The 288,358-nt window shown below is 38.0% G+C and overlaps 1 protein-coding gene across 1 annotated transcript; it reads right to left on the reverse strand.

The window, feature by feature from the left end:
- Positions 1-82,469: 82,469 nt before the first annotated feature.
- SEMA3D (semaphorin 3D) lies at positions 82,470-229,803 on the reverse strand. Its single transcript, XM_009899954.2, has 18 exons — positions 229,610-229,803; positions 175,093-175,280; positions 158,577-158,737; positions 146,113-146,175; positions 144,389-144,508; positions 140,124-140,217; positions 136,692-136,820; positions 130,131-130,273; positions 118,011-118,125; positions 117,657-117,726; positions 115,815-115,959; positions 105,137-105,359; positions 100,267-100,355; positions 98,740-98,781; positions 97,387-97,544; positions 95,217-95,281; positions 92,931-93,070; positions 82,470-82,922 (listed from the first exon to the last, which is right to left on the reverse strand). Exons 2-18 carry the CDS (start codon positions 175,205-175,207, stop codon positions 82,509-82,511), a joined length of 2,286 nt encoding a protein of 761 aa, XP_009898256.1. The 5' UTR covers positions 175,208-175,280; positions 229,610-229,803; the 3' UTR covers positions 82,470-82,508.
- Positions 229,804-288,358: the final 58,555 nt, after the last annotated feature.

The raw sequence follows: 288,358 nt of genomic DNA on the forward strand, positions 1-288,358 counted from the left end.
GTTTGAACTACAGCAGCTACTGTACCATGCATTGCTTTAGGGTAGGTCATAAAGAGTCACAAAATCATTTAAAAATGTGCATATAAAGTTTTGCATGCAGTTTTCTTTCTTGTTAGACAAAACACTTTAACCCCTTACTGACTTTTTTTTTCCCCTCCTCCTCACATATCAACAATGGGTGACTGACTTGGACTACAGTATAAATTACCATAGGGTTTACAAAAATATAACCACAGCAATAATAGAGAAAGAGGTCATTGACCTGACCCCATTCCAGTTACTTTCTCACATGTTTTTTCACAACTTCAAAAGAAGCCATTTCATCAATGTTTTCTTTGTTTTTTGGAGATGCCAAGGGATTCCAAGTTTACTTACAGTAGCCTGTTTCAACTCCACAGATTACATTTTTTGAAGCATATTAAACATATCTCCACTATTTTTTTTTTTAAGAACAGATTGGCTAACCTTTCCTGTCCTCCCTTCAAATGGTTGAAAATGATCAGTCATGACTGAACACAGAGATTCATGAGAAATGATCATAAGGAAGGTACAGACAGTAACATGATCACAGGAAAAGCAGGAGCCTCCCAAGAAAATGTGTGTATTGTTTCCTATTTCCTATATTGTGGCAGCCATGTAAAAGGCTGGGGCACGTAAAACACAGAATATTAGACTGGCTTATATTAGAAGGGACCTTAGAGATTGAATCATAGAATCATAGAATCATAGAATCTGCTCCAACTTCCCTGCCATGGGGAGTGATGACTCACACCTAGACTCACCTGCTCAAGGCCTCATCTAACCTGTCCTTGAACACTCCCAGGGAGAAGGCACCCACAACCTCCCTGGGTATCACAGTATCACAGTATCACCCAAGTTGGAAGAGACCTCAAAGATCATCGAGTCCAACCTGTCACCACAGACCTCATGACTAGACCATGGCACCAAGTGCCACGTTCAGTCCCCTCTTGAACGCCTCCAGAGACAGTGACTCCACCACCTCCCTGGGCAGCCCATTCCAGTGACAAATGACTTTCTCAGTGAAGAACTTTCTCCTCACCTCAAGCCTAAACTTCCCCTGGTGCAGCTTGAAACCTCTTGTTCTGGTGCTGGTTGCTAGAGAGAAGAGACCAACCACTTCCTGGCTACAACCACCTTTCAGGTAGTTGTAGAGAGCAATGGGGTCTCCCCTGAGACTCCTCTTCTCCAGGCTAAACAATCCCAGCTCCCTCAGCCTCTCCTCATAGGGCTTGTGCTCAAGACCTGTCACCAGCCTCGTTGCCCTTCTCTGGACACGTTCAAGTGTCTCGATATCCTTCCTAAACTGAGGGGCCCAGAACTGGACACAGTACTCAAGGTGTGGCCTAACCAATGCAGTAGTATGGTAGTAGTAAGGTAGTGTGGTGCAGAGTCTCACCACTCTCATACCGAAGAAATTTTTCCCTTAGATCCAGTCTAAACCTACTCTCCCTCAGCTTCAAACCATTCCCCCTTGTCCTATTGCTGGACAACCTTATGAATAGTCCCCCTTTGGCCTTCCCATAGGATTCCTTCAAGTATTGAAAGACAGCTATAAGCTTCCCTCAGCGTCTTCATTTCTCCAGGCTGAACAACCTCAGCTGCCTATCCTCATAGCAGAGGTGGTCCAGCCTCTGTTGAAGACTAATCCAGTAAGAATCTTTCTCTAAGAAGGCAATCATCATAATAAATTTCTTTCTGAAGCCCAAGATGGGAGGGCCTTGAAAGGACAAAATGATGTATCCATATCATTACAGAATATGTATGAGAACAAACAGAATAACCAGGTAGGTGATGGAGCTTTTTGATGTCCTGGAAGTGCGCAGGTTTCCCTAACCTCAACAGGAGAAAATCACTTCTTTAGTGGATCAAAAGTTTTTTTTTTTTTTTTTTTTTTTTTTTTTTGTTTTTTTTGTTTTTTTTTTTTTATTCCTGTAGCTCAGATAATTTATATCCATGCAGGTGATTCTTACTGAAGTTACTAGATTCTCAGAACTGTGTATTCAGCAGTGTCGACTGACTGTAAGAATCCTTTACAAAAGGATTCTCTGCTCTTTTTGTGCAGCCACAGAAAGTCTTGTGTGCTTCATAGTTATATAGCCTCCAATAATTTTGCTTTAGAATATAAACAAAATACATCAAACTTTGGGAGATTTAAAAAATATTTTGACAGTGAAGGAATGGAAACTTTAACTGGCCTCTGAATGTAGAATCTAGACCTTATCATGTTGATTTAGTAGTTTGAAATCAAACACTGAAAATAGATTGCATTATGTTCATCCATGTCTTCCCCTCTAAATAGTCTGGCTCTGGGCAAACTCTGACACTAGTCTATAAGAAATTCCAGCTCCTGATTATGCTTGCAAATTCACCAAAGGAATAATTGACATTTCCCCGAATAATCTCAGGAAATAGCCTAACTGTATGGTAATAGAGACATTCAATTGCCTAAGTATGTTCTTGCACGTTACTCTCATTATTGCTCTAAAATAGCAAGGCGGGGGGGGGGGGAGGGGAATAGAAGAGACAACAGTGGAAGGTTAGTTGAGATTAGTTGACCAGACTGTATTTTTCTTTCTTAAGCAACATGCTTTTCCAAGGGTTGGTTGAAATTTATGGACATAGTTCTGTCCTCGAAACCCTAGCAAAGCAGTTCCAAATCTGCACTGATATAGGTTACGGCATGACAGAATCCCAAGTTTCTTAAACATTTTGCACAGTACTTACTTTTATGAGGACCTATAAAAGAAGAAATAAAGTAAACTGTATCATCCCCTTCATCCCTGTGAGCAGATAAGATGAAGTCCACATGGATTTCTGCGGTGAGAATGTGGAGTAAGAGAGTATAAACTTTTGGGGCTGTGTCCCCTAATCCTGAAAAACTAAAACAAAACCAAAAATCCCCAAGCAAGCAAACAACAACAACAAAAACACCACAGAAAGCAAGCAAACAACCCCCCCCCCCCCAAAACATTCTATGTTTCAAGGGTTTGGTAGGATTCACAATCAAGAATGCAGCCTGTGTCCTGCCTGTGCTCCATGACACTGCTGTGCAACTTTGTAACCATATGAGGAAAAAGAAAGAGAACGTATGCATAGCTGAGCTATTGGATCTACATACCATGCAAAAACTCAAATTTAACTGGTTCTGCTGACTCAGAACACAGAAAGGAAACAATATTCTACATTTTAGATAAACACCATAATCAGTAGGCTTCCATACGCAATCTGAACACATCTCCAATAAGAGAAATCAATGCCGAAGTGTTAAAATAAGCTGCAAAAAAATCTAAATACAAATTTAATGTCTATGCTAGAACAGTAATTTGAACTCTTAACTCTCAAGACTCTGCCCTGGGTAACATTTCTAAGATGGTTTTGTCATTTTGTTGGTTTGAAAGGTTTTCCACTCCATGCAGAACATTCAAAAGTTTGCTGAAGCACAAAACAGGACTGTGGGATAATTCATCTCCTGCACACTATTTGGGTTACTTTTCTTAAAGATGTGATATACAGTCTCTGATCTAGAGAGTTTACACAAAAAGAAATAATTTAAACAGCAAAGACCTAAACTCACTCTAACTTGCTTATAAAACTTGAAGATTGAGAATATTCTCAGATTTGAAATTCCTGAAGCAGAGCAGGATGATAAAGCTCTGTTCTTCCACAATCATATGGAAAGGCTATGTATATGTGTTATTTTATGAGATGAAATCCATTGTTATTTTGTAAGTGCTATGTAAAGTCAACAACTATTTTTCTTTTGTTAAATATACTTAAAGATGTTTTATTTTTTTCTCAAAAAATGATATTTTTGTGGCTATGTTTATAATCTAGGCCAAGAGTTGTTTGTTTGGGTCACACTACTTCATTCAAGAAGGATTCCTTTTCAAGTTTTATGGGTGTTCTGGGAAAATAATTAACCCCACAGCTTCGTTGTGAGCAAATATTTGACAATGGTATTCCCCATGTGTAGTGTGTTAAGATTCAAAATATGAACAGCAGAAGCATGCCAGCTTTGTAGTTGTTGACTTTTTATGTAAGAGTGATTACAGCTGGAAGCACACTAAAACTTAGCAACACATAACTACAGAACCTTAGCAGGAACTGCAAAACCAAACTGAGTCTCAATAAAAGCACAGGAATTGATACTGTGGTATTAAGTCTGTAAAACCATACATGTATTTTGTTGAAATATGGTTTGGGTACCTTTTAATGTTTTTATCAACATAGAAAAAATATTTTTAAATGTCTGTTACATTGTGTCTGTTGTATAAATATTTTATCCACATACAGAATTTAATTATGCTTACTGATATGAAGTGATCTATGCACTGGAGATTCAGGCTCCTTTCGTCCAGTGCTTCTGTATATTTCTCAGTCAGTCATGCCATGTCATGCAGAAAGAGGGAGAGGAAATAACAGAGAAAGAGAAATAGAAGTGAGTAAGAGAGAGAGGCGTACAAGGTAACAAAATCACTCTGCTTTGATGTATTAAAGAGGATTTGTGAAACTCATGCACAATTGTGTGGTGTCTAAGTTATCCAATACCCCTCAGCATTTGAAATAACATTGCAAGGGAGTAGAAGAGGAAAACAACAACAGCAGCAGCACAGTAACAACAAAACGAAAACAAAAACACCCCCCACCCCCCAATTATTATGACTACATTTGATCAATCTTCTTGGTAGATTGCTGAATTCTTTTTCTTGCCCAAGTACAACTCTGAGGTACAGGGAACTTAGCAGTCTATTTTGTGGAGACCAAATTCAACACCATATTGAGCTTCTCTTCAGAAAGAGGATAGCAGTTCCCACACAGTCTCAAGGAAAGATGCTAACAAAGCCAGGTGTGGGGAGTTGTGAAAAGTACTTTTTCTGACAGAACTGTATGTAGGATAGGAAGGAACTCATCACCTCAAACTATCTTTCAGTTTCAGTGTAACATCCTCCTTTATAATACATGGTTTTTGACATGTTTTGTAAAGTTATGGGCTTTTGATCAATATCAACCAACTCCTATTAGGACAGAAAGCCAAATACTTTTTGGATGGTCTTTACATTCCTTTCTGCACACCTCTGCCATTCCTTAGTAGTGGTTTAATTTGATGACAAGAGTAATTTATATTCAAGACCATGTCAGATAAACTACTTCACTGAACAATAATGAAGGAGATGACACAGAAGACTTAAGCAATTTTTCGAGAGACAGCTTCTTTGGAAAAAAAAAAATAATCTACATGTACTGGTATTAACATTCTTTCTATTTGCATCATTCCCAGACAGTTATGCTCTCCAGACAAAAGCTCTGCTGTCCAAAATTATATCACAGCACACACTTTTTCAATTTTGGATGGCAGGCATGCTACTGCGAATTTGGGAAAAAAAGACACTTCTTGATATTAATGCTCAATTTTTGTGTGCAAGGGAGCATGAAAGATCAGGCACATGCTTTGTGCTTCTGACGGTATGTATTTTCTTGAATGTCTAAATCAAAAATAATAGTAAATTCAAGTAGTTTTCATCATTATTATAAATCAGTCACATGTGTGACTAGGTTTAGGTGCCACAAATTTACTCCTTTTTTAGCTGTTCATCCGTGAAGAGCTGAAACATTTTAAAATAATACAAAACTTTACAGTGAAATTCTATGTGAAAAAAAATTTAATGAATTAGCTGTTCCTTTAAGCAGTTTAATTTCCTAATTTAGTGCTTCAAACCAACCAAATTCAATCAAGAGTTAAATCTTACAAAAAAATATCTACATAAGGGACTTGTACCAGTTTGAAAGAACTCTTTTAAAAGCTGATCTAGAAAAGTAGGACTCATTTAAATTCTAACACAAAAGTCAGTCCCAGTGAAAGTGAAGATATGAGTGCGTATTTGGAAGTCAGTTGGGGTTTTTTTTGGCTTTGCAAGTTGTTTCCCAGACTGCAGTAGTTAACAACTTGCTGGGAGAGCTGGGCAGAGAATATCCTCATGAAGATCAACAAGGATAAATATAGGAGAAATAACTCCATGTATCAGTACAATCTGGGAGCTGACCTTCTAGAAGGTAGCTCTGTAGAAATAAACCCAGGGCTCTTGGTGGACAACAGGATGACCATGAGCCAGTGCTGTGCCCTTTGGGCCAAGAAGGTCAATAGTCTCCTGGGATGAACAGTGAAGAGTGTGATGAGCAGGTTGAGGGAGGTTCTCCCCCTCTCTACTCTGCCTCTCTGTGATGCCTCATCTGGAGTCCTGTACTGGGCTTCCCAGTTCAAGTAAGACTGGGAACTACATAAGAGGGTACAACAAGAGGCTACAAAGATGATTAGGGGACTAGAACATCCCTCCTCTGGTATCGTCATCATGAGGTTTATGGTGCAGCTGCCACACCAAGAAAACACGACCTTTACAAACATGCCTTCTTGAGTATACAGCTACACTCTCATTTACATTCTCTACACAAGATTTGAAGACCCCAAAATACATAATGATTCCTTATCTATGGAAGAAATTTAAAGTTTCAAATCCTCCAACCTAAATCTTAATTCAAGGAAGACTGGACATTGCAAACCTAGTTTTAGAGGGCATTCTGGAATTGGCTGTATGATTTTATGTCATTAGAGTGCTTAGGTACCTATTCTATCTTTAGCTCATCATCTAATTAAGATGCTAAGCAGGATAGTAATCTGAAAAGCAGACACAGAAATTTATTAGTAAAGGAAAGAAAAAATTGCCAGGCTTTTAACCAGAAAAGCGCCACAGAATCTGCCACTGTTTTTCCAATCTAACTAAAGAGTCCATCAGGGACAGCATTTCAGGCAAACAGCTTATCTGAAAGAACAGTTCTCTGATTCAACCAGCAATGATAAATCATGGAGTAGTCTCTGGTGCAATGCACTGTTTAAGCCATACAAAAATGTTAAAAAAAAAAAAAAAAGGATATGAAATGCTAGGCCTTAGAGAATCTGTATGGTGAAAGGAGGTTTTGATGTCTACAGACTATTATTAGTATGTTAAAATATTTAATTTCTTTCTCTATTTTGTCAATAATCTCAGAGTGGTTTGTAATTTTCATAGTTTTGACCCATTCCCCAAAACTGAATAATGATTCCTGAAGAAAACAACTAAGTGCAAAAATGATTACAACTATACTAACAATTACAACTTACTTTTAATTCCTACATGTAATATGTAAGAACAATGTAAAATTTCAAGTTTAGTACCACTAGTATTTTTAAACTAGGGAATATAAAATTTAAAATGACCAAAATAAGATTATTTTAATTTGATGTGTAAATTCATTTTTTGTTTTGTTTTATTTTTTAATCTCAGTCTTTAACATAAACCATGTTTATCTGAATCATTTTCATATATATTTATGTGCTGACTTTTTCTTTTTCTTTTTACACAGAACACATTTCATTTATTGCTGAGAATAGGCATTGGTTAATTAATAGTTCTTTTTTCCTTGTTAAACTTTTGTCCTTAGGCCTCATTAAAACACACCATTCAAACAAAGTGAGACACTATTTTGAAGTAATATCTTTGTAGAACTTCACCACTGTTGGAAATTGGGGTTTACAAGCAGGAGCAAAGATGTTTTTAAAGGACACAGGAAGGTCTTCAATGATTCAAGGAAAGAAAACACCTGATACTGGTACTTTGTCCTACAAAGAACATAATAAGTATAGTGTGATGAGCAAGTCAGCAAAAGGATGTTGTACTTTCCCCTTGGAGCCAGGACAGAAAATGCAATTACAAGACTGGAATTACTTCAGTTTGTTTTGTGGGTAGTCAGGAAAAGGTCTTGTAGTTCAAAGCGGTCCTAAGAGAATGATCATGGCTATTACTGATAGCACTATATATGACTAATTCTAAAAGACTCTGGAGATCTCTAAGGGGTGCTGAAGAAGAAGAACATTAAAGCATTTCTCAAAGATTCATCCCATGTCATGAGCAAAAGCAGTCAAGGGTCAGAAGAACTTATAACCTTCTTGTACAGAAGAAGAAAGATGTACCCTTGTTAGAGCTTCCTGAAATAAATCTTCCATGAATAGTATGGTTAAAGTAGTCAGAAGGGATAAAGAGGGAAGTGAAAAATATATGCATATACACCTAGCATTAAACCATAAGGTCAGAATCCTGTGCAAGCAAGTCACAGATGGACATGAAGGAGAATATATTTAATTTTCTATATGTTTCTGTGAGAAGTCCAGGTAGGAAACAAATGAAAATGGAATTGCTCATGCCTGAGATGAGGTTGACCTACTTTAGAATTACTAAATTTGAATTGCATTATTTCAGTAATTTCTATACCAGATTGCACTGTAAGATTCACATTACCTGGAATATTTTCATTGATGATTACAAATTATTTAGGAAGAGGTCAGGTTGGGATATGGCAAAATGTGTTAGAAATAACTGTCTAAGTTACAAACATTGTGAAACAAATAACCTTTAGTAATTAGGAGTTTCTGCATTAATAATTAAAACACTGTATGTGGAGTTGCAGATGACTAAATAAAAGGCTGATCAGCCTTTTGAAGACCAATATATCATGGAAAGAAATTAAATATTATCAGGGATTTCAATTCTTACTTCAGGCTTTTTATCTCTACCTGTAAAGAAACTGATTTGAGCAAAAATTGACAACAGATACAGTGAAAGAAATAAAGTCAATTATGTTAGAGTGCAAAGTCACAACCTCCACCATATTTACTGTTCATTTAAATTTTATAGGCTAGCTTCATGAAGTTGATAACAATTACAATCAAAGTCTTCTGGGAAAAAGTAATTAGATGTGAATGATAATTGGGAATTCCTTAATTGGCAAAAAATGTCAAAATTTCTGCTGAGAAAGAAGGCTATGTTAGCTAAACCAGATATAGAAGGAAACTGGAAGCATCAGTTAATTAACTAATAATCCTGACAGAAAAGAGGAGTAGATATTCATAAATATCTAGCAAAAGCTAAGAAATATGAAAGATTCATAGGGAATACAAAGAGAAATATGCATTTTATATATCTATGTGATTGGTTTTGAAATATGTATATTTTGAAAACTATGCTTTTGGAGCACATCTGGTGATTGGATGATAAGCTCCATATTTTCAATGTAAGTACATTTAGAGTTCTACATCTTGATAACGGGTATTACACATTTGAAAGGTTAAAATGAGCAAAATGTATTTTTCAGGAAATTAAAAATTATTGTTCTAAGAGAATGTTTCTAATGTCAGTCCATAGACTTTATTTATTGAAGACATACTATTTAGCCTTTTTAATCAATCACTTGAGAAAACACAATGTAAATACATTGTTATAGAAATTTCTAATGGCAAATATCAAGAGAATCAGCAATAGAAAAAACACCATGTCATGTATGCAGAATTAACTCAATTTTTTGGTAAACATACTGTGGGAAAATGTGTGCTTCAACATTGCCAAGTGGAAAGAACATAATTATGAATGAGGAACGTAAGTCATTCTTCAGGATTGGGAATTCTAAGGAATGAGAGAAATATTGGGTGACTTGAAGGTCAGCATGGATAATTACTTGAACATGAGTTTTCATTGTGGAATAGAAAAGTCCTTGAAAGTTTTAGTAAGAAAATGACAAGTATGAGTGAAGAGGTAATATTACACCTGTGCTGGCACTGAAGTCATCAGTGCTAGATTACCATATCTAATTATCAAAGAAAGATCATTTACAAAAGGTTTGGAGAAGTCCTGGAAAATTATTAGAGGACTGGGGAACACCTCTTCATTTTTTTAGGGGGGTGGGGACTTCTCACCCAGAAAATATAAGGACAATGATTAATTCTTATTATTCTTCTGAAATAATAATAGAAATTCTATGGGATAATTCTGTTTCCCAGTGATACCATTTCAATACCTTCAAATATTTTCCTGAAGGTAATTTCTGATCTCCACATGATTCTAATTGTCAGTCTCAAAATGAGACAGAGCTAGGCAATTTCTACCATAATTATCTATTGAAAGCTTCATCCTGAGGCCTGACAATGAACATTTCATGTAGTTAAAATCAAGCTGCTTTCTAAGCATCTAAGAATGTATGATGCATAATCCTTACCTGAAGTGTCACCTTCAAACTACTTACAAATTTTTGTTTCTGTGGTTTTAATCCATGTGAGCTCACAGAGTGTCTCAAAAGTGGAGCACTACCCTATTCTACATTTTACAACTTAGGTCCTGTGAAAAATTGGGCATTTGCAGCTCACCCAGAGTCACAAATAAAACAGTGGTTATTTATAAGAGTATAAAACCTATCTTCTGTCTTCTGTTGATATTACCACTAGATTTCCTTGCCAATACTGTTTAGTGATAAACAGTTTCTTCATTATATCCACATTATAGTATTTACAGACTCTGACTCCGCAGTCAGGCTCCACAGTCTTCAGTCTATAATTTATTTAGTCAAACAAAACAGGAATAATTAAAAGCAACATTTTAGCACTGTGAGCTATCCAGTTTCTGGGTATCACAGAATCAGAGAATATTCAGATTGGAAGAGACCTTGAAAGATCATTTAGTCCAACCCCCCCTGCCAGAGCAGGATCACCTACACTGGATCACACAGGAATGCATCTAGGTGGGTTTTGAATATCTTCAGAGAGGGAGACTCCATGACCCCCTTGGGCAGCCCGTTCCAGTGTTCCATCACCCTCACAGTGAGAAAAAAATTTTCCACATGTTTCCATCGAACTTCCTATGCCTCAACTTTCACCCATGCCCCTTGTCCTGTCATTTGGCATCACTAAGAAGAACCTGGCTTCATCTTCTTGGAACTCACCCTTTACATATTTATAAGCATTAATGAGGTCACCCCTTAGTCTCCTCCAAACTAAAGACACCCGGCTGCCCCAGTCTCTCCTCAGACAATAGGAGAATTTCAGTGTAAAATAGGAGAATTTCAGTGTAAAAAAAGATCAATTTTTCCTATAAAAGGTAGAGGAGAGACAGGCAATGTCTGAGTGGGGTTTTGAGGTTCCTTGTTCCAAACTTAGAGACTTGAGTCTCCAGCTTTAATCTAAGTACTGGCACTCAGCACATAAGGAAAAGTTTCCATGTACTACAGTTTACGTTCTAATCTAAACAGTACAATATAAACTGGGGCATGTGTTATTTCACAAATGACACCATTTTAAAATTATGACAGTTTAGTAGTGTCCCAGACTCTTGGTTCCCAGACATTCCACAACTCTCTTAGTTTCCAGAACTTTCATCTGAGGCAGCTTCTGACTGCTGTAGGACACTGAGAGAAAAGAGGGAAAAAGATATATAATATATTTAGATAATAAATTGTGATAGATATATGTTATGACATTATCTGTTATTATGATGATAGGTCATGATTTCACTCAGGCAGTTTAGGGCCATTAGTTTAAGAAAACAAAATTGTTCCCAGTAGATTTCTAAAGGCCATTACAAGCAATAGGGAAAATCTCTTTCCTCATCCTCTTCTCCAGAACTCACTCTCTGCCTTCTTCCACAATGAATCAAAATTATATACAGTTTTATTTTTTGTCAAATTAATCTTCTCCGAAATAATTTATCTACCTACCCTAGTGAATATTACACTGATGACAAGGTCCCCTTGTTTTGTGATTGTTTCATGTTTTTCTCGATGGTTTTAGAATCATAAAATTGTTTTATTTGGGAAAGACCTTAAAGATCATTGTCATTATCAAACTCTACCAAGTACGGTACTAAACCATGTCTTGTAGCACCACATCACTGTTTCTTTTAAACATCTCCAGGGATGGTGATTCAACCACCTCCCTGGGGAGCCTGTTCCCTGTTTGAGAACCCTTTCAGTGAAGAATTTCTTCTAATACCCAATCTAAACCTTCCCTGGTGTAACTTGAGGGCATTTCCTTTCATCCTATCACTTGTTGTTAGGGAGAAGATACTGACACCCATCTCACTACAACCTGCTTTCAAGTAGTTGTAGAGAGTGAGAAAGTCACTCCTCAACCTCCTCTTCTCCAGACTAAACAAACTCCAGTCTCTCAGCTGCTCCCTGGAAGTCTTGTTCTCTAGACCTTGCACCAGTTTCGTTGCCCTTCTGAACCCACTCCAGCACCTCAATATTGTTCTTGGAGTGATGGCTCTAAAACTGAACACAGTACTCAAGGTGTGTCCTTGCCAATACTTTGTACAGGGGGACAATCACTTCCCTGGTCTTGCTGGTCACCACGCACTGTTTGTTAAAACATTGACATATTCTGAGGTTTAGAAAAATTGGATACCTTTACATTATCTATTGTAAATCTGCTCTTGTAGATCTACAATGTGTTCAGTAACTTAAAATTAACTGAGATTTTCTGTTCCAGTCATCAACATTAAAGGCCTAACTGTGCTATCTTTCTAAGTTTTGTGGAGTTTAAAAGAATTTTAATAGTAAAATGAGAAAAGTAACTTTTCTTTCTGTCCTGTTCTATGCACTTTTTAAAACTACTTTTTTTTTGTTGTCACAAAGATATGTTTGAAGTACAGCATCTTGTTTCAAAGAACATAAATAACTCAGAGCAAGTTAATGATCCCTTGTTTTGATCATGCATATCTCCTCCTGTACAACTAGCACAGTGAAACCAATAGGCCTTTTCTGTTAGTAAAATTTATCATCTTTGTGCCTAAACTCTTTTGTAATATGAGGCAACAAACACTGCTGCATCTGAACTCTGAGGTTTTGTTTTATATTTATAGGAACAATGATGGTGGAAAAAAGTCTACTGTTTTATTATCCTTGATAATAAGGATACAGTACAAAGGTGTCTGTGTTGCTTTTTATGAGAGATAGGAATGAAGGGGTTTATGTACCTTTTTTATTTTTTTTTTTTTGTCCAAATGAACCAAACCCATTATTCACATATCCTCATCCGAATTCTGCTCAAGTCATTAAGTGAAATCTATGCTTTAAAATTTATAGAACATTTTTATATATTATTATACATTAAAATGTAAGCAAAGCATTTTTTGAGTAAAATTACATTAATATTATTATTTAATCTGAATACAATTGCTCACTGAGGTGTTTTATTGCAGATGGGGAATAACTAATGTCTTTATGGGACTAACTACTTCACAGATTTTTATTAAAGCCAATGTGTATTACCAAATTGAAAGAAAATGAAATTGCAAAAGTATTATTAAATATATTGCTGTGCTATGTGGCTCCAAAGTAAGAAGCTTGAAGAGCAAATACAAAGGCATACCTCTCAATCTCTAGAGTTAACTCTTTTAGGATGCATTACATAGCTTGGCAATTAGAGAAAAATCGTATGCAGGAGAAGTCATGCAAAGCAAGAGGCCTGAAAATAAAGATACTCATTCAGTTCTGGCAGAGTGTAACTCTGCAGTCCAGCCACATTCAGTGATTTGTGGGTTGGACAAACTCCATCAATTCCTATTCCTCCCCTAGGGTCACAAGGAAATTCCTACTTTCCCATTACCACTGAAGCCTGACTATGCAGTTCTTCCCTTCTATATGCACAACTCTCCTCAAGACACTCTTGTCTCTGCCCTTCATCTGAAAACTCCTCGTTTCCTTCACCATTTGTTTGTCCTGTGATTTGACAATACCTACAGGACTTTTCCTGGAGGGCTCAAGAATATTTTTATACTAATCTTAGTTTATCTCTGAGAATAAGCATTCTTTCTCCTTCCAGGGAGCTCCCTTGACCCAGAGGGAAACACATGAGACTGTATTCCCTACTTTCTACTGATGACATTTCCAACAGATCACACACCAAAAAGTGTATACACAATAAAATGAAAAGGGGCATATTAAGTAGATTTATTTGTCATTCTATTAGAAGTCAAATTTGAAAGGAGATCACTTTCATACAGCTGTAAAGTACATGCCTTTTCTTAATGCTGTAATTGGTCAGTTACTTACAAGGTTGATGTCACTTTTTTTTATTTTCCCAAACTCTTACTGCGTTGAGATCTACAGAGAGTTCAAGATGTAGTCCAGTCTGTACAATATAAGCTATAGCACTTAAAGGATTCTGAAAATAGAGCAAATACTACAACATTTACAGGGTTGGGTTGGTTTCTTTTAAATAATAGTAAGCATCTTTTTAATTATCTATATAGATTATTAAAATGTTATTAAATCAGAAAATAACAGCATCAGAAACTAGAATTAAAATCCTCAGAATTCAATCATCTGCTGCTATAATCCTCAATATATTTGTGTTTGACCTTATGTTGATGCCAGCATGCAGAATTTGTGTTATTTCCTTGTGCATTGCTGGGAATAAACTCTCTGCTGGGCAGTGGTGAGGTGCAGATAGGAACTTTCTTAGTTTATCATAAGTCAAACTTTTTAGACAGTTAAGGGTAGATTTGCAAAGAGTATATCCCATCTCTGTCATTCAAAAATATCTCTACAATTACTTCTCCTTTTTGTACCTCAGAAATTGAGTGTCAACTGATTTTGATTGCCAACTTATTTCATCAGTTTTGTTCCTTCTCAAACAACTTATTCTATTTCTCTGCTTCTGTAGCAGCCTAGTATCTAGGGAAAGCACTATTTTCAGCTTCACCACTGAAGTTTCCTTGTAATAGAGTTATACAGCCAGAATGCTAGGAAAGTTCTGTGGCAGCTGCCATTCTGCAAACTACAAGCTGCAAAATTGTTTATGAAGAACAAAATGAAGCATCATATGAGTGCCAAAAGAAACATTCTGCGGAAGCCGGACCTCCAGGTGTGCTGAGACCTCTCTTTATAAGGAATTATTTTTAGTGCTTTACATAGAGGAATATTTTGAGCTTGTGTACAGGGCCAAGTTCTATTGGTTAAGGAGGTTAATGTACAAGATAAGATACTCTGGTATTTTGATATTCTGTTGTGGAACAGCAACAGGGTTCATACTTAATCACTTGTCACAAATGGCCCCTGAACCAGAGTTTTCAACAAGTTGCATCTTGGAAAAACATGTTAGCATTCTTCAATGTGAGTCTACAAACTCACATTCTAAGACTTGCCGCTGAAGCAGCATAAGATAAATTGAGAATATTCCCATTACTTGTGCAAGCTTTAGTTTCTGGTAGAATGACATCTGCCTTTGGAGACGTCAGCCTGTGAATAGAATTCACATAATCTTTGAAAACAAAACCAAACCAACCAACCAACCAACCAAACAAACAAACCAAAACAAACCCAATGAACAAACAAAAGAAGACCAGTAGAGTAAAAGGCATTTCCACAAGGTGTATGGTATGAGCTGTGTTCTGATAAAGCTTTTTGCCAGAAAGATCATCTAATGAATCCACAAAATTATTCAACTACAGTTTGTCATGATTTTTAAAATTCTATTTAAAACAGTTTTTCTCTCTTTCACACTCTTTAAATCAACTAAGCACTAAGATGTAGAGAAGTCATGAAAGATGAAGAGGTTACATGAGGTGGAAAGAATCACTTCTGTCATTTAAAAGACATATACATGGCAAACTAAAAAAAAAAGTATTCATATTACTTTCCTTAATGACACACCATCTCAACTCCTCTCTGCTGTAAACTATGACCAGTGTAAATCATGAATGTTAATGAGACTAGAGCTGAGTGAGGACTAAGAAATTCTGGTGTTTGGGTTCAAAACTGCCATAAGAGGGTCCCAAACTGCAATCAGAAGACAAATTTTAGGTTGCTAAAATAAGTTGAAACTCCCACTGCATACAAAAAGAAGCTGTGTTCATGTATAATTATAGGATTATGACCTATTTTCCTACTGATCTGATGTGTAGGTTTGCTAAGCAGCCTTAGCTTATATTCAGTTCTTGAGAGGGCTTTTTATCATTCTTAAATGAATATAAACCCACAAATCTCCCATTGCATTAATATCAGATATTATTACTGTTCCATTATTCACTATTTTTTCAATTAGTCTAGTATTCATCCCTTAGTATCCTTTCAATGGACAATGCTTGAATAAATATACATATCCTAAAATTCCATTTGATATATTTTGCAGTATTTTTAACACATTTTTTGAGATTGGCAACATCATTTTTTTTCAGCTTCTCATGATTACTCTGTTTCAACTCTTCCAGTCTGCTATTTTACACAGTTTTTGTTTTACATAATTTTTTTGTTATATTTTGAACGCCTATCGATCTTAGACAATAGAAATACGTAATTCATGTAAGAAATTTCTAACTCATTCTTTGGGATCAATGTTTCATAACCTCCTTGTACATAACAATTCCTTCTATAAAAACCTGAAATGACATATATTAAAAAAAAAGAAAGTTCAGCTACTGTCTTTGTGTTACTTTTCCTTTTCAGTTTATCTTCCTATTTGTTTTCCCTGTGATATTCAATCTTGTACTGGTAGCAAATGCTGTCAGCTACCTATCATCCAAACTTAGTAAGCTCATTGCCTCCTGAACAGAATATTGTGTGTCAACATAGCAGTAGCATAGCTAATCTTACATGCTATCCCCACAACTAAGGCTTGAATGAATTATAACTACTTTTTACATAGAAAATAAATAAATAAATAAATTCATTAGTTATTGCTGCTTGCTTTTTCCAAAATACTTTCTATCAATAAAAGTCAGCTACTAATGAGTGAGATAATAAAAAATACTAGGAGATGGCAAGTCCTAAATCTTTCTTTGTATTTTCAAAGCCATTTGAGAAAAAGTACAGTATTTTAACATTAAATTTTGCTAATTAAAAATTATATAAATTATTGTATTTCTGATTTCATATATTTTACCAGGTTTTCCACTGCATGTTTCAGCAGAAGGAGCAGTTAGATGAATATAAGCCAGGGGGGCGGGGAACAACACACCATAAACCTCAAGAAAACCCTACAAATATAATAAAAATTAATTCGTAGGAGTCACAAAATGAAGACAAATTAATTAAAATGTAACTTTCCTCTTGTGAACCCTTACTTGTTTCTAGACATAGTTAAGGAGGAGTTTGATTGTATTAATAGTTGGTGCCTGTTAATAAACCTAGCATCTCCACGGACATTAACAACATCGATGAACTGTTGATTTGTCATACTTAAACTAGGAAAACTGAAGAGAATGAAACACTGTGCACAAGCTTTCTTCTCATGAGCCTCATAATTATTTTTTCTCTTGTGATGATAAAAGGCAGAACATGTTGGGGTCTTCTGGCAGAAGCTATTTTACTGCAGAATGTAGGTCACTGCATATACACTGGGGCAGAAGAAAATTGTGGGCAATTGCAGCAAGATTGGACTTTCTTGAAAGCTCCTACGCACTCAGAATGTAAAACTGAAGCCAAAGTCTATAAACTGTTGGACATTTCATGCAGATTAACCATCATTTTGTTTATGCTAGCTGTAATTAGACCGCATTGCAAGACATCATCAACCAAGCAGATTTTATTATAATTAAACATGACTGTTTAGGAGATTTGTAAACCTATGATAATTATAGGGTGGTTTTACTTCCATGAGATATTTCAGAAATACTGATAGCATCTGCATATTTGGTTTATTGTTATTTTCCTAGAGTTATTTCCATATGATTTTCCAATTGTACTATAAACAAAATTGCTTCATGCCTGAAACACCTCTGTTGTGGAAATGTAAGTGTCAAATGTCTTTCTATTGCTCAGGCCAATGTTAGAATATTTGCCATTAGAGCCAAGCTGTAGTTAGCACAAAACCACTAAACTAAAGCTTTCATTCCTAAAGTGCTTTTCTTTATCTGCAAGAGGGGTGTTTTTAGCTGGCACCATTGTCTTTGGGGAGTGTTTTACAATACATTTTTGTAAATGCTTACTCAAGTTTATTGACCTCACAGTGGAGATTATAGAAGACCACACAATTGGAATGATGATTTTTCTTTCTATTAGCAGAATACATTTAGAGTGGCAGCAACTAACCTTAGGGAAACCTTGACTAATGAATGATGCTTCAGAGAAAACACTTCAACATTTAAGAGGGAGTACTGAGGGAAATATTCAAAAGTGACAGTGAAAGCCAGACAAATGATATTCTTAATTCCCTGTGTTTTGGTTTTGTTCTAATTAGACCTCTATCTTCCTGTTTTCAGTCATTTATAAGCACACTGTAAGGAGAAAATTTCCATGATCTAATAGCTCATGGGTAGAAAATTCTCCATTTAGATGCAGCAAAAGAGAAGGATAAGTTGGGGTTTTTTTTGCTGTACCAGGCTGGCACCCTATAGTATTTGGAAAAACTTATGTTTAAGCAAAGGATACATACACAAACAGTAAGGATTATGGAATTCTAGAAACTCCTTTGGCATTTAAAAGCTTGTTGTCTTCTTTTGAATTGGCATGATCCTTCTTTCTTTATCCTACGAAAGACATGCATGAACAACAAGTATTCCTTGGGTTTAAAAGCTCATCTTTTTTTTGTTTATCTTTTGGCTGCTCAGTTCATAATCACATCATAAAGAATCATTGAAGTAGAGTCAGAAAAACTATTATATCATCTCTTTAATCCTCTTTCAAAGTCAACATATGATACAGTTCTCCCACAGAGACTAGCACAGACAACTGTCTTTTGCAGAAATTATGTGAAAATATAGAAACATGGGTCAATCTCATTCATATTCATTGCATTTCTAGGCACATCTTACACAAGGAATGAATTTGGAGACATAAACAGTAGTTAAAAATAAATGCTTAAAAGCTAGCCCCATATACTGTTTTCATTATGCCTGAGTAATACAAAAATGAGGAATGAAAATGCAAAACATATTGCCATGATCTGTAAGTAGCACTGTTTATTAATACAGTAGTTAAAACAGTTGTCAAATAAACTGTCAGCCAGCCAAAGACGTCTTCTATAAAAGCCTAAAAAACACATACCATATTTTAAAGAAGCAAGGAGTTACTTTATGGGTGTGTTCTGCATGATATGACACCAGAAGAATTAATGAAAGATCAAACCTTAAAGAAGGGAAATCACTGAACTGTATGACTTTGTCACTCTGGAAGACTTAGACACACACACCAAAAAAAATCAGAATCGAGCAGTTCATCAATCCAATGTTCAACCACAAAGAATGCATGATTTCCAGAGTGTGCAAGACTGCTTAATATGTGCTGAAGATTCAGAAAAGCCTCTCAAAAACTTAGATATTTGCTAAATTAAAGTCATTTTTCAGTGTTCAGAATAAACTAACATTTTTTACTAGTAGATCACAAACCTTCCTACTGTGGTCACCTAAAGATAATCTACAGTTTCTGACAAATATCACTAGCTTGCATAAGTCAGTTTGAAGATTTCTGGTAAAGACATCATATTATACACTGAACAATATATGAAGTAGTTCTTTCATCTGTTACACACCTTATTAATTCTTTTTTTGTAGAAGTAATTTCATAATGACTCCAATTTGATCACAGTGAACTGTCAAAATTGCTCTTTTCAAGCAAGGACAGATCATCATTACAGAAGAAACAATACTTCAGTATTTTGACAAATTGTTCTTTGCTCTATACTAAGACTGCAAGATAATCCTAGCTTGCACTTTCATTTACTTCCCTTTGAGAATTAGGAAATGGGATTATAATAGTCATATAGTGTTGATAATAACTTTGAATATTGAGTTCTATTTTTAATATATAAAATCCAAAAACCTGTGAATTCAACATCAGTTCCTTTATCAGTCTTCTTAGGCATAAGAACTAAAGAAATATTTTAAAAACATGTATCCATGGGGTCATCATACTAGTATTTCATCATAAATCCAGCTGGCAAAAATATGAAAAGAAAAAGAAAAAAAGGGCAAAAATATCAAGAAATGCTGAAAGATAAAATAAAAAGACATCTATCCTGTGGTGTTGGTTATGTCCTAAAATATAACATGACAAGAATGTTAGAATCATAGAATCAATAAGGTCGGAAAAGACCTCAAAGATCTTCAAGTCCAACCTGTCACCCAACATCTGATGACTACTAAACCATGGCGACTCCACCACCTCCCTGGGCAGCACATTCCAATGTCCAATAACTCTTTCCATGAAGAACTTTCTCCTCACTTCAAGCCTAAGCTTCCCCTGGTGCAGTTTGAGAACTTATATGACACAATAAATTTTAATTGTCTGTTTCTCATAATTGATAGTAGTTGAATAAATAAATCACTTTGCAGTCATCTTTGATTGGGCATAGCATTAGTTCTGATCAACTTCAGTTTATCAGAAAAATATAGCCAAATAAGAGCTAGTGTAATTACCTTAACTTTAGGATCAAGAGTCATTAATGAATTTGAGATACTGAACAGAAATATTATGTTTACCAATCAGAGTCTTTCCTTTTATTTTAAAAACTTGATTTACTAAACAAATGTATATGGAATTATTTTTGTCCCCAACTACACATACCTAATAAGCTTCCTGTTTATAAACTGAACAAGCCATGAGGAAATCTTCCAGATTTCTCAAACAAACAGTAAATGTATTCATTTAAAAATAAAAATCAAGTTTCCTCTATAGTTGGAAAGCATAGTTAAGCAAAATTTTGGTGTCTTTGCCTTAAGTCCAGGATTATAGCCTGATCTTTTCCCTCATGCAAAATATTAACCTTTGCCAAGTACATAAGACAATAATGAAAACCAGGTCTAAATCCTTTATCAATCAAGATTTCAAAGATGTCACAGCAGACAGATGCTATTTCAAGCTAAGATGAAAGCTTCTCATTATCATGATCACAATTTATGCAGTATAAGGCTCACAGCCATAGTTAAACTGAAGGAAGATTTAAAAATCGTGGCTTTGTTTGAAAAAGGAGAACTAGCTCCCTGCTTGCAATTAGTAGGTGAAAAGCCAGAAGGAAAATTTCAGTGATACATGCTTTGAAAAGGTATCTTACACATGTAGCTGATAGGCTGACTGTGAATCAAAACCTCTCCAGACAGAACAAACAGTGGTGGTACTTGAAAAATGATCATGATACCTCAAGGGAATGAATCTCTTCCAAGCATTAGGCTAGACAATAGACAACAGAATCCAGAAACACAGAGAGGGGGAGGTGTGTGGTTTTGTGTTTTTCCTTATTTCTTTTTTTATCCTGGGCCATATGACCTTCTAATCTAAACCAAAAATAAGGAGATGATGAGGTGTGCCCTTCAACTCCAGAAAGCAGTATAAACAAACTACACTGCATGTAGCTCAGCAGGCTGCTTTATGTCCCTTGAAATTAATGAATATATATTTTTTAACCATTATAAACTATATATCTAAGAAGTAACACTATAGTCAAAGCCAATCCAGCCAAGACATGGTCATTTACTTCTTGGATCCTCTGATTACTTGACTTGGGATCTTAATTGCTCCTCAACTTCCGTGGTGATTGATTGTATGCTTAATACAGTCTTTAAAAAAAATATAAATTTTGAACTAGAATTTTAAAAGGTAGGATAGATTTGTTAAACTGTCATTACATCTTACCATTCAAATGTAAAAACAAGACTCTCATTTGGAACAGTCATTCATCTGCTCAAAAACAAACAAAAAGAAAAAAAAAGAAAAAACAAAGGTGTGGTTGGTTTCAAATTATGAGATAACGAAGTCTTTGCCTAGGTTTTCTGAAAACATCTTAAAGCAAAGTTTAAATGCAGTGTTTTAAATTATCATCTTCTGATGATACTATGAACAAAGCATTTTGCATGTTGTCTCATCTCTTAGTTAATTTCCATGTTAATGATTATTGATTATTATTGGTTTTATTAAATTATTTACTTATTTATTATTTTAAACATAATAAAAAATAATAAAAATAATTTAAAATCTAAAAGAATTCATAAGAATTTAATAATTTAAATTTTTAAAATTAGTTCATAGAATTTTAATTCCAGAAGGAATTTATATAAACACAATCATTACTCAGGATTGTTTTAACATTCAACTCTAATCATTGGTGTTTTCTAAGGAGTGGAAATATTTTTAACATTTACATTCTTAGAGGAATTTGCTTCTTCACCTAAATGGGATAACAATTTATGTGAATATCAAGGCTGCTAAAAACTGATTGATATTATTCTGTATTCAGATAAGGTAACCCATTTATCACATCATTGAACCCTTCGGTCAGTCTAAAGCTGAGCAAATTTCTTTGGCTTGCTTTTCCCAGGATAATTATTCTAGATATATTGCTTTCATGGGAGATGTTAACCAAAAGCACTGCTTACTTTCAGCCTTGCCCTGAAAGTCTCTCTTGGCAAATAAGAAATATGAAACACATTGTTTAGATTTCACCAAGCCTAAATCATCACAAGGAGGAAAGAAGGGGCCACTCAAACATTCACCAGAAAGTTAAATTAGGAAAAGGCAAACCACCCAGGAGGGAGGCTTTTGTAAGATATTTTTTCATAATAAATAAGAAAATGCTCTCTCATCAAAGGCCATCTTTTCCCCTAGCAATGCAACAAAGCAAAAGAATTATATAGTTGGCACTTCAAAACTCATAAAATTTTGGAGTTGCTGAATTCAAACTTTCTAATCCTTTCTATAGCTGCTGTCTTTTTACCCATGAACCTGTTACTGAAAGGAGATCCAGAGGGACCACCCATCCAGAACCTGTATCACCAAGGAGGGAAGTGCCAAGTTTAATCCTTAGGGGAGCTTTTTACCCCCACTGCATATCCAATACTTCCATCAAGCTACAGGGTTGAGTGACAAGAGATTTAATGTTTTGTAATGAGAGGCTAATTTTTCAGGAATTATACTTGGAGGGCAAGGGTTCTCTGTAACAGAGCTGTGTCAATGAAAATGCCACAATGGTGATATCACATCCAGGTTGCTAAGATTACCACCTACTGATGTCCCAAAGGTGGAGACTAAAGAACGAACTTCATAGATTTAGTTATGAGTTCATATTACAGAATACAACCATATGTTGGCACTTAGTTTGTAGAAGCAATGGAAGGAACTGATAAAACAAAGAAAGGGAAAGACAGTCACATATAGATATAACAATACTATTACATTTTCAGAAGATGAGATTTATTGGATTTTTCAGAGTGAAATAATTTTTCACTTTAGTACGTTGAAAGACCCAAATACCAGCTAAAGCAACAAACTAAATTTTTTAATTTATCATTCATTATTCAGCAAAATATTTTAATATGGGTAATAGAGGCTAGAAAATAAACTGTAATTGCCTTAAATTCTTTTAAACATTAAATTTGTTTGTTTAGATTAAGCTTGTTAAAAATTATTTATGATTAAAAATGTGCTGATGATAAGTTAAACGCATGAGTACTCTGCCTCAGGGTGGGAAGAATGACTCTATTCTCACACACAGAAGTACTTGACCCAGAGAATACATTCAGAAATTGGGGTCAAATGTGCACCAGCTGAGTTAATTTATAAAAGCCTTATTTGTCAGAAGAAAAAAATCAAGAAAATGATAGAAAAAAAATAAATAAAAAACCTGATGAGAGCCTAGATTTTTACAATAGCTTCAGGTGTAAACAACAGCTGCTAAAGCAAGACCTTGCACTATATCTCTAACACAACTTCAACAAAGCATAATAAAAATCTACTTTAAATTTCCGCAAGTTCAGTTGATGACTCCAATATGAAATTCATTACCAAAAACAATTTCAAGCTTTTGTTTCAGTCGACTCTCCCCTAAGATTTCTATGGATACCTCTCTGCTTCTGTGCTTAAGTTTAGCTTAAAAAAAACAACAACCAAAAAAACCTCAAGGTTGATAAAAGATAATTAAATCATACAGTTCAAAAAAGTTCAAACATCATCCAGGCCAAGCCCTCTGCACTGGGCAGGGATATCCTCCACCAGACCAGGCTGCTCAGAACCTTGTCAAGCCTCACCTTGGATATTTTCAAGGATGGGGCATCAACTACCTCCTTGGGCAACCTGTTCCAGTATTCCACTACTCTTATGGTAAACAACCTCTTCCTAATATCCAATCTAAATCTCCTCTTCACTAGTTTCAAACCATTGTCCCTCATCCTATCACTACAGGCCTTTGGAAACAGTCCCTCTGCAACCTTCTTGTAGTCTCCCTTCAGGTACCTGAAGGCCTCTATTAGGTCGGTCCAGGGCCTTCTCTCCTCCAGGCTGACCAGAAGAGCAGAAGTGGTTATAGAATACTGAAAATAAACACCAAATGAATAGTCACAGTGGATCTTTCTGTGTCCAGCAAAGTTAGTTAGTCCTTCTACATAATGTAAATAGCAATCACTCCATCATTTTAGACTGGATCTTAGGAAGAAGTTCTTCAGTACGAGTATGGTGAAACTTTGTGGATGTATCTTCGCTGGGGGTGTTCAAGGCCAGGCTGGTTGAGGCTGAGTGTAGTCGTGAGGCATCTGAGGGAATCCTCTCCTGAATGTAAATCACCTTGTGATCGTGATGATTACATTAAAAACTGAGAAGTGCATCAACAAAGATCATCCTGAATGACCTGACTGATGTGCCACCTCTGCCCACCAAGAGAGCAACTACCCAGGGGTGTGGTGGACATTGGACAGCAAAGAAGGGTGGAGGCTGCTTGGCACTGCCCCTTCTAAGCACATGGGAAGACCCCCTGAAAGTCACCCCTGGAATGTGACAAAGGTGTGAGCCAAGTGGACTTATGATGAATGAACCAAGAGTAGTATAAAACTCATGAGTTATAACTGCTTAAGAGAGAAAACATCACTGGAAAAACAACATGCTGGAGCAAAACCTCCCAGTACATCACAAGATGAAGGAACCTGAAGGAACATCAGCTGGAGTGACAGCAGAACACCCTCTTCAGCATCTTGCCCAGGAATGTCTCTCCCCTCCTGCCCCACCAAAGTACCCTGAGGTGGTAATTATCTCTCTCCATCTCCCTCTTCCTCCTTTTTATTTTCCTTCTTTCTCTGTTTTGTGTGCAAGAAATAAATAGTCTCACTTTGATACATGATCTCGTTTGTGTCTTAATTTCATCACAACAATGTTCAAAAGAACCATGTCTCCTTCCCAGCTTCTGGATTGAGATCAGTGTCCCTGCCCATGGCAGGAAGAGTGAAGCAGATGACCTCTAAGGTCTCTTCCAACCTAAGCCATTCTATGATTCTACCTTGCCTTTACTCTATGGGGAAAAAATAAATAAATAATCATTTTGTCTGTTTACATGTGTACTTTAAAATGTGATAGGGTGCACCACACATAGGATTGAGATTTTCTGTGTACTCTTGATCACTCTGGAATTAATTTCTCTTTAGTAAATGTTCTGAAAGACATTGGAAGATTAATACTCATTTTGATTGTGTCCATGTTGTACTTGCTAACCCTCTAAAACTTTAGCCTGCTCTTTGCTCTATTTGGAAAGGCTTCTCAGAGCTCTTGCAAGTTTTGGTTCTTCAGGGTCCTCTCCAAGGCCATTGAGCTAAAGCAGGCATGTGAGAATATTTACAGCAACTCTTCTGTCAATAAAAAGGTATCATTCAACCATAAATTGAAGCGCAATTTACTTCCTTATTAATTACTTTTTATATTTATTGTGTATTAAGATCTAATATATGTTGACATGGGAGGCTTTATTTATATCTGTTCTGAATTTAAATTATTGCAAATGCCAATTTGCTGCAAAATCTATAAAAAAAGCAACACCAAGAAAATTATGAACAATTCAGCTTTGTAAAGTTAGAATTAAAAAATGTGACTTTGGAGTTAGAAATAAGATTTTAATTATTTTAGAATTGCTCTCAAGAAAAGAACAGATTTATTCTTTTTTGCCCTTTCATAAAAAATAAAGTTTACATGATTATTTTACATATTAACTTAGTGTTGTCTATTGAAAAATTGCATTACTAAACTGAAGTCAAAAAACTATGAGCATTATTTGCTGTATAAAATCAACTCTTTCAAAGAATACTTAGATGTTTGTTGAATCCTTCTATGAACTCATTAAGATATTAACTCTTCTAGACAGGTACTGCTATAGCAAAGTGTAAGTTTGCTTGGTTTTTTGGTTTTAGTTGGGGTTTTTTGTTTGCTTTGCTTTTATCTCAATAATATTCACAGTTGATGTTCTACTGTGTACAATTAGATGTAAGAAAAGTTACTCTTCATCTTTCTTTGCAAAAAGAATGAAGAGAAGCAGAATATCACACACAATTATAGCAACTTGTTTTAAGGATACAAGGTAGAATTTTGAAGCCTGGTAAGGTATAAAATGAAGTCCAGTCTTACTGATGAGTTTTGTATCTGACTTCAAACAGGGAAGAATTTAATACCAGATCTTTTACAGATGTCTCTATGCGTCACAAATAAAGAAAAGAAAAAACACAAACACTACATAAAATTTTAATGAAAATACTTTGTGAAGGGATTGCAAAAAGTTTATTTGTTAAGTTCCTTTTAAGTATTTGAATCTGGGCTTTGGAGGACTGTCTAGAAAAAAATGTGATTTTGATCTATAAATGCCTTTTTTTTCTTTTTTACCATAAAATATGTACAATGGTATGAAATATGAACACCTACCTGTTCAGTGATAGGATATAGTTTCAAACAAAACAGATCTTATTTCTAATCTGCAAGAAAACACTTCGAGAGTCATGAAACTGAGGCAAGCACAGAAGAAAGTTTTGATTTAATTGTAGTAGTTGAGATTATGTCTGACAAGGCAGTGAACTGCAGTTAACTGTCATGAAGCACCATATCTAAATACAAATAAGAATAAAAACTTTACTTTTATTCTGAGATTAAATAATAAAATTAACATTTTTAGCACTATTTATCCAAGTTATGCAAATGTGGGTACAGGTGGCATCCAGGGATCTATTTTTACTTCAACATTTACCATGACAGGTTTGTTATGTTTGTACATTGTTGGTCTCAATAATTACAATTGGACTGAATTCTTTTTAAAAGTCCTTTCCAAACTAACTGATTCTATGATTCTAGGCCATGATTCTTTAATCCTGAATTCAAATGATTTGCCTGTTTGAGTGAAATAGGACTCTGACATCTTTTTATGAAGTCAGGCCAAATTCTGATTTTAGTTTTTAGTGGAATCTGTTCTCTGAGATGCAATGATCTGGAGGAAAAACAAGAGACAGTTTCCCATTATCAAGAGAATGCAATTTTTTTCTTTCACACTGAGCAGTATGTATGATGCCATTAATCTAAATTTGTTGTCATTAATTGAATATGGGCAATTCATAATGTGTTACATAAATAAAAAAATATTAATGACTTGGACACAGATCCTTAAAAACACTTAGGAAACTTGGAGTGTTGGGGAAATTAATATTGTTTTTAATAGTGCTGCATACTTGACTGTAAAGTTCAGATTATAAATAGCAATCCCAAATTAAGTTGCTTTTTCTTCAAAATCACAGCTTCTACCCACTCAACTACAGCTCCGTATATGTAGCAATATCAGTGACATGTATCTATACCATCAGATTAATTATTTGCTTTGATGAACTTTGGATTGTTCCATGCTCAGATAAATGGTGTGCATGGAGCTAGTATCTGTGAATCAAAATGAGTGTAATGACTGAATAATATGGAATTTCAGCAGTGGAGTTGACATATGCCTTGTGGGAGGTACGGTGATTAACAAGAGTTCAGATTCTTATGAGCAGCAATTAAACTGAGGCCTTTCAGTCTCGTGAAATGATACCATAGTACTTCCTCAACAGGAATGAAACAAATTGATTTCCAAATACGGTAAAGTAGTTATACATGAATGCATGCTCTGTACTACAATAGTGTGCATTTGCTAGCTAATCAGAACTGAGTTTTTGATCTTGACATTGTCTCTCTAATGTAGGAAATAATGAATCTGTCATATGAACTTGAGTAGACTGGTTAAGCCTCAAGCTTATTCCATGTTAGTTGCATATACCGGAGGGAATTGTGATAAGTAGCTTTTCAGCATATTACAACCAGATTCCATTTCACCTAAGCTAGGTTTCTTTTGTGCTAAAATGAGAAAATCTGCATCTATTTACCCCAGTTGTCTTTAATTTTATCTGCATCTATTTCACTCTCATCATCCTTCTTCAATCAGTGCTCCCAGAGGCCGGTGCATATCAACACTGTAACAGCAGTGTCTTGCAAGGTCTACAATTATCCAATGACTTGATATGGCAGGCTAATTGTGTTAAATTGCAGCTATATCCTTTCAACTGGATTCCCTAGTTCCAAATAATCAGCTTCACAGAGAGTACGGTTCTCAGCTTTAATTCTCTGTGGGCAGTCAGAATGAGTCCTGCATCATTCTCACGGCACAGTATTTAACATAACTCCGTTTTTGAAAACCATTGTATTTTTAAACCAATTATTTTGGATCTTGGGCTCCTCACAAAAACGTTACACACCTCACAGCTTTAAATTGTAAACTACTTACCATGATCATTTGCCTAGGCAACAGAATGCCCATTACAAAAAGGCTACATTAGCCAGTGATGCTTATCAGCAAATCCTTAGGGGGATACAGAGGATAAACAGGGTTCTTCAGCAGCTAAAAAGCTGTTTCTAACTCTTGCATTAGTGTCCACTCTTGATAACTTTCAGAAATTGCAATTACCATATTAAAGGAGGCAGTTAAAGGACATAGAAAGAAAATATCCCAGGTATCGCAAGTGCATAGCTTAGATGCTTCCAGTACAAAATAGAATTGCAATAACTTTGAAAACTTCCTCAGAAAACCCTGGGAAATCTGATACTCAATTTAAAACACACTTTTTTTTTTCAGGAAATATGAAATAAATACATAATACATTACGTTTCTTTACATTTATATAGTAGTCTCAGGCCAGCTGCTTCTAAATATCATGACTCCTATTCAGAACAACCTCTAATTTTATGGGATAAGTATGACAAATGCTCTGGATCCATTATGAGTTAAAATACACATGAAAATTAGAGAAATGAGTAGGCACTTATGAAGAAGATGTTAAAAAGAAAGTTTAACTTCATTTATGCAGACCTGTAATTTTTTAATTTAATTTTTAAGAAATTAAAAATATACTCTAGAACATAGGTGGTGGTGATATTGCATTAAATTTCTAAAACACTGCTACACATTAATAAAAAACATCTTGGAATTCTGTCATGGAAAACTCCCAGGGCACTGTAGAAGTTATGGGTACTACATTAAGCTGGGGATACCCAGAATCATTAGCTTAATGTCACCAGTAAGAAGTTCAATGTTGTCATTGAAATGATCACAAGATTACTGAGTGTACATAAATAATGCTTTCAAAGGTAGCAATTTTTCATGAGAAAAATATTATATTTGAATAATTTAAGAAAAAAACCTCTTTCTTTCCCCAAGAGAAAGAGAAGAGAAGAGAAGAGAAGAGAAGAGAAGAGAAGAGAAGAGAAGAGAAGAGAAGAGAAGAGAAGAGAAGAGAAGAGAAGAGAAGAGAAGAGAAGAGAAGAGAAGAGACGAGACGAGACCAGGTTGGAAGAGACCTTCATGATCATCGCGTCCAACCTATCAACTAAAGTAAGTAAAATCCACACACCTGCATTCTGGAATTGAGTTGTCTGTGAAAAAATGAATGGTTAAAGGATGAAGGAGGCGGACAGCAGCTGTAAAGCAGGAGACCTTCCCTGCAATTACATAATAAATTCAAGGGAAGTGCCAAGTGAATGGCGGGCTACAGTGTTGAGGAGGAAGAAATAAAACAAGAAAACAGAGAAATAAAGACATTAGGGTGACCGTCTAGGTTCAGACATGCTAACACATTGGGAGGAGGAAGGAAGCATTAAGAACCATTCCACCCACTACCATTTGTTCCTCAAATTGCAGGTTTGGTGTTAAAGGAATTTAAAACATCCATTAGCCTTTCACAGGGAAAATAAGCCATGAATTATAGCTACTAGGGAAGCAGTGGAAAAAAAAACACCAAAAAACAAGTCTGGCATATTTTTAGACCTAATTTAAACATTTATGTTATAGTTCAGATCATACAGCATCTTCTTACATTGCAAATGAAATTAAGAATGTAAATTTTTGTTCTTATTATTCAGATGGAATAATAAGACTGAATAATATCTCCTCTTTAAAATCTATAGTGTTACTAAGAGTTGTCATTTATGTTTTCAGAATCAGGCCCATGGAGCTGATACAAAAAACTATATAAAATGGCTGTTTACTCAAGAAGTAGCCACAGAAACTGGTTTTACTACCCAATTTGTTTCAACACAGCAACACTGGGAAAATACACAGAGAATTCACTATTAAAGTGTTGTTTTAAAATTATTTTTTCTCTAAAAAGGAAAATATATCTCAAATGGCTCACTGCAATGAAATAAATAGGCACAAAGTTAGTATTTGACTGAATTCCGTCTTACTGGTTCTAGTTTCTGCTGCAAGAGACACAGTTTAATACATTACATTAATGAATGGTAAAAGTTCTTTTCACTTTTCCTGTTTGGACCTCTTTTGGATTGCTTGTTTTTCTACTTGCAACTTTACATTAATATTTCAGTCTTTCACAACACTATTAGAAGTAGCTGAGCAAGTTCTGCACTACTTCCATTATGCACAGTAGCATTTCGGCAAATAATGATTCAGTATCTGCCTCAAGTTACAGAGCATATTTTTTTCTAATTATTAATGTGATGAATTTGCTACTTTGTCCTGTAGCCATCAAGCAGGTGGGGATTCAGTACTGTAAATCAGGCACAGAGAAGTTAGCAAGTGAGATACTAGCCAGTGGATTATATGAACAGATCTGTAGCATTCCTAAAGTCTTCAAAAGAGATTTTAAATTCAATCCCAGTCATGTGTTATTCCAGTACAGAAGAGTGACTTTCACCCTTAGGGAGCTTATAGTAGCTCATACAGTAGTCTTATTGTGTAAAATTCACTTCAGACTCAATTTACAGTGTTCTCCCTCTCTCTTCTTCTCTGCACTTCCTATCCTCAGGCCAACAAAAGGAAATCTGGTTTATATTTCTCAGCACAGTGTTTGTTTTCACCTCTGACACAAATTGAACAATCTCTACAAGTGCCATGTTACCAGCAGTGCCACACCTCTTACCTTCCAGTCTAATTGCTCATGGTCTGCAGTACCTTCTGCCCAGCTCACAGCCAAATCAGTGACACCTCTTCTGATAAAGGGACACTTTCCCCGATAAAGGGAAATGAGAAAATGTACAGGAGCATAATTGTGACTTAAATGGAAGTTCATCTCCAAAAAATAACATTAGTTTAAGTTTCTATGACTAATCAGTGACTCATTAAAAAAATTAAGAGTAGGGTGACAAACCCTATGAAAAATCAATTTTTAAAGATGCCTTAGCCTGCAGAGGTGTGTTAATGTAAATGCCTTGTGTTTGGATCCTTAAGGCATTTGCCTTAAATTGTATGCTGAAAGTGGTAAATAACATCCCCTTGATGTGTGTTTTAATACCAAGAAAAGTAAACACATATGAAAAACCTCCATATGATATTGTAAAAAAATGAACTTGTGACTTAATAAACATTCATCTCATTAGAAATTCAAGATAGACTTGATTTTTTGACTCTTTAAAAAATAATTTTCATCTTTATTTTGATGTGGAATCAGCTCCCAGATAACCTCAGTACAGCATTCCAAACTTTGGCCATTTTACATTGCCTTTTCAGGCATTTGGAGACTCAAGTGCCATAAATGTTTGTTCTCATGCTTAGCATTCTGCAAACAGAAACAACCTCTCTGTGATCATTCCTATAGTTAAGTCTATTCATCACAATACAGTTGGATTAAATGTCATTGTTCTAAACACTATATACAGACAACTCCTCCTCAAGGCCATATAATCTAAACAGACTGAAAAGGCAAAAGAATTGCAGGGGAATCATAGAATGGGTTGGGTTGGAAGCGACCTTCAAATATCATCTAGTGCAACTCACCTGCAGTGAGCAGGGACATCCTCCGCTAGATCAGGTTGCTCAGAGACTTGTTGAGCCTGACCTTGAATATCTCCAGGAATGGGGCCTCAAATACCTCCGTGGGCAACATATTCCAGTGTTACACCACCCTCATTGTAAAGAACTAAAATCCAGTCTGCTCTTCTCTAATTTAAAACCATTGCCCCTCATAACAACCCATACTTACCTTATATTGCTACATTTCCATGTATGAAATATTTAATTGTTATTTTAAGCATTTTTAAGCATTAGTCTAAAGCAGTTTGACTACCAAATCAGTTTTGAATGAGCAGAAATGTTGAGGACTTTCCCCTATCTAAACTAGCACTTCCCTACCCGGTAACTGAAAACTTGCTAGTAATGTTTTTAGTAAATAAAAGCTGCTGCTGTACATGAGATGAAGACTGTCTAGAATATTTTACAAATTATTTTAGGAAGCTAAAATGGGCATAATAAAGAGGATCTTTCCAAGGTCAAATATGATGCAGTTTTCTTTCAAATATGTTTGAAACAATGGAGTCTTAACATGAAAGCAATCTGCTCCTACATGTGCTGAACTTCACATCATAATTAATTCAAAACATACAAGTTACAATAATGAATTGCTGAAAAATGAGCAGGTCATAAATTCAATGCAATTAAAAATACATCATGACAAAGCTGAAAAGAAATGAAAAACTTCATTTAATTGTTCACATCAATTCAGAGATACCTGAATTTGTATTTCTCTCCAGTAAGGAAACTTGCCCTGATCTGATTGCATACTTCATGAGAGAAATGTATCAAGTTTTCAGAAAAATGCAGGCATTGACAAAAGCCGTCACTAAAAATAGATAGAGGATTTTTGTATGAAGAACAGTGTGTCTTGATTTGCTGATTATATGCACATTCCAGGATTAGGAAAGGAGTTGATGTACTTTCTCCAAACCCTAGAACCTTGATCTTTCCTATTTTTTTTTTTTAAGGATGGCATATATGGTACCTTATATATAGTAGATTATTGGCCATTTGTCTTTTATAAGTAGACTTGAGTAGAATATCAGAAATCTCCTAAGCCTTGATTCTGCTAGGCTAGAGACTAAATTAGTGTTTTCTCAGTTGTTAATTTAAAGCTATCAAAGTTAAAGAAGCTCTGAAGTGCACTGTAAATGTTATTGCAAAAACCACCCTATTTGAATAACACTGTTCATGTCAGAGAAACAATACCATGCCAATTAGAGAAAAGCCCCATTATTTATGATGTTCCCCCCACAAAAAATAATCTTTAAAATATTTTTTTAAAAATTAACTTTAAAAAATTGTTTATAATTATATAATTAATTATTGTTAATGCTTTATATTGTCCATTTATGTGGGAGTAATGGGGAGTGGAGGGGGGATGTAAAAGAGCAGAGATAAATCTGTGAGCAGAGGCAGGTGTGCAGGACTGTTTTTTCCTATGTCAGTGACCTCTTAGCTGTTCTTCTGACATCATGAATCTAATAGTACTTCCTGCAGAGTGCTCCACCCAGCCCAGCGGAATCCCTCTGTTCAAAACAGCCCTTTAAATGTCAGCACATTTTCCAGGGACTTGGTCAGGAGGGCATCTTTTTTCTGTCTCAGTGTTGGATAAGGACACTAAACACCAGATTATTACAGTCTAAAGTGGAGGGTTGATAACGTTTTAAAATAAACATCCTGGCCTACACTTTCAAAACTTAATTGCAATTCCCTTACATCAAGAGAAATTTCTCTACTCCTGTTCCTATAGCCTTCTAGGCTGCATAACAAAGGGGGAGGGAATCAAGGCACATGCATTATGTAGCTGTGGACACATCTGAGCTGGATTTGTGCTGATGCTTTTCTTTCCCACAATGTTCTTCAAAAGACAAATCTGCAAGGATTGCACAGCAAGGTTGCACACCTCTGTGAATTTGAAATTCAGCTTCTGCATCTAACCATGAAGGTAGTTTTCCCCAAATTCACAAGGATGCTTGCTTAATTCCTATTAAAAAAATTATTGCTTTATTCCTATTTTAAATGACAATAAGATGATTGAATCCTTCTGTGGATTTTGAACCCCAGGTCTTCAACAGGCCTCAGATGAAACTTTGGTTGATTTTACAGTTAGAATCATAGACTACATTGGGCTGGAAGGAACCTTTAAAGGTCGTCTAGTCCAACCTCCGTGCACTAAGCAGGGACATCCCCAGATAGATCAGGTTGCTCAGAGCCCCATCAAGCCTGACTTTGAACATCTTCTCTACCACCTCCTTGGTCAACCTGTTCCAGTATTCCACCACCATCACAGTAAAGAACTTCTTCCCAAGGTCCAACCTAAATCTACCCTGCTCTGGTTTAAAACCATTGCTACTTATCCTATTGCTACATGCCCTTGTAAACAGTCATTCCCTAGATTTCTTGTAGGTCACCTTCAGGTATTGGAAGGTCTCTATAATGTCACCCCAAAGCCTTCTCCTGAGGTTAAACAGCCCCTACTCTCATCCTGTCTTCACAGGAGAGGCGTTCCAGACCTCTGGTGATTTTTGTGACTCTCCTCTAGAATCGTTCTATCAGGTCCATGTTCTTCTTGTGTTGGGAGCTGCAGAGCTTGACTCAGGACTTCAGCTGAAGTCTCATGAGAGCAGAGTAGAGAGGCAGAATCACCTCTTTCAATCTGATGAGCATGCTTCTTTTGATGCAGCCTAGGATGTGATTTGCCCTCTGAGCTGCAAGTGTGCACTGTTGGCTCATGTCCAGCTTTTCATCCATGATCACCCCCAAGTCCTTTTCCATTTGGTTGCTCTCAATTTCATAATTTCCCAGCCTTTATTTATAATGAGGATTGCCCCAACCCAGGTGTAGAACTTTACACTGGGCCTTGTTGAACCTCATGAGGTTCACCTGTGCCCACTTCTCCAGATCCTCATGATGAAATCCTGTTCCTCTGATATAAAAATAACACCACTCATCTTGGTGTCATCTGCATACTTACTGAGGGTGCACTCAATCTCACCATGGTGAGACCACAGAAACATGCTGCTATCATTGTACAAACAGTATCTTCAGTAGGTTTCTAACTTCTTTTATACAGCACAAAATTATTTTTAGATAGCAGAGGACCTGTGTGTTCATGCAGCATCCAAATTTTCTGAATTTGCAGTATTAAAGGAGACATCTTTCAGCATGTCTTATGCAGTCAGGAAGAAAGTAAAGCTAATGCTTCAACAGAGGGAAAGAACTGGCAAAAGCTCACAGACATGTCAGCAGATTCAAGTCCTCACTTTCTAGGCTGATACAACAACTAAAAACAATATATCCATTTCATCTGTGCTCTATCCTAAAGGTTCAGAAGGTGAGAGGCAGATCTTGCAATGTATAAACAGTCATCTACAGTATATTTGACAAAGGAATTTTATTGTCTTAAAATAGCTTGGCTTCTACCACCCACAGTGTAGAAATGCAACAGTTGAGCTTGTAAACCAGCTTCCATCCTGTTCTAATGATAGTTTAACAACCAGAAGAACTATAATGTTTAAATATAGAATTATTTCTGTTTACATATTTAACTAGCCCTGGTGTTATGGGGACTTTGGCAGTTTACATAGTATTCTCTGAACAATAGATATGTGCAGTCTGCTCTGGGTGACATGATACAGCCACCCTTTAAAGGACTAAAAAGTGTAGCTTTTTTTTTTTTATTTTTCTTTTGCCTAATTGCAACTAATCCTGTCTTTGATATGCAATGTTGGCAGCCTCTTGATACTGACAGCATCTAGTCTCAGGTCAGGAGCCCCAGCTTAAAATTGCTGCTTTATGGAGACTTACAGGCACCAGACACTATGGTGATGTCTCTGTTAGTAAATAAAACAGGATACAACCACCAGCCTGCTGAGCAGCAAGTTATTGAAATAAGAAATGTTAAGGTAAGTCTTGCATCTGAAATAATCTCTTTGCCTCTTCTGGATTTTATGTTCTAAGTGAAAATGCACCTATATGATACAAGTATTCAGAGATGTGAGTCTCTTCTGGTCTTTAAGCACCTTATATCCTGAAGGAGTTTCTTCCTTTAAATGTGACTGGCCATTTACATTTGGCTAAAAATGTTCATATTTCTTTGAAAACTATCAGTGCTCTATTCCATTGCATTACACATAAAATGCAGTCACTGTTACACTGAAATTTGAATTCACACATTATGTTCAACATTCAAAGAATTTGGGGTTGTTTGACTTTTTGAAAGAGGCTTATCAAACAGTTAATCCAAGATTATTTTTTTTTCAATAAACTTTTGCTCAGCTTTTTTACCTCTATATAATTATTTTGCATTGCATTTATTTATAATACTGAATGAAGGACATGCATATTAATGATACTGTTCTCATAGTAGAGGTTTTTTTGTTTTTTATCTCCCCATATTTCATAGTAATGCAGATGCTTCACAAATTTATCCAAAAGTATGATCAGACTATCCCATTGTTAAGCTGTAAAAAAAAAAAAAGGCAAGCAAAAAACCAAACCAAACAACAACAACGACCAACCACCACCACAACAAAAGCCTTTATTTTCTTACTTTTGAGACAACCTATATTAAATAAGTCAAATTCATTATTTCCTTGTAGAAGTATGAACTGCTATACTTAAAATTTGGTCCAAGGTCATGTGAAACACTGCCAAGACTCACAGCCTGAAAGCTTAGAAGGAAGGTACTGAAATCTCTAGCCTGCTCAGCAGAGACCTCAAGACTTCTGGTTAACATTTCTGCTTGAACTAAAACTTTGACATCTTTTTTTGAATCAGGTCCCCAGTGGCTACTATAGAAGTACAGTGAACTAAAGCCCTCTGAGAGTTGGTTTTCCTCTCTTTAACCATCCTTTCTGAACTCCTGTAGTTTTACCTTGTAACACCAGGGATGCAGAGAGTACAGGTTGAGAGCCACTATACTAAAATGCAACTTCCGAAGGAAATAAAATAAAGTAAAATAAAACAAAACACCAATTATTCTGGATTTAAATAATATGATTTCATTTTACAGAAAGAAATCTGAAATCCAGCTGATAGAGTTTGGTTTCATGCTTCATAAGAATTGTTTTACAGAGCTTAAAAAAGAAAATAAAATCTCCAAATATCCCTTTTCTCTAAATGATCTGTGTTTTCTTCAGATTGCTAAAAGGAAGTCATTGTACTTTCACTCCTATCAAATCAAAGGTGACAAAATTCTCTTTGGAAATTAATCAGTGTTCCAAAGCTGGAAGTCTGTTCAGGAGCTATGATGTTACTAGCTAGCATGTATTAAATGTACTAGGGCTATACATGTTCTTCATTTATATTAGCACATGTATTCTTCAGCACTAAACACAGCTGTGAAATAGGGAGTGAAGGAAGAAGGCTGTGTCGTAGTAAGAGCATTTCTCCATTTCATAAACTAAAGCATATGTTTGCACTGAGCACGGCTAACAGGCCACCAGAACTCCACTCCACACTTCTTTTTCCATACTCTTGTTAGCAGTTTTAGAAAAAGCATCAGAGATGCTGCCACTAGGGAAGCAATAAGAATAAAAAAACCCCAAAAAAACACAAAACAAAAATCCCCAACAAACCAAAACAGAAAGGGAAACACATACACACACAAAAACCCCATCCAAACAATTGAGAACTATTACAAAGCTCAGTAAGAAAACACAAGGCTAGATGTCTAAATTTCCATCTCTCTCATGACCTAGTAAACCTTATTACCGCAGGTCAAAGGTGGAGAGACTTTGAATTGTGATTTTGAAAGGTGGTGACAATTCTGTGTCTCTGTGTTTATCACTCATACATCTGGTTCATATCTGGCCATGCTTATAATTTGTTGGCATCTTGAAGTATTTATCTTTTCTTTATTATACTTGACTACAGTGTATCAAGATAGATGTCCTAGCAGTTAATTGACATAATGGAAAGGATTTCAAATATTACCATAACACAAAGAAATATATAGACTAATTTTAGGAATGTAAGGAAGATTGTCAAAGATTGTTAAAATACAACGATAAATAGACCATTGGACATACAAAACCCTTTCATATCATTTTTACATAGGAGCATAGCTTGCTATAGAAATGATACCGCTAGATCTACAACTGAAGATCCAGGGATGGAAGTGTATCTACAACTTTTTTCTTGTAAACAATACTTACCCTCTATAGATACACTGCATGGCTGCTATTAAGTTCAAGGACTGTGAACAGTAAAGAAAGAATCATTTAGGGGTTGCAATAAAGACATGTACATCTAATTCTAGTGAAATCTATGAGTGGACTGCAAACTGCTTTGACAATAAAAACATTCACTATAACTCATTGTTGAGATACAAAGTATATGAAATGTGATCTAGCAACTAAGACATAGAAACCAGGAAAATGGCAAAAGCAGTCTGCCTTTAGTTTGCAAGTATTAAGTCTTGTATCTAAACTTTCTCCTAAAATATTTGGGGCACAGAATATTTCTTAGTGAACTTGTTATGCCTCAGTACCAGAGTTGGAATCTCTCCTCTTTTTTTTTAAGGATACAATGTTATTTGTGTTTATCCCATTCCAAAAGCACAGCAAAACGTATGTACCTCTTTTAATTATTTTTTTCCTTATATATATCTACTGTTTTTGCTGTTAAGACCACCCAGTAACAGTACTGTTTATGACACTATCTCATATATCTTAAATTCAATTAATCTAAACCAGCAAACTGGAGGGGAGGAGGGAATTTACTACTGATAAACCAGATAATATCCTAACAAATTTCACTGTAATGAGTCTAAACTATTTTAAAAGTAGGGGTAAAAAGAAAAAAAAATAAAAGAAAAAAAGTTAAAAATACTGTTGTAACATTTTGAAGCTGGCATGAGGCAGAATGGTTTTGGATAACAGCAGCAAATATTCAACTTAACCCATGACAATTATATAGCAAAGAAAAAAATAAGTAAACCAAAATGTAGCTGACTAGAACAGAATCCTATGAACCAAATTTACTCTGATATACGTAGTCCACTCTTATTTATTCCACGAAAATTAGTTCATCAAGTATAATAATTAAAATGATTTAACAAAAATTTGAACTTATTTTGGGCCATATAGAGTGATTATTGAGTCAATATGTCTTCCCATGGTGTCATGCAGCTGGTCAAAGAAAAGACATATAATTGGTCATTGTTTTAAAACCATACATATACATAGAATATGGTTTTAAAACCATAGGTACTGTATCCACATAAAGGTGTAAGGCAAAAGTTGGAAATCATTAGCTTTCTGGTTAATAATGAAATATGTCCAAGTCCACTGACTCCTCATTAATCTATCCTGAATTCTTCTTTCTCCCACACTTAGAAACATCAGTATTTTCAAATAATACCCTCTGAAGAATTTGTTGCCCTTTATTCAATTCTTATTTCTAGACTGGTATGTGACACAAAATCATAAAATACAGTATATTTTTAAAATATTATAGAAAATTTTTTCCCTTTATCAGAAAGCTGTCTGCATGTTGGGCTTTTTTTAATGTTTGGGTTTTTTTTCCTTTCACTCACCGATACTGTATTGCCAGAAATGATGTCATGCTATTCATATCATATCTCACAATAACACTTTTCTAGAGTAAACCTTCATCTCCTAAATCCAGTGTACAGTGGCTGTCCAAACAGAATAGATCTCTCCCTTTTCTTTCTTTTCCTTGTTTTTTTTTTTTCCCTCCTTTTAATAAAAGCCAGGTGATAGATTAAGTGCTTCTGATAAATGAGAAGCCCACAGTTCTGTGGATCTAATCCTCCCATAGAGAGAAATATTTGAGCAAGCACAATGTGTTTCTTATGAGGAAGGTATCTTTCACAAAGGAAACAAAGCATGGACTTTCTGTAACATTTCTTGCATAAATATTCTTATAAATATATTGCATATGGTAGCCCTATAAATTGTATCTACGTGAAAGCAATTTTCAGAGGTACTGAGAATTTACAGTTCTCACTGATTCCCACATGGATATAGGTACTTTTCTAGACCTTCAGATTTGAAGTTTTTTGGCATGTAATTCAGCTATATAAACTAAGGATTTGTCCCAATAAAAACACAAGCAAGATTTATCATTGCTTCTCCTGATATTTACTGTCTCTATCTAGCTACTTACATGGTCCCATCAGCACAGGTTTTGAGTGCCTCCCAAGATTTAAAAATTAAAACCAATAAATCTCTCTTATTTCCTGTCTTCCCAGTCTGGAGAATATGATTTAATTAATTATTTTTTGATGGGTTTGTTTTTGCTTTTTGCTTTTTTTTTTTTTTTTTTCTTTTCCCCAGCATGTGAGTTTGAGTAAAAGCTCAGGAAAGAAAAAAATCCCTTTGTGATGAATAATATTGAGATACCCCAATCAGCTTATAAAAGAGCAAGGCTGAAGTGCATTTCAGGCTGTTATGCAACTCTGAGAAGAAAACCTCATGCCTCTGTGCGGCACCCAGCTGTGGCCATATTGTCTCATGCATGAATTGGCTCCTTTACAGCTACCTTGGGCTAATCCTACTCTCCAGTGTGGTCTGTAGGATAGACATGCCATAAATTTAATAGGGGAATTTCACTGATTTGTTCCAAAAGTGAGGAGACCTGCAGCCGTGCTCTCTCAGGGGGCGAACTACACACACGTACCTTCTGTCCCAGACTGTTCATGTCTGAGTCAGATCCACTCAGCAGTGAGTCCACTACTTCACAGCTGGCCAGTACCACTTCTTAGCTCTCACCTTGCTAATAGTATTTATAATAGATTAGAATTAACCAGATTGGGAAAGACCTTCTTCACTGAAGTATCTTGAGCTGAGATGGACAGAATTAGAAATTATTCTAGAGATCTGAGGAGCACAAACCCCAAAGGAGTGTCTGGCACTTAGGAAGAATGCTCTGAGATAAAGAAGCACCCCTTGCTAAAAAAAATGTCCTTCCATCCTCAAGCAGTTTTCCTGCACACTTACCCAGTCTGTCTTCTTGCCCCTCTACCTTAAAAGATTATAGCCTCTACTTTGGCAAAAAAAAAAAGTCTGAAAATAATCTTCTATGACTTACAAACAATATACTGCATATGAAAACTATAACAGAGAAGAAAATAGTCATGACTGCTTTAAATATCTACAGTAAAATCTGAAGAGGGAGACCCTAAATCCACCCCTGTGAGCAGTGAGGTCAGATGAGAAAATCATAGTGGCGTGTTTAGGACAGCATGTTGCAAAGAAGGGCCTGCTGTTGTGTTTCAAATAAATGGCTTTCTTGGTTTACAACACTACATTCTTTCATTCCTAGTAATGGGGAATTGCATTAGTCAAGTCTGAGAAGGAAGAATTTCCACACTAGCAGAGGCAGGTGCTTGTTCTGGTAGAAGTGACAGAACTCTGAACCATGCAGATGGAAACTGCTTTTTCAGACACTTGGTAGCACCTCAGGAAAGGATTTCCATTATGTTACTGACTTCATAATGAGGCAATTCTCCAGATAGAACTGGAAAGTTCAGGGAAAACAATTTTTTCCTTCTTTCCTTTCTTTCTTCTGAATTTCTTCCTTCACAATTCCTTCCTTCCAAATTATTTCTTTCCAAATTCCTTTCTTCCTCTTCCTCTCTCTCTTGAAAAGCACTTTATTTTTCTCAGTCTGACTCTGAGAAAAGTGAAGAAGAGGTAGAGATTTTGAGTAGCGCATAGAATGTTAATAATTTCTCCTGAGTATTGACCATGGAACACACAGAATCACAGAATTGTCAGGGTTGGAAGGGAACTCAAGGATCATCCAGTTCCAACCCTTCTGCCACGGGCAGGGACAACTTCCACTAGATCATTCTACCCAGAGCTACATCCAGCCTGGCCTTTAAAACAGCCAGGGATGGGGCTTCCAGCCTTCCATCCTGGGCAACCTGTTCCAGTGTCTCACTGCCCTCATGGTGTAGAACTTCTTCCTAACATCTAATCTAAATCTCCCCTCCTCTAGCCCCGGATATGATTTGCTTTCTGGGCTGCAAGTGTACACTAGCTGCTCATATTGAGCTTCTCATCCACCAGCACCCTCAAGTCCTTTTCTTCAGGGCTGCTCTCAAGCCAGTCATTGCCCAGCTTGTATCAGTGCCTGGGATTGCCCTGACCCAGATGCAAAACCCTGCACTTGGTCTTGTTGAACCTCATGAGGTTGTCATGGGCCCACCTCTCCAGCCTGTCAAGGTCCCTTTGGATGCCATGCCATCCCTTCAGCATGTCTGCTGCACTGCACAGCTTGGTGTCATCAGCAAACCTGCTGTGTGTGCACTCAATGTCACTGTCCATGTTGCCAACAAAGATGTTAAACAAGACTGGTCCCAGTACTGATCCCTGAGGGACTCTGCTTGTCACTGGCCTCCACTTGGACATGGACTCAATAACAGCCACTCTTTGGGTGCAGCCAAAACTCCAGTTCTTTATGCACTGAGTGGTCCATCCATCAAACCCATACTGTACCAACTTTGAGGTCAGGATGTTGTGTGTCAAAGGCTTGGCTCAGGTCCAGGTAAATGATGTCTACTGCTCTCCCTTGTCTATTGATGTTGTGACCTTGTCATAGAAGGTCCCCAGATAATACTTGAGGCAACACCTCAGATAATACCTGAGGGAAAGCAAATAAACCAATACAGGCTTTTGCTATTTAGTTTGCTGATCTCCAATTGTCAAAAAAAAAAAAACCCAACAAAACCCTACTGAAGTACTTAAAAGAAACCAAAATGGAAATTATTATGTTTTTCACATGTGAATGGACTGGAATTTGGTTATGTCTATAACAACAAACCCACACTCTTTAGACATTGATGCAAAACAATAATATTTTAGAAATTACTAACATATATATTTTTATATAGCCATGGTTTGCAGAGGTTTTTCTGGTTGTTTAGCAGCTGTCTTTTATGATGTTTTTCAGTAGTCATAATATGAAGAAAATCCACTATACTGAACTCGTCCCTGAACTGATGTTACACCAACTTTTAGGAACACTGAAAATTTTAGCAACAATATTTAAGTAGGAAACATACCACAATGTACTTTGCAAAACAATGCAGACATCTACTCCATGTCTTTCTAACAAATCGAAAATGAAATATAAATGGGGGGGGTGGGGTGGAGAAACAGGCAGAATATTTTATTCAAATATCGAAAAATTAAATCTAGAGACTGCACCACCAAAGCCATTAAGCATGATCATAACACTGTATTCACTTTCCATCCCATAAGACTACCAAGACAGGAGAACATGACTGCATCTCAGCAGACAGTCAGCACTCCCATACCTGGTTCCCCAGTGTGATACTGCAGTCTTCATGCAGCCACAGTCATGGGCAAATTAGGAATATTAAGAGAACTGCATCAAAAATAGTAACATGGTTCTCCTGATATTCCAAATATCACACATGAAGCTTGAGACAGAGTCAAGAATTTGTGTTTCAGTTCAACAAATCTTCTTCCTAGTTGTTTTTGTTCGTTTGTTTGTGGGTTTTGTTTGTTTTGTAATTGTTTGGTTTTATTGTTGTGGGTTTTGTTTGTGGTGGTGTTTTTTCCCCAGTTAAAATCCATGACTATTTCCGAAATCTAGTGTCTACAGAAAAAGCAACAGACTTTCAGTAGGGTTGTATAGTGTTCTGTGTAAGTACCAAATAGATACTATGTCATAGAATGTTTTGTGTTGCCTGGTATAAGAACTAGGATTTGTACATAGAATGATACATACATAGAATAAACCAGGTTGGAAGAGACCTTCAAGATCATCACGTCCAACCCATCAACCAATCCAACCCACCTAAACAACTAACCCATTGCACCAAGCACCCCATCAAGTCTTCTCCTGAACACCTCCAATGATGGTGACTCCACACCTCCCCGGGCAGCCCATTCCAATGGGCAATCACTCCCTCTGTATAGAACTTCTTCTTAACATCCAACCTAAACCTCCCCTGGCGCAACCTGAGACTTTCCACAATCTATTTTTCTCTTTTCCTATTTATTTATTAATTTTTTAAGCAGATCTGGACATTTAAAATATTTTTCTGTCTATGGGAATGAGGTCAGAGCTGGACAATATTTCATCACAGCAGCAGGATATGAAAAATAATGGTTGCATCAATGCTTGGAAATGGCACACTTGAAAGCGAGGTCATTATTTATCAGAGAGGTGCCCATATACAATGACTTGAGATTTAGGATGTAAACCCTAAATGTGATTATCTCGGATGTGAAGTTCAGAAAGAACATAAGCCTCACATTGAAACCTTCATATTGAATCACTTCATAATAAAATTACACACAGCCAAGATGCTAACCTAAAAAACTTCTCCATTTTACATGCAGTTAGACACTCCATGAGCCATATATTGTCCTAGACTGTCCTGAAAATCTTAGCAATCTAACTGGCAGAGGCTCCTCAATACATTATTCCTGTACCTTCAGACACCTGTATCACTTCAACAAGCTAGAGGAGACAATTTGAATAAATATTTTACTAAAAATGTTCTAAGATAAATAGCTGGGTCTGCACTATTCTTTCTATTTATGGCTTCCTAACAAACATGAAGAATGTGTTGAAAATATTCTAACAGGCAGATCACAAGGAAATTCTGTATGCAATTTACATTAGTGCATCTAAATTTTTCACAGCAAAGCAGAGATTTGAGAAAGTCAAAGTTTTATTTTGGTTGTGGGTTTGGGGTGGGGTTTTTTGGTTTGTTTTTGTGGGGTTTTTTTGTTTGTTTCTTTTGCTTTGTTTTCTTATACTGTCTTGTAGTATTGAGTCAAAACAGTCTTGCCAGTTCTCAGGACTTTGATTCACTCCTTATGATAATTGTTGCTGAAGATGGCAGTTCATAAAACTGGGAAGTATACAGGAATCTCACTTTTTGCTCTGCAGGAAATGAAGAGGTAGTTTTCTCTCATTATTCACAAACAAAAAAAAATACTCAAAAAGAAGACAGCACAATTTTCTCTACCTTGAAAAATTATTTCATAAGTCTTTGTTATATTGCTAAAAATATTAAAAAATGCAGAAAACCTAAGAACATTTCATGGTTGCTAAACATTTTAGAGCATTACAGGTTTGCAGTATCGCAAATAGCAGTTTCTTGTCTTTAGGGAGCCTGAATATATTGCAAGCAGAGGAGACTATACAAAGTCTGTAATGATTGTCTTCTCTGGCAACTCTGAGTTTCCAAAATGCTCCAGTTGTCATTCATTGATGGAGAAATATCCAGCAAATGAGTATGTTGTCAGTCTGTCTGGAAAAAAATAATTTAAAAAAATCACTGAAAGCAGAAAAATAATAAACCAACCACAAACTTAAGTCAAGAAACTCCTAATTGCAACAGGGACACACTGCAATTAGTAGATTTCCCTTAGATATTTTAGTGGCCTAAAGGCAAAAAGGCTGGTTTAATAAATCTCCAAGCAGCATAGTGTGATATCTAAGAAAACTCTAGATACCTAGTGCATTCCCTAAGCATAGACATCCCTGATTTCTTCTTAAAATAGATGTCTAAAATGAGTCAGACGAAATAGTCTCTAAAAGTGCATGTTTCTCTCTCTGGCGTTACCATGACCCCAAAAGGAGTGCCTGAGGAGGAAACATAGATGCCTGCAGTATGTTAGACCATTCCCAGACTGGGTAGTCGAAACAAGTCTGTGCAGGCTACTCAATCCTGGTGATAATGCTGCTTCTGGTATTTGAATTAGCACTGTTAAAACGGAGCTGGTTTACACTGACTGTTTACATAATGGATTGGTTTTTACAATTTCTGTGAGTAACATAGTAGGAAACAGCCTCAATTCCTCATCAGTTGGTATAGTTTTCAAGCAGGATATGGCATCTAAATTCCAGAGGAACCAGGAACTGAGTGTTTTCACATGTAACTCTATATCTTGAAAGTCAGATCATTTTTAATGAGATACCAATATTTTCAAATATCTGTTTTATACCAAACACCTGTTATTTCCATGCTGACCTTAGTTCTTTCAAAGCTGATTGTGGAATGGAGCTGCGGAATAAGTTTCTTGACATTTAAAATGGTTGTTGACATAGAATAACTCAGGAATGTAACTTTGGCCTCTATTTTATAATGTAAATCTGTGATCCATTTTGACAATCTAAGTAATCTCTTTATGTTCTTCTTTTTTTTTTTTTTTTTCATCTTCTCATTTGTTTTGATCAAAAGTCCAAAAGGTATGTAATTTATTTGATTTTGACAGTTTGGCCATCTTCATTAATGGCCTGGGGGTAAAAAAAAAAAAAAAAAAAAAAGAAAAAACTTCATAGTGCAAGGAACTGACAGATGGTTACAGTTTCCTGAGAAATTATTTATTTGAATTCTCAAACATTCAGCTCTTACTCATGACTTTTTCACTTAACTTCTAAGAGTCCATTTATCAACAAGTATGATCACGCATTGACCATACAAGTACTCAAAAGCAAATATATTCCTCAAAAGTAAATGTAGTCATTTGTTCACTATATAGAAATTAGTTAGTGACAAGGGAACTGATTCAGAAAAAATACCCAAAGGCTTGAGTCCAGCATTTGAACTATTACAAAAAGCTTTTCTAAATCCATTTGTTCTGTTTGTTGTGGGTTTTTTTCCCCCTAAACCTTTGTTGTAGGCACCTACTTATTATTACAAGCTCTCATGTAGATCTCTAACTTTTTCCTTTAAGAAAACTGATACAAAAAATACTTTGAAATTATAAAATTGCTGTTGTTTATATTTACACATTATAAGAAGGATCAACATTCATCAGACATATATAATTTTTTAACAGGAAACAGTTTTAAAAAGAAATTATTTTTCATTTAATGAGAATTTTACCATTAGATTTGAGGGGGGGGGGGGGGAGGGAAAAGCTTTTGAACACTGTCTGAAAAGTTTGTAACTTTTTTTTTATAAAAGGAATTGGCTTTTCAAACACAAAAATACATTTAAACTGTTAAAATCAAATGGAAGTTATACATTTTAACTGCTAAAATCAATTTGACATTTTCTGCTCCTTCTCTCTCACTGTGTTAAGCAGCATCCTTTCAGTAGGCAAGTCAAGTAATCCTGACTGGCCTTGCCCTGTCACTCACAATGAGTCAGTATATCAATCAATAGTTAAATATTTCACTTGAAAATTAAAAAAGCTGAACCTTGAAGTAGCTACAGGGTAGGATTTTGCTGGTTTTGGTACAAATCAAATATTTCAGCTTCTTGGTGTGAGTATTTATTTCACAGGTAAAACTGCATATTTGCAATTTTGTCACTCTCAAAAGGGGCTATTTCATTTTGTAATGCAATTCTCAAGTTATGTGTATGTGTGTGTGTATATATGTCTTCACTGGTGTTGTGGGTTGAGATTTCCCCCCAACATTAACTTTGCCAGACTAACTCAGCTGGAAGCAAATGGAAGCTGTATTTACAAACAAAACTATGATCTACAATGAAATGCAGTGAATATGTACAAAATATACAGGATTTTACAATATTTACAGATATTTACAATTAACGAACAACATAAAAATCCCTCTGCTCCATGCCTGCCCCCAGCCCTGTCCAAAAGGGAGAAAGGAGCAGAGAGAATGTAGTTGTTAGACTTAACCAAAATAATGCAGTCAAGGTCAGCAGAAGTGGGTTAATCTCTCCCAAGCAAAGTGAGCAGAGAAGAGAAGCTGCCCAGAGTACAAGCAGTCTTATAGCAGATATTTCTCCAATGAAATTGTTTAGAATTATCTTTAGTTTTCCTTTTTACACCTAATATTTATTTATATTTTTCTACTTTTCTGCTTGAAATCTGTAACAAAATTTTAAAGGCATAGCCTAAAACTACCACAACTGGTATTACAATTTAACCGCTAAACATCCACTTTAAAAATATCACAAAACTGAAATAGTGATTTATCATATATTCTCTAACTGTCTTCTCTTCCAGTACAATGAAGTTTGGCTTTTCAGACATATGGTTGAGTGCTTAATTTATATCTAAGACCCATTCAGACCTTTAGCTTACGTTTTATCTCATTAGACAGTGATTGCATGTAGGCTGAACACTGATGCTGCACAGTTACTGTCTCCTAATGGAAACATTCAGGAGTACAAGCTGGAAGCAATGTCTTCTAAATGAAATATTAGATGAGGGAATGTGTGTGTGTGTGCCTACATGAGAGGCAAGCAAAGATTTTCACTTCACAATAGACACTGTGGAATGGAGGCAACCTGGCATATAGACAGTGTTAACTGCAAACTATTTGATTAATATTGCTTTGACAAACCATGTTACTTGAAGCAGGTATGTGGAAAGCTCCAAGTTTCTGGTTTTCTTGTCCTATTTCACTTTCTATCCTAAGATGTGAGCTATAGCTCTTTTTTTTTCCTCAAAGCCTCTGTGAAATCTGCAGTAGTGTGGAGAAGATGAAAGAGATTTCAGACTAAGGGACAAAAAAAATGTTTTTTTCACTCAAGACTTAATATGTTCATTCTGACTGTGCAGGTATCTTAGAAATTAGGTCTTTCCCAGGAAAATTTATCTCATGTAGTGATCTCCTTAACAATGAAAATAAAAGGTTTATCACAGGCATACAGATCCTATCAGCCTAGTAACCAGAACATCCTCTATTGATTTGATTAACCAACATTTCAGTGACACTGGACTCTAGCTGCAGAATCAATATTTAGGACATGATGAATTGGTGTGAAACTGAGAAAACACACCAATCAGTTCTGAATTTGTAGGCCTTCTCTAATGGGAAAAATAACTAAGTGATGTAAACAGAAAGGGCAAATCAAGTGACAACCTGCAAGACCACCCATCTGGACTAGGCAGCTTATTTCAGGGTTATCTGACTGCTTCCTTTGGGCTGGTTCACACAGTGACTATTGCTCTAAGTTTTGTTGACAGTGACCACAGATTAATTAGATCAGTGATTTTTCAAAATGTAAACATTCCTAAGTTAGAAGTCAGCTCTCCAAGGCTCTGCTAAAAACCCATATCCTCATACATTGCTTAACTGTTGTGTTTCTTCAACACAATCTTCCTTTGGATTTTCACTGTCAGCAGTGTGTGCAATCACAGTTACTTACACTATATTTCTGCATAGTACACTTTAAGAAAATTACTTTTTAAACAATTTTACAATCTCAGCTTTTTGACGAGAATTACAAAAGATGTCCAATGTCAATGCAGGAAAGAAAACTAAGCATAAGTTATATTCAGCTGCTGTAGAAAAGAAATATTACACTATTAACAGAAGTAAACACACTAACAGTATTTGAACTTGAAGAAACTTTGTGAACACTCTTTATGGTACATTGGGCTTTGAAATAGACTGATCAGAGGATTTAGATAGTTTCTTTTTATTGTAAATTCAACTGTATAAGTCAGACTCTTCACAAGAAATACTATTATGCTCTACTAAGAGCCCTCATGATTTTGATGGCCTAGTTTTTGAAGACAAAAATACTCAGTATGCATCACAAGCCCTAAATAATGCAAAGACCTCTTGCATCTCTTGCTTTTAGATATTTGTTCTCTTCCCTAATTTCAAGTGCTGGTTGCTAGTGGCTAATGAACAGCCAAGTTTCCATATCTTATCTATCTGTTCCCAGATAAAGGCCTTGTTCCTTCCTTGAAACTGTTGAATTACTACCTTTACTCCCCTCCTTTGGAATTCAAGCAAAGTGCTATGAGAAAGTGATTGCAAGCTCCAACAACCTATTTAATTATTAAAAAGCACAATAATAAGTGACTTGGGGCAGATATCTGCCCTTCTTTTTCCACGTTGGGGAACTCTCATGGTTTTACAAGCTCTCATACTGTACTGTTACTAAGTATAGAGTTATGACCAACAAATAGTTTTAGATCAGTGGTTGAGGGCTGAACTATAAGTTATTCCAGCTTCACCTGAGGGCTGAGCTATAAGCTATTCCTGCTTTGCCTGAGACATGAACACAAGGAAAGATCTGCAGTACACCAGGAGCCAAAGTAACGCCCTTCTCGTTTTGAGAATGATATCCATCTCCAACAGCAAATATAAAAGCAGTTCAAACAAGATTTCATGGACCTCAATTCTCACAGCTTTTCCTGGGCATCAGGTTTGATCACCATTGTAAAACTTTCTATGTGAGTATCTTGGACATTGTTTAAAAAGAAGAAAAAAAAAGTCCCAAACACTTTCTTTTTGTGTAATTCAGAAAGCAGAATGAATCCATTTTGTGGAAGACATTTTGATGTGAACCAGACTGATTTTAAATCAGTTTTCTACTAAGCAAAGGAAGGATCCTATTGCTCTTTTTTTGAACTGTTGTACAATTCTTTTGATGATAATGATGATGATGATGATGATGATGATGATGATGATGATGATGATGATGATGATGATGATGATGATGCAGCATAATGGATGGCTACCAGATAGTCAAGACTTGTTTTTCTCAGGTCACTGGTAGATGTTTGCATAAAAATTCAACCAGGTTAACCTCACCACATAAAAACAAAACAAACAAACAAAAACCAAAACAAAGCCATTTGGTTTACAAGATATCACAAACCATATTAATTTCAGAGTATATTCCTACATGTATCAAAACAAAAGGGTATGGAGATACATCTAAGGCTCACATATGATTCTGAATAGGTTCCCTGGTACTGAATTGTATGAATTTAATGTCTGAAAAAAGGAGAAAAGTTCTGCAGAAGAAAGGGATGGAACAGAGGCTTTTATATGACAGGCATAGGCAACTACAGAAAAACAAAACTTACACTGAAGAAAGAACTCATAGGTACCTGAGGCAAATGTGCTAACTCAAACAACTCAGACAGGTTTAATATTTTGCTGAGATATATAAGGGTTTGTGTTGTGGTGATACCAACTATCACCCTCTGGTATCCATGGATTTTTTACATCAAGGTCATCTTTCAGCTTGGATAAGATTTGGACTTACTGCAACACTAAACAAGAGGTTCAAGATAAAAGCTTTCCAATCCTTTAATTAGTACTATTTCCTCTTCATATCCATTCAAACATCAGGGATCTTTCTCTAAAGCTGCCCGTGTTACTCTGTTCTACTGACCCATAAGCAGCTGAAATTTGGGCTTACTCCAGTGTGTAATTTAGGGGTTACTCTCACTTACAGAGCTAGCATGTGGTCTGTTTTTTGTTTGTTTGTTTGTTTTGTGGTGTTTTTTTTGTTGTTGCTTTGTTTTGTTTTGTTTTTTTGTGTAGAACTCTCTTAGCAACCCACGCTTCTGTCTTTGCCAGGGTTTCGTTTGTGCATTGTAAAGGCTTGGAAATACATGATGTCCAAAACTTTGGAGGTCAGGACTGGCAAACCGTAGCTTATTGCTGCAATTTTTTATTATTTTTTTCCTGGAATTGGAGAAGGAGAGGAATTTGCATTTTAAATTCCGCAAGATCTGCTCTTCTGTGGAGGGAAGTGTAATTTCTTTATAGTTGGAAAAATATAAACACTTATTTTTCTTTTTGCTTCAGACAAGCCCTGTGTTATTATCTCACTAGTTCTTTAGGAAAATGTTTTAAAATAAAAGGAACATTTTGTTTATTTGATTATGTTGGAAGGTGCTATCATTATATGATTCTATCAGACAATTTGAATTCTGTCCTTAACTAAACTACTAAATTAATATTCGGGTTACCTCTAGACCTCTTTCAAGGCTTTAAAATCATAGAATCATAGAACCATTTTGGTTGGAAAAGACCTTTAAGATTATCACATACAGCCATTATCTCACTCTACGAAGTCTGATGCTAAAACATGTCCCTTAGCTCTACATCTCTGCATCTTTCAAACACCTCCAGGAAATGGTGATTTAACCATCTTCCCGGGGAGCCTGTTGCAGCATTTGATAATGCTTTCAGTGGAAAAGTTCTTCTAACTTCCAATCTAAACCTTCCCTGGTGCATTTTGAGGCCATTTCCTTTCATCCTATCAATTACAAGGGAGAACATACAGACACCTCCTTTCAGGTAGTTGTAGAGAGTGAGAAAATCTCCCCTCAGACTCTTTTTCTCCAGACTAAATAACCCCATTTCCCTTAGCCACACTTCATAAGGCCTATTCTCCATGTTTGTTGACCTGCTCCAGTCCTCAATGTCTTTCTCTTAGACTTTGAGTATCTTATACATGTTTTTGCTAAGATGCCGTCCTTCAAGTGACGCAACACTTCAGTCCTTCAGTGAAGCAACAGCATAGTTTCCGCAGAAAGAACTAACTGACTAGGATGTTCCTAACGCTTGGTAGAATCATACCTAAATATACATAAGAAGATATTTTTATCTGTGTTACACTCACGTGTTTCCAAATTGTCCTGAAGCTTTGGAGGAAGAGTGACAGAAAGCTTCATGGAGAAGTGATGAAGCAACCATCAAGATAACAGTTGCCAAGATGACCTGTCTGCAAAAGCTTAACATTTAACAAACATATTTTTTAAAGTTCTGACACAGAAATGTGTCTATACTCCATTACCCAACTTTTCAGAGTGCACAGAGGGGTTTATTGGCCTATTCCTTTGCCTAGACACAAGGTAGGGAAGAAAAATTGGTATACTCTAACCGGTATGAAGCTGGAATGCAACTGGGCAGACTTCTAGTTGTAGGAACTGGGAACAGCTCCAGCATCTGATGATATTAAGCAGAACATAATCATGTCTGCTCTGCTTCTTTACTGCTTAAGGAAATATAAGTATGGTTTTTAAGCTGTTGCTGTTGTGAGATTATCAAGACCAAAACTTCTCTGAGTTTATCACACTGCTGTATAATGGTGAAACATTTTTTTCATTAGTTTTGTGTATCTGGTGGCTCAGTAGCTGACATTCAGTGGAAAATAAAAGCTATATACATCTGTGCGTCTCTAAAGAGCTGAAGTCCCCATGTGAGAATCGTAGCAACCAGCATCTGCAAAAGTGATTACACTCAGAAATGTTATAAAAACATAATACAGGCTATATAGTTGAGAGATTATTTAAGCCTTCCTTACTATTCAGAGTTCTATTGTCTTTTGTAATCACCTCATAATAGAAAGCCTGGTTTTCTGAAAGCTATCAAATACTGACTTTTTTTTTTACCTGTTTTATTAATACTAGGACATCAAAAACCCAAAGAAAACAAAAAAAACCACAAACAAACAAACAAAAAAAGGTTCCTCCACATACAAGTTAAATCATTCAGGTTAAATCCTGGCACAGCTGAATTCAGTAGCAAATCTCCTGCTGACTTCTGTGTTCATAGATCCTACACAATCTCCATTTTTGAACATTCCTCAGTCTTCAACATATTTAACCTTAAAGGCTCCTGTTAGGCAGAAGGCAGAGAACAGCTGTGATTTTACAGGTGGTAAAGCAAGTCGTGAAAGTTAGCATTAATTTAACTGATTCCACCTCTTGAAAGTTAGGCATTAATGTCTAAACTGATCACTTATGCTTCAACATAAGCATAGTCAACAGTCCTTCTAGAGTAAACCTTCAATTAAAAAAAAAAATTAGGAAAAAGCCACCACCAAAGACAAAAAGAGGTTAAAAATCTAATTTAAGATTTATGGAAGAGGCTGAACCATACCAGAGCTATCTTGAGAAGTCATTCTCCCCCTGGAGTTGCCTGTTAATCTTCATTGATAATGAGAATTCTGGATGACAAGTTTCTAGAAATTCAGTGAGTTCAAATCTGAAACTACAGAGAAACGTAGGGATCAATACATGTACTGGTATGACACTTAATGTGTGTTTGTCCACAGCAGAGTCTATGGTTAGACCTTTTGGATAGAAATTTGAGTTACGTGTATGGAACTCCAAGGTGGAGTGCAGAATACTCTGGGATCAACAACCAAAGACAGTAAGAGATATTCAGAAATAAGCCTCACCAAATTTCCTATTCTTTCTTGAGAGGCTCAGATTTTTTATGTTCACGATCAAGTTCGTGATAATGTTCAGCTAGAAAACAGAGTCAGGATTTGTCTCCCGTGGCCAAGTTGTCAATTTCTAAAAGCACTATGTAATCACTTCTGTATATTGCCTCCCTGTCCAGAGAACTCAGGGAGGACCTAGAAAATCTGGATTCAGATACAATCTTCTCATAAAAAAAGATTAACTCCAAACCCACAATTTTTGCTCCCCCAGGGGAGGACTGTATATGAGCAGTTTCAGATGGAAATACTCACTTTATTCCACTTAGACTGATGGTCCAGTGAACAAGAGTGAGCAGATCAGTTACTGGGTAAACTGAAGATCTGAACTTTGGTCTCTGATCCCTGATTTAGTCATAGTTCAGATCCAGAAGCTAAAATCAGAAACTGAGTTTCCCTGTCAGATACCAGCTTGCTAAATATTCTCTCCAATACCATTTCACATCTAAGGTTAAATTTTCTAGAGTGGACTACAGCTCTCAGAAACACAACACAAATATCCAGTAATATAAAAAGTGTCTTTTGCTTCCTCATAAAGTGTTTTCACTGGAAAATCCTTTGCTGGATCCCTCTCTGCCCATAAACCCTTCCAACAAAGTAAACACTTATAATTTGAATGTGCCAACACAGACAATAGCAACTGTTTCTTCCTAAATTACACGTGGTTGCTTACCTGTGGGTGCAGGCAAATGAATTTGCCCCATCAACAAACCAGTGAAAACTGGCCTGGAGGTTTATTTTCCAAGATGATTGATAACCACAAACACCTGTATTTAAACCAACAGACATCTCAAGAATTATGTGAAGCAATGAAGAAGCAACAAATCTTACCCTTGCTGCTGAACTCCTTGACAATTTAATTGTTTGCATGACATTTTAATCACAGGACTGGAGTAAACATGGTCAGACAAAGAAGAGGGTCATGTTATGTCAGGTATTTTCATCTATAGGGTGCACACCAACATTATGGGCTTGTTTTCACCTCTACAAGTATGCTACCTTCCATATTTCAATTGAAAAATAAGAAAGGAAAATCTAAACCTGATCAATGAGCACCCACAAGTCCTTTTCTGCAGGGCTGTGCTCAATCAACCCATCTCCCAGATTGTGTTTGGAATTGCCGCAGCCCAGGCGCAGAACCTTGCACTCAGCCATGTTAAACTTCATGGGCCCACCTCTCCAGCCTATCAAGGTCCTTCTGGATGGCATCCCTTCCCTCCACCATGGCATCCACACAGCACAGCTTCGTGTCATTGGCAAACTTGGTGATATCTGGTCCCAGTACCTATCTGTGATGTACTCATCACAGGTCTCCATTGGCACATATTGTGCCATTGATCTCAACTCTTTGAGAGCAGCCATGTTGCCAGTTCCTAATCCACCCAGTGGTCCACCCATCAAATCCATGTCCCTCCAAATTGGAGACCAGGATGTCATGCAGGACAGTGCTGAACACTTTATACAAGTCCAGGTAGATGACATCAAGTGTGCTTTCCTCATCCACTGATGCCGTGACCTCATCATGAAAAGCCAACAGATCTGTCAGGAAGGATTGGCCCTTGGTGAAGCCATGTTTGCTGCCACCAAACACCTCTTCATTCTCCATGTGCCCTAGCAGAGTCTTCTAGAGGATAACACTAAGGCAATTCATCACTGGAATTTTCCTAGGATTGTGGTAAAGTTAACAGAAATTTAATTACAAGGTATGATGAGCAAAATATGTGTTTGGGTTGGACATGGAGAGGTTTTCAGAGGAATTAGTAAATAAAATTATGTAGTTTGGGCCACATCTATATAGAACCGCATTATCGTAACTCCTCTTTATGCTCATAGACCATCCTTGTTTGACTTCTCTGAGATGGTCATGATACCTTCACTGTTTAGTGTAAGTGGGGTAGATAGTTTCTAAATATTTTCATATTATTATTATTATTTGTTGTTTTCCTATTTGGGTATCTTAGTATGAAGAAACAGGCAGGGATTTTGCCAAAGGCATTGCCATACAAGCCTTTAAGTAGACACTTGAAGAAGAATTAAAAAATCCACTGCCTGTCACTACTCATTTGGTTTAGAATGGAATTAATCACCCTTTGTATAATTCATTACGTGTCTTAGAATATTAAGTTAATTTAATGCTCTCTTTTCCTGATTAGGATATTTTGTCAATGTCTCCTTCATTTAGGTTTATAGTGTCAGGTATTCCAATCAGTGACATTTAAACATGACTAATTTCAACTTAGAGGTGCAATCAGTGATTTTTCACAAGCAATCACCCCTGTAGAATAAAAAGACTGACTCCCTTTTGGGAAATCATTTTCTTCTCAAGATTTTCTAGGAAAAAGTCCCCTAAGCAGTATTTTGAATAAGACCCAGTAGTCTTGGCCTATGGTATTTAAGTGGATTGTTATAAAAACAGGTGCTAATGTCAAGCACATTATGTACTTGCTCCCCAGCAGTTGTTAAGGTGATAGATAGTGTGGTGCAAAGCACCTCTTGGCAGATGAAATTTCCTGAAATGTCCTTGTATCCCACACCAGCTGTGTAGAACTGGGGTCAACAGTCATGCCCTGTGGCCTGAGATGAACAATCCAGTTGTGAAATTTCTCAGCTACAAAGCCTGGACGACAAAGTAGGAATGTGAGGGAGTGGGTGAAATCCTGGCCCTGGAATAGTCCAGGGAAATGCTGCTAATAGCTTTAGGAAAGACCAGGATTTAATTCAGTGTGGTTTAGTAATTAAAGTCAGGTAAGATATTCCTAAAAAGACAGAAGTTAAATGAACTGTTTTGTTGGTTACAGGACAGTAATGTTTCCACTGAGAACATTCAAAAACCTTGCTGCTGGAAAACTTATGTTTGCGTTTCTTCACAAGTTTATATCTGCTAAAGCTACAAATGACATCAGCCAGGCCATGATTCTTTTAAAAAACATCCAAGACAATAATGACTTCAACATTTCTTCATGATTCAATTACAGAATACAGAATTAACCAGGTTGGAAAAGATCTTCGAGATTATTGAGTCCACCCTATCACCCAACACCATCTAATCAACTAAACCATGGCATTAAGTGCCTCATCCAGTCTCTTTTTAAACACTTCCAGAATTCTAGCATCGAGCTTTCTGCACTGTCAGGACAGGTAAGGAAGGAGCAATGCTGAGAGCAGAAAATACACAGCAGCTTATGAGCTAGATTGCACAGAGCAAACAAGCACTTGAATTGCAAACTTGGTGCCAGGTTGCCTGTCACTCCAAATGAAGCTATGAGGTCAGTTCTCTTGTCTCCAGGCTGTTATCCCTAGTGCAGTCTGCCCTGCAAGCAGTAACAAATAACCCCTATTCTCTGCCACTGGCCTCTCAGGAATATGCAGAGGTGGTGAGGTAAGAGTAGAGCTTCAAACTATCAGACTTTTCTCACCAGCTGCACCATTATAAACCATGGCTGGAGCATGGGCCTTGCATTTTTGTAAAATACACCAAACACTGGTAGAGTTTGTTCAGCAGTGCAACTTTTCTTCACCTACTCTCCAGCCTTTAAAAAGAATTTTTTTTCAAGTATCTGAGGAAGTAGAGGCAGGACAGAGGCTTTAAAAGCTAGAAGGTATTCCTTTACAGGACTGGTTGATTTCTAGAATATTCAGGACACTAAAATCATCTCCCCTGAGCTTTAAATAAGAGAAATCATCTGAACTTTCACAGAGTTTATTTTTACTGAGTGGAAAACTGCTCCAAGAAAGAGCAGAGATTCAGGCTTAGTGTTCACAGGCATGACCCTGATCTGGCTTACATTGTGAGAGGTTCTTCCCTTACATGATCACACCTCTATTCCCTTTAAATAATTTTTAACTGCTTGAACTTGAGAGTTTCTCACTATTCAGTCAAGCCCCATGCCAGCTAACTACAACTGTGCACCATATGAGCAGCTGAGGCTGTTGTTGATTTGCTGGCTGTACCACCAAGACACACTTGCCACTGAGGGTAGCACATGCCCTGCTTATGTACTTAGCCACCTTGTTTTTAAGATGTTTAGGCAGGTGGTGTTGTTATGGCTTGTGAAGCAGATGTGCAGCTATGACTAACAGATCATAAAGTGGAGACGTTAGTAAAGGGAGAAGAGGTGTCATGCTTGCAATATCAGTGGGGAGGTAGGCTCAATGGGAGTCCAAGGTGTAACCATTGTTTAAAAGATATTATGTGATTTGTGAGGCTTATTAAAATGTAATAAATATGTCTCAGTCCTCCTTTACACTTTCTCACATTTCCTGTTGTCTTTACATGAACTACTAATTTTGTTATAATATCTCTTTTCTATAGGTATTTCAAGCAGAAACAACTGAGTTTCTGCATTTACTCCCAAATAGTCTATTTTGAATGGTTACTGTAGCATTTCTGGGTTGCTCTCTTTCTCTTTTCCTTCCTTTTCCTTCTTTTTATGTATTTCAAAAATTGAAAGACCACATAGTACTAAAACCTCATTCAGAGTAACTTAATAAGTATATAAAAAAAATAGGTAAAATTAAACTATTTGGTTAACTTAAATAGCTAAGAGCAACCAAACAAGTTAAAATGCCACATCATTGCACTAAACCTGAATTTCAGAAGTCCTTTCCTGACATTCATTTATGGTGAATCAGTGTTTAATAGAGAGTTAGCAGCACTAAGAGCAGCAGTAGCAACTAGTAATAGCAAATTAGAAAGGAAGAAAAATGTGATTATAATGTGGGGACTGATGGACACTGACACTGTGTACAGTGACAACTGTACACCTTTTAATTAAGTAGATTAAGGGTCAATAGAACTCTCTTGATTTCATTGATTTTGGTTCCAGCATTTTTTTAGCTCTGCTTTTGTGTTTGATTTGCAACCAGTTCTGCAGTAAATTTCATCTTTTAATTTTTCTCTACCTCTGTTCCTTGATTATTTCTAACTGCTGAAACACAGTTAGTTCAGGTAGAAGCTATATATGCTTAAAACCTTAGAGGACATAGAGAAGTTTAGGAAAGCAAATAACTACAACAGTGCTTCAGAATTTGTATGATTTATATAATACATATAATCTATATTCTGTGATTCAAGAGCAAATACATTAAGCATCAAATTTCTTCAGAAATTACTGATTTTTTTTTTTTAATAACCCTCAGTGATAGAATATAGTTATGTCATATGAAGGTGTACTACAAGCAGAATATTGTTAAAATATTTTAGTTGCAGGTTTGCATACTCAGCTTTGAAGTGGACAAACTAGTAAGAGCTTAAAGCACTGTGACTGAAACAGCGAAGGGAGCAGATCTGATCTCAGGTTTTTTTTAATTTAAAGCTCCAACCTTGCAAGTTTTGAATCACAGGGTAGCAATAGGCTCTTAACTGAATTAATATAAAAAGTGTATTGAAATGTCTAACTGAGACTGAAACCAAGTACTTTCTTTTAGCAGAATCAGCAGATACTGCAATAAAATATATACAGCTGGATGTCGGTCTTTGAAGATTTTGTGGAACCATTAATCCAAGTTTACCAATTCATTAAAGTGAAGATCGTAATTCAGGGAGAGGGAGAGGGAGAGGGAGAGGGAGAGGGAGAGGGAGAGGGAGAGGGAGAGGGAGAGGGAGAGGGAGAGGGAGAGGAGAGGAGAGGAGAGGAGAGGAGAGGAGAGGAGAGGAGAGGAGAGGAGAGGAGAGGAGAGGAGAGGAGAGGAGAGGAGAGGAGAGGAGAACCTGGGAACCACTTACTAATAGAACTGAATGAAACTAGGTCATAATCATCCTTCCATTCTTTTGTAAATCTTAGTCACAAAGAACAAAGGAAGGAAGACCTTCAAGTAGGTTGCACCCTTAACTACAACAGATTGATGAATTTTTGGTCCTAGAATCATGAAAAAAGTTAATATTTTACATCCTGATTCCACCCAATAGGTTGAACAGTTTCAGTGACATTTAGCCTTTATTCTTCTTTTTAGTGGAAATGTGCATAAATGTACTTCACGGTGCCACAGTGTCAGTTAAAAAAACATAATTCAAAGCTTAACCTCATTGGTGAATGTAAGTGAAAAGACTAGGAAAAATTTAGCTGATAAGACTTACTTAGTTTTTCTCCATGCTTTTATTTATCCTTTCTGCTTTTAGTTGTTCATTTATTTGTTTGCTTCCTTTAGTTTTATCATTTGCCTTTTTGCATAATAATTTTAGTTATTTGGTTTTGTTTTATTTAATTATTTGTTTTAGTAAAACTGTATCAACTATTTGCTTAAAAATAAACACTTGCTATATCTGGTAGTCAAATGCAAGAGCATTTAGAAATCTGTGTTTTCTGAATCTTGAAAATTGAAGTATTAAGTAGCTAAAATGTGAGTTCAATCATGATATAAATTGATCACCAGATGGGCCAAGGAAGAAATATCCCCTATGGTATAATATCACATACATTAAGTGGGCTTAACACCTTCTCTGAAGTATCCAGAATTGAGAAAATATGCTGGGTAAAATGGATTATTGATCTGTTCTGTTAAAGCATTTCTTCTGCTATTATATTCCTCCCTTGAACCTGATGACTCATTTAATGCAATAGATTCCTGCAGCGCCAGCTTGGTTGTCTGACATATACAACACAGGAAGCTGTGAAAAGGAATCAACGGATTTCCTTGCTTAGTTCATGGCAAATGGAAAACTGTTATTTTATTTGATCATTTTAGAGCAAAGCAACTAACTCTCCAGCCAGTGTTAACAGAAGCAGGTGATGTTCAAGTCCTTCTGCAAATTCATCCTTTGTTTTACAGCATGCATTAAATATTTTGCCAAGTGGATGGAGACAAGAGAAAAGATAAAGCAAAAAGACAAGAAAAAGTGAAAGAAAACATTGACATAGAAAATACTCAAGGATGAGCTCCAGATAGGTATCATAGACAGCTATGAAATCAGAAATGTAGACCCTAATTTACAAGTGTTAAAAAGTATGAGGAGAAGATTCTGGCCTGCATTAGGAATAGTGTGGCCAGCAGGAGCAGGGAAGTCATTGTGCCCCTGTACTCTGCATTGGTTAGGCCGCACCATGAGTACTAGTGAAGGGAATCAGGGAAACTCTGAAGATACAATCCACTGCATGAGAAAAACTTTCTTACTCTTCTCTCAAAAGTTTATCCTTCTACTTCAAAAGTAGAAGTGGTCAGGTTACTTGAATCCTCCATCCATAAGCCACATGCAAAAGGCCATCACTGATCAACAGCGTATCAGTATCAGATGAGATGCTTAATACTTTCACCTTAATACTTTCACCTTAATACTTTCACCTGGTCTAACCGGAGCTAGATTTGCATTTTCCTTACGCCAATTAAATCTGATTGTCAAATTGACCACTGAGATTTTTAAGTTCTGCAGGAACCAGCATCCTAAGCATGGACTGGTGAATCCAGGGACTTCATCCAGTCTTCTGGATGACTTGACACTAATGTGCTCACTGATAAGACTGCACAAAGAGACACTTTCTTGTGTTGGGGAGATAGCAATCCAGTCAACAGATTTGCTGGTGATCTGCAGCCGAGCGTCCTCAACAGCAGGAGGCATAAGAAGAGACATTTTTCTGTTCTGTGCTGAAAAAATAACTAAGACATAACTTCCTCTCTGACAGGCTGATGCTTGAGCAATTTTGTGGTTGATGTTCACAAGCACATCTGGTTTTCAGTGAAATAAGGAACAGATTTTTATTTAATTGACAAAAATTCTATTCTTTTAATGCAAATATTAATAGATGAAGAGAAGAAAAGTAGGAAAGAGAAGTCATCTATCCATGTACTTTCTATGGACTTTTGCAAGTAAAGAAATGACTGTGAGAAAGATTTTCCAGATAGGACAGCTCTCCTGGTTTTCCATGCATTCCCATTCAACTCATGCTTTCCTCTGAATCCCTAAACACAACAAATAATCATGCTTTAGTAAGCACTTGCTTGGCTTAGTTGAAGAATCCTTCTGTGACGGCATTAAATTCTGACCTTTGGCTTTTCCTGTCTGATGCCAAAATGATTATTTCTGCTGATTCTCATTTTGACATCAGGGAGCAATCGCTTAAGCCTCTGATCCTTCACCTTGTTATCTGCCATACTTATATATGTCTGTCATGTTTCTGTACTCCAGAATTATAAAGACAGATTTAATTTTCTAATAACTACAGAAAAAGCTGCCTCATTTTCAACTGATGTTACCTCACCCACATACTAAAAAGAGCAAACCAAACCAACAATACTTTTTCCTCCCCTGTTTTCACACAGGAATTCTGAAAAATGACAAGCAGATAACTCAGTTCATAGAAATCAAACACATAGTCACAAATTTAAACCCTGTAGAGCTCTTGTCAACTCTACAGAACAACCTCTGTTAGTAATGATTCTGCTACTGTTCATCACTTCTAGATTTACATAGAAAAGAAAAACCTCAACAAAGGGATTTTTTGCTTCTTTGGGTTTTTTGTGGTTGTTGTTTTGATTAAATTATATTGCATATTTTTGCTGTTTTAGGTAATGAGAAAAAATAATTTGCATAAAAAATTAAAACCTTAAAAAAAAGGGCATTGATTCAGAAAGAAAACTTTTATAATTCAATAAATCAGTTGATCTCAGATGTACATACTAACAAAAGTCAGGTGAATGTATTTGTCAGGGATACCTTGGAAATTAAGCACTCCTTTTGAATGAAATGCTTGTTTCTGATGAAAACATGATCTATTTTAAGTCTTCAGTAGCAAAAGTGATGACAAACATTCTTCTAAATCATAGGTTAAAAAAAATATATAGTTTCCTATAAGGGGCAAAGGAGCTCTTGTTCATGTTAATTTTTTTTTTTTTAATGCTAGTTTTATCATTGCTAGCAGTTTAAATAACATTAGAAACAACTAGAAATTTGGTTGCTTATAGAAATACAGCTCAGTGGGAACATGTGGTTGATATGTAGGCAAAAGCCTGTGCTAGTTCACATCTGATAAAAGAGGAGACCCAGATCAATAACTCTGACCTCTGTAGTGGAGTAGATAGAGCTGCCACAATCAAGCTGCTAGAACTAATAAACTTGGCCCACCTTGATGTACCAGTCAGATCAGCATGGATCTCTGCTAACTCTAGCAACCCTATTACATGCTCCAGTGATGTGTGAACCATGCTCCAGTGATCTCACATACTAGTGAGATTGCCATGAAAAGGTGATGTTGAGAATGTTTTGGCACTTGTATGCAATGGAAGTTAATAAGCTGAAGTGCTCAAACACACATCAAAGTCAAGAGGCTAATGTCAAACATCAGGAATAACAATGGCAATGTTCTGGGTGAATTCCTTTTGTGGTGCTGTATTCTAAGGTAGATCCATTGTGACAATTTCCTAACACGTTCATTCAGAGAAGAATAGATTGTTGGGAATGTGACATTTTAATTTAAACTGTTCAATCAAATTATGTTAGGTGTATTTTGTTATTGAGTCAGAGCAATTAAGGTTGTTTTTATCGCTGCTGATTTCCTCCAAGTGTAGGTCATGCCATAAGCTGAAATGAATGCAGGAGTTCCATTTTACATTTGCACTATGCCTTTTTTTTTTTTTTTTTTAATAATAGATTAATTCCTTTGTTTTTATATTGATGTTTTCCTCAGTATTACAGTTTCTTCAATAATTTATCTTGCTCTATCCATTCTTTCTTGTAGGCAGATGTTTTATTCTGAATTTGTATATCGTTACTGTGGTTAATCGTACAGTCCACAGAAATAAAGAGTTCCCCACCAAATAAACATTTTTTATTATTATTCTCATTCATGCCCACGATAACAGAAATAAGTAGAATGTATTGGTTTTAATATTTCATTCAACCTGTCCTCCAACACCCACTACTGATATCAGCAGCCAGTACATCTTTGCTGTGCCACTTTGATTGGAGAACAAATTCCTTCTCTCACAAGCAGATGATGGTGCTGGTTTCACTCTCTTTCTCTATTCCATCTTTTATTACTTCAGCTACCTTCCATGACTGACTTTCCATCCTGGATTGCATGTTGTCCCTTATCATTTGGGTTAGCCTTTCATGATTTGATTTTTTTTTCCAACTGCTTCATTCTCTGGCATGTAAACTGTGAATTTTGTTTCCAATGAAATTATTCAGCACTTTGTGAATTCTACTTGCACAGTAGCTATTGGCCTAAGTTTGTTCCTGTCGAGGTCGGTTGGCAGCTTGCCACAGACTTCAGTGGGAAGAGTATCAAAGTGTTATTTTAAGTGCAAATTCAGTCCCAAATCTGCAGTTTGAAGGATGACATTATGTCTCAGCCTTGCTCAGCTTGATTTGTTGATATTTTAGCCTTTCTAACATCTTAGATCATGTTCTTGGCATGTTGCTCTGAAGCTGGACACTTCCCCATTTTTTGTTACCATCATGATTATATTCTCCATGGGTTCTTACAGTCCTCTCATCACTGTTGTAGCTGAGTCCCTTCCAATTATTCATTGAGTGACTAACATCTGTCACATATAATTCATTCCTGATCTCCCAGGAGGAGCTCAGTGGAGAATTTTACCATGGCTTCTTCTTCACCACATCAAACACATGCCTGTCCTACACATCAACTAACAGCTAGCGCTGGTAAAGAACATTCTGACTAACAAAATCCCTTTCTAGCCAAAATCCAAAATGAATGTTTTCAAGGTCAATATGTTGCAGTCTTTCTTATCTAAGGGTACGTTGTTGTTCCAGGATGTATCCAGATACAGATATATGGGTTACCTAACTCTGCAGGAGGGCGTGTACATTCCAGATGTGGATCCCCATTCAGATCATACCTACATTCACACTGTCATTATGTGTTATAATCTTTATTATTTCACAATGTGTTTTGCATAAAACACTTCGATAGATGTGCTGCAGATATGGCTTGCCACACACTGTCAGACAAAATCCCTGTCTGCCCAAGTCCATCCACAGCAGCTTCTATTCAGCATCCCATACACTACCCACTTCTGCCTATTGACTCAGCACAGAGCTGCCACTGCAAAGTAATAGTGACTTGCTTCTACTATGCCGGGTTGTGTATTGTCCAAAGACTGGGAGATGATATAAAGAAACAAAAAATAAAATTATTTAGAACATCAAGTGACATAAAAATTAGAGTATTAGTTAAATTAAGGAAAAACATTGTAGCAAAATACAGTCATGTGTTCTCATCTATCCGGAAACTATTAATTCATTATAAAAATAGCTTAGAGTCACTGAATACGTGAAAACAAAATTTATTCCAATGAAGTAAGAAATTATCAGGATTAGAACTACATGGGGGATTGGAATTGCCTGTCATACTACTTTGCAATTTTTTATTCTTTATGAGAAGAAAAAAAAAAAAATCGTAAAACCCGCAAACCTTAAAATTGTATCAAAAACCCCAAACACTCTGGAAATCAAATCAGCAAGATCTTGTCTCAGAGGATGATTTCAATCATTACAACAGATACAAGTTGGAACACGAAAGGTTCCACCTCAGCACAAGGAGACACTTCCTTACTGTGAGGGTGACAAGAGCTCTGGAACAGGCTGCCAGAGTGGTTGTGGAGTCTCCCTCTCTGGAGACTTTCAAAACCCAGCTGAATGGGCTCCTGTGGCCTGCTCTAGGTCACCCTGCTTTGGCAGCTGGGGCTGGATTCTATGATCTCTGGAGGTCCCTTCCAGCCCTTAACATTCTCTGATCCTGTGATTAGTCTGAAATGAATGTGTATATAGGACATTAACATGGGCTATGGAATACTCAGATTTCCAGCTCTGCAGATATTTAAAATCAGCCTTTCAGAGGTGTATTAAATCTAGATCTCATAGCTATTCAGCACAAAGAGGGTTAAGCAGCCTCCTCTTTCTTTTCCATTTCCACACAAAACCACATTTTATGAAACTACAACTGAAATAGTTTGAAACTGAACAGGATTTTTCTGTCTCAATGAAATATCATATTTTAACAACAACAAAAAAGTAAACAAAACTGTTACCTATCATTTTGTGAGCAATTAGCATATGGATCTAACAATTTATTTTTTTTTAATCACCATACAAAAAAAGAAAACATGTGAAAGCAAAATCTATCACTGCAATTGCTTCATCATTTAGCACATGAATTGTGGAATCGTGACTGTGGCAAATAAAATACTTTGAGATTATTCACTTGTTAGAGGAATGTCCTTCTGGCCCTTGCAGGTGCTGCAATTCACCTAAAACCAGATTGGTAACAGTGTTAATGTAAAATATCCTGATCCCAGACAGTCACCAGATTGATATAGCAATAATAATATTCTTGAAAAAAGACACATCCCAAACCAAACAAAATTCCCTTGAAATTAGAGTAGAGGTTTTGGAAGGCAGATCTAGATAAAGATATAGCTAAAGATATAGATATTTTAAAAGCAGGGGGGGAAAGGCATAAACCAAAATTCTTACTTCACTAAACAGCATGACTTTAAGAAAACATTTGATTTTGTGAATACTATGTGAAACTCTTGACAACCCTACTGGCAAGTAAAGTGGAACAGCTATACTGGGAGTAAATTGGCCTATTTTTGTTAGTGTAAACCATACTGAAACCTCTAAAGGAAAACATGAGTTCCATTAGAAGTCTTTATTTAAAATCCGGACAAGTTTAGGAGTGATATTTGTATAAAACTTTCATATGTTTCTTTTCATTAAACCAGTTGTAACCTTTTTCTGTCCCCTCTGTTTATGCTTTTAATGAGTCCCCTGAAGAAAGCACTCAGATACTATAAATAATCACTTTTGCAATTAGCCTTCCAACTTTCAAGAAAGTTATTGGGTGAATCAAGAATGCAGTACGACCAGTTAGATTATTACAGAATCATTAATAGGCAAATAAATTCTGAGTCAGCATGGGAATGGAAACCTCTCCTCTTTCAGAAGTTGACTTTATTTTTACTTTGTTGTTAAAGTAAATTGTTTTAATGATTCCATTCCACAATAGTCAAATGTCTGCAGGAAAGTATTGCCTTTGAGGGTTATCTAAATAGTTACTCAACTTAGTAGAAGTTCACAGTGGAAGATGGAATCTACATTAATAACAAGAAATATGGAACAAATCCTGTGATCTATAAAAAAAACTGTGAGTGCAATTAATCACCCTCAAGCTTTCCCTTGTTATAAATATCAGCCTGAAAAGCCATACACATATCAGTAAATGAAATGTTTTGCTATTTATAATGGCACTTCAATATAATGAACATTAAATCTGACTCCACTTGGAAAGCAGAATTTTTCATTTCTTCCTCTGAAATGATACATTTTCAAGTACACCAACGCTTGTTCATGTTCTTTCATTCACTTTCTCTCTTACACTTCTCCAAGGTGCATCATACAGGGCAGAAATACAGGGTATCTAAGCATGGCGGAAAAAATCTTGAGTGAAAAAATGTTTTTGTTGTTCTAATAGTTTTTTCCTGTCTCCTCCTTAATATTTTCTTCTGCATTGTTAGTATAGCCAAAGCATAGCCACAGTGCTGGTTTTTGGTAGAGATGGCAGAAGAAATAAGAATTTTTTGGTTTAAGTGTCATTTTAAATTTAACTTTTATACTTAACTACAGAGAGATTTTTATTTTCATAGAAACTGCCATACTGGAGTAGATTGGCCACTCACCCTGATATACTTCACCAGAGCTTGTGGTGTGTCTAATAGAGAAAATGAACAGAAGTGCACTTTACTAAGGGCGTTCTGCTGTCAATCAGCATTTTCCCTGCAAGGTTCATAGGAGATAGTAAATTTTTTCTATATGGAATAAAGAAAGTTCTAATTACCCAATTATTTGGTGGTACTGATGGACTTTTGAAGAAAGTGCACACTAAAGCCTGGTCCTTTTCTATTTATAATATGTACTGATATGTCATCATGCCTGACTTCTGGCTGTACAAGCTGAGAAAATTGCACCACTGACAGCCACATCTTTTGCAAAGAACAGAAATTCTATGCCACAAATCCAGATTCAAGGGTTATAGACCTAAATCTTTCTGTACCATATGCTTAGTCAGAGATCTTGATCTAAGACAGTGACAGTTGGATATGATCTTTATTGATCTTACCTTTGCAGAGGTTAAATGCACAAATGAAACCAGCATGTGTGGGTTTAGCTACATTTTTTAAATTATATGAACAGGGTGGCAAAATGCACACAGAGAAAATACAAGCATCTTTGCTTTGGTGACCTGGGTTTGATCTGATTCAGCACAGAAGCACAGAAAATGTTAAAGGTCTGGGTTATGTTTTTGAAAGAAGACTCCATAGAAAATATGCACACAAATTACTATAATGAAGGACAGTTGGCAAAAATGATAAGAATGATAAGAAAAAAGCATGAGCATATTTTAGTTTTAAATAGTCTTTTGCTATCACATACCATCTGTTTCCACAAAGTGTTGGAATGATGCTTAGCAGTGTTTTCCTAGCTGGAAATAAGAAAATGGAAAGTATTTCTGTCAATTCCTTATGATCATGCTAGCAATTGCTTAATGCCACAGTTCTGAAATTTTTTTCTTTGAAGTCAGACTCTCTGGAAACACTGAATTTAGAGTTAATGGCAATATTGAAGTAAATTGACAAAAAATTCCAAAGGATTCTTATGCTTCAACTCCAAAGGAAATATTCACATCTAATATTAATTTATTGCTTTTAGGAAGAAAAAACAAACAAACAAACAATACAACCACGACCAAGCAACAAAAGAACAAACAAACAAAAAATCCAAACCAAAAGCGACCATGGAAAGGGTATTTCAGAGTAAGTTTCACTTTGAGTTTACATTGGATTTTATTAATTTATTATTTTTTTAATGTTTGTGTTTTGTTTTCTTCTCTGGCTTCTCCCATATAACACAGGTGGTGTTTTTTTCAGACTTGCTGGCATTTAAAAACACTGAGACACCACACTTTTTAAAGTCTTCTATAGAAGGAGCTAAAAAATTAAATGAGTAGCTTAGCAAAACTTTGTATATACTTGGCAGAAAGTCTAGGAGTTTTAAATTTATTTTATGCTTTCTTAGTTCCATTGGAGGCTTTCAGATGAAAATTGGGTGTATCTATAACACTTTTCTGAATAACAGATACCTCTAAGTTTAAGTCTATCTGAGACTTACTTAAGCCTTTTCAAATGCTGGCATAGACAAAAGCTGCTTCGTTTTAATAAATTGAACTATTTTCAGATGCAGATGCTCCTTAGTGAAGAATAATGTTAGACTATGACTTACAACCCATTTCTTCAGCACTGCTTACATCATCTCCTAACTAATCATGGAGAGGTCAAAAGATTTCAGCAAGACAACTCTCATAATAGAGTCCTACTTAGCACAGGTCAGATAGCAAAATGGGATTCTAAAATTATACAGTGCAAGCATGTGTTTGGTCAAGTCCCATGGAATATCTGTGCAGCTTTGGGGATTTTTTTTTTTTCCCCAATTTTCAAACAAAATTAATTTATGACTGTGCCCATGGACTGCATTGTATGTTAATGGATGTATTAAGTAGTAATCTTTCATTAATGAAGAATAATGCTTGCTTTGCCAAAGCAGAAAACAGACTCCAAGTCTTATATTTTGGTATCTCTCTTAATCACCTCAAACAATTTGGAAGGAATTTTGGATAATAAAAGGAGATACCTTTAGCCCTTTAACCTTGGCACATGATTTAGGCAGTTATGGCACGGAATTTGAGAGATCACTGGTTCTGTGCAGTTGATAGGGAATGACAGATAGCAACTCTTGACTACTCTCAGCAGAATAATGTTCACTGGTATCTCATGATTGGGTTCACCAGGAGACGGTTTTCAAGTGAATAAACTTTGAATAAACATTTTGGTTAGGCAGAGGGGAAAAATTAGTATTGATATCAGTCAATAGAATTAAAACTGGAGACAGACATATACAAAATACTCTTCAGCACTCCTTTTAAATTTGGGAGCTTAGGTTATTACAAGGTTGGACAAATGGTTGGAAAGAGGGACAGAGGGTTAATGGATGTAGAATGAGATCCATTTGTGGGACCATCTTTCAGATAATCTATGAGCCACAGCATGATTAGGCAACCACCCTGCTGGCAGTTTGAGTCTTGGCAGCATGTCACCTGAGAGTGTAAAAGACTAGAATTTTGGTTCTGAGTCCATATTTTCAAGTCAGACTCTTTATTTAAAGTGTTCTTATTTAGAAAATGTTATACACAGACCTCTTGAAATTTTAAAATAGCTCAACCTGCCTATAGAGAAATAACATGCTTTTTAATGTCATGACAATTCATTTAGTCTGTAGCCAGGTTCCGTGTAGCTAAGTAATGGACTTGGTCTTTTGTGTGACAGCTGTGGTTTTTCAAACTCTGTGATACACTCGTTTTAAGGTTCAGCAAAGCTGCCTTTACAGCACAGCAGTAAGCTAAAGCATATGGGCTACATTCAAATGTATTAATACAGCAGCAAAATGGGGGACAAATTTAAATATATTATTAGGTAAAAAAAAATAAAGGAGGATGTGATTTTCAGACATGCCCTGGAAATTTTGAGCCTATCAGACTGAGTTTACTGAAGCTGGAATTCAGTCAATATGCTGGAGGCATATCAGCCTGGCCTAAATTAACTATGAATGATTTAAGAGAATGACCAAGGGTTGGGATTACACTCTATCACATTTCTGGTACTTTCAGATATATCATTTATGGTAATCAAGAGGGAATGGTGGCTGTTATCCTGTGATCAGTGAGCAGATGGATCCCATATTTCAATACAAAATAAAGCTACAAATGACATAGCCAAATAATGATGGGTTTTGCCAATAGCCTTTGATAGCCTTTTGCAATAAAATAAGATCCTTCTGTATGTGCTATAAACCAACATTTCAGGAAACACTTTGAAAGATTTTTTTTTTCTCTTTTAAATATTGTGCTCCTATAACAATATCTACAAAGACACAGGGACAAATATGCAACATCTGTGTGTCTTATTTAGTTTTTCAGATAGACACTCTGCATATTCACAGATGTATTTTTCCCTCCAAATTACTGTTTTCATTTCAACATCAGATTTGTTATTCATTCTGCCACCTCTGAAACAATTATGCTTGTAACACTCACTACAACATTGTCTCTGTCACTCAGCTAGTTTAGGATTTACATCATCTTACTATGTTTTAGGACCTGTCATTAAAAGTCACGCATACATCTCTCATTGTCCCCAAAAAGCTATGAGCAAGATTCTATATTTGTATTTCTCTCTCCTGCAGGTACCACATATCAAATCACTGGCAAAGACAATGGTATGGTGGCTAAAATATTGGTTGCTGCTTCTAGGCTAAGATTTCCTCAAATCTTCTCAACACTCCTAACACACATATTACTGTTTATAGGTTTCCTAAACAGTTCCTGTTATTGAAATGGCTTATATATATGCCTCAACAAAAGTACAAATTAGTGATTAATTGTAAGTCTACAAAATGCAAACAAAATTATTCATCATTTAAAAAAAAAAAAAAATGTTGTGTGACAGAATGCAATATAAAAGAGAAAAACAGCAGTCTTCCGCAGATACTTTACAGGATTTTACGTTCCTGTCATTTCAATTAGCCAGTTGGTTGCAGTTTGCATAAAACAGGCTTCCCAGATCACATTTGAAGTTGTGATAGTTTCCTAGCATTATGTTTCCGTCTTTCAAATAATTTCTGCCCATAACTGTAAACCTACCTTTTTTTTCTTTTTTTTTTTTTTTTCTTTTCTTTTTTTCTGGGGGGTGGGGGTGGGGCAGAGTGGGGGAGGAAGTAATTGTTGCCTTAGTGTCCAAACAAAAGCAGAACTTGCAATGCAAACAGCAAAAGACAGAAAATAAAACCCAGAAGATATACTGTCTTATAAAGGACAAGAGCACTCATGATGAAAAGAAGAGTATTGAAATAGGAACAAAATGGAGCTGCATCAGCGCATATAATAGCATGTGCTCTCTAGCACTTATATTCAAGAGCATTTTCATTTATTGTAGAGGACTTTCATATGCTGTTTCAGTGACAATGAAAAGGACTGAGGAGTACAGCTGAAGTATGCAACACCTTAATTGTGAATTCCTGAGATAAAAGCACCACTACAAAATGGAGTTGATTTTATATTAAGGGAAATAAAACATTGTTACTCTCTTCACCATGTTTTAAATCCTGTAGTCAGGAATGCACTTTGAAGCACGCTCCATGCGAGAACATGCCATCCCCTCAGGAATTAAAAAAGAAAAAAGAAAATATAACAGGAAATAAAAAATACTTACCAGATGGAAGGAAAAGGTACAAAGGAAACAATATACAGATTCAGAAGGCTTGATTGTTGCCTGTTTGCTTTATTTCATGATTTTTCTTTTCACAAATGAAAGTCATTTGAAATGAAAGGTGTAATATGGCTGTTTTGTGCAACATGCTTTACTCATAGTCTATTAAATCCAAAATGAGAATATAATTATGATTTTCTGACCTGGCAGCATTTTCTGACCTGCTGCCATTGCCTTCTGTGTGGACAAAAGTAAGTCAGCAGAGATTTGGACTCTCTCCTGAAATTACGTTAATGACAGGTTAACAGATTATGATGGTTTTGGTTTGGTCCACAACTTCATTCAGACAGAAAAATCTGAACATTCAAAAAAAGTGAAAAATGCCCTAACTTCTTCCTGTTTTAAAATCTTGGTTTTCAACCTAATTGAATTAATCCTCCTTCTTTATCTAACAGCATCCTGCACATTACAGTGTAAAATTCAATAGAATCTCAAATGTATTCAGAATTTTTCTTTGCCCTAAAAGGCAGTTACCTGCACAAAAAAGGTTAATTCAATAACTAGGTTTCTAGTCAATATCTAGGTTTAGAATTCACTTATTTCTCTGCATCAGAACTGTTAAATTTGTGGTTTAGGGGTAGATCTGTGATTTTTATGACTGGGCTGCCTAGCTGCCTACACAAAGCTGTAAAGGTGTTGGAAAATTGGAGGGAAAAAACCAAACCAAAACAAACCAAAGTAATCACGAACCTCAGACGATTATTAGATTAACATTAGTGACAGACAATCCTGCTTGATGCTTGGAGAAGCAGCTGGTAAATTTTCTAGTTCCATGCCATGTTTGGTTTACTCTCAGTACTTCACTGACTCACACAAATCCACAAACCCTTATAATATGCTGCAGTCTTACAGCCTGTTTGGGTCACTTACACAATTGTTTCAGGCACAACAGATTTTCTGAGTGCATGTCTTGTCTTCAACACATTAGATCAGCTGCCCTAAACAAATACCTACACAGAGAATCAGAAGGATGGGCACTGAATTTATAATTGTACGTAGAAAAGACCAGATCACTGTTTCCCATATAATCAGGAGAAGTGGGTCCTTTTTCCTATAACAACCAGTAACAGAGAGGAGTTCTTTCTGGCAATAGCTAATGTAGCTTGCACACAGCGTAGATCATTCATACTCTTGGTATTCCCTACGTATACTGAGCATGCTCTATCTTCCTTACATTAAAAACATGTTGGTAGGCACAAATTAATAGAAACTCTGAATGTTGTCTTGTATCAGAGACAGGGCTTTTACTCAATTGAAGGAGAATTATCAGTGTTTCCTGTAACTGTCTAATTATTTATCTGGAAATCAGCTCTTCAAAAAGCTTTAGTGCACTGTTTTGCTTGGGGGAACATGGCAAGTTCTACCACAGCTGCTGACACCTAAGTTATTTCCCTTAACAGGAGCACCAATTTTATACTGTGATTAGTTTTCCCTGCACTGGTACATTAACAAAAATGTATACTACTTTGATACCATAATTAAATTATTTGTTTCCTTAAATAAGAAATCCTAATGACAATGACTCTCACGTGAGTATTTTCAAAAGGTTCCTATTTGCCCAAGATCTCAACTTCTAAAGTCAAAACAACACCTTCAAGGCTACATGTGGCAAGACCTGTCCTTAACTTGAAATCACTGAGAATAGTCTCAACCACAGAAAGGAGCAAGTCTAGTATGTGTTAGCAGATAGACTCCAAACAGTAAGTGCTTGTGGTGGTTGCATTATGAAGGAAAGCTAAAAAATTTTCCTGGGAGAGAGTTAGGGAACACATCTGCATGTGAGAGAGAAGGAAAAAAAAAAAGCAGCAGATTGCTCTTTTTTCCCCCTGCATATGGAAATGTATCCAAAACTGTAATTGTAATATAATGCAATTATGACACTGTAATATGTAAACAATCACACTTTAATTGCAGGGCAAAGAATCAAACTTTGGCCAGAGAATCAATGTCATTTCCTATCTTAACACTTTTGCATCATCCAGCAACTCCTAAACATGTTTGATAACTTTTTTATTCAGTTGTAGATTGTTATAAAGAATTCTAAGCAAAAGTAAGGAGGGAGATAATATCTATTAGCATTTTATAAAATGTCCTGTGTAAGCTGGTGAACATTTTTTTCCCAATATTTGATGGGCTTTGCTTAAAAATGGTCTTGCAAACTGCAGATTTTGTCATTCTGCACCAATATGTTTATTACTCTACAAGGAAACTGCATGGATGTAGTGATGCAAAATATACAAATCCCTAAGTGTTGTCTACACTATGTTTTACTTTGCAGAAATACAAATGATTGTGAACAGGCTGTTAGCTTCCAGTCACTTGCTTTCACAGTACATATGGACCCTGTGTGTGAACACATTCCAGAACACTTCCCACCATTTGAATCATGAAGGGCCGGATTTTACCTCATACTTCTTTCTTTAAGCACAGACTTCCTCAGCTAACAGCCCTTCTGGTTTCTAAGGGCCTGAAAAAGGGCATCACACACTTTTCAGAATGGAGCAGAAAGAGCTCAGGAAGCCAATCAATTTGGGAAATGTTTTTGAGCAATTGTAGAAGCACTTGTGTGCTTCTTCCCCAGACTCATCACTAATTGTCTTGAAGTTTGACCCTCCTAAATCCTTACAGAGAAAATGACAGATTTCAGCTTAATCAGCTTTTGTTTCTCCAAGTGCACACAAACAGTATTGCATTTAAGCTCTTACTGAGTGAGTGGTGGCAGGAAGAATCTGAAGGATTTCTTTCTTTCTTTTTGACACTCTCCTCCTCTGCTAATGAACCTGGATAATCAGCCAGCCCTCATAGAGCAGCTCTTCTCCAGCAGGAGCTGAAAGTGCTTTACCAGCTGGATGCAGGACCAGAGCCGGGACATGCTGGCAGAATTCCCACTTACTTCAATGGGACCAAGATTGATCCTACATGAGACATTATCAAATGCAGCCACCTGTGGGGAGGGAGTAGGGGAACACAGCAGCTGCTTAGCAGTGCATGGTAAAGCAGAAACAAGAGTTCAGGCTCGGAAATGAAGAATACCATATCTAATTGCAGCTGCAGGTGGAATTTAGGTGAGCAGAACACTATTGCTGCGGTTGGGATTTGGCGTCAGCTTTCAGGCCAGCCATACCCTGGGACCTTTCCCAGCAAAGGGTCAGAAGCATTGTGGTCTAATGGACACAGCATGGGACTGGGAATGAGGCGTCCTTGAGTGCACCAATGTGGATGTCCTTGGAAATAACATGCTGACTGACTGTTAACAAAATAGCCTCCTTAACCTTTAAAAAATTCCTTGACACACAAAACACAGGGGGCTGTGTTGAAGGATAGAAGAGGAGGTGTACAGTCAGGCTATTTATTTTCCTGCCAAATGATTTTCCTCTTTCATTTAAAAAAAAAAAAAAAAAAAAAAAAGAAAGAAAAAAAACCCAACAGAATAAAAAGCAACCTTCTCTCCATTACTGTGGAGGGAGGCAACAGCATCCAATGTGAAAAAAATGCACTTTCCCTTCTGCCCACTTATTCCCGTCCTGAAAACACACTGAGGAGCAGGAGGCAGTCCCATTTCCTTTGAGCCAAAAGTGCTCCTGAGGCAGCTCAAGATGGATGAGTGATCACTATGGCTTGAGGGTAACTGTAAAACACAATGTCAGTGCAGTCTATGAGGACAATGGCTGCTGATAATCATCTATAAATGCATGCATTAAAAAGCTATTACTGAATTTAAATTAATAAGCATAGAGCTACCTATTGTATATTGCCCTGCATGTATTAAGTTAAACAGCTGTTTTTGTAGACACACTCTGTTGGTTTTAGGCACGTTCATAGGGTAAGAATGAATTTCAGGCAGCCCTTACTCAGGTAAAACTTCTGAAGTAATACACTTTAGACTAAAACTTACATTAATATTCTTGACATTTCTTAACATACCACAGACTATTTTTTCTCTGAAACTTCAGGTTTTACTCTGTGGTTTTACATAGGTTTAAGAAAGAAGCAAAAGCTCAGAATTTGTTCTTTATTATAATACAAATGAAATATGCATTTGTTTCAGTTACTTTGTGTATGTGATTGAAATATTTAGTAAAACAGCAGGCATGATAAACACATAGTTCATTTAAGTTATACTTCAGTTAACTGAACAGCTTAACAACTTAAACAGCTGCACCATTTACAAATAGATGTTCTTATTAAAAAATTTCAGGTTTATTAATCCATAAATAGTTATACTATAAAGTGAAAATCAGCCTCACTCACAAAGTCAACCTAAGTACTGCTCATATTTTGCAAATTAAAAAAAAAAACACAAAAACAAAACAAAACAAAAAAAAACCCCACCAAACACCAAAACCCAAGCAATTCCTGTACTGATCTTCTGGAGTACTCATGAATTTCATCATAGGAGAAAAGGTAGTCTTTACTGGTCAAACGTGAGATATTACTCATAATCCTTGCAGCCAGTCCATTTAGAATTAGAATTAGAATTAGAATTAGAATTAGAATTAGAATTAGAATTAGAATTAGAATTAGAATTAGAATTAGAATTAATCAGGTTGGAAAAGACCTTCAAGATCATTTAGTCCAACCTATCATCCAACACTATCTTATCAACTAAACCATGGCACCAAGCACCCCATGCAGTCTCTTCTTAAACACTTCTAGTGACGGTGACTCCACCACCTACCTGGGCAGCCCATTCCAATAGCCAATCACTCTTTCCAGAAGAACTTCTTCCTAACATCCAGCCTAAACCTCTTCTGGTGCAGCTTGAGACTGTGTCCTCTTGTTCTGGTGCTGGGAGAAGAGACCAACCCCCACCTGGCTACAACCTCCCTTCAGGTAGTTGTAGACAGCAATCAGGTCTCCTCTGAGCCTCCTCTTCTCCAGGCTAAACAACCCCAGCTCCCTCAGTCTCTCTTCATAGGACTTGGGCTCCAAACCCCTCACCAGCTTTGTTGCCCATGTTTGCTATTACCACATGAGCAAAAAGATAAAGGAGAGCTCCAAGCAACAGTCACAAAAGTTTCCTATCTGCTCTCAAACTTACCTCACAGCGCTTGGTTTGCAGCTGCAGTGAATGCAAAAGCTTAGGAAAGTCATTGTCTGGAGGCAGATTGTGATACTATGATTTTGTGGGGATGTTGAGGTGTTCCTCCATACAAAAGTGGATTTACCTGATAGACCAGATTGTGCCAAAGTCAGGAGCCATAAGGCTTAACTGGTGGAAGGAAAAACAAATGAACAAAACACCAAACAAAACCCAAATAAAACCAAAACCAAGCAAACAGAACAATAACAACAAAAACCAAACCCAAAACACAAACCACCACCACCAAAACAAACCAAACCAACAAAAACTCAAGGGGAAAAAATAGCAAATAAACCCCATCTTTCTACAACTGTCAGCCCAGATGTTTCATCCATATATTGGCAAGTGAGAAACTCAAGATTACAATTTTGTTATTTATCCTTACCTGACTGAAAAAGGAAAACAAATGCTGGTGTTTCTAACACATTTCAGAATAACAGCTATTTTAATACATAGAAATAAAACCTTACAAATCTGCCTTGCAGAATTTATAATTAAACTCTTTCCCATGCCCTCTTTTATTTTTTTTTTTGTGTTACTCTTAAGAACTCGTGTGTCATAAACCTCAAAATCTGGATTACAACTGAAAAAAAAAAGTCACACTTCACCTAACAACAGAAGCCTAGTTCAGGATAATATTAGCAGGGTTCTGGTAAAATATTACAATAAAGGCCATTGAAAGATTATAAAATGTAACAGAATAAATCAGAGAGACATGAGGACTTAATTTTCCATTCATACATGTAATTCCGTAAACCTCCACATCTCCTCCACCAACTGTGTGTAAGAAGAACCAGGCCAACACACTCCACAAAGCAACACATAGCTGTTTGACTACCAGGCTATAAATAGACTATAGTCTACTTAGGCTACGATTCAGTTCCATCTATTCTGTCAGTAAAAGTTTAGTTTTGCCTTTTGAAAATTAACCTTCTGTGAAATGAATGGAAAATAAAACATTTATGTATGAATTCCTATAAAAAATATGCTCATATCACAAAACTTTAGCAAACTCAATTTCAAGTAGCTGTTATTAAATATCAAGACAATATTATATGAGATGTGGGCTCGTTACATGAATAATGATTAGCAATAATAACAAGTGACTATTTATTATCTGAAATGTTAAATGCAGATCAGTGCCTATAATGATTAGATTTAAAGGTTCATAACATTCAAAATGTAGAGTTCTTCTGATTTCAAAAGCACATAAACCAGAGGAAATCTGTTACATTTAACCTAATTAGTTCATTACGAGTAACATAAGAACCAGTTCCAAAATCTATGTATGAAAGTATTCAGGTTCTTAAATACTTCAAGCAATATAAGTTCAACTGCTTGGAGAGAAGAGGATTTGCTTGTGTCATGAATAGGCATTCACACCTGTTGTTGGAACAGTTTCCAGTAACGGAACTAGTTTATCACAATAAGTGTTAATACTTTATTTCTTTTCCGACTAATCCCATTTTCTGTTTTATTTTAACTGACTGTAAGATCACTACAAAGTTTAAGGCCCTGTTGGGCTTTAAAGCTTACGTCAGTTTTCAGCATTTTTATAACTAGAGCTCACATTGGGATAGTTATTCTAAGAATCTGCTTAAAACCACTTCAGTTCAGCCCAGTGCTGACCTTTTGCTGAAGTAAGGTCAGTTCAAAGGTTTTGTTGAAGGGAAAGACAATGCATTAATAATTAGACTCCCAGTTGAATGCATATGCAAATAAATATCTATGTTGTATCATATGCACTAAGGGATCTGTTTAAAACCTACAGTTATTAGGGTTGAGGCAACTTTGTTCGACTCTGGACCAAAACTTCATTTAGCTTCAGTTTTATGGAGCTCTTGAAGGAGGCAAGACTCCATTTCATTTTAGCTATGAGCCTGTTGTGGCTCATAGTATAGCTCACAGCAGCCCAACTGACCCCCAAATCATTAATTTGAAATTTAAGCAGACTCAAGTGTTGTCTTTTTTTATTTTTTTTTCCCTTCTCCTGTTACAATTTCTGGGATATCTCACCTTCTCTGAACCCCTCTCTTGGGCTGCAGGTTGTGGAAAGACCTACTGCTCCTCCTGCTCCTAGTCCCAGGCTTGAATTGATGAGTTCTGTCTAACAAAGCCCTGTCTTGCCTCCTGCATCAAACCCTGATCTATCCCTGTCACTCCCTGGTCTCGAAGGTCCTCTGGCCTGCTTGCATCTGTAATACCTGCTGTGCATGAGAGGCTGTACTAGCCCTGCCAATTATAGCATACATCTTACCCAATGTATCAAAATACAGACTTTTATCTACACAATATTATTAAATATGCTGCCTGGGGTGGCATGAACCCAATCGAGCACATGGTCTTGGAGGATACTGAATTTATTTCCCATGATGGAAGAGGCTTTATATCTCACTTGGGGTTTTATATGACCATTGCACCCCAAACCGATGAGGTAATTTCTCTAAGAAGAATCTAATTGCAACAGTATTTGAAATAAAAGAAATGAAAGTTGTTTTTAAGAGTAATAACATTTTAATTCAACCATTTAAATTTAATGCTCCCAGCACTGAGACCTTTAGTCATCCCAGACTTCTACTAAAGTCAGTGAGGAGCATTCATTTGTAGAATACATACCCCCAGTCATATCTAATCATACATCATATGATTTAGTTTTCATGGAGGAAAAAAAACATATGGAAGAAGTAGTTGATTATGGTTGGTTTTTTTATGAAATTGGCAGTGAAGACAGTTGTCTGAGATGCAATCATTGAAGTACTGTGTCACCACTGGGGAGAAGGTCCTTTGTCAGTGCATACAAATGCAGACCACCTGTTATTCCATAGCCTTGGTGTGTTTCCAGTCATTTACCCTAGGTAAATTTACCTAAGTCGGAGAAATGGGACTTTGTGGACTGATAAAAATCTCCTATGGTGACAACATAACCTTCCAGCAATAATGAGTACCCTTGTCTCATAGTACTTTAAATCTAGCAGTTTAATACATACCCCACCCACCACCACCCTCCCCATACCCCCTTTAAATAGCCTTAATTTGCCTTAAAATCAAAGCACCAAAATGATGAGCCCCTTGTGAAATGGCTGGCCTATGCTATTTTGCAGGAAAAAAAAAAATAAAAGAACACAAAAAGCCCAAAAGATCTGTATGTGTTCTCAAAGTACTGCACGACAGGTTAGTATGTTCAGCATCAGCTTCTCTGCTAATTAAAGGTCCTGTGTCGGGTAATTCCCTCCTTCCCACAGACATATTTTACAATATTTAGCACTCAGTGCTTTACACTATCAAAGCATTGTACACATGCTATCTAATATCTCCTAATTAACTCATATATCTCCTATTAAAAAAGCATCTAAAATTAATCACATATGGTATCGCTGGCTTTTATACAACACATGCAAACTCAGCTTTCAGGTTTTACAAGAAATGTGGGCAAGATGAGATTCCTTTCTGAAATCTGACAAACACTTTGCCATATCTGATTTTCAACAGAGAGGAAATGAACAACGATGCAAATTGGATCTACACAATTATAGACCAAGGACTGAATGCGCACACAAACACTAGCATGGGCAAGGGCAAATCTACAACTTTTAGAGCCAATGTTTTCGGTTCCTTAATGAGGTGCACACCAATTACATGGGTTTCCCACAGACTTTGCTCCCAAGATCTGTAGCATGTATGAGAAACAGTAAAGTCTGTTGTTTTGGTATCCATCAAAGCTCTCTTCCATGTGTGGAAGTGGCTAATTTTTCATTTCACACTCAAAAAGGCGTGAAAGGCAAAACGGAGGGAGGTTAGATGGAAGAGACGGAAAGGGGGCTGTGACTCATGGGAAGAGACAGTAGGCCTGATTTTGAGCTTGTGTTTGTTGCTGCATATCAGGAATAAATTCCATAAAATCACAATGATGTAAAATACACAAGAATGAAGCCAGTGTTTCTTGATTATATAGAAAGCTTTACACTATTAAAAACCAAAATATAAACCAAGGAACAAAGAACCCTTTACAAATGAAAATATGGTATACAGCAAATTTCTAACTTACAAGTTTTATTTACACATGGACAACTCTTGTTTTATTTAATTATAATAAAATTGTTAATTCCAACAATGCAGATTTTCAACTGAAAAATACATAAGACCTTTGGGAGAAAATCCCAAAGAATACACACATCTGAGGAATGTCAGTTCTGTGTCAAGAGCGCTGGTCTCAGCCACTAAATATTTTCCCTCATCGTCTTTTATTTTAGCTTTGCTGTTGTCTTTTATTTTTCTTTTCCTTTGCATAAGACAAAGTTAGCAAAGGTCCAGAGAAACAGACAGAGTCAAACCTTTCAAGAAACAGGAGAGGTGCAGGCAGGAATCCCATTATTTGATAATAGAATTTGTGCATATACCTCCCATGCACCACTTAGGATATTTACTCCCAAGCAAGCTGATGGCAGTTTCGATAGGTCAATATTTCATTTCAGCAGATGGGCTGCAAACTGGTGGCTACTCAAATTCTAATGAGCAACACTCAGTAATTCCCTTCTTATAAACTATGGTTATGCTTTCTTTTTTTGTTTTTAATGAGAAGAATGAATTTTTTCTTTTTTTTTTTTTTTTAATGAGAAGAATTAATTTTTTTCTTAAGCCAATACTTAATTTGATTTTTTGCTGTGCCTCTTTGTGCTAGCAAACTCCACTCATGCTCCTGTATACAAGCCCAATGGATAAATTAGTGGGTAGTTTTACAGATCTGTCACACATTTCTACCATGCTTCTTATTCAGAAAGATGCCAAAGGACTATAAATACATCTGCCCTCCCCTGAAATGTAGCCACCTCTGGGGTGGAACATGGCAGCAAATAATAACATAGGAACATGGATACTAAATCCTAGGTGAAAATTATGCAGGCAGTACAAAACACATTTCTGGGTAGCCTTAGGCTATGTGAGCTTAGCTAAAAGTGTACATCATTTCTTTTTAATGAATGCATTTGAAATTATTGCCTGGTGCGTGTACTACAATAAGAAACATCTCATTCGGTATTGAATCCCATTGCAGAGTCTCATACAGATTAATAGTGATGGTGATTTATCTGATTTCATTAAAAACAACACAAATTCATAGGCAAGATGCAGAAACCCAGAACACAGTATGTTGTTTGTTTTTTATTGGATTGTTTCTTTGTGTTTTTCTTTGTTTGGTTGATTGGTTGGTTGTTTTTTGGTGCTTGGTGGTGTTTTTTGTGGGTTTGCTTGTGTTTTGTTTTTTTTTTTTTTTTTTTAATGTCATTTCTTTAAATAGCATTTACAAATTATGTGGATGGTGGCCTGGCTGGGTCATGGTGTCTTCGGTTTCGCTTTTTTTTCATCTCTTGCACATGTTTCCATTTGGCACCACCTTTGTTCCGCTGCCGCCGCTTCTCCCGGTGCCACATCTGTTCACAGTACTCATCCAGGCTAAAGCTGGGGCTGCTGACAAGCTGGATGTAGTCCTTGTACCTCAGCCGGGACTCTGTCAGCAAATCCCTGATCCGGCCCTCCTCATCCTCAGTTTTCTGAGTGATTTCCATTTGCCCATTCTCAATGACATTTAAATTCAGCTTCACAATGGTATGGACAAAAGTGTGCTCCTGGGCTTTGCAGAAATAGGCTCCTGCATCCCTTCTTTGCAAGCTGCGGATCAGCAGCCCATGCTCTGTTTTGATGATTCTTTCATCAGCCTTCAGCTGTAAGATTGGACAAAGGAGAATATAGTAGGTGAGTTACATCAACAAAACCAGAACCAATACCAGTGCTATACAAAGTTGGAGAAAAGGCTTGGCACATGGCATGCCCCATCCCTCAAAGGCCAGCACATGGTGAGGCATGTGCAGATGGGACAGATACAAGGAAATCCTTCCAGCGTCCCAGTTCTGCCCTGAACTACAGCATCAGTATCACTGACGTCTCACCATGCAGTAGTAAAAGACACATGCTGTGTAGCTGAAAGGCCACACACTAACATTCATCACACCACAATGAAACAAGTGAGAGTACATTTCTCAAGGAAGGGGAGCTGTGTAGTGTCACAAATCCCATTCATTTTTTAATTCCTCTACTTGAAGTATCTGTAATATATACCAGTATACATATTGCATATATACACAGTATACCAATGTGCTTTCCCTATTAGATGAGGCCCTATTACACTAAAAATAAATACTGCTACTGATTTTTAAAGTTTCAGATCTTCTTCAACCAGATTTTACAAAAGGCAGTTCTGGGCACCCCAGCTCAAGGACAGGGAACTGCTTGAAAGGGCAAAGGGCTACAAAGTTAATTAGAAGACTAGGAGATCTGTCTTACGAAGAAAAGCTGAGGGACTTGTGGCTTTTTGCCTAGAGAAGACTGAGGGGGAATATTATCAATGCTGATAAATACTTAAAGGGCGGGTACCAGGAAGATGGGGCCAGTCTTTTTTCACTGCTGCCCGGTGACAAGACAAGAGGTAATGAGCACAATATGAACAGAGGAAATGCCATCTAAACAGGAGGAACTTATTTGTTTTTAGGGTGGCTTACAAGAGGTGGTGCAGTCTCTATCTCTAGAGTAATTCAAAGCTTGCCTGGACACTGTCCCATGCAACCTGCATGAATGTGCTCGAAGTGGAGGGTTGGACTAGATTATGTCCAGAGGTCCCTTCCAATCCCTATCATTCTGTGGTCCAGCCTTTGACTCACTGAGAGGTGATTAAAAGCACCCAATGAGATTAAGTGAATAGAAACACACACGGTTCTTCTACTGTTAAAAGCTGTAAAGAATTTATGAGGAAAAAAGGGAAAAAGCAACAAACAAACAAAGAAACTAGTAAGATTATATGTGAAATATTACATCTGTCATCATGAAACTAATTTCACTTACAAATGGAAATATCTCAAAAAGTACAGCGTGATCTCATGATAATGAATAGATGCCTGTTAGAGTAATAACACTGTCAGGTAAGTTACATATTTAGTGATGTGAAAAAAAAATTCCCAGTATAATCGAAGTCAAATGAATAAATACATAAATAAAAGAATATCTTCCCCCCCCAAAAACCCAACAGGATGGGGCACTGGGCATCTAAATATTTCTGCAGCTGGAAATCACAGAAGGTAAGCGATTTGCCAAAGACCATACAAAGATTAGTAGCAGAGGTGGAAGGAGAAAGCAGATCCCTAACTCCCAGTGTCCAACACCAGTATTTCCTTTGAAAATGATCCGGGTCTATCCCAAAGCTGTCACCTCACGGCATGCTATGTTCTGCTGCCACACAGAGGCTGCAGCGCGCAGCAGCACCGAAGGACGCGGAGTGGTGCTCACTCAGCCTGCAGCAAAGCCAAAGGCTTAAATGCAACCTCAGCACTGCTGGTGGCATTGTCATAATGTTAAAAAACTACAGCACAAGGCTGAGTGGTGGGTTTAAGAAGTGAGGGCAGAGAAAACCAGCATAGAATCTGGAAAATTTCCAGGAGTACACATCTGACCCTCCAGCAAACTTCAGAGGGTGAAGATCAGGGAGGCATAAAAGATGACTAAATTAGATTTATTCACACTGAGTAAGCTACACACTGCTTCTTTATGTAAAAAATCTGTATGTGATTCCCTCTTCTACTCCATGGGAAAAAATATGTACATACATATGATTCTCCATCTGTTATTATTCTAACTCGCTAGTATTTTACCTTCAAGTCTCTCAAAGCAAAGAGACGGATAAAATGACCTCCCAGAGCTTTTATCTTTACTTTGGAAAAGTTAAATAATTTCCAAGATTAAGATCACCAGAAAAAGCAATACACTTATGAATAACACATGCACACAAAGAGAGACTTCATCTTGCTACTGTATCAGTTCTAACACACACTAACATAAAAGTTAGAGAGGTAGGTAGGCAAGTATTTAGGTAGGTATGTAGGTAGGTGGATAGATAGATATGTGGATGGATGCTTAGCGGCTTGTGTACTACCATTAATATAACTTCAGTAGGGACAAGAAGTCAGCTGCTATAGAAGTCTGGTTAGAACATTGCTTTGGCTGTTTGGTTTTATAGCCAAGTATTTTTCAGCTCCTGCCACCAGCTGAATGTTGGGTCAACTCTGAGCTTTAGTTTCCTTGTTTATAAACTTTATATAAGCATGCCTACTTGGCACTAGCAGGGTGAAATCATACTAATTTCAGGAAATTCCTGGAAAATTGATTGTTCTGACAACAGGTGTTACATGAGCACTTTTGATTTACTACAATGAGTTTAAACGAGAGGAATCATGGTCAAGCCACAAGCACAGGGCAGTAGTTCCCTATTTTATCAGCTTGACACTTCAGTCCAAACAAATGCACCTTTCTTACAGTAAAAACAGGAGCATAATACATGTAAATGAATCCACTAAAAAGTAGCTTTAGGCAGAAATATGTCTAGGGCAGGTGTTTCCTTGTGGTACTGCACTCCACAGAGAGAAGCAGGAGCAGGAACCAGATGGAAGTACTTGCAGGCTTGACAAGCAAGCTCCTCTTCTGCCCAGGCTTCATGTCAACATGAAGACCCACGTTTGAGAAGTTCAGAGAGAAGCATGGGAAGAAGCAGCTAATTTCCAGACATTTGGGTTTCATAAGGCACTATGCAAAGACCAATTTCCCACATTGTCTGAGTGAAAACAGGACAGATCTCTTTGAGCTCAGGGCTTGATCCAATTGCAGCAGTAGCATCTGCCTATCGGTGGCTCTGCCAGTATTGTAGTCTAGAGCGTCTTGACAGCTGTGTACCTCCCACACTTGGAACATCTCCAGCTGGCTGTTTCAACTGGCTGGGTGCCAGTCCAAAGAGCCCTCACTAGTGCTTTGCCTATTTTCAGTGAAAGAAAGGCAGAATAATGGCAGATCTAGACTTGAAAAAATCACTAGACCCCCAAGCCCATCATCCTGCCACTCATAACTATTTACCATTTGTGTAGCAGCCGTCACTTTCTAGTCGTAAATGTGTTAACTGATGGAGCTGCACCCCCATCTGCCTTGGGATACTGCAGAGAAAGCTACTGGAGTCTAAATTGGTCGTGTCCCTTAATCCCAGCCCATCATGACTCCTATTTTTAATGAAGTAGCATTCTAACAGAATGTTCTGTGTTAACCTTGGATATTGATTTACAGTGACTGTCACCTCCTCCGTCTCCATGCCTGCATTGTTCATTCCTTTCTTATCCTCTGGCAGGGTGAAATTATGGCTCTGATTTCACATGTATTCAGCAACACTTCATTACAGTTTTCCCCCCTCACTTTTTTTTTTTTTTTTTTGGTATCCTGTTTATGTTGGTTTACCCATAGGTTCAAAACTCTTTCCATCCTTCCTCTCTACTTTTACCCCCACAGGGCTCTGGAGTTTCATAAACACCTGGCATTTCATTACTTGGTAGTAGATCTTTAACCTTTCACTTGAACACTTAATGTGCTCTTTGGTTCCTGACCTATAGATGTAAAACATATTTTATTAAATTTTGAGGAGAGTGAAAAGATCAGTTAGATAAAAGGCATCATTTTGTTCTGGGCAGCTGTGGATTCATTGCTTCCCATTCCACGTCATAGTCAATAATGCTCCTAGAATATTTGTAAATAGGATTTAATGGTTCAGAAGCACAAAGGCTCTAATTCATAAAAGCTTGCTGACATGTGATTTGATTTGAGCATACAATAAAACTTAAACATGAGGGGCATAGTTTTGTTCAGTAGGGAACAAATTATAAACCACACAAATTAGGCAATTGATTACCCTTCACTTGCTTTTCTTAGTGGAGTGGGAGAAGATTTTTGACAATATTTGATCAGCAAATTGTTCTTTTCATCCTTCATGATAAGAACATTTTACACTACCCAAATTATAGTACATGCCATACGTACTGGCAATATCTGACAAAGGGAAAAGATCTCCATACAAATCAAACACTTGATTTTCACAACCTGAATTTAACAATGCAGGAAAAACAGGTATTGTCAATAACGATGGCAAATCTCTAAACAATCAGTAAGTTGGAAAACAACCAAGGATTTGAAAGTGCTGTAGCACCAGGTTAGGTCAATGCCTTTTGTCCTTTGCTAATGATGTGTTTAGATAGCTCCCTCTTTACAAATAATTCACACGTCAACTCTTTCACAGTTAAAACTCTGCACCTGTCTGGGAGAAGAAAGAGGCTTCAAAGCCTGCCTTCCATCATTAATCAACATGTGAAAAAATGTTAGAGGTAAAGCTGGACTAATCATAAGTTAGCTGCACCCCCTGAACAAATTGAGAGTGGAAGAAAGGAAAGCGAGGAACATTTGCTGAGAATTCACAATTTGTCTTTGTTTTTCTGATATTTTCTTCATCCTCACTATATGACTAGGAAAAAAGTATCACTCTGGGAGTCTTTTTTCAGCATTACTATTGCATATGACTTTGTTTGTGTTGTACTGGGAAAATAATTGTTTAAGTCCAACACAGCTGTGGAGTTTTGGGTTTGGTTTGAGCTTTTATTTTTTTCTCTTTTTTTAAAAACCATATTTTTTAATTTATAAGAAGAAGCTATAGGAAAAATTATGAATGTATTACTGGTACAATGTCATCATGGAAAAGCGTGATTCCCATTATCTTCAAAGTGAAACTATCTTCTTATTGTGAGACAAGATTTAGTGTCTTACCCCTCAGTATATCCAAATCAAAGCAGAAATGTCACGTGCTGCATTTCAGTTCAGAGTGGCTTCTCCCCCTCCCCCCCCAGAAGACTCTAGAAAATATTTGTCTTACTTAAGAATCCCATGTTATTAAGAAAAGAAAAAAAAAAGTAAGGCAAACAAACAAGCAAAAAGTCAGAGTCATGCAATAAAATAAGAGTTAAAATGTGAGAGTTATAAGTCAGTCCCTAGTCTGCAGAATGAATCTCTTCTTATTTTTCCCACTCTTTATCTCTTTACATTGACCTAAGGATTCAAATGCTGAACTACACTCCTCCAGGAGAATGCACTACTGGAAACTCAGTCCTTGGTGTACGTCCTTTTCCATACTCAATTCTCATCCAACTGTTAGATGTCAGGGCTGGCACTGAATTTGTGACCTTTTTTCACAAGATGCTGCTGACCAGATGCTTGTAAAAAAGCGAATTGCCATATGACACTGAGCTCTCCAGCCACAAAAAGATACAGGAAATTATGTCTTGGATAAATTGAAACATATCTTCTCAGTCTGGCTAAATTGCAGAATGAAAACAACACCTCTTTTCTATGATGTTAAGCTGGTTCTTTCAGAAATACACAGACCAGGGCTGTGGAGCAGGAATATGGAAAGGGTGATAGATAACCACTGAAGAAACCAGAGTGTCCTTTTGTCTTTTGGTGGACTTTTTTTCACCCTCAGGTATGTATAGATCAGGAAAGGAAGAGTTAAATGTGATATGCACCTACTCTTTCACTTCAGACCATATGGTTTGTTCTCTCCCCTGCACAAGGTGGTGGCAGCTTGGGAGATCTGGAGCTGCAGCCAAAAGCAGAGGGGCTAATACTTTTCAGAGCCACGAGGCAGCAAAACTAATGGCTTTGCAGGGAGTGCAGCATTTTCTTTTTTTGCAGTCCTGACACGTATTATATAAATAACATAACACATAGCATTCTTTTTCTTGAGAAATAAATATCTGATTTAAGCTTCAGAAAAACTCATCAGTTTAAGACATTATGAATAGACGATGCCTCCACTTTTTTTTTACTTTTTTTTTTTTTTTTTTTAATGAACTCCAGCCACTGCAGCACCCTCCCTCATCTCAATGACTAACCCTGCATGCACAGGAACAAACATGATCAATTGTGTGAGCAGCACTAAACACAAAAGCACTAGATATTTGACTTCTGACCTTAAAACGGCCCCAAACTACATGGAAATGTACTCCCACAAGCAGCAAAATGACCTGGTGACAGCTCCTGTACCATAGGAGATCCTGTCCCTCCCCACAGGTTTCTCTGCCTGGAAGTCACATTCTGAACTATGACCCTAAGGGTGAAATGTCGGGAACATCCTGCTGGGCCAAATGCTTCCCATCTAGTCTGGATTTTGCCCTTTTCCTTCCCTCAGGAAGCTTTACTGCGTGTCCTGAACAGTGCAAAGTCATCTATTAATAAAGCCAGGTTTAAAGACTTGCTGAGACATTACAGTTCCAGCCCTGGAACTAAATGTCCATAACCTAAGTTCCAGGTGCATGGAGTCATTTGCAAAGCGTGGTATCATCATCACAATAAGTTACACTGCTAAGGAATGCACTAAAATAATGCACAGCGTTATTTGAGAAATCTGCTGCAGTAATAGAGCAGAAAATATGATTGTGATGGGAAATATTGTGGTAAGGCAAAGGCTGAGTAAAGATCAAGCAACACATTAAATATGACCATACTGTTTCTGTCACACATGGTATTTTTTTGTCAAATTGAAGTTCCTTGAAAAGAAAGTAAATTAATCTGATGATATTTGGATTCTCTTGAAAGGCACCAAATTAGGCTCTAATACCAATTAATTAATTTCTGCTTATAAGTTAAATTAGAAAACCTGGAAATCTCACTTTCTGGATCCCCAAATTAACAAAGGATTAACATTTTAACCTGCAAAGAACACTATTCTATCTTACAGGAGGAGATATTTTCCAACATCTTTATAGACCCAGCCATTTATTTAGGCAGACAGATATGAAATTAGGAATTTAATTTTAGGTCCATGCATTTGAAAATGTGACATTTCTAGATTGATACCTTTCTCTTAAAAAATAACCCAAAAAGTGTCCCTTTTTTTTTTTTTTTTTTTTTTCCTCACTGAATGATGATTTGAGATGTTCAAGATGAGTTTGCTCAGGAGTCCAAGTTCTTTGGACCCTGGGTCAAAATACTAGAAATTTTGTTACTATAGGAATTTACTGAAAATCAAAACTAATAGCTATACACTATATTTAAGCTATCTGATCTTCTAATTATGAATGAAAAACTCACAAAACCACCCCAAGGAGTTGCAGAACATTCACTACAACTTCTATTTTATCAAAGCTAGATAACAGAAACATTGCTATAGCTTTAGGAACAGTGTGTAGTAAAAAGCTATTTGCCTACTGTTAGCATTTGTAATGTAGAAAATCTCTCTGTAGATTTCTCCTTCAAATTTTCTTCCAAATTTGCCTCAAAGGTTAATCTAGTCTTTTAGCAAAGCTTTACTTTCCTCATACAAACAGATGTCAGGCTCTTTAAACAGAGCAGGCACAGTAAACATTGCTGTAGAAAGCTGCTAATGTGCAAAGATATATGCTGTGTGCTTGCTTGAGCTTCAAATGCCATCATTACATATATGCACACATTCCCTTACTCACACTCAATGAGCACATCCTTGGCACATTGGGTAGTTCTGCAGTATTGAACATCACTGTGCCTGGGGAACTCACATTTGGCCCCAAACAAATAGCAGGCATCAGGTTACTGCTATAATTAGCTTTTTGGAAGGTATGGCAAAAAAAATATATAGTTTAATTTAGGTTATGCCATATAGGTTAGCCTGCTCTAACTTTGAAGCTGATTTGACCCACAGTTTGTTCTACAATTCTTCAGAGGCTTTTATGAACCTGTGATTTGTGAGAAAATCAACTGATTACTTTTTTCCCCCTAAACTGTCACAGATAAAACTCAAAAGCAGCCCTTCAAAAGGGGCTTTCAAATCTTCAAAGTGTGACTTCTTATGATACAGAGATATTATAGTCTTCATAGGGAACTGGCTGCTTCATGCAAAGTTTGAAACTCTTTCTGAGATGCTCAGGTACATACTACAGTTGCAATACAATATTTCAATAAATGATTAGTATCCTCAAATCCTGACATAAATTTATGTTCATGAAAAGAAAACAAACAAACAAAGAAAACAAAACACCACACCAGATAAGACCTGTTAACTAGCTGTTTAAATTTATTTAAAAATGAGTCTTATTAAACAGACAGTTAGAATTAAATGAGTACACTGCTTGTTTCCCTGCCCAAACCTATAAGTGCATTTGCAAACTGCTACCTTAGGGAAGAAAAGCAGTCTTCTACACAGAACAGTTAAAGGTGAATAAATGAATATGCAAACCATGAATATCTTTAAAGTCTGATACTTTTCTAACTGGATTTTCACTTCAGCCACCTGTGGCTGAGAGTGTGCTTGGCGAGCTGATCAGAAGATCACTTCCCCCCCCCAAAGTATGGACTACAATTGAGGCTAGAATGGTATTTCAAACCAGTAATCTCTTTCTTTTGGTGTTTAGTGCATGTTGTGGGAAGCACTGTGTCTATACATTAATGAAGCTTTTATTCCCAGCAGAGGAAAGACTCCTTGCCAATTCAAAGCATGAATAACAGAAGGGGAGTAAATTAAAAGTACTGCAGTGTTATAGTCAATATACAGCCTTGTGGTTTGTTTGGGGTTTTTTTGTCTTACCTGGTGGGAAATTGAAAATGCTTTGTTTCCCCTTACTCTGGCTTTCTAGGCTGATATGTAACTGGGGTTGTAATCTTGGGACTACTGCCATGAGTCACATCTGACCTAGAGGTGATGCTTTCATAGGCACTTGCCCTGGCCTGCATCTCTCCAGCCTTTAGAAAGAACCAGCACATTTTCAGCACTCATTAAGTATCACAGGATGAATTAACATTGAGAGTGGAAGACTGGCTGGGTATTTGATAGTTTCTGTCATTTAAACTAATTTTTCCCTTGAGAGAACATTTAACAAAAAAGCATATCTAACACCTGGGACCAGCTTATTTGAAAGGATAGTTCTCTTTCCTTCTCCTTCCCCGTTGCCATGGTTGCCATCACAGCAGGACTTGGCCTTAGACACAAAATCATTCATGTAAGAGAAAAGCTATGAAAACTCCTGAGGTTTGAAACTCACTCAAACCAAGACCTCTTGGCCATGAGAGTTCCTTTGTCACTATCTTAGAGAGAAATCATGAGGAAGTCATGCAGGGGGTATGGAGGGACCTAGAGGATTTTCCAGTTTTTTTCTACAAGGATGGACCCAAAATCTGCCTCTTGTAGGAATTAAGGGCCATCAGAAATCTCACCACTTTCTACTCCAGATGCAAGGTGCACTTCTTTAACCTGACATCTCTGCATCAGCACAGAGTACCATTTAAGAATAATTCTGACTCCACTAATAAGATAGAAAAAAAAAGGGGGGGAAAAAAATAAAAGCTTTTTACTGCACAGACCTTTCTTTCTCTGGGGAGAGATGGAGAGAAGCAGTAAGCCATACATGCAGTTCTTAGTAACACTATTTAACATGATAAGGGAATGTAATCAGACACTAAATGGAGCAGAGATTTTGTTAAAAGAGAATTTTGAGCATATATTTGCCTACAGAAGTAGCTGGCATCTTGATTACTAGATAAAAGGACTTTTTCAGTGCTTTTCAATACTTTCAGATTTTTTACCCCTGTTTAAAGTCTAATTTATTTATTTTTTCAGTAGAATGAGAGAATGAGCATGCAAGTCAAAATAAATATCTAAATCTGCTTGTGACACAGAACAAATGGCTTCTTTTCTCCCCACTGAATGCCCCAAATGGTGATACCAGAATGCTATGTGATACCTAAGGTGAGGCAAGGAAAAGTAAAATGTTGACTAATCCCAATAACTCCTGCCTTTCAATGCTCAGGTGAATTCTCTACAAAAGAAACTTGCCTTGATGACTATAACTTACCTCTTCTTGATGTTCTTCTCCAGAGCGCTGAATATACCACCTAATAGAGGCTTGCTGGGACTTAGGAATACATTCCAGAAAAGTTGAATTAAATTCAATGCCAAAAATCACCTTTTCATCAGCAGTTTCATGACTAATGCCTGGAAAGCAAACATGGTACAGGAGATTAACCCTGACCTGGCTTTTAAAGCAATGGGAAAATAGCCTGATTCAGAACAGATGCTGTAAGAGTGAGTGAATTATAAAAAAGCAAAAGGAAACTTAACTTTTGGCTTAAACTGTAACTATGAGGATTTAGAGGTGGCTGCTAACCTTCCTTCAATGCAACTGGTTTTTAAGAAGGTCAATAAAATCTATATCATGACCTTGTTCAGTTTTAAAGTTGAGACTTTCACCTTTGAGGAATTTAAACACTGACCTTTATTTTTGCTTTAAGCAAGGCAACTACTAAACCTGTGCAGAAGCTGCTAAAGGTAGGGCCTGGTTTGTTCATCTCAAACATTTCAAGGGAGTCACAGAGCTAAAGTAACATGAAATTAACCCTACTTCAGTATAATTTGAAATGCTTTGTAGCTCATTCTCAACCAATCAAGGAGCTATGAGTAGATCTGGGCTCCTTTCTTGGCCTACTGCAAACCTGATTGAGTAATTTCTAATCTTTGTATGTCCATTTCCCTTCCCAGTCTGACTTATCTGTGTCTTATCTGCCTTATTATCAGACAAAAGCTGAATCTTACACCCTGACAATAACAGAAAGGAAGGTGAAAGCAGAGGTGTCTAAATCAAACATTAGATCAACAGAAAAAAAAAAAAATTGGATATGAGATCTAAAGAAATTCAAGCATTCCTCATTAAGTGTTTTTCTTTTATTTCACTGTGCCACTGAGATTTTTGCAGAGCCAAACAACTTCATGCAGCCAATGCAGTCTCTGGGAGGGAATCTCACACAGTGGAGCGCTCAATTTAAATAGCTTTTGGGGCCGTAATGTTATTAATTATTGCAAATAGCATAAATAATCCAAGAACTTGAAATGGCACAGGTCAGCTTCATGGTTTTCTGGCATACAGGAGTCACCCCAAGCAATTTTGATTGGTGGTGCTACATCAGGGCAAAGGATTAATACCAATTTCTGTGCTAAGTCATTTTACATTTATATAGCAAAGCCAACTCTTCCAGCATCTCATTTTTCCAGGAAAATGTGACATTGTCAACTTTCTGCTAGAATTTCTACAGCCTCAAGCTTTGCACAGTCTCAGATACCACTATTTGGTAAGCCATAGCAAGCAGCAAAAGAGGAAATTTCGGCTCTTCATTGAATTTAGTGGAAATGAGATTTTACCCAGACCTTTTAACTATGTCTGCAAGCACACATGTACATTCAGAGCACCCTACAAACTTAAGCCTTTGATCCTGTGGCAAGCAGCTATGATTTCTTCACTGACTCATGCCAAGATCTGCAGCAGGCACCCAGCACCACAGTGGCATGAAAATAACCAGAAATCAATGGAAAGTCATGGCTGGTCCCAAAACTAATGTTCAACACAGAGATACAATCAATATTATTTTGACTGGGTTGCTCACTTTAATAAGCAGCTACAAAAGTCCCAGACAAACCCAAGCTTGGTCTTGAATGCTTTTCATTTATTTCACTCTGCTGTGGAGATTGTTGCATAACCGCAGGATTTCATACTCACAGTGCTCACTGTAAGAAAAGTGCTGCAGTTGCCAAAGGAGCAAGCCAGACCCTTTGGCATCTGAAAAGAGGGTGTGGAAAAGTGAGGGGGGAGCCTCTTGTTAATAACAGGAGTATTTAAGTAGCTGCGGGTAGGGAAGGGGATGGTTTGGCAGCTGGAGCCAAGCCTTGGGATCTGTCAAGTGTATGCACTGGAAAGGGAGAACATGGTGTGTTCCCCTTTTGCCCCTGAAGGCTTCTTGATGGGATTATTTCCCATTTCTAGATGAAACAGCATGCATTTCACTAGCTACTTGTAGGACCATGTGTGCTGATTTTGTGTCAGGGACACATCTCACTCCCCTAGGTGAGTGCTGGGGAGGGTCACCGATGAGGGATGTAAAGATGCCACTCCATGCTGGCTGTCCCTTATCAGCCCTATCTCTGAAAATTTAACCGTGGGAGTGGTAATGTATAAAAAGTGTGAGAAAGACAACTGATTTAATAGTATTACTCTGTTGAGCTCAGCAAGTTTGCACAGATAGACAGAGACCCTTACAGCACACTCTCTTGTCAAAGACAGAAAAGAGCAAGAAATGTGCAAAATACTCACTGTCTTCAACATCCCAGCATTGTGCAACAGGGTCTCCATATTTGACATCTTGCCTTCTAGCTCGCCTATGGGAAGAGCATGCAAATTTGTAACACTTCAGGCATAATTGCTGGAATTCAACAACAAAATACAGAGGACCTCAGCAGATGTGGACTTGCATTGATCCCACCCTACTGCTGACAATTATGGTCTTAACTAAAACCAGCCTCACCCTCAAAGCATTATGTGGCCTAGAGAGATTTGTACAATCAACATCAAGAGAAGGGCCTGTGATTTGGGAAAACCACTGGGAAGGCAAAAAGAAAAAGTTAAAGGAAACAACCTGACTAGAATTAAAAATGGGCAATATATTGATACAAAGAGTGTCTTAATCTGCTTTAGGAACGTGGGACACGGGCCTCCAGGTGGGGTGAACTGTCTTGGAAATACTTAAAACCAATGTTATACATCATGAAAACAAAACAAAACAACAAAAAACCACTGAAGTTCAAGAGGTGATATTCAAAATTGAGCTCAGGATACTTACTAGTAAACCAATCATTAAAATGGAGACAGAAAAGCATATTGTTTAGTTTGGTAACACATAATTGACAAATCCAATTATCTTCCATCTTAATGACCAGAAGAAATGCTTCAGACAATGATGTGAGGTGGTCTGCTCCCTACCACAACTCACTTGCCTGCTATTCTCTCCATGTGTTACTTAAAAAAAAAAAAAAAAAAAAGGAAAAAAGTGTGTGTTTTATTTCTTTAGCAGAAGAATTGAATACTCAAGAAAAATGTGTTTCTCCCTCTCAGCCTCACTGAAAACAAGAGTAGAACCTCCCATGTGCACAGCAATTCAAGCAGGTTCCCCAGGCCAAGCTGCCCACTGTGGTAAAGCTGTAGGCAAGCTGGAAGCACAGGCTGCCAGAAGTAAATAATCTGTTGGAGGATTCCCAAGGCCAGTTACATCTTTTGTTTTGGAGCCACAGACTTTTGGCCTTCCCATCAAACTCCACATCTGTTAAAAAGCATAGTCCATCAATCTCCATGTCCCAGCCCCACCTCAGGCTTCAGCAAGCCTCATGTGTCACTAACTTTGCAGTGAGCCTGAACACTTGCTTTTCTCCTTTCATTTATTCTTCTCTGAATTTAGTTTGCTTTGGCTTCGAGGGCAAACACATAAAATTCCTTGTCATCATGACACGATAACCTATGAGTCATTAACTTCAATGGTTTGTCTAATTGCTCAGGTCCTGGCCCCGCAGCCCCTAAGGCAGAAAGTCTCGTTCCAGAGCCTGAGCTCAGGCTGCAAGGTCCAATGTTTACTGCAAGAGTTACAGTCAGAAAAGCTTCATCCAAAGGGAATGAACATGCTGAGAAGGATTCTGACTCAATGAATGAGCTCAGAGCACTGCCTAAACCAGCCAAAAACTCCAAGAGTCACATTCAACAACTTAGGTGCTGCACTTGTAGAGCCTGCAGTGTGCTCTCCCTCCATGCAGGTTCATGCTCCTGTCCTAGCTGGCAGGTACAGAAAGTTCAGATGTAGCTTCTCTTCCTGTGGAAAAGTTGCTTCTGATGCAATCAAATCACTGTACTTAAATCTCTGTCTCCCTCTCATGGCTAGACCACAAATTCAGTTGATGAGAGTGACACACTTTGAACCAAGTTATCTGAGTTGGTTAAAACAGACTGGAGAAGCTTGTTTATTTGGATCAGAGAATTAAATACATTTTAATATTGACAACTTTTTTCAACTCCACTTTATAAGCATGTTGGTGCACTATGCAAAAGGCAGAAGCTTAAGAGAGGCTCTTGTTTCTTAGGCAGAGTCATCCCCAATCTACTCCACCATCTGTGGGCATCATGCCTTCAAGCATTTAGTATAAAAAAGGAAAATAGTGAATTTATGACATTTCCTGCAGTAGCCAAGTTACTGTCATACACACTTAAACAAAGCTATGTTGTCTTCACAGTTCTTTGAGTAGAAATGTGAAACATAACCAAAGTGTGATCAAATTTTAAGGCAAACGACATGTTAAGTAAAAAAGGCAACAAGTTCTGATTGGGAACCTCTAAAATTCTTGCAAGTATCAAGATCTTTTGCAGCACATTTTGTTTGGTTTTCGGTGTTTGTTTTGTTGTTTTGTTTCTGATTTTGTTCTGGTTTTGTTTTTTCCCTTACCTTTTAGAAGTGGGGGTATATCTGGAACACGAGTTTCCATCCCAGGCACAGTATGGGTCTCTGGCAAGGCAGCAGTCTGCACAAGCCTTCCCATAAGTGTGACATCTGTGCAGAGAGAGCTGAACCAATCCATCCCTGGAACCAATGTACAATTGTTGCTGCAAATCAAGCAAAGCAAATGAATTAGGAGTGTTGTCCAAGCAGCCCATTAAAAAGTTCCCTTCTTCAGTGCCACCTTTGCAGACTCAGCCTTGTCCCAGATTTTACAAAATCATGGAAAATTCATCCTTTACCATAAAATGTTTCTCAGGTCTCAGTGTGAGCTGACTAGTCCCTGATTATCCCTGACAACACATCAGAGAGGAAAAAAAGGACTGCAGTCCTGGAAAGACACCAGCTTTTAAAACCCTTACACCTTTAGATTTGTGCTGTAATAAAAAAATTGAGAAGCAAGTCATGGAAATAATGGTTTAATAGCACATGTAAAACCAAGTTGTTGAATAGCCAGGATGTTAAGAATCTGGGAACTAGGGATGACCTTGTGTGAAAATGCTTTGTCTTCTGCTTCTGATCCTTAGGTAGGGTGGGAATAATTTCATTCCCCTCTCCCCAAAGTTTGAGTAGATTGATTGTTGAGATGAGGGTGGTCCAAGTGCTTTCTGTTGAGCTGGAGCTGGCTCATGCAGTACTTCCAGCTGGCCTGCCACCTTTTTTTTTTTCAGAGGAGATGGGACCCAGCTGTGCTGCGCATGTCTGAAGGGCAAAATCCCTCGTCATGAGTGAGAGCGACGTGTTGTGCCAGAACTGCTCTGGCCACCTCTGCAGGACAGGGAGGAATGGCTCTAGCGTCACACTTCCTCTCAAATGTGCATGTAGCCATCATAGAGCTCACAGCTGTCATAAAACCATTTCCCATTGGGAGATTCCCAACATGGATTAGTCTCTGTGACTGTCACAATTGGACCACCCTGATTTAGAGTGCAGTTTTAGAGGAGGTGGACTGGTTCTCAATTGACATGCACACATCTTTTGGCACAATGAGGCCATTATCTCACTTGTCTACTAATAAACATAACAACAATAATAGTAATAGTAGTGTATCACAAGATTGTAAAGAGACAAGTATTTCTAGTATCCAGAAAATGAACATGCTTTGACCTCATTCACAAATCCCACTACTATATGGTGAGTTAGGCTGACAAACAATTCAAACATATCTCATTCTTTCTAGATATATTTTAAGAGTCATCCATGGAAAGTCTGGCCAGTATGCAACAGTCAACACCAGAAAGTAACAAGCTAAGTGTTCAGTGTACCGTATATCCTGCAGTAATTCAGGAAGCTTATGATTACCTGTTTCTGAGAAATCTCCATGGTCAAGATAGCTGAAGGGTGCTGGAAAAAAAATAAATAGTAAGCTGCATCAGATTAACATACAAAAAATAATTAAAATTAAATATTTATTTCTTTAGTTTAAACAAATATTAAACAGAAAAAATCACAGAAATCACTACATCAGTGCTTCCTAAAATACCTGCCATAAACTTTTCATGTTGCTTATGAGGTAATTGACTATAATTCGTAGAGTTTGCAATTTATCCCATCCTGGAGACTGGCAATGAGCCCTCACAGCAGCTTAAGTTCTTACTAAGTGCCATTTTAAAGGCTTAGATGGCATTTAAGGGATACACAGACCGATACTCTGCACCAGGGTATACACCCTGCTATGAGAGACATTTTTGCCAGTGACTGATGTAAGAACAGGAGCAAGCTCAATGTATTATCTACCACCTAACAGAAGATGATTAATCTATTGTCTAATGTTAAATAAATGTTATAAATGTTTAAAAAAAAAAGAAAAAAAAAAAGAAGGAATGTCTGCTGAGTAGGAAAGGAATAACCTTTTCTTTGTTTTCAATATGATATGGTACATTTGTCCTTGACGTTATGTTTGAAGAATGCAGCAAACTGGTGCTCATACTGAAACTGCTGATTACTTGACAGACCACTGGGTAATCTTGAAATTTTCAAAGTGATATTTATAATTGATGTCCAAGACAGTGGGAAGAAGATATGCAAATCCTTTAAATCAAAGTTTCATCATGCACATGACATATCAAAAGGCATATGGAGAAATATGCTCATTGAAATAATTATTAAAGGTCCTGTCCTTACACTTAGAAAACATTGTCTCCAAGTTCAAAATTTGTTTATTTAGTTCAGGCAGAAATTCTGGCTAAGACCTTGTTGGAAAGAGAATGTATGAGAAAGTAATCAAAATGCCACAGATTCAGATAAAAGTTGATGGAAAAAACCAAGGTGAAAACTGGAGAAAAAAAAAAGAGCTACACAGAGTGGTTACTTTTCTTATTTATCACTCAGCTAGAATAACCAACTGAGAATGGTCAGAGATGTTGAATAACATTCACAAATAAATTCAACCACATTGAGACTCAAAATCAACTTTCTTTTATTTTCTTGATGTTTTCAATTCCTAAATTTGTTAATTAAAAAAAAAAAAGTTCTCTGCATCAGCTGAATTTTGATTGTATAAGATTTTATAATTGCACTTAATCATAAAGCTGAGACAGTAGAAAATTTGCATTAAAAATAAAATACTACCACTAAGAAAACTGAGCTCATGAGAAGACTTCAAACTGGAAGGTGGCAGAATAAATGAGACTTTCACTTTAAAAATCATCGTCTGTTTGGCTGTAAACATTTTTCAATTGAGTCAAAGAATACCAAGGCATTTAAAAATTTACAGTGTCCTTCTGGAAACTTGAACTAGCTCCTGTAAACAACCAACCAGGCAAAGCCAGTATGAGCCTTAAATTCCCTGAATAATATTTAATTGATGCTGTGACTGCTAATGTTTACCTTGAATATCTGAAGCTCTTCCAGGACCACCTCCTCCTTAGTCCACTTCTCCTTTGTAATACTCACGACTTTCAGAACTGTGCCTATGTCTGAAACAAATAGTCATCATGTAAATCCCACAGCTATTTGTCAGTGTACCTCCATTTCATGCCCTGAAGATAATGTTAATATATCAAGGATGTAGCCTTCAAACAACTTCTACCCCTATCTGCATCAAGTGCTATCTACATGTCTCTATACAATACATTTATGGTCTTAATACATGAGTGAGTCAACACAATTGTAGGATGCTTCTGGCAGGGATGGTCTAATTCTCCTACTGCACAAACACAAACACACACACAAACACAGACAAGCATATCCATCCTGACAGCTAGAAGTTTCTGCATGTTTCCTTAAGCCAGAATTGGGGTCCATCAAACACCAAAGATGTCCAGCTTAGGGGAAAAAATGTAAGAAAATTATATTATTTTTGTTTTCATAGAATTAATTTTCATCTAGTATAGCATCTCAGTCAAACCAACCCAAAACTTAAAAACTGCTTAGAGGAAGTGGACTGGGTGCTACTATGTGGAATTGGCACAGTGCAGTGCAGTCCTTAACACTATGTACAATATTGATATGATGAAAAATAATACATTACAAAGGAAAGAATAAGATTGTCATTCTTGTTTTCTCAAACTATTGAAGATCATATTACAAAATCACAGACAAAAGTATTTCAGTTTGCCTTATGTAGTAGAGATACAATTGTTATTTGTTTGCCAAAGGCGGCATATATATAAGTGGCTTGCATGCATTTAAACAAGCTTATGATATGCTGCTCAAAATCTCCTGGGTTATTTGACATACCTGTATTTTGTCCATCTCTACAAAACTTGGAATTTTACCCTCTTTCTTTTTTTTTTTTTTTTTTTTTTTTTTTTCTTTCCATAGGAATAGTTTAGAGGATAAAATAGAACAAGCCATTGGCCCTCTTAGCTGCCTGGGCACACTGCAGGCTCATGTTCAGTCTACCGTCGACCAGCACCCCCAGGTCCCTCTCAGCCTGACTGCTCTCCAGCCACTCTGACCCCAGCCTGTAGCTCTGCATGGGGTTGCTGTGGCCAATGTGCAGAACCCGGCACTTGGATGTGTTAAATCTCATGCCGTTGGACTCTGCCCATCTGCCCAGCCTGTCGAGGTCCCTCTGCAGAGCCTCTCTACCCTCCAGCAGATCAACTCCTGCCCCCAGCTTGGTGTCGTCAGCAAATTTACTGATGATGGACTCGATGCCCTCGTCCAGATCATCAATAAAGATGTTAAAGAGCAAGGGGCCCAGCACTGATCCCTGGGGCACACCACTGGTGACTGGCTGCCAGCTGGATGTGGCACCATTCACTACCACTCTCTGGGCTCGGCCCTCCAGCCAGTTCCTAACCCATCTCAGTGTGCTCCCATCCAAGCCATGGGCTGACAGCTTGGCCAGGAGTTTGCTATGGGGAACGGTGTCAAAGGCCTTGCTGAGGTCCAGGTAGACTACATCCACAGGCCTCCCCACATCCACCAGGCGGGTCACCTGATCATAGAAGGAGATCAGGTTGGTCAGGCAGGACCTGCCCTTCCTAAACCCATGCTGGCTGGGCCTGATCCCTTGGCCATCCTCTAAGTGTTGCGTGATTGCACTCAGGATGACCTGTTCCATAATCTTTCCTGGCACTGAGGTCAGGCTGACAGGCCTGTAATTCCCTGGCTCATCCAACCGGCCCTTCTTGTGGATGGGTACCACATTGGCCAGCTTCCAGTCAGCTGGGATCTCTCCAGTGGCCTGCATCAGGAACAGTGTGGCCAACAGGAGCAGGGAGGTCATTCTGCCCCTGTACACTGCACTGGTTAGGCCGCACCTCGAGTACTGTGTCCAGTTCTGGGCCCCTCAGTTTAGGAAGGATGTTGACTTGCTGGAACGAGTCCAGAGAAGAGCAACAAAGTTGGTGAGGGGTTTGGAACATAAGCCCTATGAGGAGAGGCTGAGGGAGCTGGGGTTGCTTAGCCTGGAGAAGAGGAGACTGAGGGGTGACCTTATTACTCTCTACAACTACCTGAAGGGAGGTTGTAGACAGACGGATGTTGGTCTCTTCTCCCAGGCAAGCAGTACCAGAACAAGAGGACACAGTCTCAGGCTGCGCCAGGGGAGATACAGGCTGGATGTTAGAAAAAAGTTCTATACAGAAAGAGTGATTGCACATTGGAATGGGCTGCCTGGGGAGGTGGTGGAGTCGCCATCACTGGAGGTTTTTAGGAGAAGACTTGACGGGGTACTTGGTGCTGTGGGTTAGTTGCTTGGGCGGAGTTGGATTGGTTGATGGGTTGGACACGATGATCTTGAAGGTCTCTTCCAACCTGGTTTATTCTATGTATTCTATGTATTCTATGTATTCTAAAAATGTGCTTCTGGAAAGCTCGCTTTTAAATAAGGCACTGCAGATAAATGAATATCGGTATGTTACAGAGTGCCGCCTAGTGACTGCTTCACACATGGTGACCTTGACACCTCTAATTAGCATTGGTGCTGGGTAGAAACAGTTAGCTTGGGAGTATTTGAGCTGCTGGTCTCATATAATATAATTACTAAGACAAATTTTATAGAGGGGATAGCAAACATCTGCAAACAGCCTCTGTAGCCACTACAATAACGTTCTGTGCATTTTGAGAAGTGAACTCACCTTTTCAAACAGATAAGTTTTAAATTACTTTTTCTCACTGTTATTGGCAGAAAAGCAAGTTTTAGTGAGTACTTTCAAATTCTAGATATCTCATAGCTTGGGAATGTGTTCCCTTCCCTTCTCTGTTTGCTATATTAAAGACTGCATTCAGAAAGCAGTAAGGATTTCCCATCAGCACGTCTAAAGCTTATTAGGAGCCTTCACATGCAGCAAGGGAGCAAACAGGACTTTAATGTTCTTTCTTATGAAACTGTGTTTTTCTTTCTGACACCACTGTACTTAACTTGTGGGGATCATAAAGGGACTTTCACACAGTCTTGCTTTGGAAGACAAGAGTTATGACATGCACTGAGCTAAAAGACACAAATGGTCCAAGAGAGGCTATATCTGGACTCTTGTGTGTGATAACACAGCTGGGAAGCTCCTGAAGGCTGAAGCAGCCTACAATTTCTGAGGCCGTGCTCTGTGACAATTCACTTCTTTCCCTAAATTACTTCAGAATATCCATATCTATCAAACTACACTATGTGACACCAAATTTCCATACGGGCCAGAAAATTTGTTTGCAACCAACAGCATCAGCATAGAATTCAAACAAAAACCTTAATCTCTCTACAGCTCATAGTAGTAGCTCATCTATTGCCCTTGGATAAACCTTTTCACCTCCATGTACCTTAGTTTCAACTGTTGTGAGATGGACATAATGACAATGGGCTTCTCAGCAAACAGTTCAGATCTACCAGTGAGAAGTGCTTTACAAGAACTATTACTAATGAGGGAATTGGGAAGGGAAGGGAAGGGAGGGGAAGGGAAGGGAAGGGAAGGGAAGGGAAGGGAAGGGAAGGGAAGGGAAGGGAAGGGAAGGGAAGGGAAGGGAAGGGAAGGGAAGGGAAGGGAAGGGAAGGGAAGGGAAGGGAAGGGAAGGGAAGGGAAGGGAAGGGAAGGGAAGGGAAGGGAAGGGAAGGGAAGGGAAGGGAAGGGAAGGGAAGGGAAGGGAAGGGAAGGGAAGGGAAGGGAAGAGACGAGACGAGACCAGGTTGGAAAATACCTTCAAGATCATCGAGTCCAACCTATCACCCAACGCTATCTAATCAACTAAACCATGACACCAGTCTCTTCTTAAACACCTCCAAGTGATGGTGACTCCACCACCTCCCTGTACAGCCCATTCCAGTGGCCAGTCACTCTTTCTGTGAAGAATTTCTTCCTAACATCCAGCCTAAACCTCCCCCGGCGCAGCTTGAGACTGTGTCTTCTTGTTCTGGTGCTGGTTGCCTGGGAGAAGAGACCAACCCCCACCTGGCTACAACCTCCCTTCAGGGAGTTGTGGACAGCAACTATTCAATTTCAGTTTGTGGATTAAGAACAAGAAATTCCATTGGATTAAGATTGTAGATTATTACTTCACTAATGTTGATTCATCCAGTTATTCTAAATTTAATTACACTGGTTATACTAGACTTTTTTCCTTGAGGCATATAATTATCATAAAAATGTAGAGATATATAATTATCCATATTAAAAGAAAAAAAAAAAAAAAGGCAAGGGGCAACTTTTTGTAATTTTTTTTTTCTTCCTGACAGAGCTGTTTAACCTCTCTGTTCAGTGCTGGTCCCCTTGTTTGAAGTTATTCATGTTGCTAAGCAATGTCTTTAAAAGTATTTAAATGGAATTGTTGCCTTAAGCTCAATTATAAAACTTTCCTTGCTGTTCAGTGTCATATGAGATTTAATAAAGAAGCACTATGCCACTACTGATAAAAGGAAGTACTCCTTGAAGCTAATAGGGTTTTGGATATTGTTTTCCTTTTAACTGGTTGGTGATTGTGCTGCTAGCAGGACTTGAAGGCAGACTACCATATGTAAAGAAAAGTACTGAATGGTACTCTGAGGGCAACATAGTCCAGATACTCTGACCCTTAACCGGTTCAGCACCTTAAGACCAGGAGGCATTAAAATCCCAACAGCAGCAATCTCTTCTTCTGACAAATTCATCTAAACTAAGCATTTTCATGAAGTTCTGACACAGAATCAGGAGTATCTTTAATGCTTCCCAAAGATGCATGCACAGGAAAAAAAGGCAATCTGTGGATTTATACAGGAACTGCCAGACTAAAAGTGCTCTCAAAGAATGTATAATGTGCAGAATGATAACACCCTTTCTCCTACCTGTTCCCAGGAAAATAACATCATATTGCCCATCCTCAGCCATGACGTGATCCACCACAATCTGAGTCAAACGATAGTCCACGTTGATTTGAGTGAACACTGGGCCTCCCGTCACAGGATAAACGGATTTGTACATCAATGGATGGCGTTTGATAAAACTAATGACTTCATCAGGAAAGTCTCTGGTAGACTTTATGAGTGGATCATAGGTTTTGCTTGGACACTGAATGAAAGAGAGAGAACAAGAAGATTGCTAGGTAAGTACAAGTCATCTGCAGGTTTCTTGGCCTGGTAGGAAAGCTGACTGGTCTAGATCAGTTGAATCAATTGTAAAGCACACATGCCAGTAGCTGCTAACTTGATTTACAATAGAAAAAACTCAGTGTTGATTTGAGAGCATTGGAGCACACCAGCAATGTCTGCTCCTCTGGTTCATCAAAGGCTCCATTTCCTCACCCATTTATCTACTTTTTCTTCTTTTCATTTTTTTACTGCACTTCAAAAGCTCTTTGCCCTCAACTTCATTTTCCTTTATCTTCCTCCCACTTATTCCCCTTTATCTTTTAAAAGCATTCAAAATTTGTTAATTTGTTTCATCTTGCTCATCTTCCATTTTTGTTGGTTATAATAGAAGAATAGAATAGAGTAGAATAGAATAGAATAAACCAAGTTGGAAGAGACCTTCAAGATCATCATGTCCAACCTATCATCCAACACCAGCTAATCAACTAAACCATGCAACCAAGCACCCCATCAAGTCTCCTCCCGAACACCTCCAGTGATGGCAACTCCACCACCTCCTCGGGCAGCCCATTCCAATGGGCAATCACTCTTTCTGTGTAGAACTTCCTCCTAACCTCCAGCCTAAACCTCCCCTGGCATTCTTACACCTGCAACGTCCCATAAATAGATGCCAGCTTTGAAGAATAACACTTACATCTTTTACTTTCTCAGTCAGAGATTTTGATACCTTAAATTATAACTTAGAGGGGAGAGGAATTTCCTTAACTTCTCTAAGAAATTCAGGAAAAGAGGAGTTGTCTCTTTAACACTGGATAAAAACTGAATTAATTAATATTTATTGTATTAACATATCTGTTAATGTAAACTGCTAACAGCTATGCATTTTTTTCCTGTTTGTTTTATCACTAAATGACTCAATATTTCTTCACCTATCAGTGCTCCTGAAGAAAGCATGAGACATACCTTAACATTCATATCACTATCACCAATAATGAAAACCCATTATCATTAACATTCAAGTAGTACATTCAGTACTGTGATGCAGATTTTATTTTTTTTTAAGCACATATTTGACCCCAGAAAATGTAGCCATTAAAAAAAATCTAATCTTTTAGTAAAAGACCTATTTTGTATTTAAATATTTAGAAATTACTTCTATATAATACCACAATATATACCATTTGTTCAGATGACTTTAGAAAATTGGTAGAAATTAAGTTTCCAGTGAGAACATTTGTAAAATCAGTGAGAAATCAGGTTGCTCAGTTGCTTGTCTGAGCAGGGCTCAGTCACCGCTACTTCATTTTTTTGAAAGCACTGCTTTCAAAGCAGAGAAGTTCTTATGATGGTCTCAGTGTATCTGCAACAAATTTCACCTTCCTGTCCCACTCACAGATTCCCTTTAATGTTGGAAATTTTACAAAGACAACGAAATAAAGTCTGGAGCGAATGAGACCCGTCATGCTGTCTAGCTTTACTTCCAAGATTCAAATACCAATGTGCAGTTAAATTTGCTACATTCTGAACAGGGGCAGGTATCAGCGTCAGTCTCAACAGTAAGCCTGGAGCGCCCTCCGGTGGCCACCATAGAATAACCTCAAATAATTGAAGTGCAGCATCTTCTCACATTGCAGTTTTTCTGTTCTTTGTATTTCAACTCCTCTTATTGAGACTGAGCTTCTGCCCTGCTAATGCGGTGATCCAGAAGTGGGTAAGGTCATTCCAAGCATGCCCTAAGGGCTTGAGTAAGAGAGAGTGAAAGTCTTTAGCAAATGCTTCAACTACATTAATTTATTATTATTATTGTTATTATTATTGTTGTTATTATTATTATTATCATACTGAAACAGCTACACCCATCTTTTCCCTCTATGTGGCTTGCAGCTCATGTTTCAGTGAACCTTCTATGCCTCCTATTTGTATATTCTAAAAAAGGCAGAGTCTCCAGATGCCAGATGATCCTTGCAACTCATTATTTCTCAGAAGAGACTTTCCTTACTCATGCACATAGCTGAAACTTTTACCCAGGATCAAAGCTCAGCTACTGCACCATCATTTTTTTTCTCTGGTTTTGAACAGCACAGTCTTATCTTCTCCTGGTCCAGACAGCTGCTACAGTGGTCACTCCCTCAGACACTTCCTGATTAGGATGGTTAGCTCCCACCTCTGTTAGACCCATACTGAAAACAACAACAACCATCGAACTGTTTTTCTTTGACTTACACAAAGTAAAGACCACACACAAGCCCATCTTTTCAAACTCCTTCAAATTTCCCCCTCCTATGTCTTTCATGGTAAGCCCAGGAACATACTTGCAAGGTCAATTCTGTTGGTGACCCTTCATCTCTCATGCTCACCTGCCTCTGCTTTCATTCCTGCGGTTGTCTGTATCTCTTTTCCATGACTTGTTTTACACTATCTCTGATCTGGGTCTGAGAATGTTTCACTTTAGAATCTGAAGGCATCTAGATGAGTTAACGAGCCACTAGAAACCTGGGCTAACAATACCATGCACTAGAAACACTATTCCACTTGGTGACAGTGTTTGACATATAAACTGCTGCTTTTTAAATACTATTTTTAGCTAAGCAATCCCTGCACTTTCTGCCAGGTGGAGCCACAATACAGTCAATGAAGGAATGTGATTAAATAATGCCTCTGGAATCTGCCAGGAGAAAGTTACAATTTGCAGTGGAGTTTTTCTGCAGCGTCTTTTTTGCTAATTTTGACAGAGAAAACATTAGTTTGCATTCCCAAATGCCCAGTTTGACATGTGCTCAGTCTGTGGTGTCAGTTAAGAGCTTGTGGTTAGGATTTGTTCCACTACGTGTAAATTTGTTGATTGCTCATCTATTCACAACTCAATCCCAGAAGTGCATTTCTATATGAAAAATGGGAGCAACCCCCTAGATCTTAGAGGTGTTCCAATTATTTTTTGCCAGAAATACATCAGCACAGGAAGATGAGAGCAATGACAACACTTACCAAAAATCCCTAGGATAAAATATTTATCAACACAAAACTACAGTAATCCAACAGGCCCAAACCTCTCCATGCATGATATGGGGAAATCTTTGCCAGTTTGTGCAGTTAATTTAGTAGAAACAAGGACTAAGGGTATGATCCAAAGATTCTTTTGAGTCAAGAGGGCCTTTTCCAGTTATTTCAGAGGGCTCTGGATCCCATTTTAAGCCATCATAACCACTAATAACAGCTGGGCAGGTGTGACTTTGTTATACTTGGCCAATGAAGCTGTTTCCAAAGGCATCACTCACTGTGGCATGATGAATGGAACAGGAGACTGACAAATTTATTTTGGTCAACCTTTGGCAAAGTCCTAAGGCAGCTGTTGAAACCTGTGTCCACCCATCTTTGCAGAAAATTCCTGCAGGCTTGTGCTTCCTTTCATAGCAATCAGTAGGATGTATGACGACAAAGGCCGCATGGCCAAGTGGGTGAATGAAGTAGCCTTTCACCTCTGAAAATGTGAGTTCACATCCTGTTGTATGTCTCATGATAGCGATATGGGTGTTCTCTGCCCAGTTCACAGAGGACATTCATTCACATCCTTAGCAACAGATGCTAAGATATGTGACATTTCCCACTGGAGACAATAAGAGATTTGCATTTATATCAAATGTCACAGCAGTAGGTTGGCAGCATAGTTTCACATGGACTACAAGAGAATCTGGATTTATAAAATTTCTTATAACACCATCACTGTGCTCTCTCAGCATGTCCTGCTTTTGCAATAGGATGAGTTTCATCTCACCTAATCTAGATTCTTATCTTGACTTCATGGGATTGCATGAAGGAAATACTTATCTTTCCTTCTTATGGAGAAGTTTAAACAAGTAGCCCAGATTTGGCACTTTTCCCCTAGATAGATAAGATCAAGAAAAATTAGAATCATAGAATCATAGCATTGTTTTGGTTAGAAAAAATCTTTAAGATCATTGAGTCCAAGCATTATCTAACTCCAACAACTTTGATGATAAACCATGTCCCTTAACAAATCACATTAATGGCATTACATAGTAAAATGACAAATGCTTGATAAGAATTCTGCAAGAAACTTATTCACCATATATATATTATATATTTTTCTGGGGTTCTTCAGGGACTTCACTGCCATTCACTGTGAATGGTAACTTGATACAAACATATGTTAAGAAATTAAAAGCAAACAAAACAAACAAACAAAAGCAGAAACAGTTTGAACTTGAAATGACATCTCTATTCAACTACTCTATAAATTCTGTGGCACAAAACTTTAAAAATGTCTTCTGTGTGAGGTCTATTTGACAGTAATCACCCTGGACTAAGTTCTCATATTGGGTGATATACAAAGATGTCTTCTGTTTCCTCACCTTTTATTTGTATCCAAATGTTGTCAGGAGGTGGTAAACTAAACCTAATCTTTCTCAAATAGGCAAACACACACTAATTTACCAACACCACTCATATGTAAACTTTTCTTCTTTTTTTTCACTTGACTTATTAAATTTGTTTCTTGGTAGAGTACTGGATGTGTAGAGTTCACACAATGCTGAGAAATACAGTGTGACTGTGTTAACATTATGTGGGAACCCTGGCCAAGATTTTCAAAAGCTGGTGCCATAGTTTGGGATCCTAAATAAATTTCCAATTTGCCAAAACGAGTAGTCCTTCATACCGTCCATCGAAGTCAGTAAGAGCTGCTGGATCTAGCACCTATTAAAACTGTGACAATTTCGGAACCTAGCTATAAAGTGTGTAAAAAAAAATATCCTCTTCATTGAATGATGTATCTTTAGTTCAGCAGTGCTGCTGTTTGCTGCCAATTTTAAAACAGAAGACAGTCCCCTATGAGTTTCAAAATGAAAGAGTTTCTGTTTCAAGTATGCTGGAAATACCAGTTTAAAAGTGTCTTGTCGTATTAAGCCACTTAACAATGAGACTCAAACACCCATAGGCTAGATACACAACAGGAATTTGATAATAGTGAGTGCAGCAGGTGTCTGCTCGGTAGATTTTGCTATGTCTATGGCTGATAAATTTTATGTGTTTCACAAGAAGAACTAAGCACCAGACCAAAAAAGTTACTCTCTTGAGAGCATCTGAATTTGGTAGTGTGAAATATTAATGGGTGAAATATTTCTTTAAGCCCTCCAATAACAGACAATTATATATCTCAGTGTGGGCTTCCTTCCTTTGTAAGGTGTCCGTTCCTTCTAGTTGTGTGTCCTGATAGTTCCTTACTCCTTCCTGCCGAAGGTGTTTCAGTTTTCATGGGATGATTAGCTCTTAGCTTAGGGGAAAACAGTAAGAATGTTGCTCAGATGTTAACCAGAATGGGAGAAGATCTGTTTTCCCCTGAAAAGCACTCTATTTTATGCTAAGTGCAGCAGGAAATGGAGCACCAGACCCTCCCTCAGAGGGAATGATTTAAACACATGGTCCTTTTATCCCAAGCTCTCAATGAATTAATATTTAACTAGCAAGGAGATATGGTCTTATAGTCAGCATTCTCCTATGATGTAATGCAAATATTTCTGAACTCTAAATAAGTTCCATTATTATTAATCCACCATGCAAAATGCAGAGGAATAGGACTACCTTCAACTAGTAATTTCTGTGTTCAAGGGGGACCTCCCACACACCCAACACATTGAACTTCCCCACCCCCCCGGTAGAATTTATAAAGAAATACAAACTGAGTCTGAGGTTTATGACCTTCCGTGGATTAGATGACAGCTGACACTGAGGGCATAGGCACTTATTTGCCACTAGAAATTCAACCATCACCTTTTCTGAAGAGGTAACTTGGGTTCCTGAGTGGCCTAAATCCACGTGACTTTTTCTGATCAGAGCTGCACAATACACTTTGTGCAGAAAGCCTTAGTGCTTCTCTACAGGATGGAAGAGTTGATCCAGATGGACTGGACACTCAGCACGAAGACATTCATCATAACCTTGCAGCTACTCACAGCAAGCCTTCAATAAGGCCGGGGAGAAGAGAATGAGTTATGTTTTGCGGAAGACAAGCAACACAAATTTTAAATGGAATCAACATTATTCCATCCCCACCATAAAAGAGCACAAACAGACACGAAAGAGTCCCTACAAATTATTTGAATTTCACATATATTTTTTTAAGATAGAGTTTCCAACTCATTAGATGTATGGGAGTTGTTCTACCTTTCAAATGCTTGTCTTGAGCTCTTTGTATTGTTTTTTTATTCAACACACCTGACATAAAAGAACATTAATCTGAGGCTAACTGGGCTAAGTCCAACTAGATGAGTGAACCTGACTTTGCAGGTGGCACTTTGCAATTTTCTGCCAACATCTGCTATCAGAAAAGGTGACTGGGTTCACAGCATTTTGAAAGGCTGCTGTGAAATGAAAGGTGATTCATGTTGGGGAAAACAGGTTGGTAAGTAAGAGGAGGTGGAGGAGGCTTTCTCCAGAAAATAAATCCATAAAATGAAACATTTCACTTAATTAAGCAGCCCCATTTACAGTGGGGAGATCAAAGAAGAGAGGAATTGGAGAAGCAAAGAATGCAGTCTATCCTATAACAGATCAGGTGAAAGAGGAAGATAAGTCTAAAAATAACAAGGTAAACCACACAACTTGCAGTATTTTATGAACACACTTATTAAAGCAGCAAAGCTAACCAGACAGAAGGACTGGGGGAGACTTTTGGCAGACAGCATTCCTCTGTGGCTCAGCCAAGTCCCAATATGATGGACACCACAGCTTGATCAACCTGCACACTAGATTAGCAGGAGAAATAAAGGGATGGAGAAAAAACAACAGAAAGAGAATATGAGAGCTTGTAAGGGAAGTACACCCTGGAGCTCAGGGTGTACTCAGATCTGGAGTGGAAAGAGGTGAGACATACACCTCTTCAAATGGACAAAAGCAACATTCTGGGCTGTTTCTTGTAGCTAGCAAGTGACTTGGACTGCCAGAATCCTACTTTGCATATTAGAAGCTCTGTTTTGAGCCTTCAGCAAATTAGCAAGCAAAGTATCTAGATCTATCAAAAATATTTGGTGTTGCCTTGGATAGCATTTAGAGTGCTATGTTCTGAAGTAGATCAGGCTAAGCATTAAACAGCATCTTTCAACACTGACACACCTCTAAAAATCTGACCTTAATGACATTTAGTTGTCATCAATGAAAGGAGGATGACTCCTGTGTTTCTCATCAGAATTTCCAAAGGGGCACTGTGAGTTGCTCTGATACTGAAATGTTTATAGCCATGTGCATAAGTTAGAAATGTTTTTTTCCCACCTAATTCACTGAAAATCTCATTCAAATACCTTCTGTGATTACTGTATGAGCATTAAGAAAACTGTTTCAGAATACAGAACACACTTTAAATAAAGTCTTTAATAATTTCTTTACCAATGGATACCTTCCTGGGTGAAGACCTAAGAGACTGGAAGAAAACTAGATTTGTTATCTGGGGACAGCTGCATAAATGCAAGTCTCATTTTTAAACAGCTAAATAAGACAGAGCAAAAGCTCCCATGGCTTTCAAATTGCCCTCTGTGGAGGGGCTGCCTGAACCATGGAATTTTTGTGGGTTTTTTTAGTTGGTTGGTTGGTTGGGTTTTTTGTTTGTTTGGGGTTTTTTGAGCTTCCAAATTGAAATGGATTTGAAGCCTTGCCTCTGTTTAATTCCCATTATTCCCACTTGCTTTTTAACACCACTGGGCGAAGTTAAAGAGTTGTACATTTTGTGGTGTCAGTGGTGGGGAGCATGCTGGAGATCTCAGCCACACTGTCCAAAGACCTGACCTTAACAGCAGAGGGCAGGCAGCCCACGCTGGGACCACGGTAGGCAGGGCTGCTGCTGCCCACATGCCACTCAGCATTGCGAAGGCATGATATCATGGTCATGTTGGGAGTTTATCTCTGACACAAATTGCCACAGGAAGCATTTTGTCAAAATTTCAATATCAAAGTGGTAACAGCCTCTATAGTGAACAGCTTTATTTACTTAGGAGATAAGGGCAACTGAGCAGAAAGTTAAATTAGGGTAAGCAGTCTCCTGCTTCTGTGTAAATGCAGAAAGGAAGTTAGTGCCTCTCTCAAAGCCAAATATCAAAGGAAATGTATTTCCTAGTGTAGCCATTTTTAGACTTTGACAGTAGCTTAAAATATTAGAAATACAAAATCAGGGCAGTGCTGGCTATGCTAACTGTAGGCAACACTTAGGCAGGGCTTAAATTTCTCTTTGGCTTTCTTCTGAACATTCCTGGACCACCTCATAGCTGGCAAGAAATAATGAAATTAATATTTAAAAAAGAGCATTTCAGCATTCACACTGCAGTGTTCTGCAGGGCCACAGCACATCATTTCTTTTCCATGCCTCTGAGTACTACACTGTTTTTTCAGATCCCAGCCTAATCCTGTTCATATACAGAGGTCTGACATAGTACATTAAAAGATGAGAGCATGGCATGAATCTGCTTATTTGCATATTGTATATTCTTATTTGGATATTGTATATTAAACCACTGAGCCTGAAGTATGTTGTAGTCTAGCTCACTGAAGACAAAAGGTTGACTGTGCAGCAACTCAATTTAGCTTATGCACAGAGCAAATACTACAGATATCTTTCTTCTGAAAGCTTTCTTCAGTAAAATCCACTTCCCTTCTCAGTCTTTGATCAGACAAACTGCTACAGAAATCCACTGAGTAGGGAGGTCCTAAGGATTTTTATGAGAGCATTTTTTCAGAGCAGTTATCAGGTGCTTAAATGAAGCAGTTGGACAGTTAAGGGGCTTATAGAAAATATCTGTTTATCCTTAACTTCTGAAATACTTAGAAGCATGAATATTCATATAAGTGATAAAGATCAGCACTGACATGCTTCAGCCTGTCTTGTTTCCTTCCTTGTGAATCCTAGCTACACCATGTGATGGCTAATATACTCAAAAATGCAATGAGCTTACCACCCATCTATCTGTGCTGAGTGTTCATCATTATGGGGCACTCTTAGTTTTTCAAGAGAGTTATTTTAATCTCTTTAGATGCCATGGGACCAACTATTGTTCTCACTGGCACCATTTTTGTACTTAAAATTAAACACATCTGCACTTCTCAACCAGTAATGGAGCTGCATGTGCTTAAAAAAATAAATGAATTGCAACCTTCTTTTCTGGGAGCACTATATGTTCTGCATGAGAGAGAGATACAAAAGACTACAGGGTCTAAATTGTATAAATTAGGAGAGTATTTTCTCCAGCAACACAGATACTAGCCAGGCCAAATCAGTCTCTGGAGCTGCCTTAGTCTTTGTAAAGAGAGACACCCTGTGTGACTAGTTGGGAGGAGGGAATCAGAGCTCAGGGCCTGACCTGCTGAAGCCTGGGACCACTAAGTGCAGCAAACAACATGGGCTTGAACCATGCACTTGAGCCCATTGGAAGGATGATGAAGACAAGACAGAGACACAATGTGTGAAGAGTCAAATAAGCTAAATAGTGTGGCCTGACACAAAGGTTATACCAGTGCTGATATCAGAGGAACAATGCAGAAATACCCAGAAGCTTCCAGGTTAAGCTACCAGTAGTTCAGCCTCCAGTACCCCAGTGCTTGGCAGGATTTCTTCATCTGCCTAGTACTAGTTCACTGAATACCTGACCAAGATAATATAATGTTATCCTAAATGATAGCTTAAATGATGATACTTTTAAATTATTAGTCTTTAACATTCTGTTTATGAAGAGTTGTAATGAAATTTTTGAAGTAGATACATTTTTCTTCCTCAGCTGTAAGGTAGATTCTTGCTTCTCCAAGTTTAATATCAAGACAGAAGAGGGGAAATAATTCTTTAGGAAATCTTTCAAAATTTTATTCCTTGTTTTGGATGGGTTCTTACGTATGAATTCTAAGAGATTGGGATTTAGAAGTGTTTCCAGATAATAAATTTCTCTTACTATCATGTATTTTTCATCACGTAAAATCTCTAGGAACTAACTCCTTATTTTACTTCAAAACACAACACATGTACAAACATACAGTATCAATAATCATGTTTCAAGGAAAAGGATTTTAAGACATAAAGGTAAGAGAAATACAAGGCTTCAAATAAAATACCTCATCCTAAAGGAATGTCTTTGGCTTTTTATGAAGTGTTGATGTCTAAAAGGTGATCCCAACAGATAGGAATATAGCAGTACAGTAGCAGACCACAGTATTAGAGACAATGAGGAAATAGTCTGGACACAATGTTATCTCAGAGACATGGAAAAATGTATATTTATATACCTACAGGGTAGGTAGAAGCCTGAGCTGTCAACAGAAGGCAAAGAGTTGAGAGGATAATTTGAAACATCCTGAGTGGAAAGTATAAATTACCACTCCTGGGAGGTGTATGGAGCATGATTGCTTTTGAGTAAAAATAGAAGTGTGTAATTAAGGAGACACTTACTGTACCAGGTCTGGGATACGGGATGCGACCTTCGTATTGTACCCACCGGTGATCCACACTCTCTTTGTGAGCATAAGGACCATTGAAAACAGCTCTGATGTCTGCCATACTGTACACACAAACTGCAGAGCCCTTGAAGACAGAGCTAAAGAAGAAGAGGATTGATATGAATATTGCTGACATCTCTTCAGTGCATGACTCAACCAGCAAATTTACCAATTCTTCAGAGTTTAATGTTTGGATAAATCCTACACCTGAGAGCTGATACAAGTGGTTCAAAATAACAATGTGTTCAAGTCTGATAACTACAGATATTTGAGGTCACTGACTTTAAAGTTTTTCTGAGATGAAATCTAAACTAAGCCTTTGGGACCAAATCATAGATACACCTGAGAATTACAAATTGCATTGAACGGACAAGTTTCCAAAGACCACCATGCCAGGTTGTTGTGTGGCACGTCATTTAGTTACTTCATATGCCATTTAATTTATTATGCAACAGTTTGTTCAATTTCAAACATTTTAGGTGGTTATACATTCTGTGGAGCCACTATGGTGACTGCTTCTGAGTTAAGGAGTGCCTTGACAGTATTTCATTGCACTCACACTGTTCAGCATGTGGCTAGTCTGACAGTTCTATGCAGAGACCTCACTATTGCAGCTGAGAGGTTCAGTAATTAATTAATCTATCCCCTTGGGATAAAGATGGGTTATTCCCCTCAAGATAAAGATAAAATCATAGAATCATGAAGGTTGGAAAAGACCTACAAAATCATCGAGTCCACTCATAACCCTACTGCCGTAACCACTAAACTAATGTCCTGAAGTGCCACATCTGCACAGTTCTCAAACACCTCCAGAAATGGAGAGTCCCCCACCTCCTTGGGCAGCCTGTTCCTATGCCTCACCACTCTCTCAGTGTAGAAGCTTTTCCTAGTGCCCAATCTAAACTTCCCCAGGCACAACTTAAAACCATTTCTTCTCATCCTATTGATAATTACTTGGGACAAGAGACCAACAGCAGCCTCACTACAATCTTCTTTCAGGTAGTTGTAGAGAGCATTAAGATCTCTCCTTAGCCTTCTGTTCTGCAGACTAAACAACCCCACCTCCCTCAGCTGCTCCTCTTATGCCACACACTCCAAACTCCTCACCAGCCTCCAAGACCTCAATGTCTTTCCTCTACTGTGGCACTAAGAATCTTGCCCAGTACTCAAGCTGTGGCCTCACCAGGGCCGAGTACAGGGACACAATCACTTCCCTTCTGCTGAACACACTGTTTTTGATACAGGCCAGGTTGATGCCGGCCTTCAAGACGCACAATTATTCCATAACTTCTGTCTACGAAAACACTGAAATATCACTTTAAAGCATAGAGGGTTTTGACTCTAAGAAACAGTTGATGTCAAGTTCTTGCTTACAGAAATAATGCTTCATAACAATGATTTGTCTTAAATAGTAACTCAATAAATATGCTCAATAAATATGAATGAAATGTGCAAATTCAGCTAGACAAGATTGAAATAAACTGGTTTGCTTTTGTTAAATTTTCCTTATTTTGTTAAATTTTCCTTATTTTCCTTATATTCCTGGTTTGCTTTTGTTAAATTTTCCTTATTTTTGCAATCATTCTCAAAAGTCAGTCACACAAAGGTTTAGGGACATAACTAATTATTTCAACTTATGAAAATATTGTCCTTAGTGATTACAGCCCCAAGCCTTATTCAAGAAGTTTCTCACTGCTTCCAAGAATAAGGAATTATAAATAAAAGGATTTAATAAAAGGCCTGAGTAAGATCTTTACTGTTTGTTTCCAGAGACAAATAGGATCTTAACACACACCTTGTTGTAGTGAAGACTCCGTATACAAGTGGGTTTCTCTCATCTCTTGTAGAAAGCAAGAATATGTCTTCTGTAACAGGAATACAAATTTTATTTTTTTTTAAATTGAACATTCACAGATTATTTCTGCATTTACCATTTATAATTTGGAGATTAGTAAATATAGAATGGTGCTTGATTTTTGTCTGAATTTTAATCTCTGCCTTGGTAATATTTGGACTAATATTCTGTTGTCTGTCTACTTGCAGATAGTCTCAGTGCTTGTACAAACACAAAAAAACCCCAACCCAACCAACCAACCAAGCCCCCAAAATACTGATGTCAAACCAGACCATTAGTGATTAATCTACTTACGCAGCTCATCAAAGTGTGTGTCTGTTCCCTCAGGACCTGGTATCGAACACACAAGTCTGGCTTTCAGAAAAGTAGTCCACTTGTTTATTAGGCTCCTTTGTCCTCCCATATCATTCTAATAAAAATGAAATTAAAAGAATTAAATATTAAGCAAATAAGAAGAGTTTTAACATGTGATACTTGTTCGCAACATGGTATTAACTCTGCTTCTTCAGTCTGATTACACAGTTTGATCTTATTCACAAGAGAGAGACAGTATTTTTTCCTTTCACCACAAACTTTCCAGCCAGTAAAGAGCCCTGGGTGGTAGAAATTACATTTGGCCCCTCAGGGCTGTATCATAAATATTGCAGGCATTCAGAAAGATGGTTTTAAGTGCTGAGATTCACTTCACAAGAAGTAACAGTTCTCTGGTAACACACTCTACCCATTTTCCCTTTTCATGTACTTGCTACTTTTAAATAGGTTAGCTCAGCTGGAAATGATTCCTGTTAATCTGTCACTTTTGCAAGTCTTGTTCCTACAAGAATTGCTACCTTTTCTCTTGATTTCCTGAGGTCCTGCCAAGCTTGAAACTTTGCATCTTAACAACAGATTTGTTACAAAGGTGTCAAAATTAGCAGCCTGAAGCTAATAGGAAAAAAAAGCTCTTCATGTGTGAGTTCTGCCCAAGGCACGTCAGCTAACCTTTGTGGCGTAATTAAAACCAAACAATTATAAAGATGCAACAAAGGATCTTGAAAAGCAAGAAACCTAAAGCTTTTTCTTCCTCTGGAAATTTGAATTGGCTAAGCAGTTCTTGCATTGCAGGTCTTCCACTTTGATTTCTCGTGTATGCAGTGCAACATGACAGTGATGAGATATCTTTAACTGCCTGGCTAGGATCAGAAAAATGGAGAGGAAGCCAGATGTGATGGAAAAATCATACTTGCCTAGATCCTGCCTCTGTCATCACAGGCATTCAGTTGCAAGAGGCAGGAAAATACATACTTGTGTTTTACCACCCTTAAGCTGTGATCCCACACAACATTTTCACAAATGCTTATTTTAAATATATCCTCTAAGTTCTCAAAGAGTAGCATGAACAACATACTGTGTTAAAAGAAAGCAGTCTTAGCAATCACTATGTGCTTTAAAGTATAAATTCTACTGGACTTAAGACATACCAGTATTTCCTCACTCTCAAGCCAGGATGCAATATTAGCATTGATGCTGGAATTCACAAGACATTAGAACAGGTATTTGTTTGGTGTGTCTTACATCTCCAAAAGCTCCTAATAGCACTGTACAGTTTATAAAGGAATAAGGGCAATTCAATGATCAACCAGCCCTCCATGACTGCCTTCTGAAGCCAGAGCATGACAAATTTATTGTGCAGAAATGCAGAGATGAAAAGATCTTTCACTGATTTAGACAATTGCACATACAATATACTGACATATCCTCCAACATTTGTCTTCCTTCTGCCACAGCTGAATGAAACAAAATGTATATTTTATTAGGAAGATATTTTTATTTGTGTGTTTTCAGGGGTTTGTTTGTTTTAATTAGCAGCTGTAGAGTCCTCTTAAATTCTTTATGCCTTCTCTGAATAATACAGTATCTTTGCTTTCCTAATATGTTCTCAGGATTCACTGACTAAGTGTGGGAAATGACAGAGCCTGGGACAATTTTATATACAGGTAGAATTAGTCAGCACAGGCCAAGGAAGTTCAAAGACTATTAATTGTATAGGCATATCTTTGCTACTGGAGTCTCAAGTAACAGTTGTCTTATCAAGCTTTGGAAATCTCAATTTTTGAGGAAAGTGCATCCCTTCCTTCCTAATGCTATTTTTTGGGTGCCTATTAGTTCTGGTTTTGACACGTCTTGAGGCTTCCTGTGCTGGAGAACATGCAATTTTTCTCCTTTTCTTCAGACCACATGGCATGAACTCATAAGCTTTGCATCATACCTGCCTACCTTGCTGATGATTCCTTATCCCATCATATTTCATGATCTTTGGCCTCTGAAAAGCCAGACAGAGGGCATACTGGCCCAAAATCTTTTTGATACTGAGTTGCTACAGAAAGAAGACTGTCTCTTCTGAACATATTATTTGATTATATCAGTCTGATGCAAATCACTGCTGTGCTCAAATGCTGTGAGCTGGATCTAGAGTATGACATATAAAATAAGCACAGGCTGGGTAGTCAGTAGATTAGAAAAACTGTATGCAAGAGAGAAAATCACTAAAGCAAAGGGCAGTCAGTGTGCAAGTGAACAAAAATAAGGATTCAACACACTGTAACAGAGTCCTAAGCAGACCGTTGGACTGATTTATACCAAGCAAGGATTTGTTTCAGCCCTGCTGGAAGTGTGTAGTGAACTGGGTACACTGAAAGGTTTTTGGACGACAGACATTAGCACTGGAGACAAACAACACTAAATATTCCAGAGAGATGAGACAAGAAGACAAGATAAATTTAAGTGCATGATCAAGCTCTTAATTAAAAAAATATGGCTAATCTACTTGTAGCAGTTGAGCAGCCACAACTGAATTCTTGTCTCCCAAAATATCACTTCTAAGAACACTGGATTAACAATGTTTACTATAAACTGTGTTGTAGTGCAGATGAATGCATTTAGGACTGTATATTTCTTTTTGAATATAAATAAAGGTTTAATTAGCACTTACTACTTTGTAATCTCACAGCTTTAACAGATACCAATACTTGTGCCTGAAATACCTTCTTATTAACAGAAAGAAGCATGTGCAAAATCTTGGCTACATTCATTTGCCTGAGTTAGAGATTTAGATAATTGCCAACTAGAAGGTGGGCAGTTCAATCTGTTCTTTGTTAAGGAATTATTATCAAAAAATATCACAAAGGGTTAAACATAGAAATAATGGGGATAAATGGGGAAGTAATCCACTATGATTTTAATAAATCAAGCAGAATTTTAGTCTACAGAAATCCTAATTTCAACCGTGTTCAATGAGCTAAAAAATAATTTGTTGGAGTGAAAAGTCAGGTTTCTAACAAAGTACATTAAGAATTCAAACATCTGACATGCAAATTAAATGAGCACAGTTAACTGTTGTATGGCTTTCTGACATCCAGGAAGAATACTGTTTAAATGAGACAATATAAAGTTTGTGACTTAAGTTAAGGTCATACCATATGCCTTTCTTGGGGGACTTTCATGAAAACCTCAATCTTCTGATCTGAAATTTATGCATAACCAAGGGAAAAAAGCCAGCTTTCTCAAATGCTCTGGTTAAAGGTAAGTTTATCATTAAAATAAAAAACATTAGGAAAAATATTGTGCTTAGAACAAGTGATTTAAAAATTCACTTATGCTAAACCTCTGGCGCATTTATTTTCTATTCTATTGCATCTTATATATTTTCTATTCTATTGCATCTTATATATTATATTAATGTAACTCTGTTAAAATGCACAAATGTTAGTCTTGGAATCCAGTAGGCAGGAAAACAGATGGCAACAAAGCTAAAGAACATCTGTATCTTCGAGGTTTTAAATCTCTTGTTTGTGAGTAACAGTGACAAATTGAATATTAGAACAAAAAAGTGTAGTTTTCTGAAAACCAATCAACATCAAACATGTCAAACACCATGATTCATAAAACTTTAAAGACAGTATTTATCCTGAACAGCCTCTTAAATCAAAAGAGGGGAGGGAAAAAAAAAAAAAAGAAAGAAAGAAAGAAAGAAAAAGACAAGACAATGAGTGGAATTTTTAGAGTCAGGTTATTAATTAAAGCCAGTGGCAAGATTTGCAGAAGGATCATCATCCAAAGTGAATTCCTGACCTGAATAAAAGGCAGTGCTGGAGAACAGAGAGGAAAAGTGCTGAAAGTGATAAGGCCCTGGAGCCCTTTTCTTATGTGAAGTGTAGCTACATTATAAAGCCAGAAGAAACAAATGGCATTCCCTGCAGCCTTACATTATGAAAAAAAAATCCAACCTCTAGCAAACTATATAAATGGAGAAATGTGCAACTACCTTCTTTGGGCTTTGGTCTTTAAATTCACGTTCTTCTGTAATTATTTCATTTTACTTTGCATATTTTACTCTTTCACAACTTGTTTACATAGTGATCTAACACATGAAAGATGTTGTCCTTCAGGAACTTAGGGTAAAATTCTTGTCCAAAACATACTGATATCAGATGAAAAGTTCCTCCTGTTATTTCAGCAGGTTATGGGTCAGATCCAAACACATCAAGCAACACATGAAGAGTGACTTGAGAGAAAATAGAATATAAACAAGAGAAAGAAGGCATTTTTTGACTACTCTGCTATAGATACCTTGAGTAAATTTGGGAAAGTCAGTTCACCTCTGTGTCTACAGTCAGCATGCAGAGTGAGAGTGATGATTCTATTTAGTCACTCTCCTGTTTCTGCAAGATTATAGAACCTCCCATGAGGAAAGCTTCTTATTATAGGATTGCATATTCCTCCATGTAAGACAGAACTAACCCCTCTGGATGCTGTGGATATTATTAGTTTACAATACATCTGCTGCTGAATCCAGCTGATCAAAAAACGAGGCTTTGAGTGGAATTCAACCTCATATACCACATGCTTATTCACAGCAGCATCTCTAATCAAGAGATCAAGTGTAGTGCCTTGCAGAACAGAGCAATTCTTCAGCCTTTCTTCAGCCTATATACTGTGCTTTGTAAGGTCTCTACCACTGTGGTAGACTTTGCCTAAGTAAACAAAGGAACTGAGGGTGCAAATATACACGGACTCATGATAGGAACTGTGGAGAGTTGCACATCACTTGAAATAAAACTCAGTCCTCCTGACTTCCAGGATGTTGCATCAGCCTAGTACCTCTACAGTGCTCTTCAGACTGTCAGAGCACAGGCTGCATGCCCTTTACCTTCTTCAAGTATAATCAGAAATTCTTCTAGATTTGTGTGGCTTGGACATTAAGCTTTCCCCTGGACAACCCTATTTTCAGAGAATACTTCTATGATAATTTTTCACATCTTTCTTGAAAGCTCAATACCATCAGAACTTGAAACAGGCCACATTTACTATAGAAAAGCCCTGTGAATTGTGAGTGAAACTGATTTAGATTTGAGTTCCTTCTCCTGAAGCAAGTTTTCTGTTATTTCATTTGGAATGTCAATACACTCACTTTGAGCATGCATGACTGCCTGGCTCACTACAGAAAATGATGATTTTTATTTTGGAAAATACATGTTTTCCAAAGAGTGATTTCAGCTGATGATGGAAGGAGACTTCCTCTTAAAATATACCTTTACTGATTGAAATGAATGCCTGATAATTACTTTCCTCACCTGGACAAGTGCCTAAAGTGACCAGTGTGGGACAGTTTGCCCACAATATTTATAACCACATGCTCAGAGCTGAAAAGCACGAGACCAAAGAAACAAAGGTAGGTCAACGTCTTACAGAGTCCTTTAGAATTTGGCCTCCTGTAACATTTGTTTTTACTACAATGTGTTATATCAATAGCAGCAAAGCTTGAACTATAAACTGTAGTACATCTTCATATTAAATCCATTAAATCTAAAAACAAACAAACAAACAAAAAAAACCAAAACAACAAAAGCAACAAAACAAAACAACCAAACAAACACCCAGAAGCTGATTTCATGATGTCAGAAGGTTTCCAAAATCACATAGTCATTATTTCCTACACTTAGAGATATTTGAACATCAGAAGTCAGGGACTTTGGACTTGACATAGGAACTCCATGTTAATTAACTCTGCAGGCTTCTCATTTTCAAGCCAGTGGTTTACTAACAGTGTCTTCTACAGTGAGTCTCTCTGGCAACTGGGATGATTTCCAGAGTTGGTTGTGCAGCTGCATTTCTATAATCCAGTTTTTAAAGCTCTGTCTTGACACTGCAATCTCTTCTTCATTTTCTCTAGGGCTCAGTAAAATTCAGTCACACCTCTTTATATATAAGCATAGCTTACGAATTTTTTTCTTCATTTGCAAATCATGATTTTCCCCCTCAAAAACCCCACCAATTACATTATTGAAACACGCCCATGTGGGACAAAAGATATATAAAACTTCCTATACTCATGCCTGTATCCTTGCCAATAAGCAAAATAGGACCAAAAGACCTGACAAAGTCTAGTATTATATCTCTTAATTCATCACAGTTAGAAATGGATAATATATGGAACTGGCCTGTTTCCAACATTATCAACCCTGAAAATGAAATCATCTTGATGAGCATCTGCTTTTCTATATAACTTGAAAACTTTCAAATGGAATGTAACATTCAAATGTCAAGTTTGAAAGTCTAAGAGGAGTTGGATGCTGAAAGACTCACTGCTGTAAAGATGCTCCCCAGGAAAATGAAGGCCAAAGTTTTTCTTGGGATGATGTTTCCAAAGCAGTTTTAATCGTTATTATTGAGAATCAAACAAACAAAGAAACCTGGAAAAAAAGCCTCTTTTCCATGGCTCACATTGTGGCTAGGCCACTTAGCTTCCCTGGGCATCCCATTCCAATGGCCAATCACTCTTTCTGTGAAGAATTCCTTCCTAACAGAAAGAGTGATTGGCCATTGGAATGGGCTGCCCAGGGAGATGGTGGAGTCACCATCACTGGAAGTGTTTAAGAAGAGACTAGATGGGGCACTTAGTGCCAGGGTTTAGTTGATTAGATGGTGTTGGGTGATAGATTGGACTTGATGATCTCAAAGGTCTTTTCCAACCTGGTTAATTCTCTGTTCTCTAGGCGATATTATGGTGACAAAGACAGTGTAAGTGTGTAAGTATGTAATATACACTCAATTAAATTTCGTCTGGAATGAGTTGCCTCCAGAACTGGAAGCAGGAGAGCTGCACGAGCATGGCTCTGAGCCCAGACTAATTAGCCCTGCTGAGAACATGTTAACATGGCTATTTTGCTTCCGGGACCCAAGCTAATACGGCTGAACGGTAAAGCATTATGCTATGCGAACAACTCAAATGGGCTTGGAGATAGATCAATTACCTACACAGTGATGCATTACACAATGTAGAAATAAAAAGAATGTTAATGACCCGGTTATCCCTAGTCACAGTAAAGGCATGGCTAGACTACTTCCAGGACAAGAAAAATACCTCTTAACTTTTGCACATAAGCAGCCCCATGGCAGAGCCCACCAGAGACCCTGGACTCAGTTACAGAGGAATAGCTCCCCCTTGCCATTCTGAGAATACAAATTGCCTTAAAGCACCAGACAAGAGGCAAGGTCACAGCCTTGAACTCTGCCCATGTTCAGGGCTTTGGAAATAAATCACATTACCCAAAGGTGGAATGCAGGGTGTGTCCTGGGGTCTCCACTCAGGAGCTCTTAAAATGATTACATTCCAGTGTGTTTAGAAAGTAAAGTTTAACCAAAAGGGCTGTGCCTAATTGCTATATTCTCATCTCCAGGTACAGAATGGTATATATGAGGGTAGTATGGCATACAAAAGAAAGAAAAGAAGAAAAAAAAAAAAAAAAGAAAATAAAAAGGAAAAAAGAGACAAAGAGCTCACTTGTTCCCACTAGTACAAAGGCCTCGTCTGGATACTGAGCACTTTGGGAACTATGGGAAAGCATCAGGGGCCAAAGTCTGATTTCTTGGCAGTTGAGGTCTCAGAAATGAGTCTTTAAGACTGCATGCTGTAACTTTTGCAATATATCACCAAAACCATTAAAGAGAAGCTTGTAACATAGCAAATTCAAACCACTGTAATAATAAACAGGATTTTCATGCTGCAGCAGAGAGACTACTGCTTTTGGCTAATTTCCACTCCATTCCAATAGAATGAGGTTATAACTATGAAAAAAATGCATTTATATATTAAAAAAACAAAACAAAACAAAACAAAAAAACCTCAAACAAACAAAAATCATATAATCATGGAATAGTTTTGCTTGGAAAAGACCTTCAAGATCATTGAGTCCAACCACTACCTCACTCTACCAAGTCTGGTGCTACACCATGTCCCTTAGCACCACATTTCTGCATCTTTTTAACACCTCCAGAGATGATGATTCAACAACTTCCTTGGGGAGCCTATTCCAGTGCTTGAGAATCCTTTTATCAAAAAATAAATTTTTCTAATATCCAGTTTCAACCTCCATTGATGCAGCTTTCATCCTATCACTTGTTAGCAGGGAGAAGCAAACATTAACTGCTGCACTACAACCTTCTCTTTGGTAGTTGTAGACAGATACAAGGTCTTCTCTCTGCATCCCCTTCTCCAGACTAAATAATCCCAGTTCCTGTAGCTGCTTCTCATAAGATCTCTTCTCCAGACCCTTCACCAGCTTCATTGCCCTTCTCTGGACCTGTTCCAGCACCTCAATGTTTTTTATTGTAGTGAGGGCCCCAAAACAGCACAGTACTCAAGCTGTGGCCTCACCAGTGCTGAATGCAGGACAGACTTTCCTAGTCATGATGGCCACACTTTTCCTGATACAGACCAGGATGCTTTGAGCCTTCTTGGCCACTTGGGCACACTGTTGGCTCATGTTCAGCTGGCTATCAAGCAGCACCCACAAGTCCTTTTCTGCTGGGCATCTTTCCAGCCACTCTGCCCCAAGCTTGTAGAGTTGCATAGGGCTGTTGTGACCCAAGTGCAGGACCCAGCACTCAGACTTGTTGAATCTCATACAACTGGCCTCACAATAACCTTCCTCCTTCTCCAAGTCCTTTCTGTGGACTCCTATATACTAGCATTCTCATGACTCCCTTTATGTGAGTGGGAAAAGTAGCAGAGAAATCTCGGTCTTTTCTAGGGCTATATTTGTGCATATGTGTGATCAGATGACAATTCTGTCATCACTTTGTTGTGGACGTGTATACAAAAATGCAACTGATTTGTTACTTGCCTGCAGAGAGTACAGTGCACGGATGCTGCATTTTTAATTTCTTTGTCAAAGTTTGGCTCAGTATGTGGGGACTGGCTCGGCAGTGTGGTCCTGAAGACTATATAGCTGTAAAAGACTGTGTTTCCAGAAGTAGAAGAACATGAGTTCATGCTCTTAAGGTTTGTATGACCATGCACATGGCTGTCTGTATGTGCTTTTAAAGACAAAATAACATTGTTGGATAGTTTTAATAGTATTATTTTAATTTTATTTAGGACTTGCTTATTGCAAATAATCCAATAGATTACACTTTCTTTAAGTAGGAACATACTGTAAGTATTATCAGGTATTACAGATAGGCCAATGATACATTTTCTGCCTCCCTCAGACCAAAAATAGGAAATGTTGCTTGACATGATAAATTACACAGCTGGTTCTGAAAGTGACTGTTGAAAACACTTCCTTCAAATTCATACTGCTATCCCCTGGTGCTATACAGAATGCAGATGACGTAAATCTAAATTAGTCCTACTAAGTCCTACAGTGACTGTCTTACCCCAATGCATGCTTTGAGACAAAGTATGGTCTTGCTAACAGGACAAGTAACAGCTGTTCGACTCTGGGTGAGGAGCTGCCAGCAGGAGTATTGCAATCTTATGGGTCTGAAAGTAGCTGGGAAAAAAGGAACACTTTCCAGAGAAGTTTTTCCCTAAGGGAGGGGATCAGTGAGAGACCACATTGTTGAGGCACTGAAAATTAGTTAAAGAATAAGCTGCATTGACCAACCTTCTTATTAAAAAAAAAAAAAAAGCCTATTCTAATTTCAGCATGTGTTTCTGGCATTAATGTACAGCAGCCCTAAGGCACAGTGAGGCAGAAAGCAATTGAGTTCTAGTAGAAATAAATCTGTGTTTACATCAGGCAAATTATTTGAGAATTTGCTGGGCTCCTCCCATCCACTGTTATTCTCTGCTTGCTAGGGAGAGAAGGCAAAAGCTTAACTTTATGTAGTACAGGTCACGCTAATGAGACCTTCAAGTGCAAGTAGAAATTGTTGTTATCGACTCTTGCAACCAAAGACATTGATCACACATCAGAGAGAATTAAGCACAGGCGATGTTTCACATCAGAGCACAGACAATCTTAGTCCATAAAAAGATACATCTATTTACATATTTTAATTTGTGTTAAGTACCCATAATTCCATTTTAGTATAATAATTTGCTTTTTTGTTTGTTTCCAGATAAGCCAAAGGAAAACAAAACAATCAAAAAGCCTCACCAAAACCAAACTAAACCAACAAAACGTCTGGAGTCAGAATTTCCAATAGAATTCTGCATCATTGAGAACTGCTCAGTAAATAGAGAAGATAATGCTTACTTACCAGTTTCCATTGTTTTGCTTTGACTATTAAAAATTAAATGAAAAACATTTTTTCCCCTTAACATGATTACTCCACAAATTCAGTCTCACTTGATGTATGATTACACATAGTCTTTAGGATTTCCTTGCAATAAGTTTGCTTTTATTATGATATCTTATCTCTTTTTCTCTAGGTAAAGGATACTGGAGATCTCTAGCTAATATATCTTAGTTTGCTATAATATCTCATGTGCCTTGACTTGAAAATGCTGCCTACCAATTTCTCCTAATGCATTAAGTGCTTTCTCATAATCAGCAAATGCCACATCCAGCAGCAAATCATATATGTTTGCATTTCCATTTTACCATTAATCACACTGCTGTGAAATAACCAACTAAGGATAATCTATCCCGTCATCTGGATAAAACCCTACTAGAGAACTGATTTATGAATTACTTTTTTTTGTTTATTTTCTTAGAATTTCACATTAAGGACAGAAGTGTGAATTGGCTGCAGTCACTGACATCTTGATTGGAGTCAGTACTTTGCTGGATTTCAGAGCAGCTGTGGATTTACACATTATACACACGTCCACTTTGTTTTTCAGTGTGTGCCCATTAGCTGAACGGGTGCACTTCTCTGACACATCTTACTGCAAATCACAAACTTCTCGTTTACTTGTTTACTGATTTTCAAGCTTCTTGAGAAGATAATTGTCACTACCAGCAGAGTCAGATTGATCAGAAACGCAACTAAAAGAGAGCTTCTGAAATTTACTTACTTGTGTGCTGTTGCTCATATCTAGCTCATTGCAAAAGAAACGTTATATTTACTAATATGAAGCCAACTTTAAAGTCCCATTTTCCTGATCTTTACCAGTGATTCCTTGGTGCCTAGATTTATTAGAGACATAAGGACAGGATAGGAACACTTACAACTGACTGCTTCTGTTCCTACATTATTATGGGTCAAGGGAGAGAAAGACTATACCTGACAGAAATCAACAGATTCTTCTGTTGTAGTGGTGAAAAGACTGTAAGAAAACCAAGGACTGCTACACATCAAACTCTGCACTGACTGCTTTCTTCATATACAGGAACTGGTTTATCTTCTCACTATTATTTGAAGAGAATTATGTGCTTGGTAGAGATGCTTCCTTAAAAGAGTGCAGCTCATAAAAATCCAAGTCTGTGCTACAAGTGCCATAGGGGCAGAAATGTTTTATAAGGGGCAAAATCTAGCATAATGAAAGAGAAAGAGATTAAAATAATCATTTAGAGCAGAATTAGGGACAGGTTCCTCTTGGACAACAGGTCAAGGACTGCTCTTTTTCCCATGGGAGGAAATGTACAGGCAGATGCGGGGGTAGCTCAGAAACAATATAAAATTTTAGCAACCCTCAGCCCAACAGATTATCAGGAATGTGCAAAAACAAATGACTGATCCCAGCTCTCATTAATGCCCAGGAATGATGCACTGAGCTAAGCTGAAGGGATGGGTTTGTATATTCCTTCATTCAGTGGGCATTTTCTGTTTAAAAAAAAAAAAAAAAAAAAAAAGCCAAATACCTTGCCATTGTGTGCACTTCAACAAATCAATCCTCACTGAAAGCTTATGAAACAAAGCATGTCACTGTTGCATATCTGAAGGCTGATACTCTATTATTTAGGCACAGGATTATAATGTATAAGCATTTCAGGTTTTTAAAAACAAGCAAACTGCCACAATTAAGACTCTTTTTCACACAAGTCAATTTCAGATGAAATTAGTAATTTCGGTTCAGAAAAATTACTCCAATGTCTCATTGGATAACATAATTTCCTTCTGATCCAAAGGGGATCTGATTTCTCATGGAAACAATTTTTTTTTTTTGTCTTTAAATAAAACTAAAATATATAGAATCCCCACCTTACAAACTCTCCCAACTCGGGAAAGGATTGTCTTGTCAGATGTGCCACTATCTTGTGACATTTCCCGGAAAAAGAAGTAGATTTTGTCATCATCTGGGTTATAGGTGTCCGGGATGGGAAAAGTTCCAATGAATTTTGCACCTAGAAGTTCACAAAAAAAAAAAATAATTACATTTTGAAGTCTTAATACTTGCTCCTGACTTTCTACTTCAATACCTTTGTTTACATTTCATCTTCCATTGACATGAAAATGTCATTATATAGACGTGTAGCGACAAGTTTCTTACTGAGCAAAAAAGCACTAAAGGTTCTGAATTATTTACTCTTGGTGTTGTGGGGTTTTTTTTTGTGTGTGTGTATATATATATATGCACACATATATATATACACACACACATATATACACACACACACATATATACACACGTATACATAAACACATATATATACACGCATATGTATGCACACACACACATATATATACACACAAACATATATATATACACACACATATGTGTGTGTGTGTGTGTATATCACTTGCATAAATACATAGCATTAGCTACCATTCTTTATTTGAAAACAGGCTAAGTCTCAGTACAAAATATTTCCTGCCCTACTTCTCTTGCCACCAATACCAAGCTTAGTAGATTTTCTGAAGTCACATGGTAGGCTTTAATTTAATTACATGTTACAGCAGTTATGAGTACAGAAATATAATAATGTTTGCTGGAGATGGAAGTGTAATGTAATGAAACAAGTTTTATTGATCCATGGGATTAAAAATTTTTGGTATCTTCCAGAACATGCTTGCCTGTCTCTGCCTCCATCTAACAGGTATGACTATCGGGCTAAGAATGTAATCTGTGTCCTTCATTGTCTTCCTCAGTTGCATCTATGACCTCCAGTCCTGCTCCACCTGCTCACCAGTTGTGGATTTTTGGGTTTGATCTGGATTTATTACTTTTCAAATTTGCATTAAAATCAGAAATTAAACTAATTCCAGGGGTCCCTGACTGCAGCAATGGAGTTAACGTTGTCTTGCACAAATTAACCAGATACTCATGGAAGTGATTTTTAAGACATTCCCCAATGTTCTATAATAAATGAAGCTCTTTTGAGGGCACATGGATCAGTGATGCTTTTCTTTAAACAGAAGTGGCTGCATGAATACAGTGCAAAGAGAACCTTGAATCTAAAATACATTCTTTCAGCTATAAAGGACACAGTCATTGTCTGCCGTAAGCAGGCAGGCTCCAGCAGAAAGCAGGACTGTGATATATGATAGAGCAAGAAAGCACACTTTTACCGTGTCTTTCAGTCTTTGTCCTTTTTATAATGATGGTTATTTGACTTCAGGATTTTTCACCATGAACTCTACAGTACACATAGTACAAAAAGAGGGTACTTGATTCAAAAGTCCTCAGTGAAAGGTTTAAAACAAAATGGGATAGATGTGTTTAAGTGCTGAATGGGCACTTCCATGACAGAAAAGTAAATTTATGGGTCAAAATAGTCACAGTGCTGCTTCCATTTTAGACCTTTCTGACACTAGCCAATGGCATCATCAGAAAAAATTAAATTATGCAGGCATCAAAATCTATACATTTAAGCCAGGATTTCCAAGTGAGCTTAAAGAAAATATTCAATTACCCTCTAGGGGTTGTATAACTACTTTGAAGATTAGATCTCAAAGCGTGAATAAATACATAAATACCATTTCCAGTATGGTTTCTTAAATATGTGGTTAGCTAAATAGCTATTTAATAGGAAAACCTGTGAAATATTTCTATAGCATGCTTTTGAATTTCACATAGATTTCTGTTTTTAAATCCACATTAGCAGAACAAAATGTTGAATATATGGGGGTTTGGGTGTGTTGTTTGTTTTTTTTAACAAAATTCCATTGCTTTACTTGTCAAGTCAAACATGAAAACAAATGTCTCAATACTAATTCCAATTTGATTTTAAATCAAAATTGAAAAAAATGAAGTTGAAAGTTAATTCCAAACAAAAATACACTGTGAAAGATATGAACAAAGAAACTGAAAAGAATTTAATGAAAAAGATCAGAATCTGAAAATCACATTATATTCTGCAAGTCAGATCTTTTCCTCATCTTTTGTAATCCATCCATACAACACACACACAAAAGGGTATTTAAACCAACTTTGAAATAGGTTTTTAGATTCTTTCCATGGGAAATAAATTATATGATGATGATTTTAAACCACTGTCCGCTTTCCTACATACACAGTTGTCCCCCGACTAATAGCTTCAATAGAAGGCTTTCCCACATATTAATTTTATGGCTAAATTGCATGTAACTACAGAAGGGATTACAGGCATCACAGGCTTGGACAATAGATGGTAAAATAAATTCAGGTGTGACTCATGCTTTTTAAAACATACTCTTGTGACCTAGTGGGAAGACCCATCAAACCCAATCCTCCACTGCTGAGTTTGCTGGAATGGTCATGTTTGCTGTTGTTTACCTGCTAGCTCTCACACAGATAAATGCTAATGCTGCTGTTTACTTGCTGGCAGAAATTTTACACAGTGCAATTGTGCATGTCTTAGTAAAAACTAAAGAGATGTAAGACTCATTAGGCTCAGACAAATAGGGCAGCAAATAAAGCTAATCCCAGAACATGAAGAAGTGAGAAAGTGACTTAAAAAATAAGTGGGAGGCAGAATTCTTTTTAGTTGTGCTTCCAGAAACATGTGCCAGGAAAAAAATGCAAAGGACAGTGCTCATCTCATTTACCTTGAGCTATCTAAAAGTCAAGCTGCTAACCTATACTTATCCATGTCCTCGCTCATGGAGGGTTACAAGGAAGAAAGTGACAATGAATAATTTTATTTTAAGACAGATTCCTACAATAGGCTGAGTGAGTCACCCACTGGAAGTGTCACCTCTCTGTAAATTACAGAGACAAGTGAAACAACTGAGCTCAGACAGGATGTTAACTTTTGCCTTTTAGAGCTAAGTGAGCTGAATTCCATCCAAAGTTTGCAGAACATAAAGAAGTCATTGCCTGTAAGTCTTTGCCCTGGGAAATTGCAGTGAAAAGCAGTTAAAAAGAAAACAAACCAACACGTAGTTCAGGGAAGCACTTATTCCAGTTACGGATTTAGCTTCCTATAAAGGAGGAAGAGACAAGGAGGAAGCACCAGAACAAGAGGACACAGCCTCAAACTACACCAGGGGAAGTTTAGGCTCGAGGTGAGGAGAAAGTTCTTCACAGAGAGAGTTGTTAACCATTGGAATGTGCAGCCCAGGGAGGTGGTGGAGTCACCATCCCTGGAGGTGTTCAAGAGGGTATTGGATGTGGCACTTGGTGCCATGGTTTAGTAGTCATGAGGTCTTGGGTGACAGGTTGGACTTGATGATCTTTGAGGTCTTTTCCAACCTTATCAATTCTATGATTAGGAAGGTGCAGCTACTTAGTGCATGCCTGTATCAGGCATGGGTACAGGGCTTGGGTATCTCATCATGGGATGCTCTCCTCTTCTCTAGCTGGAGCAGGGCAGACTCAGTTCCAGTGGGTGACCTTGTCATCTTGCAGGACCACCAGCCCAATATGCCTCACCCCTGGCCATGATCAAGGATGAGGCAGCTCCAGTCAGTGATTGTTGAAGTATCTGATTCCTCAACTCTGCAAAAGGAGGACTGAAGTCTGAGCAGAGGTAGTATCTCCTCTGTATTCAGTGCCACCACATGTAGGAGCGTGAGACTGTGTGAGCATGAGTCATGGGAAAGATTAGCTGCCTTCCTCCCTTTCTCCTTTGTGGAGCTGCTATTCAGTCATTGAGATTAAGACATGTCTTAATTAGTCAAGATAGAGATGTCCTGCAAGTAACTGGAAGGTATCCTACGCATTTTTTTTTGTTACGCTTTGCTTTTCCCTCCCTTCCCTCAGGAAAGGATAATACTGTTTCCACAAACAGAAGACCGAGAGTTAAAAATATTAAGATGTATTATAGCAAAACTTCCTCAGTCCCCTGGAAAAAAAACAATTTATACATTTTATGCTTATCCTAACTAAAACATGAGTCATGCCTGGAAATAATTTATTTCTAATCATAGAATTATTTAAGTATGTAGAGCTTTTCCTGGAGGTCTAACACATGCTCAGTAAATGTATGGTAGATTTAGGGTACAGGGATTTAGATGAGATGGGAGTTTTAAACTTGAAATCAAGTAAATACTTTCTTTATACCAATATTGGCTGAAAACACAAATGTGTGTAATTGGTAGTGTTACACAATAAACGAGAAACATATTGGCTATCTTACAGCTTATTGCAGAAGTGATCCCATCATTTAGAGTTGCACTCAAATTTTTCTCCAACCTTAAAAGGACTGTTTCAAAATACTAAAAGCACCCAGTTTATATATATGCCTCTTAGTATAACACTACATTAATTGTGTATGTGAAATCTTAGACAGAATGTGGCTGTAAGTTTTTATATGGCTGGAAACAAGGTAAATCTGGAGAGTATATGGGGTCTTCAGTGTTTATACAGTGTGGGGTAATTTTCACCTTGCAGTATAGTACACTAAGGCTGTTTTTCAGCCCCAGACATGTTAATGTATTATTCTCCTTAGAAGACTTTAGCAAATAAAGACATTTCAAGTGAAAACAGAATACAATATTAATCAATCTAAAAGAAAGAAGAAAGGCAGACACCCCCCACTTACCCTCCAAACTATAACATACAGTTCTCTGTCTTTATTTTACACTATGTTCTTGTACTGTTCCCTTTCCTCAGACTGGCCAAGAATAAATATTGATAGCATAAAGAAATGTTTGGGATTGGATTTTAAGTTTTTTGGGCTGGGGACTGAAACCTGTAATGCTCACAAAGGTAGATCTATATTAATGAAAAAAGCAGATCTTCCTGAGGACCAAAGTGCAGTAAATCTTTCTTTTTAGGATATTATATCATCCCTTAGGAAAACATCTACTCCATCCATCCTTCCACACTGAACATCAGCAGGCTACCAGTGATAAAACTGGTAGTTACAGTTAGTTACAGTTCTCTAACTGCCTTCTGGCCCATGTTATTGACAGTTCATTTCTGGTCTCCATTGCTCAAGGGATCTGCAGAAGTGAGAAAAGTTTTAACCACATTCCTTCCTAAGAGATGGACATGAGATAGATCATCAGAGTCAGATGTAAGATTTTTCAGTCTGTCCTACCTGAAAGGAGGTTGTAGTGAGGCAAGTGTTGGTTTCTTCTCCCTAGTATCAAGTGATTGAATGAGAGGAAACAGCCTCAAGATGTGCCAGGAAAGGTTTGGGTTGAACATAATGAAAAATTACTTTATTGAGAGAGGGGTCAGGCATTGGAAGAGGCTGCATGGGAAGGTGGTAGAGTCACCATTCCTGGAGCTGTTCAAAAACATGTAGGCATGTAGCAGTGTTAGGTTGATGGTTGGACTCAATGATCTTAGGGGGTTTTTTTCCAACTAAAATGCTTATGATTCTATGATTCTGTTTGGAAAGGTAAGTGACTTTAAGTTCCTGATTTTCCTTCTCATATCACATCAGAAATCCTATGGTAATGGAATTCCATCTAGGCAGAAATTTAAGGCAGCAGCTCAGCAGAAGGAAGAGAAAGGGTAGTGGAAAAAAACCAAACAACAAAACAATAAAACAAAAGAATATTTCCTCTTGTTGAGGTCTCAAAGAGTTAAGAGGCAAAATTATCCCATTTTGAAGTTTTCTGCTGGGAAGACAACTTAACCCTGTGGTTAGCAGGCCCTGGCTTTACAATACACCCATAATAGTTACACAGGCATCCTGAATCAGAGCCAATGTTGCCACATCTTTAAAGACAGTTGATGGCTAAAAGAGGGGGATGCTTTAATTGAGAAGGTTAGCTTGTGAGCGAAGTTTTCCATGTTTCTCTGTGTGTGGTTTGAGACTGGCTGGGTGTAAATGCAGCCAGGTTTTTTGAGGGTTTACTAGCTCAGAATGTTTTTTAACAGTCAAGAAAAAGCAATATTTTGCTTGGGAAGCTATTTTAGGGTGCCCTTAGTGGTTTTTAAATGATCCTCAGAACAACAAAGGGTATTTTTCCTCCTGGAAGAGGGAAAAAAAGAAAAAGAAAAGAAAAAACCAAACAACAACAAAACCCCAAAGACCTCCTACGTAAAAACATGGAATTTCTAGTCTGTCATTTCAACAGCTTTTAAGAAATGATTGGAAAAGAAAGGTAGAAAAAATATATTCCAACAAGACTAGAAACAGAAGCACTTGTGTCATGATATTATACCAATTACAGGACTGTATACAGATGTGCAGATCAGACAGAAAGAATGATTAGGTCTCACAGACCTAGCTTTCCTTAATTAACATTTTCACCTCTGTGACTCTTCTCAAGTGCATTTTTGTTCCACAGAGCTTTTTTAAAAAAGCCTACGTAATCCAAAGATACCATTATACAATATCTATATTTATAGTTACTGGACATATATTTATATAAGAAAGGGGCTATTAACTTCAGAAAGTCAGGGACAATGCAAATGACAACAGCATATGTTTAGGATCTTACCAGTAAGCCAGTAATGTTCAGAAATGTCAGTTCTGATGTAATGGTGGTCGTGAGAAGGGCCCAGAGAACGTGTTAGAGCAGTGTCTTTGCCAAGGAAATCAGAAGCTGTTCCAGCATAAAGAAACTCATCTGCAAATGAAAAAAAAAAAAAAAAAATTAAAAAATATTCTACAGTTATGGGGTAAACAAAACTAAAACTGTTTTTGTTTTAGTGGGCAAACAATGCTTGTGTTTAATTGGTCTATGAACTAATTTAATGCTTTTAAGTATTATTGGGCTATATTTTAATAGGATTTGGGGTTATGTGAAGTTACCTGTATTAAAATGAAGGTAAAATTTGTACTTCTGTGCCCAAGAAGTAAAGGATCTCAGGTCTAATTTTTGGGTGTGTCAGGCACTCAAAAAAGTAAATTGCATGGCTTTAAAGCATGCTGGGCTTTTAAAGTGCTGACCTTTTAAAGTTATAACTGATCTGTGCTTCCTGCTCTGTATGTGCTGACCATGGACCTAGGGGCTGTGGCAAAAAGATGACCACCTATCCATTCAAGCTAGATTTTGTGTCCCAGGTTTGCCATGGCTCTGATGGCTATGGTACTCCTAGGCTTGAGCAAGTAAATATGATTGAATCTTCACTACAGGAACTTTGTAGCTTGGCCCCTTCCTGGTATAGGGATCTCCATCCAACACTTCATTCATGAAGAGGAATTTAGTCACTAGGGAATTGCTCTCAACTGTGTAACACGTCACTGATAAGAATATGGCTACAGACCCAAATGATGATAATTATAACATAGCAAGTGGTCCAGTAAAATAAATGAGATATCTTGCTTGGAGAAGGCAGCCAGAATTTGTCTCAAAAAAAAAATCTATCTATAATACATTACAATACACTTGCTGCAATTTGACTTAATATCTAGTGTTCTGCCAGCATTTTGAGCAATGCAAAACCTTAAGAATTGCATATTACCTGCTTTCCTTCAGGTCTCAGTACTTTTCTATAAAGAACAAAAGAAACAGTATCACTGTGACTTTTTTCTTTTTTCCTTTTTTTTTTTTTCCATAGAGTGAATTTTACAATTTTATTTCTTGTCTGCAAAAGAAGTGCAGTTATGTTTGGATTTTTTTGTTTGTTTTGTCTTGTTGTTGTTGTTTTCAGTTTTTCTTAGTGGCTTGCAAGAATGTAAAAAGAAAAAAAAAAAAAAGGTTTGTGTTCATAAACAACAATCATATAAAAAACTGTATGATACATAAGAATCCCATTCCAGGAGTTCCTTCTCCAGGTTTTTTGATACTCTGGGTGTAAACATTTCACAAGATCTTTTAGAGAGAAGTCCTTTGTTGAGAATGAAAGCAGAATAAATACCACTCACCACAGACATTTCTGTTTTCATTTGCAAAAGATGTAAATGTACTTTAAAAAAAAAAAAAAGGAAAAATAAAAAAAGAGAGAGATCAAGGGGAAAAAAACCACAAAACACCACACACAAAAATCACAGTCTGCCATCCACAAGTACTTTACTTGCCAAAAAAATACCCAACAAAAAACAACCAAACAGAAAAAAAAAATAAAAAATCTATCAGCCTTCTTTTTACCTCATTATTATTGTTAGTTATGTATTATTTCCCTGACAGTATTGGAAAGCACATCTTTCAGACAGCATGTCGCCTTTGTAAAGAGACAATAGTGGATTCTGAAAGGTATTTGTCATAATGAGGAATGGGCAGGGTAATTGGTATTTGCTAACTGACAGGCACTCAGTGATCGATAATTCTGCAGGGCTAACAGAAATTCTTCATCCTTGCTTAGGGTCTGCTGACAAGGCATTTTCAGCACTTCTTTCGTCTTTTGGTATCTCTCATTCCAAGTTTCAGTTAGGTCTAGAATAGATTTGGTGAGCAGCAATTTTAATAGAGGATGGATGATGAGCAGGTGATTTTTCAGACTTGAAGTGAAATTTTGTCTAGAAGAGAGATTATACATTTCTACAAAGAATTAAAATTACAGCTGTATTAACCTAAATACATTAATGAAATGATAATGAAATGGAATTTAGCTGTTATGTATAACTGCTTTCAGAGTGTTTTCTGAAGGATGCAAATAAACTTTATTTCCACTTATCAGATAAACATAATTAGGCACTTCTCTCATCAGCGGCAGAGGCAGAATGGCATCACTGCAGTATCTTGTCAACTTTTGATAATAATCATCAAAAGATAGGCCAAGAATTCATTCTCTGATCATGTCTAATAACTCTTCACGTGCTCCTTGCACATTCTTGTAAAGCACTTGAAATAAGGCTCAGTCAGAGAAGACATACTAGAATATCCTGATCATTAATTTTGACTACCTTGAAAACTGTACAGAAGTTCATGGTTTAGCTAGCTAAAACACAGCAGCTTCTTAACTTCATAAGATGTAATAGAGCACTCAGAGCACTAGGGTGCTACAGAAATTAGCCAACTCCAAAATAAATCATGAAGTTCTCCTGCATTAAAAAAATAAATTAAAAAAAAAGTTCCTAAAATCCCATCTTAAAAATAGACTTCATGGTCATTAAACAGTATTAAGGGTCCCTAAGAAGAATAAGTGCTGGCTTTAATCTATTGTTTTTAATAAAGGAAGTCCTGCCCCATCTGTTGGGTCAGAATCACAAATCATCTATCTTATTATCACAGAATAAAGACAGAACATTAGTCATATTCTTTTTATAACACAGAGTGACCGATACTTCAAAGCATTGTCACCACTGCTCTTTGGCTGCAAATGAAAACGTCATGGTGCTTCACACTTATCTTGCATTCATATGCTTGACGAACAAGTTAAATGGAAACTGTACAAAGCTATGAACCAAACCCTGACAAAAGTAGCTCTTATAGTGATTTGAAATCCAGAGGTCAAGCTGACATTCCTCAGCACCAAATGTCAGACCACACAGCTCTGTGATGCACACAGTAGGCAGATTGCACTATCTTGTTCCTAGGCTTCCAGCTTCAGAAGTGGCTACTGGAGTAAATAGAAACCTCAAAAATGTATTCATGGAAATAGTGGATGTCAGCAGACTTCAAAGGGCAGAACACATTGATAATTGCAGAAAGAGGCCCAGAAGTGCTTCAAACATTGTCTGACCATGTGGGGGTTTTTGTTGCCTTCTTAAAGGAGAAATGACCGGGTAAGGATGAAACTGTTTTCCTGCTCAGCTGGCTTAGGCTTTGCAGCCGCTCAAACATATCTGATTGTGTTGCTGTATTTCCAGCTCTTTGGTGTTTGCAGAGTGACGGCTTCCTCAACCCCAAGAGTGCAAATCAGTGTTGGAAACACAACTGAGGCAGAGGAGCTGCAATGATAACATCTGGTGAGCGTCTGGCCCCAGAATTTGTGTTATGAAGGCATTGCGCATCTGAGAGGAGCACCTGGCTCTGATGGTTTCTCACCTGCCATCACTGAAGCAAAGGGCTGCTGAGGATCAAAAGGACATTTCAACCTGCCAGACTCCAAGTTCTGAGTGTCCAGCCGGAATACCATTTCCTGGGAATAAAAACATATTCATTAAGTGGCATGGCTGCACTAAATGAGAAAACCTCACTTAGCCAAACTGTTCTGTTAACATACAAAGTGAAGGTGTCTTAGATCACACAGCTGTATTTCAGCATTGATGTTTACAGTCTGTGTCTCTGTTAAATATCTGTTGTGCTGTTTGTTGTGGTTTTTTTTTAACTCATCCTTTTAACATACCTTGTTCACTCTATAGTGACAAACAAATCTAAAATAGAAAATTATTTTCAGACCAAAAAAAAAAAAAAAGAAAAAGGAAGCATTGTTCATTTCTAATCAAATTAAAAGAGGTATTGTACTTAAAAGGCATTGGGTTCTCTTTGGGAAAGTGCTGACAGACTGTGTTGCAACAGGAGACCAAGTAGGGATTCTGGCTGATTCTTAAATATCTCCAGGGACGGCTGAATAATGTTTGCAGAAGACAGAGTTCAGTCCCTTTTAAATGAAAGCAGCATATGCTCTCTCTTGTTGTTTTTAACAAGGCTAATGATACAAGAGATATCAGAATAGATCCTTGTAGTTCCCAAATAGCGTGATTAATTCCTGGGTCACAGAGCAAGGGCATAGAGGAAGATAAAGGAAACAAGTTATTTAATTTTTTTTCCTGATGTTTTCAGTGAGAAATCAGCAATGCAATCATTTCAAGCATTTAAGTTTTATTAGAGTTTTTAACTGAAAAGCAAAGCAAAACAAAAAATCCCATACTTTTTTACTTGTTCCTTTCATTGCTTTCTTAAAATCACACGTAATCACAGTGAGCCCTTCTGAAGGCAAACTGATTGCTCAGAGGATTAAAGTGAAATCTTTTCAGGTACACAGACTTGATTTTCAGAATTCTGCTGCTGTTAGAGAAAGGACTACAGAACTACTGTTACTGAGCTTTCTTCCCTACAGTGATTTTTAAAATACCACCAGTGTTGAGGAATGAAACCTTTGTAGACTTACTGTCCATTGTAAAGACGTTGAAGATAGTTTTTTAAAAAATCAAACCATCTCTATGATTTAAACAATTACTTTTAAAAGGGTGAAGGGACTTTAATTATTTGTTTTAATACATCTGCCTTGCAAGAGGATTGAAGAGTGCAAACAACAGCTAAGTATGTCCAAAGATGGCCACATAGGATCAGACTTCACAACACATTAATTCAATCCAGCCTTAAGGTGCATCAGATTGTAAATGACAAAAACTTTCTATTTAACTGAGGAGTCTCCTAAACTCACCAGGCTCAGAAGACAAAAGCCCAGACTATTGAAGAATTAAGCACCTTAAGAGAAAAGAAAAATCAATTCCAATCTGTGAATATAAACTCCATTTCCTCCAGCAATCCTAGTTGATACAAAGCATAATTTATTCATCATGCAACAACCCTTGTTATCTTCCCAAACCTGTGGAACACCAAGGTTTGTGGAGGTTTGGGGTGGGGTTTTTTCTGTTGTTTCTTTGTTGTGTTTCTTTGTTTGGGGGTTTTTGCTAACAATGCTGTGTTAGTGTCCCATTCTCCTTTCTCCTGAGATATGCAATCCTGAGCTACTCAGAGGGCCCTTGTGGTATCACATGAAAGGAGGCTGGCTGCAAGACCAGCAGTACTCGAGGGACTGAGGGCTTTATAGATCAACATCAAATATTTCAGACTTCACCCAGACAAACTAATGGACACTACAAGGCATTCACATAGAATTAACCTCCAGCTTTCACTTCGGACAAAGCTTTCAAAGAAAAGAGCATCCCTCGGAGAGCTGTGGCTCACAGCACCAACCAGGCTAAGCTTCTTCTTCACTGGCCAAGAGAAGTTTTGGCAGTAACTTCAGCAGTAGCAAGACTAGGACTTTAATCCCCTTTAATTGTGTGATCCCATTGGGGATTTGTGCTGCTTCAAAAGCTGTGTCTGCTGTGGTTTTGAGTCACCTGATCCACACTGTTTTCCTCTCTCTTTTCACAGCACTGGCCAGCAGACCAGTGGGCAGATCCACCAGGAGCTTTCAAAGGTCAGCAGAGTGCTGCCTGGTTTCACAGCCTCCATGAGGCTATCTCAGGCTCTGTCTCTCCCAAGCATTCCACAACTTCCTGTAGAGGCTGCTAATTACCAAACATTTGTTACCCATTCTTATAACCCAGAGATTAAAAAACAAACACACACACAAAAAAAAAAAAAAAAAAAAAAAAAGGAGGGGATGGAGGGTGGGACAAAAAGACTGAAAGAATGGATCTGCAGTAAAAGTGTTCTACATTTACACATAGAACTCATGACTTCAGTTCCTACAATAAGATTTTCAGCTGTCTGTCAAAGACATGTCAATAGATTTGCTCAGAGCACACTGCTGTCATGTCACATTTATCTGTAGAGGCAGCACAAGGACAATGGCTATAAGGTGTCTGGAGATCCAAGAAAGAAAACAAAAATATAGCTGATGCCATTCAAAGCTGTTAATTTAGTAGGAAGCTGTAGAAAAGATGTTAAAAGATGCACCATCAGAAGAGGCACGAGTAGTGCTGAACAGTATCCAACCTACCACTGCAGCTGAGCAACCAGGAGGAATGCAGGAGAGGCAGGACTGGGAGACAGTGAGGGGATTAGAAAATACAATACCAGGATTCTTCTTCCATTTCCTCTCATAAGGTAATTGGTCATGTCTAATCGAGACAGACCCCTTGTCTAGACTGGCTGCCAGACTGAACAATCAGAACAAAACCATAATTTTATAATGTCTGATGAAAACCACCTTCACAAATGAAGTAGTTAAAGGTGCAATGGTAGAGTGAATAAGGCATCTTGCTAATGACCTAGAGGTAAAGCAGAACCATACTTGTACTCTGATGAGAACTGTTCTTTTCAATGCAGCTGTGTATTTGATCATTCAAGCTAAAGAATCAGCCTGACACAAGGGTTCTAAAATTTCCATTCCTTCAACTGGAATATTTAAAGTGGTGAAGTAGAGAAGTTTACATAATTATTTCATTTCAAGCCTAATTATGCAGCAGATATAAAATAATAACAGGAATATTAATATCTTGTTAAGGAAAGAAACCAAGGCACAGATTTCAGGCAACTCCAGTTGCTGTAACAATGGCAGCTCCTCTGGACTGGTCAACCAACCCACAGAGTACATGGAATACGATTATGAGTCTCAGTTTGTGTAACCATTAATAATTTCTTTTTTCTTTTCTTTTTCTGTGAGTAACTTCCTTTGATTCTGTATGTCAGAGTGACTCCCATGTCTATATATTTCAGGTTATAACCTTTAATAACATTATTAAACCTCACTTCTTATATTCTAGATTTAACTTAGACCCAAAGAAAAGAGAAAGCTATTTTTGTGACTGCATAGGAAGCCTGCATTGCAGGCAAGCAGCCAGACAGGTTCTTGACACTGTCTGAGAACAGAGTTAGTGTTATAAATACAACCAAGGTGTTATACATATAGGAGTTAAAAAGAGACTTGTGTACTAAGTGGCTGCTTGACACAACACCAAAATTCTTCTGTTGTGGGGGTTAGGTCTCAAACATTTACCACTTAGGATAGAGATTTCTTTGTCACCAGCAAATGAAAACCAGTCAGCTGCTAACTTCAGTCCAGGAATATGCCAGTAGTGATGGAGGATAGCTGGTGTCTAGCAACAAGGCTGCAAACCATCTGCAAAACCCTGAGATGCCAAGTTTGGTTTCAGGCTCAGAGAACATTTACAAACTGTGCATTACTATCATGCAGAAGGAATAGGAAATCATCTCTGGGGACCAAGGGTATGTGTACATTAAAAGATAGAACTAGGAGTGTCATCTTGAACTCTGCATGAGTGCCTGTGTATGTAAGCAGAAAGTATGTGTGGAAATGACTTACTAGAAAGAAAGAAATCTGGGTTAAATGTTCTCTTCACTTATTTAATCATATGAAAGTGTCATTCTGAAGAACTTTGTGTATTAAGCCCTACTGAGGAAAGTGCTTTGTTTGAAAGTGATAGGCACATATCAGCTGTGAGAGTATGTGTCGCCGTCTGACCTGCAAAATCCATTTACCCTGCTATTTATGCAAGCTGCTGTCAGACCATTTTTTATACACTCCCACAGTATTTTCCAATCTATGACAAATACTAAACAAGATGAAGGTTATTTCTTGACATGTCAGAGTAGTGAAGAAATTAAATTACCTCTTTGTGAGTTCCAAGTTCAATATATCCACAGAGAGGGTGAAACGCTCCTGTGCCACAGATGTAAACATGGGTTCGGTTGTAGGACTGAAGAACTCTGATAAAATTAGCGCATTCTGTCTATTAGGAAAAGCAAGAGAAAGGTTCATTTTCAGGTTTATTCTGCTCTTTCACACTGTAAATTGTATTAGATTGGCATATTTAAGCGCAAAACTACTTTAAAAGTCACTGTTTACTAAATAGTTCAAAGTTGTGACAGTTTTTCAGTGCCTATCCACTAGACAGTTCATCAATAAGACTTGGAATCCTATTTCTGCTATAAAGCTTACAGCCACGACAAGCTATGTGGTTAAAGACAAGTTTGGAAGAGATCTGCTCAGCCTGTGTTTTAGAAAACAAACCCTGTCAACAGCTGGTCAGAGACTAGAGATCCCAGTTCAAAGTTCTATGCAAGCTTTATCACCAAAAGCTCCCATGCTAGAAACCACTGTGATGTTCTGAAGGGCTTCAGTATGCTTCCAGCGATATGGTTTGTGTATGAGTGAACTTCCTTTGCACCAACTGCATTCTACTGATCACTTTTGTTTGGGCATTTCTGAATCCTAGGGGTTGCTTAGGTCAGTCTTGGCTCTAGCTGGGCTTTGTCCTTGCTGCTAAGTAGCACTGCTACTGCTGCATGCTGCTAGGGTGCTACATGGAAAGGCAGGAAAAGCTTGCTGCAGTCTTCCCCAAAATTAAACAAATGCATATACATACAAGAAGGTACTTAGGAGGAAATACACAAGAGCTATTCATACGTACAAGCTACTATCCTACACTTAAGTGAGAGGTAGTCTGCAGAGACCAATGTAGGAAGTACAAAGGAAATATTTATGATCTGCAAAAATTCCTCCATATAGACCCATACCGGAATTTTTCCAGTGCCCAGCACACGTGTTGTTTAGTTTTTGTCTGCTATAAAGATAAGGGTAGCAATAAGTTAGGATAAAAAGCTGAAATTCCTCAGGCAGAGTAGCTGAGAGAGTGTTTTGAGTTGGAGCCCACCTTAGTAATAGACACGCTGGACAGAAAGACAATTTGTGGAGAGAAAAGGAAGTTTTATTATACAGCAGGGAAATGTTTACATTTATAGTGGGCTCTAGACACATGATGTAATTTGCGCTACGCAAGAGAGATATGGAAGTTTTATTGCAAAATGAATGCACCTTAAATGCACTTCCTAAAGAGGCTTCCTAAAGAAATTTGTGGTTCCAGGGAAAAGCTAATAAGTCTGAGATTCTGTTTTAACCTTAACTGCAGCTGTCTGCAAATTAAGTTAATTTGTACTCTGCTCTGCTACTCTGTTTCGTTAATGAATTATAATGAAGTTACATTCAGGATATTCTCAAAAAAAAAAAAAAGAAGCTGTTGTTGGATGGGAAAGAATGGATTTTAGGGAACTAAGCTAGGATACATTTCAAGGAAAGTCTATTTATGCCTCTGCTGCATTTATTACATACAAGGATGGTTTAGCATGATTGCTATTTGCAATATTGAATATTTTTTCCTAAAGTACTAGCATTCAAAGAAAAAAATATAAGCACAACATTTATTTATTTTTTAATGAATGAAAATCAGTTCATTAGTTCAGGAAAAGAGTGTAACAACAGCTTACTAACCCATTTTGTGCAAATTTAGATATATAATATTCTCAGTAATAATAAAAGCATATACACCATACTTACATGGGCATCTTTCCCAGCTAATTTGCATAATTCTACCTTTTCTTTTGTTGCAGGCCAGTAAATCTGTAACATAGTTAAAATAAGACAAAGATTATGAATATTAGAACTTGTCCTGTGGCTGTAATTTAACTATTTCCTTGAATGAACAGTTAAAACGCGTTGATGGATACTGAAGGAATTTGCCTGCAAACTGATATGAGCATGAGGAACTGAACAATCTGGTCTTGTGGAAGGTTTCCCTGCTAATGCCAGGAGTGTTGGAATTAGATGATCTTTGGTGTCCCTTCCAACCCAAACCACTCTGTGAATCTATGACTTTGAATACAGGGTTCTATTAACAAAGTGAAGAGGCTTTAAATCAAACATCATGTTCTTTGTTCATTTTCTCATTGGCTATATGTACTTTTAAAATGTACTTAGTTGATCTGGTTAGCACACCTGTCACCATTATGAATTGTGTGGGCATTTCTCAAAGATATGATGAGCCAAACCATCTTGAAACTAACTGTAAAACAAGGAAAATTGGATTTGTGAGGAATTTGGTTTAGTGGACTTGGCAAAGCCATCATAAAAAAAAAAAAATAATCTGTAGCTCTTGCTGCCAATTTTCAAATGAAAAGAAATTTTGTTGAAAAAAAACCTAAAGGTAGCTTAAGGCAAGTTTGTAGAACAAAACCTACCATTTTAAAATGTCACTCATCAGCCAGAAGTGGGTTTGCTGAGAAAATGAGACAGAAATTTAGAGGAGAAATATGTACCTTAGATAACTGGTAGCATATATTATTACTGCTTCTTCTCTCATCTGCACTTCAGAATTCTATAAGCTAGGTTTTGGGGTAGACAGAGCCAGATGACAAATTACCATCAGTTACTGTAACTTCAATTGTTAGTGAAGAACTATCAGTGAACAACAGCTCAGACTCTGCCTCATTGATTTCCATTAAGCAGTCAAAATTGGACATTATTAAGTATATTATTAGGCTATATATTGTATGTTATTCAGCATATGCTTGATTCTATTAAATGCAAAACTGAGGCTAAATATAAAATCTTCCTGAATCACCTTGATAAATATGGATCTTCTTACCTTCTTATTTTGACAAGACAAAGGTACAGCCATTTCACATGACTAATAATAACAACAAATCACATTACTTTTGAGCAAATAGTGCTTAGGAAAAGTCCTAGGAACCAGCATGCAGATTACTAGTAGTCACAGATGCTTTTAGAGTAGTGTTGAGTCTCAAATTACTTTATAAAATCTGAAATAGTGAAATACATAGGAATAAAGAATTATTATAACATACATTGGGGGGGGGGGGGAACTATTATCAAGTAAGGATACATGGCTCAACTGTAAGCAAGAGGAATTAACCACTGTCAGGTTCCCTTTTTCTCACACATCTGTTGGCATCTTGCAGGATGTCACTCAGTCCCATACTAGTAAAGAAAATAAAAGTGTGTCCTGCATGAAATAGTTTTGTCACTGTCCAAAATTTACAGTCAGTGTTCCTCTCAATCTGAAAATTATCTTTTTATTTCTCTTCTCAATGAAAATGGATGTATCAGCTTTCTGCAAGGAAATCAATTTCCTCTCAAGTGAATTTACAGTTACCTTTTTGATTAAAAGGTCTTAGCAAAGATAATGCATTTTAGTTACTTAAACCTTAACCCTTCACATCAATATTTACTTGAAGACAGAGATAAGGCAGTATAACATCTCAGCACCAGAGAACAAATTTACTTTCCCAGAACATTTTCTCAGAATGATGTCATGACACCATCCAGGTACAAAAACACAATCTCAAATCAGACATGATGATGTGTCTGGATTACGCAGTGTAAAATGCCAGAAGGTATGGAGGAAAGTACTGGGAACTTTGCAAAGCCATCAGAAAGAGATAAAGCTATCACCAGTGAACATATCTTGTCTCTGCCTGGGAGGAGTAGGATGATTCTCTCTTGCAGCACTGGTTTGTCATAAATGTTACTGGGTTAAGGAGGACACCTGATGTGTAAGAGCTAATGATGAGGAAAAGATGATGACAAGGAACATGTGGAATAATATAAGATATTCAAGGAGACTCAAGCTGAAATCTGATCTTCAGTTATCTTGGACATAAACTTTATGTCCAGTTCTGCCCAAGATCCCTATATCAGAAGCAGAGAAGGCTAGAGTGTTTTGAAGGATTTTGGGCCAAAATTTAGGTATCTAATCAGGAAGGCAAGATGTTCTACTGCAGGTTTACCAGAATGTTTGGTTCTGTTTGCCCCTTATGCAGGAGAACAGAACTCCTGTTTTGGGAGGCACAGCTACCTTTGAAAACATCTTCTTGAAGGCATCACCACACATATTAATGCACTCAACTCTGCCCTCAATTGCTCTACAGATTTCTTCATGGGAAATAGCATTTGTCATACAAGGCTGAGATATACAAACTCCCTTTTCTATGATAATTGGCTACAGTCAATTATCATTACCAAAAAAATAATATTTTTTTTTTAATTAATATTTTACTTTTTGGCTACTCAACATCCTCAGCATTTAGGCCACATTAGACAATGGAAAGTGAAGTTAAGTGATCCAGCTTTAAAATCAATTAACAATTATATATGTGGATTAAAGCCATATTTATTTGCTTTCAATGAGACAAATGAGGGGTTCCTAGAAGTAGTCAGGTCCAAATTGCAACAGGCCAAGAAAATTGCATAATAAATAATGAGTTAATGTGCTGAGTAAGAAAGCATAAACTGAATTTTTTATTAGATGACACACTGTGTAACTGTACCACGGGTCTGGTTTCTTCAAACACTGACAAAGAAGTAACTTTACACATGTAAATTTGTCTCACTGAATTTTTGTTTGTTGACTTACATGCTGACTTTTCTGTAGCAGATGAAATTAAGTCTTAGTATTATATTTTATTCAAATTACTTATTTTCATAATATGCAAAAAAAAAGTAAGACTAGATGTTCCAGTATTGTCTTTTTATATATATTTAATGTTTGATGCTTGAAATTGTTCTCTCTTTCTGTAATTTATTTTGTTCACATACTGAGTCCTGAGTGGTAACATCTAACTTAAAATCTTTTTGCTAAATTCCTCAAAAAGTAAAATCTCAAAGAAAGAAAGAAAAGAAACAAACAAAAAATACATAATAATGGTGACAACACTACTGCATGTAAAGTCAGAATCACTTTGTGTTACAAACTGCACAGATTATATATATAATATAGTTCACAGTTACGTTTGTATCTAAAATGTCTGGAGAAGTCTCAGAATAGCTGGGTGGTGCTAGCAAATTTAAGGGAAGAACATAACTAGTTTAAATACAAAAACTATATACTTAAACAGGATTATTTTCTTCTTTTAATCTTAGTTTATATGCCTTGCAAAATATCTGTCTCAAAATTTCAAAGGTTAGCTACTGTCACGATTTGCTGATTTTATCTCCTAAGCTCAATTAAAAATATATATAAAATAAATCTTTCCATTGCTTTTAAATAATTCTACAAATATTTTCCTAAATTTAGCCACAGGAAAGAAACTAAACTCTCCTAATAAATACAAGTTAATAAGTTCTCTGTTAGAAGAGGGAAAGAAAACCCCCCAGGAGTACGAAATTAAGCAGTACATAAGAGTATGACAGATAAGGTATCACTTTAAAGGGTATCTGTAAATTAATTTTTGATTAAAACAAAATGTTAAAACCTAGAAAGCTCATTTTTCAGATCAGGAGCAGAGTAATTTCTAAAAGCGACATTTTTCCTTCCTCCAAACATGGATTTTCATAATAAAGAATGGAACGAAAAGGAAAAACTAATAATAATTAAAAAAAAATATTACTTACATAAATTGTTACATGGATGCTATTTACATCATTGTGTGTATATATAGAAAATAGCTGGACTCACTGCTAAGAGTTTCATTTCAGATGCCATAATTTTTTTTCAGCCATTCTATATTTTTCTATTGAATTTATTTCAAGATAATCCTTAGAAGATGGATTTGAGGAAAAGCTTCAAAACTAAACCAGTGAACTTGTATGAAAATACAGCTTTTCCAATAATCGTTTCTAATGCAGTTACTAAATCTGGGATGATACTGGGGTTCACTGAAAGAAAGTGAAAAATGCTATATATTGTCACAGCACAAAATAGGAGGAACACAACATATCCAAGAAAATTGTAGGACTGGTGGTTATATTTCCTCTGTTTGTAAGGCTTTGAGATAAATTTTTAGTTAGGAAAGGAGTTTTCAATTAAAATGAAGTATGGTATGAAAGACAACATAACTTGGTAATGTACTTTTCTTCAATAAAATAGCTGAATTTGATACTACACAAATGTGGTAGAGTGCCTCTTCATCAGAGCTCCTATTAAGTGTTTAGTAAGTTACCACAAGAAAAAATTATTAGCTCAGCTCATTAAAAAAAAAATATGTAAAAAAAGAGTAGTCTGATAATAAAGAACATGTAAGATACTCATGAAGCTCATTGCTTATATGAAGGCTGGTAATATTGTACGGAAAGAATCAAAAGCCTCTGAAGACCAGAATTGTAAACAGTAAGAAGAAATGGGTACAAAATAGTCATAAATAAACATAGATTGTAGATTTTAACAAAAAAAATCAATCTGAAACATCAGAGTAACAAGGTTCTGGCCTATAGCAACAAAGCTGCTGCGGAAGTTGCATGAAATATTTCACAAGACCCCTTACAGCAGATTTGGAGCAGGTTATGAAAGGAGCAACTACTACATGAGGTAGCTGCCCATGATAGCAAGGAGTGAGACCAATTGACCAGTATGACTCCTTCCAGTTATGTTCCCAGGATAGACACACTTAACGCCAGCAGCAAACACTTGAGTCTCCCAATGAGGTCATTGACTTACAGCAGCCCTGGACTTTTCCCTGGGCCTCTCACGTGCTTAACGCTGCACACGTGCTTCAGCACTTCTCTATCAGTACAGTCTGTGGTACAAGAAACTCCAAAGTGTTTTACTGGTGGGATATATAGCACCAGCAGGATGTGTCTGTATCTGGAATGAAGGACATTGGCTGATCAGCATGTCTCGTAACACTCATTCACTGAATTTGAGTCTTTTGAAGCAAAGAATGGCTTCCTTCCTATTCCAATGGAAAAAAGAGGTGGTAGAAGTACTTAGAGCAAAATACTCTGATTTTAAACAGCTGCTTCGTGACAGCAAGAGAAAGCCTGCTTTCTTCTCTTGTTTTATTCTTTGTACTGCATGTTTGTTATACTGATGCTTGAAGGAAAGTTTGTAACAAAATTACAGCTTCCTGGGCATCAAAATGACTTGTTGAAGCTGCCTGACTCATGTAGTCTATAAGCCAGAAGCTTAAGATCATTGATATGAGCAATTCCTCCATATGACAGTCCCAACAATGAAGTCAGTCTCAGCTGTAAACCCATTGTCATGCTGGCATATGCAACACACTCCCCCTTGAGAAACCCTCTTCCATGAGAAACTATTCCCTTGCATGAAAAAAAGAAAAGATTCATGACTTAGCTCAATGTGACCATAAAGTGGGTATAAAAAGAAGGACAACATGATCCAAAAAAACTAAAGTAAAGCAGGAAACATTCTAATCCGAGTTTTGCTATTGCACTACAATACATGACAGTCACATCTCAATTTTCCCACCAGTAAAATGACAATTATGTGTCTGTCTCCCCCCCCCTTTTATTCCTTTTATTCTTTTTTTTCCTTCTTATTTCTTTTTGAAATATTTAGTAATTCATAGCTGAAAAAATGAGCAGCAAAGAAAAACAGAAAGATCAAGGAGACACAATAGTGATAAAAGATGACTGTCACACTGCTGCAAAAGGCCGTATCATAGATGTCACACTCCAGTAGCATGAGAGTGGGTGTTCGTGGATTGCTTCCTGAGAACTAGGACATTTATCATTTATGAATGCTGACCCCAGGTCACTTCACTGAAAATTATTGCAAGTGCTAGAAATTTATTGAATTTCCCAATAAGCACTGGAAAGAATGTAAAGTTGTTTTTTTTAGTATTATTTTACTGAAAACAAAGTGCATTTTAATTAATGGGAAATGAGCTAATTTTAGTCTACTATGCGTGTACACCAGTTCTCTCATATATCTCATATCTGCTGCATGTGGATACGCAGTATGAGAAGTACACAATTTGGGGAACTGGACCGATTGTTCTCATATAAATCCTAAGAGGAAGGTTACCCTGAGTGCTTCTTGTAACTAGCTCCCACTATACTTGCTGTACTCTGGAAATCAATATTTTAAAGTCATCAGAAAACAAAGGAGGTTAATATATCTTCCTTATCTGAATTCTCCTGGTATTAGAAACCCAACCAGGGTGTCTTTAGTTAGATATTTTCACCTAATGTTGTTTATAACAATTTTATCAAGGTTTAGCTAACCTTCAGAAATAATTAGAGACACCTAAAAGCCAGGAATGTATTCTTAAATCTCTTTTACATATGCCACATACCTTTCTTCTTCCAACAGATATTCCTACACCTGATGTACTGATTCCCATATCAGAAATATACAACCAGGGAGATATTTGAGCAGAATTTCCAACTCCAATTGTTCATAGCAGAAAATTTAATCCCTGAAAACTATAATTTGCTATGGTTCAGGGAGAAGGGACAATATGAGGATCATTTCAGAGTGGTTTACAACACTGAGGAAAGTACCAGCGTCATTCTTTATTTTCATGATGCTGTCAAACTGAGTAAAATCGGCTGGGAGAAATGGGGAAATAACAGTTGTGTATGTGGATGACACATTGAGAGAATTTTGGTATCTTAAATTTGGCAGGTGGCTGTTAGAGTGAAACCTCTTATTAGAATCAAATGGTCTTTTTGTATTGCATCTGTCTGAGATAAAGCAAAACCTCCACATGCCATAACTCTCCCTTTTAACAGTGACCCACTCTCCAATGCAATTTAAAAAGCAGCCAAGGCATTAAGTACTTAAGGCTTCTCTGAAAAGTTCATTTTCACATGTTCGTTGTGAGCATATGTGAAAGCTTAAAGAAAATGGACCAGATGCTGATTTCATTTACACTGGGTTAAATCATGAAAGCCTTCAGCGCTTTTACACTTCATTTTCCACAGTATAACCATACTTCGGACTGTTGTCTGTTTCTCCTAAAAGGAAACTGTACACCAGCTTTTTAAAAATAACTGGCATTGCTCCGGATATGTTTATCCCTTCAGACTGAAGACAAATCCTACCTTTGAAAAAATCAAATACCAATATGAGCAAATGTTTTCAGAGAGCAGGATACTGGCAATTCTTTATACCTAAACATATGGGTAAAACATAAAATTGACAACGGATGTTTATGGAAACATAATTTATTGCAACAATGCAAAAGGAAATAGCATAGACGCTCTCTTCCACCTAGGCTTTCTGTCATTCCAGTTACAGACTGTTTTCTTCATGTCTTGGTCCTGTCTGTTGTTTTGTGTGTGCAAACACTGTTGGAAAGCTTCCTCCCTCTCTACACAGGTGCCTAAATTTAAGTCTGTCAAACAATTTTATGAACTCCAAAAGGTTTTCAGAGGTTCAAAATGAGAGTTAAATAACTCAGCAGTAAGAGGCCTGAAGTGGCTAGCAAGCATGAAGTTATCACCTCTGTCTCTGCAGATCCCTAACCTGAAGCACCACTGCTGACCATCTTAAGGGACAGAACATTAAACTACACAAATACTCAGTAATATTTTATTATTATGATTAACTTATTTTTATTTTATTTATTGTTTTATATTAATTTTAGGAGGAAGGGAAATACTCAAAAATAAGTGGAAATGACTATTTCATGAACTGCAACGCCCAGAAAAGTTACTTTTGTTTCAAAAGCAGGGCCATCAGTATGCATTTCCTCCTTGGAAACCAAATCCTCATATGCAGATGGACAAATAATGTTTCTGTCAAATCTCAGCCTCAACTAAATGAGATTCTTACAAATTTTTTTGCTCACAGAGACTGAGGACCATGGATTTATGATCATCCTCCAGTTCCACTGGTTTATTCTAGACTTTCCCATTCTCCTTCTCCCACTTTCAGATCTTTAGGTATCTCCAGTGTTTTCCACGTGACTGGTTGTCAGTGATATTTCCAGGAAAGGTCAAGAGAGATTCACCCTCACACAATGTACAGCTTTTGCTGAGGAGCAGAAAGCTAAAATCCTTTCAGTTATAGAATAAACAGCACAATATTTGTTTAGGAAAGACCAGTTGTGGTGTTACTGTGTTTCAAGACTCCAATAAACATATCAGACTCTACATACTCACGAGGCTCTGGCTCCTTGGCAAGAACAAAAGCCTCCCTTCAGTAATGGCTAAATTCCCACTGGCTTCACACCTAATTGACAGCACACTTATACAGAGTGACAGGAGGTTTTCTGGAGCAATGAAGGTAAAATTTGGCTCCTATACCTCGAGGGTTCTGTTTTACATAAATATGCACATCTATTTGTATTTATGTTCCACTTCCTGCAGAGATGGGTGGGTCATTCTGCAGATATTGCACAATAATAACAGTGCTGATGTAAAACCTCACTTGAATTGTTGGTAAACACTGGAGTTACAGAATGGAGCAGAATTTCTTGCAGCTATTTCATAAAAACTTACTAATCCAGTGTATATACATGCATATGTATTTTTCACTGTGAAATACAGATAAAAATCAGTACAAGGGGGCATGAAAGCATAAATCACAATACAGCTGCACCTAATAATGCCAAAAATACAGTAACAACCAGAAACTAAGGATGCTCCAAGCAACAATAATTTGTGATCCTGTGCCAATATGCACTGGGACAGATGAAAACAACTTGTTCCAAAGCTGCTATTGGGGATCTGACATGTTTATCTATTTGGCCCACATGTGGATGTGTCTTCTAGCACTGACAGCTCCTGCAGGTTGGCAGCTTTTCAAAAGCTTGTCAGCCCTTGATAGCATTCCTATTCCTGCAGAGATGGGCGGGTCACACTGCGGATTACACAGTGATAATAGTGCTGACATATAACCCCATTTGCACAGGACTTACAGAGAGGTGCACCATTTCTTTGCAGTTATTTCACAAGTGTTTACTCAGCTGATGACATTTTCTATTTAGTACTTATTTAGTCGAAAGAGTAACATAACAAAGGCTTTAGACAACATCACAGGAAAGTTCTACATACCAAAGTAAACTTTTAAGTAGGATCCCAGACCTTAGGAATACTATGGAATTTCTTCTCCAGCTTTCCATCCTCTCATGCTATTACATATGTTTGGTTGGTGTTGTACACTGCCTTTCTAGTGGTTATGGCACAGTTGTCTTAAAATTTATTGTGTCCACATTTGCAATGCCGTGGTAAATGCAGGCTGCTTCTCTTGTCTCCTTCCTTTTGCTGAATCTCTATGTTTTACTCATAGGAAGGAATTTCAAATCCTCCAGTTTACAAATAGCTTGCAACACTTGTCAGGCATCTAAGGATCCTTGAAGACTATAGGACTTCATAATGCCATTCCTGCAACAGAAGCAAGAGGCTTCTATTCAGGACAGCTTCACAGAAATTATATCCTTTGCTAAGCTTCAGATATGTGTAGAGTGCAACTGTTTTAGCTTTCTGTGTTTGTCTTTTGTCCCAGAAGACTTTTCTATTGCACTGTGGTACTTACTGTTGTTTTATAATGAAGTTTGCAAGCACTGGAGGCTGGATGCATTTTTCCAAGCAGCCAGCTAAGGAAGTTTTCAACCAATTACACAACAAATTGAATAAAAACTACAATAATACAAGAAACTGGAACTCTGGAACAACTATTGATTTATCTCATCAAGAAAAATATACCAGGAAATAAAGCCATTACTTAATATAAGTAATATAAGCTTAATTAACTGATTTAGGTAAACAATTAGGTTATAAAAAGGAAGCAATTACCCTTTTTTTAATATATATACACTGAGGAGGGAGCAGGATACAATGCTTTGGATGTTTCTTTTAATGTTATTCCAAATATGTCTTAATATACAGCATTTGGCTCTACAATATAATCTTACCAAGTAATTATGTCTACAGATGAGGATTGTTCAGGATCCAGACTTGGCTTTTTGAAGCATAAGTAGTTCCTAACATAAAAAACATCTGAAACTGAGGTTTTTTTAAGGTAATCTGAACCTACCCAGCATAGAGAGGATTCTATAGTTTGTGTTCAGTTTTGTCTTAAAGAAAGAAAACCCCAAATTATTTTAGTTTCAAAGCTCTTCTCTTACTCCCCCAGCTTATTCTTAACCCTCCATCCTCAAAGTTATTAATAAACACATTACTTAGATGCAGAAACTTAATATTCTAATAAATTATCTTTCGTTTTAATAGCTATGTATAAGCAGGGCTTTTCTTTTCCCAAATGGCTCTTTCTCCAAAGGAGTACAAAGGACATACTTCAGACTCTTGTAGTCCCAACATGTGTGGTTTCCTCACACTAGGGAAGCCTGGAAGCAAGCCGCCTGGCCCTGTGCCAACCCAAACCATGGTCAGTCTAAACATAGCACTGGCAAATGCTACTTTCTGACACTTCACTGCTACTGGAGAGTATCCTTCAGCATTGAAACCTTGTCAGCGACTGAGATTTATATGCCACCTCGTCTAACTGCCTTCATCTCCTCTCTTCCCACCTGAAACAAGTTTCTACCACAGTCTAGCACAGAAGAGAGAAATGCCTATGTAATATCTCATGTTACCCAGGCACATACCTAAGAGCAGAAACTTATAAAATTGTTGAATGCTCACAGAGATCTTGGCAATTAGTACACCAGGATGTTTTGAGAGATTTTCAGTCAGGTTTAGCTATTTAAATATACTTGTCCTCAGCATTTAATCTGAAAATGTCAAGATTACTTGAATAGTTCAAATACTACTACCAGTATTTGTTCCTGCAGATAATTTCTTTAGTCCAAATATACAAGTGGTTATAAATTTTATTCATTTTATTCCCTTCTCCTGGGTTATCACAGGTATCTAGACATACATTCTCTATTCAGTTTACTTATTGTAAATTTTCATTCCAATATGAAGAGAGTCTTTGCTGTACAATATGTACATTAAATGTCACGGTTTGTATACTAATACTCCTGGTTCAGCCTGTGTTCTACTCTTCTTGGAAAGCACAACATACATAATGATCAGTGATGGTTTGGCTACAAGGCCGATGTTACCAGCTTGGATGGAGGAGAAGATAGCACAGGGTGCTACCACCTCCAGAAAGCTCTGAGCCCATCAAGCCTTGCTGATTGCAACCGAAAGTGACAGCACTCAGCACCTCTCAGGAGGTAAGCAGCGTGCCACAGAATCTCACAAACAATTTTTTTTTTCTCTACAGAAAGTCTATGTCAGAAATCAACCCGTGGGCTGAAAATCTGCACTGCGAATAATGCCATTATTAATGCAATATCCTGAGGAGGTGCTGAGTTTTGTGCAAACTACAGACACAAGTTACGTGTTTAATCTCTTCCATACAATGTCAGCAAATGTTGCATTCAAACATGTGGGGCAAAATAGTCTCCTGTTACACCTGTTAAGACCCTGTGCTGCAGTTGTATTAATTCAGGGTCAGTTACCTCCTCAGAGCTAAGTGCAGAAGATAGTAATTTAAAACCTCCTTCTGGTGCTCAAAGGAAATATCAACACAGCTGAGAATTTAAATTTTCTTCAGTACAGAGCCTATGTGGAAGATGCAGGAAAGCAGTTTTCCTGTGTGTTCTTGTGTAAGCATCTGTTTTTTTCACACATATCAGTCAGCAGTGCTTGCAAAATCACCAGTTCATCGTGTCTGCTTGAAATATTGAAGGCTAAATTAACATCTTATTAGGTAGAGTTAACAATGTCACAGGGAATGGAAAAGGAAATAGAGCAGATCCCAGTGGAAGCTTCTCCTATCACTAGTAATTCCAGATATTAATACAAATATTAATATTAAAAATGACATTTACATTTTTACTATAATTTAAACCACCCAAATTACCTCTGCTCTGTTAAATATCACATAAAATTAATCCCTGTGATGCCAGGAAACCAGGAAAGAGCTGTCTTCACTTATCTTCTTTCAAATGTTTTTTTATTTGAGTAGGGTGACCGTGACCAAAGAAATGAAGAAGTAAATATTCCAAGTTGCATTTTTCTCTATTTGCTGATATTTTTATACTACTTCCATACACTGTAAAGTTCATCCAGGTAACTGATGTCTCACAGGACACCACTCTCTCAGGAGATGATATAGCATGAGAAATTTAATTGTTAAAAATAATCTGTGTAACTACAAGAGGTGAGATTACCAAACCCTGATACATAACATTGTGCAATGAATTCACCAAGGAAGGTAAAAAAGCAGGAGAGGGGGAAAAAAAAAAAAAGGAGGAATAAAATTGAACTTGCAAGATGAAGTCTTTGAAAAACAAACTGACCTTTTTTACATTTTTGTTTAAATCAACCAAGTTGAGCAGGAAAATGTGGTCTTTAGCCCCGATTAGTAGACGGCCTCTCTCCTCATCTAGCAGCAGTGTTCGAAAATCAAGCCCCTCTGTTGAGCCCAGGAATGGGATGCAGCTGTTTGAAAGCAGCAAGTCTGTGGGAAAACAAAGAAAATCTTTACAATCGAAATGTTTACACATCACTCATGGGTGCCTTTTATAAATATATGCAACTATCATGGAGTATGCCAGTCTTAGAGCATGTTTTGCTGGGTTATAAAACAGTTCCTATTGACCTTGGTTTCCTTCAGGGCTTTTTCACTTCCAAATTATGAAGTCTGTATCAATATTCAGAATTGCCCTGAGCCAGGTTCAGCGTGTTGTATTTGATCATGCTGAACTTCACATGGTTCACATAGTCCTCCTCTAGTGTGTCAAGGGACCATGAAAGATCATTTAATTCAGCTAGATGAGGGATGGCATCCCTTTCCTTAAGCCTATTAACTGCACCACCCAGCACAGTGTGATCTAGAAACTTGAACGTGCACTTATTTTGCTATATCATTGATGAGTATATCAACTCTTGAGGGACACCACTCACTATTGACTTCCACTTGGACATTAGGTTTCATATATGATTGGAGAAGAACTGGAAGTAGCAAGCATAATGCGTATAGAAAATTTGACATAAGGTTCAATTTGTCCATTGTCTAATATTAAGTTCTGGTGACAGTATAGAAAATTGCTACAAATATATTTTCAATTTCAATTGAAAACTGAGATCTAAATCAACAACCACTGAGCAGAGGTATATTTCTAGGATGCAGTTCTGAAATTAAGGCAATACAGACACATATTAAAAAGACTATGTAGTAGAATAGAATCAAATAGAATAGAATAGAAGTAACACCTCGAAGATACAATGTTCTTTCCTTACAGAGATGGCAGTGAGGTCCCAGATTCTTGCCCACCCTGCAGAGGAATTTTTCCCAATTAAAACCACAAATTTTGATTCCTAAGTTTTACTGTGAGCTTTCAATAATTTTTGAAACATAATTAAGAAAAACATGTTTCTTTATGAAATTAATGAAAGAATCTGTGCTTTTACTGTAAAAAAAAAAAAGAAACAACAAAAAATCTGTAAAGCAAAAAATCTGTATTCTTTAGCTTAATAAAGACTGTGCACACAATTGTGCATAAAGGCACAAAAAACATATAGAAAAGAGCACCACAGGTTAGTCTTGTTCAGCAGTCATTCATTTGGGGAGAACAAATGTAAACATTTGAATCAGCTCTTCCACACACATGTTCCCCAAGCAAAGCTATTCAGAAATCTTTGGACAGAAAAGTAAATCCTATATTTAACTGAATATAAAATTAAAGGTATTTCCACCTTTCTGGCACTGGATGCACACCATATCCTTCCTGCTTGAGAGGGTAGACTAATAACACAAGTTTTTTACACTTTATGACCATGATGAAAATCAGGGCCAGTGTTTTGCAGGGTAACTCCTGAGCAAAATAAAGAAGAAAACAAAGAAATGAAAATACAACAATTGAACAAATATTTTTCTTCAAGGTCTCTCACATGTGACAGGCAAAGCAAAGTCCTGTTGCTGGCTAATAAACAGTGTCATAAAAGTATTTTATGCTTATTAATCTAATTACCTTGTACATAATTATGACAACTATTTATTCTGTTCAGTCACTTATACCTAACCTCATGTAATTTTATTTGGCTTATTGCTCAATGTTGCTACAGTACTATCTGAAATCATATTGTCTTTTGTTGCAGCTCCTATTCCCCTAGGTGACATTTCTTTGGCAGTACTCTGAATCAATAAATAAATGCATAAAAATCTTACTTTACACTTTAAAATGAAATCCAGTGTTAAGCACTACACTGCTGTACGCTAGCACTGTTCAATCTTTTGTGAAGACACGCATGTCAGATTTTTTTGTTTTCATTTGGGCTCTTGTTTTGTTTTGTTTGTTTGCATGTTTGGTTTTTTTGTTTGTTTGTTTGTTCATTTGTTTTTAAATCCTGGTTATTACTTGTTGTCAAGATCACTTAGGTAAAATCTATGTTTAGCATGGTACTATAAAAACATCAGACCCATCCAAAGAGCTTCTTACATTACATCTTCCTGATAAATTGCCTGGCTGAAGAATAGCCAAGTCAGTGTAATAAACACTTCAAAACCAAACAAACAAAAAAACCCACCACCTAAACACAGTATTTTGAAGCTTAGCTCACTTCACTAGTATGTTTTCCCCTAATGAGAAACAAAGGTGTATTTCTGATACTTGTTACTAGATTCTCTGATACACACAGCCACTTCTAGTGAAATATTTTTGTATATGATATAGGTGTGTCTCCTGTTAGACTTCATACTCTGTACAAACCTCCTCCCTTGTTTTTCTTGACTGGAAATTCTTGGTACTGGATATGGTGAGGCTATTTATTGGGAAAGAGTTCTCTGATTACCAATCACAGCACACATCAGGTTTTAGATCCCCTGGGTTCCCCAAATTCTCTGTTGATCTCTAAAACACTGTTTATCAGCTAAGCATTGCTAGAGTATGTAATTTCTGAGTAATCCTATTTCTCTTCTCCACCCATCACATAACAGCTGGCTGCTTTACTAGAGTATCCGATCCACTGTATTTATATAAATGCCTTATAAATTCTGCAGCTTAGATTAAATTCCTGTTTAACAATTTTGTGTCTAAGGATGGAGGGGAGAAGATAAATGAGAGATTACATTTTCTAGTAATTTGTCATTCATGGGTATTAACATGAATAAACAGGAGAAAATAATGAATTTCACAGGCTACTGTACTTCAGCAATCCCTATAACCCCCTGTTACTTCTAAATCTCTTCTGATGACAAGCTTCCAGTCATACCACAGCACTGTCTGTGGGACATGGGTAACTAAGATGCAGAATGAGGGAAAATTCCTTCCCATCTCCAGCCATAGGAATTTGATCCAAGTAAGGATAAATGATATGTTTGTGCAAATGCGCTATAGCACTTTCATTGCCTGGAGATATGCAATCCATGAGGAGCCTTTCCAACTGTGTCACTTGGCAAAATATGTAGATCTTATTCTCAATGACACAGACTGCTCTCCACTTTTCCATTTCTTTCCTATTTGGAAGGAGTGATCTCTGTAGTTACTATTTCAAAAGGATAATTGTCATCTACTGCTTAACACTTCTAGTATTAGTGAAGAACCACCTACAAGAGCTACAACAGAGAGGAAAAAGTTGTCTCATGACTGAAACGCCCAAATGGGAATGAGCCCTGCCTGGTGCCTTTTTCAGTCATTTGTTTCACTGTGTCATAAGGAAAACATTTGTAAAATGTTCCAGACTGAAGTGACAGTGCTGCACACTGATTTCTTACTGAGGCAAATGACAGCACAAGATGAAAAGTGGTGAAGAATCAGGTTTGGTCAGTTATTTAGTAACTATCTAAAAGAATTTATTGAAATAAGACTTTGAACATGGCACTGATAAGATTAGAACTGAAACATGACCTAATAAAATTTGTCAAGTAAACATTAACAAAGAATTGATTAAATTACACCCAAATTAATCATTTTCTCACTCTATAAGAGCAAAACAATCCAACCTTATGGGCTGAAATTTCTCTTCACAGTGAGATATATTTAGCATCACCAAGAATATTATAGTGGAAAAATTTACTATGAAAAGCACATTTTCCAATGTTTTTCAAGCCTAGGGCTTAGAAAAACCTGTTGAATTGAATCACTGCATCTCAGTAGCCAGGCTAATGTAAAACCAGCATTTTCACAATGAACAGAAACAAAGTTAGTTACGGGGATGGTCTTTCAAGAGTACATGTTCAGCACTCAGCTTACAGTATGGATCTGCTGGTTTACTGAAAATTAAATTCTTTTTTCCAGTCTGGCGATTAAATGAATATTCAGCAAACTCCCCCTTCTGGGTTAATATTTCACTGCTTAGTGGTACAATATGGAATACTGACTTGTTTTTACTCATTTGAAAAAGTATCTCAGTGGACTCGGCTCACATGGCATGATTATAGTCTCCAGCAAACATGGCATAAAAGCTTCAAATGAAAAAATGTCATGATAATATGTATTTACAGAGTACATTTGTATTTCTCCACCTTAAGTGACGTATGTGGTGATTGTGATGCCATTCCCCAACTCCAGCATGGTGTAAGCATGCAGCAATCTGGAACAGCTTGCTGCCAAGAGTCAGAACTGCCTTTGTGGCCCAGTTACAGGCATTTTTGTAATGATAGGACATGACTAAAGTGGCAGAAAGGGAACTCCTCAAGCTGTTTCTAAACAACTACATTTAATAACACCTTTGAAGGATTCTGAATTTAAAGTCTGCATATAAGTATACATATATATATATATACACACGATTCTGTAATTTTCATATACTAAAAAAACAAACAAACAAACAAAAAAGACCCAAACAAACAAACCCCCCCCAAAAAAACCCCATAAGCCATGTAATTTTCTTCAAGACAGGACTAAGTTCTTCCACATGCTGGAAAATATAGGTGACAAATTATATAGGTATTGTGTGAATCCTCAACTGAATTTTCAGGATAAAGAAATGTCAATATAACATGAATACATTAATGTATTCTGAGTTTAAGAGATGTGTTTGACCCCGGATGCATTTGTAGGGAGGCAAAAGAACAGTGTCAGTCTGCTATCAATCTCTACTGATTATTGGAATGAGCAAGCTATATTTTGTTTAGCTGTATCTGTATTATGATGATTTGTCCTGCAAGGCATATGACTCTCATTGCTATACAATGAATTTCATTTAGCCTGGAGGAAAATGTCATATTCATGGCACAATAGGGACTTTCCAAAAGGATATGGATTACTAGAAACGGAGCCACCATGATTTCTTGTTGATCCAATAATATCATGTCAAAATCTTTGGTTCTCTCTTTAAAGCCCCACAACCCACTTAGTGCTCCACCACATATTTTGGAGTTAGGCACTTTTGCTCCTCTGCTAGGATCAAATTATTCTCTAGAAGGATCTAGGAAGGTGACACTGAAAGGAGAACATTTTTAAAGATTGCTTTAAAAATCTGGAAGTCTTCTGTAAGATAAAAAGGTATTTCAGGGTATTTTCACCATGAGCTCCAGGCACTTCTGTAAGCCCACTCAGCAAGCAGCAAACTAATCATTTCCCACCTTTCTATTTGCAAACCCTTATTGACAGTTGTCAAATCTCTCAAAATTTTACAACCCAGAATAATCATAAGTAGCTCTTTGAGAAGCTCCTCTATTTACTTCTCAAATGATCATTGCAGACCATGATAACTAAGAAGCAGTTCCCTGTGCATAGCTGTGAAGGTATTTTTTTTACACATTGCATTAAGAAAGGGCAGATTACTTTATATTCAGATAACCTTCCCTTTGGTTACTCCACCCACAAAAAGGAGAAAATTAAAAAATAACTAACACTGTGGAACTTGAATCTCTTTCACATCAGTAAAGCTCACTCGAAAGGAAGTGTTTCTGCGCGATAAGAATTCAGATTACTACAGATTTTTTAGTTCATCTGCTCAGAGCTATTTGACTGCTTGTCTGATTTCTTGTTTCTTAAATTTGCAAAAATAGTCATACTGTAAAACAAAATTGGTGGGTGTTTACCATCAAAAATGCATCCAGATATGCATGAGCCAAACAATTCTCACTTATGTTTATGGAAATGTATTTTAGTTGCATTTTAACTGCAAATAAATTTGACTAGTAAGCCAGCTGCACAAATAACTTAGAGTGTTATTATTGCAGAGATGACTAAAAGTTGCTTTGTGACTTCGTGTTATTTGTGAAAGGGCCAGTTCACAAACTTGATGGAGCCAAATGAAATAATTAACTGTAGATAGCACAACTGAAAGTGTATCTTGTTTTTCTGAAGATGACTTGCACAGGTTTCCTTTTCCTAACTAGTTTATCTTCTTTGTAACACTGACAAAATAAGCAAAGTCACTGTTTTTTCCAAGGCAAAATTAACTCACCTTTTTTTTAAAGGAGATGATGTGGATATTTAAAGACTATGCACTATAAATGTAACCCAATATAAATGATTGGCAAGCATATCAGCTTTGGTAATATGTAGATAATTGTTGGCATCTTCTCAGACATATCTACCCATCAAGAATGACTGGTGTAAAGAGTACCAAATCTTCTCATCAAATGAAAGGCAAAGCATGCAAACAATGGACTCATCACTTCTATTTCCTCAATTTCAATTGCCAGGGCCAAACTTACCTTTTTTTCCCTTCACCTCTCCCAGATCCTCAACCTCTATAATGGGTAAATAATCTAAGTGATTTGACTGAAATATACTTTCTTGTGTGTGTGTACACTTCGGTCTAATTTTAAATTCTCTTGAAAGCATCCCACCAGCAAGAGTATAGTGCTCTGTAAGAAGTCTCTAAGGTTATTTGGAATCATAGAATGGTCTGGGTTGAAAGGGACCTCCAAAAGTTCAACTGCCCCATTTCTTTATGTCTTTCAGTGACCTGAGTGTCAAGCAGCTGAGATAAAACCTCTTCCCTGTTCTGAGGGTGACGGCTTATAAACCCACCTATTTCTAAAGCTGTTCTGAAAATCCACATTACTAGTGCCAAATAGTTTCTTCACCCTTGGAAAAGAATGTTTTAATTGAATTGTCTTCAGTTAGCACTGAAATTCTTCAATATCTTTCAGCAATTCAAAGTCTTTTTGTTCATTCTCTGGTTAACCATTTCCCAGCCTTTGTCCCTCCCAATCTATCAGCCAGTCAAATAAGTTGAAAGCAAGAGACTTAATGATAGGCTTCAGGTAGAAATAATGGCAGAATTCTCTTTGACTGGATGATTTGAAAAACCTGAATTAGACTAATCAACCGTGAATCAGATTTACTACTGCAACTAGTCTACCATCTCATCTCATAAACTTTTCAAATAGGTGCATAATCATATGACATACAATTAGAAAGGGATGAATATTATGAAGGACATAACCACAAGGAATGAGGTGCAGGGATTAGTCCATACCCTGAAGAACAGGCAACAAACAGTAGATTTTGAGTAGCAGATGTGTGTCATGAAAACTGTCTCAGGGATCTAGGGCTTGCATTGGCTTGCATGAATAAACGCAATTCACTCTGCAGCAGTGGACTCATTCTATCCTGCCTGGATAGAGACATGTATTGCAGTTTGTGAGTACACCCAGCTGTTAAAAATGCAACATGGTGATCATATTTAGCACTCTAAGCCACATAGCTCTTCTTTTGTCCAAACAGAGTTCATAAAATTACATGCAGTTCTATCCCTCCTTTCAAAATACACTACTGTTATCATCTTCAAAATAGGAACAAGCCTTCAGTTCAGGCTCTGCTTTCTTTAGAGTGATGAAAAAATGGCTACAAGTATTTTCAAACACCTGCACCTGTGATTTTCAAGTAACTGTATCTTCAGAGAAACTTCTGAGAACTTGGTAATCTCTGGAAATGTATCAGCACCCTGAGGACAGACAGAGGAGCTCTTTGCTGCATCTTATAGCCCATATATCTGTGGGCTGGTAAAACAACAGCAGGTTGGGCTGTTTATTCTGCCCATACTATCTGGTAGCAGCTGCACAGAACATGACACATTTTAAAATTCCTACTGTTGCTGCAATTCTGGCCTCAGGAAGTAAGATAAGTGGACTTTTTTTCACACTTTGAGCAAAAGAACATTTTCCTCACCATTCAGATGTATTTTCCAGCTCCCTAATGAGGATAATGTTCATAACCATGCAGAAAAGGCTTTCATGCTAAAAGTTGAGAGACCCTGAACTGCAGTAGAATGAACAGATCTTGTAATAACAGTGTTAGCACGGGCCTGTTAGAGCTAACAGGGTTAGGAGAGACACGAAACAGCATGAGCTATTCCTGAAGCAGGTGAGCTAACAGTGCTCAGGAAAGTTGACACCAAAGAGATTTACTTGCTCAGTTAATTTATTAGTGCTTCTGTTTTCAAGACTTTAAAAAACAGCTTCCAGACAGAAAATCCCAGAGTTGTTAGCTATCATTGCTGTTACTGAAATTTTCTTGCAATTTCCATACCAGCATGATTATATACTACACACCAGTTGCGAACAGTGTCTGTGAGCACCACAGATTCTTATGGAAACATTTAATAGCCACACGTCCCACCCTTCCCATCCTCTGTGTGCTCTACAAACACACCCCACACCCCCCTTGCACTCACATCAAGACTCATAGACAGACCCTCAGATTAACCACTGGGACCGGCAATAATTTTGTCAGCTGAAAATCTAGCCCTGAGTCTATAGCAAGGAGTTATGGGGCCCATTCTTCTCTCTGACTCCAAGCACTGGATCAGAGCCCACACAAGCTGTATGGTTGGGATGTAAAGATAAATAACATACAGAGATTAAGTCCTAACTACTAATATCATATGTCCTTGCCAAAGGGGTTGATGAGAGCTGGAGCTAGTGCAAGGGAAAGGGTAGGTCCATGCATCTGGGAGCAGATGAGGGTAGAAAGAAGTGGATATGTGTGTCTGGGGTGAAGAGAGCAGGGAGGGAGGTGTCCTCCTTCCAGAAACAGCATGCTGTTATGTTGGCTCAGCTGCCATGAAAACACACAGACAGCATGTAAGATCTCTTAATGTTGATGGTCCTTCAACATCCTTCTCACAGTCCCCCAGAGGGTAAAGAAATTCCTTCACAGCTGGCTTTGAAAATCTATTCTACTTTCTCATCTTAACCAAGACAGGTCCAGTGAACAAGGGGGAAAATCAGATACAGTAAAGGATGTGAAACAATGCCTGGGAAAAAAAAGTAACCAGCTCACCAGCCTGACCTGGTATTCAGGGAGCAAGGGTCAATTTTGACAGGGCTAAAGGGGCTAAGGTGGAAGAAGTGCCTGCACAGGAAAGACAGTGAAGAGCAGGGATCTCCGTGAGCACATTTACCTGTCAGTGGAATGGATATTTCCACTGTTGACAGCAAATGTGCTTTCAGAGGTTCCTGCTCTCTATCCCTACACATGACTACTTGTTCCTGTAGGGGAGGTTCCCTTTCTGACATGGGCCAGATAACCTCTTTCCTGTGCTCTGAATGAAGAGCAAGAACATTTGTAATGACTGTGGGAGCATTAATATTTTAGTAGTTTCTACTATCATGACTGCTGGCAGATCTCACAAGGCAAAATAAGAGCCCTGCTCTAAGCTGCTACAGAAGTGCAGTGACAGAGTTGCTGTCACTTAATCATTATCTGGGGTAGCTGCACAGGATGAGCCTTCTCTAAGGAAAATATAGTTCAAATGTGGGAAATTACTGGTTTTGGGCAATTTCAAAGACTTTAGGCTTTATTCCTTTTCCAGAATCATTTTATTTTACTGAAAAGCAAACAAGTGTAGGAAAGTAACTCAGCTGGCTAATATGAAGGTAGGGTTTCAAAACAGTTTTGCACTGACAGTGTCAAAGGATCTCTTTTAGCAATGAAGATAAAATCAATTCATTTTACAATAACTTGTACTGACAGTGTTCTGCTACAGCAAAGTGACATATAATTATGACTTATACTTTCTGATATTGGCAAGACTTAAGTTCTTACAAAGCCATTAAAACTAGAGTACATTGCATATCTACATTAATTCCATTGTATGCTAATTTGCGTTGGAGTTGTGCCTAGCAAGTTCTAGCAGACTCAGAGTCCCAAGTGCAGATGTACAGCTGGACCTAGGCAGCATTGTATAGGATGCATGGATAATGTAGAAGGATTTGTACAGCCTTTCTAAGGTTTCCAGATAAGTTGAATACAAAATTTCAGTGTCTTCAGTAACATCACAGCCATCAAGTGCTTTGGTACAACACAGCATACTTCTCTGAGACATCCAGAATTTGAATCACAAAAAAGAATGTCTCTTATATGGAATTAGGGGGGAAAGGGTACCTTTGTCACTTCCACTCTTGTTGAAATGCCTCTCTGAACCACAACTAGCCAATCCCTCTGAGTTCTCTCATAGTGCTCTGGTGCGATAAAGGAAATTTTGTCTCTGTCTCTTTCTGCTGTCTTTGTATCTCTGAAGGACTTTAACTCAGACATCTCCTCAGCCTTTCTTTGAGTGACTCATCTGTAAATGGAACAGCAGAAATGGAGAGGGAGGAAAGGGAAATAGGATGCAACTCCAGGACTTCTGCTGCAACCACAGATGTCCAATGCTAGTCACACACTGACGTCAAGAATATCATGCCCTTAAATTAGTGCATAGAAAGAGAACAATGTCGGGATCTTTGAAACCAGTTGGGATTGGATTTGTTTTACAGATATTTAATAAAAGTGCAATTGGACAAATATTTCTGAAAGTACATTCTTTGAAGCTGATTCCACTGATCATGTATATTCCCCACCTTCTCATTCCAGGGAAGCAGTTTTCTGTGTTATCTCATATTCCTTTTCACAAAGGACCACTCATTCTCTAGTTTGGTATTTTGTGAACACAGTTCTTTATTTTATCCAGTTCAAATGGCTTTGGAATCATGAAAATTTGAGTACAGGCTGTTTACACTGTTCAGAGGTTGATATGGGTCAATTCTCTAAGGTTATTCTTAGTTCAACTGCTCTGTAAACTGTTGATGTCACTGACTGGAGGCTGCTCTAGAGGATATTGTATACATGATAATTATACGACAGAAAATGCAACATATAGTTGGATCTGACCTTCAAGTTCACTAGTTTAAAAAAGGAAAAATAAGAAATCTGTAAGAAACTGGCTATTTTTCTTGTACTAAAACATAATAAACCCTTTCAAGTTTATACTTCGTCTACATGTGTGACAATGCCCATCCATCTTCAACCTGTGCTGCATTTAAAAATCTCAATATTCACTGCCTCCAGACTGAAAACAGGTTCTCAACTCTGACATAAATGTTTTATGTTACTCTACAAAGGAATCTGAGACAGATTTTCCGGGGGGGTGGGGAGCGGGGGAAAGGCAACAAAAATACCCCCCATAAACAAAAAAACCAAACACCAAACCATGTGTTGCCTAAAATGAATTCAACATAGAAGGAACTCAAGAAAAGCAACACTTCCTCACTAAGCTTCTTCTTTGATCATTATCAACATTCAGACTCACAAAAGCATGTTTTAACTGATTTTTCTTCCTCTTCCTGTAGAGCAAGCACAGCTGTCGAAATGCAAGCTCATTTCTAGGCTTTTCTTGTACATCATCCTTTTACTGAGTTCCAACCATTCATAGCTGGGTAACCCTCCCTTTGTGCTACTGGAATTATTACAGTGTCGGAGTTCAGTCAAGGCTTATAGAGGTACATCATTTTAACTGTATATTGTATGCATAATTAAACGATGAATGACCTGGAAAGAAAGCCAGATTTACTGAAACAGAACAAACTAACTGCTTTGTTGCAAAAGTTAAGTATCTTACCAGTTACAGAATGATACGCGTTCAAAGCAAATGTTATTTAGAAAACAGGATGCTCAATATTGTAGAGTAGAGTATTCAAAGCATATTTTTTACAATATTAAGGAAATATACTAATCCAATCAAATTTTTGAAAGAATTCCTGGAACTGAAATATTACTCTCTTCTTTCTTTTTCACCATGCTGTAAGAATGGATCATTCTTACGGAGAAGAAATTCATATACAAAAACACTGCACGAAGCTAAACTGTTCTTAGGTGTGGCTAATTTCCACTTGGAGCTGTTGATTTATCATTGTCATCCTTCAACTGCATTCAGAATTTTATGTCTTTAGTTCACTTATTTAAGGGAAATAAAAAAACCAAGAAGTGGAAATTCAATCCTGCTTCTATTTGTTTCAGTGGCTAAAGTCTTGCAACAACTTTAGTGGGAGTGAGAATGCATTTTAATTCATTCAATGCAAAGGGAAAAAAAAAAAAAACAAAACACCAAAACAGATGAGAATAATGTTCTTGCTTATTTAATTTAAATTGCTGCCATAATTGGTTTTTAACAGCATTAGATAAATATTGTTTTTAAAACCAAAGGTTGCCTTCATTCTTGCCTTGTGCTGTTACACAACACAGGATTCTTGTCCAAATCCTCTGAGCAAATCCACAGAGGTCACAGCAAGAGCACTTGCTTTTGAGGCATTGTAGTGCTCCTGGATGACATGTTTGTTGAAGTCGATGTGCATATGTTACTGGTGACAACATCTGAATCTGGGCTAGGGCACACCCATTGCAAGGAAAGCAGGGTGAACACTTCTGTAATACAAAATGTATTCCCATGAGGTGTATATATATATATAGTCCTATAAGGAGAGGCTGAGAGAACTGGAGTGCTTAATCTGGAGAGAAGGAGGCTCAAGGGAGACCTTATCACTCTCTACAGCTACCTGAAAGGAAGTTGTAGCAAAGTGAGATTTGATCTCTCCTCTCAAGTAACAAGGGATAGAAGAGAAAACAGCAACCCAAGGAGTACCAGGGGTAGTTTAGATTGGGCATTGGGAAAAAAGTTCTTCCCTGAAAGTGTTGTCAAACATTGGAACAGGCTGCCCAGAAAAGTGGCTGAATCACCATCACTTGAGGTATTAAAACAACAAGCAGACATGGCACTTGGAGACATGATTTACTGGTGGATGTGGTTATGTCAGTTTAATGATTGGACTTGAGGATTTCAGGGATCTTTTCCAACCTAAATGAATCTATGATTTAAAGTGCTCAGACTAATTCCAAGATGTCCATGAAAGGCAGAAAGGTAAAGCAAATTAAATAGGCTTAAATTTGCTGTTATAAGGCTACCTTTCCAATGACAAAGTTTAGGAGGGTCACAAATTGAACAAGGTTGATTTTTTTTATTCTCCCCTCCTTTTCCCTAGAAATTAATCTATCTTCTGGTCTGGTTCTTCTCTCTAAAACCTAGAAACATGCACAAAAAATGTGCATATTACCTGCCAAAGATTTACTACCCAAAAGAGAAAATAATTAGTCACTGTCTACGCAATGTGAATTAAACATTTTTGTACCTATGAATTATGACACAGGCCCTTCCCTTCCTTAGTAACGGAACCGATGCCATCTTGTAATTGACAGCATTGACTGAGACTTGTATATGAAAACCTGCATTTGCTGTAGATGTTGGAATGAGGATGTTAAATGAGGTAGCAGGCAGTAAGATTAAGGAAGTTGGATGTCACATCAATGCTTGCAGATTTCTGCAGTTTGGATCATGATCATAGGGTATTTCCAGACACATGAGAATGAACGATACATACATACTGTAGTCCTATGCAATTAAAATATGGAGTGTTATTGCAAAAATCAGGCTATAGTTCTCTAACGATGGAAATCTATCAGAAGACAGTTTGTTTACCTTCTCCTAACAATAAAGATATAACAATGAAAACACCTCACAGTCTTGTAAAAGTGCTTAATTAAGGTCTGTGTAGTGAGACCACTCTAGAAACATCATGAGATGAGTAATAATTCCTGGAATATAAATGGCATGCATCAATATTGAAAAGCTAGACTCTAAGTTAAGAAGATAAGAGAGTACTGAAGAATTATCAATTAGCAGGGGAAAAAAAAAAAAAGTAGAAATACAGGATGAGGTATTTAATTAAATATAACAGTGTATTATACTAACACAGGTGAAATACATACAATTACCTCTGTACCACAAGATATTTTAATTGACTTTTTGGTATTTATAGTTTTATGTGTGTATGATGTTTTGGAATCCATCTTTAGAAACAGGATAAATAAGAGACACCCATCATACATCACATTGAAACCCACACTGTTCATGGGAATATTTGTATCCTAACATTTCCAGCATAGATTTCTGTCCCTTAAGGTATCCCACAGAAGATTAAGACATAAAACTGCAATGCAGACAAATGTTAAATTTGAACTGTTGTGTGAACACAGAGGACCTTTACTGCATTATGGTTTATTGAAACACTCTTGCAGTTGTAGACTTATTTTAGCTACCCTTCTTCCTCTATCCCCCACTGACTTCTTTCTCTCTCAATTTTCTCCTTTTCTAGGTTCCTTTAAAACTGTTCCCTCTTCCTTTTTCTCTCTTCTTGTTCCTTACACTTCAGCCTCTTCATCTGTCACTTGGTGTTCTCTTTCTCCTCTTTACTGTCTGGGCATGTGAAAAAGCAGTTTCCCTGGCCTCGCTTGAGGTGTGCTGGTCTGCAGCTGTGAGATGAAGTAGCTGCAGGGGAAACTCCTGCTTGCTTCCAGCTCTCCTACCCAAGGAAATAGTCAGCCATTCTGGGAAGATGGAGCTCTGCCATCTCATAAACACACTGCACTTGGGAGGGGAGGAAATCTCTTGAAAGTCATCTGTGGCAGCCATATATATATACACATGTGATCTGTTTTTCAGAACTTCCTGATGTGGACACTTTTGGTCAGTTTTTCATGAAGGGAAAAGGCCCCATGTTATCTTCCCCATGACATTTCAAGTTTTAATTGCTAAGGATGGTGATGGCAGGGCCTGTCAATGACATGACTCTTCCAATTTTATGAGAACTGGCAAGAAAGTTCTTTTATTCTACATCTCATTCTCAAACCTTGAAATTATTTTGGCCAGAACATTTTGGGGGTTAGGGGAAAGGTAAGCTTAATTGTTACAACTATTTAAAATAGTTGAGACATCTGCCAACATCATCATCATCAACAATAATTATGACAGGCACTACTTGAGCCATTTACAATGCAAAAGTGTAAAAACTAAGCAGTAACTTGTTTGTTGTTGTTTGCTGTGGAAAAAGAAAAACATTATAAAAGAAAAGGTGGTGCAATAAAGTCTGAAAACTATTTCCTTTGACTTTTAAGTTCCATCACACCTCTCCATATTAAGATTGAGATTTATGTGCCATTTTGTATCTGCTCTATGCATTTCCACCCCTACCCCCCACCAGGAATATAGGTGGATAAGTTTAGATAGGAAATTGTATCCCTTGAGTCAAACTGAAAGATTTATAAAGTTGCTAATAAAAGTTTGGATCAGGGCCTAAATATCAATCATCTGTTCATTGTCTTTTTAAATGAGCTCAGGCATTTTCCAACCACTCCCAGTAGGTCTGTGCCACTATTTTAAACTAAATTTTCAGTGAATTATTCCTTTTTCCCCTGTGTTGACCTCAATTTTTCTTTCTTTCTCCCTTCCTTACCTGCCAAATTCATCCATCAGGATTTTGCCAAAGGCTATCTACTTTTGAAGTCAAGAGGAATTCACTAATTGTGAGTGTCAAATCTACAATAAATGCCATCACCATATGGTATATGATACTATAGGGAATTGACAGGCCTAGATGTGAAAACTCTGGCTATATGTTAGCGGGGTTTTATTGCTAGCTTTCATAGCTCATGTCAGGTCCTTCAGTTTCTGTTGTCATTGGCGTGAGTGCAACTGTTTCCTGAATTTATAAAAATGTTGTCAAGATCCCTTTATCTCTCTTCCTCTGTCATTTATATACACAGGGGAATACCACCACAGTGGCACACAAATCTAGCAAAGAGAAGCTTGTAAATAAATATCATGTCATTGTGCTTACTCAAGTTCTTCTGTGTGTTAAACTCATGATAAACATATCAACCACTGATGAAGGCTTTACAGCCTCCTGTCCTATCACACCATCCTGAGTGTAATTCTGTAATGCATAGGAAGATCTTCTAAATTCAAAAAACCATAAGCAGATTAGATCCCATAAGGGCAAGGTGCTTGCCATAACTGGTAGCGTAACTGGAAAATGTTTTAGCTAAAGACGACAATGTAAAAATTATGTATGTCTGTACCTTGTGAAAACTGTGCAAAGGTACGTACATTCAAAGTAGCAAGAAATATACCTTCCTTATGTACTTGTCAATTAAAGAATTAAAAACTATACATGCATTTAAACCCCTTATCCTGCAACTTTTTCAACAAGTACACATAAGGTTAAAAAAGTGTTCAGAAAAACACACTTTTTTTGATCCTAAGATCCAGGGAGAAAAAAACAACTATTTGAAAATATCAGCTATCATCTTAGTGATAGAGAATAATACCATCATGGAAATAAGATGTCTATGTTATTCAAAACCTTTGGAACAACTCCTTCAACTTTCTCTGATGCTCTAGAAAGACGTGAGCATCATCCGTGTCCCATGTCACTCCTATCGGTTACATGTGAATATCTGCAGTGGGCCTCACGGCCTTTCAAGTACCACTAGAAGCCTATATTTAGGCAATAACTCCCCTTCTGATTCATGTATGGAACATTAATATACTCTAGAAGTAAACTGAAATGCCAATTAAAAAACCCAGTTATATATTGTCACTAGGCAGAATTCCTTCCATCTTTAAGGCTTCCGTAAAGTGTTTCTGGAAACTGAAGGGACAACTGTGCTTTGTTTTCCCTGATAAGTAATAAAATGAACTGCTGGCAACATCAGATCAAAACAAAAGAGCCAGGATCAGAAAAGCTGCTGAAAAGTTTACCTTTATATGAAAGCTTGAGTCTTGGGATATTTTGTTTTGATGTTCCGGTGACTGGAAGGAATAGCATCACTACAGACAACAGGCTGCAGGCATGTGGTACTTGGGAAGCTCTCATTCTGCTCTCTTCTGTATCTTCTTTTGCACTGTAGTGAAATCTCCCCTCACTGCTCAAACAATCCAAATTCAACCTGGAAACAAAAAGAAAAGATCTGTAGATTTTTTGCATTACTATGTAAACAGTAACTCCAAAACCAAGCCAGACCAATTTTTAAAGAGTAGCTCATTTAATGTGTCAGCTACAAAAGTATTTTTTTCATCTAACATAAATCAAAATACTGTACATCTGTTTCTTCAATACTAAACTTATACCATTTGAGGTTGAAAAAAAAAAATATAAACTTTTAAAACACCAGTGTCTAGCATACCACAAATTAATGCAGTATCCATAAAATGAACATTTGCCATTCTAAAGTGACTGTGCAATTTGTTAATTCATACCACTCCACAGGATATCCTAATGTTTTATCATTTTCTTTTTATCTCAGCACAACACTTGTTGTGTGTTTATGCCATGACTAGAATAAACTGTAATATGTCAGATACCATGGGTGTACAAGGTGAGTTAACAGGGAATACATACCCATCATAAACTTTCATAAATAAACTAAGAAAATTGGATAGAGCAAGCAATTATGTTTAGTTTTCATAGAGAAAAAAAGTCAGTGCAGGTGATGGATTTAAATGTGTTTTCAGTATGGTTTTTCCAGCAGAATGGCTACCTCAATTCTCCCACCAAAATATCCTATAAACTTTAATGAGTGGTTCACGCTGAGGTCAATAAGCTGATACAGGACTTAGCACAGTGTGCAGCTAAGCCCCCTTTGAAACACTTTTCACTTAATAACATTCATTCATATTGCATAAATCTTAAAGTGTTTTACAAATGAAAGTAATTATCACTGTCCTTATTCTCCCTATGCAAACACAGAATCATAAAACTACAGTGAACTTGCTTCCACAAGGTCACACAGCCACCCTAGAAGCTAAATAGAAAGCAGAAACAGTTCCCCTAGTGACCTATCTGTCCCCACTTGTAAGGGATCCTTATCACCCAACAACTCCACTTTTGCATATGAAATTATTTGAACTGTCATGCTGAGTTCTAAAGGCAGAATTTGATCACAGAGATCAAGAGTATAAAAAAAAAAAAATAATAAAACTATTGTGAGACCAGATCTTTTCCCCCACAAGTGCATGATACCAGTGGCCAAGGGAGATATTCAGTGAAATGACAGATGTCAGAGTTGGAGTAATACTGTAAATCAAAGCATAAGGAAGTGTTCAGGTTAGCAACAAGATTAATGCATCATGACTTGCCATAAAAATTCTTCTCTGAAAGGTACAAAAACTGCTTTATTAAAAGAATAATCTTAGTGTCCACATCAGCCAACACTTGCTGGACATCAAGGAAAATGTTCCCTGTGAGCCCATGAGAGATGTAGCACAGCTTGTGGCCCCTGAGCCTCTCCACCGGTCTGGCACAGAAGCTCACTGAAGCACTGGTAACAGAGTACCTCCCTGAGCTGTCAAGGCACCCAGAATCAATTCAGCAACTCCTGATGCAGGCAGTGGATCCTTCCTGATATAAAGGGACTGGAAAGGGGATCCTTTTATTTCTCCGTCAGATGCAGCTGGGGTTTTCAGAGACTTCAGACCTTCTGTCAATAAGAAAAGTGAGCATGCAGGAAGGGCGTGATGGAGGGAGAGAGAGGGACTTTTAAAACTCCCAAAGCCTCCTTCTTATCACTGAACATTTAGCCTCCTTCTCACTCTCTTCCTCACCACTCACATTCAGTGTCTGAATGCGCTACTTTTGGCCAAGTTCTATTGCATATTCATGAGATGACATGGAAAGAAAAGCATGAAATACCCCTTTATTGGAGTATAGGTTCCTGAGAGAAAAGCTTACTTCTATGTTGGAACATCTATTTGAGGTTGAACTATGAAGGACAGCTGTCGACTAGATTATCACCAAGTTACATCACCTGAAAGAAATCTGGGGTTTTTTTGGGGGAAAAGGTGAAATTAAGGGGAAGAAGAAGGGAGGAGGATTATGTTAAGACAAGAGACATCAGTGTGGTTCATCTTCAATGAGAAGATAGAGACAAATCATACTTCAAAAAGAAGCAATTAAGAGGGAGCCAGTCCCACTGCAAATATTCTGAGAAGTCATGGCTTGAGGGTCTGGGCCTCAGCCAAAAGAGATCTCACTACATTATCTAGGTTCATTTTCTCAAGGCAAAGGACAGTGAAGATTTAGGACTAAATTTACCACTTACAGGAAAAAGCAGCTGCCTGAATGCATTGCCCTTTACTTAATTGAGTGGGGAGCAGCACTAAACTCGTCCCTTCAGCGATACTTCACAAATTTTTTTTCCACACAGAGGTCTTCTAATGGAAATTATTTTTGTGGTGATGGTTTTATTATTATTAATGATATATTTATTGCTTTTCCCCCTTTTTTCCCCTCCTTTTTATTTTTTCCTATTTTACTTGAGTAGTGTCTGAAAAAACATTTGCTTTAATTCCTGACACAAGGCAGTGAGTTTACACTGGAGGCAGCTGCTCTGGGAGCTCCAGCCAACCCTGTCTTGTCCTAGACTCATTTCAATCTGGCCAGATTATCATAAACTAAAAATATATGTGACAACCTCTTAATACAATTCCAGCTTCTGCAGAGTTCTTCCAGCAGTCTAATGACTAGCTCAGGTTAATGAACTTCAGACCAAGTAACTGGCCATTAAACCTCAAGAAATGTCCTTCCTCTCTGTAACATATGCAGTGTCAATCAGTGTCTTCTGATGAAAAGAACCCTAGTCATGCTGCTGAGCGGTAATCAGATCCATGAACAGAAATAAAATATAAAATGCAAAACTAAATCTAGCTCCCACATTCTTTCCTTCCTCCACAGTAAAAAGATTTTTGTCAGAGAGGAAAAATTGTTTCCTTTAGTTCTTCGATAATTCTGCTAAATACCAACATGCTTTAAGACTTCCTCATCATAAACAGACCCAAAACAAACAAGGAAAAAGAATCTGTAAAGAAAAATGCTGAAACTAAAGCTACTTTCCCACCTTGACTTCAAATAGGAAATATCTGCTCTGTGTTAATTATCACCTGCGAGACTGACTGGGAAAGGAAGCTATGCTTACACCTCACTGAAATAGGAGTATTTCCACTGGTATAACAGAGCTTTTATTTGTCCCACACAGGAGTGATGCTGAAGAGGGACTGAGGAACCTGGCTTCATCCTGCTAAGACCTCCCTGTGGAGCTCATAAATTTGTAACCGGTTGTAGGTTTAAAGTGCCAAAACACAAAGTGTTGAGCTGCTCGTGTCCTGCCACACTGCTAGAAAGATGCAACTGGATGTAACTGGCACATGCATGATGTCACATCTCTGAAATGAGGTGTCACCTCCCTGCAATTGGTGAGATTTAGTGGAACCTATAAAACAGACTGCTCTGAAGCTACTGTCTGAAACAGGAAAACCTGGAGCCAATTTACTACACATAATTTATTCCAGGCCTTTTGTTGCAATAAACAGAGCTCTTCAGCCTTCTCAAATGCACAGACAGTAGGGAGCTCTGTGTGCATGGGATTTTTTTTTCTCCACATCATTCAGCTCAAACCTATCTAAATGCTAAATCTTGCACTCACAAACACTGTGTTCAGAAATTCTAACTTCTCCTGGCTTCCCAAAGTCCAGAGGTGTTTGCAGATGGGACTGTGAACCATCTGCAAACACAGACTTCAACCATGCAACTCTCCTCTTAATTTCATAACCAAAACCTAAACAGAATTGGAGAATAATTTAAAACACTGTTTTTCCAAGGCCTTTTTAAAATTCGGAATTCTATGCTTCGATAAAAACAGCCTGCAGCAAATACAGAAGTAGTGATTAACCAGATGATATGGCTCAGTTATATTGGATCTGATAGCAATCTTACAAATTGCAACTACTGAAAATCTAGAGCAATCTTTGAGTTGGCTCATGTTTGTTAAAAAAATAAAAATGCTAGAATAGAATGGAAAAATGTCACTATGTTTCTATGGACTTAAATAGATTCAATAAGTTACTCAGACCATTTAGGCTGAACATGCAAACTACTGTCTCTGATACCAAGTTTTTCCTTTTTGTCCTCCTCTATCCCTGTCTGAAATCTTGGGACTTTATTTCACCATGGAGTGAGAAGCGATTCAAAATGGCTCTTGTAAGTATCTACCAAGTAGCATGAGCGTCCCTTTAGACAAACATATTGCTTTTAAAATTTAAAACTAATTATCTGCAAGCAAAAAGTATTCTGCCAGCTATTTGACTTTATTGAAAGGTTCATTCTCTCTTTGCTCATATCATACGCTATTTATATGCATGCATATTGCATTAACTACAAATATACAGAGAGATGTTTTCAATGCATTTTCCTGTAGATATCTTACCTATAAATTATCAAATATATTTCAACTGAAAAATTAATATGATTGTTTACTGGCTGGTTCAAAATGCTCTATAATCTTGAACTAAATATGGAAAGTTCTGTGTCAATAAGAGGAAAAATTACAAGCATACATGAGTCAAATTAGTAACTCAACATAAAACAGAATAAAAATTAATTTCTCTCCCTAAACTTATTTTTTATTAAGTAGTTTTTAGTAACAAGGATAACATTCATCCACAGCATAATGAAACTATGTTCTTGTACCTCTTAGGCAGTCTGTTGATATATTATTTGGCAAAAGAGGCTTTTTCTTCCCCTTCATTGTGAAATCTAAATTTAAAGCTAACTCCATCCAAGAACTGGTAAACAGCATTATTCATCATGGTTCTCCCATTTATTAAGTAGCTTTTGTACTGTTTATAGTGCAGCAAATGTTCTCTTTCAGGATTCTGAAAAATACTTTTTACAAAACCCCCAAAACAGTATTACATCACTTCTCAACACTAGGAAAAACTACTGAATAAAAAGACAATGGTAAAACCAAAAAAAGGTACATGAACCTTTCTCCCTTTTGTTTTATTTTGCTTAAATCACTGGGGTTAGTATATCTGGTTTAGATAAGGTTATGCCATAAACCAGAACTTGCTATTATTAAATACCCAGATGAATAGTAAAACCTCATATAAAGCACAACCCAGCTTATAATGAGTTTCTCAAAGCTTTACAGGCTTTTCCTTTGCTTATGATTTATACACGATCCATTTGACACCACTAATTTAGAAGGCAAGACAAATCTCTTCTCCAATTTCCACTTAAGACCGAAAGAGACCAAATAAAAAATGAAGGGGCTAAGGGAAAAGGAGGATGCAACTCACAAGATAAAGAGTGAGGAAAACAAAAAAAATACTGCAGAGGGCCATCTGATAATAAAATAGAATATACATTTGACAATTATATTGGATTTTTCCTTCATTAGGATAAACCTAAACTAAAGCAAGCTGGGTGACTAAGGAAGTGAGAATGAGAAAAGAATCAAGGAACTAAAATACTTGGTTTATTTTTCATAGTTTTCTACATCTCTCTGAAGCTTAGCCTACTGATGGAAGAATTTATAAAAGTTATGTAGTCTGGAGATAAATACTGGTAAGAATGGGTAACCTTTATAAAGTGATCTGTGTCACACTGCTATAGAGACCTAATCTGACCATGAAATTTACTGTTTGGAACCTAAAATTATACACAAAGGAAATTATCACTTTACCCTCAAAAGACACTAAAATATTTTTTAGGTCAGTGTCAGCGGAGTCAGGATTACACCCAAAGATTACGCCACAGACACAGAAGTAATCCTTTCAGGGATTCAGATAAATGTACATGCAGACATGATATATATCACTAGAAATGATGATTCTGAGAAGCTTTATCTTGGTATTGTATGTTTTGGACATACAAATCATAATTCCAAGACTGAAAACAAAAAATTATGCCACTCTAACCCCAAGTGGTTTTATATTGTGTCTCCTTTAAAAAAAAAAAAAAAAAAAGATGATCAGACCTATAGTTTTATATTCAATGGCTATTGTCCAAGGAAAAGGATGAGATTAAAAGCAACTTGTCATCTGATAATGGTATTGCAAAAAGCAGGTAGGCAGATGAATAAAATGTGGCAACAGTCAGATCTGCAGCTGATATCTTCCCAAACATAAATATCTGCAGGGCTTTCATTCTAAGGTTAGATGCAGATGAATCTTTTTTTCTCCTTTTCATTGGTGAAAGGAGCTATCACTCCACATATTGCATCTGCAATAACAGCCTCCCATAGTCTCTTCATTTAGAATGACATGAGAATACCTAACATGACTGATCATTTACAAAGAACAAAGTGAAACAAACCCAACCAAAACCACAAAGGAGAAAGGAGTGTATGGCATGATTTGGCAACACATAACAACCAAAAGGAAGCCGAAGCTAGCCCTCAGTGTTATATTAAGTACACCATGTTCCTCTAGCAGACAAAATCTCAGGTTATTAAAAATGATTCTAAGATGGCATTTGGTATCCAGGAAAAGGATAAAAATTCCTACAGACATTAATGAAAAGGTAGACTAGATGAAAACCACTTCCTACCAAGTACCATGACATCTGAAAGTTTTCAAAGAGAGCCAGACAATTTTCCTCTGAAATGTCTGTCATCACCTGCAGCACTCAGGGTAGCTTGGCTCGATTCTGAATAAAGTAGACAGAGGGAGAATGAACACAGGAGGCTTTGCTGGTGAAATATCCTTGGCCTGATGTTGAGAAAGTACTGAAAAGCCAGAAAAGTGTCATGCTGGCCATCAGAGAAAACAAATGCTAGTGAGGTGTTCCTGAACATTTAAACACTAACAGACAGCAATTGTGCTGCTAAAACCTGAATTAACCCCAGGCAGCACTGCCAAATGAGCTAAACCTTGTAACTACCGTTCTTTTGCTGGAAGAAATATACCTGCAATGGCCAACTCAAAGGGAGTGTTAAAGCCTTTTTCACCTCCAGGAATTATTGCCAGTATTTTTGCTATGGAAAAAGTCTGTTCTCTGTACCTCCTTTCATAAGAGACTTTCCAGTGTCTAGCAGGGTGGAGCATGAGTCATCTAGCTGTGACAGTTTAACTACCTCAGGTTTAGGCTAGTTGTTATTTCTGGGGTCACCAGTAACTATGAGTTATTTTACAGATTAGTTACCTGCAAAGAGGCTTACTTTACCATGTATTTTGCATGCTGATGAAAAAGCCATCTTGATGGCAAGATAGTGTGGTGCTCTGATGAAATTTGTCATGAAGCAAGTCCAGGCTTATTTCTTGGCAAGATACAGCGGCAAGGTCAATAGTGTGTACTCAGAAAGCATATAGCCAGAGAGCTGCCTGCATGGACATACCTGAATCTATTGACATAAATTGATAGGGTTCTTCTGTCCTTGATCCAAGAAATCCTTACCTGCACCAGCTCCTACTGTTGCATGGTTCCCATAATTACACGTTATATAGCAATATATTATACATTTCAGCTGTACATTTATCAGAGGCACCACCAGCCAGTCAGCTCTGCATGCAGGCAGAGAATATCTTAGTTCTGCCCACAACTAACCATAACCTAGCAGTCCTTACCAAAGCAGACAAAAAACCCCCGAAAAACCAAACCAAACCAAAACCCCACGAACAAAACAAGAAAAACCCAGCAACTAGCAAAACTCACCTAAACAGGAAATAAAGGAACAAAGACTTACATTTACAAACATATTTAGAATTTTATTGCAAGTATTTTATTGTGCTATAAATTGTGGCTTGATTTATCTGACATAAGCAGAAATGTACTGTCAACTAGTACAGATTTTTTCCTAAATGTTTGTAGGCACTCAGATTTCCCAGCTGTATTTAAAAGCTGCCTATGAGACTCAGAGAAAGCTAGAATGTTGTAAATATTAAGGACAGGCAATTGATTGTTATAGTTGGCCTCTTAGTATAATTAACTATTTTAAAGTTTCTATTTTAGTAATCCCGCCAGGGTGTTCCATTAACTGTCACTATTGCTTACTTCATTGTCAGCTGTTTAAAAACCTGATCTGGTAAATTTCAGAAGAATTCAGGCTAATAGAGTTCAGTGATGATTTTAAAATGTGCACTTCATATGACAGCTGGGCTTTGATCAAATATGCTTGCTGTATATTCAATGGCATATTTTCATAGAATTCCTTTCATCAACGTATGGCCTCATTACTTAATGCACTGTCAGTGAATTCAGTAGAGCACAGTCTGTAGGGTTTTAATATAGAAACTACAGTATAGGGAGAGACATGCCAGAAGGACTTTAATTTACACTTCCAACACATTTCAATTCAATAATTCATGACTGCACATTTGAACTCTATTAGAGGAAAGTTTTTTTTTTAAATCCCTTGTCCAACTAATTTTGGATCAACCTTTTGTGCTGCCATTATGTAAACTGAGACACAGATGAACATATACAGTGTAGAGCAGTAATCTGTGTTGGCACATTAACCCAGTTGTTATATTACTAGGCATTTGCTTTCTTCCTTTTTTTTTCCTCCCTTCCTTTTTCAAGAGTTTAATTTTATCTGCATTTGGAGTACATGCAACAGGGAAACAGCAGTGTCACTGTAACACAACCCATTTGCAAGCTTACACAATTCAGTAATGTAACTTGGATCTATTCCTTTTGACATGTTTTCCTCAGCACCTGAGCAGTTGAAAAGCTTTGATGATCCTATTCCCTAGCTTCTGTCCTTGACACTAGGAGCTAATTGATTTGGGGGGGTTGTTTGGGTTTTTTTTACAGGGTTTCTTGTGGGGTTTTTATGGTAACATATTTAATGTTACCACATGAAATGTCATCATTTGCTTAAGGTCACAGGAGCAGTTAGGACCAGTACCTGCGTTTCTTTGACATTCAGGCAATGCCTTAGTCACTCAGCCACCCTTCTCACCAGGAACTACAGACTGCTGGCTGGCTGTAGACAGAAAATTAATTGTTACAAAGGGATTTGTAAATACCTGAATAGCTGAGAGGAAAGTAAACAATGCTTGCAGAATGTAACATATGAAACTACAGTCCTGATCCAAAGCCCTTTGAAATTCTGTTTTAAGATAATTTCCAGGTTCATATGATCATGATTTTAAAACAAAATAACTTCAGGAAGCATTCTTAAGTTCTGTGTTAACCTTTACCTACTTTCTCTCCAAGAATCACAGAATGGCTTCAGTTGGAAGGGACCTTAAGGATTACCTCGTCCAACCTCCCTGACATGCTCAGGGACACCTCTCTACTAGAGTCAACCTGGCCTTGAACACCTTCAGGGAGGAAGCTTCCACAACCTCACCAGGCAACCTGTTCCAGTGTCCCACCACCCTGGTACTGAAGAACTTCTTCCTCAGATCCAATCTAACTCCACTACCCCTCATCTTCAAACCATTCCTCCTTGTCCCATCTCCAGACACCCTCATACAAAGTCCTTCTGCAGCTTTCCTGGAGGATCCCTTCAGCCATCGTAAGGCAGTTCTAAGGTCTCCACAGAGTCTTCTCTTCTCCAGACTGAAGAACCCCAGCTCCCTCAGCATGTCCTTACAGCAGCAGTGCTGTAACCCTTGGATCATATTTGTGGCCCTCCACTGGAGTTGATCCAACAGCTGTGTCCTTCTTATGATGGGAACACCAAGGCAGGATCTCAATCCCCTCTCTTTCCCTGCTGCCCACACTCCTCTGGATGCAGCTCAGCACACAGCTGCCTTCTGGGCTGCATGAGGGCATTGCTAGCTCCTGGGGAGCTTCTCATCAATCAGCACTTCAAAGTCTCTCTTTAGGGCTTCTCTCAGCCCACTCTGCACCCAGCCTGAATTTGTACCACCACCCTTTGCCTGCCCCAAGCAGCTCCAGCTCCTCCCTCACCATCCTCCACCCTGCCTAAACAGCTCCACCACCACCATTTTTGCACCCATCCCAAAGCCTGGGGCAAGACCCTCAATCAGCCAAGATACCATGCAGAGGAGCTCATCCCCAGTAAGAAGGTCCAGCCAGCACCTATGGATGATGTTGGAGTAACCATCAACTCTCTTCCTACCTAACCAGGGGGCCACCAGGCCCCCTGGCCTTTGTTTCCCCACCCCCCCAAATCACCCAGTGTGCACCATAGGGACTCACCAGTGATGACAGGAGGAGGATCCCTCAGCCCAGATGGGCTCAGCTTAGAGCTTCTGCCTTTCCTGTGGGGGATTAAAAAGGGCAGTGGGCAGGGAAGACAAAGTGGCCACACCTGGAGTAGGAGGAGACTCCAACAGAGCCCAGGTGCTCTGGGATTTTTAGACTGGATATTAGGGAAAAAAATTTCACAGGAAGAGTAGTCAGGCTTTGGAATGTGCTTTCCAGAGAGGTGGTTGAGTCACCAATCCTGGATGTTTTTAAAGGATGTTTAGATGTGGTGCTTGGGAATATGGTTTAGGGGTGAAATTTGTAGAGTAGGGTTATCAGTTGAACTTGGTGATCCTGAGGGTCTTTTCCAACCTGAATGTTTCTGTGATTCCTGTGGTAAGATCCATGACTCACAAACCTCTTCTTCCAGTGTTTTACTTTTGATTTAAAACCTTGTGCAAGCTGTAGAAAATTACAAGCAATCAGTTTTGTTTTCCATAAACAAAAACTTCACAGAACTGCTTAAGGAGGAATGTGCAGCCAGTGTGAGTTTAGTCAGCAGGTTATTAAATCTTTAATACCCTTGTGTTCACAGACCACCAATTCTAATATTTCCAAGAGTTAGAATATTCTACTATCAAACCCTACAAGAACTTCTGCTTGCATTGCAGCAGAAATCAATTTCTATCCTGTTGTTTTGCTGGTTTATTTTTAAGATGCTTTGTAAAGTGTGCTAGAATGACAGTTCCTGGAATCTGAAACAGTCATATTGAGAAAGAAAACAAGAATTCAGACATCACCATCTCCATTCAACATAGAAGAATTTCCACTCTGGTTAAAAACCACAGTAACTTTCCTTTGTCTCGTGAGGACACAGAGTGCACAGACGAATCAATACTTCACTGAAAAAACAGCAGAGGTTTTTTGACAGATAACCACTCATTCACTGGGGAGCTGCCATAAGCAGAAGATTAATGCAAAAAAGAAAAAAAAAAAAGGTAGAATGGAAAACACCACCTCTACTTTTCTATCCCAGATAGACACTTGTCCCTGAAGACAATGTGACAGTCTTGATCTTGAGGGAGTTCTCAGGCTTTATGGTCACACTGGAACAGGGGCTCAGAGAACTTGTGAATTTTCCATTATTGCAGATATTTCAAACTTGACTGGACATAGGTCTGAGCACTCTGATCCAAAGATGAAATTATCCACCCTTCGAGATGCAAATGGGGTCACACAACCTCATAATGCCCATTCTAACCTAGATTATTCTGTTAGGTTTTTTGACATCTAACAAAAACTGAATTGGATTGCACATTGAAGGTCTTCATCAGTGTTCAATATTTTTTCACTACAACCGTCAAGTGTTTTTTCCTACTTTCTAGTGATCATTCCTATCTTTCCAAGGACTCTTCCAATGGAGGCAATGCCTACCTGATTGGCTCACAAGTCAAATCCTTTACTGTTGAAATCTGGATAAAATCAGGAATGCTTTCCTTTTATAAAACTACGTAGAAGCAGCAGCAATTCAAGAGAATGTGTGCATAGAACAAATGAACAGGTACACACATTGTGTTAACTGTACAACTTCATCCAATATCTCAGGGTTGCCAGATACTGTTCACCCACACAGTCTTCTGTTGCCCATCCCATGAAATGCAGAACTGAGTATCAAAATTACTGGCACAATTTGAAATAATGCTTTTGTCTGCATTGATGAGAAAATAAGATTTCTTCCATAATTCCCCCACTGGAGCAAGAAGAGGAAGCTGAGTGAGAAATACCATTAGATGGACTGCTGATTCCCAAATCAAGCTGTGTCTTCTAGCCTGACCTTTCTTTTCTATCAAAACTAGTAAGTCCTTCCTGCCAGACTGCTAAGCTTCCCCTTGGATCAAGAAGTAGAAGCCATTGCAGTTATTACATTAAATGTTCTCAAGGTTGTGGGGAGAAAAATGACTAGAAAGGATTTGGCCTCCATGCTGGCTTAGATAGAAAAGGTATGTGGTGAGGAAGATTAAGTTGTGTTTCTGTAGCCACAACTGAGCAGGTGACAAACATCCACCACAGGTACTTGTTCTATAGAGAATTCCATTGTCTGGTAAAACATGCATCCCTCAAAGAAGCCACGTCTTGAATATATCCAGAACCCTTCATGTCAGACGAGTCCTATGTAAGTTTATGAACCCCCCTAAGATAATCATAATTAGCTGTCTTCCTTAAGCTACTCCCCAGCAGGCTTTAGTGCTTTTAAACCACTGACCCCTTCAATTAAAGAGGTAGATTCCTCTTTTCACAGCTGTGACTCAGCATAGAGAGGAATTCAGAGACATCTGAAAATGAGGCCAGGCAGAATTTAAAACAAAATCCTTCAATGACAGATTCAGAGAGTGATGGCTGCAGCTGGAGAATACAAATATAACAACTAACTAAACGAACGTGGGCAGATCCTGTGAAGGGTGATATCTTCACAAGAAACAGGAAAGTAGACCTACGATTGAATCATGAGAAAAATTGTTGTGTGTTCAAAGAGAACTTCAGTCCATGGATCTTTCAGCAAACTAAATAGTAACCACCTTTAAAATGAGAAGATAAGTGATAACCTGTTACACAAATTAATATTTGAATTTTTAATTATTTTTAATTTATTTTTTTGTTAATTTGAAACTGAAATTTCTATACCTGGAGAAAAATTACTAATAAGATGCTATTTTAAAATTTATGTAGTACCTTTCCTACGTTAAAATTTAAATAGAGAGTACCTAGTATATACTGTAACTAGTACATATTGAGTCTTTGAAAAGGAAATGTACACCTATTATTCCAGTTGCACAGCTGGGGAAACTGATGCTAAATGCACTCTGTAGCCATCCTAGGAGGATTTGCAGTGAATAAAGAGTAGAATCAGATTACATTAATAGTTATCAATACCACTATATTAAATATGTTTCTTTCTAGGCAGTTGAGTGGGGTACCTGATATGGCATAACAGTTTTTAAGTAAACACAGGCAAGTGTAAATATTAATTCTGTAAAACACAACAAATATCTTGAAGATACTCAATGGGGTTACGGAGAAATAAAGCCACTGACAGTCTTTACACAGTACTGCAAATGCAAAAGAAGAATAACTGGTGGAAACTCTTTCCTTTGCCTGCTCAGCTTGGGTGTGTGACTTGCATTAATGGCACAGGGAATAATGTGCTTGTACTCAGACTCAGGACTGACTGATGTCAAATGAAGTTCAGCCATTCATATTAATGGGGATCAGCATTTATCTGAGGGAATGGAAGTCTTCTCTTGGACCTTAGGGTCATGAATTGACAAGCTATCGAACATTTTCTGTGTTGTGCTGACCATCCTCCCATTCTCAATGAGATCAGCTGTCTAGACCCTTAGTCCCACTACAGCTGCTTTGTGCTTCTCCTGAGGCAAAGAAAGAGCTCATTGCTAATTCTTTCTGTGTAATGTGCAATGCAGAATGAGGTCTCACATGTCCCTTTCCAGGACAAAAACAATAGTCACATTTCTCTGGAACCCAGGAAAGACACAGATGCATACATGTAAACTGTGAGTTTTGTTATTGTGGAGATTTGTGACTGACTAAGACATATGGTGACAGAAGTGTCATTAATCACACACACACAAAAACAACAACAACAACAAAAAACAACAACAACAACAAAACATTGACAGTATGATCTGAAAAAAAAAGAAAAAATCCACAAAACAACACACACACACAAAAAACCCCACCACAAACACCCAAAAAACTAAACCCAGACAAACAAACACACACCCCTGCCCCTAAAAAACACAAAAACCCCAAACACAAACCAAAGATGATTAACAATTTCTATCACGAAAATTATTGCTAAACTGTTATCATCTCACATCACTAAAAAACTGTGATGCAGAAAAACAGTTTTTCTCTCAGACAGACATTCTGGGAAAATACCTACTCACAACATTTTTCCTTGACATGTTCAAGAGTATCTATAAGCTCGTGGGTTGTAATCACTGTAATGATCAGCAAGTAGTTATTTCAGACAGCTGATATGATCTATGAAAACATTAAAATATGCAAAGAAAAACACTGCAGCAGAATTTTCTTCTTCTTAATACTAAACAGAGTAATTTTGAGGGTAAGGACAGTTATATTTTTCATCCATCATCATTAATACTCATCACATGGAGAACAACAACAATAACACTGACAACCATAACTCTTCAAAATACTTGTCCTTTTTTTTTTTTTTACAGCAATTCTGCCAGAGGCAAATTTTAATTGTATGTGTGATAAGAAAGTAGGCTGTTTCCAGTGACAATTGCAAGTTGCAACTCAGCTTTGGGAAACAGGATGAGCAGGGTGAGTCAATTTAAAAAAGCCCACTCTATTCCTTTAGAGGCACCTCAGTCACATTCCTGTTTATCAGAAGTGCTTGTATAAACATTACAAAAACCCCAATGTAATAAAAAGATAAGAATCCAGCATGCAAGGCCAATCCTAACAAAGGGTGGGACAAATGAAAAAAAAATAAAGAAAACAAAACAAAAAACAAACACCACCACAAGATTAAAATAAATGCCTTATGTGCATAATAAATTTCAATATTATGAGTCACAGAATTGACTCATGAGCTATGAGATGACCATACTCCTTTTAATTCTTTCACATAGCAATCACCTTATTGAAAAAGAGTGACATCTTTAGCAGACATTGCTGCTACAGCTGACTGTTTCTTTGTTTATCAATAGTATATTTATACTGTAGTACAAGTTACGGTACTTGAGTTCATCTACAGGTTTAGGAAGCAGTGTGTAGGAGATAAGCAAAACCAGCAGATGCCTTCTGTGCACCCGTGGAGAATTACTTGGAGAAACCAGCAGCAAAATAATGCAAATCTATTCCTCACAATTATATAAGATGAAATGCAAATGCCAAAAAAACAAGACTACAAACCTATGTAGTCAGTAACTGAGAAAGCAATTATTTTTGAGCATCAAATTTCTTTCTCAATTTGATTTCCTTAGCAATATGTATCACAAAACATATTACTGCATTTAAGCATTTCTGGGTTTTCTCCATGTTCAACATTAATTTCCTGTTCCAGAAAAACCCTCTCACACAACAACTCCTTACTCAAGCAAGAATCTAAAAATGTTTGCAATGGCAAGACTGAAGGCTTATCTAGTCTAGTATTCAGTAGTAGTCTGCTTTCAACAGTAAGTGTAAGGAAGAATAAGAATAGAACATTTATATATGATATTTCCCCACCCTTAGCACTCCCCCTTCTCTCCATCTATTTTCAGCCCAGGAGATTTCCTAAGCCGATTGTAGCCTGTCTATTTTGTAAACCCCAAGTAGTTATCACTTTCAAGTACTTGTCCAGCCTCCCTTTGAGCCCTTGTAAAATTCTTGCATCTGCAACACCATCTGGCAAACAGTTTTGCATGTCTGCTATCTAATGTGTGAAGAACCACTTCCAATACCAACAATACAGTGTGGCAACATATAAATTTCCCTTCATATACCACCACTTTCATAGTATTAGCTGCAAAGTGGAAGCTACTGGTTAGCTAGAAAATAAAATCTGCTGGTTAGCTTGAAAGTAGAACTTACTTTACAATACCAACAAGAAGAATCTGATTTAGTTGTGATGATCATCCAACTTGTTTAACACTGGAGGCATTATCCATGCTACCTCATTATTTTACTTTGCATAATTGCCTCACTGGCTGGCTTGGGAAGAAAAATGGTCAGAGAAGATTTAAAAGGTGATAATAGTGGTCAGTTTCAAAGAGTGTTTGCTTCTGGGTTAAAATACCTTGCTATGGTCTCTGAACAAGATGATATCTAACCCTTCAGAAATAAATCATGTCAGAATCCAGAACCACCTATGAACATTCAACCAAAAAAGTTTGTGACAGGATTGTGTGTGGCAAAATCACATCTTAGACCATGAAGGACAAACCTTCCAGATTTCACAGTAGTCTCTCAACAACAGTGCCAGAAGAGATCTCACTTGTCATGCTTTGTGAATATATTCAGGTGGTAGGAAAGAAAAAGTAGGCCAGTATGCAGCAGTTGGATCGCCTGTCAGCTCAATTCAATTTCATTGTACTGAAATGAACAGATTTTTCTGTATCTGTGACTTTTACCACCATTACAAATAAAACAAAAGGCAGGAGAGGGAAATGGTTTTGCTTCTACACAAGTTGATAATATACCTTTAAAATTTCAAACTTTTTAGAATAAATGATTAAAGAAATGTATTTTAAGATTTGCAGTATAAACTGAATATACGGAAACATAGTTATAAGGTCTATTAATTTTAATGTCTCAAGGTGTAAGTTCTGTAAAACAGTATATTTTAATATAGAAAAATAAAAATGTGGATATTTTTGCCTTCCATTGAAACATCTGGTCTTATCCCCTCTTGGTGCCAGAATGGCAGAGTAGATGAGCTACTTGTTTATTCGAGTCAGCCATTTCCTTGACTCCCTGACTTTATGCTAAGACATGATGAAGATCTTACTTCCACTGGAGAATATTTACTGTCACAAAGTCAATAGGTCAGAACTTGAAATTTACATCTTATGAAACGGATTCCTCATTTGGTTTTGTTGTATTTTATTGGACCAGTAGATGAATATAAATACAACAAGCCAGTTGTATTTTATATACTCCATATTTACACCTCATACATGTATAGAGAAGGGCCTGTCAGAATACAACTTCTTTAGCAACATCTCACATAATGAATCATAAAGGGTGGTAAATATCCAGATGGGTTGCATCTCACGGAAATACTACAGTAAACCCTATGGAAAAAAGTTCCTTTCCTTTTAAAACGACATTTTCAGCTTACTATTACAAACTGCAGATATTCCTAAAATAAAATAAAATAAAATAAAATAAATAAAATAAAATAAAATAAAAATTAGCTCTTTTTATTATATCTTTCAAAATTCCAGTTTCAAATTAAGCTAGTATCTGCAATGGATCATGATAATGTAATGACATTTCTTCCATTGCCCAGTGAGTTTCAGAGCTGTTTCAAAAACACAAATATTCAAAAGTTCTGTGACTTTTTAAATAAAAAATTAACATTAAAATGATGATGGAAAAAAAACCCTACAGTGTCTGAGAAAAAAATTCCTCATTAAGCTTTAAAACAGAAAAGTTGCACCTCCTCTTTCATTTACATCTACTTTTAAGATTTTCCAGAGGTAGCTACAATTTGGCATTGATCCTGCTATTGCGAAGTGCCAGAAATTCTTAATTATAGCAGGGAAAATGTGTGCACACATATGTATGTGCTTGTCTGCAGCCTACATGAGTAATTGAAAAATATCCAACATACACACAGCAAACCACATAATTAAAATTACTCTTAAGCAGAATAAATTTGTCTTTAAAGTAGAAAATGATGGGAGGACAGCAGAGACTTCTCAGTACTAAAACATAATGTTTCATTTAATGAGTAATCCCTGGAGCACATCAATGTTTACTTCACCCTGGGCAAGCTCAAGTGCATGGATAGACAATTACAGTACTTTAGCTGATGTAGGATAACTTGTTAAACAGCTGTATTGCAACAACATTATTTCATGGGCTTGTGGACTGCATTTCTGTATTTTCATCCATGACAATATGACTTACAATATGACTTTTGTTTCCGAGACGTTAAATCGCTAAAAAATATTGGCATGTTCATTGTTAGAATGCCTAAATCTGGATCCACAAAGCACTAGAGACCGGTCAAAACTGGAACCTATGGCTGAAATCTCTCTCAGTTTGGCAGCTACTCTGTCTGTATCCACTCTACCATTGAAAAAAAAGAAAAAAGACTGACAAAATTTTGCTATAGGAAAAATGCAATACAGTTAGGTTGCCTTGCTTGGCCAGATAGCAGACTTACTAATACAACCCATTTGTTAAATATGATTCCAAAAATAATTTTTAATGTAGACATGGTAGATGTTGGCAAAGGGTTTCAGAGAGTCTCCAAGTTTTGCTTTGGGCGAACAGCAAATAGAGAAAGGATATTGCTAAACTTTCACTTCCTATCACTTTTACACCACTGCCTTCTGTCAAAGTGTAGGGTGCAAAGATCTGAGACTGGTATTTGGCAAAAATACAGCTCAAATAATAAAAATAGAATAAAAATCTAATAGATAAATCAGGAGTTCCAATGAACATGGAACCTCTCAGTATAACACTGGCTTATTTAAGATACATTTTAGTGCTCCTTCAGCTACGTTTTAATATTTTGCCACATTCACAGTACATATTTCATTGCTTTGGTCAATCCTGCAGAGCCCATTGAGCACCTCCAGTGTGCTGACTTTACTTCTTAATGAAATCTGTGAAAGCTGAAGCCAATACTTCACAAAATTTACTCATTTTCTAGGCTTTTATACTTCAGATAAAAGCCCTATTTTTCTAGAGTTTCACTTTACTAGACAAGCATAGTTGAACACAAACAGAATATACACTGTACTGCTTTGTAGTATGTCAACTCTAAAATCTGGGAAATGACAGATTTTCTGAATTTCTTTCAAAATGTTTGCTCTAAACATCTGGCTGACAATGTAAAAGCAGTTTTAAAGTGATTCATAATGTTATTATATACCTAATAGTCTAATATTCACAGAAAAGTGACTTTTGCATACTAATATATTAGCATAGGCGGTATGAATATGTGTGTCTGCTTCTTATGATCCTATTTCTTAAAACATTTAAAATAGAATGTGCTTTAGAGACTTTATTTTCCTAATTAGGCAGACCACTTAAGATGACCACATGGTCATCTCTATTTTTGTTATTATATTTCTGTATTTTACACAAGATATCACTGATATCAAACCATGACTGAAATATCAAAATCCTTTCAAATATTTATCTCTTTTAATGATAACTGCAGCTGCACTCCAAAGCTGCTGCCCTTGGTATCACTTACATTCCCACAGGAATATAAAACTGAGAGGCAAGGATTTAAAAAAGGTATTCTTCTCAGGGCACTAGAGAAACACACAGCTTTATTCTTTGGATGTTGCTTAATAATACTATTGGGCTACCATGATGAAATATATGTTCATTTTTATCATATTTTTTTTCTGAAGCTTCCTCTCACATTATTAATCTGAAAAGAGGCCAAAAGAGAATCCAGGAGGAGAGATCCTTCAATTTCAGAATTCAAATAATGTCATTTAGGCCACTGAGCATCTTTGGTGGAAGCAATTTAGTCCAAGGCATGGGAATATTGAAAAAGAAACTTTATAAAGAGACACTATTGAAAGTGGGTTGCTATCCTTTTGAGATCAAAGAGGATCAAAGCAAATATGAAACCTTCTTGTATAGAAGGTAATTATATAATCTAATGATTTTGAAATGAATTGTTTAAATATCCATATCTCTGCATTTTATTTTAAAAGGTGTACATTAAATCCCATAAGTAATCCAACAATGATAATCACAAAATAGTAATATAAAATTAAATTTAAACCCAAGATCTATTCCATCCTTGAATCAAAGTTATTTCTTTCATCACAATAATGCCATATTGTTTTTAAAACCTAGGAACTATATTTGTTTAATTTTATTCATAAGCCCCTGGTTATCACTGCAATTTTAGTCCTACATAAGTTACCTAATGTACACTGCTCTATCTGTTTGATGTATATTTCCAAAATCAGAAATAAATCTAAAACCCAGAGACACATCGCCACCTCTTGCAGAAATGTCACTCGTGATATGAATAAAGCATAAGCTTAGGAAAACTTCATCACCCAACAAACAAATAGCAAATACATGTGTTTGGAACTCTGCTCCCAAGCTAATTGGAGGCAGACTCTGGTGCTGTACTGCAGGATGCCACGGTTGAGAAATCCCTCCAACTGGTCATGCAGAGTTCAGTGTGTCATGCAATGGCAGTTGCTTAACTCTGAGGTTAGAAGGCACAGCAAGAAATATCAGAAAACATACTGGAAAACAATGCTCTCTTTTCTCATGGACTGCAGGACAGCCAGTGAGATGGACAGGGACCTGAGCGAAGGTGCCCGCAAGGAAGTGATGTGCCACTGCAAAGGCTGAGCCCCTGTGTAGGGAATAGCTGGACCTGTAATACTGAGGGAGATGAAGAGTAGATAAGAAAAAGAAAGGATGAAATCTCCTGAACACATTTACCGCAAATTAAGGGGCGGGCTAGCATGACTGATACAGTTGTGGGTGTTTATTACAGACAGCTTGATCAGGATGAGGAAGCTGATGAGACCTTTTACTTGCAGCTGGCAGCAGCTTCCCAATCACAGGCCCTGGTTCTCATTTTAGCTCCCCAGATATTTGCTGGAAGGTCTACACAGCCAGCCATCCACAGTTCAGAAGGTTCCTCCAGTGAATTGGTGATAACTTCTTGATGCAAATGGTGGAACCAACTAGAAGAGGAGCTCTACTGGACCTAATACTAACAAGGAGAGTCTGGTTAAAGCAGTGAAGGTTGAGGGCAGCCTTGGCTGTCACAATAATGAGGCGGTGGAGTTCGGGCTCTTGTGTTAAGAGCAGAATATCAAGCAAGGTCACAACCTTGAACTTCAGCAAGGCCAACTTTGGCCTTTTCAAGCAATTGCTAGGGGAAATCTCATGGGACAGGATACTAGAAGGCAAAGGGGCTCATGATAGCTGGTTAACATGCAAGGATCACTTCTTCCAAGCTCAAGATCAGAGCATTCCATCTGGGTCTCTTTAGTTTGGAGAGAAGGAGAACTAAGGGGTGACCTCATCAATGTTTATAAATATGTAAAGGGTGAGTGCTGAGAGGATGGAGTCAGGCTCTTCTCAGTGATGCCCAAAGACAAGACAAGGGGCAATGGGTAGAAGCTGAGGCATAGGAAGTTCCATGTAAACATGAGGAAAAATATTCAGAACACTAGAACAGGCACCAGCACAGGTTAGGGGCTGTCCTGCTGGAGAGCAGCTCCATGGAGAAAGACCTTGGGGTCCTAATGGACAACAAGTTTGCCATGGGACATCAATGTGCCCTTGTGGCCGAAAAAGCCAATGGTATCCTGGGGTGCATCAAGGAAAGTGCATCCAACAGGTCTGAGGAGGTTCTTCTCCACCTCTGCTCTGCCCTTGTGAGACCACACCTGGAATACTGTGCCAGTTTTGAGCTCCCCAGTTCAAGAGAGACTGGAGAGAATCCAACAAAGAGCCACAAGGATGATTAAGGGACTTGAACATCTCCCCTGTTTAGACTTGAGAAGAGAAGACTGAGAGAGTACCTGATCAATGTCTATATATATCTGAGGGGTGGCTGTCAAGTGGATGAGGATCTATTACTGGTAGTGCACAATAATAAGACAAGGAACAACAGGTACAAACTTGAACATAGAAGATTTCACCTCAACACAAGGAGAAACTTCTTTACAGTGAGTGTGATGGAGCACTGGAACAGGGTGCTGTGCTGGGTTACACCCATCCTGGGCTGGGGGGGAGGGTTGTGAGAGCCCTGCTTCCCCCAGGGAACAAAAGAATTCTGATCCAGGTGGACTTGGCTTCCCCTTCCCAGGAGAAGGGGGCCCCCAGGTCTAAGTTGGTCTGTTCCTCTCCCCTTTCCTGTCCAGCAAGACTATAAATGGGAGGGCATGGTGGCCATCTCTTTCTTTTCTCCTGCCTCACCTGTTTGAAAGGGCTCACAGCTGCTGCTGGCCTCCTGGTTCTGCTGCATGGTTGGGCCTGATCTTCTCCCTGTCGCATCCACACTTCTCTAAAGGACTGACATCCACATATATTGAAGGAGATACAAGGCCATCCAAATTTGATTTTGTATATTTTCCTATTCATCCTTATTCCTTACCCTTGTAAATCCTCCCTGTTATTGCCATATATATATAGTTAAAAAATTTACTTCTCCTACTACGAAACTGCCTCCAGATTATTTTTTGGTAGATTAAACTCCAGTTAAAGCTCAAACCACCACAGCTGCCCAGAGAGGTTGTGGAGTCTCCTTCTCTGAAGACATTCAAAACCCACCTGGATGCATTCCTGTGCAGACTAGCCTAGATGATCCTGCTTTTGGCAGGGGTGCTGGACTCAATGATCTCTGGAGGTCCCTTCCAACCTCTGCTATACTGTGGTACTGTGATTGTGGAGTCTTTCTCTGGAGATATTCAAAACCCTCCTGGATGCATTCCTGTGTGATCTGGTATAGGTGATCCTGCTCTGGCAGCAGAGTTGGACTAGATATCTTTCAAGGTCCCTTTCAGCCCCTAACATTCTGTGATTCTGTGAATTGGAGGCTAGCACTTGCTCCTGCAAACACTGTCTCAAACCACCACTGCATCTATACTTGGCTATGTCAAGCTGGACTGGTGTAAATCTCTTCTTGAGACACCAGAGTGATTACCGTGGGAGGGTCTATTGCTCTTGTAAGTCTTCCTCTCAAAAATGGAGGAATCTAGATAAAACAGACATTATGCACTATCCAAACAGCAAAAGTTGAATGGAAACATGTAGCTGGCTTATATAAGGGGACTATCAAACTCAATTACAGGATACCTAAAACTTCTATGCTCATGTTAAGCACCTAATTCTAAGCTGATGCTTAATTTAGAAAGCTACTGGTGTGAGATAGTTAGCTCCTGCTCCTTGGTATATCCAAAGACAGTGATGAAAAAACAAAACCACTGAAGGAGCTTAGCTACTCTCAAAAGCCTGTTCTAATTTTCAAAATTCAGTAGGTACAAGTGATGAACATTCAATGGGATCTGGTTTAGTCTGATATCCAAGTTGGAGGACAGAAAGGTTTTGAAACTCTGCAACAATTCCTCTCTTTCTTTCCTGTATGTCAGGCTAACCCTGACCCTGAGTGTATCTTGCAGTTCAGCCTTGTCCAACATGTGGTTCCAGGCAGGATGTTGCCTGTAAAATCTTCATGCATTAATTCCACTAACTCAAGCATTCAGAATAAAAGAAGAGCTTTCAGAGTGGGACCAAAAGGCTTTGGTTGTCTTTCTGACAATAACATGCCATCAGCCACAGCCAAAGCTGGGCACTCATGCAGAATTGAGGTAATGAGATAACATCTCTTCAAAAAAAGCATTCAACCTGAGCAGCCAAACTGTGGATCTTGATTTCTTCATCTGACAGCCCTGTTCTGCCCTGCTGGGCTGGACTTCGCCCAGCACTACCACCAAGAAGCTGTAGAGCATCTCTGTGAAAAGCAACTGCCAAAAGAACAGACCAGGAGGGAGCAACACTTCAGACTTGGTAAAAGAGGTTTAATAGAGTTGGAAGTGGAAAAGAGTTGATCTGCTTACCCTGTGTGAACTGACTGTAGGAATAATACTCAAACAAGAGACAATCTAATACAACTGCCACGACAAAGGCAGTTCTGAAAGACATCTGACAAGACAACATCTTTTTTTCAAAATCCTCAGGATATTAACTGCATTTTTGTGTGTTGTATCAAGAAGATTAACGTCATGACAACAGCTTAATTTAGCACAAACAATAGACCAATAAATACAATACTAGTTCTTTAATTAAATATCCATTTGTTCTTGCATTTATGCGGCTTTCAAATACTTGCAGAATTTCTTCAAATAAACAAGCAGGTCTTTTTTATGTTTTTGTGTTTTGGTTTTGTTTTAATGTTTAAAGATTACATGTTGGCAGCAACTTAGGCGAATCTGGGAATTTGTTCCATTCATCTGAAGTGAAAAACACAAAGACACATCTACCACGTTGCAGTTTCACTCTTAGAAAGCCAAAATGAGGGCCCAAGAAGGGAACAAGAAGTTTAATTATAAACTATCACTGCAAAACCAGATAGATTCTGGGATGGATCTCTGGGAACACATTCAATACATTAAGCCAATATACTCTGAAATGTAATTTTATTTTTTAATTACTTTTAATGCATCTTTTTCTTATTCAGTGTAAAAGGAAAAGGTCAGCAAAGTAGTGATCAATTACAAAGGTGCAACATTTGTTGCAAAATAGTGTTCTTAAATAATGATTCTTCACTCACAAGAATAGGGAAACAGGAGAAGTGCCACTGATTGGGAGTCCATCTGTTTTCTAAACTGTGCTCGATTTGTGCTATGCAATACTGAGATAATCTGAAATACAAAATAAGAGTCACAGTACAGAACAACATTGCTCTCTCTGCACTGTAGTTTTCAACTGCAGTTCTTGCAGAGCTTTCTGTAATTGTTGTATCAATTGCCACAGCAGAAGCAATTTAATGAAAACTGAAATTACTCTCACACTGTTTTTTCCTTTTCACCCTCTTCACCATGAAAAAGTTAGGAATTTATTCCATAATCTTCAGATTGATGTATTTCATAATCATACATGACACATGAAATCATTCATTTCTGACCATGGAAAGTTCTCCTAATAGAAAAATGTGTTCACTCATTTTTTTTATTTTTTTTTAAGTTGAAAAAAAAATGCTACCCTCCCAAAACCCAGTGAGGCTATTTAATGATGCTGCATTTTAGATTTCCATCATGTAACAGAGAGGAAAACAAGTTATGTCAATAATACTGTCAACAATGTCAAGCCCCACGGGAATACCTATGAATTCCTTCTAAAATCCTGTGTAGATCTGTAAACTGTCATGGTCTTACCCACCACATTGGTGAAGCATGGAGCTTATTTTAAACAACTGCATGCTGGCAGCCTAATTCTGTTTTCACAAAGATGAACTGGATCTCTCCATAGCTGTCTCATAACACCAGAGGTGTCCACCACGTAAATTGATTCTCCTCAGCAAATGAGTTGCAGAAGAAAATATGAAGGCTTTGTACTGAATCTAATTTAGATAAATAAATACATAAGAACCCATGTTCTAAAATCCACACCTGACATTAAACATGAAGGTTAATGTACCTTTTCTAAGATAGATTTCTGCTTCATTCAGATCTATAAACTGGTAAGAACACTATTATCCATGGTAATACTATTGTCCAGGTTCAATATCTTTGCAGGTTTCCAAGTCTCATGAGTTCATACAATTTCTAAACAAAATAATGCTTTAGAAAAGCTTGCAGTTGCAAAAAGGGATTATCTGTTTATTCTTTCCTATTTTCCTCCTTCATTTTTTCCCAGCAATTAACTTCATTAAATTTTACTGAATACCTTTACATTTTGAGCAAAAGTCAGAGATTTATAACAAAGATTTATAACAAAGGCTCCACTATAGATCTGAATCACAGCAATGCATAGAATAATTAGTAAGGGGTACATTGGCATGTGTCCACTGACTTCACTAAAGTTACACTTATTAGGCAGAGAACTATCATGACCAGCATGGCTGTAACATTGGTCTTATTTGTGTTTAGTAGTACATAAAAATTAAATTTATTTTCTTAGTTCCAGTTCTAAATTCTTTTGAGAGAATAATTAATGAACATGTTCATTCAGATAATTTGAGCAAAAGCAAAGCTTGCCATCAAAAAAATTAGTGTAAAAATATTTGATAATATCAAAAGAAGTGTGGCCAGCAGGTTGTGAGAGGTGATTCTGCCAGTCTGTTCTAGTGAGACCTCACTTGGATTACTGTGTCCAGCTCTGTAGTCCTCAACACAGGAAGGGCATGGACCTGCTGGTCCAGAGGAGGCCATGAAGATGATCAGAGGCTTGTTACACCTAGCCTACTAAGACAGGCTAGGAGAGTTGGGGCTGTTCAGCCTGAAGAGAAGGCTCGGGGGAGACCTTACAGAGAGATTGCTGTATCTGAAGGGGACCTACAGAAAGGCTGGGGAGGGACTGTTTAGAAGGACATGTAGCTATAGGATGAGGGGCAAAGGTTTTAAAGCCAAACAAAGTAGATATAGGTTGAACATAGGAAGTTCTTCACAGTGAGGGTAGGGAAATGCTGGAACTACTTACCCAGAGATGTGCTGGAGGCCTCATCCCCAGAGACAGTCAGTGTCAAACTTGATGGGGCTCTCTTTAACTAGATCAGGAGAAACCTGATCTAGTTAAAGATGTTCCTGCTCAGTGCAGAGGGGTTGGACAAGGGACCTTTTAGGGTCCTTTCCAACCCAATGCATTCTGTGATCCTACAAACCCCTGACATATCTGAGCATAGTCCTCTGCTATACGAGGCAAAGGAACCAATCTTTCCAATGGTTGTGCAACAGTTTCATATCCTCCTAATACTAAAAAGTGTATTAGTGATATGTACACAAGTCTTTATTGTGGTAGCATTCTCACTGGAGAGGAAATGAAGAAAATGTCATGCTGCATGAAAGGGTTTCCATGAGAAATTAAATGAGAAGACTGCTAGGACAAGAACTGAAGAGTTACAAATGCCACAGCTACAGCTGTAACATGATGGCAAATAACATGATCCTGCCTCTCACAGTAAGTCTGTAAAGTAGAGAGAAAATAGAGACAGGGTTTTACTAAGTTTATTTTAAAATAACAAAATAATGTTTCTACTTTTTTGATGTCTTTCTCACTCAGTGTCCATCCTCTGCAGGATCCAGAGGAACGCATGCTTTCTCATTGTATGGTTAAAAGGTATGGACTAATGAATGCACATTACAGAATGGGATGAAATGAAAGTGCAGACAGTTATCCTTTGGGATGCTGATAAAGCACTTCTAATATAGTTATTATTTCCCATGGAGGGGAGCATGGCTGAAAATCACTGAAAATTGACATATCAGCATTTGTCAGTGTATTATTATTCATGAAAATGCAAACAGTATTTCCTTCTATTTCCTATGCAGATGCAGCATGCCATGTCAGGTACCAGAAACCTTCTGAAAATGTGACAGAATATTGCTGTCCTGGAGGTATGGAAAATGGAATGGGGAACTTGCCCCAGTTCTAGACTAGAAACTAAAAGGGGAAAAAAAGAAAGGGGAGAGGAAGTATCACAGTATCACAGTATCACTAAGGTTGGAAGAGACCTCGAGGATCATTGAGTCCAACCTGTCACCACAGACCTCATGACTAGACCATGGCACCAAGTGCCACGTCCAATCTCCTCTTGAACACTTCCAGTGATGGTGACTCCACCACCTCCCTGGGCAGCCCATTCCAATGATGAGTGTTTTGTTTTGTCTCTCCCAAACTTTTCTATTTAATAAATGGACAATTCTTTTATTTTTGTATACTTAAATTTGCAAATGTAACTGAAGCAAACTGATTCAAGGAACTAAAATCATATTGCTATTCTTTCTTAAGACCTCGCATAAATCAAATCATCCATTTCTAGATCCTGATACTACTTCTGTCATTGAGGTAAAGAGCAGAGCAGCTTTCTCCTGGAAGGTCCCAAGATGTTTCACTTAATCTTCAACCTCCCACTCTGGGTCTCACTCACATATTTCAGTTTCTCTCCCTGTGTGGCCATACTGGGAGCACTTGCAAGCTAAACTCACAGGAAAGAAAGAAGAACAGGAACTATTCAAGAGCCTGCCTGGTCAGACTGAATAATGGTCCCAATTTGTCAAGGCCTGGAAGACAACTGAACTTCCTCAGTGTTATTGTTTTATCATTCTTTTGAAATCATAGCTTAATGTTTTTATTTTCCATGAACTAATGAACTGAACACACTAACTTAATAGTGAAATATTAGAAAAACATTAACATACACATATAATAATAAAAATGTAAATGTATTGACATATGTTTATAATTATTGTCACAAATACCTGGGGGGAAGGCCACATTGAATTTTTAAAATCTATCTTTAGTTGTGGCCCAAAATTCAAGGTTCTGTTAAACAAATTCAGCCTGAATCTTTCTGAGTCTCCATGTGAAGAAAGTACAGGCTTTCAAAACAGACTAAGTCTGGTCATAACAGAACAGGATCAGAGACATACTTCTGCCACAAGGGAAAGCACTTCAAACATCAGGGTGCCAGTCTGTCAGCACCTATCACTCAGTGGGTTATACTATCTCTCCAGTAGATTCTCCTTCCAAACTTATACTTCATCACACTCCTGACCTTGCTGCATATGGCCTGTTCAGCAGAGTTCAAGTCTGTATCACATAAGACTCATTATCGTCTCATGGCTTTGTTCATTGTTAGCCAAAATTATTTACTCTGCAGTTTTAACAATGTGCATAGAGGAGAAAGGAATGAAGAAAGTCTAACCAAGAAAATATGATGCTGCAAAGACAAGGAGCAAACATCTGCCTGTTCGTGAACAAATGACTGCTGCTGCAACTGTTTGGTGAGCAAATTTCCACCCAAAAATGGGATGGAAACTGAGATGACCAGGCCATATTACACTACAGCTAATAAAGTGTTTCAGATCAAGAAAAACAGGCAAAGCTGCATTACTCTGGCTTGCTTTGTACAGATTTCTTTTTTTCCTTTGAAACATTCCATTTGTTGTTCAAGCCAAGACAAGAAAAGAAACATTTTTAACCTTAAAGGTCTGACATAAGCCTAAGAATTAAATAGCCTGGGTTGAAGTGAGGCAGTCTTTACAGTTCTTAAGTAGCTACTTTTTGTTCCCTCCTTAACAGTACAGTTATAGTCAAGGAAAGTATTGCAAGATGCAAGCACACAGGCAAGACCAGATTTTAATGCCTTTTTTTTGCATTGAAATCTATGCAGCTCAGGGCTGCGTGTTACTAAATACAAATAAAGAGCAAGTGTCAATACCGTCCCTGATGTGCTTAAATTTGAGAAGACAAAATAAACAAAAGATGGGTGGAGGGAAAGCTTGTGTAATTACAGGAGTATGGCACAGTGACCCCCAGTGCAGCTCTGACCTGAGCTTCCAGACCCCAAGCCTAAGACTATACTAATAACTAAAATGTGCCAGATACTCTTTGTAGATTCTGAGACAGAGAAGCCTGGCACAGCTTCTGTCTGTACAGCTAAAACCTCATTCCTTCCAAAACTAAGTGCTCTTGTCTATATTGCCTCCTGAGAGCTTTCCACATCCCCTTCAGCTTACGATAAGGAAATTTGGAAGTGTGCTAGCTGCCAAGAGGGGGTGTGGGGGTGGGGAAGCCAACAGTCCAGTGAGCACAGTAAGAAACATCACAGACTATTGCAGGCCATTACCATTTTTTTGTTGGCCTTGTTTAACTTGCAAATACAGATGTGACCCATCTGTCTCCTCAGCGGTCTGCTTCAAAAGTCTCTGCATCCACAAGGGAAACGTGCCACGAACACCATCAGTTGTGACAGAGCCAGCAAAACATCCCATAGAGTTTTGGCACGTTAAAAATACTGCTTTTCATTTTGTAATTTCCGTGGAAAATATGAGATGTGGCAAAAGCATACGAAGTATTCCAACAGTATGGATATGGATGTCTGAATCAGACTAACATGACCATGAAGTATAAAATTATAAAGGGGAGGGGGTTATAGGTTTTGTGAGGGTGTGGGCAGGTAAATTACAGGTGAAATCTTTGACATTTAACAGGTTTTAAAAAAGACAGTGCTAGGCTAAAACATCATCTGGGGTTGTTTGCTGTTGTGTGTGTGTGCATGTTTTGGATGGGTCGTTTGTTTCTGTTTTGGTTTGTTTGTTATCTTCTGTTCTTTTGATCACTAAAACTGTTTCCTGAAAAGCTTTGATAATACTTGCAAAAACCAGCAAACAGCCAATATCCACTATAGTGTGTACAAGTGTCCTACAGAATCCTGCCCAGGGGCATGCTTTTAGACAAGAAATTTACTAACTTCTCTAAAGACATTAAAAAAAAAAAAAAAAAAAAGAAGAGGAGAGGGAGAGATGATAAAAGCTATGCAGTCGGCACTGTGATGGAGACACTACTGACCTCCAGTACTTGTCATGACCCTTGTGCTACATGTCACCACTTCTTGTCTTCTACCACAGGACCTGTTCATGGAGCTGCTCTCAGCCAGAGTCAGCACTAGCTGATTCACTTTAAACACCTTGGCTTTCAGTGCTCCTGTACTTGCTGGAAATGTATCTTCAGAACTGAGGACAGAAGGGCTTATGATGAAATGAGAGTGAACATAGGACATAAGCTTTTATGACAGTTGATTTACAGACAAAGAAAGATATGTGCTGAATCCCCTGCTCTCTTCCACCACACTCAGATTAATGACAGTTAAGAAACTAACAAAATTATTACTAGCATCCTCTCATCACATTCAGAATATGAAAGGCCTCTTTTATTCTTTTTTCCTTTTTTTTTTTTTTTAATCAAACCATTTCATGAAAAAGGAAAAAAAAACAACAACAAAAAAAAAAAAACCAGCCACAGATCTTGGAAAAAATTTCAGGAAATGTTATATGGCAAAGAACAGCCCTTTTGCCATCCAGCTGTTTATTTTAACAATTCATAAGAATTGAGCTTCTGCAGCTTCTTCTCTTATTCTTATTCAAAAAGCGTTGGGGATGTTTCTCTTAATTTTGGGCCCAGTCTTGAGCTGGAGATTCTTTTCCCAGCCTCTCAGTGTGAATGATGTGAATGAAGATTGCACGACTGCTTACCTCTTCTCTTGCTGCTAAAGTTATTTGCCTAACTCTTCCTCCGAGCAATGAAAGAAACCTTTCTCTTGCCATGAGTTTGCTTCTGTGGAAATAAAGGGCTCCTAGTCTTCCTATAAGCATTTATAAGGTCGTGTGCAGAACTGCAGGACTTTGCTTAGTATGAAGAAACTCTGAGATCAGGAGCCACCAGTTTGTCTGATAAAGAAAGAATCAGGAATCTGACTGGCACATTTCTCAAAAGTTACACCTCCAGAGATGTTGAACTTCCCAAAAGTTAACAAAAATAAAGTACATGATACTACAGAGAAGATACCAGCTAATGAAGGACAGCAGAAAAATGGCTGCCATGGCTCCAGCTAAAGCATAAAAGACTAATGCATGTGGTGGGGAAAGTAGATACAGTTTTTTCTTTGTTTTCCTGTATGTGTTTCTTGTTTCTGTAGACACAGTTTTGGATTTAACAGGCTGAATCCAATTCTTTGAATTTAAGGTAGATGTCTTTGTCTCTTTAATCATATTATTTTTTATTTGTTATGTGAAATAAAAGCACATTGATAATTGTGATACTCCCAGACGCTTAAAAGCCATGGCAGTGATGATCCTAAATCAAATTCCATGTGGTTTTGCTATACTAAAGACCATACACTCCTGCAGCACCATCAGACCATGATGGGGGAGATTTGCTCCAGCAGACACCAGTAACCATCATGGAAACCTGTCCTGATTCACCAACACAGAAGCCCAGTCCAGTTCAACAGCAGAGACTGGAGATGCTACATCTGCTCCAAGTTTCCAACAGGATGTTTTTCCCAAGATGAAGGATACAAATTTTAAAAAGGCAAGGCAAGGCAGGGCAAGGCAAGGCAAGGCAACTAGCACAGAATTTATTCGGCTGAACCTTCTGGCACTGTAACAGTTTCCCATGTTGACAATTAAGATATTCACACCCGCATACTGTCTCAAATAACTGCAACCCAAGTGAAACAAATATTCTAGACCTAGGTTTTCTGTCAGAGATGTTGCTTTCCAACCTCTTGCTATCTGCAAAAGCAGTTTAAATTAATTTAATAAATACTGTGATTCCTTCATCCTAAATTTAGTCACCAGAAAACTAGGTGTCAGTTCATCTAGTTTCCATTTACAGCCATTGGAGAGAAACAGGCACTACACAGACTGATTATTCCCAGTCCCTTCAGACTTACTGAATGAGAAGCTGATGTGTCCCTCTCTGTTGATTAGGTGGAGAAACTATATGACAATCTTAGCTGAGATACTTCAAGCCTGCCCCTTGGAACCCCTGATGAAGGCTCTGAGAGAAGCTGAACTTTACAACAATGGCTGTAACACAAGATGCAATACTAACAATACCCATTCTTGTTGCATATTGTCCTTAAATACCTCAAAAGCTGTCTGTATCACTCAGTTGGTTTTCTTAATGTGATGCTTTTAGTGCAATATGAACAATCACTGTTGTGTTAAGACAGAGGAAGCTGCTGCAAATCCCTGGGTTAGTACAGCTATCTCTGCAGTGGAAATTTAGTCTGCTTGCTTCACTTCAAATTTTTTGACTCTTTTTTTTTTTTGGGGGGGGGGGGGGGTGTTTTGTTTTTATTAATATTGGAAAGCTTCCAAAATAAACCTGATAAAGTCCTGAACATCACAAAAGAAGCATTCTTCCCCATACTTGCAAATCATCTTTGGCCCACTTCCCAATTTCAGTAATTATAGATATTCCCCAAGCTTCCTGTGCATTGCCCATAGATATAAGGCTTTGTGTGATCTGTCTTCTAATTCAGAAAACTGCAGCAAGCTATTGCATGAACCCCATATTAGACAGTAGAGCAATTCAATAGTAAAGCACTCTGTAGGTCTCTGTATAGTTTTATTAACGTATGTTACACTGTTGATCTATTTTTATGTATTATTTATACTGGGAAAGTGCCTAGAGGCCCCAGTCAGGGACAAGACCTCATAGCGCTACACATACTATGACGAAGGATGTAAGAACAGTTTAGTGTAAGTATATACTGAACAACACCAGACACAGAGATAAAATAGTCAGAGGGAGAAAAAGGTAGTTGTTAATAACAGTAACAAGCAGAGCACAGCAGTTATGTTGCTATATATAGACAACACGGCATTCCTGTCACTGTTACTTTCTTTCTGTCCTCTGTATTAATGTTTTACAACCTGCAGTGACCTGTGGACAAGCACGCATACAAGAAGCCATCCTCTGTATGTCTGAAAGACTGGGTACTTGGAAGCATCTTTCACTGTCCACATCAGGCCTCTAGGTAAAATCCAGAGGATATAAACCAAAGGAAAGAGGCAGGTAATTACAGAGGATGATTCACAGCTTTGGAGTCACGTGGGAAGGATTATGACTTTGAGGAGTCAAAGGAGCCCCACAAGAAATTGGTGCAATTCACATAATCTCTGTCTTTATTCCCTTAAATATTGACAGTGCAGAATATTTATATCTGTATTTCTACAGAAGGAGCAGCCAAGAGTCCTTAAGACATTCAGGAACTTCACAGTTCAAACCCAGGCTTTCTGGGAAACAAGCAATAAGTGCATCTCCCATCTAACTCACTAAGTCTCATTCAGGTCAAGGATGTTTCTTCTTAAGCTCATAGCCTTGTGACCCAAATATACCTTTTGAGTTAGAGACTTCTTATTTCATATCCTGATTTGAGTCAGAACTGCTCCACACAGATAAAATCCCCAGCAAGTTTAGATCCTCTGTGTGAACCCTAAATCCCCTTATAATTTTTAGGACAGTCCACCTTTGATTTCCCACAGCAGTATGTGTTGGTTACGCAATGTTTGGGAAAAAAAACCAAACAAACCATAAAGTCCTCAAATAAAATGTGCCCTTTTGAATTTAGCATATTTTAGGTCTTCCCAAGTATAAGTCTAGCCTAGTATCATATTTAGCTTCAGGCTCTCTGACACTAGGTCCCTGTCCCTGTGTGGTAGGTTGAGAGAGGGCTTAGCTCTCCCTCCTCCACAGAGTAAGAAACCACAGCTAACTCAGTCGAAGAGCAAAAGCTATATATTTACAAGCATATATGGAAAGCAGGTTATATATAACACAATATATACAGGTATTTACAATATATACACAGAAATACACAGCAAAGACAAATAACACAACAAAAATCCCTCCCTCAGGGAGGGATCCCCTCTTTGGAACCCCCTCTCTCCCCCCCTTACCTCCCTTTTTCCCCAAAAAGGGGTTAGAGAGAGAGAAAGGCAAGTTACTAAGGAAAAGAGTTGTTAGCAAGCTTCAAAAGCCCATGCAGGATTAGTGTTTGCTTATCTGAAGGCCAAGTCCAGCAGTTCGCAGAAGAAGCAGGCAGGGAGAACAGGCTGAAACACCAAACTCCCCCAACTCCCAAACCCAACTGAACTGAGGAAAAAAAAATTTTCCAACCACTTCACAATCTAAAGCTGAATTTTTGTTTATCAACCAATGAAATTCGTTTAGAATATCAGAATGTTTTGGTTCTAGTACCAAAAACATTAGCCAGTGTGTTCCAGCAGTGTTTGTTCTTAAAGGCACAGCCTCAAACGACCACAGTCCACCCCTTTCTAAACAATTTCATTGGCTGTTCGTACTGTCCATCCAATCCAGAACAATATTTACAGTTCGTAAGTTAAGTTCATCGTCCATTCCGGCTATACTCAGATGTAGATGATTCAGAAGTCCAAGAAAATCCAAAATCAAGAAAATGGAAAACAGTTTGTCTCTCCGCAGACGAAGCGAAGAAAAAGGGAAACAGGGACTCAGGGACTCTCAGTTGACTCAGGGCTCTCAGGGTTCTCAGGGTTCGTGCACCGTAGATTCCTCAGGGACTCTTTCCTTTGGACGCGCTGTAGCTGTACAACATTCTGAAATTAAACTCTCTCAGCTAAAGTTAAATCTCTTTGTGGAATACACTGAATTTCACCATTCTCTTGCATTACCCAATAAGTGTGACCTGGACCTTCTGCTGAAACCACCCCTCGGACAGGTTTAGCCTCTCCTGAGGGCGAAAATACCCAAACAGTTTTACCTAACAGATTCTTTTCCCTAACAACAGGAACTCTATCACCTTCTACTTTCTGTAGCAGATCAGAATGTGCAGGTCCAGCTCGGTTCACTGAACCTCTACTGTTCACCAGCCAGGTTGCTTGTGCTAAATGTTTCTCCCAGTTTTTCAAAGATCCACCTCCCATGGCTTTGAGAGTGGTCTTCAACAAACCGTTGTAGCGTTCAATCTTCCCTGCAGCTGGTGCATAGTAAGGAATATGGAAAATCCACTCAATACCGTGCTCTTTTGCCCAGCTCTTTACAAGGTTGTTCTTGAAGTGAGTTCCGTTGTCTGACTCAATCCTCTCTGGAGTTCCGTGTCTCCACAGGATCTGTCTCTCCAGACCGAGAATGGTGTTGCGTGCAGTTGCATGTGGGACTGCGTAAGTTTCCAGCCATCCAGTGTTTGCCTCTACCATAGTAAGCACGTACTGCTTACCAGAACGAGAACGTGGTAGAGTGATGTAGTCAATCTGCCAAGCTTCACCATACCTGTATTTGGACCATCTGTCACCATACCACAAGGGCTTAATTCTCTTTGCCTGCTTAATAGCAGCACAAATGTCACAGTCATGGATGACTTGTGTGATGGCATCCATGGAAATGTCTATGGATCTGTCACGAGCCCATTGGTATGTTGCATCTCTGCCTTGATGTCCTGACGAATCGTGAGCCCACCGAGCTAAGAATATCTCACCTCGGTGTTTCCAGTCGAGATCACGTTCAGAGTCCTTGTCTACTTGAGAAACTCTTGCAGCTAGATCTGCCTGATGGTTGTGCTGCTGTTCCTCAGTAGCTTTGCTCCTGGGAATGTGAGCATCAATGTGTCTCACTTTCACTGGAATTCTCTCGATTCGATCAGCAATGTCTTGCCACAGTTCAGCTGCCCAGATGGGTTTTCCTTTCCTCTGCCAGCCATTCTTTTTCCAGTTCTTTAGCCAACCCCATAGAGCATTGGCTACCATCCAGGAGTCGGTGTAGAGATAAAGCTTTGGCCATCTCTCACGTTCAGCTACGTCGAGAGCTAGCTGGACAGCTTTTACCTCTGCAAACTGACTGGATTCTCCTTCTCCATCCTTCGCCTCTGCAACTCGGCGTGTTGGACTCCACACTGCAGACTTCCATCTTCGCTTGTTCCCGACGAGACAACAGGAACCGTCTGTGAACAAAGCATACTTCTTCTCATCATCTGAAAGGTCATTGTAAGGAGGAGCTTCCTCAGCACGAGTTACTCTCTCCTCTGGAGGTTTAGCACAGTTGGTATCTTCAGGCCAACTTGAGATCACCTCCACCAGACCAGGTCTTTCAAGATTTCCCATTCGAGCTCTCTGTGTTATCAGAGCCATCCACTTAGACCAGGTGGAATCTGTGGCATGATGTGGTGTGGAACCTTTGCCTTTGAACATCCAATTCAAAACTGGCAATCTGGGAGCTAAGAGAAGTTGTGACTCAGTTCCAATTACTTCAGAAGCTGCTTTCACTCCTTCATAGGCAGCTAGAATCTCTTTCTCTGTTGGAGTGTAATTAGCCTCTGAACCTCTGTAACCTCGACTCCAGAAACCAAGAGGTCGTCCACGTGTCTCACCTGGAGCTTTTTGCCACAAGCACCAGGTTGGACCATTGTCACCTGCAGCCGTGTACAAAATGTTCTTAATGTCTGGACCATCTCGCACAGGTCCCAGACCCACTGCTTGGACTACTTCTTGCTTTATCTGGTCAAAGGCTGCTTGTTGTTCAGGTCCCCAGTGGAAACTGTTCCTCTTTCGAGTCACATCATACAGAGGTTTCACAATCTGACTGTATCCAGGAATATGTAGTCTCCAAAATCCCACTATCCCCAAGAAACGTAGAGTTTCTTGCTTGTTCGTGGGATTTGCCATGGTAGAGACTCTATTTACCACATCCACTGGAATGTGTCGGCGTCCATCCTGCCACTGCACTCCCAGAAACTGGATCTCTGTGGTAGGACCTTTCACTTTGTCTCTCTTGATGGCAAAACCTGCATTCAGGAGAATGTCCATGATTTTGTTACCTTTCTCGAAGACTTCCTCAGCAGTTTTACCCCAGACGATGATATCATCGATGAACTGGATGTGTTCTGGAGCACCACCTTCCTCCAGAGCATCATGGATTACTGCATGACAGATGCTGGAGCTGTGGATCCAGCCCATTGGCAGTCTGTTGAAAGTGTACTGGATTCCTCTCCAGGTGAAAGCAAACTGAGGCCTGCATTCCTCTGCTATGGGAATAGAGAAGAAGGCATTAGCAATGTCTATGGTAGCATACCATTTGGCCTCTTTGGATTCCAGCTCATACTGGAGTTCCATCATGTCTGGTACTGCTGCACTCATAGGCGGAGTTACTTCATTCAGGGCTCGGTAGTCCACTGTCAGACGCCAGTCTCCATTCGGCTTTCGCACAGGCCACACTGGACTGTTGAAAGGTGAATGAGTTTTGCTGATGACTTTCTGACTCTCCAACTGACGAATCAGATTCTGAATGGGCAACAAAGAGTCACGGTTGGTTCTGTATTGTCTGTGATGCACAGTCCGAGAAGCAACCGGCAACTTAATGTCCTGAATCTTGTGTTGTCCCACAACTGCAGATTCATCAGAAAGCTCAGGTCTAGCAGACAGCTTCAGTTTTTGTCCATCAATTTCTACAGAAGCTACTCCAAAAGCCCATTTGTAACCTTTAGGGTCTTTGAAACGCCCTTCTCTCAGAAAATCAATTCCCAAAATACAAGGTGCATCAGGTCCGGTCACAACTGTATGCTTTTTCCATTGTTTACCAGTTAAGCTTATATTAACCTCCACTTTACTTAACTCTTGAGATCCACCAGTGACTCCCAGAATAGTTATGGACTCTGATCCCTGATAATTTGATGGCAATATGGTGCACTGAGCTCCTGTGTCAACCAAGGCCCTGTACTTCTGAAAGTGTGAAGTGCCAGGCCACTGGATGTACACATCCCAATAGATTCTGTTATCTGTATTACCCCTCTCCTCCCCCTGGCGGGAGGCAGGGCACCCCTAGTTATGGGGAACATGTCCACAGGTGCAACGAGCACACTGTGCAGTGTTAGAACTGGAGCCACTGTTGGAGCTACTAGAGTTGTCCTGGGGAACTGTAGAAGTAACAGCTACCCTTCTGGTATTGCTACCTCGGGTTCTGCCACTTTGCAGTTCTCTCAGTCTCCTGAAAAGATTAGAAGTTGGTTGACCATCCCACCTGTTCATGTTCTCACCAAACTGATCACGCAGGGTAATCCAAATAGTCCTACGTGACTGCCTTGGTGGTCTGTTTTGGTTTGATCTGTTTTGGAATGACCTCCTTGGAGGATGTCTATTCCTCACAGATGAAACCTGTACCCACCTGGAGGAAGAATTGGAATCATCTCTTTGTGCCAATTGGGAGATGGTGTTTTTAAATTCATCCTTCAGCTCTTTCATGCAATTCTCCAGTTTTCCAGACAGAGTTTCAATGGCTGAAACCAAAGAAACACGTGTCATGCTATCATCCAATTGTCTCAATTGATCAGTGAATTGGCCAACCGTAAGAGGAGCTCCACCATAATTTCTTGCTACAATTCTGCTTGCCAGAATGTTTGCATAATTAGAAGGAGCAAGCTTGATGAGCTTTTTAGTAAGACCATTTCCTACAGGAACATCATCAGGATTCAGAGATTCATGTTCACCATAGAGTACCTCTCTAACAGCAAATTCTCTCAGACGCTTGATTCCCTCATCTATGGTAGTCCAGGGCTTAGGATTCCATGGAAGATCATCTCGGGAAGGGTATCTCATGAGAACCGCCATTAGAAGGCGTATCCACAGATTAACCTTACCGAGAGCCTTGCCTAGATGTCTATCTATTCCATTATCCTTCGAGAGAGTTCCTAGCTGGGCTGCTGACTTGTCTCCAACCATTAGAGCTGGAGCACCTGTATCATAGCATCTACCAAGCCAAGCGAGAACTGGCTCCTTATCTGCTCTGAGATAGTCCTTTCTTACATTTCTAAGCTCCTCCCGGGGTGAAGAGCAGTCGGTTATGTCATCTTGTTCTTGCTCCTCTGCCTCCTGTTCCTCAACTTGTGGTCCCAACAACCTTTCTGTCACTCTCTCAAGGATCCCTTTAAGCTGAGAGGCACCACCACTAGCTGCTGTCCTACCAAGAGATGCATCTCGATCCTCTGATGATCTCAATAACTCAGCTATATTTTTAAGACAGATTTTCTCTTCCTCCCCAGCAGAAGAACCTTGCTGTGCATCCCCGTCAGCTCCTGAATCAGCTTTAGTCTTACCCTTCCTTGTTGTTAAAACTGCTACTTGCTTTACTGGAGCTGTGTTTGGGTTTCCAGCTGCCTTATTATCAGAAGCTGATAAGCTTTGAGACAGATTAGTTGCTTTGGAGGACGCTTCCGCTCCTGCCATGGAAGAAGGAGGAAATGACTTTGCCTCGTTAATGGTGGCTGCCTGGGACACAGGAGCCGCCATGTTTGGGGCTACTGTAGCCCCTGGCTGCTTGCCAGAATCATCACCATTGCTATTCAGAGCTGCCTTGCCGATTGACTTTTTAGCTTTATCTTTAACTGACACAGATTCTCCATTATCATCCTCACTGGATGTTCCTGAAACAGAGCTAGGGTGGCGTTTTCGTCTCTTAACCCTCCGTTTTATAACAAAACATGCCTTGGACACTTTTCTCTCCCGGTACAGTGCTACCAACAAATACACATTAATTATCAGGAGCAGCAGGACTACACACATCGAGAAAATCAGCTTTGGATCCCAGCCATCACTTAAAATTACCCTTTCACCGAGCGGAATCTTAAACTCTTTTATCTCAATAGGGAGTGTGCTAGATGTAACATTCCTGCACTTTTTAACATAAAAGAATTCCAGGTACTGATCATACAGAAGCCGAATCTTGTACTTAAACCACAAATATAATTTTTGCATTATATATTTACCTATCTTATCGATAATCATACCCAGGCAATACTTGTAGATCAATACACCAAAGACCGAGAAGAACAGACGCTCAAAAAGCCAAAACACCTTCATGTTTGCTCGTTCGACTTAAGCAAGCAATAAATCAAACTAATTTGTCACCAAACCCCGAGTTGGGCAGCCAATAAATGTGGTAGGTTGAGAGAGGGCTTAGCTCTCCCTCCTCCACAGAGTAAGAAACCACAGCTAACTCAGTCGAAGAGCAAAAGCTATATATTTACAAGCATATATGGAAAGCAGGTTATATATAACACAATATATACAGGTATTTACAATATATACACAGAAATACACAGCAAAGACAAATAACACAACAAAAATCCCTCCCTCAGGGAGGGATCCCCTCTTTGGAACCCCCTCTCTCCCCCCCTTACCTCCCTTTTTCCCCAAAAAGGGGTTAGAGAGAGAGAAAGGCAAGTTACTAAGGAAAAGAGTTGTTAGCAAGCTTCAAAAGCCCATGCAGGATTAGTGTTTGCTTATCTGAAGGCCAAGTCCAGCAGTTCGCAGAAGAAGCAGGCAGGGAGAACAGGCTGAAACACCAAACTCCCCCAACTCCCAAACCCAACTGAACTGAGGAAAAAAAAATTTTCCAACCACTTCACAATCTAAAGCTGAATTTTTGTTTATCAACCAATGAAATTCGTTTAGAATATCAGAATGTTTTGGTTCTAGTACCAAAAACATTAGCCAGTGTGTTCCAGCAGTGTTTGTTCTTAAAGGCACAGCCTCAAACGACCACACCCTGAAATGACTGTTCACTCACCCCTACCTCTTCAGTGCATAAGCTAGAAGACACATGGCTGAAGAGCAAGGAGAAGATCCTTCTTTTCCTTGCAGAGCCTGTAAAGCAGACAAGTAACAAACAACTGAAAGAGAAATGAGTTCAGCTGCATGAAGCTGAGTTCTGCAGAGGCTGGAGGTGGGAGCTGTCAAAACAAGAGGGACGAAGCCTGAGAGTAGTCCTTTTCTTTGAGAAACATAAACCAAAACAGTAAACCAGTTGCAAAGAGATGTCACTGTCCCACAGGGTGAAAAATGTAATAATACAAGAGAAGACCCTATCACTGAGTCATGCCTATAGCAGGATAAGCTAAAGCTCATTTTTTCTTTGAAATGCAAAGTCATGCAATTGCATGGGTTATCAGGGACCTCAGACAGGTCAACTCGGTTTTCCTCATGACTTTGTATTGCTCAACCTTTCCTCAGATCCCCAGCACCTGCAGCTGCTTTGCACATGGGCTGCCAGCAGCTCTAATCAAAGCTCCCCGAATTTTTGTAGATCTCCTGTGAATCACATTCATTTTCCTAAGATTTTTTTTGTCTTTAAACTTGCAGGGCCTATAACTTTATTTTCTCAGAAACAGAAGTGGGAGTTCTATCTTGTTTTTAACAAAAGACATCCTGAATATTTTATAAGAAATAACAGAAGGAAAACCAAAGTTCTTCCAGGTGATTTCTGTAATTCTTGTAAAAGAACATTTCAGCAAACACACTCATTAAAGACTTTTTTTTTTTCCTTAAAAATCAGGCTGAATTGATTTTATTTGCCCCTTTTATTCTTAAGATAACATTTATCTTGCCTAATTTCAACCAAATGTAGCTATTGCCTTGGCTTCCTCCAGAGAGAATAGAGACAGGCACTACTGTGGTGAATTTATCCTCACCTCAGATACCAAATGCAGCACATTGCCTTAGAGAGCACCTCTTTTCTGTACTGAAAATAGAGGAAGGTTAGGTGACCACCTTGCATTACAGACAAGTGAAATAATTACCATTGTAATTAGTTTTTTCTGCTCAGTATACTTGAATGGCTCCTATTGTTGCAACATCCACACTCTCCAAACCATTTTCTCACACTCTTTTTAGGACAGATGGCAGTTTTTACCCAGTTACAGAGATATATAGCTGATGCCAAGAGCCAGACCTGCAAAGGTATTTAGCAAGCTAGTTGTCTAAATTAGGTGGTTTTCAGTCTCATTTGACTAACACTCAATGATGTAGACAAAGAAGCGGCAGTTGGGTGCCTTTAGGAATTTGCTAGGATCTAAGCAGAAATGACTTGCCTAAGGACATATGTCATGGAATTAACCCGAGGTCTCCTGAGCTGCTGTCCTAACCTTTGGAATGTCTTTAACATTACACAAATCTTCTGGTGGTTTTGGAATTAAACTTTTGAAGTATTTACAGTCATGTCTTCTTCTTTGTCAAACTCAAATAAGCTATGCACACTCAAATCCTTTAATATTTCCTCATAAATCAAACCTGACTCAAAGCCTCCCTCCTCATTTTTGCTGTTCTTAAGTTCTCCTTAGATATTAACTTACCAGTAATAGCACAATGAAGCCAAAATTCCAGGCTGGATTTTTAGGTGTTACTGTGATACAAGCAAACACACGAACACCAGCATAAAATTGGGTCTTTCACTACAATCAATGAGAACATCCTATTCATTTCACACTTGCACAGAGTTCTACTCTGGTATGTAGCATCTGAGCACTTTGTATCACAGCACAGTACACTGACATTGTCTGTTACACTTACAGAAATAATTGATCAAGACCTTAAAATTGAACTGTTTAGGGCTTGTCAGCATTGTCCACACAATATGATATTAACTGGCAGCATACTGACTGTTTTGTAATCACGTCACAGAGAAGACCATATTAGAAGACTTTGAATTAGAAAGCACCTTACTTCACTTTGAAAGCAGCCTTAGGACATACACCCTGTGCCTGGTCATGCAGGGAGTTAGTGTGAAGACAGTGTACATTGCTGTTCTAGTTTAACAGCACATTGACTTCCACATGTAGAGAAACCTTATCAGGCCAGAACAGGCTTCAGTATAGGGTGATATGGATTTCTTAGAATAATTCTGGGGAGCCCTGCTGTATGCTAAACATGTCTTCTGGCTTCCCTGGGACTTGTGCCTGGGTTGCAGAAAGGGTCAGCTTGTAAAATAGGCTCTATTCATTTCATCACTGTTAATATTTTGTTTGAAAATATCTCAGTAAGGTGAAACAGAAAAGCAAGTTTCTTAGGGAGAGAGAGGTGACAGTCTGACAGTATTCAAACAAGCGACAAGGTAAAACACTTTCTGGTACCACACAAATGCAGTTCTCTCCTTGTAGCCTTGTTCTCTATTTAAAGAAAACAATCCTACATCAACTCTGAATTATCACCAAAGCCTGTCCATGTTTTGTTTTCAGAAATTACAAGCGCAGAGTGTGGACAGCCTGTGGGAAACATACGGGTTATATATCACACATCTTTCAGAAGTGATTTTTGGATAATCATAAAATGTTTTCCAGACTTCAGATTATTAGAGGGACATTTCATCCACACAAACAGACCACAAAAACCCTGTCAGTTACCCCTATATAGAATCCAATAGCTTGTTTACAGACCAACAGTTATTGTACAAGCAGGATTCAATTACTAGAGACATCAAGAAAACAAGATTCTGCAATATTGTTTCCATTGATTTGCCTTGCCCGTGTTCTGAAATTGAAAAAGATAAAACTCCTACATCAAAATAGGAAAGATTTGCCCAATCATCAATTTTCAAAACAAGGAAATATGCATGCTCTGTGTCGGAGTTTCCAACCTATGTCTTGTGAACCGCAAGAGGAGCACGTTACTTTGAAGTTTTACACAAACCAGAGAACCACACACACCACCATATTTCTGTAGGGAATGAAGTTAGCCAGCAAATACTGCCAAAACCCCGAATACCCATTTTGGGACTTTCTCCCAGCACATCAGAAAAGCAGGAGGTGGAATTGACAGCTACACATGAAAAAGCACTCATGGGACTGAAGTCACATCTTCAATGTGAGCTTGTCCAAAAAGAGTTCTGAACAATCGTTGCCAACTCCACGGTGTAGCTGGATTTTCTCTCAGAGTGGTGGCACGCACAGGCTAAGCCAGGTAATCCTCCCATAATGTAATATCTCAGACTAGAGCCTACAAGTGGGATCTAAAAATATTAGCTGAGAAAAAAAGCTACTGATAGAACATCAGTAGTAGGAGAAAGCACTGGAGACATTGACTGAGGGTCCTAGATAGACCTGAGCAAAATGTCCACAGATTCTTGGTAGCTCTACAGAACAAACTTTTCCTATAGTGTCAATCATTAATTCCTCCATCTTCCACCAGCCCTTTTTCAACTTTCCTAACCACTTGTGCTCATACCTCTTCTCCCTTGTGGCTCAAAGAAGAATGAAAAGACAGCACAATTTTAAAAGGGTCATGTCTTCCAAGCATCAAAATGCTATTTTGCTGACAAAAAATGAAAACAATCAGTAGAGTGCCTACTGCAAGACCTAGTGAGATTACTTCAGGGCCATCACAAAAGACCATTGTAATCTCTGCTGATGCTTGCACCAAAGATAACAACGCTTCAAAGCCCTTGTGTCCCAGTTATTATGGCCTTACATACATTTTCACTTATAAAGATAAGTGTAGCACTTTATAGATGGTCTAACAGTTTATCTTGGAAATGTCAGATCCCACTTTCCATCATGTCATGTGAATTCCAGAATGGAAAAGAAAACACATTCCAAAATGCTCTTCTCACATCACTTTAGTGCTTTAGTGACATTTACCTTGTTTGCAGGGAAAGGAAGCACAGAAAGGATGGAAAGGATGGGAAGTACTTTTTTAAAAAAGATTTTATTATCCTTAGAACAGACTGATGACCTAGGATAAATATAGAAATAAAGCCTGTCTTTATGACGAAAATTACTATTCACATTTCAGCACCAATGTATTTCAGCAGTAGAATAACTGGGTTTGTACTATTGGTGGTATGCAGGTTATGGTGAACAGAAGTGTTTTTACCATTGCTATGAAAACCTGGCACAAAACCTGAAATCTGTTTGAATTCTCCCCCCTTAACAGCTTAATGCCCACCATGTAAGATTGCTGTTGAGTAGAGCATCACTACAGACTGAGCCTTTCTCATCGTGATGGGACCATCTCTGACAATTGATAGGATACAGGACAACTATTCCTTGAGTTTTTACAAAAGTACAAGAAAGAGGTAAACTGTATGAAGGAAATAAAAAGTCAGAGGAAAGAAGAGTTTGGAAGCAGAAGCAGCTTGTCCTGTACCTTGAAAGCACCTAGAGAGCTACTGCAGCGAAGAGATGAGCCTGAAGCCCTTGTGCCATAGGACACAGGAGCAGCCAGCACAATGGAAAAAAAAGAGGGATGCAGAATCTCATCTTGGCTGATAAATTGAATATGAATACTTGATACTGTTTTTTTGGTGGTGTTTGTTGGTTGCGGTTTTTTTGTCTCTTGTTTTGAAATCAGCTATTTGAGGTTGAGACAAGTTCTCTGCACTGTTTGCTGCATATACCTCCTGCTTTTCTGTCCAGCTGTGAAAAAACACAGAAACTGACATTGGAGACATTGGAGCTTTCAGCAGTGTTTTGTACTTAAGAATTGTCATTGTACAACAACAAATTAAAAAAAAAATAAATTAAAAAATCTCTATTCTATCCCTGTAAGAGCCAAAGTGCAATAATTCATCTATCACCAAGTAGCCAGCACTTGATTTTAAGCACCATCAAGGAGGTCAATGTTTGTGTTATGAGTTTTGTAACAGTACAAGTGTTGCCATTTAAGAAAGCAATGAGCTGTAGCAGCCACAGGAAGAAAAGGACAGAGGAGCTTCAGGCTCACGGGGACAGCGTAATAACTGATTTCTAGTGTAAGTCTCTTCAAAAAAAAACCACAAAGAACAACCAAAACCCACCAAAAAAACCAACCAAACAAAGCAAAACAACAACAAAACCCAAACCCAACAAACAAGCAAAACCAAAATGAAACCAACCCCAAATCCCAAAGAACAGATATATGAATTTTCAGAGGGATATTATAAGAATACCAGTCTAACATTTCCCCACTAACATATTTTTATTTTTTCTTTTTTTTTTTAAAAATTTTAATTAATCTTCATACTAAGAAGTCTACAATGATTTCATCTAAAGGTGGAAAATTTTCTCATGTGAAATTTCCCATAATTTCACTAAAAGGTGCACAGGTTGTCAGGATGTTATATTGGGAAAGATATTTCCTTGCCGTAGATTAATTTTTTGATTCTTTCAGGCTGAGGAATCTTCATTAGATAATAAATGTCTGCTTTTTTTTTTTTTTTTGTAGATGTCACTAGAGGACTATAAATATGAAGTCATAACTCCAGAACAAATCTATACACTGGTATTACCCAGGACATTCATCTTAAAAAGACAGCAAAGAACAGCAGAGGCACATGCACCTTTTCACGTGGAAAGACAACCTAAACCACTCTTAACTCTGAACAATGTTAGTATCTTTCTTAGATGGATCAATTCTCTCACTTTTTCCTCAGTTAGGTGGGACTGATATTCCAAACATTACACCAAATCAGCTTTTCCTTGAAAACTTTGAATTCAATTTACAAAATAATAAATTGAATCTTAAGCATCTTGGATTTCATCATGTCTGAGAAAATCTCAGAGAGATTTCAGAGAGATAGCAGACCACAATGATTCAGGCAGTAGTTATGTGAAGCATCCTTGTCTATTTAAACTGTTCTAGGCAAAAAATTACATTAATAACAGAGATTTACGATCTAAACTCCCCTTCAGTCAGCCAGGTTCAGCATCAGAGATGAGTATGAAGCCTGCTTTCTGCTCTTACCAGGCTTTGCATGTAGCCAAACCTGCTTCAAAGCATGTCCCTCACAGCACCTGGGTCATTGGGTGCACACACAACAAAGTAATTCCAAGCTGCAAAGTGCCTGCGGTATCCAAAGCCAGAAACTGCTCTGCCCATCATACCTGCAAAGTGGAACATATCCCTTATGAGGAAAGGCTGAGGGAGATGGGTCTCTTTAGCTTGGAAAAGAGGAGACTGAGGGTTGACCTTATTTATGTATATAAAGATGTGAGGGGTAAACGTTAGGACAGAGCCAGGCTCTTTTCTGTGATGTCCAACGACAGGACAAGGGGCAACGGGTACAAGATGGAGTGTAGGAGGGAAATACAAGGGAAAACCTTTTCACTGTGAGGGTGGCAGAACACTGCAAGAGGCTGCCTGGAGAGGTTGTGGAGTCTCCTTCTCTGGAGATGTTCAAAACCGGACTGGAGGTGTTTGTGAACTACTCTAGGTGATCTTGCCCTGCAGGGTAGGGGGGTTAGACTAAATGACCTTTCATGGTCACTTCCTGTTCCTAATATTCTGTGAAAGCCAGGATGGGCTTCAAGCGTGCCCCATAATCTGAACAGAAGATGCAACACCTTTTATCCAGCAGCCCCAAGGTTAATGCACTCCTTCAGAAACAGGTAGGGTTGTACTCCTAATGATTAATTCTATAGCCTAGTTCAGTGTATCAAATAGGAAATACCAACATTGCTACCAAGAATTCAACTGGATCAGGTCTAGTAAGAGAAATCTTATCCCTGAAACATGTCACACACTCTAACCACACCAAGCCACAATCCCTTTCTGTTGGGCTTTTGACAGCTTGCAACAAATGGAACCATGGTGGCTGAGAAAGTCACGCTCCCAAGAACCAGCAAGGCAACCACCCAGACACATGCTTGAAAAATTGTACTTGCAGGTCACCTAAGACAGGAGCAGGCACTTGAAGCACTAAAACATGTGCTAGAGACTTTTATAAATTTATTATAGTATTTATTTTATTTTAGATTTTGACACAAGGAAAAGACTGACTGCCTACAAAGATATCTGTCTGCTTTGAAAGCTCATGGCTGAGGATCCCACATGAATTTAGGTGCTTAAATCTACAGCCCATGGCCTGAGCTGCATACTGCTCCTCCTAACATTCTGCAAGTTATTTTACACATCTTCTCATGACTTGCAGCTTTTGAGTATCCAACCATAATCACCCAGTCAGCATGCAAGAAGAAATGGTGCTTGTTTAGTACTTCAGTCTGTAGCTTCTCTTTAGAACTATTCTCCTCAAATGCTTCCAGTGTATATTGCTAATCTAAATCTCTGCTTTCCTCATACAGATAATTTCTTCTAAGGACAGAGGACTACCCTTAGATATTGTAAATCACTCCACTAATTTCAGTTACAGATCTCTAATTTACACCAACTGAAGACAAAGCTTGTTATATATTTATTTTTTTCTGCAACATAACAACTGCCGTCTGGTACACGCATTCCCATTGACACAGTCCACTTCTTTGGAACAGCATTTTTGTCTACTAACTGAAGCAGAATTCTGTCTCTCAGCTTCAAGTTACGTCACATCGATAGAGTGGATAGAGGTAATAAAGCTTTCTGCTTTTAATATCTCACCCTTTATGCTTGGATTTATGTTCTTTTCAATTAACCTGTTTCTACAAATTAATGACTTACAATATTTTTCCCTTAGCCAACTGGAATGCACCATCTCCACTATTAGTGTGCTAAGATATGTGAAGGTCAGGTGAAAATTGATATGTTTGCTCCTTAGATGGGGGAAAACAAAACCAAAAAAAAAAATATTTTTAATCCTTCTTGCCAAATTTTTGTTTCTGCATGTCATTTTTATCAAGCTGGTTTGTTTTGGTTTGGTTTTATTTCTTTTGAAGACAAAAGTTCTGCTCCAGTTGAAATGGAGGCTTAGTCTCCATCTCAGGGTAATTATTACATGGTTCAATGGATACAAGAATTCCAGATACTTTTTGCTTCTAGAAAATCCTCTAAATTCCTTATAATATAGCTTTCCAGAATAAAGTGGATTATTTGGAGATACATTGTTCAGAAATTAATCTGCTAAACTAAGGCGGTCACAGGAACCAAACGCCAGGTTAATTCAACGTAATTAATTTATTGAAGCATTAGGCCAAATTTGCTATTTATCTTTCATAATAGAAGATATCATAATGTCATTACAAATTCAACTTTGTCCTGATGCTAGTATCATTCAACAACAGGCTGAGACCTCTGTTTATGCTATGAGATAATTTTGGGGTTGTTATTTATCATCTTGAAGAGACCACATGCCTTAATCTTATGTGCCCTACACTGTGGTTGAAAGTAGGTTTTGGGTTTTTGTTTAACTGGATAAGTCACTGGTGCTGAAGACAAGAAGACCTTCATTTTTGATTGGAACTTCCTGATATTACTGCAGTGTAGCTAATAAATTATTCAGAATTTCTCTGAATGAGAAAAGACCCACTGCTTTTAACTAATGACCGCACAAAGAGAAGTGACAAATCTCGACTACCCATAGCCATGCTTTCTACTGAAACAAAAAAAAAAAAGTATTTTAAGAAATACAAAAGACAGACATAAAGAAATTTGTTCTTATATGTTCTTCATTTTCTGTTAAGCAGTGCTGGACTTTCAGAGATGTAACATGGTATCAGCCTGTTAGTAGGATGTACTGTAGTAGTTCTAAATACTTACTTATGACTTTAATAAGGGTTTTCAGGCATCTACTTTAAAAATATAATGAAATTAAGAAACTTATTAATATTTTATATGCAGGTGGCACATGTCTTTTAGAAGACAGAGAATAGATATAGGACAGTCACATTTTGCAAAGGTACAGATTATGAAGTAAGTCTGAAAAACAGTGCTGACAAACTTAGTGTCAGGGCTGATTCTTTCTTTAAATCTTGGAGAAAAAATAATTTTATTTTCACAGTCTCTACTGCTTGTATTGTCTTCCTTTTATTTCCCACTCTCAAAGTGTAGCTGTTTAGCTCTTTTGATACTGAAGGATATTGTGAATAATTTTCCTTCATTACACTGTTCTAAAGCCTTTTAGTACAAGCTTTCCTAAAACCTCACATATGCACATTATAGAATTACAGGCAATAGGTTCCATATGAAACATTCACTGCATTTCTTATTATTATTTTTTAGCAGAGATTCAAACATTTAGCATGAGAGCAATAGTCATTGTTTTAATTCTTCACTGTGGAAGGGAAAAAAAATCAACTTTTTGCTTTTGGTTGAGAAAGAATTTTTTACATACTCCCTCTCTGCAGTCTCTTCATTGCAAAACTAAAAAAGGATTTTAGATGGACAAAAAGAAACCACAATTATATGGAGTGTGTCATTGATAAATTCCAGGGGAATGTAACAAGCTAGGTAGTCACATACCATCAGATCTAGCTGTTCAAAACGTTAAAATTCTAGCCAAGATTAAGATGGAATATTTGTCCACATCAGCCCTCAGGATTGCATTTAACTTTTAAAAGACTTGATCTGACTCCAGATTTAGACTTTAGCAAAGCACTTCTTTCAAAAGAGCATTTTACACAGCAGTCTATCTTTAAACATGTGCTTAAGTCCCTTGAAGTCCCTAAGTACATCTAGACTAAGAACAGGCATGAGTCTTTCATTCCATGACAGCCTTAGTTTTGTGTAATTTTCAGTTAATCCTAGGCTTTTTGTTTCCAGTGCATTTTGTCCTGAGTTATTATGCTGACACAAGATGAGTGTCTCCAAGATTTTTGGAAGGGGACATTCCTGGAAAAGCAGCAACTTCTCTCCTCCCCATTCCCTCACAAAGAAATAAATAAGAAAACAACTACAATGAAACCTCTGCATATCATTGGAGTATGCCCGGATGTTATAGGACTTTTTAGCCTTTCTTCTTCTGCATTACATCTGCTTTCTGCAAGTCTTCTGATTCACTGGACAAATGCATTGCAAATGGTCTAATTATGGATAGTTTTTCTGCTTTTAAACTGACCACAGTAAAAGAAAAAAAAAAAGTCTCACATAACTCTTTTTTCTGTTTACAATACCACAGGAAGAAAAATGTGCAAAGATGTACAAAAAGGATCTGCTGAATAATACATATAGTGTAAAATTCACACAGTTCTGAAGGTCCTCCTGAGTTACAGGTCTTCATGTCCATATAAGCTCTAAAGCATGAATTTGTCTTTAGCTACATATGTCTTGAACCCTTTAGGATACATCCTCCAAATTAAGGTTAAAATGAATGTTTCTAATACACTGTGATTAGTCTGACCAGTGAAACTCACTATTAGGTAAACTGTTAGGTACTAGCAGAACTCTGAACCTTAATCACATTTTCCAGTTATATTTCAGGGAAGTGCAATGATTTATTTAAGGACAGTATAATGTTCTAAGCTTGAATGCCACACCCATCACTCTGATAGTCAAATTGAGTCAATGATTCAACCCAGATGGGAATCCAGGTTCTTCTAGGCTTGCTGTTATCTCTTCTGCCCATTAGGCTATGTGACCTCTATTAATTATTTTGGAGTTCCTGTTAAAAGAAAATAATTCCACATGATGTTAAATGCTGCCTCCCAGCTGTAATACAGACTGGAATTTTGGACCACAGCACTGTTCCCTGACTCATCCTGGATCCCCTCCATGTGACGTTAGCTCCATCTAAACTGAGGAGGGTGGAATAGAAAGGCTGCTTTTTTTCTTTGCTTGTCTTTTTTTTATCACCCACTGTCAGATAACACGTGGATGTTCACACAGCATGTCTGTAGGATGTGAAAAATAACAATACCAGAGAGGGGCCTTTCTGAATACACAAGAACAGAAAGAAGATAAAAGGACTCAAGATTTATACAGGAATAATTAAAGCACTGACTCACTGGCATTGCTAAGTTTAAAAAACACATAAAACTCAGACAGAAATGTTGGAGAGGGAGATTGTGTTGAGAAGTACACCAGAAGTGTAGCATTATAAAAAAAGATTAAAAGAGCACACCTATGGAGCAAAACTTTGCTTTGCACATATTTCAAATACAGGCACCACACTTCACATTTCATGGGCATGGCTTTACTATGTGCTTCTCTGTTGCTTGTTTGTACTTGGAGAAAATCCAGAAGGCAAAGAAAACAAACAGATCACATGTTCATTGTGTCTATTTTGTTTATGACACTCAGCAAGCACCTTAACCATTTTCCATGGGTTAAAAAGACAATGGGCCAAATATAGCTCTGGCTATCCCACAGGCTGCCTTGTCAGGAGACAGCAGTGGGAAAGCCTGCCTAACCAGCATTCAAGGATTCCCTCATGCAGGAAACCTCAAAGACCATAGAGGTGGCTCAGTGGCCAATTCCAGCACTGGAGGTTTCAGCCAAAGAAATGCTGGCATGTGCTGGGAATCCAGATGATTCCCAGATAATTGGTCAGCCTTTCTGGAGCCACAGGTAACTGGTATGTCTACACTGCAATGGTGGACAGTGAAGAGCTGCCTGGGATTAGTTCTGTTATGTTTAACAGCAAAAAATGAACAATGAGGGGAAAAGCAAAACAGGGATTCAAAAAGAATCCAGAAGTATATTATTACTTTGAGCACTCTAAGCTGATGCTCACAGAGTGATGTCAAATGATTATGACCTTCTACAAATTAAACTATGTGGGACATTTGCACCTTCACTTATTCTGTGATGTAACAAGGGAAGAGATGCAGAGTATATCTTTTCTCCTAGGACCAAAATAGGGACAGGTTTTGTTATGAATGTTTCATTCTTTTCTTTGCTTTTTAATACCTTGGTCTTTACAGTGTTGACTATGCTTTAACTATCCTTATTTAATTGCTGAGTAATAATGATGAAGTATCCTCAGACATTTTAAAGAGCTCTTTCCTAATTAACAATGTCTATTTCCATTCAATACTCTAGCTTAATTAAAACCCTTTTTTTTACTAGGACCTTGTTTCATTTAATTAAATTTCAAAATCCCAGTAGAATTCAAGAGTGCAGTGCAATCTGAATAATGAACATCTAGAGTGAAAACATCACCTCTCAGGAAAAACAAACAAACCAAAATGCAAACCCAAAAAAACAAATACTTTGAGAAGTAGAGTGAGATCATCACTATAACAGTATTTTGAAAGGTTGACTGATGGCACAACCTGCAGCTGGAAAGAAGCAGGCAAAGGCTTGGGAATAGGGTCCAAAAGAGTTATTACTCTTCTCTGGATCCAGCAGTAGCCACTCGGTAAGACAAAGAAGAGGGCAGGAATACAACTTGAAATTATTTTTTTTTTCTGAGATTAAGTCACCTTACTCATCACTGTTGAAAGGCACTTCTCTCTTCCTGGGATTACTGTCCTCAAAGCATCATACACCAGCGCTTCTAACTGCACTCATTTTCAGATTTTGAGATGCAGCAGAGGATAGTGGTAATACTGCTATTTCCATTTCTGGTTAAAGCACTCCATGAGCACAGCCCACATGCTGGGTGTGGGAGACTTTGGCTCAAAACACATCTGCCTGGTTTGAAGCACATCTCCAGTGCTTCAGCACAGCACCCAACAGGGAGTCTGCTCTGCTGCCCATACCCAGAGAATCCCAATTGTATTGATCCAGTGGTAAGAAGAGGGACAGTAAATTTCGTTCCTGGAGCTCAAGCTAGTCTAGATGTCCAAGCCAAAATAAAGTTCAAATAGAAGTGAGACCAAGCTGTTCAACCTGATCAAGTCTTCAATGTTTTGATCTATGAAGCACCTCAGAGCAGGACTTGTTTTGGAAACTTTAAGAAAAAAAGGTGTGACACCTGCAGAATTCAGGTACCTGTGTTTCACATTAAAGTTACAATTTGGATAAAAATATCCCAATTCCTTTTTAGAGAGCTTTTTTTAGACACCCATCTTTCTATCTTGATCCTTACATACCTTGCAGAAAATGAGGAGCAATGCTTGAGGTAAATAGATCAACTATATGACAACACTTTTCTGCATCAAGCACATAACAAACTAAACAAATGAAAAAGAAAAGACTAAAATCACATCAACTATACTAGTATGGGTTTGGGGGGAAAAAAAGTATATACACATATATATATATATTTCTTGCCCACATCTTTATGGCCTCTGTCAGAGCCACAGATGAGGTGTTCAGTCACTGCTTTCTCAGCAAAGTGCTCTCTCGTCATGGCCAGACCTGCTGCCCCATTGATCTCTACTGTTCTTGGACAAATTTTCTCATTTCAAAGTGAAGTGAAGCAGAGGGAAAGATAGGTGGCTGCTGTGTGCTTCTTCAATATACAGCCACTAATTACCTAACGTCCTCAGGAATGTTTCCCTTCTAGAAGCAACAACTTTCATTTTGTAACATGCACTGCAAAACAAAGAGCTTTACCACCCTCTGTTATTGCACAAAGCAAAGTAGAGGTTGTCAGTGTGAAGAGACAAATAATCTCATGTCAGTGAGCACCCCAGGCCAACCAGGTGCTCTGCAATTCCTAGTGATGGACATGTTCAGAGTTGCGCTCGTGTTAATGCTGGACGACTGTGTGGAAAGGAAGGAATTCTGCCACTGCTCCAGACGCAACAGTTTTGCTGATGAACGTGGGCTCATGCCCACGCCGCCCTTCCCATCGCCCCGAGACACCTCTGTAAAGCGGAAGCAAGCGCAGGGGTGCCAGACCTGAAGGACCGAAACACCTCTCCATTCGCCTGCACGACTCCCACCTCCCCAGCCTTTAGACCCTCCTTGTCAAAACTGTCGCCTCCTCACTCCTAGGTCCCCAAACCCACATCTGCTAGGCTCCCGATGTAGAGCCCAGAGGTTTTCCCAAGCCCGAGCACCTCTGCACCTCTGTGACAGCCAGGCAGGTGGCCCGGGGACCGCTGCCAGGTGCCGGGCTCCGACATCCGCTCCGCCGCAGCCCCGGCTGCTGGTGAGGCAGAGGGGAGCAGAATGTTCGGGACAAGGAGAGAGGATCCCATGCACTTTTCCACACACACCACCCTCCCACAAACATTCCTTCCCGCGGCGGTAGGAAAGCTCCAGCGCGCAGTGGAGCGGAGCAAAGCTGTGGGGGCCCCGAGGGGCTGCCTGGTACCTGCCGGGGAGCCTGAGAGGCGGCGCTGCGCGAGTAGAGGCTGGTGCGTGGCCGGTGCCGGTGGCCGGGGTTTTGGAGGCGTTGCGAGCGAGGCGGGCTCCTCCCCGGCGGCGGCAGCGGCGGAGGGTCTCGCTCCTTCTGCGCGGAGTGTCAGAGTTTCCCCTGGCTTCCCTTCCTCCATCCCCGCCACCCCTTTCCACTCCCTCGCGCGCACAGGCACACCCCTCCAGCAAATGGGCTGCTTCATGAGCGTGTGTCAGCTCAGATACACACCCACTGCTGCTGCTCCCGGCGTAGGTCACAGCCCCGGCCACCAAGACGCGTAAACTCTGTGAAAAGCAGCGAAGTGCACAGACAGACTGTGGAACAATCTGCTCACCCTGATGAGACCGGCCACCCAGGGAACCTGTGCTCATGTACTTTCCCCTGATCCACAAACCTCTCCTCTGCTAGATCACACACCTGTGAGTTCACACAGGGGCATCCCAACATAATACTGTGCGCACTCTGTACAGGTTCTGGTCCACTTACATATTTCCGTGACAGACTGTGGCTGAACTGCAGGTCACTGGCTGGTAAACTGGGAGGAAAAAAAATAAATCAGCCAGTTCTTCACACTTAACTGATAAGAAGGGGGCAGCTGGGACGTGGCCCAGGGCTAGGGGTTGGTGCACAGTTAAGAATAGCCCACATGCAAAATTGTAGCTGCCAGTGATACAACCCTTTTTGCATTTATTTGTTTTGACCATGGAATGTGCTACTTCAGTGGTTCTCCAGCTTTTGCATGCTGCAGACCACTTCCTAAAAGAGAATTTCTCTCTTGGACCAACCCACTCCCACACCAAACCCTTTTCTCTAATGTATTTCCTTCTGTGGCTGCCTGAGGAAAAGCCTTTCTGCCCGCAGGCTGAAAGACACTCAGCTCGTGGCACAGATAACGTCAGACACTTCCAGACAGGACACACTGGCGTACTTTTAAAAACTGTGCTTCCCTTAGTGAGGAGCTCAGATTGAAAGTCATTCAGCTGGAGACTTGGTTACAGAACAGACCGTGACTGTTACTCATATGGAATAGCAGCAGAACCAAAGAAGTCTAGAGATAACATATATTGGAGTTTCCACCATGTTACTCACCTCAGTAGAACTTCATCTTCACCTACCATTCACAAAGAAGTCAGATGGGTGTTCTGGGTATATAGGATAGGAACTAAATGTTTGGGGTTTTTTGTTGTTGTTGTTGTTGGGTTGGGTTTTGTTTTGTTCATTTTTTTTTATTCCTCAGTTCACCAGAAGACAACTTTACACTATTTTTTCTTTTATTTTAATACACTTCTTTTTAAATTGTATGTTACTATAGTACCAAGTTCATGACATTTTTATAAGCCCTGCACACACAGATACGTGAGACTCTACTTGTCTACACATGTCTTAAATTCCCACAAAATAAATGGAGGAATTTGAAGAGAAGTTGTTTCCTAGTTGCCATTGACTTCTGCTGTGTAAAGTCTTCAAAAGTGGAGTTTATTCCTGATTTCAAATATCATTCATTCCATTATGATCAGTAAAACATTACATCACTGTAGTCCTTGGATGACATTGTTTAATAAAAGTGTCATTGTAAACAGCATGATGAAGATTAGAGACCAGTTTGTGTTTTAAATTCCTGTAGAATGATTCTCGCACTATACCTTATACCTAAATACTCAATGAACATCGCAGTCTGCTGTTAACCACTTTCTGAAAGAAAAAGGGGAGCATGTTGATGGAAGTAAATCCCCCTTGACTTCTTACACATTCATTTGACGAACAGAATTGGTCTTTGAGGTACTCCAAAAACACGGATCTGGGTAAAAAAAAGAAAACATGCTGAAAAGTACTTCTAGCCTCATGTACTAGACATGTTTCAGACTCCTATGAAAGTGAAATCAGTATGAATGTCTACTTTTTCTCATTTGTGAAACAAGACTGCTGTCTGAAATCTAAAAGAAATAGATTTGGAAATGACAATGGCTTTATTTTAGTTGCTACATTTCTTCTTGAAAATCATGAGAACACATGGGTGGGGTGTTTTTGCTTGTTTGTTTTGTTTAATTGTTGTGTACTTTTGGGTTTATTTGTTTTATGGAATAAATAGCAGACGATTCATCTTTCAAGAATTATACAAACGAATTTGTGAAATAATTAAGCTCTTCATTTGCTGAAGTGGAAGAAAGAGATGCCCTCTTGTGGCTGTTGAATGAGAACTGAGAAAGTAACATTTCTGTGCAGACAGCACTGAATGAAAATGTCTTTTATATTTCTTGTTAGTGTGGCTGTAAAACAAAGTTACACAAGGTCATGTCGTGGATGTGGGATGAGGTGACATTCACCATCTGCACATTGTCATTATAAATGATCAGTTCATGCATTCTTTGGCATTGTATTTTAAACCACCATTCAGAAAATCTCAAGAGCAGATAAGCAGAGTTTTCCTGGGAGATTGGAAGGAGTCTTACCTTTCTCAGTGTCTGCTTTAATGCTGCCTCTTTGAGTGACCTCTTTGGTCAGGATTTGCATGTTACATGATATTTGAAATTCCCCCAAAATTACAGAAATTTCTTCCAAATTGTCTGAAGTTGTAACAGAAAGAGAAGGATTTGTTTCAATGTTCTGAAAATATGATGATTATAGTGATGGTATTGATAATGACATCATTTTTCTTGCAGAAAGAAAACTGACTATGTGGTAGAAGAAATATTCATGGGTTCTCATAAACACAAATGTGAAAAGTCTCGTTTGTGGTTTCTTTTGTTGTTTGTGGGGTTTTAAAATTATTTTGCTTTGTTTTGTTTTGTTTGTTTGTTTTGTCTTTTTCAGTTAATTTGAGGATCCCTTAAGATTGAATCCCACATCCAGTACCCTGGGACCCTAGGCAACTGTTCTGATTTCCCATAAAGCTGAGTGCTTCATAAAAGAGCACAAGCTGAACATCAGATATCTGCATTTTTCTTTTCTCATCAAGAAATCATACAAACATGAACAAAATAATCAAACAGATCATTAAGAAATAACTAAAATTAGGAAGGATGGTGAGCTGTTTTTTTTACTTTCTGTACCCTTCCTTTTTGGCTTGATCATAAGTCTGAACACTGTCCAGATACTCTAATGCCAAACTGGCATATTTCAGAGAAAACTATTTTAATCTGAGATAAATTATCAAAGCAGATAGATGGTCTTTTAGTAAAAGCTGTGGGAGAGACATGAGACAGCAGCATGCTACCACACTGTAGGCATTTACCTTTCTGCTGAGCACTATTATTCCTTCTGTAAGTAATGATAGAAATACCTGTGCGCTGTGCAATGTTCTTGCTTAAATCTCTTAGGAAAAGAGACTGTTTTCTAAATGTAAGCCCAAATCAAATTGAGCAATTGAACAGTTATCTGTTTGATGTCTTTGAGATCCTTCATGAAAAGATCCTTTAACTCTGGAAATTTTCAAAGGAACCTCCCACTCTCTACTGACAAGACGAAGAAGCTGGGTGTTGACTTGCAAACCCGGCTGGCTTGAAGTCCTGTCGTGCTTATTCCCAGCCATCTGCCCCTGCCTCCACTCCCAGTAAAAGACACAAAAGTGTCAAACGTGGGGCAACTTCTGTACCAGGTATGTTACACCAAGCCTTTGAATCACAGAACTGATCTGTTTTCATCTTCTGTATGGAAGACTGGAGCAGTGAAGAAGCTGCTTGCATGTGCAGTGAAGCTACTCATCCACAAGCGGGGAACCCTTTGTGAGGATGAGGTGGGGAACAATCAGCTAGGGACAGAAACTACCCCATCCAGTCAATCTCAAGTGATGTATTGGTGATGTGCTTGTGCCTCCTTGGGTAGGACTAGATACTAAGATCCTACAATTACTGTGCAAGCATGTTGGCAGGCTATGTTCCACACTTGAAATCCAGTCAAATTCAGACTCAAATACTGTCCAAGAATTTGGATCTGAGGACAGCAGGCGTATTTCCACCGACAAGAATGGGACCTGCACTGATCAATCCTGGACTATATATATATATGTGTGTGTGTGTGTGTGTGTGTGTGTGTATGTATGTCAGAGTTACTAAAATTCAGTTACTACAAAGTCAGAACTTAGTCTTAAAGGATCTGATCCTGTATTACTGAAAGTGTTCAAGTTCCAACTGGAGTTCACAATGTCTAATTTTATTCAACATGCTGCAGAGTTAAATACAAATTAAGCAATATCTCATCTCAGGGACTATTTGTCATTGTTTAGTCCCCATGCTTTCAAGACTTCACTGTCTCATAAAGCACCTAAAATTTCCACTGACTTCAGTTCATGTGTAATATTGGCCCAAATATGATAAGAAGAATAAAAACTTTGTCTACAGATCATGGCTGGGACATGAATTCAGTCTGTATAAAATAAAGAGTATGACAACAAAAAAGATTTTTGCATTGCCATATGTGTCTTAATAAAGAAAAGAAACTATTGAGGGCCAACAATTCTATGTATTTTATGAGTCAGACAACAATTTTCATGGAAAATTAACAGAAGCTAATTTTCCTGCTTTGTAAAAAATATACTTCCATATTTCTAAGGAAGGGATTTTCTACCTCCTGTTTCTATTTCCAAAAACCAGTGGATGAACTACTTGATTTAAGGCATTATCCTGCACTCACTGAATGGAAATTCCTTCTGCACTGATTTATTGGCTGTAGAACCAAACAGGGAAGGATAAGAATAAAATCATGTTTGAGCTGTGTCCAGAGAACTCCAGTTCCTCTCAGCAGTGGCTGTAGCAATAATAATAATAAAAAAAAAAATTAAAAAATCAATACCCTCCCCATGTTAATAAAACATGAGTGCTTTTACAAGAAATGGTTCCATATATTTTCTTATCTCAGAACACAGGATATCTAGTTCTGTTTTTCCTTAGTATGAACAAATCTTTGTGAATGCCTGAAAGACACTTTTTTCTAGTGAAAGTATGTACTTGTGGTTAACAGAAGACAAACATCCAAGCAATACTTCTATAGAGAGAAATGTCCTTTCTGGCTCTGAAAGACAGCTTTGTCCAAAACACAACTTATTTATTATTTATTCTTGGCTATTTTTCCTTCCTACCCTACTTAGGGCAAACCTTAGCTCTAGGTGATCACTTTGCAAGCAAAATAGTGTTAAATGGAACCACATGATTTAATGATTTACATCATACATTATGTGGGCTTATGTTCACTGTCCTCAATAAATCACTATTTTGATTGTATTAAGAGATTGTCTTCCTTAAAGTATAAACATTAAGCTTGTTATATATTCTTCTGTGAGAATGGATTATTGTTAGTAGCTTATGAAAATATACTACTGGCCAAGTAAGTAAAAAAATTGTCTGGAAGATGGGAGTTGTCAGCTCTGTCAGAGGGCTGAAAACAATAACTTAGTATAGGACTCTTGTCTTCATGCTCCTTCTGTTCTGTGTTAGCATTTTTGTTTTAATTAATTCATGAAATACCTGTGCAAGAGGTTTGAAGAAAATGGACTTTGAGCTTGAAGATCACTCCATCATTTCTAATGCAGATGGCCATATGCTCATGGAAGTTGTGGATTTGGGGAGCACTGGAAGGAAACATAGAATAGAATAGAATAGAATACATAGAATAAACCAGGTTGGAAGAGACCTTCAAGATCATCGCGTCCAACCCATCAACCAATCCAACACTGCCCAAACAACTAACCCACGGCACCAAGCACCCCATCAAGTCTTCTCCTGTGTGGTAGGTTGAGAGAGGGCTTAGCTCTCCCTCCTCCACAGAGTAAGAAACCACAGCTAACTCAGTCGAAGAGCAAAAGCTATATATTTACAAGCATATATGGAAAGCAGGTTATATATAACACAATATATACAGGTATTTACAATATATACACAGAAATACACAGCAAAGACAAATAACACAACAAAAATCCCTCCCTCAGGGAGGGATCCCCTCTTTGGAACCCCCTCTCTCCCCCCCTTACCTCCCTTTTTCCCCAAAAAGGGGTTAGAGAGAGAGAAAGGCAAGTTACTAAGGAAAAGAGTTGTTAGCAAGCTTCAAAAGCCCATGCAGGATTAGTGTTTGCTTATCTGAAGGCCAAGTCCAGCAGTTCGCAGAAGAAGCAGGCAGGGAGAACAGGCTGAAACACCAAACTCCCCCAACTCCCAAACCGAACTGAACTGAGGAGAAAATTTTCCAACCGCTTCACAATCTAAAGCTGAATTTTTGTTTATCAACCAATGAAATTCGTTTAGAATATCAGAATGTTTTGGTTCTAGTACCAAAAACATTAGCCAGTGTGTTCCAGCAGTGTTTGTTCTTAAAGGCACAGCCTCAAACGACCACAGTCCACCCCTTTCTAAACAATTTCATTGGCTGTTCGTACTGTCCATCCAATCCAGAACAATATTTACAGTTCGTAAGTTAAGTTCATCGTCCATTCCGGCTATACTCAGATGTAGATGATTCAGAAGTCCAAGAAAATCCAAAATCAAGAAAATGGAAAACAGTTTGTCTCTCCGCAGACGAAGCGAAGAAAAAGGGAAACAGGGACTCAGGGACTCTCAGTTGACTCAGGGCTCTCAGGGTTCTCAGGGTTCGTGCACCGTAGATTCCTCAGGGACTCTTTCCTTTGGACGCGCTGTAGCTGTACAACATTCTGAAATTAAACTCTCTCAGCTAAAGTTAAATCTCTTTGTGGAATACACTGAATTTCACCATTCTCTTGCATTACCCAATAAGTGTGACCCGGACCTTCTGCTGAAACCACCCCTCGGACAGGTTTAGCCTCTCCTGAGGGCGAAAATACCCAAACAGTTTTACCTAACAGATTCTTTTCCCTAACAACAGGAACTCTATCACCTTCTACTTTCTGTAGCAGATCAGAATGTGCAGGTCCAGCTCGGTTCACTGAACCTCTACTGTTCACCAGCCAGGTTGCTTGTGCTAAATGTTTCTCCCAGTTTTTCAAAGATCCACCTCCCATGGCTTTGAGAGTGGTCTTCAACAAACCGTTGTAGCGTTCAATCTTCCCTGCAGCTGGTGCATAGCAAGGAATATGGAAAATCCACTCAATACCGTGCTCTTTTGCCCAGCTCTTTACAAGGTTGTTCTTGAAGTGAGTTCCGTTGTCTGACTCAATCCTCTCTGGAGTTCCGTGTCTCCACAGGATCTGTCTCTCCAGACCGAGAATGGTGTTGCGTGCAGTTGCATGTGGGACTGCGTAAGTTTCCAGCCATCCAGTGTTTGCCTCTACCATAGTAAGCACGTACTGCTTACCAGAACGAGAACGTGGTAGAGTGATGTAGTCAATCTGCCAAGCTTCACCATACCTGTATTTGGACCATCTGTCACCATACCACAAGGGCTTAATTCTCTTTGCCTGCTTAATAGCAGCACAAATGTCACAGTCATGGATGACTTGTGTGATGGCATCCATGGAAATGTCTATGGATCTGTCACGAGCCCATTGGTATGTTGCATCTCTGCCTTGATGTCCTGACGAATCGTGAGCCCACCGAGCTAAGAATATCTCACCTCGGTGTTTCCAGTCGAGATCAAGTTCAGAGTCCTTGTCTACTTGAGAAACTCTTGCAGCTAGATCTGCCTGATGGTTGTGCTGCTGTTCCTCAGTAGCTTTGCTCTTGGGAATGTGAGCATCAATGTGTCTCACTTTCACTGGAATTCTCTCGATTCGATCAGCAATGTCTTGCCACAGTTCAGCTGCCCAGATGGGTTTTCCTTTCCTCTGCCAGCCATTCTTTTTCCAGTTCTTTAGCCAACCCCATAGAGCATTGGCTACCATCCATGAGTCGGTGTAGAGATAAAGCTTTGGCCATCTCTCACGTTCAGCCACGTCGAGAGCTAGCTGGACAGCTTTTACCTCTGCAAACTGACTGGATTCTCCTTCTCCATCCTTCGCCTCTGCAACTCGGCGTGTTGGACTCCACACGGCAGACTTCCACCTTCGCTTGTTCCCGACGAGACAACAGGAACCGTCTGTGAACAAAGCATATTTCTTTTCATCATCAGAAAGGTCATTGTAAGGAGGAGCTTCCTCAGCACGAGTTACTCTCTCCTCTGGAGGTTTAGCACAGTTGGTATCTTCAGGCCAACTTGAGATCACCTCCACCAGACCAGGTCTTTCAAGATTTCCCATTCGAGCTCTCTGTGTTATCAGGGCCATCCACTTAGACCAGGTGGAATCTGTGGCATGATGTGGTGTGGAACCTTTGCCTTTGAACATCCAATTCAAAACTGGCAATCTGGGAGCTAAGAGAAGTTGTGACTCAGTTCCAATTACTTCAGAAGCTGCTTTCACTCCTTCATAGGCAGCTAGAATCTCTTTCTCTGTTGGAGTGTAATTAGCCTCTGAACCTCTGTAACCTCGACTCCAGAAACCAAGAGGTCGTCCACGTGTCTCACCTGGAGCTTTTTGCCACAAGCACCAGGTTGGACCATTGTCACCTGCAGCCGTGTACAAAATGTTCTTAATGTCTGGACCATCTCGCACAGGTCCCAGACCCACTGCTTGGACTACTTCTTGCTTTATCTGGTCAAAGGCTGCTTGTTGTTCAGGTCCCCAGTGGAAACTGTTCCTCTTTCGAGTCACATCATACAGAGGTTTCACAATCTGACTGTATCCAGGAATGTGTAGTCTCCAAAATCCCACTATCCCTAAGAAACGTAGAGTTTCTTGCTTGTTCGTGGGATTTGCCATGGTAGAGACTCTATTTACCACATCCACTGGAATGTGTCGGCGTCCGTCCTGCCACTGCACTCCCAGAAACTGGATCTCTGTGGTAGGACCTTTCACTTTGTCTCTCTTGATGGCAAAACCTGCATTCAGGAGAATGTCCATGATTTTGTTACCTTTCTCGAAGACTTCCTCAGCAGTTTTACCCCAGACGATGATATCATCGATGAACTGGATGTGTTCTGGAGCACCACCTTCCTCCAGAGCATCATGGATTACTGCATGACAGATGCTGGAGCTGTGGATCCAGCCCATCGGCAGTCTGTTGAAAGTGTACTGGATTCCTCTCCAGGTGAAAGCAAACTGAGGCCTGCATTCCTCTGCTATGGGAATAGAGAAGAAGGCATTAGCAATGTCTATGGTAGCATACCATTTGGCCTCTTTGGATTCCAGCTCATACTGGAGTTCCATCATGTCTGGTACTGCTGCACTCATAGGCGGAGTTACTTCATTCAGGGCTCGGTAGTCCACTGTCAGACGCCAGTCTCCATTCGGCTTTCGCACAGGCCACACTGGACTGTTGAAAGGTGAATGAGTTTTGCTGATGACTTTCTGACTCTCCAACTGACGAATCAGATTCTGAATGGGCAACAAAGAGTCACGGTTGGTTCTGTATTGTCTGTGATGCACAGTCCGAGAAGCAACCGGCAACTTAACGTCCTGAATCTTGTGTTGTCCCACAACTGCAGATTCATCAGAAAGCTCAGGTCTAGCAGACAGCTTCAGTTTTTGTCCATCAATTTCTACAGAAGCTACTCCAAAAGCCCATTTGTAACCTTTAGGGTCTTTGAAACGCCCTTCTCTCAGAAAATCAATTCCCAAAATACAAGGTGCATCAGGTCCGGTCACAACTGTATGCTTTTTCCATTGTTTACCAGTTAAGCTTATATTAACCTCCACTTTACTTAACTCTTGAGATCCACCAGTGACTCCCAGAATAGTTATGGACTCTGATCCTTGATAATTTGATGGCAATATGGTGCACTGAGCTCCTGTGTCAACCAAGGCCCTGTACTTCTGAAAGTGTGAAGTGCCAGGCCACTGGATGTACACATCCCAATAGATTCTGTTATCTGTATTACCCCTCTCCTCCCCCTGGCGGGAGGCAGGGCACCCCTAGTTATGGGGAACATGTCCACAGGTGCAACGAGCACACTGTGCAGTGTTAGAACTGGAGCCACTGTTGGAGCTACTAGAGTTGTCCTGGGGAACTGTAGAAGTAACAGCTACCCTTCTGGTATTGCTACCTCGGGTTCTGCCACTTTGCAGTTCTCTCAGTCTCCTGAAAAGATTAGAAGTTGGTTGACCATCCCACCTGTTCATGTTCTCACCAAACTGATCACGCAGGGTAATCCAAATAGTCCTACGTGACTGCCTTGGTGGTCTGTTTTGGTTTGATCTGTTTTGGAATGACCTCCTTGGAGGATGTCTATTCCTCACAGATGAAACCTGTACCCACCTGGAGGAAGAATTGGAATCATCTCTTTGTGCCAATTGGGAGATGGTGTTTTTAAATTCATCCTTCAGCTCTTTCATGCAATTCTCCAGTTTTCCAGACAGAGTTTCAATGGCTGAAACCAAAGAAACACGTGTCATGCTATCATCCAATTGTCTCAATTGATCAGTGAATTGGCCAACCGTAAGAGGAGCTCCACCATAATTTCTTGCTACAATTCTGCTTGCCAGAATGTTTGCATAATTAGAAGGAGCAAGCTTGATGAGCTTTTTAGTAAGACCATTTCCTACAGGAACATCATCAGGATTCAGAGATTCATGTTCACCATAGAGTACCTCTCTAACAGCAAATTCTCTCAGACGCTTGATTCCCTCATCTATGGTAGTCCAGGGCTTAGGATTCCATGGAAGATCATCTCGGGAAGGGTATCTCATGAGAACTGCCATTAGAAGGCGTATCCACAGATTAACCTTACCGAGAGCCTTGCCTAGATGTCTATCTATTCCATTATCCTTTGAGAGAGTTCCTAGCTGGGCTGCTGACTTGTCTCCAACCATTAGAGCTGGAGCACCTGTATCATAACATCTACCAAGCCAAGCGAGAACTGGCTCCTTATCTGCTCTGAGATAGTCTTTTCTTACATTTCTAAGCTCCTCCCGGGGTGAAGAGCAGTCGGTTATGTCATCTTGTTGCTCTTCTGCCTCCTCTTCCTCAACTTGTGGTCCAAACAACCTTTCTGTCACTCTCTCAAGGATCCCTTTAAGCTGAGAGGCACCACCACTAGCTGCTGTCCTACCAAGAGATGCATCTCGATCCTCTGATGATCTCAATAACTCAGCTATATTTTTAAGACAGATTTTCTCTTCCTCCCCAGCAGAAGAACCTTGCTGTGCATCCCCGTCAGCTCCTGAATCAGCTTTAGTCTTACCCTTCCTTGTTGTTAAAACTGCTACTTGCTTTACTGGAGCTGTGTTTGGGTTTCCAGCTGCCTTATTATCAGAAGCTGATAAGCTTTGAGACAGATTAGCTGCTTTGGAGGACACTTCCGCTCCTGCCATGGAAGAAGGAGGAAATGACTTTGCCTCGTTAATGGTGGCTGCTGGGGACACGGGAGCCGCCATGTTTGGGGCAACTGCAGCCCCTGGCTGCTTGCCAGAATCATTAGCAGTGCTATTCAGAGCTGCCTTGCCGATTGACTTTTTAGCTTTATCTTTAACTGACACAGATTCTCCATTATCATCCTCACTGGATGTTCCTGAAACAGAGCTAGGGTGGCGTTTTCGTCTCTTAACCCTCCGTTTTATAACAAAACATGCCTTGGACACTTTTTTCTCCCGGTACAGTGCTACCAACAAATACACATTAATTATCATCATCAGCAGGACTACACACATCGAGAAAATCAGCTTTGGATCCCAGCCATCACTTAAAATTACCCTTTCACCGAGCGGAATCTTAAACTCTTTTATCTCAATAGGGAGTGTGCTAGATGTAACATTCCTGTACTTTTTAACATAAAAGAATTCCAGGCACTGATCATACAGAAGCCGAATCTTGTACTTAAACCACAAATATAATTTTTGCATTATATATTTACCTATCTTATCGATAATCATACCCAGGCAATACTTGTAGATCAATACACCAAAGACCGAGAAGAACAGACGCTCAAAAAGCCAAAACACCTTCATGTTTGCTCGTTCGACTTAAGCAAGCAATAAATCAAACTAATTTGTCAGCAAACCCCGAGTTGGGCAGCCAATAAATGTGGTAGGTTGAGAGAGGGCTTAGCTCTCCCTCCTCCACAGAGTAAGAAACCACAGCTAACTCAGTCGAAGAGCAAAAGCTATATATTTACAAGCATATATGGAAAGCAGGTTATATATAACACAATATATACAGGTATTTACAATATATACACAGAAATACACAGCAAAGACAAATAACACAACAAAAATCCCTCCCTCAGGGAGGGATCCCCTCTTTGGAACCCCCTCTCTCCCCCCCTTACCTCCCTTTTTCCCCAAAAAGGGGTTAGAGAGAGAGAAAGGCAAGTTACTAAGGAAAAGAGTTGTTAGCAAGCTTCAAAAGCCCATGCAGGATTAGTGTTTGCTTATCTGAAGGCCAAGTCCAGCAGTTCGCAGAAGAAGCAGGCAGGGAGAACAGGCTGAAACACCAAACTCCCCCAACTCCCAAACCGAACTGAACTGAGGAGAAAATTTTCCAACCGCTTCACAATCTAAAGCTGAATTTTTGTTTATCAACCAATGAAATTCGTTTAGAATATCAGAATGTTTTGGTTCTAGTACCAAAAACATTAGCCAGTGTGTTCCAGCAGTGTTTGTTCTTAAAGGCACAGCCTCAAACGACCACATCCTGAAAACCTCCAGTGATGGCGACTCCACCACCTCCCCAGGCAGCCCGTTCCAATGGGCAATCACTCTTTCTGTATAGAACTTTTTTCTAATGTCTGTGTTTCTCTGTACAAGGAACCTAGCCTAGCCGAAAGAGGTTTGTGAGACACCTAATGCACAATGAATGGAAACCAAATTCCAAAAGTTTAGCAAAGTCCCTGCAGTACACATCAGTGTATGTTGAGCATGTCGACAATGTGCAGAGAGATATTTTGAATTGGAAGGGTGTTTTATGGGGAGCTGTTGGGAAAACACCAGTACTATTTTCTTGTCTTCATTTCTGCTTCACAATTGAATGGTGCTTTTTACAGGAGTCCAATTTGCTCCTGTGATCAGGTATAGATTGAACTGGTTTCTGTGGGAGTTGTAGCCCACTCACCCTATTACTGTGGTTCTGGTCCATGTGATGAAGTGAGTCTTTCTTGCGTATCACTCCAAATTACATCATCTCTGCATCCAGGTTTGATTGTACTGTGAGCATCTCTACAGCCTTTAGACTATGGCCTTTCTAGTCAAAGGGGACATCAGTTGTTACCACCATATGCTTTACACTGAATAAAGTAATGAATATTGCACTGACTGGTTCTCTCTACAAGTAGTTCAGTTAACTGGTGTACACACCCCAGACAGCACTCATTAAAAATACATGCATTCAAATATTCAAATAAACATATTTCCTAAAATCTAGGTTTCTAATCTTAGAGTCTCTTTATGCAGTCTATAGCAATTGATGTCAAACTCCATCTATGATGATGATGCATCCCATCACTTCAAATATGGAACATGCTTCTTCCTTAGTGCTTTCTATATCATTCCTTTAACTGCAGAGGGAGCCTACATGTCTGCTTCTAAATGTCTAATGTTAAGTGAGTGAAACCCACCCTGAAGTAGTACAGCTGAAGCCAACATAACTACATGCAAAGTGTTTTCAGGATCAAGTCCAGAGGTTATTGAGGACTCTGTTATGAAAGGTGCTATTCATCTTAGCATTATAACATGGAAACAGAGTGACCACATGTTGGTATTTCTTGCGAACAAAATTACCTTCAGAGTCTGACAGAAAGATATTCAAACCAAACAAACAGATTTTTAATTAATTTTGTTTATTTCTCCTTTCATTATAAATGATTTATTCAGTTTTACACTAGATTTAATTCAGTTTACTCAGCAATATTTCTAGATGTGGCTATGCCTGGCTGCCATTCAGTCTTCAGGGGTATGACTTAAAAAAGTGAAGAAAACAAAAAACAACAAACTAATAAGTTTAGCATCATTGAAACCATGTGCATTTATATAAAATGCTTATATGTTCAGAGCCTCTATCAGCTGAGAAGGCTGTAACTTGAACTCACATGGGAAGAATTCCAGTGCATTCAAGAGTCAGCATTTGATATTGTTATTTAAGTAGTTTTGAGCAAACTGCACACACAAAGTGAAGTGTGGTGTGTAGATCAGTTTGATTATCTAGTTTTCAACATTTTCAAACTTTCTCCTTTCAGTGAAGAGGGCTTTTGTCACTGATTGCAATGAAAGCAGAACCCAAAGCCCTAAGGAGAAAGCTGCACCAATGAATGCTTTTGAAAACAAACTTGCACACCAAGTCCATTTATATGTGGAAATCTTTTATATCTACCAAGTCAATGCATAGCTACAGGTGCCTGCAGTTCCCAAAGAAACAAAAGTAACAGAAAAGGGAAACAATGCTTTAGATTAAAAGGAAAACTACAATTTTTATAAATCAGGTACTTTCCAAAAGTTTTATTCTGCATAATTTTCTGTTTAATTTTTCCATTGTAAAATATTGATTAGATGGGCAGCAGAAAAATGGAAATTAAGCCTAACTAATACCACCTCTTACTGATGGCAATACATATACTTCCATAATAGATGTATTAGGAACTGGTTACACAATAGAGTCCAAAGAGTGATGGTCAATGGCACCAAGTCCAGCTGGAGAGATGTAACTACTTGAGTCCCCCAGGGATCAGTGCTGGGTCCAGTTCTGTTCATCATCTTCATCAGTGACATTGGTGAGAGGATAGAGTGCATGCTCAGTAAGTTTGCTGACAATACCAAACTGGGAGGCTTGGCTGATACACCTGAAGGCTATGAGGCCATTCAGCAAGTCTTGGACAGACTAGAGAGCTGGGCAGAGAGGAATCTAATGAGGTTCAACAAGGATAAGTGCAGAGTCTTGAATCTCAGAAGGAATAATAAACTGCACCAGTACAAGTTAGGAGGTGATCTGCTGGAGAGCAGCCCCATGGAGAGGGACCTGGGAGTCCTGGTGGATAACAAGTTATCCATGGGACAGCAATGTACCCTTGTAGCCAAGAGGGCCAATGGTATCCTGGGGTGCATTAAGAGGAGTATGTCCAGCAGGTCATGGAAGGTTCTCCTCGCCCTCTACTGTGCCCTGGTGAGACCTCACCTGTAATAATGCCTCCAGTTTTGGATCCCCCAGTTCACGAGGGTCAGTGATCTAATTGAGAGAGTCCAATGGAAGGCTACAAAGATGATTGAGGGACTGGAGCATGTGCTCTGTGAGGAGAGGCTGAGAGACCTGGGGCTTTTTAGTTTGGAGAAAAAAAGACTGAGAGGGGATTTAATACATGTTTATAAATATCTGAGGTCTGGGTGTCAAGAGGAAGGGGACAGGCTTTCCTCAGTTGCACCCTGTGATAGGACAAGGGGCAATGGATAGAAACTACAGCACAGGAGGTTCCACCTCATCATGAGGAGGAACTTCTTCACTGTGAGGGTCACAGAGCACTAGAGCAGGCTCCCCAGAGAGGTTGTGTAGTCTATTTCTCTGGAGACTTTCAAGACTCATTTGGATGCCTTCATGTGCAACCTGTGCTAGATTCTATGGTCCTTCTCTGGCAGTGGGGTTGGACCCAATGATCTCCAGAGGTCCCTTCCAACACCTAACATCCTGTGGTCCTGTCATTGCAGTCTAATCTACTTAACAGTTACATGTTAGTGTCAATCAGATAAGAAGAGTTAGTTTATGTAGAGGAAGACTTTAAGGCCAAAATCTATAATTTAATCACTTATCTCTGACCCCACTCAGGAATTTCAGTGGATGATTTCTGAGCTCAACCTTTAACCTTGGGTTGAGCTAGAACAGATACACAAGAAAAAAATCCAATCCTAGTTAACTAACTAGAAGGAAGAGAAATCACTAAAGAAATTATTCTAATGGCTAATAACTGTGATTATTATCAAGATGACTGATGTTTAAAGTAGTGTTATAGCAAACCCCATCATAGCGGTATGTTTCATCATCCTGATTTTTGGAAGGCAAAGATACAACAGCAAGTTATTTTGGCATCTGAATATCTCTGAATACATGAGACCCTGTAGACTATTTACTAGGCATTAATATATTGTCGGCAAAATCAAAAAACAGAGCAGATCCAGATGTATGTTAGGAAACTCTGGGTTATGTCTAAGCAGTACTAAAAATACCTGAAAACTTCGTACTTTATCAGGGAATATTTACACCTATCCTATGCTTGGATGTCAAAAGGGATCAAAGAATCACATTAGGATATCTGTGAAGACAGACAAAAGAACGTGATTAAGAATCTGATCTTCAACAGAAAACAATGAAACACAAATAAAAAAGCATGAAGGAAACAAAGTGTTCACAATAGCAGCATCTGCAAGGTCAAAAGAGCTTAAATATATATTCAAACTGAACTTATGTGATTGGGTGACGGAGACTGATCCAGGTTCTTACATTCTTCCAAAATGTGTATTGTAACATTGAGGACTACCACCAGGATCACTCTGTATTAGAGCAACTCTGTCCTAAAAGAGTCTGAAAAATAAAAGAAAATATATTTTCACTAAGCAAGACACATTAAAACAAAATAAAATACAACAAAACAGAACAAAACACTAGTGAAAGCACACTTTTTTTATCTTCACTTCCAGTTATTCACTTTGTGACCTCTTTTTTTCTCTTTCTCTGAGATACTCCTTGCTCAGGCAGAAAACTCAACCATGCAAGTATAAGCCAAAAGTAAAGCATTAATTATGATGCAGTCACCTGAGACTAGCAATTAGTCCAAGAAGGGAAATAGGCACCTCCAATGAATACGCGATCCTATTCTAGAGAAGTCAGATGACTTCTTTGGAGAAGCCTCACAAAGACAAGTTATGGTGGCTAGCTTGTTGTCAGAATCTTAAACTTCAGATGCATAAAATCAGGTGAGATGACTCTCATCCATAACTAACTCATAGGAGACTTTTTCATGTATATGGTCTTTCTACTTATCCTTTTTAATGGTCTGTTTGTAGTTTCTGAGTGAAATCAGGCATAGTCTAGGAAAAGAATGAATTTTGCTGTGGATTTGTATAACATCTGACAAATATATCTAACTCCTCTTGAAATCTTTTGTCATGGTACCATTATTTATATTTTATACACGTCAGTGGAAGCAATTTGAACTCGCAACTACTTAGAAAAGGGAAAATCTTCACCTGTACATTTTACTGGTGGGACAATGTTTAAAACCAGTGTGTCTTTGCTGACTGATGGTGGGTTCCTTTCTTTTATTTACATAAACTAGAGAATATGTATTTTATTTTTTTTTATTTAAGTTGTACTCTGTCTTAACTCTAGATATCACAAAACAATTATATCCATGCAGTTCAATTTTTAGGTGCTAACTCAAGCTTTTTTGGTGTTGTTTGTATTGAATACATTTCTCTAAATCATGAGTGATCAAAACCATTCTTGTGTCTGTAATTTGAATGAAATTAAAGTCTTCTGCTATCAATGGTAGAAGGTTCTGTCCAAATTTAAAAGGCAAAATTCTAGAGGATGGCTTTGAATACTATTGTTCTCAAATGACAATATAGATACCCATTCATCATTCAACTTTTGTAAGTTGTAGGCTCACATCTTTATTGTTAGTAAACAAACCTGATGTAGCAACATGCTTTAAAAATGTTAGGATACTGGACTGCAAAATGAGTGATCATTCTGCATGAGGAACATTCACAAGTCTTTATCTTCTGGAGCACAACTAAATGCTCAGATGGGTCCCAGTGTTGTGTGTTTTTATTTTCTATGGGGTGAATTTTAATACAGTTTTCTTGGCCTGCAGAGCCTGTTTGAAACTTCAGAACTTTGATATTTTTATTCATCCCTTGCACATAACATCATTCATCTGCCTGGTTTTATAAGTTGTTGGCTGTCTGAAAGCACAAAAGCTGTTTCTTTTGGCAGCATTGTTCAGGAGCTAGGTTTCAAAAGAGAACCATAGCTAAGGGATATGCACTTTGTGTACACATAATGTAGTATTTTGCTTTTCTAAAAATGCAACAAATTCATATTGCAGGTGCAAGCTGTCAAAACTTCTGGTTCTTTCTATTCCTCCCAGAGACATAACTGAATTCTTTTTTTTATGATACATCAATTGCAAATTCTTTTTGCAAATTACATAGGCTCTGTTCTTTTGATGGCCTTTTCTTTGTGTTAATTGAATCTAGAATTAAACTATAAAGACAAACACACTTGGCAAGGATCTAGGTGGTTTTTGGAGTGATTTGAAGCAACTTACTCCAGGGTTTTGTGGTGCCTGTGGCAGAAATAGGTTCCATGCTCACTGCTTTATGGAATATCTTTGGATGTGGATACAGACATACATTTTTCCTTTTCCAAAGCAGTTATCTTAGAGGTCATTGAAAAAAAAACCGAAGCCTGGTTTTGTGATGCCATGCCACTGATGAGCCAAAATGCAAACCATACATCAAACTAGTAGTTTTATATTGACAATACCTATTAGTTCTACTCCTTTCATGTGTGGCCATCAAAAACAGCTTTTGCACATCAAGCTTGTTTCTGGGATAGAACAATGAGAGATTTTGCATACTCCACTTAAAATGAATAATAATAAAATTTTTAAAAAGAAGGAATCATTACAATAATTTTCAAATGCAGACACACACATAAAAACAGCCAAGGAAGATTCCTCTAGAACAGAATTTCCTGGTTTTGCTAGAGGTAATCATGAGAGACAGACTTTTATCTTAATTTCTCAATTTTATTTCTTAGTTATCTCCCTCACACTGGTGAATGCAATGGGTAAAGTGACAAATAGTACCGAAGGTGAGGAAAACTGAAATGTGGAAGAACACACTGTTGTAAAAATGAGGTAAACCTGGGATGCACTAACACCTAAGCCACATCTAGAGGGACTAGAAGGACTGAGTGAAAGACATAGCTGCAGGAAGGAGCATGTGTAGTACACTACTGAACAGTGATGAAGGTGGGAATTTCTGCCTTAAAGTCACTACACTATGAGCCACATTCAAGGCTGATGCAGAAATTTACTTTGCATCAGGACACCTTCGTAGCACTCTTTCACCATAGATACAACTGCAGCAGGGGGATAAGGACTCAAAAGCCTCTTTCTAAACAGGGAGCACCATAGCCCCAGTGCATCACTGATATTCTTGTGCTTTCTGAAAGGGAACATGACAGGCTAGAGGTCTGCAAAATAATTAAAACAACATAGGTGAAACAGCCAGAATTAGCTAAATTTTAGTACTGCCTTGCAAAACAAGGGAGGTGAAGACTTGTGGCAGACTGAATCTGAGATCCATGAGCCACAGGATGGATTCTTCAACTGCTATCTCAACTTTTAGGGAATGATTCTAAATATATTGAATAGTCACAGGGAAACAGCAGATGATTATTGTCTAAGGATCAGCCAATTAATTACATGTAGAAAATCTACTCAGTTGTAGCCAACTAAACCCATTGACCTCAAATTTTTAGTCTTGCAGTATTTCTTTAAAATGTAGCATCCTGTCCATGAGTACTCAAGAAGAAAAATGTGATAGAATTTACAACTGTCATACTACATATGTTCTCCAAATAGCAGATAATCTTCTGGCAGACATAAACTCACCAATTTGTAAAGGAAACTGTAGTGCAAAAACCTCACATATTTTTCTTAACTGATACCCTACACTAACATTTTTTCATTTATGGTCTGATATATGTTTTGAAAGATGATGTGTGAAAGTAGACTTAAGGTTCAGTTATACCATTTTTCAGCAAGGGCACCATTCAAAAATGACATATATTTTTCTAAGAAGAACTTCCCTTCTAGATTATTTTGCATGTGTCCTTTAGAAGGGTTCTTGTACCTTCTTCTGAAATATGAAAAAAGTGACATATGCTGGAGCCTGGATGAGGAAAAGGCTTGTTATTGCTTTGAAAAGTTATGTGCTTTTCACATTACTGGAACCAGAAAGAGGGATTTTGCTTAGGTGCTTTAGATCGTTTTACTGGGTGATTTTTTATTTATTTATTTATTTTTTAATTAAAAAAATAGAAGGGAAAGAATGTATTATTTTTCCTCTCTTCTTCATGTCAAACCTTTCTGTCAGCATTGAATTCTGGAAGGTTTTTGTTGTATTTTTGGTCTCCCAGGTAGCTCTGCTCATTTCTCTGTTTCTGTGGTTCATTATGTTACATTGCCCCTTCCATGACCCTTAAGTGATGTTTTGTTTTGTATCTGAACTGAACTGTTTTATTTTGTATCTGAACTGGTTTAGAACTGAAACCCCCTAAAACAAATATCTAGGATGGCTTAGTGAAAAATTAATCATGAGTCACCAAAATTAATAACTGTAGCATTTTTTTGGTTTCAGAAGTATTTTTGACTAGAGATGTAAAACTTTCTTCTTTTTTCATTATGAGCAGGGCATTTTTTTCTGCCTCTGCATGTTACACACTAAATTTGCAGCTCAGTTCAATAGCTGATCCTTGGCTAATGTAATTTGTTGCAGCAGCATTGACCTCAGTGAAGCTGTGCTGAAACATTGCAATGGACCTAAAGTATGAACTCTGCTGTGCATTGCACAATATCCTACCACCTATGCCAAGTAATACACTGTGTTTTCTCCAAGAAACCAAGTGGTGAAATGATTTATTAAAAAAACAAAAAAAATCTATAAATTACTCATTTTCCATTGCAAGACTAGGTTAGACCTAAAGTATATTTAACATATTAGTCTTCTATTTTACCGCTGTCATTCTGTGACTTAAGAGAAACAATGTCTAATATAGAATGGTTATTTAGTGTTAGCTGTAAGCAGACCCTGCTTAGCATGAGAAGTGAAAGCTGTACCTTGAAAATGTCAGTATTTTGCATCTCTCAAAGTGGGTGTTGTTTGGTGGGGTTTTTGATTGTCGGTGGTGGTTTGTTGTTTGTGTGTTTGTTTTTCTCAGAACAAACCAAAATGTGGATTTCAGCATTAATTTCTTGGAGATTTTTTTAGCCTTTGGCTTTTCATTCTCACAAATTAACTGATCTTTGAACCATCTTCAGTTCTACACAGATCCTCTTCAGGCTGTGAGCGGAAAGAAACACAGGTTAAATAATCATCTGTGTTTATAATGTATTTTGTGTTCATGGCCATAATTTATTTGTTTGTTTGTTTTATACATTTGATCTTATCTTTGCTTTATTTTGTTTCTGTTTGTCAAACAAACCCACACTGTCTTCTCAGTTTTGCCTCTTGTTTTATTTTTCTGCAACCACAGTCACACATGTACAAGGATCAGAGTTTCTGCTGTACATTGGAACATTAAAATATACCGGTTAGAATAAGAAAACTCTATGTAACACACAAAATTTTTCCTATGTAAATACTTTGTGACATTTAACCCTCTATTCTGATCGACAACATGGCATATTTTAAATTAAAACTAGGAAAAAAATTACATTAAAGGTAATTTGAAGAATCTTATTTTGACTGTGAAAAAACAAACAAACAAATAAACAAAGAAAAAACAACAACAAAAACCCCAAACTGTCAGAGTCTGAAAAAAATCAATTTAGTTCCAGTTATAGGCAGTAAGAGTTGGTTGCAATTTGTGGACTCAGAAACCAGGAAAGGGTTCATGGTATTGTCATCACAATCAGGTGTTATCAGCTGCAATTCTGCTACCCCACTGACCTTCTTGGCTAAAGGAATAGCGCCAAGCACTAGTCATAAATACATACTTTTTTTCCGTCAACTGCCAGTCTCCATTATTTAAAGAGTAAAAGAAATGCTGCATATATTTATCCTGCTGTGCACTACCAAAATACAGAAATTCAAATAAAGGAGACTTGATGAGAAGTCCTGCAAAGTTGTGTCTTTTATTCCAAATAAAACAACATGTAAAATTATACAAACCAAATTGAATTATATGTGGATGGCTTGTCATTTTTCTGTCAGTGGGAGACCTTCTATTTACATCAAAGGATGTAGTTAAAAAGGTTGCTTGAATATCTTAACCTATATATTTTGAAATATTCTAAATAGCCTTTCCCAGTGCCTCACTAATTTTGTGTTACCCTTTAAGTGACCTGATCACAGTCACTTACACAACCAACTAATTCCCTGACATGTTTATTAAGATCATTATTGAAAACCTTAAAAATGCATTATGTGTGAGCACAATGAGAACAGGATAGGTTTTTGGCTCACTGCTAATAGGAGATAAGTGTGTTTTTTACCTTGAAAGGGAAAAAGAGAAGACTCTATATTTCACAATCTAAGAAAGATGGTTCCTGAATATCTTACATTTATGCACATAAAAGAGACGTATTTCCTCCTTATTCAAAGAAATTTGTGAAGGACTCTTCCTCTGAGGCAGAAGTTAATGTATATATCAATTACACTTAACCAAATAAGAAAAAGGGGGGTGGGGTGGGGGGTGGGGGGGCAGGGAAGACAAAACAGGCTGTTCAAACTTAAGGAATTTGAACAGAAGGAAGCAGGAAGTGTAGTATATACAAAATTATAACAGATAGAGTTTGAATCACTATAAATACAGGAGTTGATGCCTTGTGGAATAAACCTCTCCAAGAAGTTTATTTTTAGGGCCTAAACCTGATAGATGATTCATTCAGTTTAAATTTTTAAGAGATGGAAGAGATGGAAAATCAGTAGTAGAAGACATGTCTACCATTATAAACATAGCTACCTATCTACCTGCATACAGGTATAGTTATTATGGCAGCTAGGTACTACGTGCATTAAAAGGATCTGAATGGAACTCTGAAAGTCCTTTTGAATACTTTTTACAGATTTTTTTTTCATTTCTGTTATTACTTTTTACTTGATTGCCTATGTTCTAGTTACAAAATTCTGTGAAATGACATGCCAAAACTAACATGCAAGATGAAAAGTCATAGAAGTTTACTGAGGACATTGTTTAATATAGTGATAAATGAAATGTTCATTTCTCTAGATCAAAGCATCCCCTGTTTGAAACAGTGTAGCTTGTTGTATTAAAATATATTGCTGTTGCTAAAACTGCCTTTTTTTAGATGAAAATGTGCTGACAGCATTTTTGTAACTGTTTCTAGATACAATGAACAGCTGTCATATTCACGGCATCTACATCACTGACTTCTGCCAAGGTGGGGAATGAAATGCCCTTCACAATATTTTGCTAGGTGATTTTCTGGATTGATTTTGCTTGTTCTGTTTGTTAAATAGGCAAGTAAGGTTTGGGGTGTCCTTGACTTCTCTGGAGCCCTGAATGCTTCTCCGTTCTTTTATCAACAGGTTTGCACTTAGTAACACCAGAGGTTGAGTTGTCTCTGCATGAGTCTATTTAAAAATAGGAGTGAAAAGGACCAAATTTACATCTGCACATAACACAATTTGTTGAAGCTTAGGCTCACCAAGCAGCATGTTTGGTTCACTAAATTTCAGTAATAAGATTCCTTGTTCAGTCTCTCTCCTAAGCTCATTGCTGAGCACCCATTCTGCACAGCTGGTGGGCACAGCACAACCAGCCCACACTGATAGCCGGGCCACTCCGGTCCTGCAAAAAGAGACAGCTTATGTCTCATGGTGTGGGCCTTGGAAGGTGCAGAGAGAAGGAACACCCACCCAGGTTAAGGTTTGAAACATTCCTGTGAGGAAAGGGAAGGGAAAGGTTTGGGGAGGTGTTTGAGGGTGGCAGGAACTGCTGAGAAAGGAGAAAAAAGTGACTGCTAGATCTATGTCTTTTAATTTCAAAGAGTACTTCCATAATTACAGAAAATTTACTCTCTTTATTTTTTAATTTAAAAAAAAATCTTTGATTTAGACAGATAAGAGATTTTCTCTTGAATGTGTATCTCCCCATGATTTAATTAACCTTATCATTAATTCTAATGAAAACACAAGCACCATTGTGGAGAAAACTACATTCCATTTGTCACTCAAATTAATAGTCAACTATTTCATATGAAATGAGTTTTAATCTCATACAGAAGAATACATTGAGTGTATGTGAAGGTATCAACATTGTATTTATTGGTCTATTTTGGAGTTAGACATGTTGTAAAGTAGGTCTGCTGGGTCAGGTCATGCAGGTGGGCTAGGCAAGACAAGAGAATGAAGTCATGCAGGAGGAGGACAAAGACATGAGTTTAGCACAATTGCTCCTGGACATCCTCAAAGTAGACATTTCCTGTTACAGAAATGTAAATGTTCTGAGCTGCTCCTAAACTGACCTGTAGCTCTGCATCACAGAAGACCCTGCATTGTTTCAAAACAAAGATCTCTTAAAAGTTCACTGTAGATGACAGCCAGCCTGTGCCTCAGTTATCTTTCCCCAGTAAACAAGATTTGGGAGATGTCTGGGGTGTTCTTAAACCCCACTTTCACGTATAGTTAGGACAGGCTAAGATTTACACTCAGATCAAGAACTTTTTTCTGCTCTGGAATTTCTCAGTTTAGACGTCACCCAGGAAATTATGTGGAATTACCAGAAAGGATTCCATGAGGGAGACTAATGCCCACTATTCCCTTTTTTATTCACTGCTGAGAATAAGGATCTGCCCTGCGGGGCATTTCAGAGCAGAAGCCACTTGAGTATGCCTTTAGGAGCTACTTTTCATCCATTAAGGAAAGAAAAAAACCCTCATGTTGCTAAAGTCCTGGGACTAACCCCTTAATCTGTTAAATGAGGCATTTAAGGTACCTACAGGGTTAGGTGGGAATTTGCTGAATGTTAGTGGGACCTAAATGATGGCTCAGAATCCTTAATTTTGCATCATTAGATGCTCAAAGTGCCTTTTAAGATCACCTGTCATCTCCTTCTAGCTGTGAATGCTAACTTCAGACTCTTTTTCTTTCAAGTAGCACAGGGATTTTCCTCACAGGCAGTTTTTCAGTCTGTGTATGTGCTTCCTTATAACCATTTAATAATAAAATAACCTGATAGCAGAATTTTGGTATAAAGTTTTGAAGATCTAATGTTTCATATCTGTAGTTAAAAACAAGTCTTAGGAAAAAAATAGAGGGGAAATGTTTAACACCTGAAGTTAAGTCATATTTATCACAAAGAAAATGTTCAATACAGTTGGATAAGATCAAGACTAGGACAGCTGTACTCACGTTTAAGAAGGGAATACTGTTGTACAAGGATGTGTTCTCTTTTTAGCAAGAAATCACTCTGAAGCTTTACAAATATGCTTTACCTCAGAAATGTTACATGTGGTTACTTCATAGCTCCACACTCTCAAGACACTTCCTTTTGTTCCTTCCTTCTAAGCCAAATGTTCTATTCTAGCACTGAGATTAAAGCACCAGATGAAGTGGTTCCTATTGAAGCACTGAGCCCATAAGCAATTATAGTTAAGTGGTCAGAGCATGCTGTTTGCTCCAGAAATGTCAAAATAAGACTTTTGAGAAGGTCTGCTCCCTTTGACTCTAAACACACTAGCAAAGTTGGGAAGGGCAGAAGGAAACTTGTCTAAATGGCCTGCTTCCTCCATTGATATTAGCGCAGCGTGGTCACCTGTTCATGGGCTGTCATATTCCCAAGTACAAGTCTGGCTTACCAAATAGCCCACATTCAGGCAAGATTTGTTTTACCAAATTTGCAAGTTGTGTTAAACTATGATATAAAGTACTAGGAAGTCAGAATTTCAAGTCTGCTTTGAACTTTTTCCACAAGCTTCACCCTTCACATTTTATCTGAACAGGAAGACATTAAACATAATGTCTAATTAAAAGAATTATATATATATATATATTTAAATCCTTTCCAGAACCTCAGAACAAAGCAAAGGCCCATCTGTATCAGTAGCAGGTATCCAACGGTGAATAGTCACAGGAAAATAGAAAAGCCAGTGGTAGCTTTATGCAAGCATACTCTTGGAAAACTCACCCCAAAGATGTCATTTGCAACTAAAATGGCCTCCTTAAGTTTGACAGTATGTCTTCATGTGAGAAAACCTCCTATGACCCACTCCTGAGAGATATCCCTGACAATGGCTGGGGAGCTGGACTAGGTGATCATTAAAGGTCCCATCCAAACCAAGCCATTCTATGAATCTATGATTCTGAAGTCCATTTTTCCTCCAGTAAAGAGGCAAGGACACAGTGAAGTTTTAAATGAAGGCCTACCTTGCATCTATTCCTATGGAGTTTGACAGCAGTAATTGGAAGAGTCTGACTTACTTATAAATACTTCCTTTTATGGTCTAATCATTCAAAATAACTTAGTCAAACAAGTGAGTTTTACACAGGAGTTTGAAGGCAGAGTTTTAACCTTAGCAGAGTGTATATTTCAGGAGTTCCACATAAAAACTAATTTGATTTCTCTCTAGCACTGGATATGCAAAAGTATGAAGGCATGGGATTTAGCCCAGAAACACAGAAATCTGTGAGAAAAAACCGTTATACTCCATTACACTATGTTTTCCCTTCACAATGTGTTTTTATAAAACAATTTGTATATAAAGCTTTTGCATTCACATATCTATTAAACCTTCATAAACCAGATTTTTTTATGGACTAGTTTTGAATCTATGTTTACGAATAAATCTTGTCAGACTCTGTTGTTGCACAGCCTTAGCCTCAGGAGTAATGGAATTAGCTCCAATTATGTCAAGACAAGTCCCTGTTAATCTTGTCAAAAACTAATTAAGAGCTTTATTATGTAAAAATGTCTTCTTCTATCAGATAAAGGGAGAATGCAGATAATGCTGTTGAATGCTGAAGTCTTGCACCAGCATGAGAGTTGCTGTGTGTGGATGGTACCAGGTGCAAAGTAGACTGTTACATCAAGTGAACACCATCCATTGCTGCTGCTGCATTTCCAATAGCAGCATCTTCAATCCAACAACCTGGGCATGTACTAATCCAGAAAGAGCTGGGTGACTTGCTTTTACCAGCTAGCCTGAACTGATTCTGTCTAGGACCCCTTCTGCAGCCCACATTCAAATGTCATAGGTGAAGAAACATTAAACATGCAGTTTATTTTCTAAATTCTGACTCATATAATGCCAAAATCATTTTAGTCAATTATCTAAGTCAGATGAGAATTAATATTGTAGACTGAAATACCTCATGGGGACAACTAGATGTGTCCAAAGCCTTTCCAGCATCACTCATATACAGACAACATACTTTGCTGTGCAAGCATAGCTGGACCTTTTAATGAAAGGAACATATCTTAGCTAACTTTTTCACCCAAAATATTTGAGGTCTGTACATAACGTGTTGTCTGGCATTACTATCAGAGCAGGACAGTTCATTTATTCAATATTCTTAAAATTGTCTGTGTCCCAGTAGGCCACTGTGTTGGCACATTTGAATTTTCAGATGCTGAAAGAAGTATCAAAAAGATAGGATAAAATGCTAATTTCCTAACATTATTTTCAACAGGTTGCCATCCTGTAAACAAGCTATAACTGGTTCTTTTTTCTTTCACATTTGAATTGACAAGTTTCACAATTATTACTGTTGTAAAATTAAGTATAGGCCTCTATTTCAGGATAAACTTCAGTGACCAGGGTCATCCTCCACTAAATCAAGTTGCTTAGACCCTTGTCAAGCCTGACTTTGAACATCTAACTACTTCCCGGGGCAGCGTGTTCTAGTCTTATACCACCCTCATGGTAAAGAACTCATTCCTAACATCTAATATGAATCTACTCTTCTCTGGTTTCAGACCACTGCTCCTCATCCTATCCCTTTGGTAGCAGCCCCTCTGCACCCTCCTTGTAGCCTCCTTAAGTACTTGAGGCCATTCTTTTTTTTTTTTTTTAATTTTATTAGGTACTGGAGGCCATTCTTTTTTAATCACAGAGTATTGGCCCTGAATCATTTGCTGCAACAGTGAGTTTTGTTTATACTTAAAGGATCTATGTAGAATTCTCATCTTTTATCAAGAACCTGTAACAGGAAACAAGAAGCCTAGGCAATAGATAAGTAATCAAATTATCTAAAATGCCAATCTTAAAAATTTTGTAACCACTCTCATCTTTTCAATTTCCTTAACATTTTCTTATAAGAAACATTTCAGTTTGCAAAGTATCCTGAGTAACAAATTAATAAGCAGATTGCAAAATGTGTGAAAAAAAAAATTGATCCTATTATGGATCAAATTTGATCCTATTATGGAACATTTCCAGGGAAAGGTAATGCCATTGTTTACATATTGCAGTGTATATGTAGAGAGATTTGACATAGGTAACCTGTGAGACTCACTAGGCTGAGAGCAGAGCCATTATTAGGAATACAAAACACCCAGGACTCTTCCTTCTGTTTGTAACCATCTGTGCTGACAGTGAAAAGAGGAACAACCCATCAGGGATGAAAATGCTTACCCCTTCCCATGCTGGAAATAATAATAATAAAAAAAATCACCCTTATATCATGAAATCCCTCTACTGCAGGAATCTCAGTAGACATATTTACAGTTTCACACAATACTCATGATATAGCTGAGGAGCTTCCCTGATTTAGTTTGTAGTCTGTTTCCATAGCCTGAATAATCAGAAAAAATATTTTGCTGATAGAATGATTGATAGGATGGGATCCAGTAGTCTTGGAATTTTCCTATCAGTACAAAGAACAAATACCTAAGCTACATTCAAATTCACCCTTTCAAGGCTCTTCTTCCAACGGAAGGTCCAATGCAAACCAGACTTTTACTGAAACAAGGGCAAGGGGCAATGGATATAAATTACACCACAGAAGGTTCTTCCTCAACATTTGGAGGAACTTCTTTACTGTGAGGGTCATGGAGCACTAGAACAGGCTCCCCAGAGAGGTTGTGTAGTCTCCTTCTCTGGAGACTTCCAAGACCCATCTGGATATGGTCCTGCTCTAGCAGCAGGTTTGGACTTGATGATCTCCAGAGGTCCCTTCCAACCCCTGACATCCTGTGATCCTATGATCCTGTGAAACGTTTAATGTCTATCTTGGTTTAGTTAAAAAAATCCAAGTCCACATTGTTCAATCCCAAGGGAATAATTTTTGTGATGATGGAATTTTCCCAAGTGCCTACAAACAAATCCAGTAACTCACATGTCTCATTTCATGGTTCCCAAAAGTGACAACGCAATAAAAGCCTGAATCAGTATCATAAATTAAAATGATGTTAAGCAACTTAAGACATAGTTGCTAACAAAAATTAAAGCAAACTACCCTGTGAAACCCACTACTATCTTTAATGTTCAAACAATGAATGCCTCGTCAGACTTGAGTTCACTGTTTGACAGCTTTCTTACTAGCCTTGAACAATGCAGAATGAGATGCATTCCTTTCTAGAAGTTGTTATATTGAGCAATTTTATGTGGTAGTACCTTGTTTCTCATAATTTATATTAGAGATTCCCCATTTTTGTTACATTTGTAAATCTAAAAGGTGTTTGAGCTACAGTAAAAAGTTCAAAATTAATTAAGGTAGTATGTTACCAAAATTTTGCATTTGTCAGCACTTTCCTGACAGCTTCATTTAAAAAAAATAAAATAGCTACAGCATCAGAAGCATTTTTGTCACCTTTGATTGTTTGAAGCTTTTCCATTTCTAGTGATGGTTTGACATATAAAGAAGCAGCAAAATATTGATGTAAAACATTAAATAAATATGGTTTTTGTTTGTTGGGGGTTTTTTTGGGGAGGGTGGTGTTTTTGTTCTGTTTTATTTTTTTATTCTGATTAAGTGTGAAGAAACAATTATACAATGGCAATTCTATAAAGTATGTAAATGTCCAAGATGTCATTGCAGGAATGTCAGCTAAAATTATCAAAGTACAGTGCAGAAATCTAGGAGCTCACATTAGATTTCAAGCTGCCTCATGTGGAAATTTGAGTCTAATGACTAGAGGTTATAGGGGTACTTTTAAGCATTTTTCACTATTCACAGAGGACTGTTTCTCTGTGAGTTTTTTTTTTTCTCCCATGTAATAATAGAGTTAGCAGAACTCACATGTGCAAGTGCCCAGTGCAAACATTTTGAAAAAATCACAGATTTTGAAGGGAAACAAAAGAGCAATAAAGTTCCCTCACCACCTTATAGTCAGGTATAAAACAAGATCAGAGATCATCATGTGTATGTTCAAGGAAAATTTTATAGTAGAAAGGTTTCTTTTAACATATATATATTCTGCAAGGTGCAAGGAATTACTGGTCAGCTCTCATAAAACTGTTTAATTCCACTCAGCTCAACTGAACCCTGTCAGTGTATGCCAGTCAAGGAAATTAGTCTGTGGTTATATAAAAATGTAGTGAATATATAATGGATTGCAATTTATTTAGGTGTCTAAATCTCTTTGATACTCTTCAAAAATCCACCTACTCCCTTTGTGTGATGTCTTAGTATAGTGACTATTATCTATGTTGTGTGGCTAATTGATTAACTCTAACATTAATTGTTCTAAAATAGGTTAATATAATTCTTGCATTTTATTTTAACTGCTGCACTGATTCTGTTGAATTATTAATTCTTCCCTTTGGCTCCTATGATTTTAACTATCGATGTACATTACACCCTGACGACTTCACACCTGATGTCACACAAATGTTCCTAGGGCAGTGAAGAGGGATGATGACCTCACATTTTTTCTGTTTTTTTTTTTTTTTTTCCCTGTTTTTCACTAAAGTGGACTTTTATAACAAATCTTATTCCAGATGAATGGTAGCATTTAGAGTTAGAATGAAGGATGAAATTCATCTCACCTAGCTTTGGTTTTTAATTTGACAGGAGTTAGAACAGCTAAGAGTTTATTGCATTCTGCTCTCTACAACAGATCAAGATACAAGTCATTATCAGGATAAAAACAAACTGAATACATTACTATTGTGATGGTTTTGAAAGTGCCTCTGTGTTTTGCATTTTCCACAAAGCCCAGATCTAATTTATACCATCTTTTTCATCGCTGCTGACAGTAACCTAATGACCTTTTTTGTGTTACAGCTAAGAACATAATTTCCAGTTTCCCATGACTAGAAAGACTTCATCTTCAAACTCACTCACCATAGTGATTTGTTATATTATCATTTTAGTCTTACTGATGCTAGATGAAGATGAGAAAGTCAGGGATGTCTTATGACAACAGTAAAAATATATATGACTCTGGAATTTGAGTCACAGAAAGAGGTTTATTGGCAGCAAATTTTGGCAAAAAAATGTATTGTATTTTTCCTTTTTTAACTTAGTTGGAACTCCTGTCACACTCACTGCTGTCAACCAGAAGTAGAGCTCCAGGCTTCACCTGATTTTTTTTCTGTCAAAGAGAACGTGTGACATAAGTCTTATTGTATTCCTGCTATAGCTCTTTACCCTAGACCAGTGGCTTCTATTCTATTCTATTCTATTCTATTCTATTCTATTCCATTCTTATTCTATTCCATTCTATTCTATTCCATTCTATTTGTTTAATAGTTTCTAATAATGTAGATTTATGAGATAAATTCTGCCTATGGCAGAATAAATGATATTTGATGTCCCATACAACCTAAGCCATTCCATGAATCTATGACTCAATGAATTTTCCATAGAAGTTGGAAGACAGTTATTAGTATTAGTATTACTGATATTTTCCAGTTATTCCAGTGAACAGATGTCTTTAAGAACAGACCTTGAGCAAGACAGAAATGAATGTTTTTCAATGTGGCACAGTCATCATAGAAGATGTTAGCGACATTATAGAAGAAAATATTGCATACTGTCTATAAAGAGCGGGGAAAGGACCAGTCAATGCAGAGGCTACATCATGGAGGGGAGAATCACACACACCAAAAAAAAAAAAAATAGCAAATATGCAGCAAAAGAATCAGTCTCACAAGGCAGCCATCGTCAATTTTCTTTTGATAAAGGACTTCAATTTCTATTGATACAAATGCAGTAAATAAAGTTAGATATCTGGCCTTTAGTAAAGTATTTGAGATGGGATCACCAGGGAAATTTCTTGGCCTGGAGACAATTAATACAAGAACCGAAACTTGGCTAAGGAGTAGCTTAAACAGGAGATGATTATCTAAATGAGAAGCCTTGGATCATATGGATATTACAGGGGAATTTCTGGAGGATTAAGCTTGGACTAGCTTCATGCAATGTTTTCATTATGACTTTGGAACAGAAACACAGAAGGGATCTGATAAAACATGACAACACAAAGTTGGAAGTCATTGTCACTGTAGTGAAAGATGGGGATGCCATAGAGAAGCGGCTAGATGGCCTTTTGTTAGAGACAGACGAGGAAAATTAAATACTATGAGAAATGAGAAAATTCATTTTGGCAGTGCTAAAAGTTTGTTGAAAGGGTTGAATGCTAAAGACCTGAACGTGACAAGACTATGTACTAGAGATTCACAGTGCAATTGTGAGTTGCTAGGGTTGTAGAGCTGTGTAAAGACATGTGTACAAGGTAGCAGCAAGACCTCATCACATTCAGTGCACACAGTCTGAACATTTAAACAGTAGAAAAATCAATTTAAATGGGAAGAAAATGTGAACCAGTACCATAGTAAGGAAGAAATTAGAAAATTTCCAAGTACTGGTTATAGTTTGTTTCATATCATGAAAGGTGAACTATTCATAATAGGCCTGTGATAGTGATGACTTTAGTATTTTAGCCTTTCTGCCTTTGCAGAACCACAGCCAGGTGAGATCGAGTCCAATAACACAGCAACCCTAAGGAAGCATAGACCAAAGATACTGCATTGTCTGAAGAGTAAGCAGAGAAGGTTGAAAAAGAATGTTAACCTCGGAAGAGTTTGCATCAGGGGATCTTACGTACAAGATGCTTCACAACCTCATAGTGTCTATGTGTTTTCCATATCCAGTGTGATCTGATTCTAAAAAATTAAGTGAATTTATGTGGCAACAGTTCTCTAGTCTTCCCTGAAATCTCACCCAGCCTTTGGAAGTTCAGCTGTCTCTGTGCTCCTGTTGTTTCTAGTTCATGTACAAGTCAGCTGGACAAATGCAAGCATCTCACATAAGACTGTGGATGGAAAATGCTGAGTTCCACCTTTTCCAAGTTCATTACAAAGATCATAAAAATTGGCTGTTCAAAATCATCTGATTTTCTACAAAATAATGAATGAAGAATTTTACCTACAGCAGTTAGTACACTGTAGGCTTAATCCATAAAACTCTAGGAAGCTACAACAGCCTAGTATTAAAATAATGATAACAATGCTGATAATGATGATGATGATAACATCAACAATTGTAATATTATATTTTTATTATTATTATTAAACTGATGTTGTAATATAAAACTTAAGTGTCTGACAGAAGCCAGTGAACCAGGACTTTAGCAGACAGCTATTTCTTACATCCATCTTTTTACCAAAGGATACAATGTCCTTACTCAGCCTGATTATTAGATTAAGCTATTATGAGGAACTGATCTGTCTACTAAAGTATAGATTAATTATATTTGTGGTCATCTTGGAGCAGGGTATTTGTTAGTTTTTTTGATTTATATTTTTTTAGACCATTCTTCATTATATTATTTTTTCAAAGTGATTTTCCAGTGCTGGGCAATGTTTTTCAGCAAAAATTTTATTTCCATAATTGCTTGCAAATAAATGAAAAAAAAACCAAACAAACCCTAAACTTCAAGGTTATAAAAGTATGACACAGAATCTGAAAAGTAGTTTGAACTTGAACAAAAATCAATTTATCTTTTTGAGGTACTAGCATATATGTTTCTATTTTGAGATTATAGTCAACATTTCAAAAGCTGAATTAAATTTAAAGAAAAAACCCTCACATTTTGAAAAAAGGTTCAAGAGCTAAATCAAACCTTCCTGGGTACCCCACACAAAAGGTTCTTGATCTGGATATTTTTCCCATTTAATCTAAAGTTTGTATCCTGAACACACATTTTTCTTCATTTCTACATTTGGCTACTCACAAGGTTAGTTTGGCTGGAGTGACTTGGAGCCTCTTCAGCTGTGAGTAGTGAAAATCAGTAAATACCTAGGAGTACTTCAGCTGGGAGGATTACAGTCATGCCAGTGTTTCCCAGAACAGCTGCTGCAAAAAGCTTGCTTAATACCTGCTGCCTGTAAAAAGAATTAGGCAGTAAACGAGGGCCTGTCACAGGACCTGTGTCCATGTTTACTGAGCATGACTGGAGAAGCAAGAGCAAAAGCATTTTTCTTTCTTCAAGGTAATATACACCCCTTAGTTGGGGTAAGCTGTGTTTGGGGAAAGCATGTATTTAAGGGTTTAGAAAAGGCCAGGAGAAGAAAACCTGCTCACACCACCGGTGTTTCTGTAAACTGTGCATGAACTTTTAGATTAAGTAGCTTTGTTCACAAGCCTTAGTTATCTGGCATAGAACAGCTCCATAGCTAATGCCAAAAAACCCCAAGTGGTTTAGCAAAAGCAGTTAGTCCCCTCAACTCCTCACAATCCTTATATAGAATAATACAAGAAATAAATATGTAAATTAGTTCTACAAATTCTTATTTCCTTATTGGTGAATAGTAAGGCTTGAGGGTCTTTTTCATTGAACTGTTTTGAAGGAATAAAAGAAAAAACAAATTTTCTATGTAGAAAGCAAATACCAAGCATGGTTGTTTCAAAAAAGCTAAGTAGTTTGGTGTTAATAAAATCCTTTACTGTTTGTCTTCAACCTAGAAATCACAGCAGGTCAGTTTAAAAAGTCAGACTACTTTCTTGTTAGAAATAAAAGGTAGATTAAATTCCTGTTACAACCTTGGTGTCTTCTTTGAATGGAAGTAAATATGCAGTTTAAAATCAAAGCATAATTATAAGGAGCTCTGGTTTTTGTGAAATGAATGCAAAAAGTAAATTCTTCCTGGCTGGGTGAGGAAGAAATGTGTGGTCTAGTGATGGCCCAGGCTCAACTCCTATGAAGTCTTGTCCAAAGTAACCTAATCAATGTGTCCTGACTCCTACATTGCAGTAAATAAAGTCTATTACCAATTCCCTGCAAACCATAGAGAAGATAAATACAAGAAGACTTCATGATAAAGAAAACATCATATAATTACTGTAAATTCCCTGTTCTTACAATCTAATGAAGGAAATGCAATGCGTTTCATAGATAATGAGCTTTCCAAGAATCATTCCTGCAGAACTGTGTTACAGTGCCTCACATACTCTATTTATTTATTCTCATAGAAAGGGAGAGAACGAATCATGATATTAGCTTACCTTGACACAGGAATGGTTTCATTGTTTCTGCCATCTCCCTCACCCAAAGCCCCCTAAGTAATTGTGAGACTGCAGTAAGAGGACCTGCACAATGCAGAAGCACTCAGGTCTGATGAAAAGGTCCCAGGGACGATTTCTTGATCTCTTAATTAGAATAGAATATAGAATTTCTGTTAATATTATTAATTCCGTGTTACTTTGCAGCTCCTGAGGAAGGGATTGGATGTGACACTTGAAGCTATGGTTTAGTTGTCATGAGGTGTTAGATATTAGGTAATAGGTTGGACTTGATGATCTCTGAGGTCTTTTCCAACCTGGTTGATTCTCTGATTCTCTAACTTCTCTCATCCTTGGAATTTCTTCCTATTATATTTAAAAATTTCTTCTTTGTTTCTAAGCCCTGATTGTGCAAAGAAGACATGAAATGAAGATTGCATGAATAGAGCTTTAAAGAGCAGCATCAACATTACAGCACCTGTCAAAGGAAATTTAAATCTTTATATCAAAAAGTACTGGAGATATGGAATATTTTGACAAATTCAGCAAGAAGCTGACAGGGTAATTAATTTTCATTCTGCATATGGGTGCCACTGACATTTTGTCTTTGTTTGTACTAGAAGGGTCTTTCAAATCACAAATTCATAAAATGTTAGGGGTTGGAAGGGAGCATCCAGTCCAATCCCCCTTACAGAGCAGGATCACCTAGAGCAGGCTGCACAAGAATGCATCCAGATTGGTTTTGAAAGTCTTCACAGAAGGGGACTCTACAACTTCTCTGGGCAGACTGTTCCAGTGCTCTGTCACCCTCACCAGAAAAATGTGTCTTCACATCTTGAAGCAGAACCTCCTGTGTTCCAACTTGTACCCATCATTCCTTGTCCTATCACCAAAAAGAAACTGACACTTTGGTCTTGACACCCATGCCTCAGATATTTATAGATGCTGATAAGATCCCCTCTTAGCCTTCTCAAGACTAAACAGCCCCATTTGTCTCAGTCTTTCTTCATAAGAAAGATGTTCAAGTCCCCCAATCATCCTCATCGCTTTCTGTTGGACTTTTTTCAATAGATCCCTGTCTCAAAAACTGGAGCCCCAAACTGGACACAGTATGCCAGGTGTGGTCACATTCAGAAATTAGATTGGCTGATTAATCTTGGCTGCTACTTGAAAGGTATGTTGCAGATTAATATCAGCCAGACAAAATAACTTGTAACTTCAGAGTAGAAAAACTAGGTGGTGGTTTATAATAAACCTGAAATCTGCTGCCACGTGTCTCCATTAACACAGAAAATGAGAAATCACTCTATGCAAATCAAAACTTTCCTAATAATGGAGCAGTCATATCATTTGGTAGTTGAATCTGAACACAAATGATATAAATCCTGGTAACATTATCTTCATTAAGAGTTAACAATGAAGCTTATGCCTGTTACATCTCAAGGGTGAACAGAACTAAATAGAGAAACCTAAGCCAAAGGCCAGTCTTGGAATGAGCATCCCTCTCTAACACACGTGGTTTCCAGATGGAACATTATCTCCTCTCTCTTCATTTAGTACTTCTGGCTGAACTGTTTGCTAAATCAATCCATATTCCTCATGGTTCATGTTTTTTTCCTTCAACATACAGTTCATAATTTAATTTGTGGATAGTCGAGAAAAATTTATAAGACTAATGGACTTTGTAGACACAAAATTTCCACATTTTCCAAAATGAAGAATCACATTTCTTTAGTGTGCTATTTGAACTAGATAATATGATCCAGAAACATTTTCATTATGAAAACTCAGTTATGAAAATAAAACATAAAGTCTAAATCTGTTTATGACAAATATAGACAGTTGCAAATTTATATCTGCCTGATATAATATTATAGATAATATAGTATATTGTTAAATTAGAAAGCTTAATGTCTAGCCTATGCTCTCACTGGATTTAAGGGATTAACTTTTGACATGTAAAGTGTCCTGTTGAGCTTCTCAGGTTTTCACAATGATGGCATTTGGGAGTGGGCAGCTGATCCAGGCTTGTCCATTCAACTTTCTACACATTTTGTTATATAGCACTCCACAGTGAAAGATGTGCATCAGTTGTCTTGCCATATGAAGTTTCAAAGCTGGAGTGTAGTCTGGACTGTAAAGACTTATTTGCTTTAATGTAACTTTACCATGCTTAAAACTCAGTGTACTGAGCAGTAAGTGAAGAGATGGAATTTAAATCTGTAATACTGCAACAACTGAGCAAGAACATCATAACAGAGGGGAGAAAAGATATTGCTTTATGTTCTTGGATTGAAAACATATTTTTTTAGAGTTTCTAAAAGCAAGGATTTTCAGTCTGAGTGTGCCCTTTTTCAGCTGGAAATATTATAATTTTAAAGCTATTCTCTAATATGGAATGTCTTCTTATTCAGAATGACAAGAAGCAAAAACTCAGGCTCAGCAAGAACTTAATCCAGCTGGATGGAATGAGATACAAATGCAATTAATATATTTTTACCAGGAAATGCATTACATTTTACAGGGTCTAATTTTTCAGAAATTATTCAAATAAACAGTATCTAGTCTATGAGAGAGCATTTATTTTGAAGCTGTAAGTTCTCTGGGCAATGCAATTTGCATTTTGTAGGCTCATCTGTTAAAACTAACTAGAGATTTTTGGTGCAACCTCTTAAATATTTGTGTTGGAAACTGATTTTCCAGGTCGGTACTCAGCACATCTCAGACTAAGACTCCATAAAAGTTATGCATGTTGGACTCAAAACCTACCTCTTTTGTGATCATGATTTTATGATTAGCAGCTCTTGCTGCTCATCTCAGAGGTGCAGCTCTCTGAAGACAACAAGGATGCTGCTGGTCATTAGGGTCTATTTTTTTTTCCTAAATTTCTTTTAACACTGCTTTATATGTTCAGCAGACATCAACAACATAGTACCAGAAACAGTTTATCCACAGGAATTTATATCAGCCCATAGCTCAGGTGTCTTTCTTTCTCCAATTTTAACAGGAAACACCTAGTCATGTGGCCACAAAACTAGGAGTCAAGGGCTTGAAGTAATGATATTCACTCTTTTCCTCCTTTGGGTATTTTGAAGGAAGTAAGGCTCTAAAACCAGTAGCAATTTTCAGATGTTATTGCTCAGACATAGAATATGAAAATATGTTTTGTAATTCCCACACTTTTTAGTTTATCAGGCATACAAAGGATGATGGCATGTTATACAGAACACTATATCTTCAAACCTCAATGTAATGTTAATAAACTACAGATTACAACTCTACATGAGAAAGACTGCATATCCACACATTGTATTGTATTCCATTTTGTTTGCCATTTAAAACAGGATTTCAAAGTCATCTATAACCCTCGATTCACAGGGATTATGCAAGGTTGTGTTGATGGATGAAACTCATCCACTCTGTATGGGAAAAAGCACTTTATGTAATCCTCATAAATCCTGTTATGATGTGAGTGCTGTTTCAGATGAAACATTCCAGGGGAAAATGAAATATCAGATTCCAACTGCATGTGTTAATTACATAATATGGCTTTTTGTACCATTGTTATCTCAAGGGACTGGTATAAGAATAGACAAATGTGTAGTTGATTGGGACACTAACTGATCGTCTCTTGAGACCTAAGTTAAAGTCCTACCAAGAGTCACATGCATTTAGTTATCCCTCTTAATTGTCTGTTAGACAAAACCATGACTTCATGTAGTAAAACTGGTTCTTTTCTTTCACTGAGCACTTGAGGACTGTGCTGACAGAGATACTGTAGTTCAGGCCTGAGATATGCTGGAAGCTTTGGAAGCAGGAATCCAGCAGAGCTTCTTCTCATACTATGCCCTGGTTAAGCAAATGCATCTCCATGGGGTAGTGAGGAGAAAAACTGGAAGTGTACCAGGAGCTATTTACACAACTGGAACTATTCCATCCTCAGTCAAGTGAAGCAAATAGCTGTAAAAGCTTTTTCTATTTTAGCCATCCAAGAACAACACAACAAAGTAGATATCATGAGAAGTCAGTTGCCATAATCACACCAGTGTCTAACTGGGAGAACACCCACACACAGTGAACTTTATTTCAGAAAATTCTAACTCTATTTCTTTTTAGTGCAATTAGTGCTAGCACTAAGCTTTAGAAGCAACCTAGGAGCTTCAAGAAAAATGTGGAGCCACTGGATAGCTCCACTTCTGAGATGAGATAGCAAAGAAGCAATTGCAACATCCACCTTTGAGGTGGGATATCTCGTTTTCTCACACCAGGGTCCATAGACATTGGTTACACTTGACAAGCTCTTCAAGTCTATGTATCTAACCTAACACAGGCTACCCAGTGTTCAAGTCTGAGGAAGTCTTTAGATAAATTCTTGTAGGGGTGGATATTTTTTTCCCATACATGACAAACTGTAAAATCCAAGGGCAATCAAGCAGAATTTAACCAAGCTAGATGGATAGTAAAGTCTACTTTTACACATTTTTTAAGCTGAACTAAATGAAAGTGGTCATTTTCTTTGTGGATGTTCCAACATGTTCTTTGTATTTTAGAAATAAATTCATGGATTTATAGAATGGTGTGGGTTAGAAGGGACCTTAAATGCAATCTAATTTGAGCTCCCCCATCACAGGCAGGGACACCATCCACTAGACCATATTGCTGTAAGGCCTCATCCAACTTTGGCTTTGAACACCTCCGGGGAAGGGCCATCCATGACCTCCTTGGGCAACCTGTTCTGGTGTCTCACCACCCTCACTATAAAGAATTTCTTCCTAATATCCAGTCTAAATCTGCCCTCCTTAATCTTCAGTCCATTCCCTCTCATCCTGTCATTACAAGACCTTCTAAAATGTTCCTTCCTGGCTTTCTTATAGGTCCCTTTCAGGAACTGGAAGGCTGCTACATGGTCTCCCCCAAAGCCTTCTTCAGATTTCTTTTCATTTGAATGAGGCAAGAACATAAATTCCTATAATAACACAGCCATTCAGTGCCAAATGTAAAACCTCATGACAACAGAAGAAAATATTATTCATAAATCATAATTTAGCTCTACTGCCTCCTTTCCTCCCAAGTAAGACTATTTTTGTCTCTGCAGTGCCTCTAGCTTACCCTTCCATTCTTCATAAAAGAAGGGATTGGAAAATAGATTCTTAAATCACGGCCAATGTCTTTCCTCATTTTTTTGGTGGTGTGTATTTTTTTGTTTGTTTGTTTTTTTGTTTTGAGTTTTGTTGGGTTTTTTGTTGGTTTGGGTTTTGGTGTTTTGTTTGTTGGGGTTTTTTTTTTGGGAGGGGGACACAACTTGCATCTTTCTAAAGGACACAACCCCTTGCAAACTGCCAAAGTAGAGGTTTCATCTCAGAGCCCAGTGATCTAACCTGGAACACACTCTCCATAAAAGCATGCTCCGCAATAACATCCCACAACAATTTTATGACCCAGCCAAGACAGATCAAGACTGTTACATTTTTGGAAAACATGATCTGCAGCTATGTTACTTTGTGATGTGGTCTCCAAAATAAGTAATTCAAGTATTTAATCTAGGAACACCTAGTTATTGTAGGTCATTGTTCTAGTTCAGCTGGGGTTAAGCTTCCCTCTTAGAGAGTTCTACATGTATATTCAATGTTGGCTTTAGGAAACATTGCACTTTGGGAGTAGTATTTCTTCAAATAAAGTATATCACAGAAGACAGAGTGCAGAACATAGTCTTACTGTGATATCACCAGGCAGTAAAAGTAATAGCCTCTACTAAACATATACTTTATCATTTTTCTTCAATTTTCTCCCTACTTGCACTCCCAGAAAATCCTAATGTGTCTCTCATCAGGAATTATTGCTTCAGTTCAGGAAGCCTGTAAAGCCCAAATCAGAAGATGAAGAGAATGTACAGAATTAATTAATGAAAAAATATTGATGTCAGGACACAGTAATAGACCCTGAACTGTGTACAGCATCTGAGAAAATTGAGAAGCTTGGATTAAGCTAGATTAGATTAAATTTAAGAAAAAGAATCCCAGTCAAAGCTGGGCAATTGCTCATCCCACAGTAATCCTCACACAATTTGATAATCCACACTATGACTTCAAGTGACTAGTGCAATCTTTTAATGTCAAAAGTTTGGAAGTGTGCTCAGGTTTCTCCTTTGAGAACTTTGAGATAAATATACATTATTCCATGTAAAGACACTGTCATTAGCTACTGCACCCACTTTTTTGAGACACTTACCTGGGAGATGTTAACTACTCTGCACTTTTGTGAATGTTCATTTATAGAAAGTGGAAATTCTCAACCATGATGCTGCCACAGAATCACAGAATGATGGAGGTTGGAAGGACTTCTGGGGATTTTATAGTCCAACCCCTCTGCCTCAGCAGGTTTACCAAGAACAGGTTGCACAGGTGGATTTTGAATGACTGCAGAGATGGAGACTCCACCACCTCTCTGAACAGCCCATTCCAGTGCTCCTGTAAAGATTTCCTCATCAGGTTTAGATGGAACTTCCTCTGTTCAGGTTTGTGCCCATTACTTCTTGTCCTGTCACTGGGCACCACTTCACTGTCATGAAGCTGCACTTATGACAGTCTTTGAGAGCAGATGAAGTAGGTTCAGATGTCCTCAGGAAGAGTGATGCATTGAACCTGAAACTAACCCTTCCCAACTTTAAAAATCCTGCCCAAGGTTTGGATTGCCTATACTGAAAAGTTATGGAATCTGAAGGAGGCTCAAGCTGTTTTCCAGTAGCAGTTTTTTTCAGAAGAAATCACAGTCTATTTTCTTTTATGTTAGGTTGTCAAATAAAGGAACAGCTTTAGGGGTTTTTTGTTTTATTTAGTTGTTTTGGGTTTTTTTGCCTTTCCGTATTTGAACTGATTTTCCTCCTATAACATATACCATCTTTTTCTCTCTCTCTCCTTTTGATTCAGCCACTCTCCATCATTTTTCATCAGTCTTGGCTCACTGGAGAGGTCCCAGAAGACTAGAAGCTAGCCAACATGGTGCCCATCCACAAGAAGGGCCGGCTGGATGAACCAGGGAATTATAGGCCTGTCAGCCTGACCTCAGTGCCAGGCAAGATTATGGAACAGGTCATCTTGAGTGCAATCACATAACACTTAGAGGATGGCCAAGGGATCAGGCCCTGCCAGTATGGTTTCAGGAAGGGCAGGTCCTGCCTGACCAACCTGATCTCCTTCTATGATCAGGTGACCCACCTGGTGGATGTGGGGCAGGCTGTGTGTAGTCTACCTGGACCTCAGCAAGGCTTTTGACACCGTTCCCCATAGCAAACTCCTGGCCAAGCTATCAGCCCATGGCTTGGATGGGAGCACTCTGCGATGGGTTAGGAACTGGCTGGAGGGCCGAGCCCAGAGAGTGGTGGTGAATGGTGCCACATCCAGCTGGCACCCAGGCACTAGTGGTGTGCCCCAGGGATCAGTACTGGGCCCCATGCTCTTTAACATCTTTATTGATGATCTGGCCGAGGACATTGAGTCCATCTTCAGTAAATTTGCTGATGACACCAAGCTGGGGGCAGGAGTTGATCTGCTGGAGGGTAGAGAGGCTCTGCAGAGGGACCTTGACAGGCTGGGCAGATGGGCAGAGTCCAACGGCATGAGATTTAACACATCCAAGTGCCGGGTTCTGCACATTGGCCACAGCAACCCCATGCAGAGCTACAGGCTGGGGTCAGAGTGGCTGGAGAGCAGTCAGGCTGAGAGGGACCTGGGGGTGCTGGTTGACGGTAGACTGAACATGAGCCTGCAGTGTGCCCAGGCAGCTAAGAGGGCCAATGGCATCCTGGCCTGCATCAGGAACAGTGTGGCCAGCAGGAGCAGGGAGGTCATTCTGCCCCTGTACACTGCACTGGTTAGGCCACACCTTGAGTCCTGTGTCCAGTTCTGGGCCCCTCAGTTTAGGAAGGATGTTGACTTGCTGGAATGAGTCCAGAGAAGGGCAACAAAGTTGGTGAGGGGTTTGGAACACAAGCCCTATGAGGAGAGACTGAGGGAGCTGGGGTTGCTTAGCCTGGAGAAGAGGAGACTCAGGGTTGACCTTATTGCTCTCTACAACTACCTGAAGGGAAGTTGTAGACAGGCTGATGTTGGTCTCTTCTCCCAGGCAGACAGTACCAGAACAAGAGGACACAGTCTCAAGCTGCACCAGGGGAGGTTTAGGTTGGATGTTAGGAAGAAGTTCTATGCAGAGAGAGTGATTGCCCATTGGAATGGGCTGCCCGGGGAGGTGTTCAGGAGGAGACTTGATGGGGTGCTTGGTGCCATGGCTTAGTTGTTAAGGTGGGTTGGATTGGTTGAGGGGTTGGACACAATGATCTTGAAGGTCTCTTCCAACCTGTTGTTTGTTTGTTTGTGGGATTCACAGTTGAGATAACTGCATTGCTCCAGGCTACATCATTTGATACTGGAGTTATATGCAACAAAAATTCAAACTGAATAGGGATAAAGCTGATGATTTAACAGCAATAAAGAGGTGGGGGACTCAGAATGATCTGTCTGTGTTCAGACTTGATAGGATGAAAGGAAGCTCCTCCATGGACCCCAGAAGTCCTTTCCAACCCCTACAATTCTCTGTTTCTATGGATGCCAAAGGCCTGGCTCTCAATAGTCAAGTCAGCATCAAGATAAAGGAGTGTGGTTTTCTTGACAATCACATATAAATCAGGACTTCAGAGAGGCAGTCTTACCTCTGAAGAGACTGTACTGCTCAAGAATAATATATGACATATTTCACTGGTTTAGATGCTTTGGGGTACTTCTGTAACTCAATTCATCTCTTATTTTTATGCAACATTTATTGGCCACTTTCCCTTTCCGAACACAAAAATGGTTTATATGAGAAATCCATTCAGTTTTCTCTATTAAAAAATAATCAGGACTGTAAGAGCCATAAAAATATGTAAAGTATTCAGCCAAAGTGTCTCACAGTGATCAGTTAAAAATTGTCCCCTTATTAAGAAAAGACGTATCTTCAGTTCAAGGGAGACAAAGTACTATCTAGTACTATGCCTTCAAGAGATTAAGTGCTAAATTAGACTGCCTTGTGATATTAACATAATATGAACATTACACTTTTGTGCTGCAGTAATTCCCACGAGTTTGCCTTTAAATTGCCCCAGCTACTGTAGCAGAACAAAGTAATACAGAAACTGAATTTTTTTCACATACTACACTTCTTATGTCTGTGGCAAGGGTCCCATTGCAGTACACAGAGAGTGTTACAGTCTCAATCTAAAGAAATTTTCTTGTTAGCACGATTGCAACTGCTATCTCTGTCAAAGAAGCCTGAATGGCTATTTAATTTCATTTTATTTATTTTATTATTGTATTTTATTTGGCAGTTACTGGAAAGACTATGACAAGCCTTATCCCATTGTTATACCGTCATTAAGTCACAGGGGTCTAAGCCAGCTCTGGGGAATTTTTGAGAGCTTTGCTGATTCTTTATGCCCAACTGTGTGAACAGAGATTAAGAACTTGTATTTCATGTGGAAAAAAATGTTCCTCTCCCATAACTTTGTGGTAATTGACTTTGGGAAAAAGAGAACATCAACTTTGGAAGATTTAAGTCATTTAAGAAAACCACAATAAATATTCTGAGTAAAATTATCTATTATTGATACACAGATTCATTTTTGGCATGTTCTTAAAATACCCTGATTCTGAGTAACTACACTGGCCATGCACAGAGTCTTTGTGAAATCTGCAAGCTATGTTTACATTTTTAATGGCCAGGAAGTTAATATGCACACTACATATTCAAGACATAATGAAATCATGGTGAACTTTCCCAGCTTCATCACAAAAGTCTCAAGATAGAGTAAAACAAAACAAAACAAAACCAAAAACAGAACCACAGAACCACCACCATAATTCAGTGTATCATTCTTTTTTTCTTTCAGAAAAAAATACCTCTGGGGTAGGCCATATTGTATTGTCTTAAGACCCAAGAAGTGGAAGTTCAGAATATCTGGGGCCTACTGGGACTGTGATCTTTGTCTGTAATCTCACCCAAGTTGACTGGTTTGAAGCAGCAGTAGACGGTGTCTGCAGAAAGATCTGGCATTCATGCTGAAGTTCATTTCTTCACCAGAGGGACTTAAAATAAAAAGAAAGGAAACTTACTCCAGGATCATGTTAAAAAACTCAACCAACCAACCCAACCCAAACACCACCATCAAACAAACAAAACCAAACCAACCAACAAAAAACCCAAACAACACAAAAAACACCAAAAAAACCCCCAACCAACAAACAACAAACCAACACAACCAACCAATCAAGCAAATAAAAAAGGAAAAACTTAAGGATTTTTTTTTTGTCTTACAAATATGTGATTTGCTTTATTACTTTTTTATTACGTTTCAGAGAACACTGGTCTAAATTCAAGTGTTGTATAAGACTTACAATTTTGTACAGTATTTTCTTTTGGTTTTATTCCTTTCATGGATTTTTTTTTTTCCAAAAATATGTTAAGTGCAACTTTCTTGTTGATATTTTCATGATATGAGTATATTTCTAAATTTTCTCATATTCTTAGGATGGTACATGGTAACCAATTTACCAGTAGTCATATTTGCAAAATTACCTTTCTGGCATTGTCCTAAAGTTTTTTCAACCCAGGGCACAAAAATCAACATGATGGCAAGTATTGATCATTTTATGGGGTGTCTGTCAATGAGTGTGTGGGAAAGGTCAGGCTTCCATAACATGGATCAGCCATCAGAAATGTGCTCTGCTCCATTCTTGTCCCACCTCATCACTCTGTTTTTTAATACAAGAGGTGAACTATTTTTCCTGAGTGTCCACTCTCTCAAATGATAATAATAACAATATGGCCAGTGGTAGTTTCTATTTATTTTTTTTTAATATAATGTGTAATTCTGCCTAAAAAGCCAAAACCTAAAGATCCAACTTTATTATGTTTTCTCAGTATTTATATAAGCCTTCATTATTTCTTTCAACTTGACCATCACATTCTTGGAAATCTTCCTTTAAATGCTGTCAAGGCTATGTCAGTATAGACAGCATTTCTCCAGGTGGTACACTGTCTCCCAGATTTTTATTCCTGTAGGCTGATACTCCATTGTGTTCCTCTGTTGCTGCTTTTCTTACGCTTCAGCAGCAGATTCTCTGATTGTGTCTGTGTCATGAACAAAGGACAAAGGCTGTTCTGTGCTCCTGACCTCCAATGACATGGCATGCCCTGCTTCACACACTTCATCTAGCTTCTCTTCAAAGAAAACCAGGATAAAAATACCCAAATTTACCATGGGAAAAAAGATACAAATATGTGCTGTCTCCTGAATTGTGCCCAGGTATTGTCTAGGCAATGGTAAATGGCACATGGCAAAACAACTGTCAGGGAGCATGGCACATGTTAAATAATATAGGCATTACTGTGCTTATGTTCCAGCTTGCTCTCTAGTCATGGCTTTTTAGATTATTCATTACTATAGATGTAATCTCTGGGGCTGGGACCAGCTTTTATTTTTGTTGGTGAAACAATGTTAGCTCAACAGGTTCTTTATCACTGACGAAAGCTCCTTGGAATGATGGAAATAGTATCTTATTACTATAGTATGCTTCTGATTTTTCTGGGAAAACTAACTCATGAAACTAGAGTAAGATGAAATGGAGTATGTAGTGATTTTTATTCCCTGCTTTTTTTTTTTTTTTTTCCTTTCTGTAACCTGAAACAAAGAGACTTGGAGTCTTCTGAGTGAAACTACTAAAAATGTCCATAATAACTTCTACTAGACAACAGAATCATTTTTCTTCCTGAGTACCATCGAAAGTGTGGCTGTCCACACAGCCCCTGTCAAGAAATAATATGGATGAACTAAGAGAAAGAAAAGCAAATCAGGAAACTGCCTGCAGAGATAAGAGGGAGGAGGATTTAAAAGGATAGTGTTTCCATAAATCAAGGCAACCGGTGACAGCTTTAAAGTAAGGGTCAAAAACATTGCGAGAGGTGTCACTTGGATAAGAAGTTAATCCAAGTTTCCATCTCTCTGCCTTTAGTGCTTGTTCAAGTGGAAGTTAAAGATCCCATGGCATTATTTCAGGATCATAAGAGATTGATATCCTGCCCAAATGCTCTCTTTCAGGATCATCAGAGACCTCTGCACCAGTATCCATACACACAGATTTATGTGATTGCTATAAACAAAGGAACAAATTTGTCTGCATACCACTGCTACAGTTTATTCAACTTGTTTGCTGCAGTTTATGCAAGTATAGCAGCAAAGAATGTTAAATCAGAAGAAGAATGTTGGGTAGTGTACATTGCAAACCCCATCAGGATAGGTATGCAGGAAAAAAAAAAAAAAAAAAAAAAAGAAGTTATAACAGAACTCTTATCACAGAGGATTTCAAGCAACCATGAAAAATGAGCATCAGGTAATTTGAAGATTTACTGACCCAAATAAGAGGTTTTGCACAAATTTCTCAAAAATTCCCTGAGATGCACTGTACATGGAATTATGTTGCCACATACATACATAGAATACATAGAATAAACCAGGTTGGAAGAGACCTTCAAGATCATCGCGTCCAACCCATCAACCAATCCAACACCACCCAAACAACTAACCCACTGCACCAAGAATTCTATGTATTCTATGTATTCTATGCACTGTACATGGAATTATGTTGCCACATCCTAATAGAAATTTTTTTTGTCCCAAAAGGAAAACAGCTGAAATGCCAACACTAAAATTTAAGGACTCAAATTTTCCATTGCCTAACATCAAGTAGTCTTTACTCACAGAGACCTCCTTTTATGTAGGATTATTTCCTTGCAAATAAATAGAATTAGCAGGTTTTGAAATAGAAATTGCCTGCAAGAGGAAAGAGATGGTGCCTGTGTTTCAGGAAGCAGAAGTCAAACACCTGTGTTACTCCCACAATATATCACCAATGGCATAGGCAGAAGCTCTGATGTAAAAATATAAGATAAAAATAAAATTATCTTTAAACTGATGTGTACAAAATAAAAGTCTTATTTTCCTGGAAGTCAGATGAGTTGCTAAACAGCTTTCATGTGTGCTAAATCTATCAGGTGAGGTATTTTTGAAAGTTAGTAAAATTCCATATTACTCTGTTTAAAAAAAAAAAAAAGAAAAAGAAATAAAAGAAAAGAAAACAAACCACTGCCAAAGATTCTGTGTTTTAGTAGATATATATAAACCAGTTAGTGAAGCATGGTGCTCAGGAATGGGAAACCAAAGGCAGTGCTAATATGATTTCATTTCTTTAATGTTGCCATATATCGTAATACTCTATTTTCATTATCTAAATGGAAAAGGAGGGGAAAAAAAGGCCAGGGAGATGACATTTTGCATGGTATTAATAGCAAAAAGGAAATAAATTTGAAGACACTTAACAGCTGGAAATACTGAAAATATTGAGTATGATTTTACTCTTATGCTAGTCTTAAACATGGGACCAGGTTGTTGGACAGGTCTCAAGACAGCCTTCCTAGAATGATGATGAAATGAAAAGGAGTTTCTTTAGGTGATTGAGTTCCTGTATAAATGTCTATTTGGATGCTAAGGAGATTATATTCTGATTGTACTGTAGATGATTTGCAGTCTAGCACAGAAGCCTTTATGATTCAGATCTAAACACAATAAATATAATAAATTTTTGGAAGACTCCTTTGGCCTCCACTAAGTTACGGCTGACACATCCCAGTGGATTGAAAGCAATTCTTTTTAGAGAGAACAATATTGTAGGTGGAAGGAAGAATTTAAGTGCCTGCCATAGGGGAACACAAAAGCTCAAGAGGTTATGATGGGAGGGTAAAATCATGTATGCCAGTTCACAGGATCCCTGGAGGTGCAACAAGAAGATCTGCATCTGTGTAAGATTATTTCAGTTTTAAACTAAAACACATGTGTTAGTGAATTTGAAGCAAACTGACATTTTCTTTTTAATACAACTAGAAAATATGAGCAGCAGGAATGGTATGCCCCTACAGAGCACTAGTGCATGGTCTATTGAGATAAAATCAAGGAAGAACCAATAACTTAAAACCAGTGAGGTTTCTTCCTAGGGAACAGGTAAATAAAGGAGGGGAAAAGGCTTCCTCATTGTTTCTTCAGTAACTCCTCAAATTACGGTAACTGTCTTTGCTTCGATACTGAGAATTTACATTGCTGAAAAGCCATTGAGGTAGCAGGAAGACTTTGAAAAGAATTTGAAAAATGTTTAGCTGCAGTCATGACTACTAAATTCAGGCTTAATACTCCAACTAACTAATCTATTATTTCTTACAATGATGATGTCAGGATTAATTCAGCAAGATAGCAGAAAACAGTAAAAAGGGTCATTACTGATTCACTGCATGTTTGGAGTTATTTGAAAACAAAATTAAGCATGGAATTATATTTTAAAATACTCAAATCTACCACTAGTAGGACTTAAGAATTACAATGGAAGGTTATTAACTTGGTCAGGGAACCTTAACATTGCATGCAGATTATAACAGTTTGCTGTTACATCAATACTGTAAATATTTCTAAAACACTTTGGGCAGCACAGCTGGAGACAGTAGGTGTCACAACTGTCTGGGAATTTGTTTAAGTCCTTATGTTTTCTATGTTTTCTAGAGTAGCTATCGCCACCTCACTGATGAATACATCACTTAGCGTAAATAAACCCACTGTCATTTCTTAAGTGTTATTCTGTGTTAGCCAGGAGTAGAGGGAAGGAAGAGTGTCATGATGACAGTGAGAAACAAGAAAGAAAATGTCACCTGCCTTTTCTAAAGAAATGTTACATTTTATAGCAATACTCTATTAAGAAGTGACTCTTCAGGTTAACTACATTTAATTTTTAAAATATAATTGAATGGTGATGAGCTGGAAAAGATTTATTAAAATGTTTTATGTGTTTGAATAAGTGAAAATAAATAATAATTTAAAAGTTGAAAAAAAAATATTTGGCATAGAGCCAATAAAAAATTACTGGGTGATCTGAGAAATAATATTTTGCTTTGAAATGGGTGAAAGAGCTATTTTAAGTCGTGAACAAAAGAATTAATTATCCACAGTTTGCAGCAGATTTCAGAGCACTTTATGCAAGAACCACATTGCAGGTAGGGCAGTAAATTAAGATCATTGGAACTGCTCTGCAAGTCCATAATCAGTGTAGGAACATAGCTTGGACATGCTGGTTTAATGAAGCTACTTTCTACTAGTATATCTACATCTGTTTTCTGTGACAGAGAGCTGTGTGTGAAGTTACCCAACCATGGTTATATTGCTTGCAGTTCAGAGGTTTTCTCATTACATAATGCAGGTCACAGCATGGACTTCAAATTTCACATTTGGAACTTTGGCTTCAAATCAAAGTTTGGTCTTCCTCTCTGCTGTCTTCCCACAACACTACTTTGTGGTGCTTTGTGCAAACTTGGGTTCTTGATCATAAAAGCAGCTGCATTTTCAGCTTTACATTTGAGTTTCTGCCTCCAAGCCTCTGTGTGCTCCTGTCTCACATGTGATGGATGTAGATCATTCCTGTTCTCATGTGCCAGACTCAAGTAGGTGTATCCATCATGGGGCTACTTGCATTTCTGGAAGCTGTTCAGGCTTTGTGATGAGGGAAAGTTATAATTTGCCTCTCTCTGCATCAGGTGGATGAGAATGGATGTCAGGTAGCTTTCAACTAAAATGGCCAGTGCTAAGCAGAAAACAATCAATTGGGCAGGCATCCATGCTCTCAGGAAAAATGGGGACCAGCTATGCGCTGCTACTTGCTCAGACACACACTAGCTTTGCAACTGAGCTCATTTCAACCTCTGTCTTTTTTTTTCTTTTTTTTTTTTTTTCAATAACATATTTTGCAAAATTCTATTCTGTTTTCCAGGATGCTTTAAGTATGGTGATTACATTACTGAAGTCAGGCTTTGATGAGTTGGCATTTCTGTCCCTTGGGTGACTTTCTGGGTTGCTCTTTCAGTTTCTGTGCTGCTGCACTGTGGGGCCTGAATAGTGCCAGAACAAATGCAAGAAGATGTGCCAGGTCTTGGTACATGCTGACGAATCCCAAAGTGACAACATTTGGCAGAAACAGAAACATTGTTAATACAGCAAGCCACTAAAATCTGTGTTTAATCAGAAGAGCACTATGTCCCCACACTTGAAGGAGAGTTTTAAAATGAGAAGAGAAACCAAAAGGCAAATTAAAGTGTCACACAGGGTAGGAACAAAGTATGTGCTCCAGGGTTTAACTCCTTAGCGTAGAACTTCTTAAAACATTTTTGTTTTATAAGTGAGGAAAAGATCTTGATCAGATGTATATGTTTTTATTAGAATGTGAGTAAAATGACCATATTTCAGTTATGAATCCCTAGACAGTCATTAGACCAGGCTTGTGTTGGAAGACTTTTTTTAAAATGGAGGTGGAAAAGACCTTTTAATTTTACTTCCTCTGCTTACCAGCAAAAATTTTCTTTTCTACAGACCATTAACTAGTATTCAGATTAGTGGAGTCACTAACGGCTCTGATGAAGACAGCTTCTTCTTTTGCTGTGAGCAGAGGAATTTCCTCATCCACTCTAACATTCTGCCATAGATTTGTGTGTATTTGTCTGCAGGTTTAATCTGTAATTTCCCACCACACACCACTGAAAAGGAAATTTCAGAAATTGCTGCAATAGCATAGGAATGCAAAACAGTCAGCAAGATATGACAGACACAAAAGGCATACTGGCTTGTTTCTAATCTTCCTCCATGTCACAAGAATGTTTTGGGGTTTATTGTTTTGTTTTACTTTATTCTTGTCAGGTTAGGTAAGTCAGTTGTTGATTTTAAGGTATGCAGAACACATGACAACTGGAGATGTGATTATGCCACTCTAAACAGAAATATGAACCTTAGTTTTCCATCTCAGATCTGCAATGCTATTAACACAGCCTCTGAGAATACAGTAATGATCTCAGCTAGACACATAGTCACATACTCATCCAGGATTAATCAGTGTGGCTCACTGAAGACTGGTGAATTTATGACAACTGAGGGTGAAGATTTTCTTTTCAGTCATTAGTGTTGCAATGATTGCTTTCTATTGAAATGCAGTGAAATGTTTGCCAGATAGAGTTGAAAAGAACAAATAAAGTGCTCTGTGTGTAATCTCAGTAACATTATACTGAACTAAGTGCTCAGGGACCTAAACTTCAGTCCTACAATCAAGCACTTTTTGAAGGAGGACTTAGAAATGAGCAACAACAAAATAATTAGGATAAGAGATGATAAGAAATTGTTCTTTTCTCAAAGTGATTCCCAAAGCATTTTAACTCTTCTTTATTTTCTTCAGGAAGACTGTTCCTTGGGCAACTGGATGCTTCCCAGACACTCTATATTAATGTTCCATTCAGAATTTTTTATTTCCAGGACTTTGACAACAGTCATGAAGTTTTACAAGGACATATCTAAGTTTCAGCTGCCCCTGAAATTTGAGCTGCCATTAACTGTTCTGAGATGCTCTTGCTCCACTAATCATCTTTATTTTCCAGTAATTTCTTCATTTTACTAAGAGAACATGTATGATGAAGGACCACACAAGTTTTTCCTCCTAGAAGGAAACTTAAGAGTGCCTTCAATGTTTCCTTATGGTTTGTGACTATTGCACCTCTAAGCCACAAAATGTTTCCTTAAATTAGACTAACACCTCAGCCCAGGCATGCCTAAGCATAATTAGTTTGTTCAGACTTTCACAGGTTATTATTCCAGCTATAATTTCTTCCAGGTTACAAGCTTACTTAGAAGAAAAATAAAAATTAAATGTTTCCAAACACCTTAGTGCAGAAAAATTCAAACTGAACGTGATTCAAGCTTTTTTTCTTGGACTCTTGAGCTCCCATCTTCACCATGACATTCCAACAGAGAGCTCTTCCATACTCAGGTTTCCTTTGCTTTGAATGTGTTCTGTAATTGTTGGGTTTTTGTTGGTTTTTTTTGTTTGGTTCGTGTTTCTTTTTTATTGGTTGGGTTGCTTGTTTTGTTTTGTTTTGGTTTTTTTTGGTTTGGTTTGGCCTGGGTTTGGGTTTGGTTTTTGGTTGGTTGGTTGTTGTTTGTTGTGTTTGGGTTTTTTTTTTTAATTTTCAAGTTTTGAACACCAGAAGTGCATGCTTGGAAATATGAAGCACTAATACAAGGTAGACACACAGTAAAATCAAATCACATCAGAGATTCAAAGAAAGCCCAATTCCAGCCAGAAAATAAATATGTTGTACCCATTTTGCTTTTAGCTCCTAAATGCAACAAACAGAGGAGCAAGAATAAAACCTTGGCAAATTTCTACCTTTTCTTTTTTTCTGAATACTTTGTGGCCTTGTTGAGAGAAAGCTGACATTTTAAGGGAATGGAGTAAAAAAAGGAGAGAATCTTGACCCTTTAAAGCACCAATGCATCTGTAAAAATTAGACAGTAAGGGATAAATGTTCTTCTGTTACAAGAACAAGATTCTGAATTTATTGAGCTGACCTGGTATAAACACACCCCTCAGTCTTGATGTCAACAGTTGTCTTCCAAACACCCACTTTGCTTTCCAAAAGCTTCATCCTGTACTTTTATATATTAGCATTTCTCTTAAATTGGATAAATGCACAGGAATAGAAAAAGCTTCATGCAAATGAAACTAAGAACACATGTTATATTAGTGCAAAACTTTTTGCTGGCCTGTTTTGTTGCCAAAGGGGTCTCTCCACACCTGCTATTACTTCCATCAAACTAAGACCAGCCTCCCATCAGGTGGCCTGGACAGAATTCCAGTTGGAACTGCTGTATAATCAAGTCATTAGGCAACAAAATGCAACACTTTTGGACTGAACACACTCAGGAATGTTTTTGACTTTGAAAAACAAAGCCAAAACCAAGGGTCAGCTGGCCTCTAGTGTATTAGTGTGGAATGCTACCAGCTACAGTTGTCCATTGCTGATTTATATCAATACACTGGTCACATTCAGCTTTGTTTTCCTGAATCTGTATATTTGAATGTGGTTAGGAGAGATGATTGTTTCTCTGCAGGGCTATTTAGAACTATCAAAAGGGCAATATAGCGACAAAATAATGACTGTATATTTAGATTGTCCAAATTTGTCTATGTTTAGGACAGCAGATGTCTAAGGTCTTATAATTATCAACGGAGATTTCAGTAATATAGTTAACATCTGGGAAGTCAGCACGTCATTGAGTAAATACCTATAGCATATTTCCATGCCTGAACATGGGCTTCTAGTGCCACTCAAGACATGCTGGCACATCAGAGGGTACAGAAAAACAGGGAGATGCATGCTCATATGGAGTGATAGCTGGAGCCCAGGTGAGATACTGTAAAATATTTCAAATACCTTTAGATTCCTATGTTTAGGAAACCTGGCATTTGACCAAATGCCATCTCTAGCTTCTACTGGATTAAATTATTTTTTTTTCTGAATTTAGGTGACTGACATCAGTTGAAATGTCCTAGCGAGTCTATGATTGTTGCATAGGACTGGGATATATGGCCAAATATTTACAGTAAAGCCATGCAGTTCTCAAACAGCAAATGGAGGCCAACCAGCTGTTACAAGACATCTCAAATGCCATTAAATATCTATCACAGCTAAATCATTGCCTAGGTCTCCACTGACTTTCTTGAGAGACTGAACAATATCTCTCTCACCTAGAGATACCTATATTGTTTCAAATGATCCTTCTAACTAACTGCTTTCTTGAAAACATTTTTTTCATTAATCTCACCTTTTAAATTCAAAGAAAGAATTGTCTTTTTATTTCTTAAGGTTGTATAGCATAACACTATTCTGGTTTCAGTTATGGAAGTTATTGCAATGATAGGAAACTTCTGAGATTTCCATTCAGAAAATCTATCTGTTAGTCCCTTTTAAATGGAACATCTCCATACTCTGGCATATATCTTCCTCTTTTGTTAGTCTGTTTGGTATAAACAATACAGAAACATTTACAAAACTAACTAATCATTCAGTGTTTTGAAAATGTTGCTGTTTGTGTTGTTGTTTTTTTTAATCAGAGAATGTTAAGAGTTGAAAAGGATCTTGAAGATCATCCAGTTCAACTCCCTGCCAAAGCAGGATCACCTAGAGCAGGTCACACAGGAATGTGTCCAGGCAGGTTTTGAATTTTTCCAAAGAAGGCGGCTCCACAACCTCTTCTGGGCAGGCTGCTCCAGTGCTCTGTTGCCCTTACAAGGAAAAAGTTTTTCCATATGCTCCTGTGGAACCTTCTATGCTCCAGCTTGCACCCATTGTCCCTTTTCCTATCGTTGGTCACCACTGAGAAAATCCTGGCTCTGTCCTGCTGACACTCATCCCTCACATATTTATGAACATGAATGAGGTCAGCCCTCAGTCTCCTTTTCTCTAAGCTAAAAAGACACACCTCCCTCAGCCTTTCCTCATAAAGGAGATATTCCACTCCATTCAGTGTCTTTGTGGTTCTGCGCTGAATTCTTAATCAAGAAGCTCCCTGAGGTCCCTCCTGAGCTGAGGGGCCCAGAACTAGACACAATATTCCAGATGTGGCCTCATCAGGGCAAATAAGCCACTAGAATGCTAAAAACAGTAGAAATCTGAGTATATCTAAATGCAAAAAACATTAAGTACCCTGATTTTCAAGATGCAAAAGTAAAAGGAGGATATCAAGACAATCATTGAGCATTCTAATTAAAAATGAATGATCATGAAATGTGGCAGATGATAGCTGACAAACTTCCCATGAGAAAAATGCAAACATAGTCCTGATCACAGAATGTCTATCAAGACAGTGGATCTCATACACAGATCTATGAATTAAGCCTTACAAGAAAACAAGATCTGGAAAGAAATGAAAGAGAGATTTGTGCTGCTTGTCTCCAGCAGGAGGAAGAAGGCTAACTTAACACAGTTTCCCTGAATGGGTCATCACTAGTGCAAACACAGATCTAAATGCATGAACCTTTGCTCAGGATTTAGTAGCCTTAACAGCTACAAATCACAACGGTCTGAAATCACTTTGTCTAGTTACAAGAGAGAATGTGTCTTAAGTATAAATTATTCTAATAATAACCATAAACCCATTGTACAGCCAGATGTTTGCCAGGAATAATCTTTTATTTGCTGAAGCCCCATCACTTATTCTCTGTTCTATGTTGCAGCCCAGTTAGAAAACAAACTTTTCTCATAAAGAACTTTATTTGGTTATTGCACTATATAAATGCTCTGAGCTTTTTCATAAAGTAAAAAGGTAGTTTATTGCAACAAATCCAGATTTATTAGAATAATTTATTATCTGTTTTAACAACAACCAGTTTTATGTCCATAATATAAAAATGAGCATCAAATTGTAGATGGAAGGAAAGGAAAAGGAACTGTCTAAAGCTTTCAGCTCTTTGACTGAAATGGTATTTGTTATAGAAGGCCTGCTGATACTGTACATCCTATTTAATGATCCTTCAATCCCAGTTTATTTGTTCCCATTTAACCTGGTTGTTTTTTGTTGTTGTTTTTGGGGTTTTTAACTTTATTTGTTCTAGATTGATTTTCATGGAAAACAGGCTCTCATCTGTGACTGATAGGGAGTGTTGGTTGAGGATGTATAGTAAGGTATGATTAACAAGTGGCTCAGAGGCTGGTGCCACCAACAGAATTTTGGGGGTTTTGATCTCCGGGAACATTTTATGGTACCAGGTCCACTAGCAACAGATGGAGTACATCTGTCCCAGAGGGGAAGAAAGATACTAGCACATGAGAATAGCCTATCTGTATTCTGTAAGATGATGATTTGGGTTTCCATTGGAATACTTAGGTCTCCAATACTTTCAGTTGTCAGCTTCACTCTCCTCTGTGAACTGAAAACATGTAATATTAAAACAATTCATGTGACATTTACTAGACCCTACACACTCAAAGAAGCATCATGGAAAAGTTGTCTTCCTTTTTTAAATATATATATTTATATAATTATAGCAATATTCAGGTTACATGAATGCTAATAAATTGTACCATAAACATACACATTAGTGTCTGCTTTAATGTTAGTCAACCCCAACACACTTTTTATTTCATGGAGAGTGCTCAGTAGAAAAATTTGTAATGGAGGTCTTGAATCACATTATGGTCGTCTCACAACTCAGAGAGAGTCAGGTCTGCAGTATTTATAGAATTCCACTATCTGTGTGAAGTGATAAAAGTCAGTCTTTTTACCTCCATCCTGGAATTCAGTCTTTTAGCTTTATGCTTGATACTCTCAAAAACAACTACTTTTTTTATTGATGGTGTGGGATATTAAAGTACTGATTTTACTGTGGGTGAAGATCTATGCCTTTAGGATTGTGTATGGAGTCATTTTTCTGCTGTGGGTGACTGGGTTGCCAGTGATTAATATTTTAAAATACTAACTTAAATGTAGGAAAAAAATATAGAACTGTAAAAGCCGTCAGAACATACTGAAAGTAGGTTATTTTTTCCACTCATAAAAGAGAAACTGTATCGATGTTATTGTGTAAAACATTCAGATAATGATAGACTAACTGCAGGAAAGGAAAATTCAAACTTACAGTTAAATGCCTTACACATAGATTTCAAATAATGGTTCCCTTGTAGGGATTAAAAGTTCAGACTTTTCTCATTGCCTTGTTTAACATTTTGTTGCCACAGGTTATTCAGGCTACTGAGTTACCACTGGCCCTACCTGAAGAGACGTTGCCATTTTTTCCCCAAACATTTTGATAACCTCTGCAAAAGCTCACCACTCAAATATCAGCTTTTTCCCATGATCTAATTATAATGAGCATGGACTTGTTTTCCGGGCTTTACTGAGCCTTTGGTATGTACAAATCTTGTGATGAACACAGTGTCAGAGACGCACACTTTCCAAACTACCCATGACAAATACATTGATCACATCACTTGAAATAAAAGTGATTTTTTATTTTGTTGCTTCTAGAATTATTTTGTTAGAATAAGAATTTAGCTTCCAGTAAAAGAGGAAAGTGTTTTGTCTCTTATTACTTCTGTTAACAAAAATTCATCTGTTTCAGAACATGGAGTTTTTCATTTAAGCCTGCTTTTTGCATTCTTGAAGAAGTGCCAAGTGGACATCCTGGAGCCTGAAATACTCCCTTTCTCCACAATGCATGTACATGTCTAGAACTTGAGCCCTTCTCCACTTTGGAGGCACCTATGCTGATATAGAAATATATGACTACTTTCTGGACTTCATGGAAGAACTTTGGGTGTCAGAGTTAGAGTATCTGTGGTATCTTAACACCAGACCCCCCGAGGATTTACTCTGTGTCTTAGGTTAACATGTCAGTCTGAAGCCAAATTGGATGCACTGATCCTGTTACTGGAACTGTTTCATTTAAGTTGTGTGCTGTTGTATCTAAACTGGCACTTCATAGAGAAAGGTTCCTTGACCCATTCTAATGTCTGCCACAATTATATTAGATTATCAGATCTTAATTGTTTTTAAACAAAATAAAAGCACAGAGTGTGACATGTCAATGATAGTAAAATTAGAATTTGAAATATCAGCTTGGTAGGTCAGGATGTTTTCCATAGTTAGACAGTAGAGGGTAAGTTCCCTGAACCTCTTAAATCTCAGAGCTATTTTATCCAAATCCTTTACT

This window comes from Dryobates pubescens, chromosome Z (assembly GCF_014839835.1).
Source record: "Dryobates pubescens isolate bDryPub1 chromosome Z, bDryPub1.pri, whole genome shotgun sequence".
Taxonomy (NCBI): domain Eukaryota; kingdom Metazoa; phylum Chordata; class Aves; order Piciformes; family Picidae; genus Dryobates; species Dryobates pubescens.

Excerpts from the sequence above, each read along its gene's own strand:
- SEMA3D (XM_009899954.2), bottom strand. The coding sequence starts at position 175,207 with ATGAGAGCTTCCCAAGTACCACATGCCTGCAGCCTGTTGTCTGTAGTG. Across the intron at positions 146,176-158,576 it reads TAAACAAAAATGTAAAAAAG|ATTTACTGGCCTGCAACAAA; the intron begins GTCAGTTTGTTT and ends ACTATGTTACAG. Across the intron at positions 130,274-136,691 it reads TGAACATTACTGGCTTACTG|GTGCAAAATTCATTGGAACT; the intron begins GTAAGATCCTAA and ends GTGAACTTCTAG.